General features: G+C 43.6%; 14 protein-coding genes, 1 long non-coding RNA gene and 2 other non-coding genes across 28 annotated transcripts; 9 read left to right on the top strand and 8 right to left on the bottom strand.

The window, feature by feature from the left end:
• Positions 1-15,794: 15,794 nt before the first annotated feature.
• Positions 15,795-33,942, top strand: LOC115158695 (fibronectin-like). Its single transcript, XM_029707905.1, has 20 exons — positions 15,795-15,897; positions 16,257-16,517; positions 18,340-18,606; positions 18,863-19,123; positions 21,786-22,043; positions 22,280-22,546; positions 22,832-23,092; positions 23,516-23,779; positions 24,055-24,315; positions 24,769-25,029; positions 25,183-25,443; positions 27,253-27,516; positions 27,752-28,012; positions 28,295-28,555; positions 28,814-29,074; positions 29,802-30,062; positions 30,387-30,644; positions 30,787-31,047; positions 31,209-31,481; positions 33,543-33,942. Exons 1-20 carry the CDS (start codon positions 15,822-15,824, stop codon positions 33,887-33,889), a joined length of 5,145 nt encoding a protein of 1,714 aa, XP_029563765.1. The 5' UTR covers positions 15,795-15,821; the 3' UTR covers positions 33,890-33,942.
• A 365-nt stretch (positions 33,943-34,307) lies between these two features.
• Positions 34,308-39,568, top strand: LOC115158694 (fibronectin type III domain-containing protein 7-like). Its single transcript, XM_029707904.1, has 8 exons — positions 34,308-34,643; positions 34,844-35,104; positions 36,408-36,668; positions 36,999-37,259; positions 37,476-37,763; positions 38,022-38,258; positions 38,480-38,551; positions 38,726-39,568. The coding sequence occupies exons 2-8, from the start codon at positions 34,969-34,971 to the stop codon at positions 38,998-39,000; spliced, it is 1,530 nt and encodes a 509-aa protein (XP_029563764.1). The 5' UTR covers positions 34,308-34,643; positions 34,844-34,968; the 3' UTR covers positions 39,001-39,568.
• Positions 39,569-39,610: 42 nt separating this feature from the next.
• Positions 39,611-42,915, top strand: henmt1 (HEN methyltransferase 1). The gene is given in 6 exon segments (XM_029706233.1): positions 39,611-40,391; positions 40,647-40,759; positions 40,926-41,060; positions 41,267-41,449; positions 41,592-41,775; positions 41,983-42,915. Coding segments are annotated over 6 exon segments (1,635 nt in total). The 5' UTR covers positions 39,611-40,304.
• Positions 42,916-45,567: 2,652 nt separating this feature from the next.
• Positions 45,568-67,720, bottom strand: LOC115158693 (protein FAM102B). Of its 2 annotated transcripts, XM_029707902.1 has the most exons (11): positions 67,432-67,720; positions 61,081-61,201; positions 60,890-60,919; positions 58,755-58,871; positions 58,484-58,530; positions 55,937-56,031; positions 53,515-53,613; positions 52,106-52,418; positions 51,611-51,747; positions 46,178-46,247; positions 45,568-45,989 (listed from the first exon to the last, which is right to left on the bottom strand). In XM_029707902.1, the coding sequence occupies exons 1-11, from the start codon at positions 67,575-67,577 to the stop codon at positions 45,947-45,949; spliced, it is 1,218 nt and encodes a 405-aa protein (XP_029563762.1). In that variant the 5' UTR covers positions 67,578-67,720; the 3' UTR covers positions 45,568-45,946. The 2 variants fall into 2 exon arrangements, with proteins under 2 accessions (XP_029563762.1, XP_029563763.1); XM_029707903.1 differs by lacking the exon at positions 53,515-53,613.
• Positions 67,721-68,879: 1,159 nt separating this feature from the next.
• Positions 68,880-81,649, top strand: LOC115158690 (calcium-binding mitochondrial carrier protein SCaMC-1). The gene is made up of 10 exons (XM_029707897.1): positions 68,880-69,189; positions 70,626-70,752; positions 70,864-70,951; positions 71,657-71,768; positions 76,112-76,270; positions 76,611-76,763; positions 76,959-77,066; positions 77,257-77,424; positions 77,672-77,822; positions 80,421-81,649. Exons 1-10 carry the CDS (start codon positions 69,010-69,012, stop codon positions 80,600-80,602), a joined length of 1,428 nt encoding a protein of 475 aa, XP_029563757.1. The 5' UTR covers positions 68,880-69,009; the 3' UTR covers positions 80,603-81,649.
• Positions 81,650-81,716: 67 nt separating this feature from the next.
• tmem69 (transmembrane protein 69) lies at positions 81,717-83,093 on the bottom strand. The gene is made up of 3 exons (XM_029707901.1): positions 82,976-83,093; positions 82,806-82,855; positions 81,717-82,702 (listed from the first exon to the last, which is right to left on the bottom strand). The coding sequence occupies exons 2-3, from the start codon at positions 82,848-82,850 to the stop codon at positions 81,998-82,000; spliced, it is 750 nt and encodes a 249-aa protein (XP_029563761.1). The 5' UTR covers positions 82,851-82,855; positions 82,976-83,093; the 3' UTR covers positions 81,717-81,997.
• Positions 83,094-83,287: 194 nt separating this feature from the next.
• LOC115158691 (vasculin-like protein 1) lies at positions 83,288-107,687 on the top strand. Of its 2 annotated transcripts, none has more exons than XM_029707899.1 (11): positions 83,288-83,534; positions 83,880-85,028; positions 85,393-85,507; positions 94,000-94,126; positions 94,303-94,577; positions 95,446-95,524; positions 95,605-95,804; positions 98,838-98,993; positions 102,868-103,115; positions 104,383-104,485; positions 106,198-107,687. In XM_029707899.1, the coding sequence occupies exons 3-11, from the start codon at positions 85,448-85,450 to the stop codon at positions 106,363-106,365; spliced, it is 1,416 nt and encodes a 471-aa protein (XP_029563759.1). In that variant the 5' UTR covers positions 83,288-83,534; positions 83,880-85,028; positions 85,393-85,447; the 3' UTR covers positions 106,366-107,687. The 2 variants fall into 2 exon arrangements, with proteins under 2 accessions (XP_029563759.1, XP_029563760.1); XM_029707900.1 differs by having other exon boundaries at positions 83,531-83,640.
• Positions 107,688-116,095: 8,408 nt separating this feature from the next.
• On the bottom strand, positions 116,096-124,868 carry LOC115158687 (histone-binding protein N1/N2). 6 transcript variants are annotated; one of them, XM_029707890.1, is made up of 16 exons: positions 124,680-124,867; positions 123,611-123,655; positions 123,359-123,472; positions 121,474-121,554; positions 121,241-121,350; positions 120,698-120,915; positions 120,385-120,607; positions 120,042-120,091; positions 118,914-118,987; positions 118,727-118,800; positions 118,155-118,343; positions 117,651-117,814; positions 117,339-117,413; positions 117,121-117,195; positions 116,605-116,730; positions 116,096-116,264 (listed from the first exon to the last, which is right to left on the bottom strand). In XM_029707890.1, exons 1-16 carry the CDS (start codon positions 124,715-124,717, stop codon positions 116,232-116,234), a joined length of 1,689 nt encoding a protein of 562 aa, XP_029563750.1. In that variant the 5' UTR covers positions 124,718-124,867; the 3' UTR covers positions 116,096-116,231. The 6 variants fall into 6 exon arrangements, with proteins under 6 accessions (XP_029563750.1, XP_029563748.1, XP_029563749.1 ...); XM_029707888.1 differs by having other exon boundaries at positions 120,385-120,915; positions 124,680-124,868; XM_029707889.1 differs by lacking the exon at positions 124,680-124,867 and adding an exon at positions 123,897-124,418 and having other exon boundaries at positions 120,385-120,915.
• Positions 117,918-118,050, bottom strand: LOC115159028 (small nucleolar RNA SNORA16B/SNORA16A family). Its single transcript, XR_003868823.1, has one exon. It is a non-coding gene; the product is annotated as a small nucleolar RNA SNORA16B/SNORA16A family (small nucleolar RNA).
• Positions 124,869-125,096: 228 nt separating the features above from the next.
• Positions 125,097-125,169, top strand: trnar-acg (transfer RNA arginine (anticodon ACG)). Its single transcript has one exon. It is a non-coding gene; the product is annotated as a tRNA-Arg (tRNA).
• A 349-nt stretch (positions 125,170-125,518) lies between these two features.
• On the bottom strand, positions 125,519-141,504 carry LOC115158688 (aldo-keto reductase family 1 member A1-B). 3 transcript variants are annotated; one of them, XM_029707895.1, is made up of 9 exons: positions 141,155-141,504; positions 134,383-134,484; positions 134,142-134,261; positions 133,654-133,805; positions 133,157-133,352; positions 132,216-132,415; positions 131,575-131,647; positions 126,742-126,828; positions 125,519-126,422 (listed from the first exon to the last, which is right to left on the bottom strand). In XM_029707895.1, the coding sequence occupies exons 2-9, from the start codon at positions 134,476-134,478 to the stop codon at positions 126,357-126,359; spliced, it is 990 nt and encodes a 329-aa protein (XP_029563755.1). In that variant the 5' UTR covers positions 134,479-134,484; positions 141,155-141,504; the 3' UTR covers positions 125,519-126,356. The 3 variants fall into 3 exon arrangements, with proteins under 3 accessions (XP_029563755.1, XP_029563756.1, XP_029563754.1); XM_029707896.1 differs by lacking the exon at positions 141,155-141,504 and adding an exon at positions 135,364-135,500; XM_029707894.1 differs by lacking the exon at positions 141,155-141,504 and adding an exon at positions 134,572-134,766.
• A 40,436-nt stretch (positions 141,505-181,940) lies between these two features.
• Positions 181,941-184,196, top strand: LOC115158686 (uncharacterized). The gene is made up of 3 exons (XR_003868708.1): positions 181,941-182,370; positions 183,692-183,799; positions 183,883-184,196. It is a non-coding gene; the product is annotated as an uncharacterized LOC115158686 (long non-coding RNA).
• A 251-nt stretch (positions 184,197-184,447) lies between these two features.
• Positions 184,448-209,751, bottom strand: aldh9a1a.1 (aldehyde dehydrogenase 9 family, member A1a, tandem duplicate 1). Its single transcript, XM_029707887.1, has 12 exons — positions 209,567-209,751; positions 209,072-209,241; positions 208,486-208,631; positions 204,152-204,281; positions 203,716-203,850; positions 203,219-203,415; positions 199,812-199,952; positions 188,093-188,281; positions 187,704-187,791; positions 185,673-185,814; positions 185,311-185,423; positions 184,448-184,974 (listed from the first exon to the last, which is right to left on the bottom strand). Exons 2-12 carry the CDS (start codon positions 209,208-209,210, stop codon positions 184,874-184,876), a joined length of 1,521 nt encoding a protein of 506 aa, XP_029563747.1. The 5' UTR covers positions 209,211-209,241; positions 209,567-209,751; the 3' UTR covers positions 184,448-184,873.
• A 4,644-nt stretch (positions 209,752-214,395) lies between these two features.
• Positions 214,396-218,993, bottom strand: tmco1 (transmembrane and coiled-coil domains 1). The gene is made up of 7 exons (XM_029707885.1): positions 218,750-218,993; positions 218,107-218,184; positions 216,115-216,174; positions 215,919-215,965; positions 215,715-215,782; positions 215,381-215,525; positions 214,396-215,122 (listed from the first exon to the last, which is right to left on the bottom strand). The coding sequence occupies exons 1-7, from the start codon at positions 218,817-218,819 to the stop codon at positions 215,024-215,026; spliced, it is 567 nt and encodes a 188-aa protein (XP_029563745.1). The 5' UTR covers positions 218,820-218,993; the 3' UTR covers positions 214,396-215,023.
• A 13,293-nt stretch (positions 218,994-232,286) lies between these two features.
• LOC115158683 (uridine-cytidine kinase 2-A) lies at positions 232,287-246,163 on the top strand. 2 transcript variants are annotated; one of them, XM_029707884.1, is made up of 8 exons: positions 232,287-232,338; positions 233,509-233,562; positions 241,764-241,923; positions 243,012-243,108; positions 243,192-243,334; positions 243,631-243,728; positions 243,901-243,949; positions 244,425-246,163. In XM_029707884.1, the coding sequence occupies exons 1-8, from the start codon at positions 232,288-232,290 to the stop codon at positions 244,559-244,561; spliced, it is 789 nt and encodes a 262-aa protein (XP_029563744.1). In that variant the 5' UTR covers position 232,287; the 3' UTR covers positions 244,562-246,163. The 2 variants fall into 2 exon arrangements, with proteins under 2 accessions (XP_029563744.1, XP_029563743.1); XM_029707883.1 differs by lacking the exon at positions 232,287-232,338 and having other exon boundaries at positions 233,401-233,562.
• Positions 246,164-247,800: 1,637 nt separating this feature from the next.
• On the top strand, positions 247,801-251,931 carry LOC115158682 (protein mago nashi homolog). Its single transcript, XM_029707882.1, has 5 exons — positions 247,801-247,999; positions 248,502-248,560; positions 248,698-248,808; positions 251,477-251,559; positions 251,696-251,931. Exons 1-5 carry the CDS (start codon positions 247,909-247,911, stop codon positions 251,793-251,795), a joined length of 444 nt encoding a protein of 147 aa, XP_029563742.1. The 5' UTR covers positions 247,801-247,908; the 3' UTR covers positions 251,796-251,931.
• A 157-nt stretch (positions 251,932-252,088) lies between these two features.
• Positions 252,089-257,802, bottom strand: cpt2 (carnitine palmitoyltransferase 2). 2 transcript variants are annotated; one of them, XM_029707881.1, is made up of 9 exons: positions 257,563-257,801; positions 257,307-257,441; positions 256,905-256,985; positions 256,707-256,813; positions 255,430-255,691; positions 254,873-255,209; positions 254,195-254,605; positions 253,737-254,031; positions 252,089-253,589 (listed from the first exon to the last, which is right to left on the bottom strand). In XM_029707881.1, the coding sequence occupies exons 2-9, from the start codon at positions 257,330-257,332 to the stop codon at positions 253,261-253,263; spliced, it is 1,848 nt and encodes a 615-aa protein (XP_029563741.1). In that variant the 5' UTR covers positions 257,333-257,441; positions 257,563-257,801; the 3' UTR covers positions 252,089-253,260. The 2 variants fall into 2 exon arrangements, with proteins under 2 accessions (XP_029563741.1, XP_029563740.1); XM_029707880.1 differs by having other exon boundaries at positions 257,307-257,802.
• Positions 257,803-258,282: the final 480 nt, after the last annotated feature.

Below are 258,282 nucleotides of genomic sequence, written 5' to 3'. Positions count from 1 at the left end.
CAGTGCTGGAGCCACTGGATACACTGCCTCGGCACAGGAGGACGGAGAGACACACTTTACTGCCTGCAGCACCACAGGCACTTCCTGTGACCTCACCCAGCTGGAGTGTGGAGAGATTTACACTGTGACAGTTGTGGCCAGGGACGGAATCTGCAACAGCACATTGCTGGCAACAACCACCATCGAGACAGGTAAAGGAGGGAGAAAGATAGTATGTGCGATGGAGAGAGTGTGACAGACATAAATATTGAGATGACGATAGAACCAAAGAGAGATTGATAACAGTATGTATCTCTGTGATATATAATTTGATCTAACACAGAGAGAGGCGTTTGATATAATAGACAGAGACACTAGTCCATCTCCAGTCCCTGACCTGTCCTCTTCTCCACCTGCTCCAGTCCCCTGTCCACCCACCATCAAGGACCACTCCCTGGATTGTGCTTCAAACCAGGCCTACATCTCCTGGGTTGACAATGACGATGCTGTGGGCTTCCTCATCAACGCCAGCTCTGCCCTGGGTCACACCTCCTTCTGCAGCTCCACCAACACCTCCTGTCTCCTTGACGACCTGCTCTGTGGACAGACCTACACTGTGCATGCCATCGCCCAGGGAGACCAGTGCAACAGTGAGCCCAGCGAGTCGTTCGAGATCGTCACAGGTGTGTTTTTAGACTAGAGCTGTGTGTGATTGACGTGGGATTCATTTGCTGTTGTTATTATTATAAGACCCAGCTGGTCCACTAACGGCCCACTGCTGGAAAAGATGGCGGCCCACTGGCCCCACTCATGTTGTTGTGACCATCTGTCTCTTTTTGACTGATCAAGTGTATTTGTGTGTGTTTCCACAGCCCCTTGCACCCCAGCCAACGTCCGGTCCCAGTACGAGTGTGGTACGAGTATAGCTCTGCTGAGCTGGGACGAGACTCTGGGGCATGACAGCTTCATCGCCCGTGTAGAGTCTGGTGACCACAGTGACTCCTGCATTACGACTGAGACCCAATGCTCTTTGACCACGCTCATGTGTGGTCATCTCTACAATGTGACTGTGAATGCTCTGGCAGGACACTGCAACAGCAGCCAGTCAGCTGCCACACAGATACAGACAGGTAAGGGGATAATGGTCCTCAGTGTAGTCAGTATCAGATACATACTCTGTTATATTTACATATGTATTATATATGTACAGTAACAGTTTATTACTTTAACATTGTCTCGCTGTCCTATCCTCCCTTCAGCTCGCTGTGCCCCGCAGAATGTCAGTGCCAGTCTGCTGTGTGGAAACAACACTGTGGCTGTGACCTGGCTGGCCAGCGCTGGTGCCGTGGGCTACAATGTGACCGCCCTTGGTCGCGACGGCGACGCCAAAACCTGCACCACAGACGACACCAGCTGTGATCTTCCAAACATGCACTGTGCTCAGACCTATGAAATCACTGTCACCCCCTTCTCTGAGACGTGTGAAGGCTTCCAGAGCACTGCCATCACCTTCATTGCAGGTGTGGAAAACAAATACAGATCAGGGAAGCTACTTAAAGACATTTACATTCTTAAGAGTGCTCCATTGGCTGCTTTAACTCTTAAAACCCCTGTCTCAACAACTGTCCTTAACAACAAATCCCCCCCTTCTCCCTCCCTCTCCCCCTCTCTCTCCCCCACCTAGGTCCCTGTCCCCCCACCGAGGTCCAGACCTCTCTGCAGTGCGAGAGTAATGTGGGTTCCGTGTCCTGGGTCGCCGCCCCCACCTCCAAGATGTACATTGCAACAGCGACCGACCAGGACGGCCACGCCCACACCTGCATCACCAATGGGACGGCGGGCTGCTCCTTCAGCGATCTGAAATGCGGCGAGACCTACAATGTCTCAGTGGTAACCATGGAGAGGGGATGCCAGAGCGAGCCCAGCGCACCAGTCACCCTCAAAGCATGTAAGAGGAGATAATAAATCCCTATACTAATGATTGTATTCATTAGCATTAACTTAACAATAACGATCTGTTAACTGTATATCTCAGTTTAAGTTTTCAACAAACCTTGGCATGGAATGCATTTTGCAAAGTAATGCTAATTATTGGGTGGGTTGGATATGTGTGCAATTTCAAAACCAAAAAGCTAACACTCTTTCCCTCTTCCTGTTTCTCTCTTTCCCTCCCTCTCTCAGCCATCTGTCCTCCTACCAGCCTGGCTGGAGTGACGGCCTGTGGCACCAACGACCTGACTATCACCTGGGACCAGAACCCAGAGACCGGTGTCACCTATTTCCTGTATTCCCAGAAAGAGGGTGGAGCCAACACCAGCTACTCCACCATAGACACGTCCTATGTGATCTCAGGGCTGCAGTGTGGAGAACACTACAGCTTCAGGGTCACGGCCAAGGACTCTGTCTGCACCAGCAACCTAAGCTCAACCATGGAGATGGACACAGGTACCAACCACAGGCAGGGTCTCTTTACTACCTATTCTTAGATTATCACATTAAAACAATGAGACTCTTCATCTACTTTTTTTATACAGTGTGTCACTCAAAGCCACTAAATACTGTGACTGTGTATAACAGGCATACAGTTGCTACTTACTTAGACCTTTTACCGTTTTCTCCTGGAGCATAGGCCATCGACAACAGTTCCACCATTGTATAATCTATAAAGAACTTGTCTTGTACTGATTCACAACGTCCTTCCTTGTTCTGAAACTGATTTCCAATGCCCTATCTGGTTCCCGCCCACAGCTCCTTGCCCGCCCACCAACCTAACTGCCCAGGCAAACTGTAGCACCAATGGGGGCACCATCACCTGGGACTTGAGTGCAGGAGGCGTCACCTACACCGCCATGGTAACCGGTACAACCCACAGCCTCACAACCTTCTGTACTTCCAACGCCACTTCCTGTTCTGTGAAGCTGGACTGCGGACATCCTTACTCAGCCTCCGTGGTTGCCTCCACTGGGACCTGCAACAGTACCATGGACACCATCCAGTTCGACTCGGGTAGTTAACAAAATAATGAACTAACAAACTAGCTGACTAACTAACTAACTGACTGACTGACTAACCAACTGGCTAACCAACTTACTGACTAACTTACTGACTGACTAGAATTGAAGAGAATCGAATGGAATCTAACTTTTATTCTAATTATAAACTACAGGTGATATGTTCAATTAGTGAGCAGATGAAACGTGATAAAGCTATTTCTATCCTTCAGTGTCGGCCTTCAGTTGTAGTTGTCTTACATTAGATGATCATACTGTTACTCAACCTTGTTTTCATTCACTATAGATAATGCACCATGCACTATGTTACAGTAGCGTCAGTCTCACAGTTATGTCTCTCTCTCACCTCCAAACCTGTCCCCCTCCACAGCCCCCTGTCTACCTGGCAACGTAGCAGCAGCCCTGGACTGTAGTGCCAACACATTTGCAGTGCAGTGGTCAGAGAGTGAGGGGCACCGCAACTCCTACACAGCCCTGGCCATCGGCAGTGACGGGACTAATCTCAGCTGTGGCACCAGCTCTACAACCTGCACCATCAACAGCCTGGCCTGTGGCATCACATACAGCATCGCCGTCAGCACCGCCAATGTCAACTGTGCCACTATCGATGGATCAGACTACCGTATCCAGTCAGGTAAGGCTCTGGTTCAGAGTCAGACAACCACCCGTCTTACTGTACACCTCAACTGCCTGGACCCAAGATCAATCAATCCAAATTCTCATGGAGTTCTGAGATTCATACATTTTCCCTAAACCCTCATAAATGTAATGTCTTGTACTTCCTGTATGTATACTCTTTTTTTCTCCCCTCCTGTCCTCTTTCCATCTTTACATTCCTCTCTCCATCCTTCCTGTCCTCTCACCATCCTTCCATCCATCCCTCTCTCCATCCTTCCATTCTTTTCTCCATCCTTCCATCCCTCTCTCCATCCTTCCATTCTTTTCTCCATCCTTCCATCCCTCTCTCTATCCTTCCATCCCTCTCTCCATCCTTCCATCCCTCTCTCCTCTCCCCTCAGCTCCCTGTAAACCAGAAAGCCCTGCGGTGAGCCTGGAGTGCAGTACTAACGTAGCCGAGGTGACGTGGGACAACGCTGGACCTGACCAAATCCACATGGTGTCAGCGGTGGACTGGCAGGGAGTGAAGAGCTCCTGTAACAGCACTGGCTCCAACTGCACCTTCAGCTCTCTGAGCTGTGGACAGGCCTATACAGTCACTGTACAGGGCCTCACTGACACCTGCAAGAGCAAACTCAGCACCAGCATGAACCTGCTCACAGGTGACACACAGACACATATGGTAGAGAGAAACTTTACTATGGAACGCCATTTATTGGTTCCTACCATGTCTATAAATAAATGTGTCAAATACTTAACAGTAGTGTAGTGACTCCAGATGTAGTGACTCTAGCTCTGTATAAGAAAACATGCTTCATTTTGTATAGCATATTGTGTAAGCAGCATGTAGGCTACTCTCCTTGGATGTCACAGTGTAATCTTAGTTTAGTAGGGCATGGAGCCATCTCTGGTTTCCCAGTCATTTGTCACACCTCTTTAATCCTCATTGCCATGGAATCAATGGCCACAAAATGGAAGTGTGCTCAGAAAAACATAATTTATAGAATGAGTTTCTACATTCAAGTCAATAGGTCTGTGACAGGTGGATGGGTAGAATTCTATCTCACTGTATCAGTATTAAAACTCAACACACACCCTGATCTAGCACTCACCTCTCTGTCCCCCTAAGTGTTTATATTAACAGATGTTAATTCAATATAATAGTGTTAGAATCTTTAAAGCCCAACACACATGCACCCTCCTGATCCAACACATTCCTATGTCCCCTTCCAGCCCCCTGCGTCCCCACCCACTTGACAGCCGACGTGGACTGTGAAGCCGGCATCACGTCTGTGACCTGGGACTCAGCCCGCGGTGCCACCGGCTACACAGTACATGCAGAAGGCAGCGGTGGGCACAATGCCACCTGTACCAGCTCAGACACCAACTGTGCTTTCCTTGATCTGGTGTGTGGACAGGACTACACTATGGTGGTGCTGGCTAACCACGACAGCTGTGTCAGCCTGGCCAGTGAGTCCATCACTACTACCACTTGTAAGTACGCCAGCACACCGGTAACCTTGAAAAACGATCTCGATCTCTCAGATCAACCAACCAAGAATATTTTAACAGACAGTTATGAAGCCTCATTCACTGTAATTCACTAATATATTTTGTGAACGTTAACCCAATGCTGAACTAAGCCCGTCTAGTCAACTCCTCTCTCTCTCTCTCTCTCTCTCTCTCTCTCTCTCTTCCCCCCTCTCACCTCTCTCCAAAACATATACACACCAACGTGTTTCTCTCTCTCCTCTCCCTCCAGTACCCTGCCGCCACACTGGCCTGCAGGCCTACCTAGACTGCAGTACCAACACAGCTCAGATCTCCTGGATGTCTGGTAAAGGCACTCTGATCTACAAAGCCTTGGCCGAGGGCTTTGACATCAAACACCATCTCACCTGCTCCAGTCCCGGCTCCGGCTGCAATATCAGCAACCTGCAGTGTGGAGAGAGGTACAGGGTCAGCGTCAGGGGAGAGGGGCGCACCTGCCCCAGCCCCGCCCGCGACTGGGTCGTAGTCAACACAGGTAAAATACAGTCCTAACATCATACCAACAGTCCTACCAGCAAACATCTACACACACCTACATAACCAGTCAAACATCTACACACACCTACAGTACCAGTCAAACATCTACACACACCTACAGTACCAGTCAAACATCTACACACACCTACATAACCAGTCAAACATCTACACACACCTACAGTACCAGTCAAACATCTACACACACCTACATAACCAGTCAAACATCTACACACACCTACATAACCAGTCAAACATCTACACACACCTACAGTACCAGTCAAACATCTACACACACCTACATAACCAGTCAAACATCTACACACACCTACATAACCAGTCAAACATCTACACACACCTACAGTACCAGTCAAACATCTACACACACCTACATAACCAGTCAAACATCTACACACACCTACAGTACCAGTCAAACATCTACACACACCTACAGTACCAGTCAAACATCTACACACACCTACAGTACCAGTCAAACATCTACACACACCTACAGTACCAGTCAAACATCTACACACACCTACAGTACCAGTCAAACATCTACACACACCTACAGTACCAGTCAAACATCTACACACACCTACAGTACCAGTCAAACATCTACACACACCTACATAACCAGTCAAACATCTACACACACCTACAGTACCAGTCAAACATCTACACACACCTACAGTACCAGTCAAACATCTACACACACACCTACAGTACCAGTCAAACGTTTGGACACACCTACATAACCAGTCAAACATCTACACACACCTACAGTACCAGTCAAACGTTTGGACACACCTACTCATTCAAGGGTTTTTCTTTCTTTCTTTTTTCTTTCTTTTTTCTTAGGGGTGAATCGGCTTTATATTGCGTAAAGTTTGTTGCTTCCATCAATGTAATTGTCTGCATCATTTCAAATCCCCCATATCTTTTTTTGGTAAATAGAAACTCAGCAAAAAAATAAACGTTCCTTTTTCAGGACCCTGTCTTTCAAAGATAATTCGCAAAAATCCAAATAACTTCACAGTTAAAAGGGTATAAACACTGTTTCCCATATTTGTTCAATGAACCATAAACAGTTAATGAACATGCACCTGTGGAACGGTCATTAAGACACTAATAGCTTACAGACGGTAGGCAATTAAGGTCACAGTTATTAAAACTTAGGACACTAAAGAGGCCTTTCTACTGATTCTGAAACCACCAAAAGAAAGATGCCCAGGGTCCCTGCTCATCTGCGTGAACGTGCCTTAGGCATGCTGCAAGGAGGCATGAGGACTGCAGATGTGGCCAGGGCAACAAATTGCAATGTCCATACTGTGAGACGCCTAAGACAGCGCTACGGGGAGACAGTACGGACAGCTGATCATCCTCGTAGTGGCAAACCACGTGTAACAACACCTGCACAGGATCGGTACATCCGAACATCACACCTGCGGGAGAGGTTCAGGATTGCAACAACAACTGCCCGAGTTACACCAAGAACGCACAAGCCCTCCATCAGTGCCCAGACTGTCTGCAATAGGCTGAGAGAGGCTGGACTGAGGGCTTGTAGGCCTGTTGTAAGGCAGGTCCTCACCAGACATCACCGGCAACAACGTCGCCTATGGGCACAAACCCACCATCGCTGGACCAGACAGGACTGGCAAAAAGTGCCCTTCACTGACAAGTCGCAGTTTTGTCTCACCAGGGGTGATGGTCGGATTCGTGTTTATCGTCGAAGGAACTGTTGGATCGGAGGGTGAGGGCTAGGGCCATTCCCCCCAGAAATGTCCAGGAACTTGCAGGTGCCTTGGTGGAAGAGTGGGGTAACATCTCACAGCAAGAACTGGCAAATCTGGTGCAGTCCAGGAGGAGGAGATGCACTGCAGTACTTAATGCAGCTGGTGGCCACACCAGATACTGACTGTTACTTTTTATTTTGACCCACCCTTTGTTCAGGGACATATTATTCCATTAATAATATTATTCTGTTAATCATGTCTGTAGAACTTGTTCAGTTTATTTCTCAGTTGTTGAATCTTGTTATGTTCATATAAATATTTACACATGTTAAGTTTGTTGAAAATAAACGCAGTTGACAGTGAGAGGACATTTCTTTTTTTGCTGAGTTGAAATATCCATATACATACACGTACATACCCATACATATACAGTTGAAGTCGGAAGTTTACATACACCTTAGACATTTAAACTCAGTTTTTCACAATTCCTGACATTTAATCCTAGTAAAAATTCCCTGACCACCACTTTATTGTAAGAATGTGAAATGTCAGAATAATAGTAGAGAGAATGATTTATTTCAGCATTTATTTCTTTCATCACATTCCCAGTGGGTCAGAAGTTTACATACACTCAATTAGTATTTGGTAGCATTGCCTTTAAATTGTTTAACTTGAGTCAAACGTTTCGGGTAGCATTCCACAAGCTTCCCATAATAAGTTGGTTGAATTTCGGCCCATTCCTCCTGACAGTGCTGGTGTAACTGTGTCAGGTTTGTAGGCCTCCTTGTTCGCACACACTTTTTCAGTTCTGCCCGCAAATGTTCTATAGTATTGAGGTCAGGGCTTTGTGATGGCCACTCCAATACCTTGACTTTGTTGTCCTTAAGCCATTTTGCCACAACTTTGGAATTATGCTTTGGGTCATTGTCCATTTGGAAGACCCATTTGCGACCAAGCTTTAACTTCCTGACTGATGTCTTGAGATGTTGCTTCAATAAATCCACATAATTTTCCTACCTCATGATGCCATCTATTTTGTGAAGTGCACCAGTCCCTCCTGCAGCAAAGCACCCCACAACATGATGTTGCCACCCCCGTGCTTCACGGTAAGGGATGGTGTTCTTCGGCTTGCAAGCATCCCCCTTTTTCCTCCAAACATAATGATGGTCATTATGGCCAAACAATTCTATTTTTGTTTCATCAAACCAGAAGACATTTCTCCAAAAGTACGATCTTTGTACTTTGCAGTTGCAAACCGTAATCTGGCTTTTTCATGGCGGGTTTGGAGCAGTGGCTTCTTCCTTGCTGAGCGGCCTTTCAGGTTATGTCGATATAGGACTCGTTTTACTGTGAATATATATTCCTCCAGCATCTTCACAAGGTCCTTTGCTGTTGTTCTGGGATTGATTTGCACTTTTCGCACCAAAGTATGTTCATCTTTAGGAGACAGAATGCGTCTCCTTCCTGAGCGGTATGACGGCTGCGTTGTCCCATGCTGTTTATATTTGTGTACTATTGTTTGTACAGATGAACGTGGTACCTTCAGGCGTTTGGAAATTACTCCCAAGGATGAACCAGATTTGTGGAGGTCTACAATATTTTTCTGAGGTCTTGGCTGATTTCTTTTGATTTTCCCATGATGTCAAGCAAAGAGGCACTGAGTTTGAAGGTAGACCTTGAAATACATCCACAGGTACACCTCCAATTGACTCAAATGATGTCAATTAGCCTATCAGAGGCTTCTAAAGCCACAACATAATTTTCTGGAATTTTCCAAGCTGTTTAAAGGCACAGTCAACATAGTGTATTTAAACTTATGACCCACTGGAATTGTGATACAGTGAATGATACATGAAATAATGTGTCTGTAAACAATTGTTGGAAAAATTACTTGTGTCATGCACAAAGTAGATGTCCTAATCGACTTGCCAAAACTATAGTTTGTTAACAAGAAATTTGTGGAGTGGTTGAAAAACGAGATTTAATGACTCCAACCTAAGTGTATGTAAACGTCCGACTTCAACTGTACATATGCGTACATAAACATTCATACATACATACATACATACATACATACATACATACATACATACATACATACATACATACATTACTTTTTTTTTGAATATACCTTTATTATTCCCCTCAAACCCTACTACCCTTCCCCCAATTGGAGTAAACTAATAAACAATAACACTTAGGCTTCTACCTTCAGTTTATACATATTATACACATTTTACACACAATCTATTTTACAATAGTTATATTTTGTTTGTTTTTAGTCCTTTCTCTATTTCTGATGTCCATCCAGTTTTATTTCTATTTGTAACTGTGCTATTTAACAACATTTCTGAACCTATATACATTTTACAGACCTCATATGTTTTACATTGGTTATCTTGTTATCCACTCAACCCCTCCCATCTATCTCTTAACACCATCCATTTTGGATTTCTATTTGCCATATATTTTTAACTGTACTGTGATGCTTCACAAAAAGTACTGAACCTTTCTATTCCCATAGCTTCTACAGACTGTAAATTAAAGATTAACATTTTTGCTAAAATAATTATTATATTATTGATTGATTGACTATGGCTTTTCAAATCACCCATTATTGCTATCTGCAGCGTTAGGTCTAGGCAAATGTTGCAATTCTTCAGCCAATCCTGGACCTGTGACCAAAAACGAGCTACCAAAATAAATTATCTAATGACTCTGCCTCCTCACAGCAAAATCTGCAGAGCTGGAAAGATTGGAACATTCTATTGGTTGCAAGAATTTTGTATAGTAATTTAAATTGTAAAATTAGAAGTTTTGAATCCGGCATTGTTTTGCGTGTCAATTCATAAACCATGTGCCATGGAATGGGTACATCGAAAATCTCTTCCCAACTCTTTTGCAATCTGTAAATTTTTTGGTCCTAAATGAAATTGGTATATGTTTTTATTTATCACAATTTTCTTTAACCATTTATGTTCTTTAATGCAGGGCCGACAGACAAGTTCCTTACTTTTTTCCCCTTCTACTTGCCTCTTCCATTTTTGTGGTAATGCTGCAATTAGTTGGTTGTAATTTTGGGTAGAGCAGACATTTCCATATGTCTGTGTTAGCTGTCCTATTTATATCATTCACTAAAATTATACCTTTTTAAACATTTCATCGAAAAATATGTTTTTTTTATCAATTAGTATATTTGAGTTAAACTAAAATATTTGTTGTATTATTTGTTTTGTCTTTTCAGTTGAATTAAACTGAAATTGCAATCAACTTTCTAAGGCTTGTTTAAAAAATAAAGATATTTTGGAGACGATTTCCTTTTCAAACAACCGAAAGTGAGCAGTTGTAATCTGAATAAAGGGAAAAAGGCCATTCTTGAAAATGGGGTGAGACATTCCTACCAATTTACTAGAGAACCAGTTTGGATTTAAGTATAACTTTTGTATGACTTATGCCTTTAGTGAGAGGTCTAATGCTTTGATATTTAATCATTTCTGCCCTCCGAATTCATATTCATTATATAAGTAGGCCCTTTTAATTTTGTCTGGCTTGCCATTCCAAATAAAATTGAATATTTTTTGTTCATATAATTTAAAAAGCAGGTCACTAGGTGTAGGTAAAACCATAAGCAAATACGTAAATTGTGATGTGACTAAAGAGTTAATCAGGGTGATTTTTCCACAAAGAGACAGGTATTTTCCTTTCCATGGTAGCAAGATCTTATTTATTTTTGCTACCTTTCTATAAAAATGTATTGGATTGAGATCATTTATTTCTTTTGGGATTTGTATACCGAGTATGTCCACATCCCCGTCAGATCATTTTATTGGTAAACTACATGGTAATGTAAAATTTGCATTTTTTTGTGATCCAATACGTAATATAGTACACTATTCATAATTTGGTTTTAATCCAGAGATGTTAGCAAAATCATCTAGATCCTCTATGAGGCCGTGGAGGGATTCTAATTGTGGTTTTAAAACAAAACATAAATCATTGGCGTACAATGACACCTGTTTTAAAGCCACGGATTTCTAATCACTTAATATTATTGTTGGATCTAATTTTAACAGATAACATTTTGATGGCAATAATAAATATCTATGCTGATAGTGGACAACCTTGTTTTACTCCTCTAGACAGTTTAAAACTTTCCGAGATGTAGCCATTATTTACTATTTTACACCTAGGTGTTACTATACATAACTTTAACCCATTTTATAAGAGATTCCCCAAAATGTAAATATTCTAGGCATTTATATATAAACTCCAGTCATACTTTATCAAAAGCCTTTTCAAAATCAGCTATGAAAACCAGGCCTGGTGTCCCCGATATTTCATAGTATTCTATTGTTTCCAGTACTTGTCTTATATTATCTCCAATGTATCGTCCATGTAAAAAACCTGTCTGATTAGGATGAATAATATATGACAATACCTTTTTAATTCTATGTGCCAAGCATTTAGCTAGGATTTTTGCATCACAACACTGAAGTGTAAGAGGCCTCAAATGTTTTTCATGGACAGGATCTTTATATATACACCAGTTGGGTCCAGTTTCAGTAATAATGATATCAGACCTTCTTGTTGAATGTCCGATAATCTACCATTTATAAAGAAGTGGATAAACCATGCTAATAATGGTCCTCTGAGTATATCAAAAAAACTTTGAGCCTGTAATCAAACCCACAAATTATGATGTTCCAGATACTCAACTAGTCTAAAGAAGGACAGTTTTATTGCTTCTTTAATCAGAACAACAGTTTTCAGCTGTGCTAACATAATTGCAAAAGGGTTTTCTAATGATCAATTAGCCTTTTAAAATGCTCAACTTTGATTAGCTAACACAACGTGCCATTGGAACACAGGAGTGATTGCTGCTGATAATGGGCCTCTGTATGCCTATGTAGATATTCCATAAAAAAATCTGCCATTTCCAGCTACAATAGTCATTTACAACATTAACAGTGTCTACACTGTATTTCTGATCAATTTTATGTTATTTTAATTTCTAACTGACCCCAAACTTTTGAACGGTAGTGTACATGCAAAACCCAATACTGTACATCCAAAGACCAACTCAATTGCACACAAAGGCCTGGCAAACTACACCCCTAAACTCAGACAGTGAAATCCTTCACACACACCATACTGACTAATCCTCGTCTGCCCGCTCTCCTCAGCTCCCTGCCCCCCTACGGCTCTCAGCGTTCAGTCCTCCTGCAGCTCCGACAACATCTCTGTCTCCTGGGTGGCATCCCATGGTTCCGTCTCCTACACGGCTATTGCCGTGAGCAACGAGGGCCACTGGTTGTCATGTAACACCAGCACAACAGCATGTGATATCTCAGGACTGTTGTGTGGACAGGAGTACAAGGTCTACGCTGCCGGAGTGGATAACAGCTGTGTAGGAGCCAAAAGCAACATCTACATTGTCAATACTGGTATGTGTTTTTCTGAAGACTGGGACTATATCTTATAATAGAAAAACCCCACCACTTGCTACTGTCCTATTTACTGTTAAGATCACATCATAACACAGCTATACTATTGGAACAGAGAGAGCTCTTTAAAATAAACTTTGGATTCAACATACAATTCATTAGACAATCCCTTTGGTGATCTCCCTCTCTGACCTCTGACCCTCCTCTCTCTCCTCCCAGCTCCTTGTGTTCCCACGGACGTGCAGAATGGCCTGGACTGCTTATCAGGTGTCCTCACCATCACCTGGCAACAGAGCGGCTACACCCCCAACCATTACCACGCCGAACTGATGAGCAGCGAGGGTTTGCTGACCGTGTGTGACACGAATGTGACCACCTGCGTGGTTTCCAGAATGCAGTGCGGTCTGACCTACAGTGTTGTGGTGGTGGCTCACGACGATGTGTGCAACAGCTCCTACAGCCCCGCACAGCAGGTCACAGCAGGTAGGACTCATCTCTACTGAAACACACCATGGTCAATACTTATTGGCCATACATAGAAATAGTGTTATTCAGGGATATATTGATGACTACTAGAGAAATTGGTATTTCCTTGAGATACATTATAAAGTACTTAAAATAATCCTTCTACACTATGACTAAAAGTATGGGGACACCTGCTTGTCAAACATCTCATTTCAAAGTCATGGGCATTAATATGGAGTTGGTCCCCCCTTTGCTGCTATAACAGTCTCCATTCTTCTGGGAAAGCTTTCCACTAGATGTTGGAACATTGCTGCAGGGATTTGCTTCCATTCAGCCACAAGAGCATTAGTGAGGTCGGGCACTGATGTTGGATGATTAGGCCAGGCTCGCAGTCAGCGTTTGATGTTGGACGATTAGGCCAGGCTCGCAGTCAGCATTCCAATTCATCCCAAAGGTGTTCGATGGTGTTCTGGGCTTTGTGCATGCCAGTCAAGTTCTTCCATACCGATCTCAACAAAACATTTCTGTATGGACCTTGCTTTGTGCACGGTGGCATTGTCATGCTGAAACAGGATAGTGCCTTCCCCAAACTGTTGCCACTAAGTTGGAAGCACAGAATCATCTAGAATGTCATTGTATGCTGTAGCATTAAGATTTCCCTTCACTGGATTTAAGGGGCCTAGTCCAAACCATGAAAAATAGCCCCAGACCATTATTCCTCCTCCACCAAACTTTACAGTTGGCACTATACATTTGGGCAGGTAGCATTCTCCTGGCATCCTCCAAACCCAGATTTGTCTGTCGGACTGCCAGATGGTGAAGAGTGATTCATCACTCCAGAGAACGCGTTTCCACTGCTCCAGAGTCCAATTGTGGTGAGCTTAACACCACTCCATCTGATGCTTGGCATTGCGCAAAGTGATCTTAGGCTTGTGTGTGGCTGCTCGGCCATGGAAACCCATTTCATGAAGCTCCCGACGAACAGTTATTGTACTGATGTTGCTTCCGGAGGCAGTTTGTAACTCGGTAGTGAGTGTTGCAACCGAGGGCAGACGATTTTTACGCACTATGCGCTTCAGCACTCGGCAGTCCCGTTCTGTGAGCTTGTGTGGCCTACCATTTTGCGGCTGAGTCGTTGTTGCTCCTAGATGTTTCCACTTCACAATAACAGCACTTACAGTTGACCAGGAGAAATTTGACGAACTGACTTGTTGGAAAGGTGGCATCCTATGACGGTGCCATGTTGAAAGTCACTGAGCTATTCAGTAAGGCCATTCTACTGCCAATGTTTGTCTATGGAGATTGCATGACTGTGTGCTTGATTTAGACACCTGTCAGCAAGGATGTGGCTGAAATAGCCGAATCCACTAATTTGAAGCAGTGTCCGCATACTTTTGTATATATAGTGTATCTGCCTCTCTCGTTCCTTCTCTTTTTATCTTCTCTTCTTCTCTCCTCTTCTGTTCTCTTCTACCCCCTCTCAGCTCCCTGCCCTCCAGATGCAGTCAGTGCCGTGGTGGACTGTGCCACCAACATTGTCACGGTAACCTGGGACAACAGCGTTGCCGAGGTGCTGTACACAGTTACTGCTGAATGTCCCAGTGGTCAGCACTACACCTGCAACGTCACGGGAATAGGCTGTGACCTCAGCACCCTGTCATGTGGCACAGAGTACAATGTGACTGTCACCCCGTCACGTGGCGGCTGTGTCGGTGTCAACACACCGTCTCAGCTGGTCAAGACAGGTAGGAATCAATCAATCAATTAGTCAATCAGTTAGATGTCTGTAATAACGTCAGTGACATTTCTGTAAATCTGCATAAATACTTGTGAACCCGACACACACACAAACACAGACACACTGCTCTCTCTCTCCTTCTAGCGCCCTGCGTACCCCGCCTCACCGAGGTAGAGATGGACTGTCTATCAGATTCCGCCTGGGTGGTATGGGAGGAGTCAGTGGGTGCCGAGCTTTACGTTGCCGTGGCGACGGACAGCCAGGGGCAGACGTTTGAGTGTAACTCAATCGACAGTAACACGTGCGCTATGCCAGAACTGCACTGTGGACATCACTTTACCTTTACCCTCACCGCCTTAGACCAAAAGTGCTCCAGCGCACCTAGCAACGCTGTGGTGTCCGAGACAGGTGAGAGACTGACGTACTTAATGCATGAGGGTTGTTAACATTTATATTGAAGTAGCTGAAATGTATATTTAGCAGTATATTTTCCTAGTGACATTTCTATTTGGTTAGCATTTTGGCATTTTTCACAGTGTTTGGTTGTCCCACCTGGGAACTGTATACTCTATGTGCACCTCACTGAACCTCTCTGTCCCCCATCCCCCCCCCCCCCCCAGCCCCTTGCCCTCCCCAAGACATGCAGACCAAGGTGGGCTGTGAGAACCATACGGTGAGTGTGTCCTGGACCCCCAGCGTGGGAGCTCTAATGTACACAGCCACCCTGGAGCGCACAGACGGAGAGATCACCTTCTGCACCACCGATGGCACAGGATGTGACATCACACAGCTGCCCTGCGGAGAGATGTACGTCCTGGCAGTAACCGCTGAGGGACGCACCTGTAACACCTCCGAGAGCATGGGGGCTATTGTCAGAACAGGTATGCGCATGCACGCACGCATGCACGCATGCACACACACACACACGCACACACACGTTTCTATCCTTGTGAGGACCTTGACAAAACACTTACTAACTGAGGACCAGTCTATCTATCTCACACATATTAAACACAGACAACACAAATATTTAGCCACTCCACTGTCAGAGCTATTAGAACGTAATTTTGTAGTCACAACAGTTACATATCTGACACAGACAGAGTACATATTAAGAAGTAGTATGGGTACTCAACACTTCACCAAAAGCCATAGATCAGATCCCATTATAAACATCTCTCAGTCATGGCTTTACAGTGTTGCTGAATGAAAGTGACTTAAGTTCTATTCTTCCCAAAAGTACCCTGCATACCCCAGCGTCTGCAGGCCAGTGTGAGCTGCAGCAGTAATGTGGCCAATATGATGTGGAACACCAGCCGTGGGGGTCAGCTCTACTCTGTAGAGGCTACCGGAACCGACGGACACGTTGCAGGATGCATGTCCCATGACACCCGCTGTGATCTCACCGGCCTGCACTGCGGCCAGCACTACACCGCCACCATGGTGGCACGAAACAGTGACTGCACCAGCCCTGTGAGTGACACTGTGGAGCTCAAGACAGGTGAGCTCACAACACACATATGGGAAAATGTAGAGACACTTTATAAGCAGACAGTTCAAGTCGGAAGTTTACATACACTTAGGTTGGAGTCATTAAAACTTGTTTTTCAACCACTCCACAAATTTCTTGTTAACAAACTATAGTTTTGGCAAGTCGGTTAGGACATCTAAGTAATTTTTCCAACAATTGTTTACAGACACATTATTTTACTTATAATTCACTGTATTACAAATCCAGTCAGTCAGAAGTTTCCATACACTAAGTTGACTGTGCCTTTAAACAGTTTGGAAAATTCCAGAAAATTACGTAATGGCTTTAGAAGCTTCTGATAGGCTAATTGACATAATTTGAGTCAATTGGAGGTGTACATGTGGACGTATTTCAAGGCCTTCCTTCAAACTCAGTGCCTCTTTGCTTGACATCATGTGAAAATCAAAATAAATCAGCCAAGACCTCAGAAAACAAATTGTAGACCTCCACAAGTCTGGTTCATCCTTGGGAGCAATTTCCAAATGCCTGAAGGTGCCACGTTCATCTGTACAAACAATAGTACCCAAGTATAAACACCATGGGACCACGCAGCCGTCATACCGCTCAGGAAGGAGACACGTTCGGTCTCCTTGAGATAAACATACTTTGGTGCGAAAAGTACTAATCAATCCCAGAACAACAGCAAAGGACCTTGGAAAGATGCTGGAGGAAACAGGTACAAAAGTATCTATATCCACAGTAAAACGAGTCCTATATATCGACATAACCTGAAAGGCCGCTCAGCAAGGAAGAAGCCACTGCTCCAAAACCACCACAAAAAAAGCCAGTACGGTTTGCGTCTGCACATGGGGACAAAGATACTTTTTGGAGAAATGTCCTCTGAAGCAAAAATAGAACTGTTTGGCCATAATGACCATCATTATGTTTGGAGGAAAAACGGGGATGCTTGCAAGCCGAAGAACACCCATCCCAACCGTGAAGCACGGAGTTGGCAGCATCATGTTGTGGGGGTGCTTTGCTGCAGGAGGGACTGGTGCACTTCACAAAATAGATGGCATCATGAGGTAGGAAAATTATGTGGATATATTGAAGCAACATCTCAAGACATCAGTCAGGAAGTTAAAGCTTGGTTGCAAATGGGTCTTCCAAATGGACAATGACCCAAAGCATAATTCCAAAGTTGTGGCAAAATGGCTTAAGGACAACAAAGTCAAGGTATTGGAGTGGCCATCACAAAGCCCTGACCTCAATACTATAGAACATTTGCGGGCAGAACTGAAAAAGTGTGTGCGAGCAAGGAGGCCTACAAACCTGACTCAGTTACACCAGCACTGTCAGGAGGAATGGGCTAAAATTCTCCCAACTTATTGTGGGAAGCTTGTGGAAGGCTACCTGAAATGTTTGACCCAAGTTAAAAAATGTAAAGGCAATGCTACCAAATACTAATTGAGTGTATGTAAACTTCTGACCCACTGGGAATGTGATGAAAGAAATAAAAGCTGAAACAAATCATTCTCTCTACTTTTATTCTGACATTTCACATTCTGAAATAAAGTGGTGATCCTAACTGACCAAAGACAGGGAATTTTTACTAGGATTAAATGTCAGGAATTGTGAAAAACTGAGTTTAAATGTATTTGGCTAAGGTGTAAACTTCCGACTTCAACTGTAGATATTCATAAACACTCACAGCAATGTAAAAAAATCCAGCCCATTGGTGAACCCTCATATAACACGCATGTACTGCAAAGTACAACGCACACTAAGCCCTGACGTTATCACCCTAAACCCAAAACTAACCATGTCCCTGTCTATCCCTCTACCCCTTCAGCACCCTGCATTCCTGCCACTGTGTCCACTGTGATGGACTGTGCTGCCAACGCCATGTCCGTGTCGTGGTCTAAGAGCTCGGGGGCTGACTCCTACATAGCCACCCTGCAGGACAGCGACGGAAACTCCACCACCTGTCAAGCCCTGAGTGGAGCAGCCTCCTGTAACGTCACCACACTCAGCTGTGGTCAGATCTACCATGTCACTGTAGCTGCCTCTGACAGATCCTGCAGCAGCCCATCTACTGATGTCACCGACACCCACGCAGGTAGGAAGGGACAAGGAAGTCTCACACACATTCCCTCTATCTAGAGGGAACCATACTTAGGTCAGTCTGCAGTCAAATATACATTTTCCTGAATATCACCAAAGGCTCCATTTCAGGGCCTGTTTTGTTTACCATTTATATCAATGTAATAGGCAAAGCATTGAAAAACTGAAAAACTTAACCTATGACTTATATTTGACCTAACTTGTATTTCCGAGTCTACTCTCCTCCTCTATCCTTCTCTCTCTTCCACCAGCACCCTGTGCGCCTAGTAACATCGAGACAGTGATGGACTGCGAGGCCCGTGTTGCCATGGTGTCCTGGTCTATGAGTGCCGGGACTGTGTTCTACGTGGCTACAGCCACCACCCTGTCAGGCCACGCCATCACCTGTGAGACCAGTGACACCTTCTGTGAGCTGGGAAGCCTGGCCTGCGGAGAGAGCTACTCTGTGTCTGTACAGGCCTGGGGAGAGAGCTGCAGTAGCATGGCTACCATGACAGGACAACTGGTCACTGGTCAGTTGATGCTTCCTCCATGTTACTGTATATCACTCTGACAAAAAAATACTTTCGAATGCAATGATATTTACCAGTAACTGACAAAATAAAGGAAATACCAACATAAAGCGTCTTAGTAGGGCGTTGGGCCGCCACGAGCCAGAACAGCTTCAATACACCTTGGCATAGATTCTATATGTGTCTGGAACTCAGAGTGATGCATCACCATTATTCCACAATAAATTCCAGAATTTGATGTTTTGTTGATGGTGCTGGACAACGCTGTGGTGCTGGACAACGCTGTGGTGCTGAGTGATTAACTGACGTTTTAGTTATTTTTCGTTTTTTAAACAACTAATTGACCGATGTCGGTTCAATTATTTGAATTCCACTTTGCTCTGTTTTTTTCTGTGAGCTCAATGTGCAGATCAAACCTGAACTGTGCGATGTAGTAGAGAGTTGTAGTTTTCAACAGGCTAATATTCTACATAGTTTAGCGTAGAAAATGTGGTATTAACTACAACGACCATAATCCATTGCATGTCCGCTTACACTTGTTTGTTCTGTGCGGAGCAGATACGGAGACTGATAAAAGAAAGAACACATGATCGAGAGGGATAGAAAGCAGTTGCTTCACAAGTGATTGTTAGTTGGTATTCAGAAGTCATAAAAGTATGCCTTATGTACTTTTAATAACTACTAAAATACGGTAGTGATTTTGTCAGACAGCATAGGCAGCAGCTCTATAGAGATGAGATGATGACTTGGAATGAAATAATAAAGTCATCAAATAAAACAAATATACACAAAAATTGAAATATTTTATTAAAGTAATGTGATTTTTTACATTTCACCTTTATTTAACGAGGTAGGCTAGTTGAGAACAAGTTCTCATTTATAACTGCGATCTGGCCAAGATAAAGCAAAGCAGTGCGACACAAACAACAACACAGAGTTACACATGGAATAAACAAACATGCAGTCAATAATACAATTGAAAAAGTCTATATACAGTGTGTGCAAATGAGGTAGGATAAGGGAGGTAAGGCAATAAATAGGCCATAGTTGCGAAATAATTACAATATAGCAATTAAACACTGGAGTGATAGATGTGCAGAAGATGAGTGTGCAAGTAGTGATACTGGGGTGCAAAGGAGCAGAATAAATAAAATAAATAACAGTATGAGGTAGTTGGATGGGCTATTTACAGATGGGCTGTGTACAGGTGTAGTGATCTGTGAGCTGCACTGACAGCTGGTGCTTAAAGTTAGTGAGGGAGATATGAGTCTCCAGCTTCAGTGATTTTTGCAGTTCGTTCCAGTCATTGGCAGCAGAGAACTGGAAGGAAAGGCGGCCAAAGGAGGAATTGGCTTTGGGGGTAACCAGTGAAATATACCTGCTGGAGCATGTGCTACGGGTGGGTGCTGCTATGGTGACCAGTGAGCTGAGATAAGGCGGGGCTTTACCTAGCAAAGACTTACAGATGACCTGGAGCCAGTGGGTTTGGCAACGAATATGAAGCGAGGGCCAGCCAACAAGAGAATACAGGTCGCAGTGGTGGGTAGTATATGGGGCTTTGGTGACAAAACAAATGGCACTGTGATAGACTGCATCCAATTTGCTGAGTAGTGTTGGAGGCTATTTTGTAAATGACATCGCAAAAGTCAAGAATCAGTAGGATAGTCCGTTTTTTTTACAAGGGTATGTTTGGCAGCATGAGTGAAGGATGCTTTGTTGCGAAATAGAAAGACGATTCTAGATTTAATATTGGATTGGAGATGCTTAATGTGAGTCTGGAAGGAGAGTTTACAGTCTAACCAGGCACCTAGGTATTTGTAGTTGTCCACATATTCTAAGTCAGAACCGTCCAGAGTACTGATGCTGGACGGCGGGCAGGTGCAGGCAGCGATCGGTTGAAGAGCATGCATTTAGTTTTACTTGCATTTAAGAGCAGTTGGAGGCCACAGATGGAGAGTTGTATGACATTGAAGCTTATGTGGAGGTTAGTTAACACAGTGTCCAAAGAAGAATAAATGATGGTTATTAAGTGATAAGCAGTATTGGGCAGTTACTGCCACTTCTATTGTTTTATTCAGTGTTGTTACAGAATTCAACCCACATAATACATAGTACATTTAATGTTAAAAAACAACAACATTGAAACCGAAATCGAAAACCGTGATCATTTTTTTATTATCAAACCGAAACGACTTCAAAAAGCACTAACCGCTCAGCACTAAAACGCTGTCTCAGGCACTGCTCCAGAATCTCCCATAAGTATTCAATTGGGTTGAGATGTGGTGACTGAGACGGCCATGGCATATGGTTCACATCATTTTCAAGCTCATCAAACCGTTCAGTGACCACTCATGCCCTGTGGATGGGGGCATTGTCATCCTATGGGGGAATAGCCATGGTAGCCAAAATAATGGGCTGACCAGCATTTTTATACATGACCCTAAGCATGATGAGATGTTAATTGCTTAATTACCTCAGTAACCACACCTGTGTGGAAGCAACTGCTTTCAATACACTTTGTATCCCTCATTTACTCAAGTGTTTCCATTATTTGGGCAGTTACCGATACACTAAACCTTCTACATATGGTATAATATTGCAATTAGATCCATGCGATGGGACCTCCCCACTTCCCAGTCTACCTTATCCTGTCTGTTCTCAGAGCCCTGTGTGCCTTTCCACCTGAGTGCTAAGTACAGCCTGACCATAGGCCAGGTGTTGTGGGACGTGAGTCAGGGTGCTACCCTGTACAGCGCTGAGGCAGTGACGGAGGAGGGTCACCTTATTAGCTGCAACACCAGTGACACCTACTGTGCCCTCTACAACATGGCCTGTAGCCAGGTGTACAACGTCACCGTCACCGCACACAACAACATCTGCCAAGGCATGGCTACGTCCAAGTCTATCAACCTCAAGACAGGTGAGTCCCTCTCACCTAGCAATGCACGGCACATAATAATGTATCATTGCGCTCCCATAATGCCCTACCCAGCTATAACAACACATAGACCAGTATAATGTACTGTACCACCGTGGCTACTGGATACACTCATATCTTCATATTATATTTTCATTTAAACAGTAGTTAGAAGTTTTTCGAAGCAGCCATACCATCTGCATCGTTATCCATGGTGTCCCTTGTTGTGTGTGTTTCAGAGCCCTGTCCTCCCAACAACGTGGAGACAAGTGTTGACTGCGAGACTGGAACAGGCGCTATTTCCTGGGAGATGAGCGTTGGGGCATTGGGATACATAGCATTATTCAACGGACGCGATGGAGACTCTCTGTCCTGCCACACCTTGGCACACCACACTTCCTGTAGGGTAGAGGGACTGAACTGTGGCACAGTTTACTACGCCCGCGTCAGAGCCCTGGGAGACACTCTTAATAGCACCGACTCTACCACTGTTCTGCTGGCCTCAGGTCAGTAACATAGCAAGGAAACATTCCTTTAGTGGTGAGTACAGAAACAAATCTGAGATCAGGGACATTATGTCTCAAGCATTTCAGAGAAGGAGAGCTGATTTAGGATCATGTCCATATAATCCTATTGATTATGATCTAAAACGCTAAACTGATCTTAGATCAGTACTCTGAAACACTTGATACATAAAGCCCCAGTATAATTGCCATTAAGAAAATTCACTGGATATAGTAGACAATAGAAAAAAGATAAAGTACTAACGAGTTCCTCCGTCCCGTCCCCAGCTCCCTGTGTCCCCGCCAGCATGGAGGCAGAGGTGGACTGTGATAACGCCACGGCCCTGGTGACCTGGGGCTGGAGCAATGGAGCCCAGTCCTACATCCTCACTGCTATGGGCAGCGACGGGCACCAGGCCTCCTGCCACACAGAGGAGAACTACTGCAACATGACCGAGCTGGCCTGTGGTGAGGACTACGACCTCACCCTGACCGCCATCAACCACAACTGCCAGGTGGAGACCCTGACTGGGGTCAGCTTCAGCACACGTGAGTAGAGAGCACGGACACAGGAGCCTCAAACACTATTTATAAATAGCGGATTATTGCCGAAAGTTAGTTTTTCACTTGCAATGACTGATATGTTGTAGTTTATCAACCTAAGTTGAATGCACTGACTGTAAATCACTCTGGATAAAAGCGTCTGCTAAAAGACCAAAATGTTAATTAAAGAAATAGAGCTGTGGGCACTAAATAGTTTGGCTGTATTACAGAATTGTCATAACTATTGTTGGATGCATGTGCAACACAGTGCTCTAGTATCAACTAGCGCTCGTGTGTCATAGAAACCTGTACTGCGGTGCAGGTCTTTAGTGCCCTGTAATGCCTGTAAGGTAATGTACAATAATTTACCCTACTGTACAAACTCTCACATGGTCTGTATACTGACTCAATCTGACCTCTGACCCTTAGGTCCCTGTCCCCCCCTGCATGTGGGAGTGGACCTGCAGTGTGGGACCCACACTGCCACCTTGTCCTGGGAGCAGAGAGAAGGGCTGCAGTTCTATGTTGCTAGCGCCACCTCCAGGGCTGGAGGATATACTGGGTCCTGCAACACTAGCAGCTCTAGCTGCCAGTTCCCTGCTCTGGACTGTGGGGAGACCTACAGCTTCACTGTGACCGCCCACAGCAGCCTGTGTCAGAGTGAACTCAGCAGCACTGTCGAGATCAAGACAGGTAAGACTTTTTCTCCTGGTCCTTCCATGTCAATCTACCTGTCAATCCCCTACTCTTCTACAATCTCTCACTGTTGTCATGTCTCTCTTGCATGTGCCTTATGTTGCTAAATTCTGTGTACATTTTATCAATTACGCCCCTGCCAGCGCTGACAATTCTATGATCAAAGAACAAAAGTTACATACATTTATGTAGCAATATTCTTCATGCTATAAACAATTCAAAATTCAATTCAATAAAGTCACCAACCCAACCTTTCCCTTTTACCTGCGTAGAACCTTGCCAGCCAGACCAGGTGACAGCTACAGGGTCATGTGACAGTGAGACAATGGTGGTTGTGGCGTGGGCCGAGGCCGAGGGGGCGGTGGTCTACATGGTAACGGCCCTGGGAGACCTGGGATACATGACAGCGTTCCAGACCAATGAAAGCAGCCTGGAGGCGGAGCTGCCCTGCGGACAGATCTACAGCTTCACTGTGATTGGCCAGGACGAAAGTTGTGATAGTCCAATCAGTGATGCTGCAGAGTTCAGGACTGGTACGTGGAGATATTTAATTACTTCACAGAAATACACTCCTTATGTTTAGTGTTAAGTAAAGCAGGCTACGTAAAATCTACTATCATGCTATGTATCTCATGATCTAGATCTAACCTATGTCCGTGCAGGTGCACAGCTCAATTCTGTGTCTCCATGTGTGGGTCTTGATTATGGAAGCACATTCATGCCAAAACAAATCCAAACAAAGACTTTGCATCTGTTTACATACCCTGTCTCCTCCTCCAGCTATGACAGTATGTTGTCTAGGGCCAGGTTATAATTCAATTCAATTCAATTCAAGGGACTTTATTGGCATGGGAAACATATGTTTACATTGCCAAAGCAAGTGAAGTGGAATGGATAAACAAAGTGAAATAAACAATAAAAAGTGAACAGTAAATATTACACTCACACAAGTCTATATGAGTGTAGTGTTGTGTTTCTGTCCCTAGTCCCCTGTGTGCCCCAGCATGTGGAGAGCTACACTGTGTGTGAGAACAGCCTGGGCTCAGTGAGCTGGGCCGAGAGCGAAGGGGCAGAGTCCTACACCGCTGTCGCCGCCGGAACAGACGGCCACACCCACATGTGCACCACCAACTCTACCAGCTGCACCTGGGAGGACCTGCACTGTGGAGACCTCTACACCGTCCACGTCATCTCCAACGACTACCTGTGCAGCAGCTCCCCTAGCAACAGCACCACCGTACGCACAGGTAGGCACGACACACACCTACTCAGTCATACCATTGTCCCAGTTACCTCTTCTCTGTGGCACAGTTTTACCTACCACAGTTACCCACGTCTCCCCCATTGCCCAAATATTCATCCTGTTGGTGTTTAACTGACTTGTTTGTTATCTTCCACAGCTCCCTGCGTGCCCCAGAACCTGGTGCCCACTCTGGACTGTGGCAAGAGGGTTGGCTCCCTGACCTGGGACCTGAGCCACGGTGCAGACTTCTACATGGTGACTGCAGAGACCAATGCTGGCCACAAGGTGGAGCTGAGCACCAATGACACCAACGCTTACATCTCAGAGTTCCAGTGTGGTCAGGAGTACTACCTGTCTGTCCAGGCAGTGGATTCAGAGTGCAGGAGTGCACCCTCTCCCCCTGCAACACTCAGGACAGGTACATAACATCACACCCAGCAACACTCAGGACAGGTACATGACATCACACCCAGCAACACTCAGGACAGGTACATAACATCACACCCAGCCCACCTGCAACACTCAGGACATGTACATAACATCACACCCAGCCCACCTGCAACACTCAGGACAGGTACATAACATCACACCCAGCCCACCTGCAACACTCAGGACAGGTACATGACATCACACCCAGCAACACTCAGGACAGGTACATAACATCACACCCAGCCCCCCTGCAACACTCAGGACAGGTACAAAACATCACACCCAGCAACACTCAGGACAGGTACATAACATCACACCCAGCCCCCCTGCAACACTCAGGACAGGTACATAACATCACACCCAGCCCCCCTGCAACACTCAGGACAGGTACATACCATCACACCCAGCAACACTCAGGACATGTACATACCATCACACCCAGCAACACTCAGGACATGTACATACCATCACACCCAGCAACACTCAGGACAGGTACATACCATCACACCCAGCAACACTCAGGACAGGTACATAACATCACACCCAGCAACACTCAGGACAGGTACATAACATCACACCCAGCAACACTCAGGACAGGTACATAACATCACACCCAGCCCCCCTGCAACACTCAGGACAGGTACATAACATCACACCCAGCTCACCTGCAACACTCAGGACAGGTACATAACATCACACCCAGCCCACCTGCACAACACAGATGTCATACATACACTCCCAGACACTGTGTAGAACAATTAATTACAGGCAGGTACTGTGACAGGTGCTACACTGTTATTAAGCACACCAATGTAACCGTAAACAAACACATGTTGCCATTTATTGGGATGAATCTTGTCCTGAAAGCAGCTTTGCAGGGTGGTCACTAGCAGGCCTAGCCACAAAGTCATAAACCTAACCCTAAACTTAACCCTAACCACACAGCTAACCTTATGCCTAACCCTAAACTTAACCCTAACCACACAGCTAACCTTATGCCTAACCCTAAACTTAACCCTAACCACACAGCTAACCTTATGCCTAACTATAAACTTAACCCTAACCACACAGCTAACCTTATGCCTAACTATAAACTTAACCCTAACCACACAGCTAACCTTATGCCTAACTATAAACTTAACCCTAACCACACAGCTAACCTTATGACTAACTATAAACTTAACCCTAACCACACAGCTAACCTTATGCCTAACTATAAACTTAACCCTAACCACACAGCTAACCTTATGCCTAACTATAAACTTAACCCTAACCACACAGCTAACCTTATGCCTAACTATAAACTTAACCCTAACCACACAGCTAACCTTATGCCTAACTATAAACTTAACCCTAACCACACAGCTAACCTTATGCCTAACTATAAACTTAACCCTAACCACACAGCTAACCTTATGCCTAACTATAAACTTAACCCTAACCACACAGCTAACCTTATGCCTAACTATAAACTTAACCCTAACCACACAGCTAACCTTATGCCTAACTATAAACTTAACCCTAACCACACAGCTAACCTTATGCCTAACTATAAACTTAACCCTAACCACACAGCTAACCTTATGCCTAACCCTAAATGAAGAACAAAAAGCACATTTTGGCCAATTTTGACTGTGTGGCTGGCCCATCAAGCGGAAACCGCTCAGCTCTGCCTCCAGAACAATATTCATCCCAATAAATGTCAACTTGCTAAACAAACATGTCCACTTTCACCAAGCACACCTTAAAGATTTTAATCTGTGCATAACTCATATTCTTTTCATCTTCCCTCCTTCAGAGCCCTGCAATCCCACCTCCATCTCTAGCACGATGGACTGTCTCTCCAACATCGCCGTGGTAACGTGGGCGGTGTCCGAGGGCGGAGCCGAGTACTACACCACCACGGTGGAACACGAGGACGGCCAATCAAAGAGCTGCATGTCGTCCAGCTTCCAGTGCGGCTTGCCCGACCTGCGCTGTGGCCAGAACTATACCGTTACCGTCACCGCATCCAACCAACATTGTCACTCCGACCCCAGTGTTGTCAACACCCTGACCACAGGTGAGACAGACCACCGGACACTTTAACACAAGAGAGAGAGACCAGACTAGCAGAAGAGAGGTCCTTGCACCACTAACAAACTAAGAGACCATGCTAACCCGTGATAGAAATAAACATGTCACATATGGACCAGAGACCAGGCAGGGTACAGAGGTCTCTGAATCCACATCCAAAGGCTACCAAAACGCATATGTTCCCTCTCAAAAGATTAACCCTTCTTGGTCCCACTCCACAGTTCCCTGCGTCCCTACCCATGTTGTGGCCGTTATGGACTGTTCTGACAACACAGCCGCAGTGACCTGGAGCCCCACCCAGGGCGCGCTGTCCTACAGAGCCGTGGCTCAGAGCCCCCGCGGCGCCATCTCCTCCTGCGAGAGCACTGACCCACAATGCATCCTAGCCAATCTGACCTGCGGAGTGCCCTACACCGTGCAGGTGTTGGCGGTGAACGAGCGCTGCTCCAGCCTGCCCAGCCACATGGCAGAGTTCCAGACAGGTGAGATACTGAACACACCAGGTAGTAGCTGTACACTGCATACACAGTCAGAACACAGAGCACATAGTAGGTATAAATGTACTCAACAGGACAAACAGCCCAGGTTGATACTGTAGAGGTTCCGGCCGATGGAAAAATCACCTCATCTCACCTTTAGTCTCACCCAAACACCTTCTATATCATTCTCTCATTTACGGTGGGTCTTCCACGCTCTAGTGTCTACCAATGTACTATTCTCCCTGTATCACTTTCCCACTCATACGACGCTCCTCTCCCCTGCAGTCCCCTGTACCCCTGAGATCACTGGGGTTCTCCTGGACTGCTCCACAGACTCAGCTCTGCTGGGGTGGGCCTACGCTGAGGAAGCTGTGTCCTACACCGCCACGGCTCAGTCCGGGGACGAACAGACAGCCACCTGCAACACAAACCTCACCAACTGTCAACTTCTGGAGCTAGCCTGTGGACAGACATACACTGTCACCTTGAGGGCATCTGATGGCCAGTGTGACAGCTTCCAGAGCACCAGCGTGAAAGTGTCATCAGGTGAGTTAACTGTACTAGACACAACAACTATCATTATACAATGCAGATGCCAGGAGACAATTATGTGAGAGATATCACTGATCCAGCATACCGTAATAACTCATCAGCATCGAGTTGAAAAAGATGAGTATATTAATGCTATTGTTAGCATTACCATTCATACAGTTCTCATTTCAAGTGAACGCATCATAAAAGTTAATGTTAGCAATGTGAATATTGGTCTCTCTCTCTCTCTCCTCCTCTCCTCTCCCTTCACAGTCCCCTGTCCTCCCCAGGCTGTTGTATCGCAGGTTAACTGTTTAGCTAACTCAGCCCGTGTTGAGTGGGAGGCCAGCAGTGGAGTAGACTCCTACACCGTCCAGGCTATGAGCATGGAGGGAGACGTGGCCGGCTGCAAGACCGATGGAAACGTCTGTTCCATATCGGACCTCATCTGCGGCTCCACCTACAACATCAGTGTCAACGCCATAAGCAACGAGTGCAACGTATCAGAGAGCGCCATCATACAGATGCAGACAGGTTAGTCCCGCCCCTGATGATAACACATCCTCTCCTGTGACTTGTCACCCTCTCATTCCAACCGTGTGTTTATACTGTATACAGTACTTACTGTATCTGTATGGTGGATGTACCTGTGCACGGTGGATGTACCTGTGCACGGTGTATGTAACTGTCACGGTGTATGTAACTGTCACGGTGTATGTACCTGTGCACGGTGTATGTAACTGTGCACGGTGTATGTAACTGTCACGGTGTATGTACCTGTGCACGGTGTATGTAACTGTCACGGTGTATGTAACTGTCACGGTGTATGTAACTGTCACAGTGTATGTAACTGTCACGGTGTATGTACCTGTGCACGGTGTATGTAACTGTCACGGTGGATGTAACTGTCACGGTGTATGTACCTGTGCACGGTGTATGTAACTGTCACGGTGTATGTAACTGTCACGGTGTATGTAACTGTCACGGTGTATGTACCTGTGCACGGTGTATGTAACTGTCACGGTGGATGTAACTGTCACGGTGTATGTAACTGTCACGGTGTATGTACCTGTGCACGGTGTATGTAACTGTCACGGTGTATGTAACTGTCACGGTGTATGTAACTGTCACGGTGTATGTACCTGTGCACGGTGTATGTAACTGTCACGGTGGATGTAACTGTCACGGTGGATGTAACTGTCACGGTGGATGTAACTGTCACGGTGGATGTAATTGTGTACTCTCTCTCCTTCTCTCTCAGTGCCCTGTGTACCTGAGCAGTTGGAGGCCAATATGGACTGTGACTCTGGCTCTGTGTCCGTATCTTGGGAGCCTAGCAACGGTGCCACCTCCTACACAGCTGTTGCCCAGGGCAACGGTGGCTACGCATCATCATGCAACAGCAGTGACACCTCTTGCCAGTTCCCTGAGCTGCTGTGTGGCCTGTCCTACAGCATCACCGTTCAAGCCTCTGACGATGTGTGTAACAGCGCAGACAGCAGCGCCGTACAACTCAACACATGTAAGGTCATCATTCTACATGTACCATTTAGTGTACCTGGACACAGGTAGATTCATTATAATAGAGAACAGCTGCACACACCTACTGGTGGGTAACTTCATGTTGCCAGATACTCAGCTTCAATGCAATTGATTGAATGTTTGAGCAACGTTTGGGCAATGTTTGGGCAGCAAGCTGCCATTGTTAGGGTTTCGTCTGGGTCGTCACACACCACAGATTATTGCAGCCGGCCCCAGTATTTCCAGAGCCCTATATTCCCCTCTAACTGGGTATGTTTTCTGCAGTAGATTCCTTTCTAACCTCTAAGGGTTTCTCTGTGTGCAGTACTCTGTGAGCCCCAGAATGTCAGTGCTCAGATGGAGTGCGGAAGCAATGCTGGACTGGTGTCATGGGAACAGGGAGAGCTTGTGTCTTCCTACCTGGTGCGTGCGGTTAGCCCCGACGGACACCGGACCCAGTGTGACAGCAACACCACCAGCTGCAGACTACCCAGCATGCACTGTGGCCAACAGTACAACCTAACCGTCACAGCCCAGGACGGGAGTTGTGACAACAGCAATGCATACCTGACCCTGCAGTCTGGTAGGTTATTGATTGATTGATTGATTGATTGGTTAATGGAGACTGATAGTTCAAAAGATGCCACAATACATAAGAGTACATCAGAATACGGAGACAATTAAAATGTTCTTCCATTCTCTCTCTCTTCCCTGTCTCTTTTCAGTCCCCTGTAACCCCAGCAACGTGCAGGCATCCCTCCAGTGCCTCTCTAACTCTGCAGCAGTGACATGGGAGCGGGCCAGCGGCGCGGTGTTGTACCAGGCTGTTGGCACAACAGATGGAGGTCACCAGGCGATGTGTAACAACAGTCAGACACACTGTGATCTGAGCGGACTGCAGTGTGGACAGACCTACAACGTCACTGTGGTCTCCAAAGACAACACCTGCAGCAGCGTAGACAGCGACACGGCACACGTCAGGACGGGTAAAGGGAGAATTGACCTCTACATTATAGCAGATCGGAGTTCTAATTATTCAATCTTGTTCAGTGGGCAGCTCTGCCTTGATGCAGAAACAAATGTGACACCACTATAGGCTTAGAAACCTCCTGTGATTATCACTAGCCTCCTCTGTCTCTCCTCGCAGCTCCCTGCCCTTCCCAGGACGTGGCTGTGGATGTACAGTGTGCCGCCGGCTCCATGATGGTCACATGGTCCGCCAACCCTAACGCCGAATCCTTCCATGTGATGGCTGTGACCAGCGGCTCCACCGACCTGTCATGTGACTCCAGGGGTCATCCAATAAGAACCGGGTGTTCCATTGAGAACCTTCCATGTGGACACCTCTACAGCGTCACGGTTACCTCCATCAGAGGTGGCTGTAAGAGCAAAGTCAGTGGCGCCGTAGCGGCGTCCTCAGGTAAGACCAGAACACAGGTGACCCCCACACTGCATTCATAGGGAGTGTTACACACACACTGCATTCATAGGGGAGTGTTACACACACACTGCATTCATAGGGAGTGTTACACACACACTGCATTCATAGGGAGTGTTACACACACACTGCATTCATAGGGAGTGTTACACACACACTGCATTCATAGGGAGTGTTACACACACACTGCATTCATAGGGAGTGTTACACACACACTGCATTCATAGGGAGTGTTACACACACACTGCATTCATAGGGAGTGTTACACACACACTGCATTCATAGGGAGCGTTACACACACACTGCATTCATAGGGAGCGTTACACACACACTGCATTCATAGGGAGTGTTACACACACACTGCATTCATAGGGAGTGTTACACACACACTGCATTCATAGGGAGTGTTACACACACACTGCATTCATAGGGAGTGTTACACACACACTGCATTCATAGGGAGTGTTACACACACACTGCATTCATAGGGAGTGTTACACACACACACTGCATTCATAGGGAGCGTTACACACACACTGCATTCATAGGGAGCGTTACACACACACACTGCATTCATAGGGGAGGGTTACACACACACACTGCATTCATAGGGAGCGTTACACACACACTGCATTCATAGGGAGTGTTACACACACACTGCATTCATAGGGAGTGTTACACACACACTGCATTCATAGGGAGTGTTACACACACACTGCATTCATAGGGAGCGTTACACACACACTGCATTCATAGGGGAGGGTTACACACACACTGCATTCATAGGGGAGGGTTACACACACACACTGCATTCATAGGGGAGTGTTACACACACACACTGCATTCATAGGGGGTGTTACACACACACTGCATTAATAGGGAGTGTTACACACACACTGCATTCATAGGGGAGGGTTACACACACACTGCATTCATAGGGGAGGGTTACACACACACTGCGTTAATAGGGAGTGTTACACACACACTGCATTCATAGGGGAGGGTTACACACACACTGCATTCATAGGGGAGGGTTACACACACACTGCATTCATAGGGGAGTGTTACACACACTGCATTCATTGGGGAGTGTTACACACACACTGCATTCATAGGAGAGGGTTACACACACACTGCATTCATAGGGGAGTGTTACACACACACTGCATTCATAGGGGAGTGTTACACACACACTGCATTCATAGGGGAGTGTTACACACACACTGCATTCATAGGGGAGTGTTACACACACACTGCATTCATAGGGGAGGGTTACACACACACTGCATTCATAGGGAAGGGTTACACACACACACTGCATTCATAGGGGAGTGTTACACACACACTGCATTCATAGGGGAGTGTTACACACACACTGCATTCATAGGGGAGTGTTACACACACACTGCATTCATAGGGGAGTGTTACACACACGGTCTCCAGGAGGAACGAGATTATTCCATCCACACCTGCTGTGTAGACCAGAACCGAACGAAAAGAAACACTCCTTTTTATGTGTGTGCTTTTCCCTTTTCTCCATGGAAGTAGAACAGTAGAACCAACAGTAGAACAGTAGAACAAACAGTAGAACCAACAGTAGAACAAACAGTAGAACAAACAGTAGAACAAACAGTAGAACAAACAGTAGAACAAACAGTAGAACAGTAGAACAAACAGTAGAACAGTAAAACAAACAGTAGAACAGTAAAACAAACAGTAGAACAAACAGTAGAACAGTAGAACCAACAGTAGAACAGTAGAACAAACAGTAGAACCAACAGTAGAACAAACAGTAGAACAAACAGTAGAACAGTAGAACAGTAGAACAAACAGTAGAACAGTAGAACAGTAGAACAAACAGTAGAACAGTAAAACAAACAGTAGAACAAACAGTAGAACAGTAGAACAAACAGTAGAACCAACAGTAGAACAAACAGTAGAACAGTAAAACAGTAGAACAAACAGTAGAACAAACAGTAGAACCAACAGTAGAACAAACAGTAGAACAGTACCATAAAAACCTTTCTTTCTCCCCTTCCACAGCTCCATGTGTCCCCCAGAATGCTAAAGGTAGTCTGGACTGTATTTCTAACTCTGTCTGGGTGTCTTGGGATGCCTCCACCGGGGCTCAGACATACACAGTCCTGGCCAACGGCGGCGGAGGTGTTAACTCCACCTGCACTACTTCTTCTACTGCCTGTAATGTGCCTGACCTGGCCTGCGGAACCCAGTACACCTTCCATGTGACTGCTGTCAACACACACTGTCAGAGCTCACCCAGTAATACCTTCCAGATCGAGACAGGTACGTTACACACTGTCAGAGCTCACCCAGTAATACCTTCCAGATCGAGACAGGTACGTTACACACTGTCAGAGCTCACCCAGTAATACCTTCCAGATCGAGACAGGTACGTTACACACTGTCAGAGCTCACCCAGTAATACCTTCCAGATCGAGACAGGTACATTACACACTGTCAGAGCTCACCCAGTAATACCTTCCAGATCGAGACAGGTACGTTACACACTGTCAGAGCTCACCCAGTAATACCTTCCAGATCGAGACAGGTACGTTACACTGTCAGAGCTCACCCAGTAATACCTTCCAGATCGAGACAGGTACGTTACACTGTCAGAGCTCACCCAGTAATACCTTCCAGATCGAGACAGGTACGTTACACTGTCAGAGCTCACCCAGTAATATCTTCCAGATCGAGAGAGGTACGTTACACACTGTCAGAGCTCACCCAGTAATACCTTCCAGATCGAGACAGGTACGTTACACACTGTCAAAGCTCACCCAGTAATACCTTCCAGATCGAGACAGGTACGTTACACACTGTCAGAGCTCACCCAGTAATACCTTCCAGATCGAGACAGGTACGTTACACTGTCAGAGCTCACCCAGTAATACCTTCCAGATCGAGACAGGTACGTTACACACTGTCAGAGCTCACCCAGTAATACCTTCCAGATCGAGACAGGTACGTTACACACTGTCAGAGCTCACCCAGTAATACCTTCCAGATCGAGACAGGTACGTTACACACTGTCAGAGCTCACCCAGTAATACCTTCCAGATCGAGACAGGTACGTTACACACTGTCAGAGCTCACCCAGTAATACCTTCCAGATCGAGACAGGTACGTTACACTCTAGCTGTTCTTTATGATTTTGTGCTCAGACTCAGGTGCAAATCAAATTCCGTTCAGTTCATGGGCAATAAAATATTCATTTATAAATGACCTTACAGTAGTCTTAACTGTCCTATCTCCTAACCTGACTGTTCTCTGGCGGTGTACAGTCTGTGACTCTATAACTGAACTACCTTTCTTCTCTTCAGGTCCTTGCGCCCTGAAAACCATCACCGCGGTGAACACATGCCATAGCAGCAGTATCGTGGTTAGCTGGGAGCATACAGAGTTATCTCCTACCATCGTGGCGACGGCAGAGGGACAAGACCAATCCATGTTCACCTGTAACAGCACGTCCACTTCCTGTGAGCTCATGGGAGTGCGCTGCGGCATGCACTACACCATCATCGTCTCCGTCCCCTCCGACAAGTGCAGCACCTTGAGGAGCCCACCCAAAAAGATCAACACAGGTAACTAGACCACTTCACCACTAGGACACCTTACTCTTGGTCAACACCGGTATCTAGAGTTCTCCACCACAACACTAGAATCAACACAGGTATCTAGAGTTCTCCACCACAACACTAGAATCAACACATGTATCTAGAGTTCTCCACCACAACACTAGAATCAACACAGGTATCTAGAGTTCTCCACCACAACACTAGAATCAACACAGGTATCTAGAGTTCTCCACCACAACACTAGAATCAACAAAGGTATCTAGAGTTCTCCACCACAACACTAGAGTCAACACAAGTATCTAGAGTTCTCCACCACAACACTAGAGTCAACACAGGTATCTAGAGTTCTCCACCACAACACTAGAGTCAACACAGGTATCTAGAGTTCTCCACCACAACACTAGAGTCAACACAGGTATCTAGAGTTCTCCACCACAACACTAGAATCAACACAGGTATCTAGAGTTCTCCACCACAACACTAGAATCAACACAGGTATCTAGAGTTCTCCACCACAACACTAGAGTCAACACAGGTATCTAGAGTTCTCCACCACAACACTAGAGTCAACACAGGTATCTAGAGTTCTCCACCACAACACTAGAATCAACACATGTATCTAGAGTTCTCCACCACAACACTAGAGTCAACACAGGTATCTAGAGTTCTCCACCACAACACTAGAGTCAACACAGGTATCTAGAGTTCTCCACCACAACACTAGAATCAACACAGGTATCTAGAGTTCTCCACCACAACACTAGAATCAACACAGGTATCTAGAGTTCTCCACCACAACACTAGAATCAACACATGTATCTAGAGTTCTCCACCACAACACTAGAATCAACACAGGTATCTAGAGTTCTCCACCACAACACTAGAATCAACACAGGTATCTAGAGTTCTCCACCACAACACTAGAATCAACACAGGTAGCTGAAGTTCTCCACCACAACACTAGAATCAACACAGGTAGCTGAAGTTCTCCACCACGACAGAAGAATCAACATAGGAAGCTGGAGTTCACCACCACGACAACAGGACATATTAGGATACATTAGTCATGGTCAACACAGGAAGTAAAAAGTACCCCACCACTATATTGTGACGCATAAAGATACATTACCCATGGTTGACGAGAAACAGCACATAATAAAGAAAAATCAACAATGATTGCAATCAATACTGATCAACACACTAAGTACTCTACACCAGAAATACTGAATACAGAGAGACTGTATTACTGAGGGGGTTGTTACTAGCTATCCCAATATCCTGATACTTTCCCTCTAACCTCTGCCTCCAGCTCCCTGTGTCCCTGAGGATGTGACAGTGGTAGCGTCCTGCAAGGCAGAAGGTACAGTGGTGTCCTGGGCTCACTCCTTGGTGGCCCAGTCCTACCTCCTCACCGCCATCAGCCGAGGTGGTGACGTCCGCACCTGTAACAGCTCTGTGAACAAATGTACCCTGGCTAAGCTCCACTGTGGTCAGCCCTACACATTCAGCGTGACCGCCAGCACCAGCACCTGCACCAGCCAGGCCAGCCCCAACGTCACCTTCAGCACAGGTAGAGGGACATTATGATACAGCAGATTAGTACAGTATTCTCTGTTCAGTATATTCAGTATTTAAGAACATGGATCGAAGGGAATATTTTGTTTTCCGAAGGATCAGACAATTGACATCAAATACCCGATTATTCGATCCAAATGTTCCTTTTGATCAATGTTCCTTTGATGCACTTCTCATCAAGTACACCATCCCTCCTTTTATACTGACTTTAAAAACTCCAATCTGCTATAATGTAGAGGTAATCTGTAACATAACATTGCTGTTGTATTCAAGTAACATTGCACTGCACCATTGTTATAACATTGCATCTAATCTCTTCTCCCAGTGCCCTGTGACCCCATTGGCCTGTCCGTTCATGTCCAGTGTGAGACTAGCTCAGGCGTGCTGTCCTGGTCCCCCAGCCAGGGCTCTGTGGGGTACTACGGCTTTGCCCAGTCTGAGGATGGGGACATGCTGTACTGTGACAGCATGGACACGTCCTGCACAATCCAGGGTCTTGACTGTGGAGCCATGTACAACTTCTCTGTGCTGGCCTCTGATGGAGCCTGCAACAGCTCGTACAGCCAACCCTTGCTTGAGGGAGCAGGTAATAACCCATCCAGTTCTTTCAGCTAGAGATGGTTGAGGAGTAGAGTTAGTGAATGAATGACATCAGGAGGACAGGGAACACTGCATACAATGTATTCAAACGGTCTAATCAGATACTGGCTAACTAATATAGAGATTCATGCAATAGTATAGATTCTAATGATCTTGATTTCTTCTCTCTATCCTTTCTAACCTCCTTCCTCTCTCCTTCTAGCCCCATGTGCCCCTGCCACCGTGCGGAACCGCATGCAACTGATCGGCAAGACCCACTTTGCCCGTACCTCCTGGAGTGCGGTCGTCTGCCCCAATGTCGAGTACCTGGTTGAGATGACCGGCAGTATCCTGGATGACCCGCAGGCCATGTTCGATGTCTCGTCCTATTGGATGAAGTACACCTTCTTTGAGTTGGCCCTGCCCTGTGGCTCCTCCTACAGTCTGACAGTCCGTACCAGGAACTCTGCTGGAACCAGCAAGCCATCCACCCCCGTTACCGGGACAACAGGTATGTTAACTAAACAGGGAGCCATAAGGGTTTGAATGTGGACACTGATTTCATATTATAATGGAAATGGAAATGATCAGCAATGCAACTGAATTCAGTCTGTCTATTCTGAGGATAATGTGACCTTAGTCTATAAAAAGAGTGTGACAGTTTTGGCTGGGAAGTTACTTCTGCCCTGAGGTGGGGATTATCCTGAGAGTAGGGCTGAGGGATGTTATTCCAGAGTTGACATTACTAAACCAACCCTTTCCCTTCCAGCTCCCTGCGCACCTCTGGCCGTGAACTACACGGGAGACAACACGCCTGCCATGCTGTCCTGGGAGGCTGCAGTGTTCGCCACACAGTACACCGTCTACGTCGTGACCGGAGACGGCCGCACGCAGGTGTGTTCCACCACGGAACTGTCCTGTCAGCTTAATAACGTCCAGCCAGGCGCCATCGAGGTTACCGCTAGCAACGCTGTGGGAGAGAGCGTCCCCACCAAAGACATCAACGGTGAGATGGGAAAATATGAGACAGAAGGAAAATATTCATAGTAGGCAAATTAGGCTACATTTGGACATTGTTTTGCCTGTTTTTATCAGTGATTCCAAGTGAATCCAACCACACTGTGATGAATAAACCAATATGGATGATGATAAATATCTACTGCACATGGTGTTGTGCTTGTATTCAAGCTTTCACTAACACATTCTGTCTCTGATCCTCTTTCTCAGGGCCATCAAATCGCCACAGAAGAGATCTGGGGATGGCAAAGCCTGCCATGTTTGCTGACTTCCGCATCAGAGGTGAGCACATTCTCAAACTGCCATGCCATCTCTAATCTTTGCACCATATATGCATAATTATATTCCTCACACTCTCAAAATAGTTCATGTCTAGTCTACAAATATGCTAAAGGTCAAACAAATAGTGAAATCAATGGTTCATAATAACATTACTTTTCCTCCTTCCCTTCACAGAGGAGCTGTCCGAACCCAAGGTGCTAGTTGCTACGGTAACAGGTGTTTCCCTGCACATGGAGTGGGCACCGGTGAGGGACGCCACCCTCTACACCATTATCATCGTCCAAGAAGACACACCTTCCAGACGCCAGGTGCTGACCGTCTCTGAAGAGCTGACCAATGTGAACGACCTCGAGCCCTCCACAAGATACTGCATCTTCGTCTCGGCCAAGAACGAACACACCCAGAGCAACTACTCCAAGGAGTGTGTCACTACTGGAGTCCCCATGTGATTGGCTTGACTTTCACCCCAACCAAATGGACATTACGGTTACCAGGGCAACCACCAATCGATGTAGTGTAAAGAGAATCATCAGTGACTGCTTCCTGTCTCTAGAAGTAAACACCCAAGGCAGAAGAGAGGCTTTTCAACAGACTGAGGGACAGGGAGGGGTTACTGTTGTTAAGCTTAAATTACTATCACAAAAGGCAGTCTTTATCGCATAGATGATCCTACTAAAGCTATGTTATTTTCGATGAACTTGAAAGCTGAAATGTGGTATTTTTTAGTTATTTTATACATTGAAAATACTTTTTAGAGCTAGGTATGATTTTCTTGTTTTTGTAGTCGGTAAGATAGCAGCATGTGTCTTTATAATGTGTAGTTCTTTGAAAAAAGTATGACTAAAAATGTATTTTTATTTATCTTAAAATTGTTATATTTTTGAGACCTACACGAACAACACTTTTCTGTCCACTAAATGTATTTTAGATTATTCTGCTGGTTGTATACATCATTTGATTTGAAACAAAGAAAAAGTAGATCAAGAGAGCAAATAAATGCTATCAAGCAAGTAGTAATTTATGAAGCAATATTTTTGTTAACCATACAGTATGTGTTCTGATGTACTATACATCTTGTTTCAAAACTATAGCTACAATAGCTCTTTTTAAATCAAGAACAGATTTAAGGAATAAAAGTATGTGAAACATTAAAATAGTTATTCTCCCTAAAGAGAGCATTAGATATCAAAGTCCTGGGTCTTTCACTTGGCAGCTATCATTGTATCCATTATATATAACAGCCAATGATGACTCTTCATCTATTATCTACAGTAGTTATATGGGAGTCTGGATGATGGGAGTCAATACTTTTGATTTCATGTACTGTAGGAAACATTTCTGCATGGACCCGAAAGACAAGTTAGAATGTTGAACCCGGACCATTCAGCAGACAGGTCAACTGATATCTGAGCATCAGCAGAGTCTCAAACAAATGGACATACTTGATGCCTCCTGTGAGACCCATGTGAACATCCCTGATTCAGATTCTTCTTTCTTGTCATCGAACCAAGGCTATAGGAAATCAAATATAACACATGCATCAATAACTGGGAAGAATTAACATTTAATCCATGGAATAAAGTTTAAAAACTTTACAAAAATAGATCAAATCCGAACTCTGCTGCAGCCTATTATTTAGGCCAGGGTTTCCCAAACTCGGATTTAGTCCACTGGAACTGTCGTTGATTTAGAGAGATGTTGCGCGATTCGACCTCTAGCGGTAGTGTTTCAAGTAGTAACTAGTTAATTGTTTATGATGAACAAGATATTTACTCCACCATTGTGCATACAACGATACGAATTTGTCATCGACTTCGTCAAAAAGAACAAACCCAAAAAGGTACTGTATAAAACTACTTTGCGTGGTTGTTCAGTTGTGGCTGCCGTCTAAACAACCCACATGTAACGTTAGCTAGCTAGCTAATCGCAGAACTACACGGTTTAGATGCAGACCGTCTTTGGCCTGCCTTATGTTGAAGTTATGTTTAAAGTCTGACCCCCCAATTGAAAATCAATGGGGAAAACTATCACAACTTATCTGTAATAGGCCCATTACAACTGTATTTTCTGTGTGCTTGTCCATTCTCTTCTTCAGGTGGTAGACTTGGGATGCAATGACTGCACTCTCCTTAGGAAGCTGAAGTTTCACAAAGAAATTGAACTGCTTGCTGGACTGGACATTGACAGTGCAGTTATCAGGGATAACATGTGTGTTTTATTAAGTTATTTCAACAAATAAAATATTGTCCATTGATTTGTGAGATCCTATCCTATGACCTAGGCCTATCTTTGTGAGACTGTAATACACACACACCTACCTGTTTTAATTTATCATAACCGAAACTAAGAACCTTTACAATGAAATCCTGAGCAGGTATGAACTGGCACCGATTCCAACTGACTACCTGCAGCCAGGTGATCGTCCCCTGACCATTGAGCTGTACCAGGGGTCAGTCACAGAGAGGGATCCCCGCACCAAAGGATTTGATCTGGTGACGAGTATTGAGCTGTAAGTGACAGGAAGTCTGGGTGACTATGGGAGGGATTAGCCCTCAGACAATGTTTTCCTACTTTGTCAGACACTGTATTGTATGAGCACCAACATACGGGTACATCAATTCCATGTTGATTGCCACATGTAAGGGTTTGCCCATCATGTGCCCTTCAATATTGCCATGGTATTTTATGTTAACCACAAACCTGATCTCTCTACAGCATTGAGCACCTACAGTTTGAGGATGTGGATAGGTTCACTGAGGTTGTATTTGACTACATGGCCCCAGTAGCAGCGATCATTAGCACTCCAAACGCTGACTTCAACCCCCTGCTCCCCGGGCTGACAGGGTTTAGACACTACGACCACAAATTTGAGTGGACTAAAGTAGAGTTTCAGACCTGGTATGTGTACATTACCATGCAGTCAGTATGTCTGTATTTTAATCATCATTCTAAAAAGGTATACATTTTATTTTTCTTATTTGTACTTAGTTTGCACTCACCCTCTCTCCGTCTTCTCCATCCATCTCTCCCGCTCTCCCAGGGCTCTGAAGGTGTGCAGAGAGTTTGGTTATGAGGTGGCGTTTACAGGTGTAGGACAGATACCGGCCCAGGAGGAGAGCATCGGGTTCTGCTCTCAAATCGGAGTGTTTCAGATAGACAGGTCAGGAGGTGACGCACCACGTCTGCAAAATAATGTGGCAGAGGAGCATCTTCCTTACAGACTGGTGAGAAGGAGAGGCACAGATGGGGTCTACTCTTGTTGTTTAATCCTGTTTCATTACCTGTGTGATCAGAGATCAAAGTATCAGTGTCACTTGGTTTTTGCATGCGTTTCAGAAAGTGGTCAGTGAGAATAAAATAGGCCCCTCTGTCCTAACCTATTTCTCGCATTGTCTTTCCCTTACCCTTTCTCTCCATCCCTCATACTCCAGCTATACAACGTGGTGTACCCAAGCCTGTGTGACAGCAATATCTTCCAGAGGACCCTGGTGAATGAGGTCCTGTACTGGGCTGAGACCCTGAAGAGAGTGTGGCTGGAGGAGACGCGTGGAGTGGGGGAGGAAGAATCAGAACAGACAGATGAAGAAGAGGGTTGTTCGAGAGAAGGAATGGACAGAGAGGAGAGTAAGACAGGTGAAGAACAGGCAGACAGGGAGCGAGTGGAGGTGGGTGGTAGAGGGTTTGAGGTAGAGAATGTGGAGGTGGGTCAGACAGGTGAAGAACAGGCAGACAGGGAGCGAGTGGAGGCGGGTGGTAGAGGGTTTGAGGTAGAGAATGTGGAGGTGGGTAAGACAGGTGAAGAACTGGCAGACAGGGAGCGAGTGGAGGTGGGTGGTAGAGGGTTTGAGGTAGAGAATGTGGAGGTGGGTCAGACAGGTGAAGAACAGGCAGACAGGGAGCGAGTGGAGGCGGGTGGTAGAGGGTTTGAGGTAGAGAATGTGGAGGTGGGGGGAGAGGGTAGAACAGACATGGGACAGGAGGAGCCCTACAGAGAAGGTCAGTCTGTGTGTGTTCCCTTGGTCAGGTTGTGCTCCTGCCCCAGAGTGCAGGCTCTGAGTGGGACAGTCCAGCGTCTCACAAAGTTCCTACTGGAGGACTCTAGAGTACAGCTAACCAACGATGGCACTGCCGTGGTGTTGGTGGACAGCGATGATGAAGATTTGGAGTGGGATGAGAACTGTGATAACACAGGGACAGGTCGGTTCTTGGTCAGTAGTGTGGAGAACGAGGACTGGGAGACCGAGCTTGGTCAGTAGCATGGAGAACAAGGACTGGGAGACCGAGCTTGGTCAGTAGCATGGAGAACAAGGACTGGGAGACCGAGCTTGGTCAGTAGCATGGAGAACAAGGACTGGGAGACGTAGCATGGAGAACAAGGACTGGGAGACAGAGCTTGGGTGACCTTTGTCATATAAGGAGTGTATTCTTTGATGTACTAGTGGTGCAGATTTTCATTTTCTTTTACCTTGGCAATATACAGTTCTAGAACTAGGGGCCATCAGATAAGATTCAACCATATCCTTAAATGAGGAAGGAACATGTTCCTAATAAAATGTCATGAGAATATAGTCATTGCCTGGTTCACACACAATCAACATTTTGAACCGTTTTAATCAACAGTGCATGGTGCACAGGAAAAGCATACAGTACACCTGGTAAGGAAGCAAATGTTGGTCAAAAAGACAGGAACATTGGACACTGTCGACACTGACAGAAAACGTCACTTTTACAGGAGGATACGGGTTACAGCTCCTTAATACACACAGCTTCACAGAAGAGAAAAGGCAACCATGTTTGTTACATGTTAGGTACTGACTGAGCTGGGAAACAGGAACTTAGGCTGCTGCCTGTCTAACACCTGTCTACTGGAACTGATTTTACTGAAGGAAGGTAGTTAACAGGCTTATTTCTATTCAAGAGGAATAGTGAATGGTAATACAATGCACCAAGTGCCTTGCTAAAGGTTACAATACTCATTATTAGTTTCTACCATGCTCTGGATCTATACATCAGTTCTGTTCTTAAATTTGTCTCAAATGAGGCCGTAAAGAGAACTTCCAGGTAAGTGATGGCACAACATAAATGAATCACACAGGTATTTGTGGTCTTACTAAACGTACAGATGTAAGAAACCTTGAACCACAACACAAGTTCAAACATATGTGATGGTGGAATTGTGGTTTTCAAGCTCTGTTTTAACTCACTGAAGAAATACAAAAATCATGCAAACAATAAACATCTACACAAAGAGAAATAACAGATTAATTCAGAGTTATAATACCATACACTGATGACACTGCAGAAATCAGCAAATGACTGAACATAACTTAGGTCAGGATATGGTTAACCTCTAGTATGGCTTAAGACAGGAGACGATCACATACACTAAATGTGTAATGCCATCATATCTTAACTTACTCTGAATATGTATTGTTATTTCTATTTAATGAGACAGACCAATTAACAAGATTAATCATCACAAAATCTTGTAGTGTATATTATTTCCCCCCCAATGTCAGTTTCATAACCGTATTTGACATAGATTATATTCAAGACATGGGGGGACCAATCCATTACATAGTTCAGACAACGAATAGCAGAGTCATCATCAGCCTCATCTGATGTAACTCTTGGCTTTTTGTCATATAAGCATATCATCATCATCATACCATCTGATATGCTGCTGAGAGAGAGAACCTTCATGGACCACACCGTCTCACTCTTCATGGACCACACAGTCTCACTCTTCATGGACCACACCGTCTCACTCTTCATGGACCACACCGTCTCACTCTTCATGGACCACACCGTCTCACTCGTCATGGACCACACCGTCTCACTCGTCATGGACCACACCGTCTCACTCTTCATGGACCACACCGTCTCACTCGTCATGGACCACACCGTCTCACTCGTCATGGACCACACCGTCTCACTCTTCATGGACCACACCGTCTCACTCTTCATGGACCACACCGTCTCACTCTTCATGGACCACACCGTCTCACTCTTCATGGACCACACCGTCTCACTCTTCATGGACCACACCGTCTCACTCGTCATGGACCACACAGTCTCACTCTTCATGGACCACACAGTCTCACTCTTCATGGACCACACAGTCTCACTCTTTGGAGTTGTTGTACTACAGAAGGTGACCAATAAGTGTGTACAATGGCAGTTCAATTGTTGACAATTTGTCCTGTAGCCTTCATCTTTACCTACGGAACAACGTTCTGTACCTACGTCAGCTTGGCATCAGTTTCTAAACCGTACAGTCATCGGTCATTGCAAAAAAAGAGCCATCCGGATTGGAACCCTGATATCTTAACCTGAGAGTCTGATTCTTTCAGAAGAAGCAAACACAAGCTTGACCTCACTCAAACAGAGCTTCTCTCCTCTTCCTCGCCATCTATTTCCCTCCCAACAAGCATATAAAAAGAGCAGAGCGGTTAGATTGTAAGGCGGTTTCTATTTCTGCCAGTAATGAGATCAGCAGAGGAGAGGAGCAGGGTCACCTTCAGTACCGAGTACATAACCTGCAGTCTCACTCCCAGCCCTGGCTCTGTATACTGCAGGATTATTGTAGGCTTACTATTATTACAACAGACTAGTGGCTTTAACACTTTACCAGAGACATATAGGCACGCACACAGTCATGCATACACACAAACACATAGCAAACACACACATGCACACCATTGGAGGCTGGTGGGAGGAGATATAGGACAGGCTCATTGTAATGACTGGAATGGAATAAATTGAACGGTATCAAACATGGAAACCACGTTTGACTCCGTTCCATCGATTCCATTCCAGTCATTACAATGAGCCCATCCTCCTATAGCTCCTCCCACCAGCCTCCACTGACGCGTGCACACACACACACACACACACACACACACACACACAACCTTTTAGCAGCTTATTGGTGGACAAAAGTTAAAATCCTACATTAAAAGGCAGTTCCAAATAAAAAACATTTTTGAAAAACCAAAGGACTGAAAACTAGGGGACTAGTGTTAACTAGGGAATGTATTGAAAAAGCATGGCATCATCCTCTTCAGCACAGGCTTCATTCATTCTGGTGACAAACACAGAACCAAATCACTTTGATCTCCAGCTGAAAAGGTCAGGTTTTCCTGTGGCCTCAACTGCAGATTTTAATAATCTGACTCCTTTCCCAGATCGAGGCATGGTGATGTTCTTCTTGACTTCACTGAGCTAATCTAACATGGGACTACAGACAGTGCACATAGTCTGTAAGCACACCAGAGGGCGCTGTTGCAGTCCATTTCTGACAGGCCAGTTTGCTGGAATTAAAGAAAGATAAAAACCACTGATGGATCTTTTGGATGTCAACTGTGCCACTCATCCTCCTGGTGGGGTTTAGGCCTAACGTTTAATCACCACCTGTTCATATGCACCAGCGCCAACCCTAAAACAAATAGGACAAATTAGCAATCACAAGTAAGTACCTGAGTGAGGAGTGAAAGTGGGTTGAATTTAAATAATAAGCATTTTAAGTAATCATTTAATAAACAAATCTATACATGAATAAATGAGATATATCCTATTTTAAGTGTGTGTTATTGTGAGAATAACTCTGTTAAAGACTTAGGCTACCTGGTAGGCAGGTGATGGCTTCCAAGGGCAGTGCTTCCTCCGGGACCAACAAACAACCGCAGGCCTTCCTCTGAAACAAACAGAAACAGACAGACACAAACTTTGAGTGGCATTTGTGGTGAAACCGCTTTATTTATTTAGCAGATGGAACATCAACACTCCTCATCAGGAGCCTGGTTGCTAGGCGATCAAAAAATGAATCCAGTATTGACAGGAGCCTTCTATTTCCAGCAGCATTCTGCTCGCTGTAGAGGAGGCCGGGACCTTGAAGAGTATCAGCGACACAATCCTTCCTCAGTAGAGATTCATTAAAACATGTTGATAGAAACCCCACCAACCCCTTCTGCATAGGGTACTCACCCATGGTAAGAATCTACTCCATATCACTGAGGTCACCAGGGAGCAAGCAAATGTATTACTATTACTTTATTATTATTATTATTTATTTATTTATATTATTACTTTATTATTCATTTATTATTGCAGCTGCCACCTCATTAAAGCCGTTAGATGCAGTTTATCATAGCGCACTGCGCTTTATTACGGGTGATTATTTTAGTACTCATCACGGCATTCTCTACCAGAAAGTTGGTTGGCCCTCTTCGATGTCACCTAGTTTGATACATGGCTATGTCTTCATTTATAAAGCCCTTTTACAAAAAGTCTCACTGTACCTAACATCATAACTAAACTTTAGACATACGAGTTACCACACCCAGTCTCAGGGATGGTTAACTCTGGGAATTCCTTTGGTCTCTACTGAGTTTGGTAAATCAGCTTTTAGTTTTCTTGCACCTTATTTGTGGAACAATCTTCAACATTTTCTTAGATTTGATGTGCTGGTACCTCTAGGGGAATTCAGAAAGCTGATTGAGGACCTTATTACTGATGAATATGTTTGTTTTTTATGACCGTGTTTTTCTTTCTGATTACATTTTGTTTTTATAATTTGTGTCTTTTCTGTATTTAGGGCTCATCTCTGAAAGAGACCTTGGTCTCAGTAGGACTCCCTGATAAAATAAAGGTTAAATGAGATATATATATATATATATATATACACACACACACACACACACACACACACACACACACACACCACACACACACACAGTTGAAGTCGGAAGTTTTTATACACCTTAGCCAAATACATTTAAACTCAGTTTTCACAATTCCTGACATTTAATCCAAGTAAAAATTCCCTATCTTAGGTCAGTTAGGATCACCACTTTATTTTAAGAATGTGAAATGTCAGAATAATAGTAGAAATAATTATTTATTTCAGCTTTTATTTCTTTCATCACATTCCCAGTGGGTCAGAAGTTTACATACACTCAATTAGTATTTGGTAGCATTGCCTTTAAAGTTTAACTTGGGTCAAAAGTTTTGGGTAGCCTTCCACAAGCTTCCCACAATAAGTTGGGTGAATTTTGGCCCATTCCTCCTGACAGAGCTGGTGTAACTGAGTCAGGGTTGTAAGGCCTCCTTGCTCGCACACGCTTTTTCAGTTCTGCCCACAAATTTTCTATAGGATTGAAATCAGGGCTTTGTGATGGCCTCTCCAACACCTTCACTTTGTTGTCCTTAAGCCATTTTGCTACAACTTTGGAAATATGCTTTGGGTCATTGTCCATTTGGAAGACCCATTTGCAACCAAGCTTTAACTTCCTGACAGATGTCTTGAGATGTTGCTTCATTATATCCACATAATTTTCCTACCTCATGATGCCATTTATTTTTTGAAGTGCACCAGTCCCTCCTGCAGCAAAGCACCCCCACACCTGATGCTGTCACCCCCGTGCTTCACGGTTGGGATGGTGTTCTTCGGCTTGCAAGCCTCCCCCTTTTTCCTCCAAACATAACGATGGTCATTATGGCCAAGCAGTTCTGTTTATGTTTCATCAGACCAGAGGACATTTCTCCAAAAAGTATGATCTTTGTCCCCATGTGCAGTTGTAAACCGAAGTCTGGCTTTTTTATGGCGGTTTTGGAGCAGTGGCTTCTTCCTTGCTGAACGGCCTTTCAGGTTATGTCGATATAGGACTCGTTTTACTGTGGATACAGATACTTTTGTACGTGTTTCCTCCAGCATCTTCACAAGGTCCTTTGCTGTTGTTCTGGGATTGATTTGCACTTTTCGCACCAAAGTATGTTCATCTCTAGGAGACAGAACGCGTCTCCTTCCTGAGCGGTATGACGGCTGCGTGGTCCCATAGTGTTTATACTTGCGTACTATTGTTTGTACAGATGAACGTGGTACCTTCAGGCGTTTGGAAATTGCTCCCAATGATAAACCAGACTTGTGGAGGTCTACAATTTGTTTTCTGAGGTCTTGGCTGATTTCTTTTGATTTTCCCATGATGTCAAGCAAAGAGGCACTGAGTTTGAAGGAAGGCCTTGAAATACATCCACAGGTACACCTCCAATTGACTCAAATTATGTCAATTAGCCTATCAGATGCTTCTAAAGCCATGACATCATTTTCTGGAATTTTCCAAGCTGTTTAAAGGCACAGTCAACTTAGTGTATGTAAACTTCTGACCCACTGGAATTGTGATACAGTGAATTATAAGTGAAATAATCTGTCTGTAAACAATTGTTGGAAAAATTACTTGTGTCATGCACAAAGTAGATGTCCTAACCGACTTGCCAAAACTATAGTTTGTTAACAAGAAATTTGTGGAGTGGTTGAAAAACGAATATTAATGACTCCAACCTAAGTGTATGTAAACTTCCGATTTCAACTGTATATATTCTTTTTATTACAACTAATTTGTATTGACAATTTTCGCAGTAACTTTTATACAGTATTTGAATTAATCACTCATGAATACTGGTGGAAATGTTACTGGAATGGAGTGTAATTTAACTTCATGAATGTCACGTCCTGGCCAGTATAAGGGTTAATTGGTATTGAAGTTTGGTCAGGACGTGGCAGAGGGTATTTGTTTTATGTGGTTCAGGGTGATGTGTTTGTTTAAAGGGTGTTTGATTTAGTATTCCGGGGTTTTGGCCACTGGGTGAGTTTCATGAATTCTATGTTTGGATTCATTGGGGTTGGGACTCTCAATTGAAGGCAGGTGTTGTCTATTTGCCTTTGATTGAGAGTCCCATATATGTGGGTGTGTTTTTGTTTCTCTTTTGTGGGAGATTGTTCTGTGTTGAGCCTTAGGCTTTGCCAGACTGTTTGTTGTTGTTGTTGTTCGTTTTCGTGTTTTGTTATTTTGGTATTCATTGTGTAAATAAATAAACGTCAAGATGAGCCTGCACGTACCTGCTGCGTTTTGGTCCTCCTTAACCGACGACAACCGTGACAGAATCACCCACCAACGATGGACCAAGCAGCAGAGGAAGGAGCAGAGGGACTTCGAGTTGGACTGGCGGGAGAAGTGGACCTGGGAGGAAGTTCTAGACGGGGCCGGACCTTGGCACCAGGCTGGGGATTATCGCCGCCCGCAGTGGGAAATTGAGGCAGCCAAGGCAGAGAGGCGGAGGTACGAGGCCATGGACGCGCTGAGGGAGAAGCACGAGAGGCACCCCCAATAATTTTTTTTGGGGGGGGCACACGGGTAGTTTGGCTAGGCGTAGGAAGAGCCGGAAGCCAGCTACCCGTGGTTATATGGAGGAGCGTATGGGGTGGAGAGCGCTATGTTTCGCTGAGAAGCGCACTCTCTCACCCATACGCACGCACAGTCCGGTGCGAGTTATTCCAGCCCCTCGCAGGTGCCGTGCTAGAGCGGGCATCCAGCCTGGTAGGAGGATGCCTGCGCAGCGCATCTGGTCGCCGGTACGCCTCCGAGGACCAGGCTACCCAACTCCCGCTCTACGCACGGCTACCATCAGGCCCCTGCACAGCCCAGTCTGCCCTGTACGAGCACCCCGCTCGTACAGGGCTACTAGTTCCATCCAGCCAAGGCGGGTTGTGCAGGAGGTAAGATCTAGACCGGCTGTGCGCCTCCATAGCCCTGGGTTTCCAGCTCCTGTCTCTCGTGCGGACCCGGAAGTGCGTCAACCCAGTCCGACTCGTCCTGTTCCCGCTCCCCGCACTAGCCTTCAAGTGCGTAAACCCAGCCCCGCCAGTCAACAGTCGTCGGAGCTGCCCGCCAGTCAACAGTCGTCGGAGCTGCCCGCCAGTCAACAGTCGTCGGAGCTGCCCGCCAGTCAACAGTCGTCGGAGCTGCCCGCCAGTCAACAGTCGCCGGAGTGGCCAGACTGCCCTGAACTGCCGGAGTGGCCAGACTGCCCTGAACTGCCGGAGTGGCCAGACTGCCCTGAACTGCCGGAGTGGCCAGACTGCCCAGACTGTCCCGAGTTGCCAGACTGCCCAGACTGTCCCGAGTTGCCAGACTGCCCAGACTGTCCCGAGTTGCCAGACTGCCCAGACTGTCCCGAGTTGCCAGACTGTCCCGAGCTGCCAGACTGTCCCGAGCTGCCAGACTGCCCAGACTGTCCCGAGCTGCCAGACTGCCCCGAGCTGCCAGACTGCCCCGAGCTGCCAGACTGCCCGGAGCGGCCAGACTGCCCGGAGCGGCCAGACTGCCCCGAACTGCCAGAGTGGCCCGACTGCCTGGAACGGCCAGAACCGGAGCCACCTCCTGATATAGGTGGGTTGGGGAGGGGGGGTGTAGCACAGTGCCGTCGTTGACGGCAGCCACCCTCCCTTCCCTCCCTTTAGTAAGGGGGAATTTTGTTGTTGTTGTTGTTGTTGTTTGGGGTTGTTTTTTTGTTTTTTTTAAGGTGCTTCCGGGGTTAGCACCTTGAAGGGGGGGGTACTGTCACGTCCTGGCCAGTATAAGGGTTAATTAGTATTGTAGTTTGGTCAGGACGTGGCAGAGGGTATTTGTTTTATGTGGTTCTGGGTGTTGTATGAGTTAGGAGGGCATTTGATTTAGTATTCCGGGGTTTTGGGCACTGGGTGAGTGTCATGAATTCTATGTTGAGTCTAGTGTGTCTGTTTCTATGTTTGGATTCATTGGGGTTGGGACTCTCAATTGAAGGCAGGTGTTGTCTATTTGCCTTTGATTGAGAGTCCCATATATGTGGGTGTGTTTTTGTTTGTCTTTTGTGGGAGATTGTTCTGTGTTGAGCCTTAGGCTATGCCAGACTGTTTGTTGTTGTTGTTGTTGTTGTTGTTGTTCGTTCGTTCGTTCGTTTTCGTGTTTTGTTATTTTGGTATTCATTGTGAAAATAAATAAACGTCAAGATGAGCCTGCACGTACCTGCTGCGTTTTGGTCCTCCTTAACCGACGACAACCGTGACAATGAATTCTAATACCACATCTCAAACATGCTTTCAACTTTATTTTTAGACCCAGTATACAATTCTAGAGTTAGAACTGCATGTAGAGGTAGAACTACCCCTCTAAGGTCAAACTATAACCTGCCTTGGTCTCTGACTGGCTCTGGAACTTGGTCTCTGACTAGGTTGTTAGGTACCTTCATGGCTGGAGTCCAGCAGGCTGGGGGTGAAGTCTTGACTCTGAAGGATCTTCTCCACCACATCATCAGCATCCACCCTCGATGCCTCCACCCTCATCATCTGACCCTCCATGGACCCTTGCTTCACCAGGTGTCTGGTGGTGGGACATACAGGATCAAGTTACAACACATAGGTTACATGCAGTCTCTTCAGATAAAAAGGGTTATCTTCTTTTTTTTATTTTTGTGTGACATCCGTGATGCTGAGAATGTTGTGTAACAGGAGTGACTAGTCCAGTAACTCAGAAATGTCATTGAGATACAGGGCTGTACAGTAATGTAAAGACTGTTGCTTAGGCTACCTCTCTTGTATCTCAGCATAGCAGCTTGCTCAGGTGTGAGGTTGTCTATTTATTTATCCTTTGTTCAATTATTAAGTCAACATTGAGATTACAGAATCTTTTTTTCAAGACAGCATCAGCATCATTGATCAGGGGAGTCTCTCAGTCTCACCTGTTGAGGCGTTCGCAGGACAAGGCGCTCTTCACCGGAGTGCCTGTACAGGAACCAGTGGTACCGGTGGGGGTGGGGTGTTCAGGCAGGGCTGTGCAGGCTGACGCCCCAGCAGTAGGGGGCATCATCCCCATCCTGGCTTCCCTGTCTCCCCTCTCCCGGTCCCTGCTCTCCCTCTGGTCCCTGGTGTCCCTAGTGTCGTCAGAGGGCTCCAGGATGCTGGCGATGCCGGTGGAAGCGCTGCCCACAGAAGTGTTCCTGCGGTGGGTACACTCTGACAGGCTGGAGGAGCGGGAGTGACCTGTGCTGTAGCCTGGGGTGGAGAGGGACAGAGGGTTAGAGCATTCAGACACATAGGCAGGCTACTTCAAAATATTGATCATTAATATCAATAAGTATTAACATCGAGGCATAATGCACTAAAGCACATACTCACACACTAAGTACATGGTCACTCATATACACACAAACACACAAAAAGAGTCCCAAGTTTGCATACAACATGTCAATCATTCACAATTTTAGAGAGCAGTTTTGTGTTATGGAAAAGGACTCAGAGTGGAGCAGATTGAAGCCTTGCGGTGTGATCAATGATTTAGCAGCAGAGATGGATGCTAGCCTAGCGCCCACACACTCACATGGCATTCATGTCTGCAGGAAACTGTTAACGCAGAGACACTGCAGAGTCTCAATGTACCGCTAGCTAGTCAGGCTACGGTGAAGGGAACAAATCTCCCACACACTGACACTCCCTACAGGATCACTACAAGCCAACCACTGTGTGTCTGAAATGTCTCTCAAAGCTAACTGATATAAAATCAACCCTCCAAACTATAAAGAAAATAGAATATTGTTCAACTAGTCTATAGACTTTTCTCTTGCTTTAATGTCTGTAGGAAGCAATGGTAGGAGTAGGTTTATCAGAGTGAGTTGGCTATCAGAGGAGTTGAGTGAACTCCTCACTTTCCTACAGACCCTTCATTATAGGGGATGTGATCTGCCTGTAACAGATCCTTCATTCACTAGCCAGACCACCCGTGTGTCTAGTTATAGGATACTGATGTAAAGGATTTTACTTGTATTAGTTTACCACAATAAACATGTTTCTTTTTTAATTACCACAGTAAAATAGGTCAAGGTTAGAGAGGCACATCAAAGACACCAGGCATGCAGACAGAGGAATTCAGCAAAGTAAAAATTGAGAAAAAGATAGAGAAAATAAAATGCTGAGACAGACAGTTGTACAATGGCCTGTATGGAAGTGACAATAGCCATACTGGGACTTTGAGTGATGACTAGCTATTTTGTATGTTAGCATGGTAGAGAATGAGGCACACCAGCTAGATCTCCACGCTACATGTTGCATTGTACATTAGAATGGCTGTGTTGGGAGTATTAGGAGGGCCTACCTGAGACTTTAGACTGCTGACTAGCGTAGCTGGATGTTCGGGAATGGCAGGAGCCCCCAAGTTCATCGGAAACAGAGGGACACTTTCCTTCCCGGCTCTCTGTCAGGTTTTTAAAACAGGACATAGGGGTTGGTAATGGGTTGAGAGTGGACTGGGATTACAGTAATATTCCTATAACAGTATTCAGAGTGAAGAGATTAACTAGGGCCAGCACACTGTGAAACGGGACCATGTCTATGTTCCCTCAGTCCTGTGCTCACAGGATGGACTGCTGTGAAAGGGGACCATGTCTATGTTCCCTCAGTCCTGTGCTCACAGGAAGGACTGCTGTGAAAGGGGACCATGTCTATGTTCCCTCAGTCCTGTGCTCACAGGATGGACCGCTGTGAAAGGGGACCATGTCTATGTTCCCTCAGTCCTGTGCTCACAGGATGGACCGCTGTGAAAGGGGACCATGTCTATGTTCCCTCAGTCCTGTGCTCACAGGAAGGACCGCTGTGAAAGGGGACCATGTCTATGTTCCCTCAGTCCTGTGCTCACAGGATGGACCGCTGTGAAAGGGGACCATGTCTATGTTCCCTCAGTCCTGTGCTCACAGGATGGACCGCTGTGAAAGGGGACCATGTCTATGTTCCCTCAGTCCTGTGCTCACAGGATGGACCGCTGTGAAAGGGGACCATGTCTATGTTCCCTCAGTCCTGTGCTCACAGGATGGACCGCTGTGAAAGGGGACCATGTCTATGTTCCCTCAGTCCTGTGCTCACAGGAAGGACCGCTGTGAAAGGGGACCATGTCTATGTTCCCTCAGTCCTGTGCTCACAGGATGGACCGCTGTGAAAGGGGACCATGTCTATGTTCCCTCAGTCCTGTGCTCACAGGATGGACCGCTGTGAAAGGGGACCATGTCTATGTTCCCTCAGTCCTGTGCTCACAGGAAGGACCGCTGTGAAAGGGGACCATGTCTATGTTCCCTCAGTCCTGTGCTCACAGGAAGGACCGCTGTGAAAGGGGACCATGTCTATGTTCCCTCAGTCCTGTGCTCACAGGATGGACCGCTGTGAAAGGGGACCATGTCTATGTTCCCTCAGTCCTGTGCTCACAGGATGGACCGCTGTGAAAGGGGACCATGTCTATGTTCCCTCAGTCCTGTGCTCACAGGATGGACCGCTGTGAAAGGGGACCATGTCTATGTTCCCTCAGTCCTGTGCTCACAGGATGGACCGCTGTGAAAGCATCCAAACAGACAAGTGGAAATGAAGTGGAAACCAATAGGTTGTCCTTAGTAGTCTGTCATCCCCTTATCAACACAATTTCAATCAAAATCACTTTCACTATGGACCTCCCCTCCCACAGACACAAAAGTGTGCTCCTATTTTTAACCAATAACCACGTGAGGGTCGGCGGCAGAGAGATCGGAGAGAGCATCAAAAAACCAGCCTGAATTATACATGAAGCCTCCTGGGGAGTAGAGCACACACCACTTCAGACAGAGGGAGAGAGAGAAAGAGCGAGGGGAGAAGAGTGGTCTTCTCTTCTACACATGTTGGATATGACACATTAACAGCAGTTGAATCACACCGAGACCGATTCACATTCCTGTATCAGGTGAGGATTAAAGATTGAGAGAATCTATAGGTGCAGCTGGTTATACAGCAAGTCAGTCTGCCATTCAAGAATATTATTATTAGTACAGGAACACATCTCAAAGTTACTGCAGCCAGAGAGAAAAGCAGACTTCGATCAATAACAAGAATCAATCACAGAGACTGAGAGGAATGATGGTCAGTAACTAATGCTCCATATACAGTCATTTATATCCTCGCATTTCACATCTGGTTTTCCTCAGTCCAGGTCTGTATTTTCTGAGGCATACAGCTCAGCAGCTGGCAGGGTTTATTCATGCTAATCACTTAATTGTCAAACAGAATAAGAAGCAAGTGCCTTGATTAATAGGCCTACAGATGTAGGATCTTAATTTGACCTGAATTGTCGCAGCAAAATAATCCTGCAGCAACAGGATTTGAATGTTTAGTCCATAACGTTGCTTGATCGGTGGTTAGGCTAATATCTGGTCAAAATGAGGCTACATGAAAAGTGGAATACTGTTAATATAACAGTGTATTAGTGCGGGTTTTCAGTACATTTATGTAAATCACAAAGCTCATCTGCATTTCCTGCGGTGCATGAAAATTCTCAGCAACAAACGAAAGAGTGATCAAATTAAGATCCGACACCTATATATAATCTTGCCTCTGATTTACCATAGATTTATTATACTGGACGTGTTTGTGAAAAGCTGCTATATTTCATGATGCAGTCCAACGCTGACTGAGGAACGCTGACTGAGTCATATAAACCCACTGTGGTGAGTTCTGTGGGAGAAGAGGTGTAGTAAGGAGTAGTTAGTCTAGTCTCATTTTACCCATGAAGGCCTTCTGGTTGTCCCCTCCCTTCCTCTCTTCCAGGAGGCTCTCTGCATCTCCCTGGACGCCAATAAATGTGCCTGTGGAAGGAGGCCTGTGGAGGACAAACAGAGGGGGTTGGTTCATGCACAGCAACACAAATTATTCGTAACAAAGCCTCCTTCACTCACGCCGCCAAACATACCCTCGTAAAACTGACTATCCTACAGATCCTCAACTTCGGCGATGTCGTTTACAAAATAGCTTCCAATACTCTACTCAGCAAATTGGATGCAGTCTATCACAGTGCCATCCGTTTTGTCACCAAAGCCCCATATACCACCCACCACTGCAACCTGTATGCTCTAGTCGGCTGGCCCTCGCTACATATTCGTCGCCAGACCCACTGGCTCCAGGTCATCTATAAGTCTATGCTAGGTTAAGCTCCGCCTTATCTCAGCTCACTGGTCACCATAGCAACACCCACCCATAGCATGCGCTCCAGCAGGTATATTTCACTGGTCATCCCTAAAGCCAACACCTACTTTGGCCGACTTTCCTTCCAGTTCTCTGCTGCCAATGACTGGAACGAATTGCAAAAATCCCTGAAGCTGGAGACTTATATTTCCCTCACTAACTTTAAGCATCAGCTATCTGAGCAGCTAACCGATCACTGCAGCTGTACATAGCCCATCTGTAAATAGCCCACCCAATCTACCTACCTCATCCCCATATTGTTTTTATTTACTTTTCTGCTCTTTTGCACACCAGTATTTCTACTTGCACATCATCTGCTATTTATCACTCCAGTGTTAATTTGCTAAACTGTAATTACTTCGCTACTATGGCCTATTTATTGCCTACCTCCTCACGCCATTTGCACACACTGTATATAGACTTTTTTATTGACTGTACGCTTGTTTACTCCATGTGTAACTCCGTGTTGTTGTTGTGTCACACTGCTTTGCTTTATCTTGGCCAGGTCGCAGTTGTAAATGAGAGATTATTCTCAACTAGCTTACCTGGTTAAATAAAGGTGAATAAAACAAAATTTTAAAATATGATTATGGAAAGAGTCATAAGTATTTGTCTAAAACATTCATGCAAGTGTTTTTTAATGAAAGCTCTGTCAGTGATTTGCTCTGTGTTTTATTAAAGGAAAGTGAAGGAGAAGGGGATACCTAGTCAGTTGTACAACTGAATGCATTCAACTGAAATGTGTCTTCTACATTTAACCCAACCCCTCTGACTCAGAGCGGTGCGGGGGGCTGCCTTAAACCCTCCAAGACAGTGAGTCTGATGATCAACAGCTTTCCTCCACCATCTGCCCAAGGCAATAGCACATAATACATTTTGGGGTCATCTCCTGCTCCAGGGGCAGTTGGCGTTCCTTGCCATTTTCCAACACAGACTGGGGCTGAAATAACATATTGTCCACTCTACTTTATCCCTTATATCACCCTGGCCTCTTCAATGCCTCTGCCTCTCCGTCCGCCCCACTCCTCTCGTGTTCTCAGAATACATGGCTGAAACAACTTCACAGTCACCTAGACCTCCTAGAGACAGTGAGACTATAGACCTACCCTGGATGTAGGTCTGCTGTTTTAACCCTGTACAGGATGACTATGTGGTGTGGTACTTGGCCAGCCAACTCAGCTGTGACCCTGGTCTGCTCTAGTTTAGTTTACACAGACACATCTGCTAGGTACAATCCTCCTCACATTCTTGGAACCGCTCCCGCACAAACATGGACACTGGCCAAAATGGCCAAAATGGCCCTGCGTTAGGGTTGCAGGGTTGGAGAGATGAGCACGTCCCCCTGGCACCCATCATAACTTCATCCCATGTAAAGCCTTCTCTAATGCTGTGCTGATCCCTGACTACCCATGCTACACACTCCTCACACAGTCTAACAGGCAAAGCCCTCAAGACCTGGAGCTTATTCAGGATGCAAAACCACAGAAATAACAGATACATTTCTAAGAACAGACATGACTCTCTGTCATGTCCAGGAGGGACATCTCTCTGTGCAAGATTAGGCTACATTTCTATTTACAACATTGCAACCCACTGAATACGGCCTTGGTTTGAAAGAGTATGTGCAAACCCCTTTCTTTTGCTAGACTTTACAGTATAACACAGTATTTACTCTAAAGTGGTGTTGACAGTTTCATGTAACCTGAAATGTAGGACCCTAAATCAGTGAGGAAATTAATTGCTTTAATGGTGAATGCTTAGTTTGAAATGTTCTTGCTCTCACCTACAATCTAAATGACACCCACTGTGTTCCTACTCTGTATTACAAATAAATACTATATAATAATTATCCTTCCTTAAACCCCCCACACAGCTGTAGCCTATCATAGAGAAGCAGGAAGGAATCCTTGCTGCAGTGTAGGTGGGCAGATAAACATTGGTCTCAAAGGGAAATGCTATGCAAATCTGAATGTGCTTCAATGTAGGGGGAAATCTGAGTGCATTTTCTTCAATTGCGTTTTTAAAATTTCTCGTATCTAAACACCAAATCATAATAGGCCTTAATTTAAAAAAGTGAAGGCACCACTTACGTTTTAAAACAGGGGTCCCCGGACATCAGTTGTGTGCTGATGATAACCTGTTACAAAAAGAAAACGGAGGTTTGAGCTCTCTTGACACTGACATACAAAACCTAGCCTGGTCCCAGATCTGTTTGTGCTGTCTAGCCAACTCGCTTGACAATGACTATAAAAAAAGAGTTGGCAAGACATCACAAACAGATCTGGGACCAGGCTAGAAGAAAGCAGCTGAGACTGATATGATATACTGGAATTGATAGAAAGCCATCTCTCCCATCAGTACCTTGAGTATGGAGTTGTCCTGCCGGGTGTTCTTGGTGTCGTAACCTTCCAGTAGACATCTACGTGTCGTGTTCCCAGAACCAGCAAACTCAGCCAGGTTCAGGTCTGCAAAGCCAAGCTGAGGAGAGAGGATCAGGTTAACTTGCAGACAGAGCTGCAGGGTGGTGTTGTGGGCTTTGTTGTTTTTCTCCTATCAATCCCTTTCTGTACCTCAACCTTTCAGTGTCTCTATAGAGAAACCAAAGGAAGAACCGTAGACTAATCCATTTTCTCTGGCTTTATTGATTTAATTTACTATTTTTAGTCTCTGGAGCGTAAACTTTAATTGGATATACTGGCTATTATCTAGGTTATTTCCCATTTAAGGTAAAAGCTAATCATTACAATTTAAATTGTTTAACACTGTAATAAATTTGTGTTTTTTCACTTCCTGTAGGCCTAAGTGTGCATGAGAATATTTTTAAAGGGTAAATATTTTACCACTAGAAAAAATAATTTGCAGTGTACCACATGGACAGAACTTAACTGTGACACCAACTCGAGACTACCTGCAGGCAGAGAAAGCAATCTGTTCACTAAGCATAGATCAATGTACAGTGAGGGAAAAAAGTATTTGATCCCCTGCTGATTTTGTACATTTGCCCACTGACAAAAAAAATGATCAGTCTATAATTTTAATGGTAGGTTTATTTGAACAGTGAGAGACAGAATAACAACAAATAAATCCAGAAAAACGCATGTCAAAAATGTTATAAGTTGATGTGCATTTTAATGAGGGAAATAAGTATTTGACCCCTCTGCAAAACATGACTTAGTACTTGGTGGCAAAACCCTTGTTGGCAATCACAGAGGTCAGACGTGTCTTGTAGTTGGCCACCAGTTTTGCACACATCTCAGGAGGGATTTTGTCCCACTCCTCTTTGCAGATCTTCTCCAAGTCATTAAGGTTTCGAGGCTGACGTTTGACAACTCAAACCTTCAGCTCCCTCCACAGATTTTCTATGGGATTAAGGTCTGGAGACTGGCTAGGCCACTCCAGGACCTTAATGTGCTTCTTCTTGAGCCACTCCTTTGTTGCCTTGGCCGTGTGTTTTGGGTCATTGTCATGCTGGAATACCCATCCACGACCCATTTTCAATGCCCTGGCTGAGGGAAGGAGGTTCTCACCCAAGATTTGACGGTACATGGCCCCGTCCATCGTCCCTTTGATGCGGTGAAGTTGTCCTGTCCCCTTAGCAGAAAAACACCCCAAAGCATAATGTTTCCACCTCCATGTTTGACGGTGAGGATGGTGTTCTTGGGGTCATAGGCAGCATTCCTTCTCCTCCAAACACGGCGAGTTGAGTTGATGTCAAAGAGCTCCATTTTGGTCTCATCTGACCACAACACTTTCACCCAGTTGTCCTCTGAATCATTTAGATGTTCATTGGCAAACTTCAGACAGGCATGTATATGTGCTTCTTGAGCAGGGGGACCTTGCGGGTGCTGCAGGATTGCAGTCCTTCACGGCGTAGTGTGTTACCAATTGTTTTCTTGGTGACTATGGTCCCAGCTGCCTTGAGATCATTGACAAGATCCTCCCGTGTAGTTCTGGGCTGATTCCTCACCGTTCTCATGATCATTGCAACTCCACGAGGTGAGATCTTGCATGAAGCCCCAGGCCGAGGGAGATGGACAGTTCTTTTGTGTTTCTTCCATTTGCGAATAATCGCACCAACTGTTGTCACCTTCTCACCAAGCTGCTTGGCGATGGTCTTGTAGCCCATTCCAGCCTTGTGTAGGTCTACAATCTTGTCCCTGACATCCTTGGAGAGCTCTTTGGTCTTGGCCATGGTGGAGAGTTTGGAATCTGATTGATTGATTGCTTCTGTGGACAGGTGTCTTTTATACAGGTAACAAACTGAGATTAGGAGCACTCCCTTTAAGAGTGTGCTCCTAATCTCAGCTCGTTACCTGTATAAAAGACACCTGGGAGCCAGAAATCTTTCTGATTGAGAGGGGGTCAAATACTTATTTCCCTCATTAAAATGCAAATCAATTTCTAACATTTTTGACATGTGTTTTTCCTCACTGTAACTATGTATTGTGAAAGAAAGCAAGACAAGTGTAAAAAGGAATCAATCTCTGAAACAGTACCTTTGCGTACGTCTTCCCACCCTTTAGCTCCTATCAAATAAAACAGTGAAATCATTTGAATGTAAACAGTGACAAAGCAGAAACCAGTTAACTTTATAGACATGCCTTATGCCAATCTATGTTCCAGATGAGGTTTTACAACATTAATAGGAACAGGATGAACAGGTTGAATAGGAGTCTGAGGGCCATACCTTCCTGACAGACACGCGGCACACACAGGGGTCAAGCACGCCCGTCCCAGCGGTGGCACTCATCTTACAAGGGAAGGAGAACCTCTTCTTCCAGCGTACACAGTTAGCATGGACCGGCTCCCTGTAGGAGAAATACAGAAATGGTCACATATTGATACACAACATCAGCACCAATCACATGGCATAGGTGATAGTATCACACACCGTCTGAAAGCGAGGCTAGACAACTGGAAACATGGGACGGTTCAACTATGGACATGGGTCAGCTTGACAATCCAGAGGGATAGATTTATCTGTCGTGGCAACATAATGGAAACATTATGATCATTAAACATGGGACTAATAGGTTATTGATTACGGATTGTCACTAGAACCCATCCCTACATGTTAATGGAGACCAACTGTAGAGTATTTAACCATGTGGTTTGCAGAAACACTTGATAGTCCATTGAAATTGATTATTGTCCTGTTTCAATCATGTAATTTTACTAACCCTGGTCAGCATAGGCCTAAGTGTTGAGAGAGAGACTGGTAGGAGGGGAAGAGATTGAAAGAAATTGAAAGAGAGAGAGTGTGTAGGGGTAGTATTCCAGTTCTCCAGATAGCTCTTCTTCCTCTGGCATCCTCTCTGACTTCACCCACTCAATGTTCTCACCATCTCCCTTCTGTCCAATCCCCCTGATCTAAATGGACCAATACACTTACAACTCTCACATCTCTCCTCTATAGTGAACAGCTGATGATGTCGTTGGAAATAAAAATATAAATTAATAATCCTTACAACATGACATCATCTTGTGAGAAAAAAAAATCCTTACATAATACTCAAACAGGGAACTCCCCATCCAGCTGAGTATTCCATTCCCCATACTCCTCAGGGTGAGCCCAGGGTTCTAACTAACTACACTCCTTTAATCCAATAACAGGGTGTGACCAGTGTGCAAATTACAGCGGTGGGGTGGGGCTGGTCTCTAATTCTATTTGTTAAAATGCAATTTTGTACAGCTACATTAGTACTATGAAAATAAAAGCTTATTCCAAATTAAACAAACAGCCCTGCCTCTCTGACAGTTGATTCAGGTTCTTTCAATCGCATTAATCTCTCTACGCCGCCTGTCTGCCTGCCTGTCTTGAGCTTTCGCTAGCAAACGTGCAACATTGTTTCATCTGGGCCCTCAGTTTCCTGTGGCGATGAGCTCGGGACAGATACTGCTGTATTTGCTTCAGTATTTCAGCCCCTTTTCAGAAGTCCCGTCATTTTAGGTCATTTCCACGTAAAAGGACCCATGAGAACCAACATGGGAAGTTCATAGGAGCATGTCAAATTGGGTGTCAAATGAAAGCTAAGAGTCTATATTTGTTTTAATGAAGGCAGATACAGTGCCTTCGGAAAGTATTCAGACCCCTTGACTTTTTCCACATTTTGTTACGTTAGCCTTATTCTAAAATGGATTAAATAAAAACCTCAGCAATCTACACACAACACCCCATAACGACAAAGCAAAAACGGAAATTTTTACAAAACTTTTACAAATGAAACACTGAAATACCTTATTTACATAAGTATTCAGACCCTTTGCTAGGAGACTCGAAATTGAGCTCAGGTGCATCCTGTTCCCATTGATCATCCTTGAGACGTTTCTACAACTTGATTGGAGGCCAGCTGTGGTAAATTCAATTGATTGGACATGATTTGGAAAGAAACACACCTGTCTATATAAGGTCCCACGGTTGACAGTGCATGTCAGAGCCAAAAACAAGCCATGAGGTAGAAGGAATTGTCCATAGAGCTCCGAGACAAGATTGTGTCGAGGCACAGATCTGGGGAAGGGTACCAAAACATTTCTGCAGAATTGATGTTCCCCAAGAACCCCAAGAGTCTTGGTGGTTCCAAACATTTTCCATTTAGGAATGATGAAGGCAACTCCATCATTCCTAAATGGAAAATGTTTGGAACCACCAAGACTCTTCCAAGGCTGGCCGCCCGGCCAAACTGAGCAATCGGGGGAGAAGGGCCTTGGTCAGGGAGGTGATCAAGAACCTGATGGTCACACTGACAGAGCCCGGGCTTGCACACATCAACAACTGACACCCACCGAAGCATCGTTACCCATCGCGCCACAAAAGCCGCGGCCCTTGCAACGCAAGGGGAAACCCTACTTCAAGTCTCAGAGCGAGTGACGTCACTGATTGAAACGCTATTTGCGCGCACCACCGCTAACTAACTAGCCATTTCACATCGGTTACACATAGTGCACTGTTTGGATGCTGGAATTCTTTTTGGAGTGGTCAAATGTGTGCAGGTAGCCTACTTTTTCAAGTGATTCATTTAGCTATTAGACGAAAACTTTAGTTTGTGTTGATGCCATATTAAAAATGTAATACATGTTTACCATTAAAATACACGTCTTTACTATTAAGCCCGTTTAAAAAAAAATCTCTCAAATAGGAAGTCTTGTGAAATTATTATTTTTTGTTCACTGAGTTGGTGGCATTATCCGGAGTCCGGGTATTGCCGGAGAAAACTTTGCTACATTGTTTATTTTCTATTCTTCTATTTCAGCAACTTCATGAACTTTGGTACCCATAGAGACCTAATAAAACTGGGCGCCAGGGATTTCTGTCTGGCAGACAATACAGAAGGAATGACACGCCAAGAGAAGGAAAGATAGAAAAGAAAGCAAGGCAGAGAGAAAATCTTTCCCCTACAAGGGACACAGGATGAATCATAGGTCTGGTTCTTCTCCCAGGAACAAAACACATTCTGCTTAGATTTAAAAAACAATCTCATTAACTTGTTATTTTCAATGAGAAACACCAAAGGCACTGAGAACTGTTCTCTTTGTTTAAAAATACCAGCATGTAGAATGGTGCATTGTGGTTGTTCTCTCACAGAACTAACAGAGAAGGCATTTGTCTTTCACATGATTTATTTCCTTAGAAATAATCTCACAGGGAATCATATCCATTGGCACTTACTGTAGGATACATTACAGTAGAGCATCAGCTCATAATGTATCCCTTTATGCTCCAGTATAACCGATGGCCTAGTAGCAGGCTTATCCATGTCAATTGATTGAGCCATAAATATTGGACTATAAATTGTGCCTTCCTATATTATACTAACATGTTTATTCTATTCTTTTTTTCTTTAACCTTTATTTAACTAGGCAAGTCAGTTTAGAACAAATTCTTATTTACAATGACGGCCTACCAAAAGGCCTCCTGCGGGGACAGGGGCTGAGATAAAAAGAAAAGAATTAGATGTAATGTAAATATAGGACAAAACACACATCGACAAGAGAGACAACACAACACTACATAAAGAGAGACCTAAGACAACAACATAGCAAGGCAGCAACACATGACAACAACATGGTAGCAGCACAAAATATGGTACAAACATTATTGGGCACAGACAACAGCACAAAGTGCAAGAAGGTAGAGACAACAATACATCACGCAAAGCAGCCACAACAATCAGCCCATGATTGAGTCTTTGAATGAAGAGATTGAGATAAAACTGTTGCAGCTCGTTCCAGTCTTTGGTCCCCTAAAATGGGGGGGAGAACTACGTACAATAAGTCATTTCTAAACGGTTTTTATTTAATTTATTTAACTAAGCAAGTCCCTTAAGAACAAATTCTTATTTTACAATGACGGCCTATCCCAGCCAAACCCTCCCCTAACCCGGACAACGCTGCGCCAATTGTGCGCTGCCCTATCGGTTCACCCGATATGGATGACAATACCCTCAAATTAAAGCTGACAGTCTGCACTTTAACTTCATAGTCATTGTATCATTTCAAACCCAAAGTGCTGGAGTACAGAGCCAAAACAACAACAAAATTGTCACTGTCACAATACTTTTGGAGCTCACTGTATCTTTAAGATATTTTCTAATTTCTCTCCCTCATGAGGAGAGGATATAATGATAGTTCCAGAAGTAACAAGTAATGGTAGACCTACCAATTAGTTATATACAATGAGAAATCAGTAGTCACAAACCACAGTAGGGTCACCTGCTACTGTCCTCCCTTCCACTGGCATACTGTTACGTTCAGCTCATAACTGTTTCTTTGTCTTTCTGTTGTCTGGTGGTCAAACCAAGAGTGTTAAAACAGTCTGAATCTGGACAACCCCTCTCTCTCCAGTTAATGTCACCTCTCCCTTGCCCTACCTCTCTCTCCAGTTAATGTCACCTCTCCCTTGCCCTACCTCTCTCTCCAGTTAATGTCACCTCTCCCTTGCCCTACCTCTCTCTCCAGTTAATGTCATCTCTCCCAGCTCTTACTGACACCTACCATGAGCCCCCCTCTCCTCCCATTTACTGTAACTAGCAACCACTGAGCACTGACCGACAGCGGACGTCGATGGACGTTGAAAAGTAGTTGAAATTTGGTCAGTTCACCCTGGCCTTCATGTTAACGTCCACAGACCGACCGGACTGGACCAAATCCGAACGCATCATAGGCATACGTTTCAGTTTGGATAGTACAGTAGTACAATGCAGTACATTAAAGAAAATCACAGTGTATTGTACTGTGATGTCCAAACTTGTGAAACGTGAAGATGGCATTTATAGCCATAATTATGCACTTCTGTGTAGTAATTCCATTACCGGGTATAAAACCACTACACTTACGGTAGTTCAATAACCAAAAGAGATTTTTTTCAAACTCAAGGTGCCATGTCATAGCTGACAGCCCATTTTTACTAATAATTTTACAAATATGTTATTGGGCTCATTTCTGGATGAGGAAATTACATTTTAGATGGTGTCATAATTTTCTATTCATTTTGGAGTAGAATGTCCTTTTAAAAAGTCACCAGAACTGAGCTACTCAGTCCTTCTACATACAAATTCTCCGGAGGGGACCCTGGATGCGGAAAACAAAGGGATCAACCCCTTTTCCCCCCAAATGCTACAAATTCTTCTAGAGGAAACACTGTGGCACTGACAGACTCATAAATATCCATTACTGAGGCCATTACAGAAGCACCCGCACACTGAAGAAATCAGCGATGGCATCAGAGGGGCTGGCGTGGTGTGGTCTGGCTAATTCACAGTGAAAGGAGCCCAAACAGACAGAAACACAGAGGCTCTCTATTCATACACAGGCCTACCACTCAGTCAGAGGAAGTTTTTACCAGATTAAGAGAAGGATTTGCCAAAGGCAAATCATTTCGAAATTAAAATATCAAGCTTGCACACAACCCCTGCATAGGCTAAGCTCCATCTCACGTCTGCAAATCTGACAAGCTTATCTGGGCCTGGGGACGTGTGCAGAGCTACGGACAGGCTCCAGAGTACAGATGTTAGGTAGGCTAATCTGACCCGAGCCAGCCCGTTTCAGACACCCAGACTCAGGCCCTGTATCCTGCCTTGCACAAAGAGATGCAGCATCACGACCATGAATCAGGAAGAAGCTGCTGTCACATCACTGCTGAATGGATGGCACTGGGAAATCTAAGATTCGTGTCAATCAATGGAAAGAGGAAGCAACAAAAGTTTAGGAAAAAGTATGATGTCATAGTGAATACTGGAGGCTTGGACTGACAACAGCAAGCCACACTGACTCTGCTGAAGGATTGCTGTACATATTTAGCCTCCTCACCACATTTCCTCTCTCCTCCTCAGGTATCAGGTTAATGTGAAGTTAAAGCTACAGTAGGAGATGGCTTCCAGAGGCAAGGAGATTAGCTACTTGATTAGCTAAACATAATGAAATCAAATACAATCCACTCTGTGAGAGGAACTCAGACCATTTATCATAAAACCAAACGAGTGCACAGTGCACCCTATGACCCCTGTCAGTAGTTGTCACACGCTACTTCGAGGAGTAATTACACAGTAATAAGGGCACTAATGTAAAGTGTTGCCTGTATTTATTTTGGATCAATCACCCATTTACTGAGCCTGGACTTTGACCATGTCGTGCACCATGTAGTGTGATACTGACAATGTTCTCAAATGTAAAATGGAACATGTTCCTACTTGTGACTCTCTCCACTCCATCGTCCTCGCAGACAGACATATTATTGTGCACACTAACGACAGGGTTTAGCAGTACCTTCCTTACTAGCTACACATACCGATCCAACCTGGCATTGTTTACAGCCGAAGCTGTGCACCGATGTGATGGTGCTAGTCAGATGACCGTCGCTAGCCTGGCAGCAGCTAACGTTATCTAGGTTACGGTAACAATGTTATACCTAGCTACCAATGTATGCTATTGCCTAATGTTGGAAATTCTGAACGTAACAGATAATAGACACAGGTACAAGATAATAAAACATTATCTAGCAATGAGTTGCTAGCTAGCTAGCAGTTAACGTTAGCATTCTTACCGAGAGGACTCCTCGGAGAAACCGCCGTCAAGGAGTCGGACTTTACAAAACAGGACACCGTTGACAAAGGGGACAGAAGAGAGCTCATCCAGCTCGAAATCCACTTTAAACTTGAATTTCTTTTTCTTCATCATCATGAAATCCATAAACCGTTAGTTGGGCCTGATATTGTGTCTTTCTTCTATGGATGTCAGTCCATTTTAATCTCAACACACCCCCATAGCAGCGGCGATGATTGGTGAGTGACAATGTCGCGCTACAGTCAGCCGCGGAGGAAGTCTTCGGGCTCGTTCCGGGTCCCCTATATTTATAGGGGACTGCATGGTGCGTTCCAGGTCACCTACATTGTAAGCGCTGCGGTCAATCTGTTTTCTTTCTTTTGGTTAACTTGTTTGTTACTGTTTTTAAAGTTGGGATCTATTCTGCTTCCATATTTTATTAACTCCCCAGCCAATAAGTAACATTAAAGAAAAAATGTAAAGAGGGAAAGAAGAGTGCATCCAGTCCTTAACAGTACAATGTATCGGTGTAGTCTGAATGGAAAAGGCAGCAGTACTTTGTCACCATCTTGTGGCAAATGAGCGGACTTACACACACACGCACACGCACACACACACACACACACACACACAGAGAGAGAGAGAGAGAGAGAGAGAGAGAGAGAGATGATTCGTTATATAAGTTATAAATACATTATGTAGCAGCCAGTGAGTTACAGGGAGATCATAGAATTTACAGACCATACACTGCATACTCAGCTGTCAGAGTTGGGCAGGGCAGAGAATCTATTCAGATGACTAATAGAAACGTGGTGATGGGGGGAGTAGGAGGGCTTATAAGGAGGTGAGAGACTGTAACCAAACTAATTTACTCTAACTTTCCTTCCTATTGAAATCTCTGTTGCACCAAAGATATGATAGGCTTAGAAAACAGCATATCAATAGCCTTTACTGGGGAATCCACACGCTTCCAGAGTGGCACAAAACAGCAGGGAGTGATGTTGAGACTCTGTGTAGACACACTGCTAGAATAGACTCGGCTACTTGTTTATACTAGGGTGTGTCCATCCAAAATGAAATGAGAGGAGGTCCCAAAACCCACCCTTTTTTTCCAGACAGTTTACCCTACCAGGATTTATTCTATCTGAAAGTAGTTAAATAGTTGTTAACATAAATTATTGTTGATCAGTGAATGCTACTGAATTATGACACATATTTTACGGCGATTCTAGGCTGCAAATCGCGGAAGTCCTCTTGACACTCAAACCAAAGATGGTGGGAAAATGAAGATAGGTCACTCGGGCCGTTTACCATTGAAAAAAGAATGTCAGTTCCGGTCTGCTTAACGGGGTGGTTCTCCCTCTGACATCAATGCGATGGCAGCTGGGTCTGGTCCGCTTAGCTCATTGACAGTAACGTGACCAGAAAAAAATAGGGAGTTAGATGTCTCGCTTCCTCTACCGTCTCTGGCCAAACCACAGTTGGCAGTGGCACGCAATTGATCTTCCAGTTTTTCTCCGCGGTCTCCTGTATTCATTATCCTGTCGAGTATCTCCTTTGAATTTGGATAACTGCAATAATGTATCAAGTCGTAAGAAAACTCGTGTTTACAGATTCATATTGTGCCAGTAACGCTCCGAAGACTTATGAAGAATTATTTGAGAAATTAGATGCCAACAAAGATGGGAAAGTGGATGTTGCAGAACTCAAAGAGGGCCTCTCTGCTTTGGGCATTGCTTTCGGGAAAGGAGACGCGCAAGTAAATAGCGTTTTACATATGAACATATAGACTGTCTATATGACAAAAAAACTTGTTATTTTAGTGTCAAAATGATATTTTTGTGTAGCGCAATTTCTAGATTTACACAATATGATGGTTGTAGCCCCTCCCATTGGCAAATCGTGTTGACAGATGCCAAGCAAATATATGAAAAAAACGTGTTATTTTTGTGTCAAAAGTACATTATTGTGTAGAGCAAGTTATAGAGCTACACAAGATGAAGGTTGTAGCCCCTCCCATGGGCAAATAGTGTTAACAGATGCCAAGCAAATGTGGCATTTTAACCAGTGACAAGGGATAGGTTTTACTTACTAAGCTATACAAAATTAAATGTATTCTAGTCTATTATTTGTTTGTCATTTAGCAGACGCTCTTATCCAGAGCGACTTACAGGAGCAATTAGTGTTAAGTGCCTTGCTCAATGGCAGATCGACAGATGTTCTAACTACTAGGGGCAGCAGGTAGCTTAGGTGAAGTACTGCATATCTTGCAGTACTTCACCTCTCTTTAACGGATTACCATTAAACAATCCATTTACTGTATTACACGTATCTTATATCATAAAGAGAGCAATGCACATGGGCATCCCGTGTCATAATTTCCCTAGATATGACTGAGGATGTTGGTTTTTGATAAGACTCAGTATCTTAATAACGTTTCCATATTTATTTCCATATACATATAGATAACACCTGGATCTGTCATATAGTACCAGGTAGCCTACTGTGCCATCTGAAAGCTGCAAGGATAGGGCATCATTAGAGATCATTTTGCCTGTAGCTTCAAAAGTTGAAACAGGAAAGGCAAGGTTTTATTGTTGCGGTGCGACTAAGGATAAGGCCACACCTTTAAAGGTAAAATATGGCATTCCTGCATTCCTTAGTTTTCTCCCAGTCACAGCCTTATGACTTTTAATTGATCTGTTTGCACAGAAAAGTGAAAGGCAACTTCTAAAACATTCATTCATGAAGGTCAGCATCAACTCATCCTTGATACTTATAATGATATGAATGCCCTATGCCCTGTTGTATGGAAGTTGAGTTGACATATAGATTAGATAATCTGCTCAGTGCCTGTATAGCCTACAAGCATAATTTTAAAGTCAGGTAGCCCATCCCTGGGTGAGGCAACACACCAATGCACTTTGACCCCATTACATTGATTTGGTCATACAGTCTATAGTACAGCATCCCTGTAAATTCAATGAATCCTCAGTGTTCTCTATAAAGAAATCCGTAGGTGGCACAATAGTCCAGCTAAAGGTTGAACAGCCAGCTGCCACTCTCCAGTGAAAGTGTTTCATGTAAGGGTTTTGGAGAGATTTTACAATTATTATTTCAAGCTAGGAATGTCTACACTAAGAAAATGAACAATGGTGGTGGATTGTAAATGTGTTTTTGTTTTATTATTCCCAGAAAATAGTTTCATCTGGAGACCAGGACAACGACGAGGGTCTTGACATCAATGAGTTCTCCAAGTATCTGAAGGAACATGAGAAGAAACTGCTGCTGACGTTCAAGAGCCTGGATAAAAACAATGACGGTATAGTAGTCTAACCCCACTACAACATATCAATACTTAAAATACAATCAATTATTTGATTCAATGTAAATGATTCTATATTTTATCTCATGGCATTGTTTTTTCCTACAGGACGCATTGACTACATGGAGATAAAGCAGTCCCTTGCCGACATGGGGATGGACATCAGCAAGGAAGAGGCAGAGAAGATCCTTCAGACGTAAGCCCTCAGTCATATATCTCACTGTCTGGTGACATGGCGGAACAACCCACATTGGGCATATATTTACTTTGAGGATACAGTACATCAACTCCAGCATGTTATCTGAGCTCACTCTGTGGTTGTTCTCAGTCATTAAATGTTTATGTTGGGCCTGGCACTTTCACTGTCCTCTGCTTGTGATGGGTGGGGACCTCAACATGGCTGCATTCTAGCCCAGCTAAGCTCTCCTGCAGTGGAGCTGATAACATTAATACAGCCCCTGACTGGGGATGAGGGTGGATGATAAACACCTAGAATGAAAACCAGGAAATAGCCTTTACATTGATGTGTAGTTTCTAGACTGTGTTGATAGCGTGAATATTATATTCTTTAAATAGATTATAGTTGAGTTGGAGAGTTACTACAGGACAGGGCATGACAGAGAGTGTTCATTTCCATAACCAAAGCACTCAGATAGACTGACTCACTTTTTGTCTAACAAATACTGGAGAGATAAGTGGAGAGAGAGGGATGAAGCAAGATAGAAGAGATAGAAATGGACAGGGAGAGCAGGTCTCCAGTAAAGTACAGAATGGATCAGTAATCTCATTTACTTATTGATTACTGTCGCTGCTGTCTGCTCTCAGCGGAAGTGCAGCCGTGAATTGTCCCCATTGTACAGACTCAATGACAGTGTCACCCTTCTGTCTCTCTGTGCTGTAGCATTGATGTGGATGGAACCATGACTGTGGACTGGAATGAATGGAGGGAACACTTCCTTTTCAACACCGCCACCAACCTGGAGGACATTATCCGCTATTGGAAGCACTCCACAGTGAGTGAGTGAGTGAGTGAGTGAGTGAGTGAGCATCTTTGTTTGTGTGGGAGTATGTGGTGGCTGGGTTATCCTATACATCAGAGTTAACAGTAGGGCCGCTTTCAAGGAATGGGACATGCTACTGTTCATGGCACACATCAACACCATCAACCCAGACACCCTGGGCCCAGTCTAATTCACATGCCGACCCAACAGATCCACAGATGACGCAATCTCTATTGCACTCCACACTGCTCTCTCCCACCTGGTCAAGAGGAATACCTATGTGAGAATGCTGTTCATTGACAACAGCTCAGTGTTCAACACCATAGTCCCCTCCAAGCTCATTACCAAGCTCAGGTCCCTGGGACTGAACACATCCCTCTGCAACTAGATCCTGAACTTTCTTACAGGCCGCCCCCAGGTGGTGAGGGTAGGGAACAACACATCTGCCATGCTGACCCTCAACACTTCGTCCTCTCCTGTACTCCCTGTTCACCAACGACTGTGTGGCCACGCACGACTCCAACACCATTATTAAGTTTGCTGACGACACAAAGGTGGTAGTCCTACAGGGAGGAGGTCAGAGACCTGGCAGTGTGGTGCCAGGAAAACAACCTCTCCGTCAACGTTAGCAAGACCAACGAGCTCATCGTGGACTACAGGAAACATCGGTGGGGCTGTACTGGAGCGGGTCAAGAGCTTCAAGTTCCACGGTGTCCACATCACTAAATTCTTAACATGGTCTTCTCACACCAGCTTAGTCATGAAGAAGCCACGACAGTGTCTCTTCCCCTTCAGGTTGAAAAGATTTGGCATGGCCCCTCAGATCCTTAAAAAGTTCTACAGCTGCATCTTGACCCGGCTGCATCACCGCTTGGTATGACAACTGCACCGCTCTTGATCGCAAGATGCTACAGAGGGTGGTGCGGATGGCCCAGTACATCATTGGGGCCGAGCTCCCTGCCATCCAGGACCTCTATACTAGCCGGAAAATTGTCAAAGACCCCAGCCACCCAAGCCATAGACTGTTCTCTCTGCTACCGCATGGCAAGCGGTACCGGAGCGCCAAGTGTGGGACCAAAAGGCACCTGAACAGCTTCTACCCCCAAGCCAAAAGACTGCTGAACAGTTAATCAAATGGCTACCTGGACTATTTGCATTGACCCTTTTTTGCACTGACTCTCTTACACCGACTCTAATGTACACTCACTGGACTCTACCCACACAGTCACACATGCTTACACTGACACTCCAACACACACACTACACATGCACACACACACAAAACACATTCACACATGCATATTGATGCCACACACATACACACACTTTCAAAGTATTCAAATACCCTGCTGCTACTCTGTTTATTATGTATCCTGATTACCTAGTCACTTTTACCCCTACCTACATGTACGTATTACCTCAACTACCTCTTACCCCTGCACATTGACTTGGTACCGGTACTCCTTGTATAAAGCCTCGTTATTATTATTTATTGTGTTACAATTTTTCTATTTTTATTTGCTAACTTACTTACTTATTAACTGCATTGCTGGGAAAGGGCTCGTAAGAAAGCATTTCACGTTAAAGTCTACACCTGTTGTAGTCGGCACGTGACAAATGAGCTCAACTATATCACAATCAGATATCAAAAGATTGGTGGTGACAGTTTTGCACCTTGCATACAAGCTCAACTTGTAACAAAACTTGCTTGAATATAGTAACTATTGTTGAAACAATGCTTCAACTGTCATTACATAAGGACAGTGCAATGCTGCGGTACCCTGTCTGCCCTTCACAACAGTTTGACAGACAGTAGAGGGGAGAATTGTGAATTAGAGTTCCTTTCCTGCTGGTTCTGGAGATGTCCCAGGACTTGTGTAATGACATGGTTCCTCTCTATGTCAATGGGATCAGACGGAGTCAAGAGTCAGTCAAGAAACAGGCAAAGGAGGGCAGGAGGGAGAGGAGGAGAGATAGAGGTGAAGTAATAGGCTTTGTCTTCTGTTTATACACTCATGTAGATTGTCTCCTGAATGAAAGACAGGTTAGTGATGTGGAGGGAACCAGCCAGTCACAGTAGAGGAAGGAACAGTCAACAAACTGACAGGTCATGTGGCAGTGCAACCTGGGGGTGCCGTTTTTATTGCTGAATATTTTGATATCCTCATGTCCTACAACAGTGCTCTCCAACCCTGATCCTGGAGAGCTTTGGATCCTCTGCCCATTCATCCACCCAAGAGAGAGAGGTTGAATAAACCTGCATGACTTAGCTAAACTAGGCTACGGTAAGCTAATTTAAGGCTGTCCTAGGAGCGGATTAGCTCGTTAGTGGCTTGGGACGGTGTGGGGGGTAAGGAAGTCAATGTGATGTCAGTCTGGGCAGGATAGGACCATCTTGTTATTGGGGTGGAGGTAGGCTACAGTGCCACTGGGACGTTGACTGGCTGGCCCAGTACATACATCTGGCTATTGCATGGCTCCGAATCGACAGACCGACCAGTACCAGGATCAGTATCACGGCTCAGATTCGGGCTGGGGCGACATGGCACTGCTGCAGCATCCCAAAGAAAAGTGGTTCTATATTGATTTTGAGGATGATGGAAATATCTATGAGGTGGAGATTGAGGTGGTAAGTTCCATAGAGATCCTATTAAATTACAAATTCTACGGTAAGATCACTCCTCTGTTCTCTATCAGCTCAGGTGTCACAATGGACTTAAACTGAATTTATACTTTGTTTTGTCCATGATAAAGTATATTTCTTTACCAACAATGAGCACTGAGGTGATCGTATTGGACCTGGAAGTCAGTATGCACATAAATTGTTTGGTTTGTTTATATTGTTGGTGGCGAATCTGTTGATTATGTTCATTACTGCATCCAGAGTTGTCTTCTAAGTTTTGTTTTTATTGTTGTATTGAAAATGGTGCATTGAATTTGCATTACATTGAAGGTGGTCATTTTTGTCCTCGAAAATTGGAGCAATCTGCTATGTCATGATAATAACACAATTGTACCACTGTAATAATATACTGGTATGTAATTGTTGAAATGGGACATTTGTTTCCGTTGTACCATATTGTTAAATGAGTATTTTGCATTGTTGAGCTAATACGCTGTAATTGGCATCAGTGGTGTCCATGTAGACAGACACATAGACACACCATGTTACATAAAGTGAGAATTAGGCCAAGGTAAAACATCAAGGGTTCGGTAGGATTAGGTTCAAGGATGGCATGAGGTTATAATTGGTCAGGGTGTTTGGACAGTGCTGAGGGGTATACTACAAAGCTGGGTCAATGAGTTAGTTAGCTAACTTTCCTACATGTTCTGAATTTTAACTTTACATTTTTTTTTAAAGATAAGCTTGAAATGGGCATGTTCTCATAGTTTCAACAACCAAAATCACTTATCTAAGTTTAGGTTTTTACTGAACCGAAAAATCTATAGTTATTTCTGGTTGTTCATCAAAGTTAGCTGACTAATTCATTGATCCTGCTAGTATACCACTCTGGTGTTATGTCACAGATCTTGGGAGGTGAAAGGGTTTGTTGCTGTGTAGTGCTGCAGTTGTGGGGTTCAGGTCTCTGGTGAAGGATGGATGTAATTACAATTGGCTCATTCATCCCCCTCCTCTCCCCTGAAACTATTCCCCAGGTCGTTGCTGTAAATGAGAATGTGTTCTCAGTCAACTTACCTGGTAAAGTAACGGTAAAATAAATAAATAAAATAAAAATTAGTGAGTGGGACTTAAAGATCTTGGTGAGATATTATCAAATAGGACCCATCTCCTTTACATGTTGGTCACCCTGATGATGTTGATGATGCTGCTCATAATTGAGCCTCCATTGCTTCATCATTCATCAAAATATTCATAATCAAATGTTATCAGCATTTGTTCTGTTTGACGCTCTTTCGATGTGGTCTTTTTTTTCGCGCTTTTCCGAACAATGTGCTTTGCTACTCCCAGACCCACATATATTTTAATTCATTATTAGAATATTTCAGCACACTTTGAACCAAAATGGATCAAATCAAGTTTAGTGTGGAGGTGCTGTTGTTGTCGGTCTAGAATTAAACCTGGTCCACGCCACACGCTTCTATAGTTTTATGCATTCAAATGCATTTTATGCGATGTATAATTGCAATTTTGTTTAGGCTACTGGTAATTTATTTAACTTTAACTTTTTGTTTGAATGAACTACTTATTTCTTCGACCTGGAAATCAATAGTATTGATTGGGGGTGCGTGCTTTCGTGCGTAAGAACACGCGTGTTAAGACTTTATTGGGGGCAAACTCAGTGTTTCTAAATGTTGGCTATATTCGTTAACAGTATGCATGTGTATTGTGATAGGTTCTGGATATTGGGGACAGCCTCACCATCCCTGATGAGTTCACAGAGGAGGAGAAGACAACAGGTGTGTGGTGGAAACAGCTGGCAGCCGGCGCCATGGCTGGGGCGGTCTCTCGTACAGGCACTGCCCCTCTGGACAGGATGAAGGTGTTCATGCAGGTATGTACTGTGGGCCTACATGCCTACCTCTATTAAGCATATGTCCAAGAAATGTATTGTGTATGTCCTTCTTGGTAAAGTTAGATGCAGTATACAGTAAATGTCAGGACCATATCAAATTAATTTACCTTTGTTGTGATGTTTGGATGACATGGGGAGATCCTACCTGCGGGGATCCAATTACAGGGAGCTAAGGAGGGGGCCCCCACAATAATTGAAATATCAATGCCCCCCCCCCCCACAAATGATACTGACAACAGGCACCACCAAGTGATGTTTGGCACCCCCAAGAGTCGCTGTGTAATTCGAACCCTGATTATCTGTGATTTCCCTTTCTCAGGTGCACGGCTCCAAGACCAATAAGATCAGTCTGGTGGGGGGCTTCAAGCAGATGATAAAGGAGGGGGGCGTCAGCTCCCTGTGGAGGGGCAATGGGACCAATGTCCTGAAGATCGCCCCTGAGACAGCCATCAAGTTCATGGCCTACGAACAGGTGAGAAACAATCAACCGTCTCTCTTTGTTGTTTTTAAGACCTGTGGATCAGGTCTATTTCGAGTTACTTGTTTCTTATCTGGCTAACCATGTAGCCACAAGACCGGGCATTATGTCTACTGCATTTGTATTCTGTATATATGTCTCTGGGCCATCAGCACAGTTTCACTTTGTTGGCTCTGTTCCTCTTGGCAGTATAAGAAGATGCTGTCGTCAGAGGGAGGAAAGGTCCAGACCCACGAGAGGTTCATTGCTGGATCACTGGCCGGGGCCACCGCTCAGACGGCCATCTATCCCATGGAGGTGAGAGGATGCGAGGGCAAGGGAATGGGATGGGAATGAAGTGGAGGGGAGTAGAGAGAAGGGAAGGGTAGAGGAGATAAATAAATGGGGATTAACATGAGTAGGAAGGAGAGAGGAGGGGAGTGCAGAGAGAGAATATATTCTGTGTAGTTTTATAACCAGCTAAAGTCTTTCTGCTTTGTCCTTTTAGGTAATGAAGACTAGGCTTACGCTGAGGAAGACTGGACAGTACTCAGGAATGTTTGACTGTGCCAAGAAGATCCTGAAGAAGGAGGGCGTGAAGGCCTTCTATAAGGGCTACGTTCCTAACATCCTGGGCATCATTCCATATGCTGGGATAGACCTGGCAGTGTACGAGGTGTGTCCAAACATTTCTAACTGGATAAAACAGTTTTTGTAGTTTTTTTTGGACAGGTCATTGGTGTAGCCTGGTCCCAGATCTATGTGTGCTGTATTGTGTTGTACTTCTTTGGTTGTTGGTTATAGAGCAAAAACCTTTGATGTTGACCCAGTTTTACCACTAAATGTAGGTGATTGTGATCTCTTGGCCTAATCATGATTCCTGACTCTCTCTTTGTGCTCTACTCTACCCCTTCTTACCTCAGAGTCTGAAGAATGCGTGGCTGGCCCGTTATGCCAAAGACACAGCCAACCCTGGGATCCTGGTGCTGTTGGCCTGTGGTACCATCTCCAGCACCTGTGGCCAGCTGGCCAGTTATCCCCTGGCTCTGATCCGAACCAGGATGCAGGCAGCAGGTAACCATTGTCATGTCTTTGACTATGCCGGATTAAGTGATATGACATGCTATTCTATAAAATCTTTTCTCTGTAATTAATATTACTTGATTAAGCTAATCATGTAAATGTAATTAACTACAAAGTCGGGGCACCACGAAAGAGTGTTTATAGAGCTGTTATCTTCTGAATAAACTCTTATAGACCTAGTAATAGTTTACATCAATAGCAGTCAATATTAATCGTCACCTTATTTCAGTCTCATCTGAACCAAGAATTCTACGATGTTATCTTCACGAACCCTGGCTAACAAGTTGAATCAGCAATACAAACTTTGGTTCAATTATTTGTTTACTAAATACCTAACTAATCACACAGAATTACATATACACAGAATGGATCATACATTGATTACTAATTATGTCCTACAAGAAAACGTCCCTGGGGGAGGAACCTGTATGACGTCTGGTTACACAAAGAGAGGGGGTTGGGCTTGAATGAAAGCGTGGGAGGACTGAAGAACAAAGAGAGAAGCTATGCTTCTTATGCATTCTAAATAACTGCCCATTTGGAAAAGGAAAATGCAATAAATATTTACTCTGAGCTGCGCTTCGGTAGGTTGGTCGTAGATGCTGGCCGTGTTGCCCAACAGAGATCTTCCTTGTCCCTTTAAGAGTGTCTCTGGTGGTAAACCCAATTCTCTCATTTAGAAGCTAAGATTGCATTTCATATTTTCACAAATAGTTTCATATTTAAATATTTAAATTGCACAACAATTCCATGTGAATCTGATAACTATAATGTGTAGACTTTCCACGATACAGTTTGTCATCCTATCATTAATAAGAATGTCTCAGATGACAACTGAACTGACATCATATTCATTAAGTACCAACGCATATTCTCCACTGGTTGGATTACCTAAATATGGTTCCTTTCCCCCCACCGTTTGATGTTCGCAGACTCTCTATATTTAACAAAGGCTATTCAAGAGTCCTTCAGTAGAGTCAAGAGAGAGAGGGAAGGGAGAAAGGTATTTATGGGGGGGTCATAAACCTTACCCACAGGCCAACGTCATGACACCGTCCTATCTCAGAGATCACTCAAAACCCAAACCTGTGACTGTACAAAGTGTTACAACACTGTCACATATTGAAACAGACTGGTCTCATAGACTAGATGTAACATAGTAAGGTAAAGGGGGATACCTAGTCAGTTGTACAACTGAAGGCATTCAACTGAAATGTGTCTTCCGCATTTAACCCAACCCCTCTGAATCAGAGAGGTGCAGAGGGCTGCCTTAATCGATATCCACGTCTTCGGCGCCCAGGGAACGGTGGGTTAACTGCCTTGCTCATGGGCAGAACAACAGATTTTTACATTGTCAGCTCTGGGATTCGATCCAGACACTGACACACCAACGCTCTTATGGTGTGGTTACATAAGACAACGGTTACTTAAGACAAAAACAAAAGGAGGGTGGTTGGTTGGGGTGGATGGAAGGGTTTATAAGGCAAACTTCTAGCAACCCATAGGTTGAATGTTTGTGTCTCATCATGGACATGTTTAGTATAATTAGCAACTTACAAGTAAAAATACTTGTAGCTACTTTACAACTACTTAGCATGTTAGCTAACCCTTCCCCTAACCCTTTAACCTTCCCCTAACCTTTTAACCTAACTACTAACCTTAACCCTATCCTTAACTCCTAAAGGCGTCTGCCTGCTTCAGTTCGGCTGACAGCTACCAGAAGTCGGCTAGGTGAATCAAACGAGTGTGCTCGCATACTCTCTTAAAAGACCTTCGAGAACAGTGGCAATAGTACTGTTTGGCCGTTTTGAGACGCCTTAGCCAGTATACACTTCCTCAAAATAGTCAGAATTAATCTAAGATAACTCAAGAAATCTGTCATTAATTTTGACGTTTTTTGCTGAGATCTTAGTTGCGCAATTTTACATCTAAGATGTTTGCAGTATTTCTCAATGAAAAAATGTGCATGAAAACGAGTCGTCTCTCGTTGAATGACAACAAAGAATCCCTACATTTGACGAAGTGGTGTACACTTCGGCTCCTGAACTTTGGCTGGCCTTGGGAAAAAATTTTGTGTGCCCGAACAGCCCGAAAAAACCCTTACCTTAGTTTAAAACATAAAAATGTCATCATAATATATGCAGAAATACCTCCGAACTGTTTCAGCTGGAAAGCGTGTGCAGGAAATTGGAATTCATAACATATTGTACGAATTTAAATTCGGAACATATACAAATTGCAATTCGGAACATATCATGCGAAATGTTTGATGGACATCCACAAATGAATGCTACCATACGAAACGTAACACACTAAATGGAGTGTCTCGGATTTATGTACAGAATAATACAAAATGCTTTCAGACCACGTTGAGAGAAACACCAAATCCCACTCCGGTCTCAAACACGATGTATTATCATGGCCAAGATGACTGACTGACTGAATTATATCCACGAAACCGAAGTCTTCAAAATATATAACTTTAGCAATTACTCTTTACAATCTATAGAGGAAATGGTGTTGATCGATTCAAATTAGTCCATGGTAATACCAACTTAATTTCCTCCCTGTCTTTCCCTTTTCTCTCAGCATCCATCGAAGGCTCAGAGCAGGTGACCATGAACCGTCTGGTGAAAAAGATCTTGGAGAAAGAAGGATTCTTTGGACTGTATCGTGGAATCCTGCCCAACTTCATGAAAGTCATCCCAGCTGTCAGTATCAGCTATGTGGTGTACGAGTACATGAGGACTGGGCTGGGCATCTCTAAGTGATGAGTGGTATTGTATTAGTGTGTGTGGGTTCGCATATGTGTGTCAGTTAGATTATTTGATACCATTTCCCTCCATATTTTCAGTCACATTTGTTGGGGTAAATTGCAAAATGTGAAATGCAAAAATACTGTTTACCTGTTCCACCAAAGCCTGGACTTAATCTAGCTGTTGCTAGGGTGTTAGTCCATTGTCCTGGGACCTTTTTTTATTACAACCACGCACACAAACTTTCCAAGGCAGTCTGAATGGTCATTAGTCAAACACTATAGTGGTTTACATATTTCAAGTTTACCCAAGCTTCCCAAGTATACCCCATTACCAAAGAAAGATACAGAGGTCTTTTTACATGTTTCACCTGAGATGCACAAACCTTAGATAATGTTATTATTTTTACATAACGCACTAGACAAGGTCAGTTACTGGAGAAATAAAAGAAAAAATATCTGGCGGAATTAGGGTTGTGTTCTAAATTTGAGTGCCAGGGTGAAATAGAATTAGGGTTGTGTTCTAAATTTGAGTGCCAGGGTGAAATAGAATTAGGGTTGTGTTCTAAATTTGAGTGCCAGGGTGAAATAGAATTAGGGTTGTGTTCTAAATTTGAGTGCCAGGGTGAAATAGAATTAGGGTTGTGTTCTAAATTTGAGTGCCAGGGTGAAATAGAATTAGGGTTGTGTTCTAAATTTGAGTGCCAGGGTGAAATAGAATTAGGGTTGTGTTCTAAATTTGAGTGCCAGGGTGAAATAGAATTAGGGTTGTGTTCTAAATTTGAGTGCCAGGGTGAAATAGAATTAGGGTTGTGTTCTAAATTTGAGTGCCAGGGTGAAATAGAAGATGGCTCCTGTCTTGTTGGAAGGAGGAGTCATGCAAATTTTGTTTTGCACATCTTGGGTCCATGAAAAAGGAGTATGTGCCTTATTGTGTGATTTGTTCAGATCTCTGCATGGGACCTGTGGGCCTGTCCATCCATCTAATTCGTCTTGCCTTTTTTCCAAAAGTTTTGTTAAATGAAATACTCCTGTTTTACAATAAAAAAAGACAATATTTTAATACAAAGGTGTGCCGAGTCCGTTCTTTCAAGCCTTTCACACATTCATTCATTGTAGGCTGAGGCTGGTCACGCCGCCATTCCATTGTTTTATTATCTGCAATAATAATGCATGACACACCACCACATGGATATACAGCAGATGTCTGAAACGTACCACCAGCTCGTTACAGTATTGCCAGAACCAGAGCCTAAAGGATACACATTTAGTATCAGTCAGCCATTTTTAAGTACCATAAATAACACAATCAAGCATATGCCATCGCAAACACTTTGCCATTTTAGAGATCTTTCCATTCACACTTAAAATATGTTCAATTACAAATGTGTCTGTACTCTGTAGCATGAATTCATTGCTCTGAGAATATCTTCTTCTCCGGGTAAACTCCCTTGAGAACCAGTGTGGCCACCAGTGAGAAGAAGGCCACCACTGACAGTATAGTACGCAGGGCTTTGAACCAGCTGGGGTAGGTGGGCAGCAGAGACAGGTCATAGTGTAGGGAGATGCCTAGCCCCATGATGACCATCATAGCTGCTGGGGTAATAGTGTCGCTGAACAGCATGGCCAGCCAGGCTAACAGGGATGGAACCACGCTATTGGCCAGGTTGATCCAGTCTGGCTTGGCCGGGCTAGTCTCCGGGATGGCAAAGCCCCACCGCGCACCGCCCAGAAAAGACAAGATAGACGCTCCATAGGCCACCTGGGCGAAGGCCACTTCTGGCAGGTAGGTCTCGGTCACAGCCATGACGAGCGGAGCAGCGATGAAAGGGATAAGGCTGGAGAGGCTCAGGTACAGCGCTGGTTTGGGGCTCTTTCCCAGGTCTCTCATGTCATAACGGAGCAGGTCCAATTCTCTGGGTGGAGGCTCTGGTTGTTGTCGTTTCTTCAGCCTCGCAGCAGAGCTGTGGAAGTACTGGGTCCTCAATAGACCAACAGCATCCCTTATTTTAGGGAGCAGCCTGGCCGAGGATACCCTGCAGGGCCACAGGGGACAGGAACTATAGGAGGCATCAGACACCCTGGCTGAGGCACCAGCAGACAGGCAGGACATTTGCTGTGGAGAGTCCCAATGCATCCATGGAAATAGAGATTCAATAAGATGAGTAGATGGACATGACATGAAACAATGTTTAGACTCCTCTTACAGGTAAACTCACCTTGTGAGCAGTAAGGATGGGTCTTCTAAATATACCAGCCAACATCTTATCTGAAAAGGTAGACAATGTTAATAGATACCCCAAAAGTCATATACTGTTATTGTCTCATCAAAATCACTGCCTCTGCGCAGAGAACATCTCTATACTATCTCGGATTATTGTATTCTTACTTGTTTTTCAGATGGGAATTAAATGTTGTTATAAATAAGTAAAAATCCGCTGTCCCTGATGTCAGACATACACCCTGCCGATTTGTGTGCGAACGTATATTTCTTCCGTCCGTACAGTGACCTATGAGAAGTCTGGTTCCACAACAGTTACCCCCCAGTAACGATGAATTGTTCAATTAAATGTGATGGATATATTTGCTACATCATTAAACAAATAAACTGACAGTCAAGGACCACATGTTACAGGCACAGCAGAGACCATTGTTTATAAACTGTTTATAACGCGTGGACATGTGCTCTTCCATCGATTAGTATGTCTAGGACAAACAGGAACAAGTAGCAAGCTAGGATAGCTAACGTTAATGTTAGCTAGTTCAAACGAAAGTCTGATAAAACGGGATCTCACAACTCAAATGTACTAACTACGACAGCTCAAATTATATATTTGCAGTTGCAAGACAGGCATGTTCCGCTTACACGTACATATCGGATATTAGTTGAATTGACAGAGACAAGTGATCACAGTGGTCTGTGTGAGGCTCGAGACATTTATCTCTAGGTAGGTGGCCATTTTGACACCGTTGATTTCGTCTGCTGCTAGCTCCATTTATCATCCATGGCCGTTGACAGTTACACTGTTCGATGTTCATGTGTCATCACGTCAAGTAATGCATATATAGTATTTTATGTTGTTAGCTAATATAATAATATTGAAAGTTGCACCATGCGTAATCGTTCATTGGCGAGTCGCACTCATTCAAAGGCCTGCTAGCAGTAACGTTAGCTTGTACGTAATGCTTGTTTACAATCGAGCCTGCTAACTAGTTTGCTAGCTGCTAGCCATATTACATAACTCTAACTGCCCATTGTCATTTTCTTGCCTAAATGTTGTGTTTCTTAACAGTGTTGATCTGCCGCAAAGGTGTGAAGAAGTAATTTGAAGAGACGGCTGAGAAGTAAAGAAGAACACTTAGTTTTGTTTTGTTAAATGCCAATCCTTACAACAACTTCAGCAACAATCTCTTCTGCCAGATGCTACAGCAATGTCAGGATTGTACAATCTAGTAAAAGGCAGACAGTTGTTAGGTATCTTTTGAAAATTATATGAGTGACCTTTTATTAAGGAGAGTTGGCGCTGTATGACTCGAGTATAATTTTATAGCTAAGAAGTGAGTCAGTTTACACGAGTATGTGCTTTGAATGAATGGTGTATCTGACCAACAACAACAGCCTGGGTTTGTCGTGCACAGAACCAAATCTCCAGTACGTTCTCTAGCAATACAAGCTCTTCAATAGTGAGTTAATGAGAATGTCAGGCTCCTTCTCACACCCCTTCTCAGAAGAGTCAGGATTTAGGGTGTGTTGATTGATACTACTAACAAACACAATGCTAGTCACATCATAGCGATAGGCCCCCTTGGGTTTTGTTATGTGACTGAACCGTGACCCCCCCCCCCCGTTTCTCCCTGTCGTAGCCCTCCGGTTGTGTGGATGAGGTGAACACAGGCTTTTCGCTGTTTTCCCCTTGAAGCGGCACTGTGAGGTATATCCCCCCCCCCCCATTTTTTTCAGAGAGTGTCCACATCTGGAGATAGGATGAGTTGGTGAGGAGGAATCAGTGTCAGGGCTGGCACAAAGTGCTGCTTCCATAAACCTTTTGAGAACATAGAACAGTTGAGTTGACTTTCCTCACTGACTCACACAGACAGGCCTAGATCAAACAACCAAACAGATCCCTACTACGTATGCTTGCTTTTCATTCATGTCTGTCTGACTGATTCAATCGAATCATCTCGACACCAGCCAAGACCTGCAGTACCGATAACTGTGCCAGTCTCCTTACCACCCAAGCCCCTTCTCCACTCATCACCTCACCCTGGGAACTGGAGCTTCTCTCTGCCAGGGGCTCTGTCTCGCTCAGGCTGAAGAGTGGTTCTACCTCCTGGTCTGCCTTAGCTTAACAGACACCAGGGCTGGGCCAGCTGTACCAAGAGGAACACATACCACACTGACAGAGAGAAGGGCCACTGGACTACAGAGCTGACTACTCTGGGTAAGAAGATTTGTTATGTCATTCTGGTCAAGCTGTCGGTGGGTACAATCAGTGTCCTCTCTTTATACTGATGTGAAATGACACTAACTACCAAGTGATTTGGCAGAGTTCACATTCGCACACACTTCGAAAAGCTGCAATGATGATCGGTGTAAATCCTAATTCATTAAAATCATTCATTTTCATTATTTGGGTAAAGATGAATAAAGACTACCATAAGTTGTCTGTCATAAGCAGCCTGACATTATCTTGCATGAAACACCAACTCCTCTGAAGTAACACTGATGGTTATTCATACTAATTTCTGTCTGATGTCTGTTATTAGAGGTCAGGCAGTGATATCCCTCTTTCCATGCCTCTCCAGATCCTGGCCATGAGGTTTGATGCCACGCTCTACTGACGGGAGACACTGGACCTAAATGGCGCAGCATGACTTTGTTCCAGCCTGGCTTAACTTCTCCACGCCTCAGCCCGCCAAGGTAAGTGAGCAGGACCGGTACTGGCCGTCCTAGTCTGTTGCTCCTCTATTGTTCCTCAAGCAAGTCGGAAGGCTGATGACATCATGACTTCCCATCAAACCATCACGACTTCCCATGAAAACCTTTGCAGTTGTCTAAAAACACTATTTTGCTCAAAACATACACTGCTCCAAAAAATAAAGGGAACACTTAAACAACACATCCTAGATCTGAATGAAAGAAATAATCTTATTAAATACTTTTTTCTTTACATAGTTGAATGTGCTGACACCAAAATCACACAAAAAGAATCAATGGAAATCCAATTTATCAACCCATGGAGGTCTGGATTTGGAGTCACACTCAAAATTAAAGTGGAAAACCACACTACAGGCTGATCCAACTTTGATGTAATGTCCTTAAAACAAGTCAAAATGAGGCTCAGTAGTGTGTGTGGGTGTGGCCTCCACGTGCCTGTATGACCTCCCTACAACGCCTGGGCATGCTCCTGATGAGGTGGCGGATGGTCTCCTGAGGGATCTCCTCCCAGACCTGGACTAAAGCATCCGCCAACTCCTGGACAGTCTGTGGTGCAACGTGGCGTTGGTGGATGGAGCGAGACATGATGTCCCAGATGTGCTCAATTGGATTCAGGTCTGGGGAACGGGTGGGCCAGTCCAGTCCATAGCATCAATGCCTTCCTCTTGCAGGAACTGCTGACACTCCAGCCACATGAGGTCTTGCATTGTCTTGCATTAGGAGGAACCCAAGGCCAACCGCACCAGCATATGGTCTCACAAGTATCTGAGGATCTCATCTCGGTACCTAATGGCAGTCAGGCTACCTCTGGCGAGCACATGGAGGGCTGTGCGGCCCCCCAAAGAAATGCCATCCTACACCATGACTGACCCACCGCCAAACCGGTCATGCTGGAGGATGTTGCAGGCAGCAGAACGTTCTCCACGGCGTCTCCAGACTCTGTCACGTCTGTCACATGTGCTCAGTGTGAACCTGCTTTCATCTGTGAAGAGCACAGGGCGCCAGTGGCGAATTTGCCAATCTTGGTGTTCTCTGGCAAATGCCAAACGTCCTGCACGGTGTTGGGCTGTAAGCGCAACCCCCACCTGTGGACGTCGGGGCCCGCATACCACCCTCATGGAGTGTGTTTCTGACCGTTTGAGCAGACACATGAACATTTTGTGGCCTGCTGGAGGTCATTTTGCAGGGCTCTGGCAGTGCTCCTCCTGCTCCTCCTTGCACAAAGGCGGAGGTAGCGGTCCTGCTGCTGGGTTGTTGCGCTCCTACGGCCTCCTCCACGTCTCCTGATGTACTGGCCTGTCTCCTGGTAGCGCCTCCATGCTCTGGACACTACGCTGACAGACACAGCAAACCTTCTTGCCACAGCTCGCATTGACGTGCCATCCTGGATGAGCTGCACTACCTGAGCCACTTGTGTGGGTTGTAGACTCCGTCTCATGCTACCACTAGAGTGAAAGCACCGCCAGCATTCAAAAGTGACCAAAACATCAGCCAGGAAGCATAGGAACTGAGAAGTGGTCTGTGGTCTCCACCTGCAGAACCACTCCTTTATTGGGGATGTCTTGCTTATTGCCTATAATTTCCACCTGTTGTCTATTCCATTTGCACAACAGCATGTGAAATTTATTGTCAATCAGTGTTGCTTCCTAAGTGGACAGTTTGATTTCACAGAAGTGTGATTGACTTGGAGTTACATTGTGTTGTTTAAGTGTTCCCTTTATTTTTTTGAGCAGTATATATTGTTTTACCCTTTAAGCCAAGTGTACACTACACCATTTAGCTGTCCCAGACAAGTTTTTGAGAATGGAGACAAAATCCTCATGTCGTTGCCCTCTCGGTGCGCAGTCTTCACCGACGCGTTTAATGTGAGCAGGTCAGAAACGCAATCTGATTACTTCCGATCCCGTCTTTGAGCAATCCGACATCCCAATATTTTCAAACATTTGATTTCATCGGCACAAAATCTACAACGCTCTTGTAGTGTAAGATGTGCAATGACAAGTTTTGAGAACAGTGATCAGCAATAGCCAATGAGAGCTCATCAGAGAAGACATTGTTTCGAATCACCCAGAATGTGTTGACTCTTGAGCCGGAGCGATGACTACTTGCGTTTCTACTTGCCAAAGTCACTTTAACCAAAGTCAGTGTCAAATTGTGTCATCTCTGAAGTTTCCAAGCAATGTTATTTATTTTCTTAAATTTCTTCTCAGACTCCCCAACTCCCAAACGGGCTCGGGAGGCGAAGGTCGTGTCATGTGTCCTCCGAAACATGACCCGCCAAACTGCGCTTCTTAACACCCGCCCGCTTAACCTGAAAGCCAGCCGCACCAATGTGTCGGCGGAAACACTGTTCACCTGACGATCGAGGTCAGCCTGCAGGATTCGCTATCGCGAGATGAGCCATTGATTTAAGTAAAGCGCCAAATCCTCCCCTAAGCCGGACGACGCTGGGCCAATTGTGTGCCGCCCTATCGGACTCCCGATCACGGCCGGTTGTGATACAGCCCGGGATCAAACCTGGGTCTCTAGGGAGGCCCTACAAGCAATGTTATTTAATTCAAAATGTTGGCTAGATATTTCAACTCTGTATGGCAAGCGTGAATGAGGCTGCGTTTAACAATCTAATCTCATCATCACATCATTGTGTTCACGAGACAGCGTGGTATGGAGAATCCTCACGACCAAGTGAAGAATCTTGTAGTGTGTGACCCCCGTCTGTGCCACATCGTTTAGTGTGCGCACCACTAAGTTGGCAAGACAAAAAAACAACAGGAAAGACAGTCGTTTAATGTGAGCGGCTCGGCGATGTTTGGATTTTGAAAGTCGTGTGGTGTACACCAGGCATTAGTGTGTTTATACTTGGAATATCACTTTTCAACAGGAAAAGTAAAGAAATCACTGGAGGACGTCTTTATGCTCTGAATATCAGCTACCCACCTTTTATACCCACCTTGATCAAACTTTTCTTTTTCGCTGTGATGCAGCTCGTCAAAAATATATACGAATACAAACTTGAAATCACTGATTAGCATGACAATTTAGCCAACTGTGTGAAACTCCTAGACAGCAGTTTCCTTTGACCTGTCCTGTTTTTAGGATATACACCTGTGGGTTAGGCTATTTGATCAGAAAAACCTGCATGATGTAAAAAGTGTCTCATGACATTTGTCATACATTTGATCTCCAGCCTGTAGGCTACAGAAAACACCACTCTGTCTACCTTCGGCTATAGGCTACATGATTTACAGTGCCTTCAGAAAGTGTTCACACCACTTTACTTTTTCCACATTTAGTTGTGTTACAACCTGAATTAAAATTGTATTCAATTGTGATTTTTTGTCAGTGGCCTACACACAATACCCCATAATGTCAAGTTCAGAAGTAGTAATGTGCTTGACAAGTCGGGTAATAAGTTGCATGGACTCACTCTGTGTGTAATAAGTGTTTAACATGATTTTTGAATGACTACTTCATCTCTGTACCCCACACATATACAATTATCTGTAAGGTCTCTCAGTCGAGCAGGGAATTTCACACAGTTTCAAAGACCAGGGTGGTTTTACACTGCCTTACAAAGGGCACGTATTGGTAGATGGGTAAAAAATAAAGAAAAGCCGATATTGAATATCCCTTTGAGCATGGTGAAGTTATTAATTACACTTTAGATCGTGTGTCAATACACCCAGTCACTACAAAGATACAGGTGTCCTTCCTAATTCAGTTACAAGAGAGGAAGGAAACTGCTCAGGGATTTCACCATAAGGCAAATGGTGGCTTTAAAACAGTTAGAGTTTAATGGCTGTGATAGGAGAAGACTGAGGATGGATCAACAACGTTGTAGTTACTCCACAATACTAACCTAAATGACAGAGTGAAAAGAATGAAGCCTGTACAGAATAAAAATATTCCAGAACATGCATCCTGTTTGAAATAACAAAATAAAAAATGTGGCAAAGAAATTAACTTCATGTCCTGAATTCAAAGTGTTATGTTTGGAGCAAATATAACACAACACGTCACCGAGTACCACTATCAATATTTTCAAACATTGTGGTGGCTACAACATGAGTGTGCTTGTCACCTGCAAGGACTAGGGAGTTTGATAATAAGAAATGGAATAGAGCTAAGGACTGGCAAAATCCAAGTGGAAAACCTGGTTGTCTGCTTTCCTAGAGACACAATCACCTTTCAGCAGGACAATAACTTAAAACACAAGAAGAAATATACACTGGAGTTGCTAACCAAGATGACATTTAAATGTTCCTGAGTGGCCTAGTTACACTTTTGACTTGAAAATGGCTGTCAAGCAATGATCAACAACCAACTTGACAGAGTGTGAAGAATTCTGAAAAAAAGAATGTGCAAATATTGTACAATCCAGATATGAATATCTCTTGGAGACTTACCCAGAAAGACTTACAGCTGTAATTGCTGCCAAAGGTGATTCTAACATGTATTGGTTGAGTACTTATCTAATCAAGATACATTAGTGTTTTATTTTTTACAAATGTTAGAATTTTTCTTCCACTTTGACATTAGAGTATTTTGTGTAGATTGTTGGCCAAAAAAATACAATTAAATCTGTTTTAATCCCACTTTGTAACACAACAAAATGTGGAAAACGTCAAGGTGTGTGAATACTTTCTGAAGGCACTGTATGTTAAATTATTTTTGACGGGACATTGGTGGAGTGCCTCAGCGGTGTGTCTCCAACTGCACCCTGGAGACGCGTGTTGGAAATTGACAATATTTTGCACCCCTGCCTTTGACAAAGTGGGTACTGCACGGGGCGGCCTCAGCTCTCACCTAAATAGCCCATATGCCACTGGGTGAGATAAATATGTAAGCTATATGTGAATTATAGAATTATGTAAGGTATATGTGTTGTTGGAGGTTCATCTTGGTCTGTTTAGCTCAGGAAATGTCCCAGCACCTCTCTGGGTGTCTCTTACAGGGCCCTCCTGCCTTAGGCCGCTGCATAATCCTGCCTAATAGGGGGGCCGGCCCTGTAAGTGAGACCTAGAGAGGTGCTGGGGGTTAGGACAGGACAGGCATCCTATAATTCCTACTACAGACCATCACTGCCTGGTACGGCAATTGCTCGGCCTCCGACCGCAAGGCACTACAGAGGGTAGTGCGTACGACCCAGTACATCACTGGGGCTAAGCTGCCTGCCACCCAGGACCTCTACACCAGGCGGTGTCAGAGGAAGGCCCTGAAAATTGTCAAAGACCCCAGCCACCACAGTCATAGACTGTTCTCTCTACTACCACATGGCAAGAGGTACCGGAGTGCCAAGTCTAGGACAAAAAGGCTTCTCAACAGTTTTTACCCCCAAGCCATACGATTTTTACCCCCCCCCCAACCCCTCTTTTACGCTGCTGCTACTCTCTGTTTATCATATATGCATAGTCACTTTAACCATATCTACATGTACATACTACCTCAATCAGCCCGACTAACCGGTGCCTGTATGTAGCCTCGCTACTGTTATAGCCTTGCTACTGTATATAGCCTCGCTACTGTTATTTATCACTGTCTTTTTACTGTTGTTTTATTTCTTTACTTACCTATTGTTCACCTAATACCTTTTTTGCACTGTTGGTTATAGCCTGTAAGTAAGCATTTCACTTTAAGGTCTACACCTGTTGTATTCGGCGCACGTGACAAATACACTTTGATTTGTTCTGTAAATATGTTTTCTCAGAAGTTACTCTGCTACTTGAAAAATTGCTTCTGGGAATGCCATGCTTTGTTAAATCAAGCTTTTTAGGTGGCTGCGTAAAATGTTAGCAGACTATGCATATACAGTAGGTCCAATGTTTGCGCTGCGGTGCCTGGTTGAACTTTGACCCCAAAGGTATGTTGTGGCCTTATATGGCCCAGGTAGTTATGGCTGCCTGTCTCTGTTGTAGAGGACAATATACAATATAACACTATAGTCTGTATCACTTCTTTCTAGTAGCACTTGTCAGAATTCTGTAGCTGTTAAAGTCATGGTTCAAAGTAATATGAATGACAGTCTAGACAGTTTTTTTTGAGAGAGAGATTTAAGACGTTTAAGGATTTTGGTGTCTTTATGCAGCCAATTCAATAATAAGAAAAAATTATAAAATTCCACGTCAAATTAAAATGCAGAATAATGGTTGTATTATGTATGTATGACCTCTAGGGCCCGGCAATTAACTTACACTATATATACAAAAGTATGTGGACACACCTTCAAATGAGCTATTTCAGCCACACCCGTTGCTGACAAGTGTAGAAAATCGAGCACACAGCCGTGCAATTGACATAGACAAACATTGGCAGTAGAATGGCCTTACTGAAGAGCTCAGTGACTTTCAACATGGCACTGTCATAGGATGCCACCAAGTCAGTTAATCAAATTTCTGCCCTGCTAGAGCTGCCCCGTTCAACTGTAAGTGCTGTTATTGTGAAGTGGAAACGTCTAGGCGCAACAAGGGCTCAGCCGCGAAGTGGTAGGCCACACAAGATCACAGAACGGGAGCACCGAGTGCTGAAGCGAGCAGCGCGTTAAAATCATCTGTCCTTGGTTGCAACACTCACTACCAAGTCCCAAACTGCCTCTGGAAGCAACATCATTATAATTACTGTTTGTCGAGAGCTTCATGAAATGGGTTTACACACAAGCCTAAGATCACCATGCGCAATGCTAAGTGTCGGCTGGAGTGGTGTAAGCTCGCCACCATTGGACTCTGGAGCAGTGGAAACGCGTTTTCTGTAGTGATGAGTCACGCTTCACCATCTGGCAGTCCGACAGACGAATCTGGGTTTGGCGGATGCCAGGAGAACGCTACCTGCCCGAATGCATAGTGCCAACTGTAAAGTTTGGTGGAGGAGGAATAATGGTCTGGGGCTGTTTTTAATGGTTTGGGCTAGGCACCTTAGTTCCAGTGAAGGGAAATCTTAACACTACAGCATACAATGACATTCTAGATAATTCTGTGCTTCCAACTTTGTGGCAACAGTTTGTGGAAGGCCCTTTCTGTTTCAGCATAACAATGCCCCCGCAGAAAGTGAGGTCCATATAGAAATGGTTTGTCGAGATCGGTGTGGAACTTGACTGGCCTGCACAGAGCCCTGACCTCAACCCATCAAACACCTTTGGGATGAATTGGCACACCGACTGTGAGCCAGGCCTAATTACCCAACACCAGTGCCCGCAGAAATGTTCCAACATCTAGTGGAAAGCCTTCCCAGAAGAGTGGACCAACTCCGTATTAATGCCCATGATTTTGGAATTAAATGGTTGACGAGCAGGTGTCAACATACTTTTGGCCATGTAGTGTATGTCTACCACAACCCTATGCAGACATAGAACACATCTACAGTAACATGTCGATAGCGACAATTGATAACTTTTCAGACAAAATAAAAAAAGTTCTGCATCAGGTCTGTACTTTTTTAAGACAGTAGAATTCTGCTCCGGGGTAAAATGTTATGTCTTTTTTCCTGACAACAATACACGTTGCTGATTTATGTGCTGCTGTGTTCTTGTATAAAAAAAAATGTATGGTATTGTAGCTAGGTGTGTTTTATTTATACAAAATGTCTTGGTAAATCACGGTATTTAACAAACTTTAAAGTACTTTTCTAGGGAGAGTGGCCTGTTTGCAGCAGCTCGAGATTATTTAATTGACACTTCTGGTTGCCTAGTGATGGATTTTTGTCCCGTTTCGGCAAACCTTCATTAAACACAAGTAAAAATGCCCGTTCATATCACCAGATAAGGTTTTGTAGTGTAGTCTACCCTAATAGACAGACAAACAAACATGCCGTAGCCGAGTGGCTTTCAAGGGGCCACATTCCATTATGTCTGAAACGTTATCGATACAGGCTACCGGTAGCCTACTGTAATTTCAAGTGAGGCAAAAACGAAAAATAGGCTCGCAAGACTGGCCCGAAGACATCGGTGCCATGAATAGGCTAGGATATTCTACAGGCGTCAGACTGAAGACTGAACACACACTTGCATCATTAGCGATGAGACGGAGCAGGCAGGCCAGCGCGAGGGAGAGAGAGGCAGACGCGTGCTCATATGTTTTGGTCATCTGCATCTCGCAATGTCTTGTCTTGCCTACCTTGCAAATTTAAAGCCTCTTCCTCTGATTTTATGTGAATTACACAACTTCCCCAGGCCTTTATAGCCTGTTGGTTATAACACGGAAAATAATGTTTTGTGATAACTGAACTGTGATTTTAATTAAGTGGGGGGGATTTCGGTTAGGGATTTTTCTTAACGTTAAAGATCCCAACTTCGTTTAAACGGTTATTTTCACACCCCCATTTTGGTATAGTGTAATGGCTTGTGAGCTATTGCTCTGAGTGGTTACTGAGGCTCTTATAAATGTGCCCCTCTGTCTCTCTTTCTCTGTCTCTCTCTCTTTGACTCTCTTTCTGTATCTCTTTCTCCATCTCTGTACATCTCTCTTTCCCTCTCTGTATCTCAGTCTCTTGCAGCGTTTGAGAGGCACGGAGAGAATCTTGCCCGTGGTGATGCTCGGCCCGCTGTGAGCCGCCGCCGTCATAACTCCTCCGACGGCTTCTTCAACAACAGCCCTCTCAGAGCACCGGCAGGTAGCACATACACATGGTCTCACCCTACCTGACACTGACTACCAAATCAAAGTGTATTAGTCACAAATATACATATGTTAAAGCAGGGTTGACCAGTATGTGTGTGTGTGTTGGATGGATTATGTGGTCCAATCAGTTCTTAACCTTGATTTTATTTTTCCACTCCTGGTTGCTAGGTGATGGGTTGCACCATCCCTCTCTCCTGCGGCATGACTCTGTGGACTCAGGCGTGGCTAAGGGAGGGCAGGGGGGCCTGGGCAGCGGTCTCTGGGGGCAGGAGGGACCCCACCATGGGCGTCACACCAAGCGCCCTGTGGGGGACAGGGAGAGGGACAGGGAGCGACCAGGGCCCCACCGTCAGCGCAACGGGACCTTCCACCCCCGGAAAGGAGGCTTCCTGCCAGTTGAGGGAGACCATGAGGACAAGCTGAAGTTTGTGGAGGAGGATTTTGTGGGTGCCCTCATCTTTCTCCAGATTTTCATTGCTTGAATTTAAAACAACTCCAAATCTTTGGTTTATCAAGCTGTTTCAGAGAATTTGAAAAGTGTTAGCGACCTGCCGGGTGATTACTATGTTTACCGTAAATTCCGGACTATAAGCCGCAACTTTTTTCCCAGGCTTTGAACCTCGCGGCTTAATATATGGATTTTTCCCGCTTTCAATTTTTTTCTCTCCAAAAAAAACACATTCTGTGACGTGCTCCGTTTTTTGGCGGCATGAAGCTTTCATTAGACCAATGAAATTGCCGAACGGGTTAAGGTCAAACTACTTTTTTGTTTACTGTTTAGATTAAATCGAGCGCTCTCAAACTTCCCATCATTCTGATTACGGTAGTCATTTTGTCACCCTCATCATGGCAAAGACACGGAGAGATGCATATGATGCAGCTTTCAAGTTGAAGGCGATTAATCTGGCTGTTGGAAAAGGAAATAGAGCTGCTGCACGGGAGCTTGGTCTTAATGAGTCGATGATAAGACGTTGGAAACAGCAGCGTGAGGAATTGACTCAGTGCAAAAAGACAACTAAAGCTTACTGCTAATTTTTAATTTTTTGTTTTAAGCCGTGTTTCGTTAAAGCCTATTTATTTTTGTTACAAGCCGTGTTTCGTTAAAGCCTGTGTAAAGTTCATTTGTTTCAATGAACCGGTAGGCACCTGCGGCTTATAGACATGTGCGGCTTATTTATGTTCAAAATGTTAAAAAAAAATGTATTCAGTGGTTGCGGCTTATATTCAGGTGCGCTTAATAGTCCGGAAATTACGGTAAATTACTTCAGACAACTTTTGTTAAGTTACGGGTGTTTTTGCTTTTTTCCACAGCCCTCACTCAATCAATCAGAGAGCAGTGGGAACCCGGTGGCCCAGTCTCATGCTGTAGGGACTCCTGTAGGAGTTTGGGGTGAGTGAGGAGCTCTGCCAGTGACTGGCTTTGAAAGGGAGCAAGCCTGATTGATTGATTGGTCAATCCTTCCCCCACAGAGCACCCCCCTAGTGCCAAGCAGACCATAACTAAGATGTTGGTCATCAAGAAGGTTTCCAAGGAAGACCCTAGCGCTGCTTTCTCTGCTGGTTTCGCCAACACAACGGTACCCCACCTAACCAACGGCACCAAAACCCCTATCTCCTCATCCAGTATCTACAAGAACCTGGTGCCCAAGCCAGCTATCACCCCAACCAAGGTAGGTAAAGAAAAAAAAGGTAGGCCCTAAATATTGTCACGTCCCCAGCCAAGGTAGGCCCTCACTACTGCCATCTCCTCAACCAGGACAGGGTATAATCACTAGTCACATCCTCAGCCAAGGTAGGACCTCACTACTGCCATCTCCTCAACCAGGACAGGGTATAATCACTAGTCACATCCTCAGCCAAGGTAGGACCTCACTACTGCCATCTCCTCAACCAGGACAGGGTATAATCACTAGTCACATCCTCAGCCAAGGTAGGACCTCACTACTGCCATCTCCTCAACCAGGACAGGGTATAATCACTAGTCACATCCTCAGCCAAGGTAGGACCTCACTACTGCCATCTCCTCAACCAGGACAGGGTATAATCACTAGTCACATCCTCAACCAAGGTAGGACCTCACTACTGCCATCTCCTCAACCAGGACAGGGTATAATCACTAGTCACATCCTCAGCCAAGGTAGGACCTCACTACTGCCATCTCCTCAACCAGGACAGGGTATAATCACTAGTCACATCCTCAACCAAGGTAGAACCTCACTACTGCCATCTCCTCAACAGGACAGGGTATAATCACTAGTCACATCCTCAACCAAGGTAGGTCCTCACTACTGCCTTCTCAAATCAAATGTTACTTGTCACTAACACGTGTTTAGCAGATGTTATTGGGGGTGTAGCAAAATGCTTGTGTTTCTAGATCTAACAGTGCAGTAATATCTAACAAGTAATATCTAACAATACACACAATCTAAAGTAAAGGAATGGAATTAAGAATATATACATATTTGGACGAGCAATGTCAGAGCGGCATAGACTAACATACAGTAGAATAGGATAGAATACAGGATATACATATGAGATGAGTAATGCAAAATATGTAAACATTATTAAAGTGACTACTGTTCGAATGATTAAAGTGGCCAGTGATTTCAAGTCTATGCATATAGGGCAGCAGCCTATAATTTGCTAGTGACGGTTATTTAACAGCCTGATGGCCTTGAGATTGAAGCTGTTTTTCAGTTTCTCGGTCCCAGCTTTGATGCACCTATACTGACCTCACCTTGGTTGATAGTTGGGGTGAACAGGCAGTGGCTCGGGTGGTTGTTGTCCTTGATGTTCTTTTTCGCCTTCCTGTGACATCGGGTGCTGTAGGTATCCTGGAGGGCAGGTAGTTTGCCCCCGGTGATGTGTTGGGCAGACCGCACCAACCTCTGGAGAACCCTGCAGGGGGGCTCCCTCTGCTGTTTCCTGAAGTCCATGATCAGCTCCTTTTGTTGACGTTGGGTGAGGTTATTTTCCTGGCACCACACTCCCAGAGCCCTCACCTCCTCCCTGTGTAGGCTGTCTCGTCATTATTGGTAATCAGGCCTACTACTGTTGAATCGTCTGTAAACTTGATGATTGAGTTGGAGGTGTGCGTGGCCACGCAGTCATGGGTGAACAGGGAGTACAGGAGGGGGCTGAGCACGCATCCTTGTGGGGCCATAGTGTTGAGGATCAGCGAAGTAGAGGTGTTGTTTCCTATCTTCACCACCTGGGGGCGGCCTGTCAGGAAGTCCAGGACCCAGTTGCACAGGGCGGGGTTCAGACCCAGGGCCTCAAGCTTAATGATGAGCTTGGAGGGTACTATGGTGTTGAATGCTGAGCTATAGTCAATGAACACCATTCTTACATAGGTATTCCTCTTGTCCATATGGGATAGGGCAGTGTGCAGTGCGATGACGATTGCATCGTCAGTGGATCTATTGGGGCGGTAAGCAAATTGAAGTGGAGCTAGGGTGTCAGGTAAGGTAGAGGTGATGTGATCCTTGACTAGTCTCCCAAAGCACTTCATGACAGAAGGAGTGCTACGGGGTGATAGTCATTTAGTTCAGTTACCTTTGCTTTCTTGGGTACAAGAACAATGGGGGACATCTTGAATCATTTGGGGACAACAGACTGGGATGGGGACAGATTCAATATGTCGGTAAACACTCTAGCCAGCTGGTCTGCGCATGCTCTGAGGACGCGGCTAGGGATGCCATCTAGGCCAGCAGCCTTGCGAGGGTTAACACCCTTAAATGTCTTGCTCACGTCGGCCATGGAGAAGGAGAGCCCACAGTCCTTGGTAGCAGGCCGCGTCGGTGGCACTGTGTTATCCTCAAAGCAGGCGAAGAAGGGGTTTAGCTTGTCCGGAAGCGAGACGTCGGTTAATAATGAAACATACGCCCTTCTTCTTCCCGGAGAGATATTTATTCCTGTCTGCGCGATGAACTGAGAAGCCCACTGGCTGAAAGAACGGACTCAGACAGTATATCCCAAGAGAGCCATGTTTCCGTGAAACAGAGTATGTTACAATCCCTGATGTCTCTCTGGATGGAAATCCTTGCCCTGAGCTCGTCAACTTTATTATCCAGAGACTGAACATTAGCGAGTAATATACTCGGAAGTGGTGGCTGGTGTGCTCGCCTTCTGAATCGGACTAAAAATCCACTCCGAGTACCTCTTTTCCGCCGGCCGAGTTTGGAACAGCCTCTGGGATCAGTTCAATTGCCCTGGGGGGTACGAACAAAGGATCCGGTTTGGGAAAGTCGTAATGCTGGTGAGTTACCGCCAAAAGTTATTCCTGGCTGCAGGAATACTGCAGAGTTTCCTAAGAGCTTGAAGCACGGCAGCCCTTTCCGTTGGTGCCATTTTCCTCAACCAAGATAGGGTATAATCACTAGTCACATCCTCAGCCAAGGTAGGACCTCACTACTGTCATCTCCTTGTGGGGCGGCAGGTAGCCTAGTGGTTAGAGCATTGGACTTGTAACCGAAAGGTTGCAAGATCGAATCCCCGAGATGACAAGGTAAAAATATGTCGTTCTGCCCCTGAACAAGGCACTGTTCCAAGGCAATCGTTGAAAATAAGAATTTGTTCTGTACTGACTTGCCTAGTTAAATGAAGGTAACATTTAAAAAAAAAACATGACGGGGTATAATCACTAGTCACATCCTCAGCCAAAATAATGAATCACTACTTTACTTTATTTTTTCCCTCTGTAGGCTGGTCCCTGGAAGCCAAGCGGGAGAGAAACCAAAAGCAGTCTTAATTTTTCCGGCTGGGACTCCGCCTTCACCAGCCCTGCTGCCTCTGTGAACAAACCTCTTACGCCTGTCACTCCCCCGACCTACGGCGCGACCTACGGAACCCCCAAGGAGGTGAGTCTGACCTCTGACAGGGACCAGAGGGCAACTTACTTACAGTTGAAGTCGGAAGTTTACATACACTTAGGTTGGCGTCATTAAAACTTGTTTTTCAACCACTCCACAAATTTCTTGTTAACAAACTATAGTTTTGGGAAGTCGGTTAGGACGTCTACTTTGTGCATGACACAAGTAATTTTTCCAATAATTGTTTACAGACAGATTATTTTACTTATAATTCACTGTATTACAATTCCAGTGGGTCAGAAGTTTACATACACTAAGTTGACTGGGCATTTAAACAGTTTGGAAAATTCCAGAAAATTATGTTATGGCGTTAGAAGCTTCTGATAGGCTAATTGACATAATTTGAGTCAATTGGAGGTGTACCTGTGGATGTATTTCAAGGCCTACTTTCAAACTCAGTGCCTCTTTGCTTGACATCATGGGAAAATCAAAAGAAATCAGCCAAGACCTCAGAAAAAAAATTGTAGACCTCCACAAGTCTGGTTCATCCTTGGGAGCAATTTCCAAATGCCTGAAGGTACCACGTTCATCTGCACAAACAATAGTACACAAGTATAAACACCATTGGACGATGCAGCCGTCATACCGCTCAGGAAGGAGACGCGTTCTGTCTCCTTGAGATGAACGTACTTTTGTGCGAAAAGTGCAAATCAATCCCAGTACAACAGCAAAGGACCTTGTGAAGATGCTGGAAACAGGTACAGAATGTATCTATATCCACAGTAAAACGAGTCCTATATCGACAAACCTGAAAGGCCGCTCAGCAAGGAAGAAGACACTGCTCCAAATCCTCCATAAAAAAGCCAGACTATGGTTTGCAACTGCACATGGGGACAAAGATCGTACTTTTTGGAGAAATGTCCTCTGGTCTGATGAAACAAAAATAGAACTGTTTGGCCATAATGACCATCGTTATGTTTGGAGGAAAAAGGGGGAGGCTTGCAAGCCGAAAAACACCATCCCAACCGTGAAGCACGGGGTGGCAGCATCATGTTGTGGGGGTGCTTTGCTGCAGGAGGGACTGGTACACTTCACAAAATAGATGGCATCATGTGGGAGGAAAATGATGTGGATATATTGAAGCAACATCTCAAGACATCAGTTAGGAAGTTAAAGCTTCATCGCAAATGGGTCTTCCAAATGGACAATGACCCCAAGCATACTTCCAAAGTTGTCAAAATGGCTTAAGGACAACAAAGTCAAGGTATTGGAGTGGCCATCACAAAGCCCTGACCTCAATCCTATAGAAAGTTTGTGGGTAAAACTGAAAAGGCGTGTGCGAGCAAAGAGGCCTACAATCCTGACTCAGTTACACCAGCTCTGTCAGGAGGAATGGGCCAGAATTCACCCAACTTATTGGGGAAGCTTGTGGAAGGCTACTCGACACATTTGACCCAAGTTAAACAATTTATAGGCAATGCTACCAAATACTAATTGAGTGTATGTAAACTTCTGATCCACTGGGAATGTGATGAAAGAAATAAAAGCTGAAATAAATCATTCTCTCTACTATTATTCTGACATTTCACATTCTTAAAATAAAGTGGTGATCCTAACTGACCTAAGACAGGGAATTTTTAAAAACTGAGTTTAAATGTATTTGGCTAAGGTGTACATAAACTTCCGACTTCAACTGTGTGTGTGTGTCTATATACACTGCTCAAAAAAATAAAGGGAACACTTAAACAACACAATGTAACTCCAAGTCAATCACACTTCTGTGAAATCAAACTGTCCACTTAGGAAGCAACACTGATTGACAATAAATTTCACATGCTGTTGTGCAAATGGAATAGACAACAGGTGGAAATTATAGGCAATAAGCAAGACACCCCCAATAAAGGAGTGGTTCTGCAGGTGGAGACCACAGACCACTTCTCAGTTCCTATGCTTCCTGGCTGATGTTTTGGTCACTTTTGAATGCTGGCGGTGCTTTCACTCTAGTGGTAGCATGAGACGGAGTCTACAACCCACACAAGTGGCTCAGGTAGTGCAGCTCATCCGGGATGGCACATCAATGCGAGCTGTGGCAAGAAGGTTTGCTGTGTCTGTCAGCGTAGTGTCCAGAGCATGGAGGCGCTACCAGGAGACAGGCCAGTACATCAGGAGACGTGGAGGAGGCCGTAGGAGCGCAACAACCCAGCAGCAGGACCGCTACCTCCGCCTTTGTGCAAGGAGGAGCAGGAGGAGCACTGCCAGAGCCCTGCAAAATGACCTCCAGCAGGCCACAAATGTGCATGTGTCTGCTCAAACGGTCAGAAACACACTCCATGAGGGTGGTATGAGGGCCCCGACGTCCACAGGTGATGGTTGCGCTTACAGCCCAACACCGTGCAGGACGTTTGGCATTTGCCAGAGAACACCAAGATTGGCAAATTCGCCACTGGCGCCCTGTGCTCTTCACAGATGAAAGCAGGTTCACACTGAGCACGTGACAAACGTGACAGAGTCTGGAGACGCCGTGGAGAACGTTCTGCTGCCTGCAACATCCTCCAGCATGACCGGTTTGGCGGTGGGTCAGTCATGGTGTAGGATGGCATTTTTTGGGGGAGCCGCACAGCCCTCCATGTGCTCGCCAGAGGTAGCCTGACTGCCATTAGGTACCGAGATGAGATCCTCAGACCCCTTGTGAGACCATATGCTGGTGCGGTTGGCCCTGGGTTCCTCCTAATACAAGACAATGCTAGACCTCATGTGGCTGGAGTGTCAGCAGTTCCTGCAAGAGGAAGGCATTGATGCTATGGACTGGACTGGCCCACCCGTTCCCCAGACCTGAATCCAATTGAGCACATCTGGGACATCATGTCTCGCTCCATCCACCAACGCCACGTTGCACCACAGACTGTCCAGGAGCTGGCGGATGCTTTAGTCCAGGTCTGGGAGGAGAACCCTCAGGAGACCATCCGCCACCTCATCAGGAGCATGCCCAGGCGTTGTAGGGAGGTCATACAGGCACGTGGAGGCCACACACACTACTGAGCCTCATTTTGACTTGTTTTAAGGACATTACATCAAAGTTGGATCAGCCTGTAGTGTGGTTTTCCACTTTTTAATTTTGAGTGTGACTCCATATCCAGACCTCCATGGGTTGATAAATTGGATTTCCATTGATTATTTTTGTGTGATTTTTGTTGTCAGCACATTCAACTATGTAAAGAAAAAAGTATTTAATAAGATTATTTGTTTCATTCAGATCTAGGATGTGTTGTTTGTGTTCCCTTTATTTTTTTGAGCAGTATATATATATATATATCAGGGAGTCCTACTGAGACCAAGGTCTCTTTCAGAGATGAGCCCTAAATACAGAAAAGACACAAATTATAAATACAAAATGTAATCAGAAAGAAAAACACGGTCATAAAAAACAAACATATTCATCAGTAATAAGGTCCTCAATCAGCTTTCTGAATTCCCCTAGAGGTACCAGCACATCAAATCTAAGAAAATGTTGAAGATTGTTCCACAAATAAGGTGCAAGAAAACTAAAAGCTGATTTACCAAACTCAGTAGAGACCAAAGGAATTCCCAGAGTTAACCATCCCTGAGACTGGGTGTGGTAACTCGTATGTCTAAAGTTTAGTTATGATGTTAGGTACAGTGGGACTTTTTGTAAAAGGGCTTTATAAATGAAGACATAGCCATGTATCAAACTAGGTGACATCGAAGAGGGCCAACCAACTTTCTGGTAGAGATTGCAGTGATGAGTACTAAAATTGTCACCCGTAATAAAGCTGTACTTAAGCCAACAAGAGTTGGATTCTGAAAACACTGCTCTAGCATTCCACCACTGACCCACTCTACACTTGATATGATACAATTTATTTGAAAAGACTTACAATTTATTTGGTAAGACCTCTCTCAGCCTCCCTCCAGCATCACCCCTCCCATCGACGTCACCCCTCCTCGTCTGAAGCTGATGCGTCGCAGCACCGACCGGAAGAGTGAGTTCCTGCGAGGCCTGAAGGATGATAGGAACTGGGACGGGCCCACCTCTACCAGTCCCTCAGACCCTAAGGAGAACAGAGGAGACTTACAGGAGAATGGGTTCCCTCACTCTCTCAGCAACTCAGACACAGATCACCTTTCCAGCTCGTTGGAGGCAGAATACAGGTAAGTTTCACGCACATGCACATACCCTCTCTTCCTTCACACCCCTCAGTGACTCAAAACAGTAAGATCCTGAAGCTGTGGGGTGTGTTGGGTTGGGTGTGCTGTAGGGCGGTGGACCCCCGGTGGTCAGGGTGGGGCGACCAAGATAAATTGTGTGAAATTAACGAGAGCCCTACATTATTATTATGAAATTAATTATATGGAGGCTTTGCTGTATGTATATGCATGGACACTGAGTGTACAAAACATTAAGGACACCTTCCTAATATTGAGTTGCACCCCTTTTTGCCCTCAGAACAGCCTCAGTTCATTGTAGCATGGACTACAATGTGTCAAAAGCGTTCACGCGGATGCTGGCCCATGTTGACTCCAATGCTTCCCACAGTTGTCTCAAGTTGGCTGGATGTCCTTTGGGTGGTAAACCATTCTTGATACACACAGAAAACTGTTGAGCATGAAAAACCCAGCAGCGTTGCAGTTCTTGACACACTCATACCGGTCGCCTGGCACCTACTACCGTACCCCGTTCAAAGGCACTTAAATCTTTTGTCTTGCCCATTGACCATCTGAATGGCACACATACACAATCCATGTCTCAATTGTATCAAGGCTTAAAAATCCTTCTTTAACCTGTTTCCTCCCCTTCATCTACACTGATTGAAGTGGATTTAATACTTAAGAGTCTATAGACGCGCACCTGTGCGTCAATCTGAGTAACATGATACAAAATCCCCATCAAAATCCTCGTGGACTGCATCTCCATCCACCACATCTTCCCATGTCAGGCCTTCCACATCTGCGGTGGAAGGTGGCTGAGCTACAGGGGTGTTTGTCAGACCATGAGACTTCCAGAAAATCTGTCTTCTCAAGAAAACGTTTGTAGTGTCCGAACGGTTTCCGTTTTGCTCTACGACCCCCACAAGTGTCACAGGACACATCTGAAGTCGGTAACGCTGATGTGCCAACTTTTGTCTGTAGCGTCCGAACCGTTTTGGTTCGGACGCTACTATGACCCCACCGTGGAAGGGGAGACTCATGAACACAATGGTGTTCTCCGTTTTGCTCTAGGACCCCCACCAGTGTCACGGGACTAGTCTGAAGGTAACCCATACAAACACATGGAAGTATGGAGGTAGTTTTGTGACAAAAAAAATAAGGGGTTAAATGTGGAAAAACATGAATATTTCCTGAGCTTTCTTACATCTCTTAGATGTAGGACAATCACTTCAAAGCTTGTTTTACCAGTGATCTCCGCCTCTTCTGGTAGGTTGCTAAAAGCTATGGGCTGGCAGGAGTACCCAGAGAATGATGACAACTTTTTGCCCATCACTGATGCTGAGCTCCAAGAATTTCAAGCTAAAACTGAGAAGGTAAAAGCTATACATAACTATTTACATGTGTTACTGTGAGCCTGTGAGTGGACTGTCATTTATATAGTCCCTGACTGTCTGGACTATACACCCTGACTGTCTGGACTATACACCCTGACTGTCATTTATATAGTCCCTGACTGTCTGGACTATACACACTGACTGTCATTTATATAGTCCCTGACTGTCTGGACTATACACCCTGACTGTCTGGGCTATACCCCCTGACTGTCATTTATATAGTCCCTGACTGTCTGGACTATACACCCTGACTGTCATTTATATAGTCCCTGACTGTCTGGACTATACCCCCTGACTGTCATTTATATAGTCCCTGACTGTCTGGACTATACACACTGACTGTCATTTATATAGTCCCTGACTGTCTGGACTATACCCCCTGACTGTCATTTATATAGTCCCTGACTGTCTGGACTATACCCCCTGACTGTCATTTATATAGTCCCTGACTGTCTGGACTACACACTGACTGTCATTTATATAGTCCCTGACTGTCTGGACTATACACACTGACTGTCATTTATATAGTCCCTGACTGTCTGGACTATACACCCTGACTGTCTGGACTATACACCCTGACTGTCTGGACTATACCCCCTGACTGTCATTTATATAGTCCCTGACTGTCTGGAATATACACCCTGACTGTCATTTATATAGTCCCTGACTGTCTGGACTATACCCCCTGACTGTCATTTATATAGTCCCTGACTGTCTGGACTATACCCCCTGACTGTCATTTATATAGTCCCTGACTGTCTGGACTATACCCCCTGACTGTCATTTATATAGTCCCTGACTGTCTGGACTATACCCCCTGAATGTCATTTATATAGTCCCTGACTATATCTCTCTATATCTCTCTATAGCTAGGTTTCCATCCAATTGGCGACACATTTTCAAGAAAATATTCAAAAATGTGCACAAAAACAATATGCGCAATATTCCCACAAGAGGGGTGTTTTCATCACACTGACTTGTTGCAGATCAAGTGTTGTGCATGGTGATGACGTAGTGCACATAAAAACCACTTCTGCAGTTAAGTTCCCATGTACGAATAAAAAAACACAAATGGGTTACCATCGCATTTTCAACTCTAACGATGGTTTTGTCACAAAAACTGTTGCCATAAATAGCAAACTTGCCTAATGTGGTTCTGGTGCATGCTCTCTGGACAACAGTTTGCTGATAAAGTGGACCGGTTATATGATGAGATATGGATAAGAGCAAGGTCATTTTATTTGATAATTGGCAACAAGCACCATTCAAATAGTAGTCTACCCTCGATATTTAGCCTATTAGAAATTTGCATGATCACTGTGCACTTAACCAACATGTGAAGTTCATCATAAATTATTCCAACATGTGAAGTTCATCATAAATTATTCCAACATGTGAAGTTCATCGTAACTTATTTCATCTGCCTATAAACTTTTCATGCTTTTCCATGTCGTGGTGAAAGGCCATAGACTGTGGTAGACCTACAATGTGACATATCATTGCGTGATTATATCAATATTTTCACCACCATATCCCATCATTTCGAACATACAAATTGTCTATCGACATTATGAATTTGGACCGACATTTCCTGTTTCCAATAGCCCTGTTGTGACTTCTCATGCATCAGGTCTGCATGAAAAGTTTGGAAACCTGGTTACTGTTGTTATTAATCTATCTGTCTGTTCTAGCTGAAGAGGAACAGGCTGGGCCAGAACGGTGTTCTCCTGAAGCCTCTTCTCAAGGGTGCGCCCCTGCCCCTGCTGTCCTGGAGAAGCCCTGTAGAGCCTGAACTAGAAGAGGTCTCAGAGTCCGAGAGCACTTGCAGCAGCCAGACAGACGACGACGCCGACACCTAGCATGGCTTACACCCCTCCTCTTCTTCTTCCTCACATCACGCTCCCTCACTCATTGCACTCGTCTGTTTTACACTTCTTCCTCGTTCACAAGAGACTGGTCATACAGACACTGGTGTGACAGAGAGGGGTCAGAGGTGATGCCTGCCTGAGGGTCTTTCTTCTTGGTTTTTTTTTCTTTTTTTCTTTCCTTTTTCTTTATTTTGACCCCTTTGTTTGGTCTTCTCCTAGAAGCTAAAATGATTATTGAAAGCAAAACGCATCAGCATTTTTCTTTTGATTTTGTGATGAAAAAAGCTAACCCATGATGTTGACAACAACCAAACCAATAATGATTTTACTTGCAAATGACTTCATCGATCGATACTTTATTTTGTTGAAAGATAGCTTTGACACCCGCTCTTGCTGAAACAATTTGTAGCATTTGTGTTGAGATGAAACAATCATTGTGAGCAGTTGATATTGACATTGCTTCCAATCCCCTAAATAACCCTTCTGTAAGGATTTAGGTTTGTTTTTTGTTTTGGTCCATTTAAAGCCGATAAATGGTAATGTATCTGTCTTATTGGAACAGTTTAAGGCAGGCTTTTGCTCATCATTATATTTCTCCTAAGTGGTAGGAGAACAGTCATTTACAGTTATGGACCACCATTACTTTTATTGCAATACTGATTGAATGTAGCCAGTAAGGGCATAAAGAATAATAAAACAACGTTCCGAAGTAATGGAAATGTCACTTTACCAAACTTATTCTGGAGAAAAACTCAATTATTCCATCGTAGCTGTTCAAGCTGATTGTCTGTTCTTAGTTCACCAACCACCATCATTTTAAGATGTTCAAATTCCAAGTTCTGTGGTTGATAAAGACTGTAAACGTTCAGCCCCCCCAAATACTCCTGCTTCTTGTATTAAGATACAACCTGGTTTTCTTTCTTACATGAGGGACTGCTTTTGAAAATTATGCATTTACCAGATTTAGAAATTGCAACAATTTTCCTGGCTGGTAGAATGTTCAGCTGGCTTTACCACAGATTTAAGGCTCTTTGTTGTTGTTGTTGGGTTTTTTTCTAATTTGGTACAGCTGTAAATCCCACATAGATATTTCTTTTTTTTGCATAATGTTCTTGCAGCCTTGATATTCAGGGTGGATTGTAAAAAAATATAATACAAATTGTGAGTTTTGAAAAATGTAAGATTATTTTGATAACATTATTTACATATTTTTAAAGATAAGGTTTCCTGTATGGGACTGTCTGTATGAGAAAGAAACTACTGCATCTTGGAAAAATGTAATTGTAATAAATATTTTGCATCGGTTTGCCAAACATTTGTCTGCTTCTCTATCTAAGAATCTAAATGATCCACAAGTGATTTGTTTAGTACTAGATTTATCCAGTGACACCTATAAAATCAATTTGCATCATCAAAGATTATAGAGCTGATTTGAGAAGTCTGCAGCCGGGGTGAGTTAGTTGTAGCCACTATAGGGCAGCAGAGGACACTTGAGAAGTCTGTGTTGAGCCCCCCCCCCTCCACCACACAGCCATCGACATGGTGATTGTAACCAACAAACAGGGAAATCACCAGAAGCATAACCAATACTTTATGCTCAAGAGTAAACTAACCGTATACCTATGTTGATTTGGAGAAAAGTGGTACATTTAGGAGTATATTTAGTTTTCACTCTTGTGATACGTGGTGTGTGCCTTTATTGTTTCCCAGTGGACTTGGTTAAAAGGATGCAGTGATGGAGTCATTGGGAGAGTTTCGCTGTCCGCTGTGTAGTATGGTATTCCTCTCCCTCCGACTCCCGGAGAAACATAAAGCATTGTTCTGTATCGGGAGCAGCATTGGAGATCCCGTGGTGCTAAGACAAGGGCAGCCAGAGCGCAAGGGGATCTATCCAAAACCGGCACGCACCCATGATCTTATAAGAGTAAGTCCGTTGGCTCTTCTAGTGTAGTGTGTGTTTCTGTCTGTCTAACATTGGTTGTTTCTGACAGCTGAGAGAGCAGAGGGGTTTGCCCCTCCGGAACATGCAGGGGAGGGCCAATGCCACAGCATGGAGGGCTGGGAGAGAAGACAACCTACAGGGCAGTGTGTCAGAGAGTCTAGCCTTGAGGAACCTCACTGACGAGGTGCCTACCAACGCTCAATCCCACCCATCTAGACATGCAATACAACTTATAGTCATCTTGATAGTCCCTTTAATATTAAAGAATATTACTTAACATACAGACAAATATCATGCTTTAATTTATCAGTTTCACAAGCTGAGGATGTTGATTGAGGAGAGCATGTCCAACCTGCCTAAATGACCCACTGAGACAGAGTGTCTGGAGATCAAGGTTTCAGGGAGGCAGTGGGAGAGGTTAAGAGAGAGGCTAAGAAAGCTGGCAGAGCACCATGACCGCCAGCTGGCAGAGATACAGGCCCACAACCACTTCCTGGAGCAACAGAGAGTGGGTAAGTAAGTTGCCGTAGACATAGAGAGTTTACACACCAATAAAATACATGTACAGACAAATAAATACTGTAGATTGTATCTGATGATGCTGTTCTCCCATGTAGAACACAGGCTAATATGGAGACAGATTGACACCATACAACACAGAAAAAACAACACACACTATAGATACCGTTATGCAAAGCAAGCAACAGTGTGAGTAATTCAACACACTTTCATTTTGTGTGTGTTTGTCAGAGATAGTGAGGCAGCTTGGGGTCCTGTCAGGGAAGGGCAGCACGGCCCACCTGGAGACTATGTTGCTGGAGCTAAGGGCTCACAAGGAGTTGAACAGTCTCAGAGACCAGATCACCACCCTGCAGCCGGGTTGAGTTAGTTGTAGCCACTAGAGGGCAGCAGAGGACACTCTCACAACAGGCCTGCGGAACAGGTCGCATGGTAGTCCCTCCCTGTTTCAGTCCATGTACCTCCGTTTGGTGGCTAATGACCTTGACCCTGATGTGTTATAGATGTCTGTCAGAAAAATAAATAAATATGTTCTTCTGTGCTCTTCATAGGGTCAAAGAGATTAGGTCTGACTCACACAGCCCTACCCTGCCTGAGGACACGAAGGGACATGTCAACTTTGACCTCATATACTCTGTGGATGGCCCCCTCTCCTCCCAAATAAGGTACAAATGTCTTAGCGTACAGCTCTGATTAAACAGATGAATAGGTTACTTCATGGTAGAGGTAGTACCACCTCTATGCAGTAGTATCAGCTATAGTGTGATCAGCTATAGTGTGATCAGCTATAGTGTGATCAGCTATAGTGTGATCAGCTATAGTGTGATCAGCTATAGTGTGATCAGCTATAGTGTGATCAGCTATAGTGTGATCAGCTATAGTGTGATCAGCTATAGTGTGATCATCGATGCACCTGTTATTAGTGCCAGATTAGTAGCTCTTATGACATAAAAAAACATGTTTTTATTGTCACATACATGTGTTTTACAGGGTCAGCCGTAGTAGTAAAACGTGCCTCTAAGAAATTAGGGTTAAGTGCATTGCTCAAGGGCACATCAACAGATTTTTCACCTTGTCGGCTCGGGTATTCAAACCGGCTCGGGTATTCAAACCGGCAACCTTTCGGTTGCTGGCCCATCACTCTAACTGCTAGGCTACCTGCCGTCTGACGTTAGCATGCAACGCCAGTAATCAGTGCAGTAGGAGCAATGTATTACTATCCTGTTCCCTATCTGTATCTATGACTGTGTTTGACTGTGGCTGTGTGTGTTGGTATGACAGAGCTCTGAGGCTGGCCTACATGCAGTCCGGTGGATCTGTTCCAGCCGTTCTGGCCCAGGTGCATGCCTGCAGGCTGAGGCCCACACTCTGGAGCAGCAGGCCCAACCTGGGGCTGAAACCAGCTGCAGGAGGAAGAGTGTGTCAGTCCTGCATGGTCTCTCATTGGGGTATGGAGGGTGTCACATTTGATGCGTTGTTTCCACCTTCAGTGATTTGTGTCTATTGTTCATGTGTACCAGTGCCTTCCGAAAGTATTCATACCCCTTGACTTATTACACATTTTGTTGTGTTATAGCCTGAATTCAAAATATATATATTTTTAAATGCTCACCAATCTATAAACAATACCCCATAATGACGAAGTGAAAACATGTTTTCAGTCATTTTTGCAAATGTATTGAAAATTAAATACAGAAATACAGTGAGCTTCAAAAATATTGGGACAGTGAATGTTTTGTTTTTGTTTGTAATGATGTAATGACTATGAGGTTAAAGTGCAGACTGTCAGCTTTCATTTCAGGGTATTTTCATCCATATTTGGTCAACCGTTTAGAAGTTACAACACTTTCTGTACATAGTCCCCCCATTTTAGGGGACCAAAAGTATTGAGACAAATCCACTTACATGTGTATTAAAGTAGTCAAAGTGAAGTATTTGGTCCCATATTCATAGCATGCAATGACTACATCAAGCTTGTGCCTGTACACATTTGTTGGATGCATATGCTGTTTGTTTTGGTTATGTTTCAGATCATTTTTTCCCCAATAGAAATTAATGGTAAATAGTGTATTGTGTCTTTTTGCAGTCACTTTTATTGTAAATAAGAATACAATATGTTTCTAAACACTTTTAAGTAATGTGGGTACTTCCATGTTAAGAATAATTCTGAATGAATCTTGAATAATGATTAGTGAGAAAGTTAGACACACAAATATCATACCCCTCAAAAATGCTAAACTCCCCTGTTATTGTAATGGTGAGAGGTTAGCATGTCTTGGGGGTATGATATTTCTACCCACCCCTTCTCTCCCTCTCTCTCTGCCCAGAGATGAAGCATCCTTGCCGGGCTGGGAACTCAGAGGTCCTCGCTGTGGAGCAGGAGAACCAGAGACTGGAGGAAGAGATCTTCAGGATACAATTGGCCAGGGAGAAACACTGCGGGGAATACGGTGGGTTGTCCTCTCCATCTAATCTTTGTCATGAATATAACATACGCATCATTCTATACATAGAGAGGCAACATTGCTGATAAACAATGACAGTAAGGAGTTACCACATTGTTACGTCATGCCAATAAAGCGAATTGAATTGAATACAGTGATCACCACGGGATGTATAGAATTAGAATACATGGAATTAGAATTCACTCTAATGATTCTAGAATTATTTTAATTCGATGGGATTCTATGTTCCCCTGATCCAGTAGCAGTGGGGTCTGAGCTCCATCAGATCCAGAGAGAACACACCCACCACATGGCCAGCATCCAGGCTGAGATCAAGAGCCTTCACAGGGAGGTAGAGGGGGAAGAGAAGCTCCCAGGAACCAGAGGCTGCTCCCACCCCTTCCACCTCCACCCCTGTTCCCTGCCCTGCCAGCCATGCATCATCCCCTGGCCCAGATGCATGCTCCTCCAGCCCTGGTAAAGCTGTGACATAAATATTGCTTTTGTCTATCCAGTTCTCTATGATCAGTGAAAATTATGTGAACAAATGAAGACCCATATAGTATATCCACCCTATGTTCCTGTTACAGACCCAGCCCAGACCCCATTCCTCTCCCTACGACCCTGCGTGAGTCCATTATGACATCTATGTTGTCTTTAAGACAATTTGAGATTTCTATATTAGTCAAATTAAACCCTACCTTTACTTACAATTATTAGAGACTATTGTATTGTCTCTAACACATTTTTAACTCTCTACAGGTGTTCAGGTATGAAATACCTCTAAACTACACTAAACCCTGTTGGTTTGCAGGGCTGGTTTCGTGGTCTTCTATGACCTGGTGCTGGGGTTAGATGCATGCTGAGGGTTCTGCGTCTAGTGCCTGGTCTCTACTCTGGGGGCCAGGAGGTGGGGCATCCTACTCCACTGCTCCCTGTGAAGTGCCAGCTTGGAGGGGGTCTGCCTTACTCCCACACTGTGCCCCCCGGGAACTATGTCCCACTGGCAGTCAAACAGCCTATGCCCAGGTAAGCACTGCACCCTGAGAAGAAAAAGTAACTGTGAAACTAACCCGTAGCATGTTGGCTGGGGTACATCAGTGACATCACACCTTCCCTTACAGAGAGACAGACTTGTCTCTTGCTCTGTTAGCTCAGTTTGCCTTTGAGTTGTGTGTGTTGTTCAGAAGGTCGCCGTTCGTGCCCACCCGGTTTGGAGCAAAAGGCACTTTGTTACATTTGTCTAAGACAAAACTCTCTTCAGGATGCAGCCGTCTCCCTCCTTGTCTTTGATGGTTGAGCTCCAGGCTGCTGGGGGTCGGCTACGGTCAGAAGGTCCAGAGGCTGGTGTCCCAGGGCTGGAGCTCTTCAACCAGCACAACTAGTTCCAGAGCGGGTAGTCGAGGGTCCCAGTACGTGCCCTCCTTGTCCGACCCTTCCGCAGCCCAGGCCAGCTGAACTCAGTTCCAGAGCGGGTAGTCGAGGGTCCCAGTACGTGCCCTCCTTGTCCGACCCTTCCGCAGCCCAGGCCAGCTGAACTCAGTTCCAGAGCGGGTACTCGAGGGTCCCAGTACGTGCCCTTCTTGTCCGACCCTTCCTTAGCCCAGGCCAGCTCAACTCAGTTCCCAAGGTGAGGGTAGACACCTGTCTGGCTGACTGCCAGTGGTTAGAATTAAGTTGGATTGGAATATCCATTCTACGTAATGATGGCTTAAAATAACAAAGAATATCATTACAGGTGATGACATAGGCTACAGTTGAAATCGGAAGTTTACATACACTTAGGTCGGAGTCATTAAAACTTGTTTTTCAACCACTCCACAAATGTCTCCACAAGTTTTGGTTTCCAATCTCCCTGCAACTCTTCAAGGAAACACACCCCTTACCATGTCAACATTACAGCTGTCAGCAGCCAGTTAATTTCGCTCTCTCCTTCCCTACACTGATCACAAGGACCCTCCCCCCATGGAGGAACCAAATCAGAGGTGAGAAAGAGAGACGTTGTGGGATGGAATCTCTTCCTCACCTCTGATGATGATGACTATGATGATGACTATGATGATTGAAGCATTTGGTAATCAGTAAAGGAATACTAATTCAGTCTGGAGAGTTGTGTGTCTTCATTTGATCACTTCCATTGATTGTTGTAAGTCAAATCAACTGTTATTGGTTGCATACACATTTGTGGCCTGCTGGAGGTCATTTTGCAGGGCTCTGGCAGTGCTCCTCCTTGCACAAAGGCGGAGGTAGCAGTCCTGCTGCTGGGTTGTTGCCCTCCTACGGCCTCCTCCACATCTCCTGATGTACTGGCCTGTCTCCTGGTAGCGCCTCCATGCTCTGGACACTACGCTGACAGACACAGCAAACCTTCTTGCCACAGCTCGCATTGATGTGCCATCCTGGATGAGCTGCACTACCTGAGTCACTTGTGAAGGTTGTAGACTCCGTCTCATGCTACCACTAAAGTGAAAGCACTGCCAGCATTCAAAAGTGACCAAAACATCAGCCAGGAAGCATAGGAACTGAGAAGTGGTCTGTGGTCCCCACCTGCAGAACCACTCCCTTATTGGGGGTGTCTTGCTAATTACCAATCATTTCCACATGTTGTCTATTCCATTTGCACAACAGCATGTGAAATGTATTGTCAATCAGTGTTGCTTCCTAAGTGGACAGTTTGATTTCACAGAAGTGTGATTGACTTGGAGTTACATTGTGTTGTTTAAGTGTTCCCTTTATTTTTTTGAGCAGTATATATATATATATATATATATATATATATATATATATATATATATATATATATATACACACACACACACACATATACACACACACAGCATTCAAAAATATTCAGATCCCTTTTTTCCACTTTGTTACATTACAGCCATATTGTAAAATAATTTACCTCAATCTACACACAATACCCCATTATAACAAATCAACAATTGTTTAGAAATGTTTGCAAATGTATTTAAAAAAAATTAAAATAATCACATTTACATAAGAATTCTGACTTTTTACTCAGTACTTTGTTGAAGCATCTTTGGCAGCAATTACAGCCTTGAGTCTTCTTGGGGATGACGCTACAAGCTTGGCACACCTGTATTTGGGGGATTTCTCCCATTCTTTTCTGCAGATCCTCTCAAGCTCTGAGGTTGGATGAGGAGCGTCGCTGCACAGCTATTTTCACATCTCTCCAGAGATGTTTCGATCGGGTTCAAGTCCAGGCTGTGGCTGGGCCACTCAACATTCAGAGGCTTGTCCCAAAGCCACTCCTGCATTGTCCCTTTTGGAAGGTGAACCTTCACCCAAGTCTGAGGTCCCGAGTGCTCTGGAGCAGATTTTCATCAAGGAGCGCTGTACTGTATTCTGTTCATCTTTCCCTTGATCTTGACTAGTCTCCCAGTCCCAGCTGCTGAAAAAAAAACATCCCTACAGCATGATGCTGCCACCACGATTCGCCATAGGGATTGAGCCTGGTTTCCTCCAGATGTGTCGCTTGACATTCAGGCCAAAGAGTTTAGTCTTGGTTTCATCAGACCTGATCTTATTTCTCATGGTCAGAGTCTTTAGGTGCCTTTTACTGAGTTGCTTCCGTCTGGCTACTCAACCATGAAGGCCTGATTTGTGGAGTGCTGCAGAGTTTGTCCTTCTGGAAGATTTCCTAGCTCCTCTGTAGCGATCTGTTAGAGTGACCATCAGGTTCTTGGTCACCTCCCTGACCCTTCCCCCCTGATTGCTCAGGTTTGCTGGGCAGCCAGCTCTAGGAAGTCTTGGTAGTTCCAAACTACCATTTAAGAATGGTGGCCTTCAATGCTGTAGAAATGTTTTGGTACCCTTCCCCAGATCTGTGCCTTGACAATCCTGTCGGAGTTCTACGGACAAGTCCGTCAACCTCAGCTTGGTTTTTGCTCTTACATGCACTGTCAACTGTGGGACCTGAGGTGTGCCTTTCCAAAACAATGATCAATGGAACGAGGATGCACTGGAGCGCAATGTCATGTCTCAAAGCAAAGGGTCTGAATACTTAAGGTATTTCAGTTTAATACATTTGCTAAAATTTCTACAAACTCACTTTATCATGGGGTATTGTTTTCATTTTAGATCAAGGCTGTAATGTAAGAAAATGAGAATAAAGTCAAGGGGTCTGAATGCACTGTATACAGATGTTTTCAGACTGGATTGCTTTATTAGACTGTTGGATTGAAACAAGCATTGAGGCACCTGTAAAGCTCTACACTACGTTAGAGCAGGTTACAGTAGAGGTAAGGGAGGTAATGTTGAGAAGCTGTCTTTCTACAGGAAGACGTCCCACCAGCATGTTATGCACCTTCAGAAGATCAGTGGAGTCCTGAAACATGATTCCTATAGCATAGACATTTAATATATCCCATGTTAAGAATCATTGGTTAACCCTGATTTTCTGATCCTACTTGGACACAGATCCTAGTTAACCTTTGACTGCTATAGCCCCAAGCCAGACAGTGACAGCCCAACCAGCTCATACACGCCACCACACCGGGTCCTTCAGCCTGCCCTCAATACAGACAAGTATCATGTACGGCAATCTAAAAACGGATGAGTGATTACAATTTTTTTTTAAATGTTAGTCAGATGACCTCCCTGTAGGTAGTGCATCAGACCCTGGGAGAACATGCCAACAGACACCACAGCCAAGGATTGTTGGCCGAGGCAGTAATGTCACTAAACTCTACCCAGACAAATGACTAACCACTTGGTACCTATACATTTTTTTTTTTTTAAATAAAAAAATTATACTGTAACCAGAAGTGGAATTAATTCTGAAGACAAGCGATTCAGATATGCAAATATTGAACTTTTATTACTACAAGTATACAAAAAAAGTCAGCAAGTGAGAGAATGTTCATATTTACAGAAACAAGTGTTAGGGGACAGGCATGCTCTGCTGGCTGGATGATCAGGAAGTCAAATCACACAGAAGAGTCAGAGGACGGCTTGGCGGGCTATAGGAAAGGAAGAAAACAGCATTAGTAGATCATAAAGTTAAACACCTGAACACCGCTTTAATCCAGAAAAACCTACCATCCCTGTCAGGGGTCCATTAATACTGTTGAGTTAATCAGTTGGAGGATTTATGAAACCTGTACGAGTCTTGGTCACATGTCAGGCTGTGGAGGTCAACTCCCTCTTGTAGGCGCAAATAGGGTGGTCTACAATCAGACTCCGGTCTGTTCAAATTGGAAAAAATAAGACTGCCTAGGGTGGGGTCCCCTTCCTCAAGATACCACCTTCCTGCGCTGCACCCAACTCCACTGAGAATGAGTTATAAACCTATCAACTCGCCTCCTGTGCCCCTTTCTCCTGGACTTCGTTGCTGGCAGAGCCGGAGTCGCCGCTGCCATTAACTGTAGTTTCCTGCTTGTTCTTTTTAGCATCTGTGTCCTTTATGGGGCTCTCCTCCATTTTCCTCTGTACAGGAACACAAACCAAAGTCAGCTTCTCAACATTACCTCCCTCACCTCTACTGTAACCTGCTCTAACGTTGCTACACGATCACAAAGCCACTGCACCACAACCAAAAAACCTAGACAGGAATAACACTAAAAGGAGAGAGCGGCATGAAAGCAAAGAAACCACCATTGGGGCTGTGGTCACCCGCAGAACTAAGAGAAAGCAAGAAATTCATGCCACATGAACATACTAGTAAAGGGGGCATGGATTGATTGGACTTGGGAGTCGCAGGGAGACCACAGTAACCTACTGACCAGGACATGGTCAGCATTATCTAAACGTCACTGCCACCCCAGGCTGGGACTAGTAGTAAGTAGCAGAGTTACAGGTCAGGCAGGAGCACCTCACCTTTTTCCTAACCAGGTGGGAAATGTCTAATGCGGTGTTGGAGGACACACCATCAGCTGCTGACGTGACAGCGATCTGAAACACAGGACAAGGGAATTGGTCATGAATATCAGCCTGCTTACTAAAGTAACTGACATAAGTCATTTGTTTCAGTAGGCACAAGGTTTCATTCCAGGTGCAAGAAACATAAGATGGACTTCAAAAACAGACAAAATGACCTGACTGGCTTCGAATGCTGATGGGCCACTTTTTTCTGCTGAAGCTGGGAATGCTGATGAAGTAGAGGCCCCGGCCTGGAAGAGCACATAAACCCACAGATCAATTGGAGAAACTAGCTGGATCCTCAACTTTCTCATTAGAAGTCAAGTGGACTGGACTTCTTCCTTGATCAATAAATATTTACTAGAACTACTATACCAAGTAATAGTCATTAGGACACATTTTAGATTAAAAGGAGCATTTCTTGGACAAGTCCCTCCCCGTTTGAAAAACAACACTGATCCTAGCCAGTATCCCACAGGTAGTCTCACCAGGGTCTGTTGTATGGCCACGGAGGCCGATCCTGCCATCCTCTGACTCTCCTTGGCGTCCTCCACCTTCTCAGCAATGTCAGGCAGCAGCAGTTTCAGCTCCTCCAGCTCAGTCTTCCCCTCAGCGCCATTCTCACCCTTGTCGAGCACCTCCTGGAGCATGGCTAGACAGAAATAAGGCATGCAAGTGACAGGTCAGAAATTGACATGTCATAGCTAGTGCTGTAGCATGACTGCGCAGGTAGCTTTCAATCAAGTACAAAAAGTTAATGTCATCGCCCAAATTGTTGCTGATAAGATACAAGAAACCCCCAACAGCAACAGTCAGTAAAATATGCTTCTGGCTCATTAACCAACTCATCTGATTCGGCCTACTATCTCAGATTCGATAAGAACCCCCCCCCAGCCAAATTGGTAACATTGGACTAGCAACACCTAGGTTGTGGGTTGAAACAAATGGATAGATGTGCTTTTTAGCAGACTTGTCATATTTATCCATCTTACCCAGGCGGCCCTCAATGACCTTGACAGAGCTGCTGTAGTGCTGGATGGCCTGGCTGTACTGGCCTGTGTAGCAGTAAGTCATTCCCAGCTGGTAGTGAGTCTCAGCCAGCAGGCGGCTGTGGGGGGGCAGGTGCTTCAGCTGCAGGGCCAGGCAGTCCTGGAAGTCCTCCACCGCTGCAGGGTAGTTACCTGGGAGAGGCAGTGTCAAGCTGAGTATGAAGTGATTACAACTACAAACAACTGTCGTGTGGTGCAAGGATTTAAGACCTGAGGTAGAGCAGGGTTTCCTCACCCTGCTCCTCCAGTAATCACAACAGTACACATTTATTGTAACCTGGACAAGCACACCTGATTCAACTAGTCACCAAGCCCTCAATGAGGTGTTTGTCCAGGGCTACAACAAAAACATGTACTGTTGGGGTACTCGGGGACCAGGGTCAGGAAACATGTAGAGGGAAGGGCAAGCTGAGCTGAAATGGATTCTGAAGTCAACATAACTACATGGCTGTGTTCAGTAGGGCATGCTGTAGCAAAACATGAAAAAAAAAGCTACAAGGACATAAAGAACATACCAGATTCAGCACCAACTTCTCCCAGCTTTAGATAGGCCTGAGCTGCCATCAACTGGTCCGCCTCATTCGCCTTCCTGTTTGGATGAGGTGGTGAGGGGAAGCAGGTGAAAGTTAATCCATGAAAATCATGTACACTAGGAAGTTTGTGACAGCCTTTTACAGGGAGCACTCAGGAGGTTGAGTTTACCTTTTATAGATGACCTTGGCAACTTCCAGCATCTCCCAGGCCAGCTGCAGGTTACCTACCTCCTCTTCACTCTCCTACAAGAGATGGGAAGAGTCAAACAAGGTTAGAAACACTATATACACACACAAAAGTATGTGGACAACCCCTTCAATTTAGTAGATTCGGCTATTTTAGCCACCTTTCCAACAAGTCAAATTTCTGCCCTGCTAGAACTGCAAGTGCTGTTAAGTGGAAATGTGTAGGAGCAAGAAAGGCCGGCTGTGAAGTGTTAAGCAACAAACTCAGAAAGGGACTGCCAAGTGCTGAAGAGTAGAAATCGTCCGCCGTAACACACACCGAGTTCCAAACCATCTCTGGGAACAACGTCAGCACAAGAACTATTCGTTGGGAGCTTCAGAAAATGGGTTCATGGTCAAGCAGTCGCACACCAGCCTAAGATCACCATGCAATGCCAAGCGTCTGCTGGACTAGTGTAAACTTGTTCTCTAGTGATGATTCACACTTCACCATCTGGCAGTCCAATGGACAAATCTGAGTTTAGCTGATGCCAGGAGAACACTGTGCCCAAATGCATAGTGCCAACTGTAAAGTTAAGTGGGGGAGGAAGAATGGTCTGAAGCCGTTTATGGGCCGAGCTAGGCCCCTTAGTTCCAGTGAAATCTTATCGCTACAGCATACACTGACATTCAAGATGATTCTGTGCTTCCATATTTATTGCAACATTTCAGAGAAGGCCCTTTCCTGTTTCAGCATGACAATGCCCCATGCACAAAGCGAGGTCCATAAAATAAAATGTAGGGATTGTGTAGAAGAACTTGGTTGACCTGCACAGAGCCCTGACCCCAACCCAGTTGAATGCCTTTGGGATGAATTGGCACACTGACTGCAGCCAGGCCTAAATGCCCAACCTCACTAATGCTCGTGGCTGACTGGAAGCCAGTCCACACAGAAATGTTCCACCATCTAGTGGCAAGCCTTCCCAGAAGAGTAGAGGCTGTTATAGCAGCAAAGGGGGGAGGGGACCAACTCCATATTAACACCCATGATTTCAATGACGAGCAGGTTTCCACATACTTTAGGTCATGTAGTGAGTCTTCATAAATTCATTGTGACAATGGGATAGCTTACCTTGTCTTCAGCAGTGCCTTCCCCTTCATCATCATCATCATCATCATCATCTACAGGTGGAGGCCAAGAGAACAGTAAGCCTAAGTTGCAGTTGTACGTGTCAGGAAAACCAATGACTAACTGTACATAACCAAAGACTGAAGAAAAGCTTGTCTTTAGTAGTAATGTGACAGCAGTAGTTCAACAGCGCAGTGTAAAACTTCAATTTGCAAGAGAATAGTTCATTTACAATCCCTTTACAGCCCTACTGTAGATTAAACAGCAATTGTGCAAAATCCACACTTAATGTCCTTCTGTCCCAATCCACGTGGTACACCCAAACAGAGTCCTACACCAAGTCTACCTTCACCCTCTTCCTCCATCTTTCCCTCAACTTCTTTGCCATTTCCATTCAGCTCTTCAGTCTTCACACCTTCCGCTTTCCCTTCAGGAGTCTTCTCCACCCCAGTCACAGGAGTCTTCTCCACCCCAGTCACTTTCCCTTCAGGAGTCTTCTCCACCCCAGTCACAGGAGTCACTTTCCCTTCAGGAGTCTTCTCCACCCCAGTCACAGGAGTCTTCTCCACCCCAGTCACAGGAGTCACTTTCCCTTCAGGAGTCTTCGCCACCCCAGTCACAGGAGTCTTCGCCACCCCAGTCACAGGAGTCTTCTCCACCCCAGTCACAGGAGTCACTTTCCCTTCAGGAGTCTTCTCCAACCCAGTCACAGGAGGTTCGAAATGCTCATTCCCGTTCTTGACAGGAGACTTGGCAGCACCCTCTTCCGTTGTTTCCATCTTCCCCTTTGGCTCAGTTGCCCCATCTTCCCTATGAGTGGTTTCCTTCTCGGCCATTGCGTCATAGACCTGCATTCGAAGCTTGTCCCTCGTTTCCTCTGAACCAGATGAATGAAATCATGTTACATTGTTCACTAACATGCTATTAATGAGCGCATGTAAAAATAAATCTCCCTGTGCCCAGAGCATGAACAAGCCCCCCCACCCCCTCAGTGAAATGAGCCGACTGATGAATGTGGCCCATTCCCTCTTCCCTGTCAGATATAAGACGGCACCACCTTGCCCAGTGACAGGGGGCCTATAATGACACTTAACCTACCAACAAAACAAGCAAGTTCAGCACTGTACAAGTTAATTGTACCAGAGAAATGTAACAAGCAGACATTAACAAAATGGTGGTCAGGTTGAGAAGCTACTGCTCACCATCCAAGTTGTCAGCACTCTCAAACTTGGAGTTCTCCTGCTTCTCCCCCTCTTCAGATGACCCCTCAGGGACTCCCTCCAGAGCATCACCCAGGACAGTGTTCTCCATCCTGCACCACCACAACCAGCCATTTAAGTTGAATATCCATAACTCAGAGCATGGTGCTGGCAACAGCTGTTTAACTGCAAACTGAACACATGTACAGCACATGCAGTATCCAACTTCCACTTACCTGGCAAGCTCCAGCAGAGACTTCCCACACAGGAAGAAGGCCTCTCCACACTCATCTGCGGTGTCCCCATACCGCTCAGCCCTGAGGGAGAAGGGAATAAAGCGTTTACTGGCTGAGGTCAGCTCATTGGCTAAACAGCCACATCACACCAACCAAACATCTTCACCATTAGTCTGGATTTGCCTCCCTCTCCAGCAACTTTTGGGAGGCCAACAAATGGTTGGGCCAGCCTACATGACCTGATCAACTTTGATACGCTGGTAAGAGACAAGCCAATCATTCGTGAATTTGTTTCGTACAACACCCCACATTTTGACAAACAACTTCTAGGAAAGCAGATTCAGACTGAATATAAACTCAGCAAAAAGGAAATGTCCCTTTTTCAGGACCCGGTCTTTCAAAGAACTCATAAAAATCCAAATAACTTCAGATCTTCATTGTAAAGGATTTGAACACCGTTTCCCCATGCTTGTTCAATGAAACAGGTGCATGTTCATTAATTATGGAACGGTCGTTAAGCCACTAACAGCTTACAGACGGTAGGCAATTAAGGTCAGTTATGAAAACTTAGGACACTAAAGAGGCCTGTCTACTGACCTTGAAAAACACCAAAAGAAAGATGACCAGGGTCCCTGCATGAACGTGCTGCAAGGAGGCATGTAGATGAGGCCAGGGCAATAAATTGCAATGTCCGTACTGTGAGACACCTAAGAGAGAACGCTACAGGGAGACAGGACGGACAGCTGATCGTCCTTGCAGTGGCAGACCACGTGTAAAACCTACACAGGATCGGTACATCCGAACATCACCTGTGGGACAGGTACAGGATGGCAACAACTGCCCGAGTTACACCAGGAACGCACAAGCCCTCCATCAGTGCTCAGACTGTCCGCAATAGGCTGGACTGAGGGCTTGTAGGCCTGTTGTAAGGCAGGTCCTCACCAGGAATCACCAGCAACAACATCAACTATGGGCACAAACCCACTGTCACTGGACCAGACAGGACTGGCAAAAAGTGCTCTTCACTGACCAGTCACGGTTTTGTCTCACCAGGGGTGATGGTCAGATTCGCGTTTATCGTTGAATGAATGAGCGTTACACTGAGGCCTGTACTCTGGAGCGGGATCGATTTGGAGGTGGAGGGTCCGTCATGGTCTGAGGTGGTGTGTCACAGCATCATTGGACTGAGCTTGTCATCACTGCAGGCAATCTCAACGCTGTGCGTTTCAGGGGAGACATCCTCCTCCCTTATGTGGTACCCTTCCTGCAGGCTCACCCTGACAATGCCACTAGCCATACTGTTTGTTCAGTGTGTGTGATTTCCTGCAAGACAGGAATGTCAGCAAAGAGCCCAGATCTCAATCCCATTGAGCACATCTGCAACCTGTTGGATCAGAGGGCCACCCCCCCCCCCCCCAGAAATGTCTGGGAACTTGCAGGTGGAAGAGTGGGGTAACATCTCACAGCAAAAACTGGCAAATCTGGTGCAGTCCATGAGGAGATGCACAGGAGTACTCAATGCAGCTGGTGGCCACACCAGATACTGACTTACTTTTGACCCCCCCTTTTGTTCAGGGACACATTCCATTTCTGTTAGTCACATGTCTGTGGAACTTGTTCAGTTGTTGAATCTGGTTATGTCCATACAAATATTTACACGTTAAGTTTGCTGAAAATAAACGTAGTTGATAGTGAGGACTTTTGTTGTTGCTGAGTTTTTGTATCAATTGATAGAACAGCAGAATTACCTTCAGGATGAGTTGTCTAGCAGAGGTCAGGTCAAGAGAATTCCATTATCAACATCAAATCCACAATAAAACCAATAAATGAGCCTCATAACACTTCAAATTCACAGTTTGGCCAAGCCATTGGCCTTAGTACTCACAACATGCCGCAAGCCTCCTGGAACACGTTGACTGCAGAAACTACGTCACCCATCACCAGATGCCTGTTCCCAGCACCAATCAATTTCTTTGCCTCAGCCATCACGTCGACTGAGCTGTGGTACACATTGAACAACAAATAATATTTTTGTACTTCACTTAAACCTACTGCATGAAAAGTCCCTGTGGAGTGAACTCAAGAACAAGTCAAACTTCATAAAATCAGTATAAATTCAGAAAGTGCAGTTTCTCACCTGTCTGCTGCAACAGCACTTGAAGAGCAGGACTTTTCTTCCATGCTGAAACAAAGTGACATTAATGCAGTCAATTAGAGACTAACATTGTCTAGTCTAAATAACTAAAAACAAAAGTCCATTGTGAAAACCAAATAGTTTCTGAGATGCCTGGGTAAACCTTTTCCGATGCAAGGGCTGAAGGTACCCTTGGAGCAACAACCTCATTCGTCTGTCAATAGACCTAACGCACCCTCATAAGTAATCTCAGCATGGGAATGAATTTTTTTCGATCGGATCCTCTAACCTGCTTCGAACGCAAGTGCTCTTCTCGGGAGTGCAGCCATCCAGGTAACGAGTGTTGGAATAAGAAACAACTTTTTTTTTTGCAAGTTGATATCGATTTCACTAAAAACAACGTTTGCGTTGAAACACCTGAATAACTAAAAAGTGGCCTTCGTAGTTTACGTTTAGGAAAGCTTTTTAAAATGTTCGTAGTTAACTACCACATGTCACCGCAGTTAGCACGTGCATTTCTTGAGTATTGGTAGGTGAAATTGCTTCTTGCTTGGCTAGCTACCTACTTTTCTATGCAACTAATGTTAGCAAGCAAAGAGACTAATCTAACCAGTTCGGGCTAACCGTTAACTATCTACGTTAGCAAGCTAACTAATTAGAGCTGACGTTGGCCAAGAAAATGAACATTATCTAGAAGTACAACAAAACATCGTCAAATTCGAGTTAACTGTAGCTACCCTGCTAATGTAATGCAATTCGTATCCATGCAAACTAGCTAACCGTAAGACTACGCTAACGTTTCATCTACGGCAAGCGCCATCCTTTGGGTTAAGTGTAACGTTACTTAGCAACGTTAGCTAGTTGGCCGCCACTGTCCGTGGAGCGGAACGTCTTGCTATGGTGCATGGGAACAATTTAACCATAGATAACTGTTAATTAACGTTGACTAACTACAAGTTTCGACTAGTTATCGGTAGTACACCACGGCTTAAGGACGCTGCTGTAGCTAGTAGGCAAGCAAACAGAACAAAAGCTAGATAACAAAAGCAGAGATAGATAGGCGAAGGCTCACCTTGCAGAGTTAGAAGCAGCTGCTATTTCCTCAGGCATGTCAGTGAAGCGACTGAGACTCTTTCGTGTAAATTAACACAGATTTGTCTAGGACTATATCAAGTTTAGCGCCTGTTCATTATTTCACTTTGTTGGCGCTTTTAAATACTGCCACGGTGTTACGCTTCCGCTGAACTTTCAACTTGAATTTCACTGAACGCGGGAGATTACATTTAAAGGGGAACTACCATGATACAATGTAACATTCTTATAAACATTGCTTGATCGATCATCTGAAAGGCCATTCAACTAATCATCAATCAATCCATTGCATGTAGCCAACTTTGTTACTGGTAAATAACAAACAATACATTTTAGAACCTAAAGATACAGATTATGTGCACAATATATACGGTTATTAAATTGTGCGATCTACAGCGGGCTAGTGGCGCAATGGATAACGCGTCTGACTACGGATCAGAAGATTCTAGGTTCGACTCCTGGCTAGCTCGTTTCTTTTTCACGTCCCACATGCTCTTTGACTTTGGATAGTTAGAAATAATCATTGACTGGTAAACGTACAGACAGCACATACTATATATATAGCAAGACCTAGCACAATAAAATAAGCTAACATTGAAATGTTCTAAAAGTCAAATCAGAATCCTGCTTTCATCCACGAGGTCCAGGGATGTCTTCATGACTGGGACATCAGAATGCTTGCTGCAGCTGTGTACTATTCTCCAAATATACTTTATTTTTTATAAGAAGCTCAGCTACGCATGGACTTGCAAGTAGGAAATATCTCTTTATGTTGAGTCGACTGTAAGCACTGGGCAGCAAGGTGATAGATGGGTTCAATACATTTAAAATACAAAACATTTTTATTTTATTTAACTAGGCAAGTCAGTTTAAAACATAACACTGCATATCAATAAACATGTCACTTCAGTGCTTTTGTGCAGCCCGAGTCCAAAAGCAGGTCAGACAGAGGTGTTGTTAGTAGTTACTGTTTCTGCATGATAACTCTCCATTCATAGTTTTCCCTCCTGGTAAATAAGCATTGTAATTACCCCTCGTCACAAAAGCAAACAACAAATCACTGAAAAGGGCAGTAACAGAAAAATTATATTATGACGAACATGCTATGTCCCAATACTCTCAAAAATACCCCTTTTCTCGTCACCCCATGCCACCATGACCAATGATCTGAAAGGAGATGGATTTTCCTCACCCTTCCTTCTTTCCCCTTAAAGCAAGGCTGCCCAACCCTCTTTCTGAAGATCTACTGTCCTGTAGGTTTTCAGTCCAACCCTAATTTAGCAGTTCTGATTCGGCTAGTTAAGGTATTGTTGAGCAGATCATTTGTAGCATCAGCTGTGTTAAATTAGGGTTGGACTGAAACCGTGCTTCTACACCTGCATTGCTTGCTGTTTGGGGTTTTAGGCTGGGTTTCTGTACAGCACTTTGAGATATCAGCTGATGTAAGAAGGGCTATATAAATACATGTGATTTGATTTGTAGATCTCCAGGAATAGTGTTGGGCTGCCCTGCCTTAAATGGCCCTCTTTTCCCTTATCAAATCAGTGGTCAGGAAGGAGGAAGACATTTAATGGAATTGGGACACAGCCTTGGAGGGGGTTGAGGAAGGGGAGTGAGTTCCCAAGGCACAAAATAGGGCAGCAGAGTGGGGAATTGCTCAGTAGGGGTCACTGAAGGGGTAGTGTGGATGTCCTGCATCCCTGGGGACGGGCTTCCCATCAACCTGCAACAACAATTGAAAAAAGTTACAAGCTAGCCAGGAGTCAAACCAAGCTAGCCAGGAGTCAAACCATCTCCTTATCCGCAGTCCATTGCGCCACTAACCCACTGAAAACTTTATGGTGAAATGTCAATAGAGACACCGCATTTTGTTTACTATCTTCTACCAGCTGATTACATACCGCAGATATAGTATCAGCTCACTATACCACGTTTAACTATTGTTAGCTGGCAATCACATAACCCATAGAAATTCAATAACAATACTCCCTGGTCTCACTTCTGTTGTACACATATATACCACTAGCTCTAAATCCACTCACTGTGACGGTTGGTACAATGTAGCGCCAGCCTCTGTTCAATGCTGTTATACACTTCATCTCTTCCGCTTCAAGGGTAAAGTCAAATACCTGAGGATGCACACACATTTAGATTAAGCGTACACTCAGTAGTCAAATAAATCATATTATTACACGACTACATGATGGGACTTCTGCAAACAGTTTTATGAGATGGGTAGGAATCTTTTATTTTATTTTTATTTCACCTTTATTTAACCAGGTAAGCGAGTTGAGAACAAGTTCTCATTTGCAACTGCGACCTGGCCAAGATAATGCGTAGCAATTCGACACATACAACAACACAGAGTTACACATGGAATAAACAAACATACAATCAATAATACAGTAGAACAAAAGAAAACAAAAAGTCTATATACAGTGAGTGCAAATGAGGTAAGTTCAGGCAATAAATAGGCCATGGTGGCGAAGTAATTACAATATAGCAATTAAACACTGGAATGGTAGATGTGCAGAAGATGAATGTGCAAGTAGAGATACTGGGTGCAAAGGAGCAAGATAAATAAATACAGTATGGGGATGAGGTAGGTAGATAGATGGGCTGTTTACAGATGGGCTATGTACAGGTGCAGTGATCTGTGAGCTGCTCTGACAGCTGGTGCTTAAAGCTAGTGAGGGAGATATGAGTCTCCAGCTTCAGAGATTTTTGCAGTTCGTTCCAGTCATTGGCAGCAGAGAACTGGAAGGAAAGGCGGCCAAAGGAGAAATTGGCTTTGGGGGTGACCAGTGAGATATACCTGCTGGAGCGCATGCTACGAGTGGGTGCTGCTATGGTGACCAGTGAGCTGAGTTAAGGCGGGGCTTTACCTAGCAGAGACTTGTAGATAACCTGTAGCCAGTGGGTTTGGCGACGAGTATGAAGCGAGGGCCAACCAACGAGAGCGTACAGGTCGCAATGGTGGGTAGTGTATGGGGCTTTGGTGACAAAACGGATGGCACTGTGATAGACTGCATCCAATTTGTTGAGTAGAGTGTTCGAGGCTATTTTATAGATGACATCACCGAAGTCGAGGATCGGTAGGATGGTCAGTTTTACGAGGGTGTGTTTGGCAGCATGAGTGAAGGAGGCTTTGTTGAGATATAGGAAGCCGATTATAGATTTCATTTTGGATTGGAGATGCTTAATGTGAGTCTGGAAGGAGAGTATACAGTCTAACCAGACACCTAGGTATTTGTAGTTGTCCACGTATTCTAAGTCAGAGCCGTCCAGAGTAGTGATGCTGGACGGGCGAGCAGTTGTGGGCAGTGATCGATTGAATAGCATGCATTTAGTTTTACCTGCGTTTAAGAGCAGTTGGAGGCCACGGAAGGAGAGTTGTATGGCATTGAAGCTCGTCTGGAGGTTAGTTAACAGTGTCCAAAGAGGGGCCAGAAGTATACAGAATGGTGTCGTCTGCGTAGAGGTGGATCAGAGAATCACCAGCAGCAAAGAGCAACATCATTGATGTATACAGAGAAGAGAGTCGGCCCGAGAATTTAATCCTGTGGCACACCCATAGAGACTGCCAGAGGTCCGGACAACAGGCCCTCCGATTTGACACACTGAACTCTATCAGAGAAGTAGTTGGTAAACCAGGCGAGGCAATCATTTGAGAAACCAAGGCTGTCAAGTCTGCCGATAAGAATGTGGTGATTGAGAGAGTCGAAAGCCTTGGCCAGGTCGATGAATACGGCTGCACAGTAATGTATCTTATCGATGGCGGTTATGTCGTTGTTTAGGACCTTGAGCGTGGCTGAGGTGCACCCATGACCAGCTCTGAAACCAGAGTGCATAGCGGAGACTTGTGAGACTTGTGGGATTCGAAATGGTCGGTAATCTGTTTGTTACCTTGGCTTTCGAAGACCTTAGAAAGACAGGGTAGGATAGATATAGGTCTGTTGCAGTTTGGGTCTAGAGTGTCACCCCCTTTGAAGAGGGGGATGACCGCGGCAGCTTTCTAATCTTTGGGAATCTCAGACAATACGAAAGAGAGGTTGAACAGGCTAGTAATAGGGGTTGCAACAATTTCGGCAGATAATTTTAGAAAGAGAGGGTCCAGATTGTCTAGCCCGGCTGATTTGTATGGGTCCAGATTTTGCAGCTCTTTCAGAACATCAGCTATCTGGATTTGGGTGAAGGAGAAATGGTGGGGGCTTTGGCAGGTTGCTGTGGAGGGTGCCGGGCAGTTGACCAGGGTAGGGGTAGCCAGGTGGAAAGCATGGCCAGCCGTAGAGAAATGCTTCTTGAAATTCTCAATTATAGTGGGTTTATCAGTGGTAACAGTGTTTCCTTGACTCAGAGCAGTGGGTAGCTGGGAAGAAGTGCTCTTATTCTCCATGGACTTTAGTACTACAGGATGCAAATTTCTGTTTGAAAAAGATAGAAAAGCTAACTGCCTGTGTATATTTGTTCCTAACTTCCCTGAAAAGTTGCATATCACAGGGGCTATTTGATGCTAATGCAGTACGCCACAATGTTTTTGTGCTGGTCAAGGGCAGACAGGTCTGGAGTGAACCAAGGACTATATCTATTCCTAGTTCTACATTTTTTGAGTGGGGCATGCTTATTTAAGATGGTGAGGACGGGATGAGGTCAATGTCATTCCAGGATACCCCGGCCAGGTCGATTAGAAAGGCCTGCTGGCTGAAGTGTTTTAGGAAGCGTTTGACAGTGATGAGGGGTGGTCGTTTGGTCGCAGACCCATTACGGATGCAGGCAATGAGGCAGTGATCGCTGAGATCTTGATTGAAAACAGCAGAGGTGTATTTGGAGGGCGAGTTAGTTAGGATGACATCTATGAGGGTGTCCGTGTTTACGGATTTGGGGTTGGGGGGCAATCAATTCACACATGGTATCGAGGGCACAGCTGGGGGTAGAGGGAGGTCTATAGCAAGCGGCAACAGTGAGAGACTTGTTTCTGGAAAGGTGCATTTTTAGAATTAGAAGCTCGAATTGTTTGGGTCCAGACTTGGATAGTAATACAGAACTCTGCAGGCTATCTTTGCAGTAGATTGCAACACCGCCCCCTTTGGCAGTTGTATCTTGGCGGAAAATGTTATAGTTAGCGATGGAGATTTCAGGGTTTTTGGTGGTTTTCCTAAGCCAGGATTCAGACACGGCTAAGACATCCGGGTTGGCAGAGTGTGCTAAAGCAGTGAGTAAAACAAACTTAGGGAGTAGGCTTCTAATGTTAACGTGCATGAAACCAAGGCCTTTACGGTTACAGAAGTCAACAAATGAGAGTACCTGGGGAGTGGGAGTGGAGCTAGGCACTGCAGGACCTGGATTTACCTCCACATCGCAAGAGGAACAGAGGAGAAGTAGGATAATGGTACGGCTAAAGGCTATACGAACTGGCCGTCTAGCACGTTTGAAACAGAGAGTAAAAGGAGCAGGTTTCTGGGCACGATAGCATAGATTCAAGGCATAGTGTACAGAGAAAGGTAAGGTAGGATGTGAGTACATTGGAGGCAAACCTAGGCACTGAGTAATTATTAGAGAGATATAGTCTCTAGAGACGTTTAAACCAGGTGATGTCATCACATAGGTAGGAGGTGGAACAACATGGTTGGTTAAGGCATATTGAGCAGGGCTAGAGGCTCTACAGTGAAATAAGACAGTAATCACTAACCAGGACAGTAATGGACGAGGCATATTGATATTAGAGAAAGGCATGCGTAGCCAAGTGAACATATGGGTCCAGTGATTGGTTGGGCTGACTGGGGACACGGCAATTCAGACAGTTAGCAGGCCGATGCTAACAAGCTAACAGTTAGTAGGCCGGGGCTAAACAAGCTAGCAATTAGTAGACCGGGGCAGGCAAGCTAGCAGTTAGCAGACCGGGGCAGGCAAGTTAGCCTTTGGGGGACGTCGCGATGGGGGTAAGTCTGTATTTGCCTCTTCGTGCGGTGACGTCGATAGACCAGTCGTGGAATTAGTAGGGTTCCAAGTAGCTCTAGAAAGCTAGCAGGCCAGTTAGCAGAATGGACCTTCAGCGGACGTCGCGCCTGAGGGGCCTGTTGGAATCCTCGGGCAGATTATGTCGGTATTCCAGTCGTAGAGGATCGGCGGGGTTCCGTGCCCCGTACCGGCAGTAGAAGGGGTCCGGATATTGTAGCCCAGGAGCCCTGGCCGAGCTAGCTTCAGGCTAATTGGTGCTTGCTCCGGGATGGAGCAAGAAACGCTAGCAAGGAGTAGTAACCCGGGATTGTGGTTAGCTAGTTGCGAAGATCCAGATGAAATGTTCAGAGTTTGCGGTAGGAATCCGGGGATATGGGGGAAAAAATATATAAAATATGAATAGGTCCGTTATGCTCTGGTTTGAGTCACGTTGTTCGAACTGGCGAGAGCTTTCCGAGCTAAAGGTTAGCTGATGACCGCTAGCAATGGTTTGGTGACTGTTAGCTGGCTAGCTTCAGTTGAGGGATTCCAGATCCGAAGTAAATGGAAATACTTTCGAAAAAAAACAACAGATCCACGCCACATTGGGTGAGGCGGGTTGCAGGAGAGTATTTAGAAGTTGAGGTTTAGTAAAATATTTTAAAAAGATATGCGAAGAAAAAGATGTAAAAAGATATATACAAGGGACACGACAGGACAAAGATGTCTGACTGCTACGCCATCATGGATTCCATGAATACATGGAATAGTAGTAGCAGGAATAGTAGTAGTAGTAGAGTTTTGGTTTCTTGCAGTATTAGACTGAATTGTGCACCAATTTACAATTATAGATTGGCATCATACAATAGAATACTACAAAACCACAATACTTGTGAAGAAATAGGCTTAGATAACAAAAAAAAATACAAAATACCCACCTGAATATTCTCTTTGATCCGAGACTCTGTCACACTTTTAGGGATCGTCACTACTCCTCGCTGTGTCTGCCATCTAGCAAAGAGACAAGATGTACATGGTTTCATTTGGAGAGAAAAATTGTCAACATGAAAATCAGGATCTGACCACTAGACCATATGAATGTTTGTTTTAGTCATTTATTTAATGAATTATTGTGCTAGGTGGGGAGGTCTTAATATATTTGGTATGTGCTGTGTAATACTGGTACATTTATCCTGTGTTCCTAAAGAGGTATTGGGATATTATTGAAAAGAGTTACGAGCTAACCTGGAGTAGAACCTAGAATCTTCTGATCTGTAGTTAGACGTGTTATCCATTGTGTAACTAACGCACTTATTGGCTAAAGGCAAGGTGTGTGTTCTTGTTTGTGTGTTTATTTTACACCCGTCTCACTGTACAGGCCCTGACGCAAGAGGATGTGTTCATCACTTCTCAGTTGTGGAACCCGCTGATAGGCTCATGGCAGAATATCAGTTTATATTCTGTACTTAATCAGTGTATTTCAGGTGTCTTTATTCCTGGCATTTGCATATGACATGGGGATGCTGGGTTATCATTGAGTAAAGAGTTCTAGGCTAGAACATTATAGAACATTACGCACCTAAGGATGATTTGTGCTGGGGACTTGTTGTACTTCTTGGCCAGGGTGTCGATTGCTGCTTCATCCAGGAGGATGGGCTCATCAGGATGCTTCCATGCCCGATCCGGTGACCCCAGTGGGCTGTACGCTGTAATCACCAGGCCTCTGTCCCGGCAGTGTCCCAGCAACTCCACCTGAGCCAGATACGGATGGCTTTCCACCTGGAAAACAGAGAAACATACAGTGGGCAGTGGGCTAGTGGTGCAATGGATGACTACAGATCCGAAGATCCTAGGTTTGACTCCTGGCTAGCTTGTAAACTTTTTCAATATTTATTCAACTGATTGTAAGGTAGGGAGGAATAATGTACACACAACACATGCCACATATCAAGAACTCCCTACCTAGCAAAATAGCTCATAAACCAAACACTCATACGTCGTAGTATTTAACAGTCAACAAACACTTGCAGTATTTCTGACAGGGACACAAAGAGACAGTAGGTGGAGGGTTATAAGCAAAGGATATTGGAAGATAGATAGTAGCCTGAGAGAAGACTGGTTGTGGCAGTGATAAAGAGACAAACATACAAACAAATACAACCACTTTCAGTAGGCTAGTGGCACAATGTATAACACGTCTGGCTACAGATCAGAAGATTCTAGGTTAGACTCATGGCTAGCGCATAAGCTTTTTCAATCGTTGCCCAACTGATATTTAGGTAGGTAGCAAGGAATAATGTACACACAGTCAGCACAAGCTGTCAGCACAAACTGTAGCTCAGTTGGTAGAGCATGATGTTTGCAACACCAGGGTTGTGGGTTCAATTCCCACGGGGGGCCAGCACAGATTTTTTTTTTTTTAAATCTATGAAATGAAATGTATGCATTCACTACTGTAAGTCGCTCTGGATAAGAGCGTCTGCTAAATGACTAAAATGTTTAAAAAATATATCTCCCTACCTGAAGCACAGTGGGTTTGATGTTGGCTACGGAGAGAACGTCGTCTATCTGTTTGCTGTTGAAGTTGGACAGGCCGATAGCCCTGACCAGGCCCTTTTCCACCAGCTTCTCCATGGCAGCCCAAGTCAGCTTGTAGTCGATGTCATCGTACAGCAGGGTGCCGTCCTCCGACTTGGGGAAAGGAGCGTCACCTTGTCTGTGGGGAAGAGCAGGCACAATGTTAACACTGTACAGTCATGATGACCCATGTACATGGTTTAAAAATTCAATAGGATGACCATAGAGTTAGTTTAACTACACAGCCACTGTAATGTGAACAGATAATTTAAAAAAAATTCTAATAGCAAGTCTACCCAAATCGGATTGAAATTAAAAGGAAATTCTGTCTGACAATTCTACACATTTATTTGCTGTAACATGTTCACGAATGCCAGTTATTATGCCTCTTTATAACAGAAGCAATGTTGAGTAGGCCAGATCCCATGGAGGATACTCACTGGAAGGCGTAGGGCCAGTGGATGAGGTATAGATCCAGGTACTCCAGACTCAGCTCCTTCAGTGTCTTCAGCAGGGCGGGCTCCACATCCTCCGGGTGATGCTGTGTGTTCCACAGCTTGGAGGTGATAAACACATCCTCTCGCCTCAAGGCCTGTATACAGAGACAGGTGTAAACGAAGACCACACAAACCTTTTCACCCATCATTGGGCTAGTACTGCAATGGGTAATGCGTCTTGACTACAGATTTGAGGTTTGACTCCTGGCTAGCTCGTAATTTATTTCAATCATTCACATGCCAAATATACTAATCAAGACCTTGTCCAGCTAGCACAATAATAACAGACCGACTCTGTCCATCTCAGTATCTGCCAATGGAGTCTATAGTACTAAGCCTTAGATACCATGTTTCTAGGGCTCTGGTCGAAAGTAGTGCACTAAATTAGGGACTAGGGTGCCATCTGGGACGCAACCTTGGTGTTGACTTACTTTGTCAGGGCCAAGTGTCTCCTGCAGAGCTTCTCCGATCTCCACCTCGTTGCCATAGATGGCAGCACAGTCAATGTGACGGTAGCCAGCCTGCAAGGCCCAGATTACTGCCTGTTTAACCTGGAATACAGCCAACACAACAAGACAACCACTGCTTACAAAAACCCAAACAGCAAGCTAATATTAATACTACACTGCAGATGAGTTAGGAGAAATATTCAATAAAAAAATGAACACCTACCTTGCCAGGTTCACTCTTCCATGTTCCCAGCCCAAGGAGAGGCATCTTCCGCCCGGTGTTGAGAACTGCAAAGTCATTTTTACCTGCCACTGCCATGTGTACCTGAAGACAGAGCAGAATAAAGATGTCAGTCAGGTAAAGCCTTTGTGATGTTCACATTGTGCATCTCAACATTGTGAAGTGGCTTACTCTTCTTGTGTCCTTCAGATCACTGGTTTGCATTGCCTGTAAATCTATGGGCCTAACAGGTGAGATAGATGTTGAAACTTTCAGCTTTTGGGGCCTCCTGCCTACTAGCACACTCCACTAAGCCTCCTGCCCATGGCTCATATGAACTGTTGCTGACTATCACATGACTTCCTTCCTGGCCATAGCATGGGTGGAAAGTCGCGCTTCTGTGTCAACAGCTGCACGAGACCTGACCACACCTGGACCCTTCTACTGTACTCTTACCATGGCCAGTAGAAATATCGAAACTGATCAATAATCACGATGCGCAATCTGGAGCAGAAACCGGCTGCGGTCAGACCAAAGCATGTCTGCAATCTATTGGTAATAAACGAGGTAGGGTGGACAAAGATAAAAATGTTCCTGTCTGTCTGTCAGAGGTGCAATGCCAGGCATCTGATAGATAACGCACAAAGGCAATATTCCAACAAATTGACATTTCATCGATAAATAATCTTTCATGCATGCTTGAAGAACAAGCGATACAAATGTAATTCAGTGCTATGATGATCTCGATGTCACTTACGTATCATTTCCTCTACATTATTATTCGCGATTTAACGTTATCCTTTCATTTTTTGATAGTCAATTCACCTGCCTTATGCAACATATACGATTGAGAATCTGATCCAAGTAGATGTTATGTGCTGCATATTCGCCCTGTCAATGCACCCTAATTGAAATGAAACCAACAAAATACACTCACTATCGTACAAAACGTCTAGCAGCTGTATTCATAAACATCCCACTTACAGGTATCAATCTGCAACAACAACAAAAAATATCTCTCTTCTTCAAAGCCCTGGCCACAAATAGTCAAATTTTAGCTGTTCAACAAAATCCGACTTCATTTTGCTGATATTTCCGTTTCCAGGGTTTGATTCAAGAGGGCTGTCCCCATAGAGATATATAGACTACTCATAATGGATATTTAAGCAATAACGCCAGAGGGGTGTGATATATGGCCAGTGTACCACTGCTAAGGGCTGTTCTTATGCACGCAACATGGTGTGCCTGGATACAGCCATTAGCTGTGGTATATTGGCCATATACCACAAACCCCCGAGGTGCCTTATTGCTATTATAAACTGGTTACCAATGTAATTAGAACAGTAAAACAAATGTTTTGTCATACCAGTGGTATGCAGTCTGATATACCATGGCTTTCAGCCAATCAGCATTCAGGGCTCGAACCAACCAGTTTATAAAGCCCATTTTAACATGGACATTGACATTGAGGGCTTCCACCATGCTTCTGCCATTTTAAAGTAGTAAAAGTAGTCAACTGGGTGGTGATCACTTATGTATATAAACTCTAGATTTCTAATGCTATGCATTGGCCATTAAGAGGCTTTGACGTCACTGGACGGCCATATTGGCACTCCCCAGTAGGAGCAGTCCACCACATGAATGAGGGACAGTACCATTAGTAATCTCTAAACAAATTAGTTAAAAAAATATATATTTAAAAAATGTCATTATTTTATTTGTATATTTAGCTCACATAATCTAATTTCAAAGTATGCATTAATGTGTCTGTAATAGAATAAATGTGGTAAAAACAAATGTAGACATTAATAAATGCATTTTCTATAGCTTCCAAAATGTTTTTTTTACAACTGTGAGGGAGTGCCAAGATGGAGGTATTTATTGGTGGGGATGCCTATGGGTTGTAGCCTCAATGCGTTGGACTAGTAACCGAAAGGTTGCAAGTTCGAATCCCCAAGCTGACAAGGTACAAATCTGTCGTTCTGCCCCTGAACAAGGCTGTTAACCCACTGTTCCTAGGCCGCCATTGAAAATAAGAATTTGTTCTTAACTGACTTGCCTCGTTCAATAAAGGTAAAATATTTTTTTTTTTTTTTTTTTTTAAATGGCACTTCCCGAGCGATCACAGACGCTATAATGGCACAGATATAAAGATGGGTCCTCTATATATCTCTATGGCTATCACAGTCCGTTCAAAGGGCTTCATTTTTCTGTGCAAGAAACCATCTAGATTTGACCAATGATTTATATATACACTAGAAAACATTTTGGAAGCTATAGAAATGTATTTATTAATGACTACATTCGTGTTTGCCACCTTTATTCTATTACATACATCTTAATGCATAATTTTAAATTATATTATGTAAGCTAAACAAAAAAAACAACAAACAAACAAACTTTTCCTTAAAGTATAATACTTAAATATATGTAATTTTTTCCCTTGTAACATTTAATTGAAATACTGTAGAATTCCATTCATTCATATGGAGGACTGCTCCTACTGAGGTGTGCCAATATGGCCGACCGGTGGCTTCAAAGCCTCTCAATGGCCAATACATAGCACCAGTCTCTTGGTGCGTTCGAGACAACTCAGAATTCTTCAACCAATAATAGACATCAGAGGGTTTGGGTGAAGACCTGTGGGCAGCCCACTGGAGTTTAAAACCATATAGTTTTGATTTTAAACCAATTGGTATGACAAAACATTTGTTTTTTACTGTTCTAATTACATTGGTAACCAGTTTATAATACCAATATTTTACCCCCTTTTTATCCCCAATTTCGTGATTACAATCTTGTGTCATCGCTACAATGGGCTCGGGAGAGGCGAAGGTTGAGTCATCCGAAAAATGACCCGCCAAAACACGCTTCTTAACACCCGCCCACTTAACCCAGAAGCCAGCTGCACCAGTGTCGGAGGAAACACTATTCAACTGATGACCATTGTCAGCCTGCAGGCTCCCGGCCCGCCACAAGGAGTCGCTAGAGCGCGATGAGCTAAGTAAAGCCCCGCCGGCCAAACCCTCCCCTACCCCATACGACGCTGGGCCAATTGTAAGCCGCCCTATGGGACTCCTGGTCACAGCCAGTTGTGACATAGCCTGGGATTGAACCCAGGTCTGTAGTGGTGCCGTAGACCGCTGTGCCACTTGGGAGGCCCCAAACCAATTACATTTTAAAGCTAGCTTTGAGGTAGCTTGCTTAAAAGGATTGTTCACCTAAATTACAAAATAACATTGATTTCCTTACCCTGTACACAGTCTATGGACAAGGACAAGCTATGACAGCAAGCCATGCTTTGGTTTAGTTTCCCTGGCAATGTTTTAGCATTTTTGACACAATTCCCATTCAAGTCATGGTACCTACAGAGCCTTCGGAAAGTATTCAGACCCCTTGACCTTTTCCACATTTTGTTACGTTACAGCCTTTTTCTAAAATTGCTTAAATAGTTTTTTCAACCTCATTAATCTACACACAATACCCCATAATGACAAAGCAAAAACAGGTTTTTAGAATGTTTAGCTACTTTATAAAAAAAAAAAACTTAAATATGACAAGTATTCAGACCCTTTACTCAGTACTTTGTTGAAGCACCTTTGGCAGCAATTACAGCATCGAGTCTTCTTGGGTATGATGCTACAAGCTTGGAACACCTGAATTATGTAAAATGTCAACAAAATTAGGTTGCTGTTACTCCCGTCCATACTGTTGCAGAATGCAGCCTTTTGACAGCATGTACTAAAGTCGATTTAATTGTTCAGCAGTCTTATGGCTTGGGGGTAGAAGCTGTTAAAGGAGCCTTTTTGTCCTAGACTTGGCGCTCCGGTACCGCTTTTCTCTGCTACCACACGGCAAGCAGTACCGGAGCGCCAAGTCTAAGACCAAAAGGCTCCTTAACAGCTTCTACCCCGAAACCATAAGACTGCTGAACAATTAATCAAATTGCCACCGGACTATTTACATTGACCCCCCCATTTGTTTTTGTACACTGCTGCTACTCACTGTTTATTACATTTTATCATCTATGCATAGTCACTTCACCCCTACCTACATGTACAAATTACCTCTAACCTGTACCGGTACTGGTATGTAGCCTTGTTATTGTTATGTTACTTTTTATTATTTTTTACTTTAGTTTATTTGGTAAATATTTTCTTAACTCTTCTTTAACTGCACTGTTGGTTAAGGGCTTGTAAGTAAGCATTTCACAGTAAAGTCTACACTTGTATTCGGCGCATGTGACAAATAAAGTTTGATTTTATTTAATCTACACTTACATTAGTCCCCTCGTTTTGTGATTGGCATTTAGGCTGTGACAACAAAAAGGCAGCAGACAGACCTACAGTATGTTTTAGCAGGGATGTTTGGTAGGGTGACCTGATTTGTAAATAAAAATAATTTTGTCAAACAGATTGTGAACCCAAAGCAGTGGCGACCCGTCATTCAGGGCAGTTGGGCAGAGTTCGAGACAGCAGATGCTACCTTGTCCGGGACAAGGTAGAACGTCCGGTGAACAGGGCAGGGTTCCCTAGCCACAGGCAGAGCATTTGAAACTGGAGGAGCAGCACGACCAAGACAGGAGAATGACACCAGATATAACAGACTGACCCTAGCCCCCTGGCACATATGTAACAGTGTAGGTTCCGTCCCTCTCTTCGCCCCAACCCAGGCTCGAACCAGGGACCCTTGCACACATCAACAACTGACACCCACGAAGCATCGTTACCCATCGCGCCACAAAAGCCGCGGCCCTTGCAACGCAAGGGGAAACCCTACTTCAAGTCTCAGAGCGAGTGACGTCACCGATTGAAACGCTATTAGCGCGCACCACCGCTAACTAACTAGCCATTTCACATCGGTTACACATAGACTATTGCAACATAGATACTGGAGACTGAGACAGGGGTGGGTTGGGGGACACTGTGGCCCCGTCCCGACAATACCCCCAGACAAGGCCAACCGGGCAGGATATAACCCCACCCACTTTGCCAAAGCACAGCCCCACTACTGTTCACACATTAGCCAGCTTTTGACATGATTTTTAAAAGTGGTTATGGCTAGTATGGCTTTGAGTTGCTATGGTAGTTTGCTCAACTCAACAGCAACTTGAGCTCCACTGTAAAAAGCATCTAGACATTATCTCCCATTTCTTTGAGACTAGCAATTGGTTTTCAATAGCGAGATTTGTATAAACCTTGCTGTCTGTCTGACATTTTCAACATTGTTTCAGTATTGAAATTTGATCTCCAGCTGTCTCATAGTAATGAACGTGTTGGGGTCAGGAGTTGGGATGAGACAGACAGGCAGGCAGCTTTTCTCAGCCAGTCAAAGTCATGAATCAGCATCATTTTTATGAATATATACAAAAAAAAATTAATAGAAAACAGGTAAAATGAAAGGAAGTGCAGCTAGTTTGCAGTCTTTCCAGCTTCAGTTTGAATAAATTGTGTTTGCTGTGTTGTTGGCTAGCTCCACTGAACAACAGTGTCCTGACGAGAGAGCACATTTTCTATGCCAGGTGAAATTGTGCATCATTAGGTCATTGTTATGTTATGGATGTATCCAAATAAACACTAGAAAACAGCTTCACAAATGCAAATGCAGCTACTTTTAGTTATTCTGGCTGCACTGTTTGATGTGACCATAAGTTAGCCGTAGATGACTAGCTAGCAAGCAAGTGATAAGAACGTTGCCAGCCAGTATGGCAAAATAACTTTTAGGAAGAATGACTGGGTCGCATCCGTAGATACAGAACAAAAGACTTAACGACTGGGTCGCGTCTCTGGCAACCAAACCGATAGAACGAACAACAAGCATTTCGTTACACTCGCATTAACATCTGCTAACCATGTGTATGTGACAAATAAAATTTGATTTGAAACACTTTTTGTGTCGAGACTGTCTTGTGGAAGGATGAAATAGTATGAATAAATTCATCAAAATAACGTTTTTAATGAAAATATGTCTATCAATATTTGAATATGTTGTTAAACAGTTGTATACAAATGAGGATGCCCTGTGTTTGGAGGATATATTGGGATGTTTGGAGGATCGAGATGAAACAACACCAATACACCAACAATATATCCTCCAAACAGCGGCTTCTCGGGCATTATCACTTAATTACCCCAGAACGTTATTCATTAGGACGATTCGGACGGGATTCGTTTTTCCAGACTGCCCCATGTAATTCTTTTTTTTTTCTTCAATAAAGTGACGGTTATGACAAACGCCTGGAGGTTTTTATTCTAGGCGTGAAGACGTTTCAAGATGCCCAAACGATAACAGGTTACACTGATAACACGAGCTTTGCTCCAAAGTTTCTAAACCATTCCAAACCATCTTTGGTATAATATCGCCATAATATTTGAATTGAGGAAGTGTGATCATAATCATTATTTTAGAGATCCGCATTAGACGTCCTGCTACCTAAATTCCCCCCACCCTGCAGACTTAAACTAAACAACACAAAAGCACGCTGGCACTTGTTATCAGTATTTCGGCTATGGATTCAAATTGAATGTGAGGTTGGGCTGATGGATGAGAAAGGGAACTTATAATTTACAAAAGTTTACCTCAGTTTTAATGCTACTTTGCAATATATTAAGAGCAAGTGTTGCATTAAATAGGCGCAATATTTTTTACTGACACATTTTGCAATGTTCAATGAATTGGCACAAAATGAATAAACAAAAGCATTCACTGTGAAATGATAGCCTACATACGAAGGGACTACATGTAGCCTATGCGCAGCACTTCGTTTTAACCATACCTTTTTTGGAATCAGATGGTTTTCTTGCTCAAACAGCGAGCACAGACATCTCTCTCAAAACACCGGGCTGTCGATTCGCACGGGACTAGTAGGCTATTATCAAAGGACCTTGAATTTAGTCGAAAAATGGTAGTCTCCATGTAAAAATGACCGACATGGCAGATTTGGACGGGATTTAAATTACGGATATGGTGATCTTTTTTAAATCATGCACATAATTACATAACTATCTCCCAAGTAAAACAAATCCTGTGCAAATAGGGTTTATGCAACATTTATTTTCTGAGCACAGTGGCTGCTGCGTTGGTGCTATGATTGGTGGCGTGTCGCATCTCAGAACGGTGGGAAGTTGTAAGTGGCTGAGACTTGTCACTGATTTACTGTTAAGGTGACAACATCCAGGAAACCTTTAACGGTGCTGTTTACCGGGGACTTTCCAGTTCCAGCCTGCAACTGGAAAGTCCCCAAAATATCCGCGGAACTAGTTTATCCTGCTTGGAAAGTCCAGACCGGCCGCGCAATGATTGAAGAAAGGACAGGGATTGTGTTTCTGTGACTAAGACTAGCGCAAACCCTCCAAATCATTCCGCTATGTGTGGGTGGGTATACCTTCTCTATAAAAGATAGAGAACTCACAGACGACAGGATATGTTCGTTGGTTTGCTCTTCGACAAAGGACCTGGCTTTTTGGGGATTCCAGTGGAGATTGATTTGAATGCTAGACTTGGTATTTAATGGCTACACATATTTTGGAACATAATTTAATATAGGGCCTAGACTATTGGAGGCTGTTCGTGGTAGGTTGCGTTTGTGTAGGCCATTCATGGATAGAGCTAATTTGTAACAATTTATTTTGTACTGTACTGAATGTGCGATAGACTACATTAGACTAGCCATATCTATTGACTAAAAAGAGATGACGTTTCGCAACGTTTTTATTGACTGAAAAGAGACGACCATTGTAATACAAATAGTCATTCTGGTTGTAAAACGTATTCTCATTTAGTCAATAGATATGGCTATTAGACCTAATATTAGACCTACTAGGCTAAGAACAACAAATAACATTCTTATAATTGTGAGACCTAATATTGGAACTACAAGGCTAGTGAGACCTAATATTGGAACTACAAGGCTAGTTACAACAAATAACATCTTATTATTTTACATTTACGTCATTTAGCAGACGCTCATATCCAGAGCGACTTACACATTGGTGCATTCACCTATGATATCAATATTATGATTGTGGAAACGTAGACAACCCTATTATTATAAGACATGGCTATTCCCAGCCCTTTGTTTGCCCACGGACCACAATTACTTATCAAATCGTGTATTTTAAAGTAATGTTTAGTCATAGAATTCTTTAATTATCACCTATTTTTCTCCAAGGATACCCTACATTTTCCTCCTAAAATAATGCATAGTCCGATAGTTTTTGAGTGTGCTCTGAGTCTTGACTGTGCTAATGTCTAAATTAGTCTCACTAATATTCTTCCTATGTCGAAATAGGCTACATTTAGTTGACAGAAATCTCATGTCACCGTTGCCTTCACGTTGTTGCTGTTAATATTAATTGTCAAGTTCAAAAAATACATTTTGAAGAGGCACGCAGACGAATGTTAAGAGCATGGGTATTTAATTATTACCCTACGAGGTGTCTACTGCTGGGTTTTTTTACGTGATAAAACGCACCTGGTCTATATCAGTCTTTGAACAGCGGGAAGAATTTTAAAAAGCTGTGGAACTGGCTTCGAACTCCACATTATAATTTGAGGTGTCTAGAGGATGAAGTAAAGTTGCCTAATTTCCAGGAGATTGAGCAATTTATCGAAACTAAAATCTCCCACCCCAAGGAAAGCGCCTGAAATTCAGGTTTACAACTACAATAGCGTAAGCCTACAATATCAATTGTCAAATTGTTTTACTGTCTGGAAAAGACAAACACAGCCAGGGGAATATCCAGAGTATGAAGCCAGGTGCTTTCCAGGAGATTGAGCAATTAATTAAATCAAAACATGACAAAATTCCCCCACCCCATGGAAAGCACCTGACATTCAGGGTACAGTTACCATATCCTCTGATTCAGAGGAGTTGGGTTGAATGCAGTAGACTACAAATGCAACCCAGTCAACATACATAAGACACAAACATTAAAACCAGATTTGTAGGTGAATTCAAAACTCACCTTTTTCAAAAATGTGCATGGTATTTCTGTTTGACATTTCTGTTTGATCTCCAATCTCCAATTGGAGATCAACCCAAACAACCCCAACATAGAAATAGAAAAACTAGAACTTAAACACAGAAATAGAAAACATAGAAAAACACAAAACACCCCCTGTCACGCCCTGACCTACTCTACTATAGAAAATAACCTCTTACTATGGTCAGGACGTGACAGTTGCTTAAATTGTAATCAGAATATTTCTTCTGTTTTGTCATAATCTTTGCATTGTTTTGTTTTTAAATGCTAATTAAAATAGCACATTTGGGATGTAATTGTTTGTATTAAAGGTGCCAAAAAATAAAGATGATTATTGTCACTATTATTATTACTATGCAAATTGACAAAGCTCAAAGCATAATCATAACATATGTAATATGTACTATGCAAGTAACCATTTGGCTGTACCGTTTACACTTTCTGTAGAGACCATCAACTTAGCAAGACTTAGCAAAATATTTCTATATAAAATGTATATTGATATGTGTGGTCATAACATGATTTTGTGACATACCACAACAATATCATGTGACCGTATCAAGTGTCCACCACATACATATATGGCGCATGCATCTGTTTATGTACTGAACATGTTCACCTCACGCAGGTTTCAACTCAGGTTGCATGGCCTTAACTTATGTATGGGATACAAAAAAAATAATACAATTGTGCCGTCTGGTTAAATATAAGGCATTTGAAATGATTTACACTTTCACTTTTATTTTTATCCTTAACTACATTGTGCCCCTCGCTATCCGTCAATAAAAAACAATACAATAAAAAATACATTTGTGCCATCTGGTTTAATATAAGGCATTTCAAATGATTTATACTTTTACTCAAGTATGACAATTTAGTACTTTTTTCACCACTTGGTGTGGCTGGGGGTTATAGCATTTCTTTCACATTACCCATCAATTTAGACAAGTGTGTCTGGGTAAGCATTATCTAATATTTATAACATATTTTTATCTGGACACTTTCTGTTTACCTGGAATTGTTCCTTATTGTAGGCTGCTACCACTTTTAATCTTAATCTTTACTACACTACTCACTGTTTAGTACATGACCTCACATGTGAGTCATTAAAGAGATGGGTGGGGATGGCTTAAGAGGGTGTGAACAATGCTGAATGGGTGTAGACAAAGGAGAGCTCTCCAGTAGGTACCAAAACTTTCAAAGGCCCTTTTCTCAAAAGTGAGTTTACAAGTTAATCAACTTTCAAAGCAGAATTACTTTCCCATTGTTCCTCAAAAATATAGTGTATGATATACCATTTTGAAGCTCTGAGTCTCTGTTTTTATCCAATGTAAAAAAACCAATTTTAAATGTTGCTACATAAGACCGATTTGAGCTGGTCAGTCACATATGTCTTATTCTTTTTTGTCATGTTTTTTGGGGGGTTTTGATACATTGTTATTGATTATTGTATTGTTGGGTTTTGAGTTTGCAAGAAGGGCATTTATCTGTACTTGTGCATGTGACATTAAAACTTAAATGTAATTTGCCATTTTCTTTTTTCCATATATGAATGTTGGGGTAAGCCATTAAAAGTAATTTAAAGGCAATACAAGATATGGCATGACTAGGCAGAGTGGAAGAAAAGTGACTGACAAGGTTATAAAGAAGACAGCTAATCACACTTTTTACTCCACAAGGTTAGATGTAACAGTATAAACTATAATAAATATGTGTACTACAGGCCATAGAGGCAAGCGACAAGAGAAATTGGCAGGTGTTATTTGTTTTCTAAATTAAACATGTTCAATGTGCCATGTGCCTGTACAGGAAAATACACTGCTAAAAAAAATAAAGGGAACACTTAAACAACACAATGTAACTCCAAGTCAATCACACTTCTGTGAAATCAAACTGTCCACTTAGGAAGCAACACTGATTGACAATAAATTTCACATGCTGTTGTGCAAATGGAATAGACAACAGGTGTAAATTATAGGCAATAAGCAAGACACCCCCATTAAAGGAGTGGTTCAGCAGGTGGTGACCACAGACCCCTTCTCAGTTCCTATGCTTCCTGGCTGATGTTTGTCACTTTTGAATACTGGCGGTACTTTCCCTCTAGTGGTAGCATGAGACGGAGTCTACAACCCACACAAGTGGCTCAGGTAGTGCAGCTCATCCAGGATGGCACATCAATGCGAGCTGTGGCAAGAAGGTTTGCTGTGTCTGTCAACGTAGTGTCCAGAGCATGGAGGCGCTACCAGGAGACAGGCCAGTACATCAGGAGACGTGGAGGAGGCCGTAGGAGGGCAACAACCCAGCAGCAGGACCGCTACCTCCTCCTTTGTGCAAGGAGGAGCAGGAGGAGCACTGCCAGAGCCCTGCAAAATGACCTCCAGCAGGCCACAAATGTGCATGTGTCTGCTCAAACGGTCAGAAACAGACTCCATGAGGGTGGTATGAGGGCCCGACGTCCACAGGTGGGGGTTGTGCTTACAGCCCAAAACCGTGCAGGACGTTTGGCATTTGCCAGAGAACACCAAGATTGGCAAATTCGTCACTGGCGCCCTGTGCTCTTCACAGATGAAAGCAGGTTCACACTGAGCACGTGACAGACGTGACAGAGTCTGGAGCCGTGGAGAATGTTCTGCTGCCTGCAACATCCTCCAGCATGACCGGTTTGGCGGTGGGTCAGTCATGGTGTGGGGTGGCATTTCTTTGGGGGGGCCGCACAGCCCTCCATGTGCTCGCCAGAGGTAGCCTGACTGCCATTAGGTACCGAGATGAGATCCTCAGACCCCTTGTGAGACCATATGCTGGTGCGGTTGGCCCTGGGTTCCTCCTAATGCAAGACAATGCTAGACCTCATGTGGCTGGAGTGTGTCAGCAGTTCCTGCAAGAGGAAGGCATTGATGCTATGGACTGGCCCGCCCGTTCCCCAGACCTGAATCCAATTGAGCACATCTGGGACATCATGTCTCGCTCCATCCACCAACGCCACGTTGCACCACAGACTGTCCAGGAGTTGGCGGATGCTTTAGTCCAGGTTTGGGAGGAGATCCCTTAGGAGACCATCCGCCACCTCATCAGGAGCATGCCCAGGCGTTGTAGGGAGGTCATACAGGCACGTGGAGGCCACACACACTACTGAGCCTCATTTTGACTTGTTTTAAGGACATTACATCAAAGTTGGATCAGCCTGTAGTGTGGTTTTCCACTTTAATTTTGAGTGTGACTCCAAATCCAGACATCCATGGGTTGATAAATTGGATTTCCATTGATTATTTTTGTGTGATTTTGTTGTCAGTGTAACAGTGTAGGTTCCGTCCATCTCCTCGCCCCAACCCGGGCTCGAACCAGGGACCCTTGCACACATCAACAACTGACACCCCACGAAGCATTGTTACCCATCGCGCCACAAAAACCACGGCCCTTGCAACACAAGGGGAAACCCTACTCCAGCCACATGGGGTCTCAGAGCGAGTGACGTCACCGATTGAAACGCTATTAGCGCGCACCACCACTAACTAACTAGCCATTTCACATCGGTTACACTCACCCCCCCTTTGACCTCCTCCTTTTCCACAGCAACCAATGATCCGGGTCAACAGCATCAATGTAACAGTGTAGGTTCCGTCCCTCTCTTCACCCCAACCCGGGCTCGAACCAGGGACGCTTGCACACATCAACAACTGACATCCACCGAAGCATCGTTACCCATGGCGCCACAAGAGCCACGGCCCTTGCAACGCAAGGGGAAACCCTACTTCAAGTCTCAGAGCGAGTGACGTCACCGATTGAAACGCTATTAGCGCGCACCACCGCTAACTAACTAGCCATTTCACATCGGTTACATCAGCACATTCAACTATGTAAAGAAAAAAAGTATTTAATAAGATTATTTATTTCATTCAGATCTAGGATGTGTTGTTTAAGTGTTCCCTTTATTTTTTTGAGCAGTGTATATTGCAATGTTGTTACAGTGGTGTGTTAGTTGGGGGAAAACATCTAAATACCTGAAATATCCATTCGCCTGACTTGCAAGGAGTTTCAGAAAATCATCTAGTCTTCGATTGGCAGTACCCTTCAGAAATTGATATTTCAAGTGCAGGAAAAATCTGTGATAAAATATAAAATCCCAAGACTGTGATGGTGTGCACAAAGCTATACTCCATAGATCAAATTCTGACCCTCTTGAATTTAATAATTGGCATTGTTAATGTTATATGACATTTTAAGATAATTAAATACCTCTCGGTGAGATTGTTGGTGTTGCTGTTCTCGTGGAAGAACTTCCTCCAGTGGTCAGCCCACATAGGAGAACAAGGGAACCAGTTATTTTTATGTAGGCCAAAGGGATAGGGAAGTGGTTCCTCCAATGATCCTGAAGCATCTTCATTAGTCTTTCTCCTGTGAAAATACAATATTGACAGAAAAACATAAAAAGGCACTTATCTTTGTGTACTCACAAAATGAGGACAATGTCAGAAAATAATGGGATCCATTTCAAGGAATGAAAAACCAATCAAAAGACAGGAAAGGCATTGACATGTAACTGTGACAGGGAATGCACTCATTGAAAGGTATAAAAGCACCACTTTACCCCATGAAGGTTGTATGTAGAATGTCCTGTCGTTGCTGTACAAGTCTACTTCTATGAGGTAATCATTTCCTGTGTAAATTATTAATTTAATTTATGGCAAAATGTTTGATCAAATTGGCTTATCTGAATAAATTAAGCCACAATTCCTTCGTGTGGTTTTTTTATAAAGACTCATCTATTCACTGATGATCATGGAATGTGATCATGTCCTGATATTCATGTGTCATGGAAACTATAGAAAAGAACTTGAAACACAGTTGTCAATGAGAAGTAGTACAAATACATTGTCTCAAAGTCGTGAGCAGCTGTCCAGATCTTTCTCGGGCAGAAGGCAATGTTTTTCTGGGTCTCTTCAGTGATGATGAATGTTGCCACCGGGGAGCCATGCCCACTTTCATCCCTGCCAACTAGTGCCTAGACTGCATAACCATAAGCTGTGAAGCCTGACATATATCATTGTAATATTATTGATGAATCTTTATTGTATAATGTAAATGGTTATTTATTCAAAAATTTAGGTCTCAAATTATTACCATACTAACCAGAATATGAAACGTCCATGGAAAGTAGATTCTTCCCACACTGCAACATTTTGTGCCTCTGCTCTGCATTTTGAAATATGAGCATCAGTGGTTGACCTGTTGCTCTGCAGAGAGGCTGATAGTTCAATGTCTCACTCTTAAGGGTTGTTTTCACAAACGAGTCAACACTCAATTAGTTGTTTTCATGATGCCTGTCCAGGGTCTTCATTTGATTCTTTAGATACAGGATGTCCCTGAGAGATGGGATGAATCCCCTGTCCGCCACCCACTGCTCTTCACCCTATTCATGATACTGTTAGCAATTTCATGCCTTGCCTTGAAGAGCCAAGATCTCAATATATGCGTCCAGGTCTGGGTGGATGCGGTTTGTCACATTCTCTGAGTGCGAATTCTCATGGCCCTTGTGCTCCAGCATCTTTCTGATGATACACACTTTTGCGGTGGGCCCATCGTTCATGTTTAGGACGCATACAGTGTCTTCGGAAAGTATTCAGACCTCTTGACTTTTTACACATTTTGTTACTTACAGCCTTATTCTAAAATGTATTAAATCGTTTTTTCCCTCATCCATCTACACACAATACCCCATAACGACAAAGCAAAAACAGGTTTTTAGAAATGTTAGCAAATGTTTTAAAAATAAAAAACTGAAATATCACATTTACATAAGTATTCAGACTCTTTACTCAGTACTTTGTTGAAGCACTTTTGGCAGAGATTACAACGTTGATTCTTCTTCGGTATGACTCTACATGCTTGGCTCACCTGTATTTGGGGAATTTCTCCCATTCTTCTCTGCAGATCATCTCAAGCTCTGTCAGGTGCTGCAGAGATGGTTGTTCTTCTGGAAGGTTCTCCCATCTCCACAGAGGTACTCTAGACCTCTGTCAGAGTGACCATCAGGTTCTTGATCACCTCCCTGACCAAGGCCCTTCTCCCCCGATTGCTCATTGTGGCTGGGCGGCCAGCTCTAGGAAAAGTCTTGGTGGTTCCAAACTTCTTCCATTTATGAATGATGGAGGCCACTTGTTCTTGGGGACCTTCAGTGCTACAGACATTATTTGGTACCCTTCCCCAGATCTGTGCCTCGACACAATCCTGTCTCGGAGCTCTACAGACAATTCTTTCGACCTCATGGCTTGGTTTTTTCTCTGACATGCACTGTCAACTGTGGGACCTTATATAGACAGGAGTGTTTCTTATTCAATTCATGTCCAATCAATTGAATTTACCACAGGTGGATTCCAATCAAGTTATAAAAACATTTCAAGGATGACCAATGGAAACAGGATGCACCTGAGCTCAATTTCGAGTCTCATAGCAAAGGGGCTGAATACTTTTGTAAATAAGGCATTTTTATTTTTTTAAACAAAAAATGTCTAAAAACCTGTTTTCGCTTTGTCATTATGGGGCATTGTGTGTAGATTGCTGAGGATTTTTTATTTATTTAATCCATTTTAGAATAAGGCTGTAACGTAACAAAAAGTAGAAAAAGTCAAGGGGTCTGAATACTTTCCAAAAGCACTGTAGTCCTTACAGCTGTTTGTCCTGGTGTCTTGTGGCTGCCCTGTCGACTTTCCTCGTGCCTTGTGTTGTTCACAGTAAAAATGAAAGGGTTGTGTATTCTGACTTTTGCAGACATATGACCCATCATAGTCACTGATGGAGCTTTTGATGAACTCCTCCACCTCCACCTCTGCCTCAACCACCTTCACCTCCACCTCTGCTCCACGACTCCTTTTGAAGTGTTCTCTCTTAATACATAAAAAATATATATTTGCCAAGAAATCCATTCTAAAAGAAAATAACAAATACAGCATATAATTTCACTCCTCTACCTTTACCTCCCCCATGTCCTTTATAAACCGCCTCTACCTTTACCTCCCCATGTCCTTTATAAACCGCCTCTACCTTTACCTCCCCCATGTCCTTTATAAACCGCCTCCACCTTTACCTCCCCATGTCCTTTATAAACCGCCTCTACCTTTACCTCCCCCATGTCCTTTATAAACCGCCTCTACCTTTACCTCCCCCATGTCCTTTATAAACCGCCTCTACCTTTACCTCCCCATGTCCTTTATAAACCGCCTCCACCTTTACCTCCCCATGTCCTTTATAAACCGCCTCCACCTTTACCTCCCCCATGTCCTTTATAAACCGCCTCTACCTTTACCTCCCCATGTCCTTTATAAACCGCCTCTGCCTTTACCTCCCCATGTCCTTTATAAACCGCCTCTACCTTTACCTCCCCATGTCCTTTATAAACCGCCTCTACCTTTACCTCCCCCATGTCCTTTATAAACCGCCTCTACCTTTACCTCCCCCATGTCCTTTATAAACCGCCTCCACCTTTACCTCCCCCATGTCCTTTATAAACCGCCTCTACCTTTACCTCCCCCATGTCCTTTATAAACCGCCTCTACCTTTACCTCCCCCATGTCCTTTATAAACCGCCTCTACCTTTACCTCCCCCATGTCCTTTATAAACCGCCTCTGCCTTTACCTCCCCATGTCCTTTATAAACCGCCTCTACCTTTACCTCCCCCATGTCCTTTATAAACCGCCTCTACCTTTACCTCCCCATGTCCTTTATAAACCGCCTCTACCTTTACCTCCCCCATGTCCTTTATAAACCGCCTCTGCCTTTACCTCCCCATGTCCTTTATAAACCGCCTCTGCCTTTACCTCCCCCATGTCCTTTATAAACCGCCTCTACCTTTACCTCCCCCATGTCCTTTATAAACCGCCTCTGCCTTTACCTCCCCCATGTCCTTTATAAACCGCCTCTACCTTTACCTCCCCATGTCCTTTATAAACCGCCTCTACCTTTACCTCCCCCATGTCCTTTATAAACCGCCTCTGCCTTTACCTCCCCCATGTCCTTTATAAACCGCCTCTACCTTTACCTCCCCATGTCCTTTATAAACCGCCTCTACCTTTACCTCCCCATGTCCTTTATAAACCGCCTCTACCTTTACCTCCCCATGTCCTTTATAAACCGCCTCTGCCTTTACCTCCCCCATGTCCTTTATAAACCGCCTCTACCTTTACCTCCCCCATGTCCTTTATAAACCGCCTCTACCTTTACCTCCCCATGTCCTTTATAAACCGCCTCTACCTTTACCTCCCCCATGTCCTTTATAAACCGCCTCTACCTTTACCTCCCCATGTCCTTTATAAACCGCCTCTACCTTTACCTCCCCCATGTCCTTTATAAACCGCCTCTACCTTTACCTCCCCATGTCCTTTATAAACCGCCTCTACCTTTACCTCCCCCATGTCCTTTATAAACCGCCTCTACCTTTACCTCCCCATGTCCTTTATAAACCGCCTCTACCTTTACCTCCCCATGTCCTTTATAAACCGCCTCTACCTTTACCTCCCCCATGTCCTTTATAAACCGCCTCTGCCTTTACCTCCCCCATGTCCTTTATAAACCGCCTCTACCTTTACCTCCCCATGTCCTTTATAAACCGCCTCCACCTTTACCTCCCCCATGTCCTTTATAAACCGCCTCTGCCTTTACCTCCCCATGTCCTTTATAAACCGCCTCTGCCTTTACCTCCCCATGTCCTTTATAAACCGCCTCTACCTTTACCTCCCCATGTCCTTTATAAACCGCCTCTACCTTTACCTCCCCATGTCCTTTATAAACCGCCTCTACCTTTACCTCCCCATGTCCTTTATAAACCGCCTCCACCTCCCCCACAATCATATTTTTCTTCAATGTCCAATTTGGGGTTAGTGGGAATCAACAGAATTTCTTTAAACGGGCCCCCAAGCACCCTCAGACTTGTCTATCAACCAAAGTTATTGAAATGTTTTACATTATATACAAGTCCATTGTCATGACGGGCCATAAATCCTAGACAATCATACAATCAACTATTGCAACTATTTTCATCAGTCTTCACCTACCTCTTGGTCCAATAAGTTTCTTCTAACACAAGTCTGACAACAAGTGCACTCTCTAACATGCTGAACACACCGCTCACGTCGCGTGCGTGAGCGCAAGCGTTGCAAAATACATTTACACATACATGTTATTCAATTATTGCGCCCACACTGCTTGCGCGCGCCAACAAGCGTCTGCGTTGCCAGGCGCTAAAATAGAAGTTTCTTCTATTTGTGAAGATGAAAGCGATGCAAGTCCTGCCTCTCCCATCTCATTGGCTTTTAGAAGCATATACCCCCGTGCCATCTCCTCATTGGTTATACCCACGTGGGTGATTGAAAGAGGAACTGAGGTCAGTAATACACCTTATTATGAAAGTTAGTTGCCAATCGCCATATAAAATCCAAAGAAGAAATAGCCTGGAAGGAGGAGAGATGACTAGAAATGATTCGGTTGACCGTTTTATGTGTGGATTAATTGTTGGAGTAGAGGACCTTGTGCATTTCAGGTAAAATAACAACTCAATGTTTATATCCCAGGAGAAATTAGCTAGCAACAGCAAGCTAGCTAGCTAAATAGGACACATTAGCAAGCAACAACCAGCTAGATAGCTAAATTGGCATAAATGTTTAATGCTTTTCGACCTGTCCCCAAATTAACATAATTGGTTCATAGTTTGTTTTGATATTTCAACCTGTGTGTTGTGATTGTGTTTGGTGAGGAGGGAAAAAAATCAATTTGCGCACAATGGCGCAAGCTGGAAGGGGAAGACACAGGGGGCAGCTGATTGACATATTTCATGAATCATATTTTCACAACCCATGCCAGGAAGATTAGTAGTAAGAGACAACAAAGTGATATCAACTGATATCAATCAACAATTCAGCTTCATTAAACTTAGGTAGACATATGTACATCATTGCTATTGTTACGTTCTTATTTTTCAGAGTAAATAACTCACGGACACTAGAGAAGCTTTAACCAAGTTTAATTCTTCCCAAAGGTTCTGTACAGCTGTAATTCAGACAGCAAAACATTTCTCTCCATCACAGTTATATATACATCCTACTTAAGACATGCCTTCTCTCCAATCCTTACATCTTATGGTTCAACAGAAAGAGGGTAACAGGATACCAAACCCTTATTACTCCCTTAAGGGAATCTGTCCTCACCTCCTGACCTCAACCCCTCCTTCATCTAATCCACAGATGTCCATTTGTCTCCCCTGTATCAACACGGTGCTCTGCTCCCGTCCCCCAACACATTCCACAGCTATCTGTCTTTCTACAGGGACCCAGTCTCTTTCTCCTTTGATTCTATGCTTCTTTCCTATCATTTATTTAATATCTCAATGTTCAAAATGTCGAATCCAACACTATCAACCTCTTGCCTTGGGGGACATGGTAACAGGACACAATGCAACTATACAGACTGAAAGTGGGAAGAGAGGGAGAGAGAGAGAGAGACGCAGTCCATCACCAGCATAACTTTCGTTTTTGTATCTAAAATCCAGAAATTCTACTCGTAATCTAATTCGTTAGCTAGTTTGCTCAGTTTACATATTGCATGGATGGTATTTAGCTCACTATCTGTCAGTCAATTCTGCTAAGTCTTGCGTCACCAACGGTAGCTAGCTAGCTACTTTGCCACTTTGGACGCGGCAGGCAGGCTGCTTCTCCTTGGACGCGGCAGTCGAAGCGTTGCTGAGAGACCATTGGCTATCGAACGGCCAATGGTGTGAGGCATGGGTCTTGGTGGCTTGGGAGCTTCCCTGGAGGAATATTTTGGGCTGGCGGAGGTGAAGAAAAGGAAGGAGAATGGCTGCGAGTAGTGTGGACGTAACGGGAGAAATGGAGAAAAGGTTGGAGAAGCAACAGTTGTGCTGGAGTGCAGTCAATATGGGTGACCGTTCTGATGCTATGGAGCGGGAGGATGAGGGTCAAGGATCTGAATGGTCTGTAGAGGAAAGACAGGAAGAAGAGCGATCCTGATACTGAAAGCAGTGGAGCGTCTAATGAAGAAAGCAAAAAGAGTGTCAATGTAGGAAGCAAGAGTAATAATGTGATAGAGTGGAAAGTGGCGATGGTGTTTGATGAGACCACAGGGCCTCATTTACACGCTATCCAACTATCTAATGCCGTAGAAAAAGAGATAAGTGAAGTTAAACTAGCCTGGTTAATTGGAAATGGCCCTGTATATTGCTAATATTTTGTGGTAGCCAGGCTCAGCAAGAGAATATTCTGCAAATGGAAAAGCATATTGGGAAGAACATTAAAAGCCATGTACCGGATGATTATGCTAGGTTGAGGGAAGTCATCACTGGGGTCCCAATATCTATGTCCACAGATGATATTAAAGAAAATGTGAAGGGAGGCAGAGTGATTGAGGTCGAAAGGTTGATCAGTAGGAAAGAGGGTGAAAGAAGTGAAAGCTTATCAATGATGCTGAGGTTTGAGCATGTTTTGCTGGGAAAAGTACAGATAGCATTCCTTAGTTTCAATGTCAGAGAATTTGTCCCATATGCACTGCAGGGTTTTAAATGCCAAATAATTGGACATGTTGGGACATGCTGAGTGTAAATGGGATATGCTCAGTGTAAAGGAAAGAAAAGATGTGCCAAGTGTGGAGGGGAACATGATTACGGTGAATGAGGAAGCAATGTGAAGGTTAAGTGCTGTAATTGTGGGGGATTACACAGTGCAGTATTTGGTGGATGCCAGGAGCAAAGAGAGGCTAGAGAGGCTCAGAAATATGGGATCAGTCGTGGTGTATCATATGCAGAGGCTGTAAGACAGACTGGTAGAACTACAATGCGGACTGATGGAGCTTACATGGATGTTCCTGTAGTATTGGACCTACTGTCAGGGCTGGTGCTTCTGATGGTTCAAGGCCTGTTCAGAAATCTTGCACTCATGAATGTGCGGTGTCAAAGGACACGTTGATCATTAATACAGTTGACTTCATAGCTTTTATTGGTAAGGTTATCAATACGACTCGGGTTGTGGAAAGCAGAAATGCCAGGTTGAAGGTTATTGTGGAGACGACAAAAGAGATATTGGGGGTAAAAGATGTTACTGTTAAAATGGTTGTTGACATGCTGCACAATCCCAAGAGTGGAATGTTTCAGCACGATATAGATAAAGTTCAATGGGGTAGGGGAGTTTGGGAGGATTTTTGGGGGGGAGTGGGAGAAGTTAGTAGGGATTTATTTTGTTTAAAATTGTATTTTTCATGGTAGTACAGAATCAGACAGATCATGATTGATCGTACATTCCAGCGCAGTAGGTGGCGGTGTGCACTTTAAACTTTTGTATGTGGACTGCCATGATATCAGTATATCTATAAGAGATTACCAGTTGTGCAAAATTCACAAAGAGTAGGTTTTTGTTTGTTTGGGGGATGTCTGCGCTCTCTCTCTCTCTGTCTCTCTGCCTGATTCCTCTCTAACCTCTCTCTTTCTCTCTGCCTGATTCCTCTCTAACCTCTCTCTCTCTGTTTACATCCTCTCTGACCTCTCTCTTCTTGCGTCCTCTCTGACCTCTCTCTCTGTCACTGTCTGCTTCCTCTCTAACCTCTCTCTGTCTCTCTGTCTCTCTGCCTCTCTCTGGCACTCTCTCTCTCTCTGTGCTTGCTCACCACTGAGCGCCACATCACTGATCACCACTCTGTCTCAGAAGCCTACTCCCTGTAAAGCAATGTTATGAGACAAGCAAAAAAAATCCTGCACCCCCTGTCAAAAAATAATAATGTTGTCTCTGACTGTAGCATACAGCGCAGTTTCTATTTTAGCGGGTTAGTGTCGGGTGCGGCCCTCAGAGTTATTAGCAATTGTGGGCAAGGGCGGGTGAAAAAACAGCTGACCCGCGCGCACCACTAGTCTGCAGCACTAAATACAATAAAGGTTTTCGGTTTTATTTATTCATTCCAAAGAAAATAAGTGAAAGACAAAACAGTACAGATAAATAACTGGTAAAAACAGTGTGCAGGTAAGGTTGGAAGCACAAAAGGGCTGATATAAACACCACACCAGAAATATACACTACCGTTCAAAAGTTTGGGGTCACTTAGAAATGTCCTTGTTTTTGAAAGAAAAGCAAATTTTTTGTCCATTAAAATAACATCAAATGTATCAGAAATACAGTGTAGACATTGTTCATGACTGTTGTAGCTGGAAACGGCTGATTTTTAATGGAATATCCACATAGGCGTACAGAGGCCCATTATCAGCAACCATCACTCCTGTGTTCCAATGGCAAATTGTGTTAGCTAATCCAAGTTTATCATTTTAAAAGGCTAATTGATCATTAGAAAACCATTTAGCAATTATGTTAGCACAGCTGAAAACTGTAGTCCTGATTAAAGAAGCAATAAAACTGGCCTTCTTTAGACTAGTTGAGTATCTGGAGCGTCAGTATTTGTGGGTTCGATTACAGGCTCAAAAAGGCCAGAAACAAAGACCTTTCTTCGGAAACTTGTCGGTCTATTCTTGTTCTGAGAAATGAAGGCTATTCCATGTGAGAAATTTCCAAGAAACTGAAGATCTCATACAACGCTGTGTACTACTCCCTTCATAGAACAGAGCAAACTGGCACTAACCAGAATAGAACGAGGAGTGGGAGGCCCCGGTGCACAACTGAGCAAGAGGACAAGCACATTAGAGCGTCTAGTTTGAGAAACAGACGCCTCATAAGTCCTCGACTAGCAGCTTCATTAAATAGTACCCGCAAAACACCAGTCTCAACTAGAGGTCGACCGATTAATCAGAATGGCCGATTAATTAGGGCCGATTTCAAGTTTTCATAACAATCGGTAATCGGAATTTTTGGACACCAATTGTGGCCGATTTATATTTATTAAAACTATTTTTCCTTACCTTTATTTAACTAGGCAAGTCAGTTAAGAGCACATTCTTATTTTCAATGACAGCCTAGGAACCGTCGGTTAACTGCCTTGTTCAGGGGCAGAACGACAGATTTTTACCTTGTCAGCTCGGGGATTCGATCTTGCAACCTTCCGGTTACTAGTCCAACGCTCTAACCACCTGCCTTACATTGCACTCCACGATGTCACGTCCTGATCAGTAAAAGAGGTTGTTTGTTATTGTAGTTTCGTCAGGGCGTGGCAGGGGGTGTTTGTTTAGTGCGTTTGGTTTTTTTGGGGGTATGTTCTATGTTAGTATATTTCTATGTCTGTGTCTATTTAGTCTATGTTCAGGGTTTTGGTTTGGCCTTCAATTAGAAGCAGCTGTTCTTCGTTGCTTTTAATTGGAGGCCATATTTAAGTAAGAGGTTTTTGTCACTGTGTTTGTGGGTAGTTGTTCCGTGTATAGCGTGTTGCCTTACAGGACTGTCTTCGTTGGTGTTTGTTATTTTGTTCAGTGTTCAATAAAAGAGGAGTATACACATTCCCGCTGCATTTTGGTCTAATCCATACGACGAACGTGACAGAACTACCCACCAACAACGGACCAAGCACCGGAGGAAGGAGCAGAAAGAGGAGTATAAGGAGTCATGGACTTGGGAGGAGATATTAGCTGGAGAAGGACTATGGAAGACTGGAGAGGACCGGGAATGCTATGCAGGAACACGGCTGGCAAGGAAGCCTGAGAGGCACACGGGGAGTTGGGCAGAGTCAGGATGGAGACCTGAGCCAACTCTCCGTGCTTATTATGGGGAGCGATGAATGAATGAATGAATGAATGAAGAAGGCACCGAGCTATGCGGAAATGCGTACTGTATTGTGAAGAAGCATTCAAAGGCCGGTGCGATCAATGGCAGCTCCTCAGCGTGGCCAGGCTAAAAAACACCCCCAAAGCATAATGTTTCCACCTCCATGTTTGACGGTGGAGATGGTGTTCTTGGGGTCATAGGCAGCATTCCTCCTCCTCCAAACACGGCGAGTTGAGTTGATGCCAAAGAGCTCCATTTTGGTCTCATCTGACCACAACACTTTCACCCAGTTGTCCTCTGAATCATTCAGATGTTCATTGGCAAACTTCAGACGGGCATGTATATGTGCTTTCTTGAGCAGGGGGACCTTGCGGGCGCTGCAGGATTTCAGTCCTTCACGGCGTAGTGTGTTACCAATTGTTTTCTTGGTGACTATGGTCCCAGCTGCCTTGAGATCATTGACAAGATCCTCCCGTGTAGTTCTGGGCTGATTCCTCACCGTTCTCATGATCATTGCAACCCCACGAGGTGAGATCTTGCATGGAGCCCCAGGCCGAGGGATATTGACAGTTCTTTTGTGTTTCTTCCATTTGCGAATAATCGCACCAAATGTTGTCACCTTTTCACCAAGCTGCTTGGCGATGGTCTTGTAGCCCATTCCAGCCTTGTGTAGCTCTACTATCTTGTCCCTGACATCCTTGGAGAGCTCTTTGGTCTTGGCCATGGTGGAGAGTTTGGAATCTGATTGATTGATTGCTTCTGTGGACAGGTGTCTTTTATACAGGTAACAAGGTGCGGTTAGGAGCACTGCCTTTAAGAGTGTGCTCCTAATCTCAGCTCGTTACCTGTATAAAAGACACCTGGGAGCCAGAAATCTTTCTGATTGAGAGGGGGTCAAATACTTATTTCCCTCATTAAAATGCAAATCAATTTATAACATTTTTGACATGTGTTTTTCTGGATATTTTTGTTGTTATTCTGTCTCTCACTGTTCAAATAAACCTACCATTAAAATTATAGACTTATCCTTTATCAGTGGGCAAAAGTACAAAATCAGCAGGGGATCAAATACTTTTTTCCCCCACTGTATATATATACAATTTCCTACTCATTCATTACTGCTTCAGTGCTTGTTGTAGGCTGGGTGGATATAGGAAGAAAGCGCATTTTATGGCTTATAAAAGCATTGACAGTGCAGAGTAAGAACTAACATAGACTCACTTATAAAAACAGCATCTCTTTGCTGTATTCGTTGACAGTCTCTCTCTAGTCATGGTTTTAAAATTTCACAGCATCAACTTTGCACCAAGGTAAAGACAGATTCAGGTTGGATATTCTACGGATATTCGCCTGTAGTTTTCCTTTCGTCCACCAACAGCAGTTAGGGACCGTAAAAATAGTGACAAATGAATTTTTTCTAATTTCAATAGCTCTTTAACCATTACTCCTAAAACTTTCAAAACTGGTTCTAGCTAACCCGATGGCATAGACACACATTGCATACACTTCTTTTGTCGAGTTACATCTCGCACTATTTAAAATTATTTATTTCAATGTTTGAATTTCAATAGCTCCTTGGTCATGTGACCGACTGACTTAAAGCAAGGTTCAGAATGTACACTCAGTGGGCCTACACATTGCACACCCTTTAGTTGTCAATTTTCATCTCACATGTTTCTACATGAATTTTTTTTACTTTCTAATTTCAATAGCTCCTAGGTCATGTGACCTACTGGACTCAAACAAGGTTCAGAATGTCCACTGACTACCCTTCTATATTGCACACCCGTTAGTTGTCAATTTTCATCTCACACGTTTTTACATTAATTTTTTACAAACTTTCACATTTCAATAGCTCCCTGGTCATGTGACCTACTGACTTCACACAAAGTTCAGAATGTACACTCAGTGGGCTTACACATTGCACAACCTGGCCAGCTACACTTTCAAACAAAGTCAACAACGCGGCCACTGCTAGCTAGCCTACTTTACCAGCCAGCAGTACTGTATCATTTTAGTCATTTTAGTCAATAAGTTGTCTTTGTCATAGTTTGTCATAGTTTGATAATTGTGTAGTTTAGAGTAATTATCGAGGTTAGCTGGCCAGCTATTTTCGTCCCCCGCGACGCCATTTCCAAACCTAGCCAACTATTACCGACGAGCAGCATTGTAGAAACTAAATGCATTACAAAGGAACGTCTTGATTATTGTTATGTTAGCTAGCTACATAGCTGCCTTTGTATCATGATAAGGTGTAGCCCTGAAACTATCGAGGTTACCTAGCCAGCTACACTTTCAAACAAAGTCAACAACGCAGCCACTGCTAGCTAGCCTACTTCACCAGCCAGCAGTACTGTATCATTTTAATCATTTTAGTCAAAAGATTTTTGCAAAGTAAGCTAACTTTCTGAACATTCGAGACGTGTAGTCCACTTGTCATTCCAATCTCCTTTGCATTAGCGTAGCCTCTTCTGTAGCCTGTCAACTATGTGTCTGTCTATCCCTGATCTCTCCCCTCTGCACAGGCCATACAAACGCTTCACACTGCGTGGCCGCTGCCACTCTAACCTGGTGGTCCCAGCGCGCACGACCCACGTGGAGTTCCAGGTCTCCGGCAGCCTCTGGAACTGCCGGTCTGCGGCCAACAAGGCAGAGTTCATCTCAGCCTATGCTACCCTCCAGTCCCTCGACTTCTTGGCGCTGACGGAAACATGGATTACCACAGATAACACTGCTACTCCTACTGCTCACTCCTCGTCTGCCCACGTGTTCTCGCACACCCCGAGAGCTTCTGGTCAGCGGGGTGGTGGCACTGGGATCCTCATCTCTCCCAAGTGGACATTCTCTCTTTCTCCCCTGACCCATCTGTCTATCGCCTCCTTTGAATTCCATGCTGTTACAGTTACCAGCCCTTTCAAGCTTAACATCCTTATCATTTATCGCCCTCCAGGTTCCCCTGGAGAGTTCATCAATGAGCTTGACGCCTTGATAAGTTCCTTTCCTGAGGATGGCTCACCTCCCACAGTTCTGGGTGACTTTAACCTCCCCACGTCTACCTTTGACTCATTCCTCTCTGCCGCCTCCTTTCCACTCCTCTCCTCTTTTGACCTCACCCTCTCACCCTACTCACAAGGCAGGCAATACACTTGACCTCATCTTTACTAGATGCTGTTCTTCCACTAATCTCATTGCAACTCCCCTCCAAGTCTCCGACCACTACCTTGTATCCTTTTCCCTCTCGCTCTCATCCAACACTTCTCACTCTGCCCCTACTCGGATGGTATTGCGCCGTCCCAACCTTCGCTCTCTCTCTCCCGCTACTCTCTCCTCTTCCATCCTATCATCTCTTCCCTCTGCTCAAACCTTCAACCTATCTCCTGATTCTGCCTCCTCAACCCTCCTCTCCTCCCTTTCTGCATCCTTTGACTCTCTATGTCCCCTATCCTCCAGGCCGGCTCGGTCCTCCCCTCCTGCTCCGTGGCTCGACGACTCATTGCGAGCTCACAAAACAGGGCTCCGGGCAGCCGAGCGGAAATGGAGGAAAACTCGCCTCCCTGCGGACCTGGCATCCTTTCACTCCCTCCTCTCTACATTTTCCTCTTCTGTCTCTGCTGCTAAAGCCACTTTCTACCACTCTAAATTCCAAGTATCTGCCTCTAACCCTAGGAATCTCTTTGCCACCTTCTCCTCCCTCCTGAATCCTCCTCCCTCTCCCCCCCTCCTCCCTCTCTGCGGATGACTTCGTCAACCATTTTGAAAAGAAGGTCGACGACATCCGATCCTCGTTTGCTAAGTCAAACGACACCGCTAGTCCTGCTCACACTGCCCTACCCTGTGCTTTGACCTCTTTCTCCCCTCTCTCTCCAGATGAAATCTCGCGTCTTGTGACGGCCGGCCGCCCAACAACCTGCCCGCTTGACCCTATCCCCTACTCTCTTCTCCAGACCATTTCCGGAGACCTTCTCCCTTACCTCACCTCGCTCATCAACTGATCCTTGACCGCTGGCTACGTCCCTTCCGTCTTCAAGAGAGCGAGAGTTGCACCCCTTCTGAAAAAACCTACACTCGATCCCTCCGATGTCAACAACTACAGACCAGTATCCCTTCTTTCTTTTCTCTCCAAAACTCTTGAACGTGCCGTCCTTGGCCAGCTCTCTTGCTATCTCTCTCAGAATGACCTTCTTGATCCAAATCAGTCAGGTTTCAAGACTGGTCATTCAACTGAGACTGCTCTTCTCTGTGTCACGGAGGCTCTCCGCACTGCTAAAGCTAACTCTCTCTCCTCTGCTCTCATCCTTTTAGACCTATCTGCTGCCTTTGATACTGTGAACCATCTGATCCTCCTCTCCAACCTCTGATTTGGGCATCTCCAGCGCGGCCCACGCTTGGATTGCGTCCTACCTGACAGGTCTCTCCTACCAGGTGGCGTGGCGAGAATCTGTCTCCGCACCACGTGCTCTCACCACTGGTGTCCCCCAGGGCTCTGTTCAAGGCCCTCTCCTATTCTCGCTATACACCAAGTCACTTGGCTCTGTCATATCCTCACATGGTCTCTCCTATCATTGCTATGCAGACGACACACAATTAATCTTCTCCTTTCCCCCTTCTGATAACCAGGTGGCGAATCGCATCTCTGCATGTCTAGCAGACATATCAGTGTGGATGACGGATCACCACCTCAAGCTGAATCTCAGCAAGACGGAGCTGCTCTTCCTCCCGGGGAAGGACTGCCCGTTCCATGATCTCGCCATCACGGTTGACAACTCCATTGTGTCCTCCTCCCAGAGTGCTAAGAACCTTGGCGTGACCCTGGACAACACCCTGTCGTTCTCCACTAACATCAAGGCGGTGACCCGATCCTGTAGGTTCATGCTCTACAACATTCGCAGAGTACGACCCTGCCTCACACAGGAAGCAGCACAGGTCCTAATCCAGGCACTTGTCATCTCCCGTCTGGATTACTGCAACTCGCTGTTGGCTGGGCTCCCTGCCTGTGCCATTAAACCCCTACAACTCATCCAGAACGCCGCAGCCCGTCTGGTGTTCAACCTTCCCAAGTTCTCTCACGTCACCCCGCTCCTCCGCTCTCTCCACTGGCTTCCAGTTGAAGCTCGCATTCGCTACAAGACCATGGTGCTTGCCTACGGAGCTGTGAGGGGAACGGCACCTCCGTACCTTCAGGCTCTGATCAGGCCCTACACCCAAACAAGGGCACTGCGTTCATCCACCTCTGGCCTGCTCGCCTTCCTACCTCTGAGGAAGCACAGTTCCCGCTCAGCCCAGTCAAAACTGTTCGCTGCTCTGGCACCCCAATGGTGGAACAAGCTCCCTCACGACGCCAGGACAGCGGAGTCAATCACCACCTTCCGGAGACACCTGAAACCCCACCTCTTCAAGGAATACCTAGGATAGGATAAAGTAATCCTTCTAACCCCCCCCCCTTAAAAGATTTAGATGCACTATTGTAAAGTGGTTGTTCCACTGGATATCATAAGGTGAATGCACCAATTTGTAAGTCGCTCTGGATAAGAGCGTCTGCTAAATGACTTAAATGTAAATGTAATGTCTATTTTCATCTCACGCAATTGTACATGAATTTAATGTTTCTAATTTCAATAGCTCCTTGGTAATGTGACCTACTGACCTCAAACAAGGTTCAGAATGTCCACTGACTACCCTTCTATATTGCACACCCTTTAGTTTGTCCATTTTCATCAAGCAATTTTACAAGAATTTTCAATGTTTTTCAATGTTTCTAATTTCAATAGCTCCTTGGTCATGTGACCTAGTGACCTCAATTGGTTTAGTCTCCGCCTCAAGTCTAGTGAGCATAGAGGAGACCTCCCCACCTACAATGTGTGGGGTCGGCGAGCGCCGTAGCTGGGGAGATCCGCGAGAAGGGCCCGGCGCACGTCCAGAGTTGCCGCAGGCCAACCATTGGACCCAACCCCCCACCGGTCCACCTTCGGCCCGCCGGTGGTCACCACCCTGACGAACCCCCGCACGCAACCCCTTGCGAGACCACGGATGAGGGACCGCGAGATGGGCCGGACAACAAACTTCTAATGGTGGCGAGAGGAGGGCAATGAAGTGACAGCTCCCCCAGCCGCAGCTCGAGCCCAGCCTCGCTCCGCACCCCAGCCCGACCGACCCAGCCCTTAGAGCCAATCCTTAACCCGAAGTTTTTTGCAACTTCCCTTACCTAAATTGTTCTAACATGCCAGAGGCTGTTCACCTTGGAGACCTGCTGCGGATATGGGTACGGCCCGGTGTGAGATTTACACCCTCTCCCCCGGATTTTCAAGGGACCTGCCCTTCACAAAGAAATAAGAACTGTCCCCGGGGCTCCCGCCAGCTTCTTCGGGATCGGTCGCGTTACCGCACTGGATGCCTCGCGGCGCCCATCTCCGCCAGTCCGGGGACATTCTAAAAGTAGTTTGAGGTCAGTAGGTCACATGACCAAGGAGCAATCCATTTTTTTTTTTATTAATGTAAAATTGCATGAGATGAAAATGGGCAAACTACAGGGTGTGAAATGTGTAGGCTCACTGAGTGTACATGCTGAACCTTGTTTGAAGTCAGTCGGTCACATGACCGATCCCGGAGAAGCTGGCGGGAGCCCCGGGGAGAGTTCTCTTTTCTTTGTGAAGGGCAGGGCGCCCTGGAATGGGTTCGTCCCGAGAGAGGCGCCCAAGCCCTGGAAAGCGTTGCGCTTTTGGTGTAGGCCCACTGAGTGTACATTCTGAACCTCTGAATCCAGTAGGCCACATGACCAAGGAGCTATTGAAATTAGAAAGTTTGAAAAATGAATGTAAAAACGTGTGAGATGAAAATGGACAAACCAAATGGTGTGCAATATAGAAGGGTAGTCAGTGGACATTCTGAACCTTGTTTGAGTCAAGTAGGTCACATGACCAAGCAGCTATTGAAATTCAAACGTAAAAAAAGTTTGTACCTTGTTTACGCTCCCTAACTAATTCAACTAGGAATACACAATTCTGCTCACATTTCCACGTTTATTAGCTTTGGAAAGCGAATTAATGTCCAATAAGACCTGTGCAATGTTGTGCGCAATTTTTCCAACATCATGACACTTATTTGGAGTCTGTGGCTCAAGTGGTTTGAAAGATATTGAGGTTTGAAAGCGCAAATATCCTTCTAATATCCAATTTGAAACTGTCTTTACCTCGGTCAACTTTGCTGTAGCTTTAATTTATGCCTGCTACTTTACTGCAGACACAGTCATCTGAGCCAACAGATTGGCCAGCGGTAGACCTACAGTATAGTGCACTTAATTTGCTCTCGGACCCACCGGGAAGGCAGAGTTTTGCCTTCAGACACATGAAGTGGTTCAAAATGGCAACAGTTGGCCTACCCGGCGCGCAGGGTCGGGTAGGAATCGGGTGCACATACACCCAAAAGCCCTAGACAAATATAAAAATAGCAACACAAGGCTTTATCATTGAGTTTTTTACAGAAATGTTTGTCGATTGACTAGGAATGCCTTGGAGATCGACCAGTCGATCAACCGGTTGGTAGCCACTGCTCTAGAAAGTAGAGTGAAATTCAAGCTTGTGCTTCTTTCTGTGGGTTGGTATTCCTGCGTGGCAGTCACTGTGCACTTTGGAAGGAACTTTGCTAGCGAAAAAAAATTGATTTTTTTTTTACATTTAAAGATAATTTGTTTATCTGGAAACATTCAGGAAAATTTGGCCATGCCTGAGTTGGCTTCATTAATTAGTGAATAAAAATTGTGTGATAAAATCAAATTGGTATCACCAGCAAAGAGAATGGGAAGTATGGTAGAAGACACAGCAAGGTTATTGATATAGATTAGGAATAACAAAGGTTTAATTATCAAACTCTCTGGCACACCACAGGATATCTTGGCCCTGGTAGATGCACAGATGTTTGCATAAACAAATTGTTGTGAATCATTAACATAACTATATAACCAATTATATGTATAATCATGAAAACCGTACATTTAATTTAGAAAGTAATAATTCATGATCAACCGTGTCAAACACTTTTAATGAATCTAAAAAGCTGCAAAGAGCGTATTCATTGACGTTAAGGGCTGTAAAGATTTGATTGACAAGTTGCAAAAGAACCATATCTGTGGAGTAGTTTTTACGAAAACCATATTGGTGCTCATATAGAACACAGTGTTCATTTAAATGTTTCAACATTCTCTTATACACCAATTTTTCTAGGATTTTTGAAAAACATAGTACAGATATTGGGCGATAATTTGTAAAAGATTTATAGATGGGGATAACTTTGGCAATTTTCAAATCTTTAGGAACAATACCAGTTTGCATAAATTTGGTAAAGATATACATTAGAGGCTCAGTAATCGAGGAAGACAATGATTTCCACAAAGAGGCACCAATCTCATGACCTGCTGCTGATATCTTTAAATGACCAATTACCTCCATTACCTCCACCCCCATTACATAAGGAGGATCAAACTGAAGCAGAGAAGGGAAATGTCCCTTTGTCACAACGTTCTACTACGCACCTTTGGTCTCCTGCGCCTGACTTCACCCCTTCCTCACTTCTAGTGCATCTTGACAGAAATCCCACACCATATTATGGAGTCAGCAGGAGCGGAAGCGCCTCACTCATCCATGGAGGAACGGGTCGCTCAACACACTACCATCCTACATCGCCTGGGAACAGCTATGGACCAAGTGTTGGCGCGAATGGAGAGTTGGGAGAGAAGCGCTCTCCCCACCACACCTGCAGCTGCTCTACAACCTGCGCCCCTATCATTGCCGACGGCGCCCAGCCCCAGCGGGATTAAGCTTGCGCCCCCGAGGGAGTACGATGGGACGGCCGCTGGGTGTAAGGGGTTCCTGCTCCAGTTGGAGCTTTACCTGGCGACCGTCCGCCCTACTCCCTCGGGAGAGGAAAGCATCAGCGTCCTCGCCTCCTGTCTCACGGGTAAAGCCCTAGAATGGGCCAACGCCGTCTGGGAGGGTCCGGACTCTGCAAGGGACCATTACCCAGAGTTCACCCGCCGCTTCCGTGCTGTGTTCGATCATCCACCGGAGGGCAAAGCGGCGGGTGAGCGGCTATTCCATTTAAGACAGGAGACGAGAACTGCGCAGGACTTCGTGCTGGAGTTCTGGACCCTGGCTGCTGGAGTGGGGTGGAATGAGAGGGCCCTGATGGATCATTATCGGTGTAGTCTTAGAGAAGACGTCCGCAGGGAGCTGGCATGTAGGGACACTACCCTGACACTGGACCAACTCATAGATCTGTCCATCAGATTGGACAACTTGCTGGCTGCCCGCGGGCGTCCCGATCATTCCACCTCCCAGCACTCCTGCTCCAACGCCCATGGAGATAGGGGGTGCTGCAGCTAGGAAGACTGGAGGGGGAGTCTTCTCCTGCACCCACTGTGGTCGGAGAGGACACACTGCCGACCGGTGCTGGAGAAGCTCGTCCGGGAGTCAAGAAGGCAGGCAGAGCACTACTCCGACACCTCAGGTGAGTCAGCACCAGCCTCACCCAGAGCCCCCTGTCAGCCACATGCATGTATTGGTTTCTTTCCCTGAGTTTTCCCCTCATTCCCAGCATAAGGCGCTAGTCAATTCAGGCGCGGCTGGGAGTTTTATGGACCGTGGGATCGCAACTAAGTTAGGGATTCCTTTGGTTCAGTTGGACCAACCCTTCCCCGTGCACGCCTTAGATAGTCGACCACTTGGGTCAGGGCTGGTCAGGGAAGCCACAGTTCCACTGGTCATGGTCAGGGAAGCCACAGTTCCACTGGTCATGGTAACGTGGGGGGGGGTCATGAGGAGCGGATTAGCTTCTTCCTCATTGATTCCCCTGTGTTTCCGGTGGTGCTGGGGTTTCCCTGGCTGGCCAATCACAATCCTAAGATTTCGTGGAGACAGAGGGCTCTTAAGGGGTGGTCAGAGGAGTGCTCGGGCAGATATGTAGGAGTTTCCATCGGAGCGACTACGGTGGAGAGTCTGGACCAAGTCTCTACCGTGCGCATTCCCTCAGAATATGCCGATTTGGCTATCGCCTTCAGTAAAATGAAGGCGACTATTACCACCTCATCGACGAGGAGATTGTGCGATAAACCTCCAGGTTAACGCTGCACTTCCCAGGAGTCATGTGTATCCCCTGTCCCAGGAGGAGACGGTGGCTATGGAGACATATGTCACTGAGTCCTTGAGGCAGGGATACATTCGGCCATCAAAATCACCCGTCTCCTCGAGCTTCTTTTTTGTGAAGAAGGAGTGAGGTTTGCGTCCGTGCATTGACTATAGAGGTCTAAATTCCATCACAGTGGGTTTCAGTTACCCGCTACCTCTCATCGCTACGGCTGTGGAGTCATTTCACGGGGCACGCTTCTTCACAAAACTGGATCTTAGGAGCGCGTACAATTTGGTGCGTATCCGAGATGGAGACGAGTGGAAGACCGCATTTAGTACCACATCTGGTCATTATGAGTACCTCGTCATGTCGTATGGGTTGAAGAATGCTCCAGCCATCTTCCAATCCTTTGTAGACGAGATTCTCCGGGACCTGCTCGGGCAGGGTGTGGTAGTGTACATCGATGACATTCTTATCTACTCCGCCACACGCGCCGCACATGTGTCTCTAGTGCGTAAAATGCTTGGGCGACTGTTGGAGCATGACTTGTACGTCAAGGCTGAGAAATGTGTGTTCTCCAAACAAGCCGTCTCTTTTCTGGGGTATCGCATTTCCACATCTGGGGTGGTGATGGAATGTGACCGCATTTCGGCCGTGCGTAATTGGCCGATTCCGACCGCAGTTAAGGAGGTGCAGCAGTTCTTAGAGTTTGCCAATTACTACCGGAGGTTTATCCGGGGCTTTGGGCAGGTGGCGACTCCCATTACCTCACTGATGAAGGGGGGAGCCGGTGCGGTTGCGGTGGTCGGCGGACAGAGCTTTTGGTCAGCTGAAGACTCTGTTTACCGATGCTCCTGTGCTGGCGCATCCAGACCCCCCTTTGCCATTCATAGTGGAGGTGGACGCGTCCGAGGCTGGGGTTAGAGCCGTGCTGTCTCAACGCTCGGGCACGCCCCCGAAACTTCGCCCCTGTGCTTTCTTTTCTAAGAAGCTTAGTTTGGCGAAGCGTAACTATGATGTGGGGGACAGGGAGTTGCTGGCTGTGGTAAGGGCCCTGAAGGTGTGGAGACATTGGCATGAGGGGGCGCAACACCCTTTTCTCATCTGGACTGACCACTGTAATCTGGAGTACATCCGGGCGGCGAGGAGACTGAACCCTTGTCAAGCTAGATGTGCAATGTTTTTCACTAGATTCCGGTTTACTATCTCGTATATACCAGGTTCCCGTAACACTAAGGCCGATGCACTGTTTCGTCTCTACGATACCGAGGAACGGTCCATCGACCCCCACTCCCAGCCTCCTGTCTGGTGGCACCGGTGGTCTGGGAGGTGGACGCGGACATCGAGCGGGCGTTACAGTCAGAACCCACTCCACCTCAGTGTCCTGCGGGTTGGAAGTACATCCCGCTCGGTGTCCGCGATCGATTGATCAGGTGGTCGCACACGCTACCCTCCTCGGGTCACCCAGGGATTGAGCGGACGGTGCGGGGTCTTAGAGGGAACTACTGGTGGCCCACATTGGCGAGAGACGTGAGGTTCTATGTCTCCTCCTGTTCGGTGTGCGCCCAGTGTAAGGCTCCTAGACACCTGCCAAGAGGGAAGCTACAGCCCCTCCCCGTTCCTCAGCAGCCGTGGTCCCACCTGTCGGTGGATTTTCTCAACGATCTCCCTCCGTCTCAGGGGAACACCACAATCCTGGTCATTGTGGATTGGTTCTCTAAGTCCTGCCGTCTCCTCCCTTTGCCCGGTCTTCCTACGGCCCTACAGGCCGCGGAGGCCCTGTTTAATCGTCTCTGATCGGGGTCCCCAGTTTACGTCCCGGGTGTGGAGGGCGTTTATGGAGCGGCTGTGGGTTTCGGTCAGTTTGACATCGGGTTTCACCCCGAGAGTAATGGGCAGGTGGAGAGAATTAATCAGGATGAGGACAGGTTTCTGAGGTCCTATTGCCAGGACCGACCAGGAGAGTGGGCGAGGTTCGTGCCATGGGCCGAGATGGCTCAGAACTCTCTCCGCCACTCCTCTACTAACCTGTCGCCCTTTCAGTGCGTGTTGGGTTACCAGCCGGTCCTGGTGCCCTGGCACCAGAGCCAGACTGAGGCTCCTACGGTGGAAGACTGGGTGCAGCGCTCAAAGGAGACCTGGAGAGCCGTCCAGGAATCCCTTAAACGGGCTGGTGGACGGCAAAAGGAGAGCGCTGACCGCCGCCGCAGTGAGGCCCCCATGTTCACACCGGGGGACAGGGTCTGGCTCTCGACCCGGAACCTGCCCCTCCGCCTGCCCTGCCGGAAGTTGGGTCCGCGGTTTGTGGGGCCATTTAAAGTCCTGAGGAGGATAAACGAGGTGTGTTGTAGGTTACATCTCCCCTCTTATTACCATATTAACCCCTCGTTTCATGCGTCTCTCCTCAGGCCGGTGGTAGCTGGTCCACTGCAGGACGTTGAGGTGCGGGAGGTCCCTCCGCCCCCCCATCGGGGGAGCCCCGGCGTACACAGTCCGCTCCATCTTGGACTCTAGGCGCCAGGTAGGGGGCCTGCAGTACCTCGTGGACTGGGAGGGGTACGGTCCGGAGGAGAGGTGCTGGGTACCGGTGGAGGACATCCTGGACCCATCACTGTTGTGGGAGTTCCACAGCCTCCATCCGGATCACCCTGCGCCTCGCCCTCCGGGTCGTCCTCGAGGCCGGCATCGGCACGCTGCGGGAGCTGCGCGTCACGGGGGGGGGGGTACTGTCACAACGTTCTACTATGTGCCTTTGGTCTCCTGCGCCCGACTTCACCCCTTCCTCACTTCTAGTGCATCTTGACACCCTTAATGTAATCCAAGGGATTTCCATCAGTTCTCTCTATTTTCTTTGACAGAGGAACCTGAACAATACGTTGATATTGAATAGTTGTAGATGCCTTTTTCTTATTTAAGTTGATTGATGACTTTCCAAGTTTAATTTATATTATTTAAGGATTCTTGAATTTATTTGTAAAATACTTTTGGGGGGATATCGAAATAAGTGAGTACATTTGTTTTTATACTTATTGTAATTTGCAGAATTCAGGGGAGAGGGATTTGTGAGAAACTTTTTATACATTTTTTTTGTATTTTTTGAGAACGGTTGTAAACCAAGGTTTCCAGAACCCTTCTGCTGCTCTCCTATGTGGGAAAGCAGTGGTGAAATACAGAATTGAAAGATGTGAGAAAAGTCTGGTAAGCAGACTGACATTTCCACATCGGCCTGATTATAAACATTGTCCTGATTATAAACATTGTCCCATGAAATATCAAACAACATCTTGAAGCGCTCACAATTACGTTTGTTAAATATTCTACATTTAATGCTACTAATCATTCCCATGTGTTCATTTCCAGCTGCCAAAGAGAAGTGGAAAATTAGAAAGTGGTCAGAAATGTCAGTATAAAGTATACCTGTATTAGCCACATTATTCAAATAATTTGTAGAAATATTATCAGTAAGTGTGTCAGATGAACTGCTCACTCTGTGGGCTTATAGATGTGGGGATACAGATACCTGGAGAATAAAGTATTCAAAACTTTAGATGTCAGAGAGTGGTTCTAACTTTTAAATACATTTATATTGTAATCACCCAATAGAAAACAAATGTTATCTTCATTATTAATCAAAGGTTGATGCAAGGTTATCAATGAAACTACCAATGCCAGAATCGGGTGGCCGATAGATGCATCCAATTACCACTTTTTTACCACCAAAAGAATTAACAGGATAGAATTTCTATGAAAAGAGATTCAACATGAATGTTATCAGATGTAAGTGCAGGTCCTCTCTTACAAAGTATTGAAAGGGTTCATGAACAATAATGATGTTCAAAAGTGGTGAACAGAATTATAATAAAACATGATTGCCTCTTCAGTCAACCATGTATTCAAGACTGAAAGAAGACAGATAATGAACAAGGTGGTCATGATTTTAAGGAAGACTGCGAACGTTCAAATGAAAGGTAGAAAATAAACTTGTCTTGGAATTAGATAAACTACTATACTGATTGTTAAATTGCTTAACATCATAGTAATCACAAGTGAGACTTATTTCTGGTAAATTTCAATCTGGATCAACACAATCATTATATTTATCATTCACTTCATTAATATCTAATGGGTTAAAGACCATGTTATCAGGGTTGATATCCTGCCCAACTAAGAGCGATACACAGTCAAAATCATACAGAGAGTGGAACGGAAACATAGAAATGCATACCTCCCATGTCCAATAAAACCATACATTTGTGTTAGTTTTATCAATAGGGGTGCACTTCCTATAGAATGCACATTGACACAGTCCACATAACACCACTGAAGACTTCAGAGGGTTATGACATTTAGAGCAATGTGTGTTTTTGGTCATTTAGAGCGAAGTGTGTTTTTGGTCATGAGGTTAGGTGAAACACAAACACAAAGTAGAGTAAATATGTGTCTGAGTGTGTGGGGTGTGTCAAATCAGTGGATTATAGCTGAGTCACTCAAAGTTGCCTTTTTGTCATTGTTAAATTAGTCGTGGCAGCAGTTCCTTTTTTTTGAGGCGTACGTTTTCTGGAGAAGTCTTTATTGATGAAGATTTTAGTTCCCTTCAGGCACTTGGTCCTCCAGAGAATCTTCTCCTTGTCTATGAACCTGAGTAGTTTCACCACTACAGATCTGTGCCGTCCATCGGGGAAGAAAGTACCATTCCTATGCGCCCTCTCCATCTCGATGAGTTTAGGGTTCAGTTTGAGTTGATCTGCCAAGTTTCTTGGCCATGACTTCTGTGTCATGCCAAGTTAAATAAAGGTTAAATAAAAACAATTTTTAAAAAGTTTCAATATTTACGTCCTCAATTCCATCGATTCAAATGTTTTTGAGCCTCGGTTGGTTTTCGAGGTAGTCTCCTTCGGAAGAGTGCTTGTTAAGTGTTGTTTGGAAAATGGTGAACTCCTTAGATATCGTTTTGAATGCAGTCTGGGTGGTCACATTCTCTTTGATTTAGTTCCTATTGCAACTCAGACAAATGACAGAATGGATGACATACTGACTGACTGAACTTAATGAAGGATGGATTAAATGTTCAAATATGTTGAAATGATGAGTTGCAGGCACTGCAACAGAGTTATTGTAAAGTGTGGGAATAAGCTTATTCCAGTCTTAACCTACGTTTAACCTCTCCCTTGTTCATTTCAAAGTCCATATGTTCATGACCAAATTCATCTAAATGATGTACAATTATTTTAAATTCATATTAACCCCGCCTACAGAATATGGAAAGATTGAGTGATGAAATACATTTCTAAATATTATCTAAAACATATTTTGAGTGGCAAAGACTCCAGTTGTCATACATAATTTATAGATTCACCAAATATCAAAATATGACTATTCAATATTGCACCCTCCCATTCTCTGGGCTCTGTCTGCAATCATAACCAGTAGCATATACCAGGAATAATGAAAGGTAATAATAATAATAATAATAATAATAATAATAATAGATAAGATGAATGCATGGGGATGTCCACATCACCTAGAGATATGCCCATGCTGTAAAGATACACCTAGCGGACTGAAACGTTACTGTTCTAGGCATAATACAGCTAGTGCTTTCTAGACTTGCGCTGGCAAACAAATCCATTACAATAGCTACCAAAATATGAAGTAACCTCAACTGAGGGATAATATAGACGTTTAACTTGAAAACGTGTAGGATACCTCTATCCGGTTTCCCTGACTTTGGATTTGGCATTGTCTGACTCGTTAGTGACTCAAGTGAGTTGCAGTTAGCGGTAGACCTATAATGAACAGTCCCGACAGTAGAAATCCTCAAACATTGCGGAAGCGGTCAACCAGATTTGAACACAATCAGACCACCATGCGACTTGTATGCGTCTATACCCGGGTTTTCAATGCAATATTCGTATTCTGATGGCAGAAATCGCATACGTTTCAAGAGTAGACACGACCTGAGCAGCGACAATCAAGCGAACAAGTTTTTCGCACTTGATCGTTTGAGATCCACACATCCATAATTAGTTGTTAAACACCACTCCTGATCCGGGAATCAAATTGGCTATTTGCACTTCAGGGAAAACACTGTCACTACTGCTAAGGTAAGCTGTCATTCTCAGCATTCTCTTAATCTGTTAGAGTTTCTAGGCTACTTACTATTCGGGATGTAGAGTATCGTGAAAAGATATTCGCCGATATCGCAACCAAACTAGTCAATGCCATTTGATTTCGGCCATGACCAGAGGTGAAAAATGTCATTTCTTCCCGGTACGGGACCTATGTCATTTAACTGTGCACTGTGGAATGAACACATGCAGGCACGATGTTTTCATCCGATTGTCAAACAAATCACTTCAAAAAGTAGGCTACTTGTGCACATTCATCCACTTTAAAATAATTCCAGCATCGGAATGGAAAGAGACGTCAATTAAAACACCAACAAGTGTAGGCCTAATGACATTAGGGGTTATGCGCATTTGTAGCCTGAAGTGATTGATGTATCTATCCACTGCTGGACGCGTTTCGTCTCAGCAGGTTACGTGACCGAGCAGCGCGCTTTTTCGCTGTTCCAAAAGTGCACGCTGATAAAAGGCAAACTTCCCTTGAAGACTTTCCTTGAAGGGGGATAATGAAATGGACCCCCGTTCTGTTGTAAAACGATCAACGCATGCGCTCAATGAGGGGCTTTAATTAAACCTTCCAGTGTTTTGTTCACGCAGCAATAGATAGGCCCAGTGGCGATTATAGCATGTAAATCTTGGTGGGCCCCCCAAAAAAGTGGAATGCGTGCCAGCAAAGCCACTACACAACACTAAACAATATATGAATTACACTATAACGGTAACAAACGGTGCCCACAGTGGAGCCTTGTCTGGCAGCGAAACAGTTCATTCAGCCTCATTTACTGTCTTTAAAAAAAACATAGCTGATATGGCAGACTTGTTTAAACAAATGTGGTTTCTACTGACAATTGAGATGGCATAATGGGACAACAAGCGGATAAGAGGCAATCCGCAATTTTGATTAAGACATTAATGAGCAAGCGACAACGGACGTAGTCAATATAATTATTTGTTTAGCACTTTTGAAATGTACAGCGACAGAATTCAGAACATGGGCCATTCTTACAGTGCACTCCCTGTACAAGTCAGAACCGTAGGATAAATGAAGGGGGTATATAAACAGACAATGAAAGCTCTGACAATATTCAATGATTGCATTTCTCTAAAACAGGTTATATACACTATATGTGCACCACCAAGTTAGAACAGTAGGCGAAATTAAGAGGTGAAAATCGACCAAATTATTAGGGTGAGGCACATTGAATGCCGTTTGGGTCTTTGTGTCAAAAAAGATACATGTCATATAACAATATTTGACGCGTTAAATAACCATTCAATTTGACACGTCAAATAACACAATTCTATTATAGAATGTTGTGTGTGCTGAATTTGCACGTACAAGCCAAGCACCACTGTCAAAACTGTACAAAAAAGTAGCCAAACAAGCACACACCAGGCCACGAACGATATGCGTTTACAATACCGCAATGGTGAAAATAGACCAAATTTATTAGGGTGAGGCACATGGGCTACTAACATCTTCCTACACAACATACACTTAGTATTACTTTCTTAGCTACAGTATACATTTCTCCCTTGCATATTACATCATTTATGCAGCAGCATACAAGACATTTTTGGACTCACCTTGTGAAGGTGGCGCCAGCGGTCCTTTATGGGCAAATTTTGTCATCAAAATCTGGCATTCTCTGGATTTATGGTGGGAACTCGGGGGAAAAAAACACAGCCACTCCATTGAACAGCAGGCTAACAGTGGTTTCTTTGCAACGCTTGCAGTTAGACACCGATTCCTTCCAAACGACTCATTGTTGAATTTGTGATTTCCAACTTGTTGTGTAATCTTTATGGCCAATGACCACCGATATGTTTTATCTATAATTTCTCTTCGTTATTCCTCTTCATATGACAAGGATTTAAAATGATTTGCCAGTAGATTGTCTACTTAATGATTACTGCTAGCTAAGATTTTGAAAGTAAGATGTTGACATGGTCAGTCCAATAAAAGCTACTGTAGACATAACGTGATTTGACAAATTTATCTGTGGCCAATGACCTTAAGCCTTCTTGGAAGGGCACTTCTAATCTATCTATGTGACATGTTATATTTGTATTTTTGCAAAAAATGTGGGGCTCAAAAGTGGCGACCCACTGGATAGGCCTGTAGTAGTAATAATAATAATAATAATAATAATAATAATGTAGACCTATTATTTAAATTGCATATAAGAGCAACATCAACTTACCAACGTTACGACTAGGAATACAACTTTCCCGAAGTGGACGCTTTGTTCAGACCTCCCCCTGGACATTGGATCTAATCCCAGAGGCTGACCCAAAACAACATCGTCGCCGCAGGAGAGACAGACGGAGCGGCCTCCTGGTCAAACTTAGAAGGCGAGCACACCACCCACCGCTTCCTAGTATATTAGTTGCCAAAGTCCAGTCTCTAGACAACAAGGTGGATGAAATTAGGGCACGAGTTGCCTTCCAGAGAGACAGAGATTGTAACATTCTCTGTTTCATGGAAACATGGCTCACTCGGGATATGTTTTCAGAGTCGGTACAGCCACCGGGTTTCTTCATGCATCGCGCCGACAGAAACAAACATCTCTCTGGTAGGAAGAAGGGTGGGGGAGGTGGGGGGGTATGCCTCATGATTAACGACTCATGGTGTAACAATAACATACAGGAACTCAAGTCCTTTTGTTCACCTGACCTAGAATTCATTAATCAAGTGCCGACCGCATTATCTCCCAAGAGAATTCTCTCCGATTATAGTCACAGACGTGTATACCCCCCCCCCAGCAGATACCTCGACAGCCCTGAAAGAACGTCACTGGACTCTATGTAAACTGGAAACCATACAGTATATCCTGAGGCTGCATTTATTGTAGCTGGGGATTTTAACAAAGATAATTTGAGAACAAGGCAACTTAAATTCTATCAGCACATTGACTGCAGTACCCGCTCGGGCAAAACACTGGACAACTGCTACTCTAACTTCCGCGATTCATAAAAGGCCCTCCCCTGCCCTCCCTTCAGGAAATCCGACTACGACTCCATCTTGCTCGTACCGTCCTGTAGGCATAAACTCAAACAGGATGTACCCATGACTAGAACCATTCAACGCTGGTCTGACCAATAGGAATCCACGTTTCACGATTGTTTTGATCATGTGGACTGGAAAATGTTCCGGGAAGCCTCAGACAATAACATCGATTTATATGCTGACTCTGAGTGAGTTTATTAGAAAGTGCATTGGAGATGTTGTACCCACTGTGACTATTGAAACCTACCCCAACCAGAAACCATGGATAGACGGCGGCATTCGTGCAAAACTAAAAGCGCAAACCATCGCGTTCAACCATGGAAAGAGGTTGTGGAATTTGGCTGAACATAAACAGTGTAGTTATTCCCTCCGCAAGGCAATCAAACAAGTGAAATGTCGGTATAGGGACAAAATGGAGTTGCAATTCAACGGCCCAGACACGAGGCCTATGTGGCAGGCTCTACAGGCAATTACGGACTACAAAAAGAAAACATGCCACATCATGGACACCGACATCTTTCTTCCAGACAAGCTAAGCACCTTCTTTGCACGCCTTGAGGATAATAAAGTGCCACTGACGCGGCCCCCCATTTCCTTCTCCGTGGCTGATGTGAGTAAGACATTTAAATGTGTTAACCCTCGTAAGGCTGCTGGCCCAGACGGCATCCCTAGCCGCGTCCTCAGAGCATGCTCAGACCAGCTGGCTGGAGTGTTTATGGACCCACATGCTTCAAGAAGGCCACCATTGTTCCTGTACCAAAGAAGGCAAAGATAACTGAACCAAATGACTATTGCCCCATAGCACTCACTTCTGTCATCAAGAAGTGCTTTGAGAGACTAGTCAAGGATCATATCACCTCCACCTTACCTGACACCCTAAACCCACTTCAGATTGCATACCGCCCCAACAGGTCCACAGATGATGCAATCGCCATCACACTGCCCTATCCCATCTGGATAAGAGGAATACCTATGTAAGAATGCTGTTCATTGACTACAGATCAGCATTCAGCACCATAGTATCCTCCAAGCTCATCATTAAGCTTAAGGCCCTGGGTCTCAACCCCGCCCTGTGCGATTGGGTCCTGGACTTTCTGACGGGCCGGCCCCAGGTGGTGAAGGTAGGAAACAGCATCTCCACTTCACTGATCCTCAACACTGGGGCCCCATAAGGGTGCGTGCTCAGCCCCCTCATGTACTCCCTGTTTACCCATGACTGCGTGGCCATGCACGCCTTCAACAAAATCATCAAGTTTGAAGACAACACAACAGTAGTGGGCATGATTACCAACAACAACGAGACCACCTACAGGGAGGAGGTGAGGGCCCTGGGAGTGTGGTGACAGGAAAATAACTTGCTCATGTCAACAAAACAAAGGAGCTGATCATGGACTTCAGGAAACAGCAGAGGGAGCACGCCCCTATCCACATCGATGGGACCGCAGTGGAGCAGGTAGAAAGCTTCAAGTTCCTCGGTGTACACATCACTGACGATCTGAAATGGTCCATCTACACAGACAGTGTGGTGAAGAAGGCACAACAGCGCTGCTTCAACCTCAGGAGGCTGAAGATATTTGGCTTGGCACCTAAAACCCTCAAACTTTTACAGATGCACAATCGAGAGCATCCTGTCGGGCTATCACCGCCTGGTACGGTAACTGCACAACGCATCACCGGGGTCAAACTACCTGCCCTCCAGGACACCTACCGCACCCGATGTGACAGGAAGACCAAAAAGATCATCAAGGACATCAACCACCCGAGCCACTGCCTGTTCACCCCGCTATCATCCAGAAGGCGAGGTCAGTACAGGTGCATCAAAGCTGAGACCGAGACTGAAAAACGGCTTCTGTCTCAAGGCCATCAGACTGTTAAACAGCCATTACTAACATAGCGAGGCTGCTGCCAACATACAGACCCAAATCACCTGCCACTTTAATAAATGGATTTAATAAAGGTGTCACTATTCACTTTAAATAATGCCACTTTAATAATGTTTACATATCCTACATTACTCATCTTGCTTACATATACTGCGTTTCATACCATCTATTGCATCTTGCTTATGCCGCACGGCCATCGCTCATATTACTTCACTGTCGGAACTAGAAGCACACGCATTTCACTACACTCGCATTAACATCTGCAAACCATGTGTATGTGACAAATAACATTTGACTTATTTGTTAGGGACAGATGACCTACATATCAACAGCTTTGCCCAATGGGTCCAGCCGCAGGTTCAGCCTGTAAAGCTTCAATTTGTAAAGTACAATTTCTATAAGGCACAGCCTACACACACGCCGCCGAGTTACCCGATGGAGCCTATACACATTGCCCGATGGAGCCTATACTACGTTGGTAGGATATTTATGATCGTAGCTCATCTATTTTGTTATCCAATGATTGGCTAATATGTAGTCACCTGGAATACATTTCAATTAACAGGTGTGCCTATTGAAAAGTAAATTTGTGGAATTTCTTTCCTTCTTAATGCGTTTGAGCCAATCAGTTTTGTTGTGACAAGGTAGGGGGTATACAGAAGATAATATGGACTTGGTCTTTTACCAAATAGGACTATGGCAAGAACAGCTCAAATAAACAAAGAGAAACGACAGTCCATCATTTCTTTAAGACATGAAGGTCAGTCAATAGGGAACATTTCAAGATCTTTGAAAGTGTCTTCAAGTGCAGTCGCAAAATCCATCAAGAGCTATGATGAAACTGGCTCTCATGAGGACCGCCACAGGAATGGAAAACCCAGAGTTACCACTGCTGCAGAGGATAACTTCATTAGAGTTACCAGCCTCAGAAATTGCAGACCAAATAAATGCTTCAGAGTTCAAGTAACAGACACATGCCAACATCAATTGTTCAGAGGAGACTGTATGAAGCAAGCCTTCATGGTCAAATTGCTGCAAAGAAACCACTACTAAAGGACACCAATAATAAGAAGAGACTTGCTTGAGCCAAGAAACACGAGCAATAGACATTAGACCGGTGGAAATTTGTCCTTCGATCTGGAGTCCAAATTGAAGATTTTTGGTTCCAACCGAGACACGGTGTGGGTGAACGGATGATCTCTGCATGTGTATTTCCCACTGTAAAGCATGGAGGAGGAGGTGTTATGCTTTGCTGGTGACACTTTCTGGGATTTATTTAGAATTCAAGGCACACTTAACCAGCATGGCTACCACAGCATTCTGCAGCAATACGCCATCCAATCTGGTTAAGGCTTAGTGCGACTATCATTTATTTTTCAACAGGACAATGATCCAACACACCTCCAGGCTGTGTAAGGGCTATTTGACCAAGGAGAGGGATGGAGCGCTGCATCAGATGATCTGGCCTCCACAATCCCCAACCTCGACCAAATTGAGATGGTTTGGGATGAGTAGGACCGCAGAGTGAAGGAAAAAAAATCTAAAAAATCAGCCAACAAGTGGTCAGCATATGTGGGAACTCCTTCAAAACTGTTGGAAAAGCATTCCAGGTGAATCTGGTTGAGAGAATGCCAAGAGTGTGCAAAGCAGTCATCAAGGCAAAGGGCGGCTACTTTGAAGAATGTAAAATATAAAATATATTTCGATTTGTTTTACACTTTTTTGGTTACTACATGATTCCATATGTGTTATTTCATAGTTTTGATGTCTTCACTATTATTCTACAATGTAGAAAATAGTAAAAAGAAAAAACCTTGAATGAGGTGTTCTAAAATGTTTGACCAGTAGTGTAAATATAATTTATAAGTTCAAAAATGGATGTAGCAACTACAAATTGCCTGTTTAAGTATATCAAAAGTGTGCGAGTTTGAACATGTGTCCATTAGGCCTATTGAATAAAAAAAATAATCAGCATGAATTAGATTGAGCAATAAAAGCCCCGCTTTTATTCCATAGGCTGGGATACGCACTGGGTAGCTGTTGCAAGAGCGCATTTTTCTCTGGCTGTCCACCGGTTTCCAAAAAAAATGATTGATGGGCAGCTTAAACTGCTTGAATTCAAACATTATTGTGTTCAAATGCACATTTAGATTTGTGAACAGCATCCACAATCCGTAAGGCGCAAATAGCTAAATGAGAGAGCAGCGGTGTGATTCACATCAATGCGCTATGTAGATATCAATACGTGATATCCGTATCGCCGAAGACTATACCACTGCTGTCATCCTTACCTCCAAGCGTTTATTCAAGTTGGATAATCTTTGGATGCCTGCAGCAGTTGTACCATTGGAAGACAGTGGACTGTAGACTACAAATGCCTATTCCTGCTCTTTGCAATCCATCAAACCCATTTGGTGTGTCATCATAGTGTTCACTGACTCGTGGTCAAACTCGCTCAAGTAGAACAAACTTAAATTTGCGCCTTTTTTCAATGTTGATTTGAATGTCATTGAGAAAGAGAAGTGTCATATTATTATTATTATTATTTTTTTTTTACAAACCTTTGAATTGAAAAGTAATCCTCGAAGTAATCACCTAGTTTAGTTACTTTTTAAAATCTTTACAATATTTTTGCTGGTAATGTAACGGATTACAGTTACTGGGTTTTTGTAATCCCTGACAAATCCAGGGTTGGTTATGGTAAACCTTTTGCAATCCCTTTAGTTTTGCTTTCTGCTGACTCAAACGAACGAAACTTCTCTACATCCACTACTCTCAAGTCCCAAAACACTTTTTATTCTGATTGTGGGCGGTGTTCGATGACGTCGCCCACTGTATGCGCTTTCAGTTGAAGTCAGAGGTAGGCCTATAATGGACGGTCCAGACAGTAGAAATCCTCAAACATTGCGGAGGTGGTCAACCAGATTTGAACACAATCAGACCACAATGCGACTTTTATGCGTCTATACCCGGGTTTTTAATGCGATATTTGTATTCTGATGGCAGAAATCGCATACATTTCAAGAATAGACACGACCTGAGCAGCGACAATCAAGCGAACAAGTTTTTCGCACTTGATCGTTTGAGATCCACACATCCATAATTAGTTGTTACACCACTCCTGATCCGGGAATCAAATTGGCTATTTGCACTTCAGGGAAAACACTGTCACTACTGCTAAGGTAAATTGTCACTCTCAGCATTCTCTTAATCTGTTAGAGTTTCTAGGCTATAGCCTACTGTAGTATTTGGGATGTAGAGTATCGTGAAAAGATATTCGCCGATATCGCAACCAAACTAGTCAATGCCATTTGATTTCGGCCATGACCAGAGGTGAAAAAAAAATGTAATTTCGTCACCTATGTCATTTAACTGTGCAATGTGGAATGTACACAAGCAGGCACGATGTTTTCATCTGACTGTAAAACAAACCACTTCAAAAAGTAGGCTACTTGTGCACATTCATCCACTTTCAAATAATTCCAGCATCAGAAACGTGATGATGGAAAGAGACGTCAATTAAAACACCAAAAAGTGTAGGAATAATGACAGATGGCCGCGTTTCGCTGCAGCAAATGAGGTGACGGAGCAGCGCGCTTTTGCACTGTTCCCAAAGTTCACGTTGACAAAAGGCAGACTTCCCTTGAAGGGGGATAATGAAATTGACCCCCGTGCTGTTGTAAAATGGTCAACGCATGCGCTCAATGAGGGGCTTATATCCTTGATTAAACGTTCCATTCATAGACTGTTTTGTTCACGCAGCAATATAGGCCTGTAGTGAGGATAATGTAGACATACTATTTATTTGTTACGGACAAATGGCCCACATATCAACAGCTTTGCACAATGAGTCCAGCTGCAAGTTCAGCCTGTAAAGCCTCTCATGTACAATTTCTATAAGGCACAGCCGACACACACGCCGCCGAGTTACCGGTGGAGCCTATACACATTGATCCACCATTCATTGGGCTGTTGCCTAGTGGGACAAAATAGACTTCTCAGAGGGAGGCGAGATATACACTTTTCCAGATGTTGGTCTCAGATGTATCTTAATAACATTATCGGATCAAATATAGGCTATTATATTGTATAGGTTTACCTGCTGACAGCGTAGCCTACCGGCAATACCATTTTCAATCATGAGTAGCAATACCATCGGAATAAAGTTTAGATCAGCCCGGATATCGATGCTGGCTTGCAGTAACCTACTGTTTTTATTTAACTAGGCAAGTCAGTTAAGAACAATGCTTATTTACAATGACAGCCTAGGAACAGTGGGTTAACTGGCTTGTTCAGGGGCAGAACGAGATTTTGACCTTGGCAGCTCGGGGATTCGATCAACCAACCTTTCGGATACTGGCCCAACGCTCTAACCACTAGGCTCTAGCCACTAGGCTACCTGCGGGCCCTATTCGAACAAGTGGCAACTTTCCATACATGTTTAGGTCTAGACAGGACTAATTGTTTGTGAATAAAACCCACTGACTCCCTATCCTTTTACAGGAATGCATCCTAGTCCATCTACTATCCAGCTTGTTCTCACCTCAGTGTCAGCAGTCTTGAACCGGGTGCGAGGATGCTGTGGCCATTATTGGAGAAGTTACACCTCAGGTAAGTAGATGGTCAGCATTGGACAATTCTAAGATTTTTGACTCTTCAATTTGGCATTCATTTTGTTCTACATCGGTTTTCAGAAGAGGATACGTTGTCTCTTCCTGTAAAAGAAACCCAACCAGCACCTCTCTCCAGCTCTGTGAGACCCTGGGTTTGGGATGTTGTTCATCATGACCTGGCCCTGGCATATGGGAATTCCAATGACCTGCACTGAAGAGAAAATGCGAAAGGCTCTTTACTTGGTTTTCATTTTTGTTTATACCCCATGCTCGGCCTACTGGTAGATGATTGGTCTGTTTCAGCCAGATCCTGTTGAGCTCTTGCCAAATATAAAACATCTGAAACCAGGGTATGTACAGTACATCTTGTGTATAATAAATGATATTTAATGAAACGTTTGTCTGGCTAATATCTATGGGTTCTATTTGAATGGGTTGGTGTCAGTAGGGCTTGTCTTAGCTGTAAAGGTCAATACCTACCTCTTTACCTCAGAAGTGTAGGAGCATGGTAATCCTTATTCCATCCAGCTTTCATCTTAGAATCTGTGGTGAGGTTGTACACATCCCCATGTGCTACACTTCTGAATGGGGTGGTGGGTTTAAATTGGTCCCACTCAGGCCAGTTAAGTACCATCGCTTATATGTAAATTATAATCAATTGTGAGTTTTATTAATTTATATTATCCTTAAGTATCAAACATATGAAATGGAATACAATTTTTTGGGGAATAGGAATACTGCGAGTGTTACAAACGTTTATTCAAAATGTGAGAGATATGTGCTAGAAAGTGATGGACCATTGGAAACGTTTTAATGCTTCTTCATATTGACTTTTTGGCTAGGATCACAGCTGAAATGGAAAGTATAAAATGTATTGATCAAGTGGGTGAAGACTAGGCTTTTTAGCACTTGGTGACATCCTCATACTTGCACAGACAAACTAGCCATGTTAGTTACTTGCTGTTATAAACTATCAATAACAATGCTACTTTCCTCAGATGCACAAATACACCAAACATCTTAAGGACAGTAGTGTATAGGTCTTGATTTTCCATGGCACTTAATTGGTAATTTAACAATTAAAGTAATCGTCCACGGCTCCCATCTCCACAACCACAGTCTTCAGCTGGGAGTAGTACTCGATGGTCACCTGGCCGTTCTCCCTGCCAAAACCTGTGGAGAAAGAGAAGAGATCAATGAGCACCACATAGAACACATCCATCTAATGAGGAATATGTAATGTCTTGTTATCCCCATCAGCCCTCTTGCTTTCTATTTTTGGTGTTATTCCTTTGTTGTATTACCATTACAGCACTGTTACAACAAAATCTGATTATTCCTTAATTTCATATTACCATTATGGCATTGTTACAACATCAGATCTGCAGACATTTGAAACGATAAGATTTGTGACAATACTGTTTGTCCATTTCAGCCATCTCTTTTCCTATGGGTTCCTAAGTAGGGTCCTGACAAACATGAATTACATTGAATGGATTATTATCATACCAGACTGCTTGTATCCGCCGAAGGGCACCTCCACAGGGCTGATGTTGTAGTTGTTGATGAAGCAGGTTCCAGCCTGCAGGTTCTCAGCCACCCGGTGGGCCCGGGATATATCCCTACAGGGAGACAAGAACAGGAAGAGACTCAGTGTACTAGACTAGTTAGTGATTCTAGGTCTCCATCTCAATATCCGCTATTCCTTGCATCTTATTTCCTCGCCTCCTCAACCTAATTGGAGGAAAAAGTCCAATGTCCCTCCCATCAGACCTTATGCAATACATTTTGAGGAGCCAAGGAGAGAGGATGCAAGGAATCGAGTTAAGATTATTGTAGAAGGTTAAATGTGTATGGATCTGGTACTGTACCTGGTAAAGACTCCAGAGGCCAGGCCGAATGTAGTGTTGTTGGCCCTCTTCAGCACTTCCTCTTCTGTGTCAAAGGGCATCACTGACATTACAGGCCCAAAGATCTCCTCCTTCACACACGTCATGTCGTCTGTGCAGTTGTCTGTGTTGGAATACATGGATGTGGAGTTACATTCAAAATGTGGAGTTACAGTCATAGCTCCAAATATAGACTGGACAGTCACTACCAGAGCTCCTTGCTCTCCACGTCCTTTCCAACCGCTCCACTAAAACCCGCTCCACTCCAAATTCGCTCCATTCATTAAAAATCACAATTTAACCAACACCCATCTATTTTTGTGACTGCCTGGACCTAACATTTGGTTTTGAAGTATTGAAACCAAACCATATGATTTGAATGAAAATTATTTTAATAAACATGACTAAGAAGAAGCGCCTATGGCCTCCCGAATGGAGCAGCGGTCTAAGGCACTGCATCGCAGTGCTATAGGCATCACTACAGACCCGGGTTTGCTCCCGGTCGTGCACAATTGGCCCAGCGTTGTCCGGGTTAGGTGAGGGTTTGGCTGGCCGGGATGTCCTTGACCCATTACGCTCTAGCGACTCCTTGTGGCGGGACGGGCGCATTGACGTCGGGCAACAGTTGTATGTTGTTTCCTCCAACACATTGGTGTGGCTGGCCTCCGGGTTAAGCGAGAAGTGTATCAAGAAGCCGTGCCGCTTGGCAGGTTCGTGTTTCGGAGGACGCATGGCTCTCGACCGTCGCCTCTCCTGAGTCTGTACGGGAGTTGCATTGTGTCAGTCAGGGGAAGACACTGCATGTCATTGTGTCTGTCAGGGGAAAACACTGCATGAAATCTTCTTTACTATTCAGTTAACACACACACACCCCTCACTCTCCCACAAATACACACACACGACTCCCAACTTTTAAAACGTTAGGAACCAAACAGAATTTAAGGAGCACCAGAAATAAATAGATTTTTGATATAGTTCAGGCTTACATTAGGCCTATATGAATCCTACCTTTGAAGCACATCTCATGAGTGGCAGACCCTTTTCCTTTCTTCCTGTGCCAATCAAATTTGCCTAGACCTACTGTCAAGTTACCAGGCTGTTAGCTAGCTAGGCATCATGGCTGAACGTTGTTTGTTGTCAAACTAATAAATTAGAGACCCATGATTAGTTTAAAATGGCTTGCGACATGGTTTGTGAAATTATATAAAATTGGCACGAATCTGGATAGAAAGAAAAGGCATCTCCGGTAATAGGGGTCATATTCTTTAACAGTTTAGGCTGGAGACGAACGCTGCAAGCATGCCTGTCATGAAGCGGTACTCAATCTCCCTCTCGGACAATCAGCAGCTGCATGACAGGGAACTTGCAAAGTCTACTCAGACTGGTCTTTGCTCTCCGTTATAACTGACGAGGAAATTATACAATGCATCAACACTGCTGCTTTGCACGTGCTCCAATGTAACAAATGTCCAAATCTAACAGCAGAAGACTCATCAGGGCCTGGGTCTGCATCCCCACTCGCCATCACGGTTAAATTATATATATATATTTTTAAAAGGCCAGAGAAATAGAGAAGTGTGAAAAATGTACAGAGAGAAGCAGATGAGTGAGGGCTGGTAATGAGTCAGCTGGCTGATTACAGCTGGATATTGTTGGACCTGCGCATACAAGAGACTAATGGCTGTTGCTTAAATTCAACTGAATTTATAAACAAAAAACTGACAGTATAACTGCCGTTATTCTGCAATCGGTGTGTTCAAAATACCACAGTCGACTGCAGTTACTGCACTTTTAGAACGGCAAACTTTTTTTGTAAGGGCGCCAGCAGTTTCTTTAGATCAGTAGGGCTGGAAGTCGGTAGTATGAAATGAAACGGTACTACAGTATTCTAAAATGTTGGCATCATAAGTATCATGATGTTTTGGTACCATGACATTACTGCAGTACCAGTATACCATGCAACAGTGTTATGGAGCATGACAATTGGTGTAATTATGATTAAACAAGACTCACCCAGGACACAGGGAGACATGTAGTAACCTCCCTTCAGTTTGGGTTCAATCGGGGTAAAGGCTTCCCCTCCACAGAGTACCTTTGCGCCCTAAAGGAACACACACAGAGATTTGTATTAGACAAAATTACAACATGATATTTTGTACCTAACCCAAATTTCAGACAAACAATAGACTGAAGGCTGGGGTAGACATTATTCTAAGGTACCCACTGTCCTGAATGAGGCAGATGTTCAAACATCAGGGATGTGTTCATTAAGAAGAAAACATTGTGAAACAGCGAGGGACTTCTCTACGTTGTCTAAGCTGTCTAAACTGGACATTGCACTGCATTTAGTTACAGTGTACCTTACTGAACACGACCCAGGTTGCACATTCATTTACTGATACCTCTTTCTTGGCCTGGCTGACGAAGCCCAGCACCTTGTCCAGGTGTTGCCTGGTGATCAGGGCTCCCATGCGGGTGTCCTCCAGGAGAGGGTCCCCTATTGAGATGGCCTTGGTCCTCTTAACCACCTCCTCCAGGAACACAGGCATGATCTCCCTCTGCACATACACCCGCGTCCCGTTACAGCACACCTAAACAGGGGAGACCATAGGTAGGTGGTTGGTCAAGAAAGTTGCATGTCAACATGATAGTAAGTCAATAGAGTTCAACTCATAGAAACCAAGAGTGGAAGAAGATACATGTATCACAAGTTCAAAGGGTAAGGAAAGCCAAGCTTCACATATGCTTAAATCAAGGTCAGAAAAAATATAAAATCACATTTTATTGGTCACATATCAGCTAAACACGTGTATTGCAGGTGTAGCGAAATGCTTGTTTCCAGCTCAGACAGTGCAGTAATATCTAACAATTCACACAAACCTAAAAGTTAGATGGAATTAAGGAATATATAAATATTAGGATGAGCAATGTCGAAATGGAATAGACTAAAATACAGTAGAATAGATTACAGAACATACATATAAGATGAGTAAAGCAGTATGTAAACATTATTAAAGTGACTAGTGTTCCATTATTAAAGTGGTCAGTGATTTCAAGTCTATGTATATGGGGCAGCAGCCTCTAAGGTGCAGGGTTACGTAACCGGGTGGAAGCCACCTAGTGATGGCTATTTAACAGTCTGATGACCTTGAGATAGAAGTTGTTTTTCAGTCTCTCGGTCCCAGCTTTGATGCACCTGTACTGACCTCGCCTTCTGGATGGTAGCTGGGTGAACAGGCAGTGGCTCGGGTGGTTGTTGTCCTTGATGATCTTTTTGGCCTTCCTGTGACATCGGGTGCTGTAGGTGTCCTGGAGGGCAGGTAGTTTGCCCCTGGTGATGCGTTGGGCAGACAGCATCAACCCCTGGAGAGCCCTGCAGTTGCGGGCGGTGCAGTTGCCGTACCAGGCACTGTAAAAGTGTGTGAGGTTTTATGTGCCAAGCCACGCTGTTGTGCCCTCTTCACCACACTGTGTAGGTGGACCATTTCAGATCATCAGTGATGTGTACGCCGAGGAACTTGAAGCCTTCTACCTGCTCCACCGCGGTCCCGTGAATGTGGATAGGGGCGTGCTCCCTCTGCTGTTTCCTGAAGTCCATGATCAGCGCCTTTGTTTTGTTGACATTGAGCGAGTTATTTTCCTGGCACCACACTCCCAGAGCCCTCACCTCCTCCCTGTAGGCTGTCTCGTCATTATTGGTAATCAGGCCTACTACTGTTGTGTCGTCTGCAAACTTGATGATTGAGTTGGAGGCGTGCGTGGCCACGCAGTCATGGGTGAACAGGGAGTACAGGAGGGGGCTGAGCACGCATCCTTGTGGGGCCCGTGTTGAGGATCAGCGAAGTAGAGGTGTTGTTTCCTACCTTCAACACCTGGGGACAGCCTTTCAGGAATTCCAGGACCCAGTTGCACAGGGCGGGGTTCAGACCCAGGGCCCCGAGCTTAATGATGAGCTTGGAGGGTACTACGGTGTTGAATGCTGAGCTATAGTCAATGAACAGCATTCTTGTCCAATATCCATGCATGGAGACGGTAATACAGTCCTACTGTACATACTACATCATGGATGGGCAACTGGCAGCCCGTGGGCATCAATTAAAAATGTTTTTGGAATTCAGTCGGGGTCTCAACTTATGTTGAGAGTTAGAATAGTAGAATACACAAAGTGCAATTTAGCACTGTGGTTGTGCATTGGTTTCTCATCATGTCAGTCACTAACCACGATTCCATCCAAAGTTTTTACGCAAGTAAAGTCACTGTACAAAAAGAAAATCATGACAGCAGTCATGGAAACAGGTAGTTTCAGTACAATTTTATAAATGCAGACAGATAATGTTAGCGTAATCTTTTTGTGTAGTTAAAATTAATTATGCAAGAAATGGTGGTGGAAACACCTTTATATGTGCAAAGATTGATATGAGTATTATATCGAAGTAAACTTGGAATCACGCAAAGATATGGTGTGTGGTCCTCCCACTATAACTCAGGAAACCATGCAGTTTATTAGGCTACAGATGAGAAGTTATTTTTATTTTATTTATTTAATAAAAGGTTAAATTATTATTATTATCATTTTTTAAATGTAACCTTTATTTACTAGGCAAGTCAGTTAGGAACACATTATTTTTATTATTTTTTTTAGGGGTGGATCAGCTTAATATTGCGGAAAGAATATTGCTTCCATCAATGTAATTGTCTGCATCATTTCCAATCCCCCATTTATTTTTGAGATATAATATATATATCCATACACGCATGCATACATATACACATATATATACACACATACATATATAGACATATATTTTCCCTTTATTATTATTCCCCGCAAACCCTACCACCGATCGCCCAATTGGAGTAAACTATTAAGCACTTCGGCTTTTACCTCCAATTTATTCATCTTATACACATTTTACAGACAGTCTATTTTACAATAGTTCTTTGTTTTTAGTCCTTCCTCTTTTTCTGATGTCCATCCAGTTTGATTTCTATTTGTAACTGTGCTATATCACAAAAGTTCTGAACCTATATACATTTTACAGACCCCGTATGTTTTACATTGTTTATCTTATTAGTCCCATCCTTCAGCTCCAATCTACCCTTCCCATCTATCCATCAACATCATCCATTTCGGATTTCTATTTGCCATATATTTTTCAACTGTGCTGTGATGCTTCACAAAACAATTGAACCTTTCTATTCTCATAGTTTCTACAGATATGTTTATTTTTAATTCACATTTTGCTAAAATAATTATTATATTATTGATTGATTGACTATGGCTTGTCAAATCACCCAGTATTGCTATCTGCAGCGTTAGTTCTAGGCAAATGTTACAATTCTTCAGCCATTCCTGGACCTGTGACCAAAAACGAGCTACATATGGACAATACCAAAATAAATGATCTAATGACTGCCTCCTCACAGCAGAATCTGCAGAGCTGGGAAGAGTGTATCCCATATATATATATATATATATATATATATATATATATATATATATATATATATATATATATATATATATATATATATATATATATATATATATATATCATTCTATTAGTTGCAAGAATTTTGTATAGTCATTTAAATTGAAAAATTCTAAGTTTTGAATCCGGTGTTGTTTTGCGTATCAATTCATAAACCATGTGCCATGGAATGGGCACATCGAAAATCTCTTCAACTATTTAGCAATTTATAAATGGCACAGCTATCAGTTTTTTGGTCCTTAAATGAAATTGGTATAGGTTTTTATTTATCACACTTTTCTTTAACCATTTATGGGTCTCTAATACATGGCCGACATACAAGTTCCTTACTTTTTTCCCCTTCTACTTGCCTCTTCCATTTTTCTGGTAATGCTGCAATTAGTTGGTTGTAATTTTGGGTAGAGCAGACATTTCCATATGTCTGTGTTAGCTGCATGTGTGACATCACTCCACCAGTCCTATTTATAATATCCTTCACTAAAATTATACCTTTTTAAATTTCTTCGAAAAATATATATATTTTTTTAATCAATTACTATATTTGAATTTAACCACAATATTTGTTGCATTTTTTGTTCTGTCTTTTCAGGTGAATTAAACTGAAATTGCAACCAACTTTCCATGGCTTGTTTAAAAAAAAAAGATATTTTGGAGATCATTTCCTTTTCAAACAACCGAAAGTGGGCAGGTGTAATCTGAATAAAGGGAAAAAGGCCCTCCTTGAACATAGGATGAGACATTTGTACCAATTTACTAGAAAACCAGTTTGGATTTAAATATAATTTTGGTATGACTGATGCCTTTAGTGAGAGGTCTAATGCTTTAATATTTTATAATTTCTGCCCTCCGAATTCATATTCGTTATATAAGTAGGCCCTTTTAATTTTGTCTGGCTTGCCATTCCAAATAAAATTGAATATTTTTTGTTCATATAATCTAAAAAGCAGGTCACTAGGTGTAGGCAAAACCATAAGCAAATAGGTAAACTGTGATATGATTAAAGAGTTAATCAGGGTGATTTTTCCACAAAGAGGTGGTAGCAAGATCTTATCTATTTTTGCTAACTTTCTATAAAAATGTATTGGAGTGAGATCATTTTTCTCTTTTGGGATTTGAATACTGAGTAGGTCCACATCTCCGTCAGACCATTTAATTGGTAAACTACATGGTAATGTAAAATGTGCATTTTTTTGTGATCCGATACATAATATCACTTATCATAATTTGGTTTTAATCCAGAGAGGATAGCAAAAGTATCTAGATCCTCTATGAGGCCGTGGAGAGACTCCAATTGTGGTTTTAAAAGAAAACATGAATCATCGGCGTACAATGACACCTTGGTTTTTAAGCCATGGATTTGTAACCCTTAATATTATTGTTTGATCTAATCTTAACAGCTAACATTTCAATGGCAATAATAAATAAATATGCCGATAGTGGAGAACCTTGTTTAACTCCTCTAGATAGTTTAAAACTTTGTGATGTAGCCATTATTTACACCTAGGGTTACTATAGATAACTTTAAACACATTTTATAAGAGATTCCCCAAAATTGAAATATTCTAGGCATTTATATATAAACTCCAGTCGTACTTTATCAAAAGCCTTTTCAAAATCAGCTATGAAAACCAGGCCTGGTGTCCCCGATATTTCATAGAATTCTATTGTTTCCAGTACTTGTCTTATATTATTTCCAATGTATCATCCATGTAAAAAACCTGTCTGATTAGGATGAATAATATCTGACAATACTTTTTTAATTCTATGCGCCAAGCATTTTGCTAGGATTTTTGCATCACAACACTGAAGTGTAAGAGGTCTCCATTTTTTTTTTAAATGGACTGGATCTCATATATATATATATATATACACACACACATATACATACATACACACACAATTTGGGTCCTGTTTCAGTAATAATGATATCAGACCTTGTTGCGTGTCTGATAATCTGCCATTTATATAGGAGTGGCTAAAACATGCTAATAATAGTCCTTTGAGTATATCAAAAAAAGTTGTGTACTTCCACTGGTATGCCATCCAGCCCTGGAGTTTTCCCCATCCTTAAAGGCCCCAATTGCATCAAGCAGTTCCTCCTCTGTAATTTGGCCTTCACATGAGTCTTTCTGTACAGATGTTAATTTTACATTATTATTATTATTATTATTATTATTATTATTATTATTATTAGGGAAAAAATCCATACAATTAGTGTCAGTTAGATGGAGGAACCTGAAACGAAAACATATTCTTGAAGTACTTTACTTCCTCTTTCAAAATATCATTTGGTGAATCATGCGTGACTCCATTTGTAAGTTAATACATTTTTTTGGGGTAGCATTTCTATATTGAAGATTGAAAAATACTTTTGTGCATTTTTCCCCATATTCCATCCAGTTCGCTTTATTTTTTATAATATATTACACTGGATCTTTCTTGAATAAGTTCCTCCATTTCTTTTTGTTTTTCCTCTAACTTATTCTGTGCCTCTATGGTACCGTTTTTACTGCTATCCAACTGTACTGTTAGTCCTTCAATTTCCTTTGTTAATATGGACTCTTTCGATCTAAATTGCTTTTGTTTATAGATGAGTACTGAATTGCATGGCCTCTAAAGGCACACTTAAGTGTCCCATACAATAAGGGGATCTGCTGTACCAATGTTATGTCTGAAAAAGTCAGTTATAAATTCTAAACAATTTATCATCTAGTAGGCTTTGATTCAATTTCCAATATCCTTGCCCACGTGGAAATTCTGAAAGAGTAATATATATGCCAATTATGTGATGATCCGACCACATTCTGGCCCCTATCAACAAACTTTTGGTGCCAGAGAGAATGGCATAAGAAAGTAGTCAAGACGACTAGCTTGATTAAGCCTCCGCCATGTATATCTCACTAGGTCAGGGTATTTAAGTCTCCATATATCCACTAATTCCAATATATCTATGACATTCATGATTTCCTTAAGTGCCTGAGGGTGATAGTTTGTAGTGTGATTTCCTTTCCGGTCCATAGAGGTATTTAAGACCGAATTAAAATATCCCACCATAATAATAGAGTCTAGTGTTGCTTGTAGAGTTGATAAATTCTTATATATATATATATATATATATATATTTTCAAAGAAGCTTGGATCATCATTATTCGGACCGTATAGGTTAATAAGCCATATCCGTTTATTGTCCAATAACAAATTGAAAATAATCCATCTACCTTGATAATCTGTTTGGACAATTTGCACATTTGGATCAAAATTACTGTTAATTAAAACCATCACCCCTTTTGAATTTCTTTGCCCATGGGAGAAATATATTTCGCCCCCCCAGTTCTTTTTCCATAAAACTTCATCTAAAATTGTTGAATGAGTTTCCTGTAAACAATAGATATTATATTCCTTCGCTTTTAGCCAGGTAAATACTGATCGTCTTTTCTTATCTGCTAGGCCATTACAATTATAACTGGCTATACTTATTTCTCCACTAATCATAATGAGACACGACTTTAAATTCTATTTATGAAAATATGTTTGTAAACGTACCATGAAAAAGTAACATGATGATTGAGTGTCTATATAGCTGTTCCATGATATTTGCATTGCTACTAAGTAAACCTCCAATTGGTCCCTACTATTCCACCCGCTAAAAGCCTTCCTCATCCCTAGTTGGGTTGTCACCCCAATGCCCGGCAGACCACCCCTGATCCCCCGTATCCCATAGACCTGAACAGACTGGGATCCATCCTTCGAAAAGAACACACAGTGCCATTTACCGAATTGAAGTAAATCAATTGCCAAATGCATTTCCATCGCCCTCACCTCCATTTGTATTATATATAGCTGAGGATCATCCTCTATTGTCCCTAACATCTTTAACTCCTTCACAACAGTTGTGGGATACACACATACACCCACACACACACTCAACCCTTTCCCCCACACAACCATAAGCTCACATTCTCAGTTGCACCACCCAGAGCCCAACTCAAGAAAGGTCTTGATTTACAAATGCATTTACAGTTGCAGCTGCATTAGAAGGCCTGCAAGACCGTGCAAAAAAAATGGGCAGAAATTGAGAGAATTTATTAACCAGTCACATCCTAGATGGAGGTCAAATGTACACCTCTTCTCTGAAACATCCACAATACGGTCACCCGTATTGACCATATTCCCAAGCATCTCCATGCAGTCAGACTTTTGATTTTGTGCCACCAGGGCCACAATAATATAGCCCCTCTCTGAATGTCTGAGTGTGACCCCCTCCCCATGGGTTACTGCAGCTAGTGTTGCCAGCACTGCCACTGCCTGGGTGGGGGCACCCCACCGGAATCCCCACCGGCTAGGTACAAGGTCGTCAAGGTTCTCATTAACAGCTTTGAGAATTCGTTGTGTAGTATGCTCTCCCTTTAGGGGGCTTTGGATTTGCAGGACCAACCCTGCCAAGCGGGCTCAGAATCTTAAGGGGGCAGTGCTGCTCTTGGTCTCTGACCGCATTTTGGCTGCATAGAGACCGCTTACAGCAGGCACATAAAACAGATAGGGACTTCTCCTTAGTATCTGGGTCATTCAGGTGGGTGTCCAGGGTATAGGGACTTCTCCTTAGTATCTGGGTCATTCAGGTGGGTGTCCAGGGTATAGGGACTTCTCCTTAGTATCTGGGTCATTCAGGTGGGTGTCCAGGGTATAGGGACTTCTCCTTAGTATCTGGGTCATTCAGGTGGGTGTCCAGGGTATAGGGACTTCTCCTTAGTATCTGGGTCATTCAGGTGGGTGTCCAGGGTATAGGGACTTCTCCTTAGTATCTGGGTCATTCAGGTGGGTGTCCAGGGTATAGGGACTTCTCCTTAGTATCTGGGTCATTCAGGTGGGTGTCCAGGGTATAGGGACTTCTCCTTAGTATCTGGGTCATTCAGGTGGGTGAGGGTATAGGGTTGTTGACCGTACCATTAAATTCAGATCATAAAAAAAAAAAAATTTAAAAAAAATTATATTTATTTAATTGATTCCCATGATAGGACAATAAATAAATATGTATAATTTCTTTTAAAACTGTTCCACCATGATAGGACAATAAATAAATAAGACATAATTCATTATAAAAGTATATCCATCATCTGAGCAACATTGAAAGCCCTCTCATACCCCTGCTCAGAGCAATACATTGGTTTTGGGATATGCAACCATTTCATTACTCACTCAACTTTCCCAATCATAACAAATAAAATAAAAATATAAAACACACACCCACCATCCACACATAGTGTGCCTTCTGTTTACTTAGTTTTTATCTTCACCATGTTAAATTAGTGCTTGTGTGTTCCAATTAGCTATATGTGAAGATATATACAAAAGCAAATTTTTTTAAATTGTATTGTTACAATCGATAACCGGGCTAGAATTGCGTTTCATTATTTTCCTCATCTATGAAAATGTTGTAATTGTTTAAAAATAACCATGGAGTAGTCTTTGCGTCTCTGAACAACTGGTTATCAATGTATAGTTTATCAACGACGAGAGCTACTCGTTTCCCTTTTAATCTATTTTCTTTGAAAATTGGATACAGAACTTTACGCCGTTCTGCAATTTCCTTCAGAAACTGATCATTCATGGTCCCAGCAAGTCTTTTACCCAGGCTTTTAACCATTATTTTATCTTTAAATTAAGCAAATTCGGCAACGATTGGGCGTTCATACCTTTGGCCTCTCTGGCCGAAGCGGTGTACACGTTCAAGTTGGATTTTGTCGATAGCTTCGCGTGGGATTTGAAGCACTGTAAGGAGGAACTCTAACTACAGATTCAGGAACTTCCCCTTCTTTCTCCTGGATACCTGTAAGTACTAGATTCTCTCTCATGGTTCTAGTTTGTATGTCCAGTAAGGCTTCTCTCAGAACGGTGTTCTCCTTTTTAATTTAATTCACTTCGGTTTCAATCTTGTTGACTGTCCCTCTTAGCTTGTGTGTTTCCTTTTCCAATGTCGCAGCTTTTCCAACAAATTGTTATTTACAATAACGGCCTACCCCGGCCAAACCCTAACGACGCTGGGCCAATTGCGCACCACCCTATGAGACTCCCAATCACAGCCAGGTGTGATACAGCCTGGAATTGAACCAGGGTCTGTAGTGACGCCTCTAGCACTGAGATGCAGTGCCTTAGACTGCTGTGCCACTCGGGAGATCCCAGTTATGAACTTCACAGGGTTGTGAAAATGCAGTGACCTTGGTCCTTTCCAATAAATATTGAGGGTATTATTCTGGTGACATGATGATTGATGCTTGATTGCGGTTTGACAAATACTCTCGCTCTTATCCATAATAATCTCATCATGTAGACCACCCTACCCGCACTGTATCTGCAAGCTGTTGGCTAGAGCGCATGTGCCAAGACCAGAGTAGGCACATTTGCTATTTAACACAACAGTTTGACAAAACTAAATCTGTAGAGTTGAAAATGCAATTGAAACACATTGAACTTTATCCGGTTCATGAAAAACTGTACTTTTGTTGCTTAAGTTGTGTGCACTACGTCGTCACCCACTGACTTTAATCCGCAACAAGTCCATTTGGTGGAAACACACCACTGGTGGGAAAATGTGCATATTTTCTTCATGCAAATATTCAAAAATCTGCATAAAGATTCACCAATTGGATGGAAACCTAACTACTGACAGTCAATTAGCCCATGTCAGCTAAAATTCTGGAACGATTGGTAAATTAGCAAATTTACCAATCTAAACTCGTAGTAATCATGTTGAATTACCGACCTTGTGGCTCCCATTGATTTTGTTTGTCACTCTCACTCAAATATCATATTAGAAAACTGCAAACATTTCTCTCCACCCTATGACAAAATGTGTAGAATTGCAGGAAATTAGCTGTAAAACTGCAAATTATTCTCTCAGCCCCATAGCAAAACGTGTAGAATTGCAAGAAATAACTATGAAACTTAAAAAAATGTGGGTATGGATGAGGGCTAGCAGACGCGCGAGCCACTGAGACCCTCGTGATGAATTCAGATTTTTTAAATGGCACCCCCACCCATCAAAGTTGCTTATCCCTGTTCTACATTCAGTGTTTTCCACAAGGCCCCAAAATATTTCGCAGAACAACCTATATTTTGGTTGCCTCTGGTACATTCTAATGCCTCTATTCCAGCCGAAATACACAGCAAAATGATTGAATACTTCATCAAATTTACCTTCCAGATGAAAAACGTGTGGTAAATTACTGAAAATGTATCAATTCAGTGTACTGTTCCTTGTTTTGAATATCGTCTGGTGCTAGGCATAACCTATTTTATAAGTAAAAGAACATTCAACTTTTTAAACACTGAACCCAACTTCTTGAGACTAAAGTCTTACAGTTTTACTGCAAGATATGAATAGCCATAATGCTTGTTCTTCAAATTATGGATTTTAAATAGCCCATGTTATCTTAAAAAAAAATATGAAAGGCGGCTGCTATATGAAACACGTGGATTCATATAAAAGAATGTGCCGAAAACAAAGCCAAATAGAGTCTGACTCATCGTTACCACTTAGGCTACATTACATGGGATGTGCAAATTCAGGGCTATGCGCTGACTTTTTTTGGGGTTTTGTATTTTATTTATTTTTTACAAGGAACACATTTAGGTCCAAACAAAGACATTTAGGAGCACAATGAAAGTATTTGAGAATGAGTGTTTTAATGATAAATGCCTAAAAGTTATTGAATAAACTATTTCCATGTACTCTCAAATATTTGGCTCATTTGGGTAAGCCGTGGTAACGGCTGAGATTCTGACAGCACTTTGCTAGTAGCAGTTAAGAAAACTCAAACTAACATTGAACAACAACCTAGTGTGTGAACAAAACAATGTAAATATCCAAGAAACACGAGGGTAAAGTCACACTTTAGTAGACTTTTGGGTAAATTAGACCACCTTCAATGCCTGTGCGTTCTACAAATGTATCTTTCAGCACTTCACTCAATGCGCACAGCACCCCCTGCACTGTTACAAAGTAGTTATTTGCATAGACATAAGAAATAATTCTTATTTCTATGGTTCCTTGTGTAATTAGCTACCAGCTATTAAACAAAATGGCAGAAAGACTGAAAAATAAAAATAAAAAGTATTTTTGTTGCTATAAATCAGTTTAATTCGCACATCTATTTTTAGCCACATATAAAAGTAAAATGGTCGCACTCTAGAGCCCTGAAATTCACTCAGACAATAAAGAAGCATCCTCTCCACCTCTGTGTAAAGAAATTCTGCAACCAACCACAACACACAAATCACACTACCCACAGGAGGTGTGACAGAAAGCAGACTGTCAAACTAGTAGTGTTTCCCTGTCATTGCTCGCTTTGTTACTGACAGGCGCCTAAAATATCAATAGATTGCTAGAAGATGCACATCGTTCATTCTAGCGGGAGGGAAACAGCTTGGCTGACTTTTTGAAAAGTAGCCTAGTTAATTTAAGTGGAAAAAGAAGCCGGCTGAAAATTAGTCTGTAATTGGCTGTTTAGACGACAGCCGACGCTAGTAGAAAACACTGTACGTCAATACAGACAACGGTATTGAGACATTAAGTAAGAAGTCAGTCAGCACTGAAAGTAAAGTAAGAAGTCGGTTAACATTGAGAGCTCACCTCTCCCTGAGTCAGGAAGTTAGCCATGAGCGCCCCCCTCACGGCGTTCTCCAGCTCACAGTCCTTAAAGATGATGAGGGGTGATTTCCCTCCCAGCTCCAAAGTCACCTGCTTTACAGTCTTTGCAGACATCTCCATAATCTGAAAGAAAGAGAGAACATGATTGTAGGAAAGGTCAAATTAGCCAATGAGAACTGAGATAAATGAATACCGATCAATAATCATATCAATAGAATTAAAAAAGGTATGGCCATGGGAATAGTACTTTCCAAATGAATGTTTAATGAACAAGTCTTGTCTGACAGATGTTTTAGACAATAGCAGGACTACACTGCCTCCTACTGACCAATATTATATACAGTATGATAAATAACTAACTCAAGATGGCAGTGCTGTCCCTAACATTGATCGTGGTGATGGTGACAAAGAATATGGGTCATAAATCAAATGTTATTTGTCACATGCACCGAATACAACAGGTTGCTTACAAGCACTTAACCAAAAATGCAGAAAGAAAATATTTATTAAATAATCAAAAAGTTAAAGAAACACAATTAAATAACAATAAAGAGGCTATATACAGGGGGTATATGTACATGTAGGTAGGGCTAAAATGACTATGCATAGATAATAAATAGTAAGTAGCAGCAGTGTAAACAAAACCCAAAGCAAATAGTCTGGGTAGCCAATTTATTAATTTCACCTTTATTTAACCAGGTAGGCCAGTTGAGAATAAGTTCTCATTTACAACTGGACCTGGCCAAGAAAGCAAAGCAGTGCGACAAAAACAACAGACTTACAAACAAACATACAGTTGATAACACGATAGAAAAATCTATATACAGTGTGTACAAATGTAGTAAGATTAGGGAGGTAAGGCATTAAATAGGCCATTGTGGCAAAATAATTACAATTTAGCATGAACACTGGAGTGATAGATGTGCAAGTAGAGATACTGGGGTGCATAGGAGGGAAAAAATAATATGGGGATGAGGTAGTTGGGTGGGCTATTTACAGATGGGCTGTGTACAGGTGCAATGATCTGTAAGCTGCTCTGACAGCTGATGCTTAAAGTTAGTGAGGGCGACTAAGACTCCAGCTTCAGTGATTTTTGCAATTCATTCTAGTCATTGGCAGCAGAGAACTGGAAGGAAAGGCGGCCAAAGGAGGAGTTAGCTTTGGGGGTGACCAGTGAAATATACCTGTTGGAGCCCGTGCTACGGGTGGGTGCTGCTATGGTGACCAGTGAGCTGAGATAAGGCGGGGCTTTACCTAGCAAAGACTTACAGATGACCTGGAGCCAGTGGGTCTGGCATCGAATATGAAGCGAGGGCCAGCCAACAAGAGAATACAGGTCGCAGTGATGGGTGGTATATGGGGCTTTGGTGACAAAACGGATGGCACTGTGAGAGACTACATCTAGTTTGCTGAGTAGAGTGTTCGAGGCTATTTTGTAAATGACATCGCCGAAGTCAAGGATCGGTATGATAGTCAGTTTTACAAGGGTATGTTTGGCAGCATGAGTGAAGGATGCTTTGTTGTGCAATAGGAAGCCGATTCTAGATTTAACTTTGGATTGGAGATGCTTAATGGGAGTCTGGAAGGAGAGTTTACAGTCTAACCAGACACCTAAGGTATTTGTAGATGTCCACATATTCTATGTTAGAACCATCCAGAGTAGTGATGCTAGACAGGCGGGCGGGTGCTGGCAGCGATCGGTTGAAGAGCATGCATTTAGTTTTACCTGCATTTAAGACCAGTTGGAGGTCACGGAAGGAGTGTTGTATGGCATTGAAGCTCATCTGGAGGTTAGTTAACACAGTGTCCAAAGAAGGGCCACAGGTATACAGAATGGTGTCGTCTGCGAAGAGGTGGATCAGAGAATCACCAGCAGCAAGAGCGACATCGTTGATGTATACAGAGAAAAGAGTCGGCCCCGAGAATTGAACCCTGCGTTACCCCCATAGAGACTAGAGGTCCGGACAACAGGCCCTCTGAGTTGACACACTGAACTCTGTCAGAGAAGTAGTTGGTGAACCAGGCGAGGCAATCATTTGAGAAACCAAGGCTGTTGAGTCTGCCGATAAGAATGCGGTGATTGACAGAGTCGAAAGCCTTGGCTAAGGTCGATGAAGATGGCTGCACTATTGTCTTTTATCAATGACGGTTATGATATCGTTTAGGACCTTGAGCGTGGCTGAGGTGCACCCATGACCAGCTCGGAAACCAGACTGCATACCGGAGAAGGTGCAGTGGGATTCGAAATGGTCAGTGATCTGTTGTTAACTTGGCTTTCGAAGACTTCAGAAAGGCAGGGTAGGATAGATATAGGTCGTGGGTTTATCGGTGGTGACAATGTTTCCTAGCCTCAGTGCAGTGGACAGCTGGGAGGAGGTCCTCTTATTCTCCATGGACTTTACAGTGTCCCAGAACTTTTTGGAGTTTGTGTTTGAAAAAGCAAGCCTTTGCTTTCTGAACTGCCTGTGTATATTGGTTCCCAACTTCCCTGAAAAGTTGCCCATCGCAGGGGATATTCGACGCTAATGCAGTACGCCACAAGATGTTTTTGTTCTCGTCAAGGGCAGTCAAGTCTGGAGTGAACCAAGGGCTATATCTGTTCTTAGTTCTACATTTTTTGAACGGGGCATGCTTATTTAAGATGTTGAGGTAAGCGCTTTAAAAAAAATTACCAGGCATCCTCTACTGACAGAATGAGGTCAATATCCTTCCAGGATACCCGGGCAAGGTCGATTAGAAAGGCCTGCTCGCTGAAGTGTTTTAGGGAGCGTTTGACAGCGATGAGGGGTGGTCGTTTGACTGTGGACCCATTACGGACGCAGGCAATGAGGCAGTGATCGCTGAGATCCTGGTTGAAGACAGCAGAGGTGTATTTAGAGGGCAGGTTGGTCAGGATGATATCTATGAGGGTGCCCGTGTTTACGGATTTAGGGTTGTACCTGGTAGGTTCCTTGATAATTTGTGTGAGATTGAGGGCATCTATCTTAGATTGTAGGACGGTCGGGGTGTTAAGCATATCCTAGTTTAGGTCACCTAACAGTACAAACTCTTGTTCAGCAGTCTTATCATTGATGAGCAGAGAAGCAATTCGGGTTTCTCAAGTTACTCTTGTTATCAATAGACCCAGAGAGGTCAATTACTGTCTGTGAGTCTCAGTGAGACTGAGATTATGAACATAGAGGTGACTGAAGACTTGCCATGACAAGAATTTAGGATTGTACTCAGAGGACACAGTGGCAAAATCTTTTGCAACTGCAAACTAAAACGAGCATTTCTTATTGGAATTGTTCAGGTAGTCCCTCCCTGTTTCAGTCCGTTTTCTTATGTTTGGTGCCTAATGATTACGACCTTGGTAAACACCCAATAAAGTATTTTGTTTCAGTCTGTACCTTCTTCCCAGTTGGGACACTGCCAGTGAAGGACACCTTAGCCACGCCGGGGTGATTACAGAGCAGGGTGCCGGTCTCCGCCCCACCCTGCACCACGTTGAAGAGCCCATCAGGTACCCCAGCCTCTTTGTAGATCTCAGCCAGAATCACAGCGGTCACAGCAGTGAAAGGAGAAGGCTTGAACACCATGGCATTACCTGGGGATAAAGAGAGACCCAGCAGTAAATAAATAAATAAATAAATACTTAGTTTCACTCACAGTACAATCTGTCTCTAAAAAGACATTCAGAGACACCGGTCAAATCTACTATTCCTCTTCATATGCATAGTTAATTTAAAAATGTCCATGAAAAAGAACAGATACGTTCATTATACAAAATAATGAAATATGTATTGATTACTTTTAAGTCATCTAATCATAACTGAAATGTGAAGCAAAAAAAACATTCCACAGGGTGATGGTAATGCATGAACGCTGGAGGTCATGGCAAGCGTACCACAGGCCAGGGCAGGAGCAGACTTCCAACAGGCGATCTGGAAGGGGTAGTTCCAGGCCCCGATGCCCACACATACCCCCAGGGCCTCCCGTCTGGTGTAAGCAAAGGATCCTCCGGGCAGTTGGATGTGCTGGCCTGAGGTGAATGAAAGGTAAACTGTAACATTGCTATGAATGCTATTGCAGATATATTGTAGTTGTGTGATTCATTATTAGGGTGCAACAAATTTGTCTGTGTTATGCATCATTCAGTAAAAGCTAAAAACCTGTCACTATGTCCATAAGCATAAAACAAAGAAAAGTGAAGCACACGTTGTTTAAAGAGAAGAAAAGTCAGGCCTATAACAATACAATGTGTTTGAGAACCACAATAGCATCAGATGGTAATTGGTCAAAATCATTTTGTTTATACATGTCTCCACAAAGTGTGTTCCCACCTGCCAGTGTGCCAGCAATGCCAGCGTAGTACTCTAAGCTCTGCCAGGAAACATCAATGTCCACCCGGGCCTCTGTGATAGACTTCCCATTGTTGATCACCTCCAACTTGGCAATGTTGTCTCTTCTCTCCTGTTAACAGCATTGGGAATAGTGGTCCTTTGTAGCTTAGTTGGTAGAGCATTGCGCTTGTAACGTCAGGGTAGTGGGTTTGATTCCCGAGATCACCCATTTGTTTTCTAAAATGTGATCACTGAGGTACAGCACACTGTAAACCCCCGAGGCATTTTACACTCAAATACTTCTAGTAAGTTGAACTGAGTCAATGAAAAATCATTATTACCTCAAATGTCTATGTGGTACTGACTCAAAACTAAATGAGAATTCACAACTACATTTTTAAAGAAATTTACTTTTACCCAGCATGCTCTACTGCAGGTTGACTTTTTGGAATAGTTTTTCATATGCGTTTTTGTATTTATTTTTTATTTAACCAGGTAAGCTAGTTGAGAACAAGTTCTCATTTACAACTGCGACCTGGCCAAGATAAAGCAAAGCAGTGTGACAACAGAGTTACACATGGAATAAACAAGCGTACAGCCAATAATACAATAGAAAAAAAGAAAGTCTATATACAGTGTGTGGAAATTGCGTGAGGAGGTAAGGCAATAAATAGGCCATAGTAGCGAAGTAATTACAGTTTAGCAAATTAACACTGGAGTGATAAATAGCAGATGATGTGCAAGTAGAAATACTGGTGTGCAAAAGAGCAGAAAAGTAAATAAAAACACTATGGGGATGAGTTAGGTAGATTGGATGGGCTATTTACAGATCGAGCGATCGGTTAGCTGTTCAGATAGCTGAAGTTTAAAGTTAGTGAGGGAAATATAAGTCTCCAGCTTCAGCAATTCGTTCCAGTCATTGGCAGCAGAGAACTGGAAGGAAAGCCAACACCTCCTTTGGCTGCCTTTAGGGATGACCAGTGAGCTATACCTGCTGGAGCGCATGCTACGGGTGGGTGTTGTTATCGTGACCAGTGAGCTGAGATAAGGCGGAGCTTTACCTAGCATAGACTTATAAATGACCTGAAGCCAGTGGGTCTGGCGACGAATATGTAGCGAGGGCCAGCCGACTAAAGCATACAGGTCGCAGTGGTGGGTGATACAAGGGGCTTTGGTGACAAAACAGATGGCACTGTGATAGACTGCATCCAATTTGCTGGGTAGAGTGTTGGAGGCTATTTTGTAAATGACGACGCCAAAGTCAAGGATCGATAGGATAGTCAGTTTTACGAGGGTATGTTTGCCAGCGTGCGTGAAGGAGGATTTGTTGCGAAATAGGAAGCCGCTTCTAGATTTAACATTTGGATTGGAGATGTTTAATATGAGTCTGGAAGGAGAGTTTACAGTCTAACCAGACACCTAGGTATTTGTAGTTGTCCACATATTCTAAGTCAGAACCGTCCAGAGAAGTGATGCTCGTCGGGCGGGTGCGGGCAGCGAATGGTTGAAAAGCATGCATTTGGTTTAACTAGCGCTTCAGAGCAGTTGGAGGCCACGGAAGGAGTGTTGTATGGCATTGAAGCTCGTTTGGAGGTTAGTTAACACAGTGTCCAAAGAAGGGCCACAGGTATACAGAATGGTGTCGTCTGCGTAGAGGTGGATCAGAGAATCACCCGCAGCAAGAGCGACATCATTGATATATACAGAGAAAAGAGTCGGACCCGAGAATTGAACCCTGTGGCACCCCCATGCAAGAGGTCCGGACAACAGGCCCTCCGATTTCACACACTGAATTATCTGAGAAGTAGTTGGTGAACCAGGCGAGGCAGTCATTTGCGAAACCAAGGCTGTTTAGTCTGCCGATAAGAATGTGGTGATTGACAGAGTCGAAAGCCTTGGCCAGGTCGATGAACACAGCACTGTCTTTTATCGATGGCGGTTATGATATCATTTAGTACCTTGAGCGTGGCTGAGGTGCACCCGTGACCAGCTCGGAAACCAGATTGCACAGCGGAGAAGGTACGGTGGGATTCGAAATGTCAGTGATCTGTTCATTAACTTAGCTTTTGAAGACTTTAGAAAGGCAGAATGGATATAGGTCTATAACAGTTTGGGACTAGTGTGTCACCACCTTTGAAGAGGGGGATGACCGCGGCAGGTTTCAAATCTTTAGGGATCTCGGACGATACGAAAAAGGTTGAACAGACTGGTAATAGGGGTTGCAACAATGGCGGCGGATAATTTTAGAAAGAGAGGGTCCAGATTGTCTAGCCCAGCTGATTTGTACGGGTCCAGGTTTTGCAGCTCTTTCAGAACACCTGCTATCTGGATTTGGGTGAAGGAGAAGCTGGGGAGGCTTGGGCAAGTTGCTGCGGGGGGTGTGGAGCTGATGGCCGGGGTTGGGGTAGCCAGGAGGAAAGCATGGCCAGCCGTAGAGAAATGCTTATTGAAATTCTCAATTATCGTGGATTCATCAGTGGTGTGACAGTGTTACCTAGCCTCAGTGCAGTGAGCAGCTGGGAGGAGGTGCTCTTATTCTCCATGGACTTTACAGTGTCCCAAAACTTTTTGGAGTTAGAGCTACAGGACGCAAATTTCTGTTTGAAAAAGCTAGCCTTTGCTTTCCTGAATGACTGCGTATATTGGTTCCTGACTTCCCTTAAAAAGTTGCATATCGCGGGGATTATTCGATGCTAGTGCAGTCCGCCACAGGAGTCAATGTACATTGAGTGATTGATTAATTAATCTTATGCTACACAAAGATCAATAACTATTTTTTCTAAACTAATTGAATTATTTAGTTAGAATTTTTGCACCCATTACTGAAATGGTTATCCCGTTGAAATGGTTTAGGTAGTCTCCTCACACAGTTCCTAACCGTGGCAGTCATCATGAATGCAGGTTGCAATTGAGTAAAAAGTCTAACTGTTAGATATCCTAACGCTAGCTGGATTTCAATAGGAATTACATATTACTTTGCAAACCAGCCTAACATGATTTGCAAAATTCTGGTAAATTTCCCCGGTTTTCCAGAAATCCCGATTAGAAGATTCCTGGAAATCCTCCTCCCAGCATTTTTTTTGTATAAATCTGGGAATTTTCGGAAAGTTGACGGAATTGTGCCACTTGCAGGTGTGATGTGGCCTCTAAACTGTAAAGCTAGGCCTCACGAGAAATGTAATGTCCTAAAGAGTTTAATTATCGCTCTCTCGCTAACCTTTATTTAACTAGGCAAGTCAGTTAAGAACAAATTCCTCTTCACAATGACGGCCTACCAGGGAACAGTGGGTTAACTGTCTTGTTCAGGGACAGAACGACAGGATTTTTACCTTGTCAGCTCGGTGATTTGATCCAGCAACCTTTCGGTTACTGGCCCAACGCTCTAACCACGGGGGCGGCAGGTAACGATAACATTCACCTAGGAACTCACATGGTGAAGGCCACAGGACTGAATATGAACAAATTCAACAACCATGTCTCTGTTACAATAAAATACAGTCATGGATGGTAACTCAATTCCTCAAAAAGGCAAAGAGCGCTTTGGGAAATTATATTGGAGGCGTGGCTTAGTAGGGGTATTACAAAAATGTTTCAAGATGATACAACTCAAAACTGTTTGAGTAATGACCACAAAATAACTTTAAGTAACTGTACTCATTAAATGCAACAGGTTTCCTCAAAGGTTTTGAGTAGACAGCACATTGGACTTTACAGAGTACTATGCCTGTGCATTTAATAAATAACTAGGATTGCACATTTTCAACCACGTTCAATTATGTTGTGTAACATTTTCAAAACTTTCCTGGCACTGTTCCCAGAAACCTTTAAAGCAACTTCAGTTCACCACTAATATTTGGGATGATGTGTAACAGCAAGAATGTTCCAATCAGCAATTTATGTCCTCAAATCAAACAAATTTGATTGGTCCCACACATATTTAGCAGATGTAATTGTGGGTGTAGGGAAATGCTTGTGTTCCTAGCTCCAACAGCACAGTAATATCTAACAGTTCACAAAAATACACTATTCTAAAAGTAAAATAATGGAATTAAGAAATATATCAATATTGGATCGAGCAATGTCGTAGTGTCAATCACTTATAAAGACTGCTTGGTACAGAGTTAACTCGACAAAAAGGGCCTCAGATTCATTAAATTTAACTCCATTCCCCTGCTGTACACTAAACAGGTATGGAATGCAATGCACTCATGAAAAGTCTGAAATTATTTAATTAAAGAGACATATCATTTCTCTGTTCAGTAGCTAATATTCTAATTCTAACAGCAATGTTATGCAAGCATTATGCAACATTCTGCTCACATGACATGCCTCACCCTGATGATGCGTGCAGCCTCCAGCATAACTCGGGCCCTCTCCATGCCTGCCATCTTGCTCCACTTTAGGTAGGCAGCATGTGCACTTTGGATGGCCTGGTCCACCTCCTCTTTCCCACATGGAAACATGTCACACAGCTTACGTCCTGCAGACACCAGATGAAAAAGACAAATAAACACTTCACAAACATCTAACTGGCAAACAGAATCCATGGGCATCTTGGGGGGCATATTGTAAATTAGTCAGTGAACTCTTGCTGACTACAAATAGTGAGGTAATAATACTCTAATTGAAACTAAACAACATAAAAGGTCAGTGAACCTTGACACTGACATTCCAGATACTGGTCAACTAGGAAATCTGTCTGGTCAACTGTGCGCCGAGATACCTTTTTACTACAACACTAACACAGTAATGTATCTAAAAACATTCAATACATCTGAGATATAGGCCTACAGCTCTATTAAATCAGAAAGCCTACGAGTAAAAGCATTTCACTGTTAGTCCACGCCGGTTGTTTACGAAGCATGTGACGAATATAATTTGATTTAGTAAACAGTATAGTGTATGTAGTATGCTACAAACCAGTTGCAGGTTCGTGGACGGGCTCCGGGTTTATTCCATCCTTGGGTTTAACTCTGCACCCGCCCCAGAAATTTAAGTGGTCCGTCACCACGACCTGTCCAGTGGAGGCACCAGGCATAGACTCTAGAAGCTGGGCCATGTTCGACTATGTTCGACTGTGTGTGAATTACCTGAAGGACAAATAAAATAGGAGTGATCAGACTGCAACATTATTAAAACGTAAGCTTTTCGGCAGTTTCAGGCAAACAATAGCGCATGGGAAAAACATTTTGCTAGATAAATATGTATGTACGTGCATGTAGACTTTTACAAATTTAGTTAGCATGCGTATTTGCAGAAGAAAACGTCCTCCAGACAGCCAGCAACATTATAAACACGCCCTTTCACCACGCAGCAAAAACGCAGGCTTCAGACCTAGCCTAGAAGCGAGCTAAACCGAGTCATTCTGCATATTTACTCAAAATCACACTTCTTTAATAATTTGACTGTTCCTACCGTCTTCTGTTCCGTAAATCGAAGCTTTCGTCCAGCTTTGGATTTGACGTTTTATTGACGCAAGTCAGCAGATATCGTATCCCACAGACGCACTTCGCCCCTCGTAAACAGGGAATGTGTAAAATAGTAGCTATTACCAACCTGTGTGGAAATACTGTATGAATATGACTGCAGTTCAAATCTTCAGCAATAACACAAAATGGGCGGGATTAGTTTCAGGGTGTCTGATAGCTTGCCTTTCACACATATATGGACTGTATCATCCGGATCCTTGAGTATTTGAAATAAGTGTTTCGACGTTAATTCTAAAACCTGGGCAATTGAGTTGGCCCCTTACATCACAGTTTAGGTCATGAGGACGCAAGTGTCAATAACCGGGTCATTCCTACAACGCGGTGCCATTTGGATCTCAATTTTTTAATATATATATATATATATATATATATATATATACAGTACCAGTCAAAAGTTTGGACACACCTACTCATTCAAGGGTTTTTCTTTATTTTTCACTATTTTCTACATTGTAGAATAATAGTGAAGACATCAAAACTATGAAATAACACATATGGAATCATGTACTAACCAAAAAAGTGCTGAAAAATCTAAACATTTTATATTTGAGATTCTTCAAAGTAGCCCCCCTTTGCCTTGATGACAGCTTTGCACACTCTCTGCATTCTCTCAAACAGGTAGTCACCTGGAATGCATTTAAATTAACAAGTGTGCCTTGTTAAAAATGTATTTGTGGAATTTCTTTCCTTCTTAATAAGTTTGAGCCAATCAGTTGGTTTGTGACAAGGTAGGGGTGGTATACAGAAGATAGCCCTATTTGGTATAAGACCAAGTCCATATCATGGCAAGAACAGCTCAAATAAGCAACTAGAAACGACAGTCCATCATTACTTTAAGACATGAAGGTCAGTCAATCCGGGACATTTCAAGAACTTTGAAAGTTTCTTCAAGTGCAGTCCCAAAAACCATCAAGCGCTATGATGAAACTGTCTCTCATGAGGACCGCCACAGGAAAGGAAGACCCAGAGTTACCTCTGCTGCAGAGCATAAGTTCATTAGTTACCAGCCTCAGAAATTGCAAGTAACAAACACATCAACATCATCTGTTCAGAGGAGTCTGGGTGATTTAGGTCTTCATTGTCGAATTGCTGGTAAAAAAAAGCACTACTAAAGGACACCAATAAGAAGAGACTTGCTTGGGCCAAGAAACACGAGTAATGGACATTAGACCGGGGGAAATCTGTCCTTTGGTCTGATTAGTCCAAATGTGTGATTTTTGGTCCAACCACCGTGTCTTTGTGAGACGCAGAGTAGGTGAATGGATGATATTCGCATGTGTGGTTCCCACCGAGAAGCACGGAGGAGGAGATGTGATGGTGTGGGGGTGCTTTGCTGGTGACATGGTCAGTGATTTATTTAGAATTCAAGGAACACCTAACCAGGATGGCTACCACAGCATTCTGCAGCGATACGCCATCTCATCTGGTTTGCGCTGTTAGGTTCTAATTTTCAGAGTAAATAACTCACGGACACTAGAGAAGCTTAACCAAGTGTAATTCTTCCCAAAGGGTCGATACAGCTGCATTCAGACATCACGTTTCCACCACCACAAGTATATATACTCCAATTTAGACACTCCTTCTTTCCAATCCTTACATGTTTTATGGTCTGACAGGAAGACGAAGTGATAGGATAATAAACCATTGTTTCTCCCTTAAAACCTGTTGGGGATACGGGGTAGCAATGAACCCTGAGACGGGATTGCTAGCAAGGCTGGAAATTCAAAACATCAAAAATCTAATAATTTCAATTTCTCAAACAATCAACTATTTTACACCATTTAAAAGATAAACATCTCCTTAATCTAACCACATTGTTCGATTTTCAAAGAGGCTTTACGGCAAAAGCATAAAGTTAGATTATGTTAGGACAGTACATAGCCACAAAAGTACAAACATCCATTTTCAATTCAAGGTCAGGCGTCACCAAAAGCAGAAACCAGCTAAAATTATGCACCAACCTTTGACAATCTCCATCAGATGACACTCCTAGGACATTATGTTATACAATACATGCATTTTTTGTTCCATCAAGTTCATATTTATATCCAAAAACAGCATTTTACAGTAGCGGTGAAATTCAGATTTTTTTCTTCTCTGAAATGCTTCCGGTGAACAACGTTACAATTTACAAAATTACTATTCGAAAACATTGGTAAATTATAATATTGTCATTCAAATAATTATAGTTTAACATTTCGTAAATGCTACTGTATTGCCAGATTTCAAAATAACTTTACTGGGAAATCACAAGTTGCAATAAACCGGGTGCTGTGCTAAGAACAATAAGCTAGGCTATATAGGTTAGCATCATCTTGTAACCATGTAATATCAATAATACTATTGTCAATAATCCCTTACCTTTGATTATCTTCATCCATTGGCACTTCCAGGAATCCCAGGACCACAACAAATGTGGTTTCTTTTGACAAAGTTCATAATTGATGTCCAAATAACTCCAAGTTGTTCCATGTTGTTAGCGCTTAGGTGGCCACTAAAAAGTAGCGCGGGGGGGTGTGAAGTCACGGCAAAAAGTTTAAAAAGTTAAAAAAAATAATATATTTACATTCGTTCAAACATGTCAAACGTTGTTTAGCATCAATCTTTAGAGCCATTTTTAACGTGAAACATCAGTAATGTTTCAACCCGACCTCACCTGTGTCTAGAAAAATGTTTTTGAAAAATGTCTAGCGTCTCATGATTGCGCAGGTGCAGGCAATAATGGAAGTGACGACATCCCAGGGACGTCGCTTCCCTGCATTCTAATTTGGTCTCTGTTAATCATAGACGCTTCAAACAACTTTATAAAGATCGCTGACATCTAGTGGAAGCCGTAGGAGTTGCGAAATGAATCCTTTCTCACTGTGGTATCTATTAAACAATGACACAAAAAAACAGTACAGCCACAAAATTCTTTTTTTCTCTCAGGTTTTCTCAGGTTTTTGCCTGCCATATGAGTTTTGTTATACTTACAGACACCATTCAAACAGTTTTAGAAAATTCAGAGTGTTTCTATCCAAATATGCATATCCTAGCTTCTGAGTTGGTGTAGGTGGCAGTTAAAAATGGGCACATATTTTTTTCAAATTTCTCAATACTGCCCCCTAGCCCCAACAGGTTTTAAGGGAAACTGACCTGACCTCAACACCCTTGAGGCCTAATCCAAAGATCTCCACCCGTATCCCCTAACACATTCCACAGCCATCTGTCCCCTGCAGATAACCATTAACTTCTGATGTAAAAAAAACAGTCTCTTTCACTCCTTTATATGCTATGTTTTTGGGTATAACAATGTCTCTAGTATAGCAATGTTCAAAGTTTCACCCCGAACCCAACAGCGCTTAGTGGGACTATCATTTGTTTTTCAACAGGGCAATGACCCAACACACCTCCAGGCTGTGTAAGGGCTATTTGACCAAGAAGGGGAGTGATGGAGTGCTGCATCAGATGACCTGCCCTCCACAATCACCCGATCTCAACCCAATTGAGATGGTTTGGGATGAGTTGGACTGCAGAGTGAAGGAAAAACCGCCATTAAGTGCTCCGCATATGTGGGAACTCCTTCAAGACTGTTGAAAAAGCATTCCAGGTGAAGCTGGTTGAGAGAATGCCAAGAATGTGCAAAGCTTTCATCAAGGCAAAGGGTGGAAAATGTTGAAAATAGTAAAAAATAAAGAAATACCCATGAATGTGTTGCCAAGCTTTTGACTGGTACTGTATATCAGAAAAAGGACATGTTTGACTTTCAGAAAAACATATTGGTCAAGCTCAGGCACTTAAAAACTGTTTGAGTGCATAATCCTAACTGGGTGGACATGTTGAGTCTAAATTAGCGATAGCTCTGTGAGTGAGCAAGATTGAGCTAGCAAAATGGTGAACACTTGAACAGGATTTTAACTGCTCTATCAAACATATTTTAACATTTTAAATGTTCTCTATAATTTAGCCTAACAGGGTGGACATTGATGAGTAGGACATACAGACTAACAACCTGAAACATGGACACATAGATATAACTGAGTGTTTATATTTATGTAGCTTTGCACCATAGTTTTCCCATACTTTCTGAATGTGGGGTCATTATAGGAAAGTGTTGTTTTCTTAAATGGAGAATTACAACAAACTAACAGACTGGAAAGTGGTATCAGGGACACACAGAATATTTTAAATAAAATAAATACAATAATCATGAAAAAAAATCATTACTGATGAAAAATAATTTAACTAGGACTATAAAATAGTTAAAGGTTTGGTAAATGTTATTATTATATGGCTTATATTTCTTGTGGAAGTCGATAAATATCACCTGGGGACATGGCAAAAAAAAAACGATATCCACTGACAAAAAAAGTGTAATAACATGAATTCAATTAAAATGTAAATGTAAAAATTCAATTCCCTTTCAGGATCCATATTTTTGTGTTAAGGTGACCTTAAATTTAAAGCCTTTTGGAATCCACATTTTACACTAAATAAGAACTGATCATTCCTGGAGACAAAGGCACTGTATCATAGGAATGACCCTGCCAATTCATTTAGCAGTCCTCTTGATCTGTGTGTTGTTGGCCCCAGCCCAGCTCCAATATTGTAGACTATTGAGTAACAATTTTCTGCTGACTCATTAACCCACTTATGGCTTTCTAAGATAGGAACCACCAAAGTCATGAATACTTGTTTTACTTATAATATTCTGTGGTAGCAGCCATAAATCATACACAATTGCAAAGAAAGAAAAGAAAACAGCATCAAACAGGCTAAAATGTGATAAAACATTTATTCAATAAGTAAGAAATGAAATACTACAGAGCCAGGCAATCACAATGTACTGATGAACCAAACAGCCAATCCACTCCCAGTTCTGCTTAATTTATTCCATCTCATACGATTTTTGTTTAGCATCTTATCACAATATTTATCTGAATATAAACAGGATATATTTCACACTTTTGTAACATTTTGTAAATCATTAGCACTCACAATCAGCTACTTATGTCAAACTAAACAAACTAAAACTAAAATAAGGAAAATGGGTAAAACCAGGTACACTACAAACTTCAATGAAATAATGGGTACAGGTAATGAATGAATGATATAGTAGCTGCTGATGGTATTCAATGTATACAAAGAGTCGTCCCATCCATCACTGTGACAGCAATGTCATTCTCTGTACAGGTGAGGGGGCTGTCCTCTCCCTTCTCTCTGTGGCCAGACAGTCACAGTGTAGAAATAGGATTGAAGACTCGTTCTAAGCAGACTACATTGCAAAAATCACATCATATGATATAGGATCTGATGCTCGGCTGCACACTCGATGACATGGTACACAACCATTGGACTGTAATGTAATGTAGTGAGCCTGGAACACCACCCATGTGCTTGGTTCTTAGGAGAACTTAGCTGCCTGGGGAGGGGGTCCCAAAAAACCTCCAGCCTGCTTGGTGGCAGCTCTGGAGGGGGCCAGACCGAGCATCTTCTGGATGTTCTGTGGATGGATGGAAACAATATTTAAATAGCAAGTAGACAGAAACCAAGGATATGTATGAGAAGTCCCTGTTCTGGAAAGTTGTGAACTGTAAGCTGTTGAATGTGGAATCATATTTTAAGAGATTGGGTCTGTGGAAACCTTCAACTTCAAATCCATAAATGTATTTCCTTACTCTTTTTGTTAGCACAGTATTTGCTACTCTTGTCAATATATTGCAACCCATGACAGGTGGTAAGATAGTGTCAGTTGAGTTACCTGTCTGATGGACATGGTGCAGAGAATGTACAAGAAGATGAAGGAGCAGTCAGTGAAGTCCTCGCCCAAAAGGTTGCGATGGGAAAGGCCCTGAATGTAGGACAGTGGGACGAATGGCAGTTTTGCCACCACCCTTCCATCAAAGCTAAAACAAGAGAATGATATTAGCAAACAGTGGGTAGGGAGGTGCATTGAATGACTAACTTTGAGCTGAGAGCAATTGCTTAACAAAAAAACTCACAATGAACACAGTGAGTTGTTTGTCATCATAACAGAGTAGCCAACCGTGCCACTAGATCTAACAGATATCATTTGTCATTGTCTGTACACTCACATGGAGTTGAACATTCCCATCAACGCTGTGAAACAGAAGCCAATGGCGAACATGGACTTCATTCGTACCTGTAACACAAGACGGAGGACAGTCAGATGAAATGTGGTCACCCCTTCATCAATGAAGCTAGATAGGAAATGAAATTGGAATACACAGGGCGTTGGCTTGCTTAATTTGTATGACAACAAAATACATTTCTCTCACCATGGATAGATCTCTGTTGTTGTTCTTCAGTTTCTCCTCTTGCCTCTCTGTGAAGTTAAAACATTGTGTATGGGGACAACATATTTTATATACACCAACCGTCATATCTATTATCGTAATAGTCTTGTCAAAATTATGATGAGGCGATTGCTATGGTCCAAATACATACTGTATAAACATATGACTTCTATCTTACCAATCTTTTTCTTCTGTTGACGTCCTGCAGATTCTGTAATGGTTTCCTTCTTCTTCTCCACTGAAATATTCAAATATATATACAAAAATATTTTTCACTACAGAGCTGTCACCCTTGAAAACAACAACGGTAAGGGTAGGTAACAACACATCCGCCACGCTAATCCTCAACACGGGGGCCCCTCAGGGGTGCGTGCTCAGTCCCCTCCTGTACTCCCTGTTCACTTATGACTGCACAGCCAGACACGACTCCAACACCATCATTAAGTTTACTGATGACAACAGTGGTAGGCCTGATCACTGACAACAATGAGACAGCCTATAGGGAGGTCAGAGACCTGACCGTGTGGTGCAAGGAAAACAACATCTCCCTCAACGTGATCAAGACAAAGGAGATGATTGTGGACTACAGGAAAAGGAGGACCGAGCACACCCCCATTCTCATCGACGGGGCTGTAGTGGAGCAGGTTGAGAGCTTCAAGTACCTTGGCGTCCACATCACCAACACACTAACATGGTCCAAGCACACTAAGACAGTCGTGAAGAGGGCACGACAAAACCTATTCCCCCTCAGGAGACTGAAAATATTTGGCATGGGGCCTCAGATCCTCAAAAGGTTTTACAGCTGCACCATCGAGAGCATCCTGACAGGTTGCCACAAGACTCCTGAACAGCTAATCAAATGGCTACCCAGACTATTTGCATCCCCCCCCGGTTAAGGGCTTGTAAGTAAACATTTCACTGTATCAAATCAAAGTATATTTGTCATGTGCACAGAATACAACCTTACAGTGAAATGCTTACTTACAGGCTCTAACCAGTAGTGCAAAAAAGGTATTAGGTGAACAATATGTAGGTAAAGAAATAAAACAGTAAAAAGAGAGAAGCCTTTTTGTCCTAGACTGGGCACTCCGGTACCGCTTGCCATGCGGTAGTAGAGTGAACAGTCTATGACTGGGGTGGCTAGGGTCTTTGATCATTTTTAGGGCCTTCCTCTGACACTGCCTGGTGTAGAGGTCCTGGATGGCAGGCAGCTTAGCCCCAGTGATGTACTGGGCCGTACGCACTACCCTCTGTAGTGCCTTGCGGTCAGAGGCCGAGCAATTGCCGTACCAGGCAGTGATATAACCAGTCAGGATGCTCTCGATGTTGCAGCTGTAGAACCTTTTGAGGATCTCAGGACCCATGCCAAATCTTTTTAGTTTCCTGAGGGGGAATAGGCTTTGTCGTGCCCTCTTCACGACTGTCTTGGTGTGTTTGGACCATTCTAGTTTGTTGTTGATGTGGACGCCAAGGAACTTGAAACTCTCAACCTGCTCCACTACAGCCCCGTCGATGAGAATGGGGGTGTGCTCGGTCCCCCTTGTCCTGTAGTCCACAATCATCTCCTTAGTCTTGGTTACGTTGAGGGATAGGTTGATATTCTGGCACCACCCGGCCAGGTCTCTGACCTCCTCCCTATAGGCCGTCTCATCGTTGACCAGGCCTACCGCTGTTGTGTCGTCTGCAAACTTAATGATGGTGTTGGAGTCGCCATGCAGTCATGGGCACGCACCCCTGCGGAGCTCCAGTGTTGAGGATCAGCATGGCAGATGTGTTGTTACCTACCCTCACCACCTGGGGGCAGCCCGTCAGGAAGTCCAGTATTCAGTTGCAGAGGGAGGTGTTTAGTCCCAGGATCTTTAGCTTAGTGATGAGCTTTGAGGGTACTATGGGATAAAGTAAACCCCCCCCCTTTAAAAGATTTAGATGCACTATTGTAAAGTGGTTGTTCTACTGGATATTATAGGTGAATGCACCAATTTGTAAGTCGCTCTGGATAAGAGTGTCTGCTAAATGACTTAAATGCAAATGTAAATGTAAATGTGTTGAAGGTCTACAACTGTTGTATTCGGCGCATGTGACAAATTAAATTTGATTTGATCCAAGAACTGAATAATGTCATCTGTGTGTAAATTGTGAAAAGCAATGAAAATGTACTTAAGACACTCACGTTTCTTGCTTTGCTTTTCCACCTCTGCCTTCAGACTCTTGTACTTTGCAGTACGATATACCAACACCCATGTAATTCCTTAGGATGGTGATGTTTAAAGGTTATGCAAATACTACATTTAGAGCAATCAATACAGCAACATATCAATGAATATGCATAGAAAATCATGCATGTGTATGAGATGATGCCCCAATCATCTCCTGATGAAACATAAGCTACTGTCACTAACTATAAATAACAAGTTTGCGGTTATCATCATCATTAGTACACCAATGGCGACCATCAATCACATTTATTTCATAAAGTCATTTTAACATCAGCCGTAGTCACAAAGTCGTTTACAGATAGCCAGTGAACTGGCCGAGAGCTCGCAATGCTTAGCTCTGATGGCTGTTGCCTCATAATGGCAGACTCCCAATGTTGCGTCCCAAAGCTAAGAGGCGTCGTGCTACTTATACCCCGGATTAAACATGTTTCCAAATGACAAAACATCTACAGCACTCAGCGTTTACCAAATAACATACATCACGAATATGTTTGAAGGTTGCTAGCCAAAATTAGAAAGTCAGTATCAGGTAGCTAGTTAAAGTCAGCCAGATAGCTTAGCTAAAATTAACGTTAGCTAGCTACTGTAGTTACTTACCCTCAGCTAACAGAGCTGTGCAAACAGATATGAACACAATAAGAATAGTGTCTGCGAACATGGTTGTCATTTTTGTAGGTCGTATCACGATCCCTTTCCTATGGTAGTGAATGTGGCAATAATTTATCAGCAAACTCTCGCCAAATTTGAGTATGGAATTTGATGTCAGCAGCAACTGCAAATAGTAGTTACAAGAACACGTCACGAATACAGGAGCAACTTCCGGCTAGCGCTTCCGGTTGGTAAATCAACATACACCAACGCAGAGGAAGAGGCGAAGCGAGGCTTTAGTGTGCAACTGCAGTCCACAATTCGTGGCGTTCCTGCATCTGCATGAACACCCACCCCCACTCGAGTACCCCATTGGTTCATGCATGAATTACCCCCCCCTTCCCGCTTGTGTTACACTGGAATGTGGGTCAAAAGGGAAATAAAAAGTATTATCTGAGTTTTTTCACCCACCTACCTGTCATCCCTGTCTCCCGCTAGCACTGCAGTTTAGCCAGGTAGTCCTAAGGATGACACCGGTACACAGCAGGCGGAAGGCGGGACGACACAGTGTGCTAGCTAACTAGCACATGGTGTCGCTAACTAGCGAGCTACCTACGTTCTGTTAACGATGCCCTCGCCATCGTTAACAGAACTGCGGGAAAACAGTGCCCGCCAGGTGGGGCGTAGGACACTGTCTACCGGACCAGTGTATGGCAAGCTGGCTACCGTTGTCGCCCTCTCCCCTTCTTCTGTGGGGTTTATCGGCATCTGGCATCCAACGCTATTGTGCATTAACTCCGCCTACTGTACTGGCGCTACACTGGATGGCCGCCGTTTTGCAAGCTCTTCATCAACAACAACTGCTGTACTGACTCAAGCACGATGAAAAGTGTTCACCCGTCTTGGAATACCTGATGGTCAAATGCCGACCCTTTTACTTCCCAAGAGAGTTTTCAGCTGTTTTCGTGACTGTTGTATACAGTCCACCTCAGGATAAGTAAAATAACAAGTCGGCACTTAACAAACTGTATGAGGCTATAACCAAGCAGGAAAATGTACCTCCAGAGGCTTCTTTTCTGGTTGCCAATGATCATTAAGTTCTGCATCATTAAAACATGTGATACCCAACTACCATCAACACATCTCCCTCGCCAGTAGAGGCGATAAAGTCCTAGACCACTTTTATTCTACCCACAAGCAAGAATACGAGGCCCTCTCTCGTCCACCATTCAGCAAATCAGATCATGACTCCATACATACTCCTGCTACTGTTTAAAAGTAGAAGCTCAAACAGGAATTATTTGTGACTTGTCCTTTGAGAAATGCTCCGGAATCAGAGATTATACTACAGGACTGCTTTGCTAGAACTGATTCGAATATGTTTCGGGACTCCGCGGATAACATCGAAGAGCTAACCACCTCCGTCACTGGCTTTATTAGGAAATGCATCGGCGACTTGTCCCCACAGATTCACTGCTTCCCAAATCAAAAGCCCTGGATTAACACTAAAGTTGGCACTAAACTAAAGGATAGTGCTACCGCACACAGGGCTATTGCAGACAACCCTGAGGTTACGGCTGAGGAAAGAAACAAGTACAAGAGGTGTCACAATGACCTCAGCAGAGTCATCAAACGAGCAAAAGAACAATATAGGAATAGGGTGGAATCATATTACACAGGCTCCGACGACCGCTGCATGTGGCAGGGGCTATAGTCCATTACAGATTACAAAGGAAGACCCAGCTGTGATCTGCCCAACGAAGCCACTCTACCAGACGAACTCAATGCATTTATGCACGCTTTGACAATAACACCATTGTACCGGGTATGGGTGATCTCGCTCTCCGAGGCCGAAGTGAGAAGTCTTTAATCAGGTCAATACCTGCAAGGCCAGGGGGCCTTATGGTATTCCAGGGTGCTTTCTCAGAGCATGCGCAGAACAGGTGGCAGGTATATTCACTGTAATTTTCAACCTCTCCTTGTCCCAGTCTGTAATCCCCACATGTTTAAAATGACCACCATCATTCTTGTTCCCAAGAACTGTAAGGTTTCATGCCACAATGACTACCGCCTTGTAGCACTCACATCTGTAATCATGAAGTGCATTGAGAGACTAGTTATGGCACACATCAACTCCATCATCCCAGAAACCCTAGACAACTCCAATTTGCATACCGCCCCAACAGATCCATAGACGACGCAATCTCAATTGCACTCCACACTACCCTCACCCACCGAGATGAGAGGAATACCTATGTGAGAATGCTGTTCATTGAATACAGCTCAGTATTCAACACCATTGACCCCTCCAAGCTCATCACCAAGCTTACGACCCTGGGATTGAACACCTCCCTCTGCAACTGGATCTTGGACTTCCTGATGGGCCCCAGGTGGTGAGGGTAGGCAACATCACCTCCGCCCCGCTGACCCTCAACATGGGTGCCCCACAGGCGTGTGTGCTAAGTCCCCTCCTGTACTCCCTATTCACCCATGACTGCGTGGCCACGCACGACTCCAACACCATCATCAAGTTTGCTGACGACACGACGGTGGTAGGCCTGATCACCGGCGATGATGAGACAGCGTACTGGGAGGAGGTCAGTGACCTGACAGTGTGGGGCCGGAACAACAACCCTCTCCTTCAACATCAGTAAGACCAAAGAGCTGATCGTGGGGGGGGGTCTTGACTGGCTGCATCATTGCTTGATATGGAAGTAGCACTGCCCTCGACTGCATGGCGCTACAGAGGGTGGTGTGGACAGCTCAGTACATCACTGGGGCCGAGCTCCCTGCCATCCTGGAACTCTATGTCATGTGGTGTGAAAGGAAGGCCTTTAAAATCGTTAGACTCCAACCACTCAAGCCATAGACTGTTCTCTCTGCCTCCACAAGGGAAAGCGGTACCGGTGCCTTAAGTCTGACACCAACAAGCTCCTGAACAGCTTCTATCTCCATGCTATATGACTGTTAAATAGCTAACTAAATACATAACAAAATGGCTACACAGACTGTCTGAGTTGACCTTTGTTTTTAATTCTTATTTTAACACTGTCTCTATGCACAAGCACAGATTCCTACACACTACGCACACTTTGTGGGCTATACTCGGCCTTGTCTTCGGACGGTAGGTTGGTGGTTGTAGACATCCCTCTAGTGGTGTGGGGGCTGTGCTTTGGCAAAGTGGGTGGGGTTATATCCTGCCTGTTTGGCCCTGTCCGGGGGTATCATCGGATGGGGCCATAGTGTCTTCTGATCCCCCCTGTCTCAGCCTCCAGTATTTATGCTGCAGTAGTTTATGTGTCGGGGGGCTAGGGTCAGTCTGTTACATCTGGACTATTCTCTTGTCCTATCCGGTGTCCTGTGTGAATTTAAATATGCTCTCTCTAATTCTCTCTTTCTCTCTTTCTCTCGGAGGACCTGAGCCCTAGGACCATGCCTCGGGACTACCTGGCATGATGACTCCTTGCTGTCCCCAGTCCACCTGGCCATGCTGCTGCTCCAGTTTCAACTGTTCTGCCTGCGGCTACGGAACCCTGACCTGCTCACCGGACGTGCTTGTTGCACCCTCGACAACTACTATGATTATTATTATTTGACCATGCTGGTCATTTATGAACATTTTAACATCTTGACCATGTTCTGTTATAATATCCACCCGGCACAGCCAGAAGAGGACTGGCCACCCCTCATAGCCTGGTTCCTCTTTAGGTTTCTTCCTAGGTTTTTGGCCTTTCTAGGGAGTTTTTCCTAGGGAGTTTTTCCTAGCCACCGTGCTTCTTTCACATGCATTGCTTGCTGTTTGGGGTTTTAGGCTGGGTTTCTGTACATCACTTTGAGATTTCAGCTGATATACGAAGGGCTATATAAATGCATTTGATTTGATTTGATACTCCAACACACATACAAACACTCAATCCATCATTTGCTCAGACACATATTCTGATAAACATACATATATACTGACACTACACATACCCACTCACATACTGTACACTCATCATATACCCTGCTGCTACTCTGTTTATCATATATCCTGATGCCTAGTCACCTTACCCTTGTAAAAAAAAAAACGTTTGAACTCGGACAAAACAGAGATGCTAGTTCTAGGTCCCAAGAAACAAAGAGATCTTCTGTTAGATCTGACAATTAATCTTGATGGTTGTACAGTAGTCTCAAAAAAACTGTAAAGGACCTCAACGTTACTCTGGCCCCTGATCTCTCTTTTGACGAACATATCAAGCCTTTTTCAAGGACAGCTTTTTTCCATCTATGTAAAATCTGAAACTTTCTGTCGAAAAATGATGCAGGAAAAATTTATCCATGCTTTTGTCACTTTTAGATTAGACTTCTGCAATGCTCTACTTTCCGGGCTACCCAGATAAAGCACAAAATAAACTTCAGTTAGTGCTAAACATGGCTGCTAGAATCTTGACTAGAACCCAAAAATGTGATCATATTACTCCAGTGCTAGCCTCTCTACACTGGCTTCCTGTTAAGGCTAGGGCTGATTTCAAGGTTTTACTGCTTACCTACCAAGCATTACATGGGCTTGCTCCTATCTATCTTTCCGATTTGGTCCTGCCGTACATACCTACACGTACGCTACGGTCACAAGACGCAGGCCTCCTTACTGTCCCTATAAATAAATACAGTAGGGGAAGAGGTAGTTGTTTAGGCTAAATTATAGATGGGCTATGTACAGGTGCAGTGGTCTGTGAGCTGCTCTGACAGCTGGTGCTTAAAGCTAGTGAGGGAGATAAGTGTTTCCAGTTTCAGAGATTTTTGTAGTTCGTTCCAGTCATTGGCAGCAGAGAACTGGAAGGAGAGACGGCCAAAGGAGGAATTGGCTTTGGGGGTGACCAGAGAGATATACCTGCTGGAGCGCATGCTACAGGTGGGTGCTGTTATGGTGACCAGTGAGCTGAGATAAGGGGGGACTTTACCTAGCAGGGTCTTGTAGATGACCTGGAGCCAGTGGGTTTGGCGACGAGTATGAAGCGAGGGCCAGCCAACAAGAGCGTACAGGTTGCCGTGGTGGATAGTATATGGGGCTTTGGTGACAAAACGGATGGCACTGTGATAGACTGCATCCAGTTTATTGAGTAGGGTATTGGAGGCTATTTTGTAAATTACATCACCGAAGTCGAGGATCGGTAGGATGGTCAGTTTTACGAGGGTATGTTTGGCAGCATGAGTGAAGGATGCTTTGTTGCGAAATAGGAAGTCAATTCTAGATTTAACTTTGGATTGGAGATGTTTGATGTGAGTCTGGAAGGAGAGTTTACAGTCTAACCAGACACCTAGGTATTTGTAGTTGTCCACATATTCTAAGTCAGAACCATCCAGAGTAGTGATGCTGGACGGGCGGGCAGGTGCAGGCAGCGATCGGTTGAAGAGCATGCATTTAGTTTTACTTGTATTTAAGAGTAGTTGGAGGCCACGGAAGGAGAGTTGTATGGCATTAAAGCTCGTCTGGAGGGTAGTTAACACAGTGTCCAAAGGGCCAGAAGTATACAGAACGGTATCGTCTGCGTAGAGGTGGATCAGAGACTCACCAGCAGCAAGAGGGACATCATTGATGTATACAGAGAAAAGAGTTGGCCCAATAATTGAACCCTGTGGCACCCCCATAGAGACTGCCAGAGGCCCGGACAACAGGCCATCCGATTTGACACATTGAACTCTATCAGAGAAGTTGTTGGTGAACCAGGCGAGGCAATCATTTGAGAAATCAAGGCTATTGAGTCTGCCGATGAGGATGTGGTGATTGACAGTGTCGAAAGCCTTGGCCAGGTCAATGAATACGGCAGCACAGTATTGTTTCTTATCGATGGTGGTTACGATATCGTTTAGGACCTTGAGCATGGCTGAGGTGCACCCATGACCAGCTCTGAAACCAGATTTCATAGCGGAGAAGGTGCGGTGGGATTCGAAATGGTCGGTAATCTGTTTGTTGACTTGGCTTTCGAAGACTTTAGAAAGGCAGGATAGGATAGATATAGGTATGTAGCAGTTTGGGTCAAGAGTGTCCCCCCCTTTGAAGAGGGGGATGACTGCAGCTGCTTTCCAACCTTTGGGAATCTCAGACGACACGAAAGAGAGGTTGAACAGGCTAGTAATAGGGGTTGCAACAATTTCGGCAGATCATTTTAGAAAGAAAGGGTTCAGATTGTCTAGCCCGGCTGATTTGTAGGGGTCCAGATTTTGCAGCTGCAATTATGCTGCAAAAGTTTATGTGTCGGGGGGCTAGGGTCAGTCTGTTATATCTGGAGTACTTCTGCTGTCTTATCCGGTGTCCTGTGTGAATTTAAGTATGCTCCCTCTAATTCTCTGTCTCTCTCTTTCTCTCGCTCTCTCTTTCTTTCTCTTTCTCTCAGAGGACCTGAACCCTAGGACCATGCATCAGGACTACCAGGCCTGATGAATCCTTGCTGTCCCCAGTCCACCTCGTCGTGCTGCTGCTCCAGTTTCAACTGTACTGCCTGCAGCTATGGAACCCTGACCTGTTCACCGGACGTGCTACCTTGTCCTGGACCTGCTGTTTTCGACTCTCTCTCTCTACCGCACCTGCTGTCTCTAACTCTGAATGATCGACTTTGAAAAGCCAACTGACATTTACTCCTGAGGTGCTGACCTGTTATACCCTCTACAACCACTGTGATTATTATTTTTGACCCTGCTGGTCATCTATGAACGTTTGAACATCTTGGCCATATACTGTTATAATCCCCACCTAGCACAGCCAGAAGAGGACTGGCCACCCCTCAGAGCCTGGTTCCTCTCTAGGTTTCTTCTTAGGTTCCTGCCTTTCTATGGAGTTTTTCCTATTCACCGTGCTTCTACATCTGCATTGCTTGCTCTTTGGGGTTTTAGCCTGGGTTTCTGTATAGCACTTTGTGACATCGGCTGATGTAAGAAGGGCTTTAGGAAATACATTTGATTGATTGACAAAAGTTCCAAAAGAATAGAGACATTTCAAATGTCATATTATTGCTATATACAGTGTTGTAATGATGTGCAAATAGTTCAAGTACAAAAGGGAAAATAAATACATCTGGGGGAAATATGTCTCTAATATGTCCATACATTTGGCAGGAGGTTAGGAAGTGCAGCTCATTTTGTGGGCAGTAGCCTGTCTTCTCTTGAGAGCTAGGTCTGCCTACGGCGGCCTTTCCTTAATTTTTGGTCAGTCACAGTGGTCAGGTAATCTGCCACTGGGTACTCTCTGTTTACGGCCAAATAGCATTCTTGTTTGCTTTGTGTTTTTGTTAATTCTATCCAATGTGTCAAGTAACTATATATTTTTCTTTTTTTCTCATGATTTGGTTGGGACTAATTGTGTTGCTGTCCTGGGGCTCTGTGGGGTATTGTTGTGCTTGTGAACAGAGCCCCAGGACCAGCTTGCTTAGGGGACTCTTCTCCAGGTTCATCTCTCTGTAGGTGATGCCTTTGTTCTGGAAGGTTTGGGAATTGCTTTCTTTTAGGTGGTTGGACAATGTACAGTTGAAGTCGGAAGTTTACATACACTTAGGTTGGAGACATTAAAACTCGTTTTTCAACCACTCCACAAATTTCTTGTTAACAAACTATAGTTTTAGCAAGTCGGTTAGGCCATCTACTTTGTGCATGACACAATTAATTTTGACAACAATTGTTTACAGACAAATTATTTCACTTATAATTTACTGTATCACAATTCCAGTGGGTCAGAAGTTTACATACACTAAGTTGACTGTGCCTTTAAACAGCTTGGAAAATTCCAGAAAATGACGTCATGGCTTTAGACGCTTCTGATAGGCTAATTGACATCGTTTGAGTCAATAGGAGGTGTACCTGTGGATGTATTTCAAGGCCTACCTTCAAACTCAGTGCCTCTTTGCTTGACATCATGGGAAAATCAAAAGAAATCAGCCAAGACTTCAGAAAAATTATTGTAGACCTCCACAAGTCTGGTTCATCCTTGGGAGCAATTTCCAAATGCCTGAAGGTACCACGTTCATCTGTACAAACAATAGTACGCAAGTATAAACACCATGGGACGATGAAGCCGTCATACCGCTCAGGAAGGAGATGCGTTCTGTCTCCTAGAAATGAACGTACTTTGGTGCGAAAAGTGCAAATCAATCCCAGAACAACAGCAAAGGACCTTGTGAAGATGCTGGAGGAAACAGGTAAAAAAGTGTCTTTATTCACAGTAAAACGAGTCCTATATCGACATAACCTGAAAGGAAGAAGCCACTGCTCCAAAACCGCCATAATAAAGCCAGACTATGGTTTGCAACTGCACATGGGGATAAATATTGTACTTTTTGGAGAAATGTCCTTTGGTCTGATGAAACAAAAATAGAACTGTTTGGCCATAATGACCATCGTTATGTTTGGAGGAAAAAGAGGGTGTCTTGCAAGCCGAAGAGCACCATCCCAACCGTGAAGCACAGGGGTGGCAGCATCATGTTGTGGGGGTGCTTTGCTGCAGGAGGGACTGGTGCACTTCACAAAATAGATGGCTACATGAGGAAGGACAATTATGTGGATATATTGAAGCAACATCTCAAGACATCAGTCAGGAAGATAAAGGTTCATCGCAAATGGGTCTTCCAAATGGACAATGACCCCAAGCATACTTCCAAAGTTGTGGCAAAATGGCTTAAGGACAACAAAGCCAAGGTATTGGAGTGGCCATCACAAAGCCTGACCTCAATCCTATATAACATTTGTGGGCAGAACTGAAAAAGCGTGTGCGAGCAAGGAGGCCTACAAACCTAACTCAGTTACACCAGCTCTGTCAGGAGGAATGGGACAAAATTCATCCAATTTATTGTGGGAAGCTTGTGGAAGGCTACCCGAAATGTTTGACCCAAGTGAAACAATTTAAAGTCAATGCTACCAAATACTAATTGAGTGTATGTAAACTTCTGACCCACTGGGAATGTGATGAAAGAAATAATTCTGACATTTCATTTTCTTAAAATAAAGTGGTGATCCTAACTGACCTAAGACAGGGAATATTTACTAGGATTAAATGTCAGGAATTGTGAAAAACTGAGTTTTAATGTATTTGGCTAAGGTGTATGTAAACTTCCGACTTCAACTGTAATTGCTCTTTTCTGGATTTTGATAATTAGTGGTTATCAGCCTAATTCAGTTCTGCAATCATTATTTGGTGTTTTATGTCGTACACAGAGGATATTTTTGCAGAGTTCTGCATGCAGTCTCAATTTGGTGTTTGTCCCATTTTGTGAATTCTTGGTTGGTCAACGAACCCCAGACCTCACAATGTCATGCCCTGACCATAGGAGGAGCCTTTTTATTCTCTATTTTGGTTAGGTCAGGGTGTGACTAGGGTGGGTGTTCTAGACTAGGTTTTTTATTTCTATGTTGGCCTGGTATGGTTCCCAATCAGAGGCAGCTGTTTATTGTTGTCTCTGATTTGGGATCATATTCAGGCAGCCATTTCCCCACTGTGTTTTGTGGGATCTTGTTTTTGTGTAGTTGCCTGTGAGCACTCCAGACGTCACGTTTCATTCATTCTTTATTGTTTTTTTGTGTGAGTTTCATTGATTAAACATGTGGAACTCTACGTACGCTGCGCCTTGGTCCAGTTCTTACGACGATCGTGACACACAACCATAAAGGGCAATGGGTTCTATAACTGATTCAAGTATTTTTAACCAGATCCAAATTGGTATTTCGAGTTTTATGTTTCTTTTGTTAGCGTAGAAGGCCCTTCTTGGGCCTGCCAAGTGGCGCAGAGGTCTAAGGCACTGCATCGCAGTGCTTTAGGTGTCACTACAGGCCCGGGTTCAATCCTGGGCTGTGTTGCAGTCGGTCGTGACCAGGAGACCTACGAGGCGATGCACAATTGGCCCAGTGTCGTCCAGGTTAGGGGAGGGTTTGGCCGGCCGGGATGTCCCGTCACATTCTATTGACTCCTGTGGCAGGGTTGTGTTTCGGAGAATGCATGGCTCTTGACCTTCACCTCTCCCAAGTCTGTACAGGAGTTGCAGTGATGGGACAAGACTGTAACTACCAATTGGATATCATGAAATTGGGGAGAAAAAGAGGTAAAAAAATGTAAATAAAAAAACACTTCTTGCCTTGTCTCTCAGATCGTTCACAGCTTTGTGGAAGTTACCTGTGGCGCTGAGGTATGTATTGTTTTTTGTGTGCTTTAGGGCAACGGTGTCAAGATGGAATTTGTATTTGCAGTCCTGGCAACTGGACCTTTTTTGGAGCACCATTATTTTTGTCTTACTGAGATTTACTGTCAGGGCCAGTTTCTCCCAGGTCTGACAGAATTTGTGCAGAAGATCTAGGTGCTGCTGTTTTCCCTCCTTGGTTGGGGCCAGAAGCACCATATCATCAGCGAACAGCAGACATTTGTCTTCAGACTTCTAGTAGGGGGAGGCTGCAGACTGTTCTAGTGCCCTCGCCAATTATTTGACATACAGTGCATTCGGAAAGTATTCATATCCCTTGACTTTTACAAAATGTTGGTAGGTTACAGCCTTATTCTGAAATATATATTTTTTAATCCCACCATCAATCTACACACAATACCCGATCATGACAAATCAAAAACAGGTTTTAGAAATGCTTGCAAATGTATAAAAAATTTAAAACTGAAATCATATTTACATAAGTATTCAGACCCTTTACTCAGTACTTTTTTGAAGCACCTTTGGCAGCAATTACAGCCTCGAGTCTTCTTGGGTATGATGCTACAAGCTTGGGACACCTTTATTAACATAGTTCCTCCCATTCTTCTCTACAGATCCTCTCAAGCTCTGTCAGGGTGGATGGGGAGCGTCGCTGCACAGCTATTTTCTGGTCTCTCCAGAGATGTTCGATCGGGATCAAGTCTGGGCTCAGGCTGGCCCACTCAAAGACATTCAGAGACTTGTCCCGAAGCCACTCCTGCTTTGTCTTGGCTGTGTGCTTAGGGTTGTTGTCTTGTTGGAAGGTGAACCTTCGCCCCCAGTCTGAGGTCCTGAGCGCTCTGGAGCAGGTTTTCATCAAGGATCTCATTACTTGCTCCGTTCATCTTTCCCTCGATCCTGACTAGTCTCCCAGTCCCTGCCATTGAAAAACATCCCCACAGCACGATGCTTCACCATAGGGATGGTGCCAAGTTTCCTCCACACATGACGCTTGGCATTCAGGCCAAAGAATCAATCTTGTTTCTCATGGTCTGGGAGTCCTTTAGGTGCTTTTTGGCAAACTCCAAGCGGGCTGTCATGTGCCTTTTACTGAAGAGTGGCTTCCGTCTAGCCATTCTACCATAAAGGCCCGATTGGTGGAGTGCTGCAGAGATGGTTGTCCTTCTGGAAAGTTCTCCCATCTCCACAGAGGAACTCTGGAGCTCTGTCAGAGTGACCATCGGGTTCTTGGTCACATCCCTGACCAAGGTCCTTCTCCCCCGATTGCTCAGTTTGGCCTAAGCGGCCAGCTCTAGGAAGAGTCTTGGTGGTTCCAAACTTTTTCAATTTAAGAAGGATGGAGGCCACTGTGTTCTTGGGGACCTTCAATGCTGCAGAAATGTTTTTGTACCCTTCCCCAAATATATGCCCCGACATAATCCTGTCTCAAAGCGCTACGGACAATTCCTTCAACCTCATGGCTTGATTTTTGCTTTGACATGCACTGTCAACTGTGGGACCTTATATAGACAGGTGTGTCTTTCCAAATCATGTCCAATCAATTACATTTATCATAGGTGGACTCCAATCAAGTGTTAGAAATGTTTCAAGGTTGATCAATGGAAACAGGATGCACCTGAGCTCAATTTCAAGTCTCATAGCAAAGGGTCTGAATACTTATGTAAATAAGGTATTTTTTTAATGTATTTTTTTTATACAAAACTTTCTAAAAAACAGTTTTTGCTTTGTTATTATGGGGTACTGTGTGTAGATGGATGAGGAATTTATTTTATTTAATACATTTTAGAATAAGGCTGTAATGTAACAAAATGTGGAAAAAGTCAAGCGGTCTGAATACCTTCCGAATGCACTGTATATGTTGAAGAGGGTGGGGCTCAAACTGCATGCCTCTCTCACCCCACGGTCCTGTGGAAAGAAATGTGTGTTTTTTGCCAATTTTAACAGCACACTTGTTATTTGTGTACATGGATTTTATAATGTTGTATGTTTTTCCCCCAACACCACTTTCCATCAATTTGTATAGCTGACCCTCATGACAAATTGAATGAAAAGCTTGTTTGAAATCAACAAAGCATGAGAAGACATTGCCATTGATTTGGTTTGTTTGTTTGTCAGTTAGGGTGTGCAGGGTGAATACGTGGTCTGTTGTATATTCATTTGGTAAAAAGCCAATTTGACATTTGCTCAGTACATTGTTTTCACTGAAGAAATGTACAAGTCTGCTGTTAATGATAATGCAGAGGATTTCCCCAAAGTTGCTGTTGATGCATATCCCATGGTAGTTATTGGGGTCAAATTAGTCTCCACTTTTGTGGATTGGGGTGATCAGTCCTTGGTTCCAAATATTGGGGAAAATGCCAGAGCTGAGGATGATGTTAAAGAGTTTAAGTATAGCCAATTGGAACTCGTGGTCTGTATATTTTATAATTTCATTTAGGATACCATCAATGCCACAGGCCTTTTCGGGTTGGAGGGTTTTTATTTTGTCCTGTAGTTCATTCAATGTAATTGGAGAATCCAGTGGTTTCTGGTAATCTTTAAAAGTTGATTTGAAGATTTGTATTTGATCATGTATATGTTTTTGCTGTTTGTTCTTTGTTATAGAGACACAAATATTGGAGAAGTGCTTTGGGGCAGCAGGTAGCCTAGTGGTTAGAGCATTGGTCCAGTAACCGAAAGGTTGCTGGATTGAATCCCAGAGCAGACAAAGCAAAAATCTGTCGTTCTGAACAAGTCAGTTAACCCGGTAAGCCGTCATTGTAAATAAGAATTTGTTCTTAACTGACTTGCCTAGTTTATAAAATAATTATCCATACATCTCTGTTTTGGAGAGATAACACTTCCTGTTGTTGTTTGTTTAGTGTGTTCCAATTTCCCCAGAAGTGGTTAGATTCTATGGATTCTTCAATTACATTGAGCTGATTTCTGACATGCTGTTCCTTCTTTTTCCGTAGTTTATTTCTGTATTGTTTTAGTGTTTTCACCATAGTGAAGGCGTAGGCCTTGGTTTTCTGGGCTCTATGTTTTTGGTTGGATACATTTCTCAATTTCTTTCTTAGGTTTTTGCATTCTTCATCAAACCATTTGTCATTGTTGTTAATTTTCTTAGGTTGTCTGCTTGAATTGTTTAGATTTGATTGGGAAGCTGAGAGGTCATATATACTGTCAAACTGTCAAACCACCTCCGTGTGTCAGTATTACATTTACATTTTAGTCATTTAGCAGACGCTCTTATCCAGAGCGACTTAAAGTAGTGAATGCATACATTTCATACATGTTTTTTTCCCGTAATGGTACCCCGTGGGAATGGAACCCACAACCCTGGCGTTGCAAACACCATGCTCTACCAACTGAGCCACACGGGACGTGTATGCGCTTTTAGCAAGCATGGCAGGCGACAGCGAGACAAGACTGGACAGTCAAGTCGAAAACGAGAATGTTACACGGCAATAAGGCTAACCGGGCTATCTGCATTGTGTCCCGCCACCCACCACCCACCACCCGCCAACCCCTCTTATACGCTACTGCTACTCTCTGTTCATCATATATGCATAGTCACTTTAACCATATCTACATGTACATACTACCTCAATCAGCCTGACTAACCGGTGTCTGTATGTAGCCTCGCTACTTTTATAGCCTCGCTACTGTATATAGCCTGTCTTTTTACTGTTGTTTTATTTCTTTACTTACCTATTGTTCACCTAACACCTTTTTTGCACTATTGGTTAGAGCCTGTAAGTAAGCATTTCACTGTAAGGTCTACACCTGTTGTATTCGGCGCACATGAAAAATAAACTTAGATTTGATTTAGGTTTTCTACTGCCAAGTTTTCACTATTACAGCGAAATGTTTTGTCCAGGAAGTTGTCTAAAAGGGATTAAATTTGTTGTTGCCCAATTGTTTGTTTTTGTAGGTTTCCACACTACTTTCCTTCCAGCTATAGCATTTCTAAATATTATTCAGTTCCTTTGGCTTTGATGCCTTTTGGATGAGTATTGCTCTGTTCAAGTAGACTGTGATTTTGCTGTGATCTGATGGGGGTGTCAGTGGACTGACTGAACGCTCAGAGAGACTCTGGGTTGAGGTCAGTGATGAAGTAGTACTACTGCCAAGGGATGACCTATAGGTGTACCTATGGTAGGAGTCCCCTCGAAGCCTACCGTTGACTATGTACATACCCAGCATGTGAGAGAGCTGCAGGAGATGTGACACGTTTTTGTTGGTTATGTTGTCGCAGTTGTGTCTAGGGGGGCATATGTGGGAGGGAATCTCTCTCTCTCTCACACACACACACACTACAATTAATGTAAATTTGTCTGAGCTGACAATCAAAATGTAGCGATAGTCCACAATAGGCCTATCTGATAAATAGTTCTGATAATTTCAATAACATGTAAACCTTATGTAAACGCTCTGCATTTCAAGCAGGCTACAAAAAGCTGGATTGATATCCACGCACACTCAGAGCATCAAAGCAAATGCACAACTGAAAAAAGGGAGGAGCGCAGTCAGAGCAAAACCACCTCCGTGCGTCAGTATGCGCTTATAGCAAGCATGGCAGGCGACAGCGAGACAAGACTGGACAGTCAAGTCGAAAACGAGAATGTTACACGGCAACCTTTCCTCATCGGGGTAGCCGGAGGGACTGCCAGTGGCAAGGTTGGCATTAAGATTTTCTATGAATTAGAAATGTCCTGTTTTTCTAGCCTGTAAACAGTGACATGGAATTGTCAACGTGGTTGAAATATGAGAACGCACTGACCGCGTGGTTCATGATAGACCAATGAATGAATGTCACATTTGTTCCATCAAAGCTAGTTTGTTCTTTAATAATTTCAGGAAAAACATGAATTGTTTAAGATGATAGGTATAGGCCACTGTTTGGAAAGAATTTAGCTCACTTATGTGACTGTAGAGGACTGTCCTAATAGCCCTATCAAATAGTGTACAAATAATTCAACATTTCCACAAACCTCCTTGAAACATGTATTTCACGATTAATCTATTCTGACTATGAATATTTAAATTCAGAAAGGGTATTTATGACAACCCAGACAGAAAATCAATACTTTGCTTAACAAAGAGGGCCCCTTTTATCCTGTCTTTTCGGATATATTCTCTTTACATATCATGTCAATGTAGTCTGGCCGATTAGTTATTGAATATTGTACAATCTAAGATATAGTCCAGCCTTACAGCACCTTTTGTTAGGAGGCATGTCACAGCTGTCTGGCTAATGCTGCTGGTCATTCCATCCGATGGAATCTTGGATGGCTGTCATTCTCGCTCTATAATGTAGCAAGAAACAAATCCAAGTAGCCACAATTTATCTGCAATGTTTTTAATAACTCTAGCGGAGACCGTGACCATCGTGGGGGTGGGGAAATCTAACGGAAATCTTAACAGTTTATGTGAGCGATCGAAGGACAAAGCCGGTGTCTGCTCCCGACAAATATATTGGCAGTGACATTCACATACAATCCGTTACGAACTAATTGTTTGTTATTCATAGGAGCCATACAGTTATCCAACCAATTGTTATTGTTTATTGACTGCGTCAACGACCAACTGATTGTGCCTGTCGATCAGTGAAAACACGGCATATTCGCCATAATACACTAGAATGGTTCAGTGGCACAGTAATGTGTAACAGACAATAATGTATATAAACACTAGATTGCAAGTGCTATGAATTGGCCAATGAGAGGTTTTGAAGCCTCCGGTCTGCCATATTGGTATTCCTAAGAAGACTCAGTCCTCCATAGATTACCACAGTAGTCATAATACCCATAACATAGCGGTCAAACAGGGAAATGGTTCCAATTGTTTTTCCACCATTCATTTTTCCTTTAGGGGATTTTAGAAACACTTAAAATAAGGGCTATGTTCGTGTAGACTTACCCTGGCGTGATGTTTTGTTAACCATGGGAATCTTTTACGGACAAGGTGAATTTCATCAATATATTATCAATGGGCTCCCGAGTGGTGCAGCAGTCTAAGGCACTGCATCTCAGTGCTAGATGTGTCACTACAGACACCCTGGTTTGAGTCCAGGCTGTATTACAACCGGCTGTGATTGGAGTCCCATAGGGCGGAGCACAATTGGCCCGGCGTTGTCCGGGGTAAATAAATAATAAATCCCCAACAAATGAAATGCTAATTAGCTGCTAATGTGGCTATCATAAATAACTACAAATGTCATGATGATCTGAACGAGCCTGTCGAATCGAGGCAAAGGTAAGAATCTCTGGATTAACTATCTAATGTTAGCTAAATGTAGTAATGAATAAATTGGCTACATTTAAATTGACAATTCTGTGAACTGTCTTGTGAAAGTTTTAAATTGACACAATACTTGTTAGCAAAGGTGTCAGCTAGAGATGAGGTGCAGGAGCTTGCAGGGATTTGTAGTCTTGCATAATGTCTACTTTGATGCTATTTAGCATTTTCGAATCAGAGTAAATAGAGCCGAATATATTGATAAAAGTCACCTTGTCCGAGAGAGATTTACATGGTTATCAAAATGTCACTCCAGGGTAAGCCTACAAAGAACACATCCCTTATTTTAAGTGTTTCTAAAATCCCCTATGGGAAAAATGAACGGTGGAAAAATGATTAGAACCATTTCCCTGTTTGACCTCTAATTGAAATACTGTAGAATACCATCAATTCCTATAGAGCCCCACAGTGGAGGTGTCATAATACCCATAAAACCTAAAGGTGAAAAAGGGAAATGGTTTTGTTATAGTGGGGACAGTTACATTAGCAGGCCTACTCTCTAAACAAAATCTACTTTAAGGAAAATGTATTTTCTATTTTCTTATTTTTAATTCATATGTTTAGCTGACATAATTTAAAGTATATGCATTAAGGTGACTGCAATTGAATAAACGTGGCAAAACTAATGTAGACATTAATAAATGCATTTTATAGCTTTCAAAATCTTTTTTACAATGGTGGGGGAATAGTAAAATGGGGATGCAGTGACTTCAAAACAGCGCCCCCTGTCAGTCATCTAGTATATTCTATATATAATAAAGGCTAGGCCTACATCAGCCAGCTGCTTCTTTTCCAATGTAGTCTACTGTTAGTCATGGTACAATAAATAAATGTAATTTTTTCCCAAGACACAGTAGGCTGAATTCAACCATGCCAAAGTCATACTATGAATTATAAAGTGATATCTGTATTATCTAGCCCACTGGGTTGTTTTGTCTTAGTCTAGACAATATTCACAATTGTCTGTCTGGTTAGGTAAACAGGTAAACTGTTATGGCCTTTCAGATGCATCAAGGCTTGTTTACATTAACCAATTTTTAGGACGTATTTTTTAGTTAACCTTAATTTGACTGAAACTACATAGTCATTTGACAGGTGGCATTTGGCAGGTGTTCAGAAATGTTGTTAACCCCCCCGGCCCCTCTGAAGGAAGTTACTGTTACTTCTTGTGTTCTGTTTTGTTTTTCCACCGTCTCCCTGAGAGAAGATAAAACCCTATGCCTGCTCCCTAACAAAGTGGAGTGAGGGTAGGAAGGCGATGAAACGTGGATTAAAAAAGCATGGACTTGGGCTCTGTTTCAAAAATCACTTTTTTTATATGACAGCGGTTCCACATGTTCACGTGACACAAGTTGTGTTAGGAAAATATATTCCAGAATTTTATATTCCATAATATTCTTAATATATAATATGTGTGTTGACTGTGATTGAATAGGTGTTTCTTGTCTGTTTTAATGAACAAAATAACAAACTAATGATTTTTATATATGCTTTTCTATTCTTTTGAAAATATTTTATTAGTCTTGTAATGTTTCTTAGGACCTGCTCAAACAAATTAATAATGGATTTATTTTTGATGGTGTATATTCAATGGATTTATTCAAATAAATGCCCAACCACATCTGCACACCACTACTACCACTCGTCACCAGCATGCTGGCATGTCCACGGGAGGTATGAAAGGCATATCAGGCAAGAATGTGTTTAAAATGGGCCTGTTTGTAACGGGGTCATGCAAACATTTCCCCAATTACAAAAAAAAGAGGAAGATAAGTGTTTCCAATGACATCATCAGTGTGTGTCATGGGATTTTAACCAATTATGAGGAGGCATTGACGACTAATTGCCTACTAATTGGTTGATGTCATTGGAAACACTTCCTCCATATTTTTACTACAAACCTAGAAATCTTCCATTTTGACATATGTTGATGTTGGGGTGGTGCATGAGATGATTAATATGAACATTTTTGAAATGTCCCTTTTAAGGCGGCCCTGACCCTGATTGAGTCTGAGACACACCAGAGAAGACAACAGGATGGCAGTCAGTCAATAGCAAGGCACTATTCATAGACCACTGAACCTACACGGGCCACCAGGCAACTGCAATGAAAATCTAACTGCTTACTTCAGGCCTACCAGAGATCAGAAAAACAGAGATAACTGGCAACAGACAATAGGCCTAGGTGAACCTGCATAAGGGAAAATGCATGTATTGCAGCAAAGGGGAAAATGCATGCTAGCCATCAGTGAAGAATACAAAAGTGTCGCCTTGGAAAGAGCTCAGACGGGGCAAAGATATTTTCAAGAAGATAAAGCAGAATAAATGTGTCTAGAGTCAATACAAGTTAATTCATTATTCTATATTCAGAGGGAATAGTTCAAGGATGTCAAAGAAGAAGGGGTATCACAAGATGGCCGTGCAACAATACCTTCTTTGATGGGGCTATACTTGGCCTTCTTTGTATGTTTAATCCACACTGAGCATTCCTCTCATCTCTGAGCTCTACTCCCTGACTGCCAGCTGAAATGCTTGTCACCAGTCCTGGTCACACTCTCATCCATTTAACTAATAATCCGCAGCCTGGGCCCTACAGACTTCATGGACACACACATGCTGGTACGCACACAGCCATACACACATACACAATGCCTAAACTACAACTGTAAAGTTTGTCAGAACAAGAAAAACAATGTCTGTTGAACAGGTGGCCCTAGTGGTAGTTTAGTCTCTTCCGTTTGTTGTGGGGTATGATACCAAGAAATATTACATGCAAAGGAATGTCAGGTGGACCACAATTCATGTTCCAGAACAGCATTTCATAGAGGATGTTTATTTTATTTCACCTTTATTTAACCAGGTAGGCTAGTTGAGAACAAGTTCTCATTTGCAACTGCGACCTGGCCAAGATAAAGCAAAGCAGTTCGACACATACAACAACACAGAGTTACACATGGAATAAACAAACATAGTCAATAATACAGTAGAGAAAGTCTACATACAGTGTGTGCAAATGAGGTAGGATAAGGGAGGTAAGGCAATAAATAGGCCATGGTGGCGAAGTAATTACAATATAGCAATTAAACACTGGAGTGGTAGATGTGCAGAAAATGAATGTGCAAGTAGAGATACTGGGGTGCAAAGGAGTAAAATTAATAAATAAATACAGTATGGGGAGGAGGTAGTTGGATGGGCTATTTACAGATGGGCTATGTACAGGTGCAGTGATCAATGAGCTGCTGTGACAGCTGGTGCTTAAAGCTAGTGAGGGAGATATGAGTCTCCAGCTTCAGCGATTTTTGCAGTTCGGTCCAGTCATTGGCAGCAAAGAACTGGAAGGAAAGGCGGCCAAAGGAAGAATTGGCTTTGGGGGTGACCAGTGAGATATTCCTGCTGGAGAGCGTGCTACGGGTGGGTGCTGCTATGGTGACCAGTGAGCTGAGATAAGGCGGAGCTTTACCTAGCAGAGACTTGTAGATGACCTGGAGCCAGTGGGTTTGGCGGCGAGTATGAAGCGAGGGCCAGCCAACGAGAGCGTACAGGTCGCAGTGGTGGGTAGTATATGGGGCTTTGGTGACCAAACGGATGGCACTGTGATAGACTGCATCCAATTTGTTGAGTGGAGTGTTGGAGGCTATTTTGTAAATGACATCGCCAAAGTCGAGGATTGGTAGGATGGTCAGTTTTACAAGGGTATGTTTGGCAGCATGAGTGAAGGATGCTTTGTTGCAAAATAGGAAGCCAATTCTAGATTTAACTTTGGATTGGAGATGCTTAGAGTGAGTCTGGAAAGAGAGTTTACAGTCTAACCAGACACCTAGTTATTTGTAGTTGTCCACGTATTCTAAGTCAGAACCGTCCAGAGTAGTGATGCTGGATGGGCGGGCAGGTGCGGGCAACGATCGGTTGAATAGCATGCATTTAGTTTTACTTGCATTTAAGAGTAGTTGGAGGCCACGGAAGGAGAGTTGTATGGCATTGAAGCTCGTCTGGAGGTTAGTTAACAGTGTCCAAAGAAGGGCCAGAGGTATAGAGAATGGTGTCGTCTGCATAGAGGTGGATCAGAGAGTCACCCGCAGCAAGAGCGACATCATTGATGTATCCAGAGAAGAGAGTCGGCCCGAGAATTGAACCCTGTGGCACCCCCATAGAGACTGCCAGAGGTCCGGACATCAAGCCCTCCGATTTGACACACTGAACTCTATCAGAGAAGTAGTTGGTGAACCAGGCTAGGCAATCATTTGAGAAACCAAGGCTGTTGAGTCTGCCGATAAGAATGCGGTGGCCAGGTCGATGAATACGACTGCATAGTAATGTCTCTTATCGATGGCGGTTACGATATCATTTAGGACCTTGAGTGTGGCTGAGGTGCACCCATGACCAGCTCTGAAACCAGATTGGATAGAGGAGAAGGTACGGTGGGATTCGAAATGGTCGGTAATCTGTTTGTTAACTTGGCTTTCTAAGACCTTAGAAAGGCAGGGTAGAATAGATATAGGTCTGTAGCAGTTTGGGTCTAGAGTGTCTCCCCCTTTGAAGAGGGGATGACCGCGGCAGCTTTCCAATCTTTGCGAATCTCAGACAATACGAAAGAGAGGTTGAACAGGCTAGTAATTGGGGTTGCAACAATTTCGGCTGATCATTTTAGAAAGAGAGGGTCCAGATTGTCTAGCCCGGCTGATTTATAGGGGTCCAGATTTTGCAGCTCTTTCAGAACATCAGCTATCTGGATTTGGGTAAAGGAGAAATGGGGGAGGCTTGGGCAAGTTGCTGTGGTGGGTGCAGGGCTGTTGATCGAGGTAGGGGTAGCCAAGTGGAAAGCATGGCTAGCCGTAGAAAAATGCTTATTGAAATTCTCAATTATAGTGGATTTATCGGTGGTGACAGTGTTTCCTAGTCTCAGTGCAGTGTGCAGCTGGGAGGAGGTGCTCTTATTCTCCATGGACTTTAGTGTCCCAGAACTTTTTGGAGTTTGTGCTACAGGATGAACATTTCTGCTTGAAAAAGCTAGCCTTAGCTTTCCTAACTGCCTGTGTATGTTGGTTCCTAACTTCCCTGAAAAGTTGCATATCACGGGGGCTATTCGATGCTAATGCAGAACGCACAGGATGTTTTTGTGCTGGTCAAGGGCAGTCAGGTCTGGAGAGAACCAAGAGCTATATCTGTTCCTGGTTCTACATTTTTGGAATGGGGCATGCTTATTTAAGATGGTGAGGAAGGCACTTTTAAAGAATAACCAGGCATCCTCTACTGACAGGATGAGGTCAATATCCTTCCAGGATACCCGGGCCAGGTTGATTAGAAAGGCCTGCTCGCTGAAGTGTTTTAGGGAGCGTTTGACAGTGATGAGGGGTGGTCGTTTGATCACAGACCCATTACGGATGCAGGCAATGAGGCAGTTATCACTGAGATCTTGGTTGAAAATAGCAGAGGTGTATTTGGAGGGCAAGTTGGTTAGGATGATTTCTATGAGGGTGCCCGTGTTTACGGATTTGGGGTTGTACCTAGTGGGTTCATTGATAATTTGTGTGAGATTGAGGGCATCAAGCTTAGATTGTAGGATGGCCGGGGCATTAAGCATGTCCCAGTTTAGGTCACCTAGCAGCACAAACTCTGAAGATAGATGGGGGGGCAATCAATTCACATATGGTGTCCAGGGCACACCTGGGGCAGAGGGTGGTATATAGCAAGCGGCAACGGTGAGAGACTTGTTTCTGGAAAGGTGAACTTTTAAAAGTAGAAGCTCATTGTTTGGGTACAGACCTGGATAGTAAGACAGAACTCTGCAGGGTATCTCTGCAGTAGATTGCAACACCGTCCCCTTTGGCAGTTCTATTTTGTCGGAAGATGTTGTAGTTAGGGATGGAAATGTCAGGGTTTTTGGTGGTCTTCCTAAGCCAGGATTCAGACATTGGCAGAGTGTGCTAAAGCAGTGAATAAAACAAACTTAGGGAGGAGGCTTCTAATGTTAACATGCATGAAACCATAGTAATGGTAGGATGTGAGTACATTGGGGGTAAACCTAGGCATTGAGTGATGATGAGAGAGATATTGTCTCTAGAGACGTTTAAACCAGGTGATGTCACCACATATGTGGGATGTGAAACTAAATGGTTGGTTAAGGCATATTGCGCAGGGCTAGAGGCTCTACATGTGAAAGATTTCAATAATTTCTTATCTGCTTTTTTTATCTGCACAAATTTTCTACATTTATCTACAAGAAATTACTACAAAGTAAACGCATGTTAATGTCTGGTTTGGACTTCATGTGTTAAAAATTATGTTACAGTCTTAACCGTGCATATTGTAGTCAGCTGGAAACCAGGCAAGGTGACCACACGTTGAGCTATTGTGCATAGCTGCAAATGTGTCTTCTAATATACTGCATCCATCTCTGTCATAGTCTGATATATCAATGTATGTTTTATGACACATTCATATTTTTGACATGCTTTTATCTCCAAATCTCAATGAACACATCAAAACCACATCACACTTACTTCAGATCACAACCAGACAGACTGTTAATAACTTGATATCCTCTCTGTTTCTTCTCCTCATCCTCCTCCTCCCCCGGCCAGAGTTCTGTCTGCGGTAAGATCATGGAGCTGCTTGGCCAGAACAAGATTGACCATCACCAGCGCCAGGTGGCTATCCTCAGCCAAGACAGCTTCTACAGGGTCCTTACACCAGACCAGAAGGCCAAGGCACTGAAGGGACAGTTCAACTTCGACCACCCAGGTATTTAGCTCATCTATTTATTTATCTATACATCTGGATACATTACAGTGTGTCAGTTGCTAAATAGTTACTCTTTAAAAAAAAAATGTATGTACGGAATATTTTACCAACTATCAAATGTAGCTACAGCACCAGTCAAAAGTTTACACACCTGCTCATTTGAGGGTTTTTCTTAGTTTTTTACTATTTTCTACGTTGTAGAATAATAGTGAAGACATCAAAACTATGAAATAACACATATGGAATCATGTAGTAACCAAAAAAGTGTTAAACAAATCAAAATATATTTCAGATTTGATATTCTTCAAAGTAGCCACCCTTTGCCTTGATGACCGCTAAGCGCAAAAGCCTTGAATAAGTAGGTGTGTCCAAACTTTTGACTGGTACTGTATCTCTTGGTTTCCAGTGTAATAGATGACTCCACTCTCACTTCCCCTTGCTCTTCTCTCATTGAAAACAAATGGTTGCATGATTTTGTTTCTATTCAAATGAGTTTCATAATGTGTAATACTTCTGTTTGGCTTTCCCTTCCAGTTCTTAGAAGTAGAATGATCAGAATTCCAGGGGAGAACCAAAGGTTTCTGAATGTCCTGCCTTGCGTCCCCTGATGGCCAGCGATAGACTGCTGTGTTGAAATTCTGTCTCAGAGTAGATACTCAGCAGTCTGTCTCAGACAGTGTGGTAGATACTGTATGGGCCCTGGTCAAAAGCAGTGCACTAAATAGGAAATGCTATTTCGGACACAACCTACGTCTTAGTCATTGCAGTCTGGCTTTGTGTTTGGCTGGCTGTGATATCTTAGTCAGTCTGGGCTGACTGACTGGTTGGCTGACTGACTGGCTGGCTGTGTGTGATATATCTTAGCCAGTCTGGGCTGGCTGGCTAGCTCTGATTCTGGCATATATTGTAAGGGTTGGCTGGCCAGCATGCATCTGCCAGCCATATAAGCATATATTCTATCCCAGATGTCATCTCCTTGTGGGGATTAGATCTATATCCTATGGTCTGGCACGGTGGCACCAGCAGACATGGAGACACAGACACACCATGGTTCTGAGTTCCTTCGTCCTCTCTCTTCCTCTTCTCAGATGCATTTGACAACGAGCTCATCGTGAAAACGTTGTGGGACATCTTGGAGGGCAAAACAGTGCAAATCCCAGTGTATGACTTTGTCACCCATTCCAGGTTAGTGGTCCGGACACACACACCACACACACACACACACACCTCATACACATTGTCCTCTCCCCGGTGGGTGTGTGTATCAGGAAGGAGGAGGTGGTGATGGTGTACCCAGCAGACGTGGTGCTGTTCGAGGGCATCTTGATGTTCTACTCTCAGGAGATCAGGGACCTGTTCCAGATGAAGCTGTTTGTGGACACAGACGCAGACACACGGCTCTCACGCAGAGGTAAAACGCTAGACATGTATATTTCCCATTTCATTGGGTGAAATGCATCAAACATGACACTTGTGAATTGTAAAAAGACAGCAGTGGACTTCCAATATAGGGCCTGGAGGACATGAATGATTTTGATTTATCACAATCTCCATTAGCTGACGCCAATGGCGACAGTTAGTCTTACTGGGGTCCAACATATATTGAAAAGACATTACAGACAAAAGATGTAGACGCCTACTAGCTTCGTAAGAATCCCGGAAAAATCATACTGACAGCTCCACTCCTGTTCTGTGTTCCCTCTCCAGTGCTCAGAGACATCGGCGAGCGAGGTAGGGATCTGGAGCAGGTGCTAACGCAATACATCACCTTTGTTAAGCCTGCCTTTGAGGAGTTCTGTCTGCCAGTGAGTACCTAGCTATGATACTGCCACAACAAATATTTTAACAACCTTGGATCAATCTATTTGTGTCATTGTTAGTTGTTGCACGGATGGACCTCCTCTTGAAAGGTATTGAACCCCCTGGCCCTGGTTCAGATCGTATTGCTAATCATATTTATTTCTTCTCCATCTGTAGACCAAGAAGTGCGCTGACGTGATCATTCCCAGAGGAGCAGATAATCTTGGTGAGTTTTTGACTTTGTTTCTCAAGATGGCTACCTTATGTAAGCAAGCGAGTATGCTGGTATGTGACAAACACTACTGACTTATTATTGGAACACGGCTCCCCATAGTCCGTCATTTACGTTGGTAATCAGTGCAGTCTCTTACCCTACGATAGTAAACTTACTAAAGGCTGATGTGACTGTAAGGGATGGCTCTTCTGTTCTGAGATAGATGGTGTGATAGATGGTGTGACATGCTATGGAAATCAGACTAGATTGACTGTTTTGTCCTGGGAATGTTTGACTGTCTCTGTTTTGGAATGGCAAGGTCAATTGTAGATTTCTCACTTATTTGCAGGCCTTATTAGTGAAATTGTGATGCTTTTAAATTCTGGAACTTGTTCTGCTTTCATTTTATCTGGATAAGAGCGGAATGGAAAACCTTGTGAGATTATCCTTCAATGCCCTCTGAATGCTTTCTTCCCTCTCCTTACAGTTGCCATAAACCTTATAGTTCAGCACATCCAGGACATTCTGAACGGTGGTCTGACCAAACGCCTGAACAGCAGCCTTAACGGTTACGGTACTCCCCGTAAACGGCAGGTGTCTGAGTCCAGCAGTCGGCCCCACTGACCGCACCGTCCCTCTCTCAGCGCCAGGGAGCGAGGGATCAATGGTAGAGGAGAGGAGGGCTCACCTGTACATACCTACCTACTGCCTGTCCGCAACACTGTATTTAAAAACGAGAATGATTTATTTCTCTAGCAAGAAGCTGCAAGACCTTCATTTGATATAGTTTTTTTGTACTGGAGGATGACATTTTTTAAAAGGGAGGAAGAGGATTAGCTGTTTGTTTTGGAACTGTTTCAGGTCAAAGGTGCAGCAGTTATTTTATTTATCTATTTTTATTTGAGCTTCTGGATTAAATTTGAGTTTACAGATGTGAATAAATAAGGAGGAAGATGGTTCATCTGGGTTGAGCTTGAGCCGTTGGTGTGCGTTCAGTGGTCAGTGCATTTTTGATTGGTCATGTCTGTCTTTACTGTTGTTGTATTGGAATGGAAGGGAGGATGCGTGACAGATTTGATATGTTACAGAGAGAACTATCTCTCTCTCTCTCTCACACACACACACACACACACACACACACACACACACACCATTATTTTTGAAACTATCCAAGAACCAAGATGCAAAACTAAATACAGGTCAGGTGCCTGCCATACCTAGTACTTAGCCTGCTCTATGTATAGATAGAGATCTTATCACTTGTCAAGGTACTGTAGTCCCTCGATACACATTCTGACGCACCATAGAGAGACTCCGTATGAGGTGAAGTGTTAGTAACTGCTATTTGCTACAAGCATGCTCTTATTGAGTTAGTGAAAGGGAACATATTCTCAGGCCCTACACAGATTATCTGCCTTTGCTGACCAATCCAGTGGGTCAATGCAACTTTGTTGTCTCAATCTAAAAAAAATACTGAACTACTTGACTTTACAAATGAAAATGGTGTTCTTAGAGTTTGTACATAATGTATTTAGTATTATTTACTCTATTGATGTTGCTCTTTTTCAGTCATTTGAGTTTCACAGTATTTGCTTGTTACCATTCATCTTGAACAAACAACCTGAATTTGAGAACATCAAAACTGAGACTGTCTTTTTCGTCAATCAATCTTTACCTCGGCCAGTTTTGTGTATGGGGACTGACAACCCCACCAAAAAAATGAAGTGTTTTGTACTTGTGCCCATGGCCCTTCTTTTAAAGCCCTAGACAGGGGAGTTTGTGAAGCCCCCATGTCTATTGAATTCTTTGTGGTTCCATCTCAACTTTTTTTCATTAATAAAAGCTAATGCTCTTGAAGGATGAGATCACTGCAACTGCCTCTTTTTGAACATCTAACATTTGATAGCAATGTTTAGGCCAAGGCTATATATACTGTAGGTTGTTCTGAATTGCAGGTTCATTTGAGATTCATTTTCACTTAAATAGGACATGATCTCCATCTTATTTTCTATGTTAGTAACAATTCACCCTTCAAGCATTAGTATCTTTCATTGCTCTTTACTGCTGCTATTAAACAGTGTAGTTCATCAATGTAAAACTCCTGTTATTTTGTATTTTCTTTCTATTCTTATTTTCTACAATTTTGCATGAATTTAACATGTACCCAGAACATTTTCCGTTGGTATTAAGCTCTCCTGTCATTAATATAGTTTTATTCTCAGTCAATTGCTCCATGTGTTTGTTTATTCACATAAAAAATATACTGCAATATTTCCAGGCTGATTAGAAGGGTGAGATTAGGATCTTATTAACACTCACTCACTGAATGACATGCTATTAGTGTTATACTCAAGGTTGTACTGCATTGCATAGGGTAGCAGCCTACAATCACAATAGATTGTTTTGCTTGCAAAAAAATATAGGTACTAAAAAACTCCTGACTGCTGTGCTATGTTTCCTACCTCTTTATGGTACCTGTATGCAAAGTGTATACTGTAGTTTTGTTTACATTTCGAGGGCCAATGATGGGCATGTCACAATGTTGAGACAGCCAGCCACATGAGTGTCGTCTGCAGTCCATCCGTGCATCATCATACCCTTTGTATATTGGCTTCGGATTGATCGATTATTGAAATGAGAAATGGTTTCTAAAGTACTGTATGAGCATACAATGGGACTTCTGCAATTGCCTTACATAAAGGCATGAATGTTGACTCCATGATTAGGCTATCTACTTTGTGAGATGTAGAACTAGAGAAAGTGATCATTCAAATGTCAGCTCAGGAACTTGAGAGATTTTCAATATGAATATAACCATGAACACTAGCAATACCATGCCTGTCTAAAATGTAGAGGAAATGTCCTAACTTGAATTCAATGTACATGACCTTTCATTTCAACGGCCTTCAAAAAGTCAGTCAAGCAATGCCTATCATAGGCAGCCATCTTGCAAACATTCAGTAACAAATGCATTCCTTTTCTCAAAATGTATTATGATCCAAAGGCTGTTGATGTGGATTATCTGTATTTATTTCAATAATTAAAATGTTGCTTTGTGTATAATTGTATAAATTTAGCTTCGATGTTGGTGATGAAATCTGCTGTACATAAAACACATTTTGTCTTGCAATTCAACTCAATGACATGATATGAGTTACTTACTTGCAAGAGCTAGCTAGCTACTGAACTACATTTGTTCCATGATCAGGGTGTAACAGTGGACCCATGAGTAAGTAATGTCAACGGCCTCAGTGTGAACACTAACTTTGAAAATAGTAATGTGCTATACAGTATGTGTGAAGGATGAGTCCTTTGACACAGCTCAGGCATTGTTGTACATGACTTTAGCACACAAGAGACCTGTGATAAGAGAGAAAGAAATAGTATGATTAACCAAAACTGTTACCAGACCACAAGTAAAACAGAGAACCAAGTTACCCATCAAATTGTGATAACCATGACCTAACTGCTTTGCCTCAAAGTTGGAATTATAAAATAGTAATATTATTCTTTCATGTAGGGATTCATTTTCTGGTTGACACACACAAGGATATGACTACAAGAGCCTTAATAATTGTATTATAATGTAAATATAATGCAAACAATCTGCAATCAAACAAGGAAATAAAGTTTTTGTACTATGTATGCTGTGTGAATGTTTCCTTTACAAGATTCACAGATGGAGAAAACCATATAAATGGATTGCAAGTAATATGAACAGATCAGTGAGGCACAATCTTTGGGACCCAATCATTAAATAATATGGTGTTTTATTGACATCTGCCGGTTAAAATACACGCTAAAGCACAGCCGGTTTGTTCTGACATCAATGCAATGCGACCATTCATCTGCTATAACAAAAAAGCGCCACAGCACGCATGCGTGTTGTGCGGAAGACGATTTAGTTGGAGGTGTGCTTTCGTTGATTCCGATTCTCACAGACTCCGTAAACACTGCATTTGCGGTTTATAATGTCAACAACTGACTTTTATTTGAGATATTATGTCGGGCACAAGGGCAAGTTTGGACACGAGTTCTTGGAATTCGAGTTTAGACCGGACGGTAAGTTAGGCGGCAATTTTAGCCTGCCAGTTAGCATTAGCTAGCTAGCAAAGTACGCAAACGATGGCTTGCTAGCAGCATTTCCTCATTGCTTTTAGCGGAATTAGCTTTTATAGCTAGTCTTGTTTTCTGTTATAAAATCATGGCCTCAGAAATACTATAATTGCGTCGTTACGTCTTAGTCAGTGCTTATTTCTGTACCATAACCTCATTCATCTATTCTGGCCAGCTAACTAACGTTAGCTAATTACAGTACTAACTTAGGTAGGCGCTAGCTAGCTAGCTATACAAGTAGCTAACTTGGCAATGGAGCTATTTCTTTAGCTAGTTAGCCAACAGATTTCGACAAATAGCCTAGAAGGTTTTACAGCAGGTTTAAAAACGGTTAAATGTATACTAGCTACAATAAAAGACTACTGTGTAACAGTGCAGTGTGTCAACAATGTAACAACATTCATAACGAACGTGAAGATAACAATGAATTTATTGATTGTATTTTCAGGTAAACTGAGGTACGCGAACAACAGCAACTACAAGAATGACGTCATGATCAGAAAAGAGGTAACTTTACAAATTTACAAAGGGCTACTTTGTTACATCAATCTGTGTATTGCCCATCAATCCAATTTCTGTGTGAGATGCTGCTGCAGCAATTGAATATGCCATAGAAACCATATTGTGATTGTTCTCCAATACAGGCCTATGTACACAAGAGTGTGATGGAGGAACTGAAGAGGATCATAGATGACAGTGAGATCACCAAGGAAGATGATGCATTGTGGCCGCCCCCAGACAGAGTGGGCAGACAGGTCGGTTCACCCACTCACACCTTCCTAAATACTAGTGATGGACACCGAAATGGAAAATCTATTTGATATCATATTGGTTTGTAGAAAATACATTGGATTTGATTTCAGGAAGCTGACTAGTGGTGCCTATTGAGCAGCCTGATGGTCTGTTAGTTTTAGTACCTCCTGTGTACGAGTTGCAACTGTGTGAATGTTCACTTTTCTGTGAAGTCTAGACAACTGCTTGCAGATTGCCCATTGGGCAAGGTGTGAATGTTCTGGTAGCATAAAGCTACCTAACCAGTTCAAATACAATGGGAAGTCCATCCAGTTGATGGTCCATCGGGAGGAATTTAAATAGGCTAACTCAAGTTTTGTGCTAGTAGGAACAGCCATGTATGCTTTAACTTCTTTTTTCTCCTGCAGAATATTGTAGGTTAATTAGTGCCTAGCGATTATTGTTTTTTGAGTTCTGGTTCATAAAAAAAATATGTTTTTCAATTACATTTTTTATATATTTTAACAATAAATGCATTATGTGGGTTCAATACGGTAACAACACATAATAAAACAGATGGTGGACAGTCCACTACTATCACTTATTAGGCTTTAACCATTTATTCACATTACATAAATACAATATTTGGCTTGTGTATATTACATATTTGTTTTTAGTATGATGATGACATTATTTAATTAAACCCCAATGATGGTGGTGACTGCTATTGCTGCACGGTATACTGATTACTGAAACTTGTGTACTTGTTTGATGATAAAAAAAAAATTGTTACTACAATTTTTGTAATGTTAGGTACTTCTGTCAAATGTGTGTCACGTGAATGAGAGGATCAAGTCTGTATCAGCGCAGCCCCTTGATAGCGCAAACAGCAAAGTGTCACATACTCATTCATTGCTAGAGCTGTTTGGGGTTTATTGTTAGCTCCCCACTCGTGCTGCACAGAAGTTTCCAGCTTTAATTGTAGGCTAACTTTCCAGCTAGCTTACAGCATAATTCACTACCTTAGTACATTGTGTGATAATAAGCAAACCGTAACTCAAAATATGCTGATTTCAAAACTGTTTGTGACCAACAACATTATTTATTAACTTTGTCTCCCTCGCCACCAAAAATGTATTGTTCTTCGTCTCCCTTGCCTCCTGTCTGGTTTCTAGATTGCATAGCCACAAAGTCAGATTCCACAGCTACGTTCTACTTTGTGAATGTCATTAGTTTCTTAGAGGCAGTGCACACTTTTATAAAAGAGATTGCTTCTATGCAAATGTTGATCCATTAATATAAGATATGTTCTCCTAGTAGTTGCCAATAAAAATAATTATTGAATGGAAGGGATTGTTTGTCATCTGTAGCCCATGAAATCAGCTAAAACAAGTTCAATAACATGCACACACTCTTATTGAATAATATGCATTCACCTGTATGGTGAATAGACCTAGGCAACATCTTGATTTACCCAGTTTCAGTAGAGATTTCATTCAAATAAATGATTACCATAATGTTTTGTAGTTTGTTTTTACCAAAGTCAAATTGGTTGTATAATTTATTAATTAATGCATACATGACTGTATCAAATGTCTCAAATGTAATGAATTTGAACTCAAAAGATGCCCAATGATTGAACAGAGCAGTAGCTGAGTTTCTGTCAGGATCAAGTGCCATTCTGTGACTGGCTAATATGCCTTTTTCTTTGTGGTATCGAAGTCAAAATCCTGATTTGTGACAACACTTGTGACTGCCTATTACTGAGTATAACTTATTAATAAACCATCCTTTATTTACTTTACTTAATATTTCAATTGTGTATTATTTCATTCCAAGTCATCTCATCTTTACTCAAATATTAGCAGCCAGCATTTTATCTCTGTTCTCCCCAAAGAGTCATCCTTCAGGTTAGCCTAGTTGCCTGACACTCACTATTTCAGTAGTTCTTCAAAGTAGATAAGGCATACTTTTAACATTGCTAAATAATAACTAGCAATCAATTAGATGTAGAGACCGTAGCAACTGCTCTTCCTCTCTGTGTTTGTCTGATGGAAAGAACCAATGAGAACAGGTGCAATGGATTCTAGTCATTGTAGTTAATTATCATGTCCCGGAGAGAGATCTCTCTAAAGAGCTTCTGTGTTGAGCGACAGTAAGAAAAAAAACTGAACAAAGTGGAATTCAAATAATTGAACCGACGGCAGTCAATTAGTTATTTAAAAAATGAAAATAAACAAATTCAGTTAACCTTAGTCCTAGCAATTAACAGAAAAAATAAACCGATATCAAGATATGTCTTGCTCATATCGATATCAAATGATATCCTATCCAATTATCAATATTGGTGCACACCACTTCTAAATACGGAAACTTACAAAGCATGGAGGTTGACTGAGGCAACGAGTCTCTAACTTATTGTGCTTTTGGGAAGGGCTGGCCATGAAAGTCAAGTCCATTGTTTACTTAGTGATGGTAGTCTTCTAGGGGTTGTGACCTCTGCTGTCCACATCAGACATCTGTCCAATGAAATAATTTTAACCAGTGTTCAAGTCTGACCCTTTCAGCACAAGACGGGACTCCGGGCACAACCCCATAAAGTTACAATGATTTAGTAAACAATGTTCTTTTTTTTATGGCTTGAATTACTAATAGTGTCTGAGGAGTGTCTTAACTTCTTAACTCTTTTAGGAGCTGGAGATCGTCATTGGCGACGAGCACATTTCCTTCACAACTTCCAAGATTGGTTCCTTGATTGACGTCAACCAGTCAAAGTAAGTACAATAATACTCTCTCAAATGTATATATCCCTCAAAGTTCCCAATGGAACTCAGATCTCCACAAGTGCATAGTGGGGTTGATGTGGAATTAGGTGCCAGCTTCTAAAGTAAATGCCATTGTGTTTTCCAGGGACCCAGAAGGCCTCCGCGTGTTCTACTACCTGGTTCAGGATTTGAAATGTCTCGTCTTCAGTCTCATTGGATTACACTTCAAGATCAAGCCCATCTAAGAGGGGATGTTTTTTTTCTGTTGGGAAATGTTTTAATTTCATTTTTTGATTCATGTATTACAAATGTACATTTGCTTTTGATCGATCAGTCTTTTTTATTTTAAATAAATGATTGGAAAAATTCCAAATGTTTTAATAGCCTTGCGTTTCAATACATTTAAGTGTTACTTACTGGAAGCCATAGCTGTGGTTTAGTCCATTTTGATAGTATGAAAAAGGTTGGAGAATTGCACACTACACTACCTGCTGCTCAGTCCTGTCGGTTTTGAGACAAAGAAATAGGAATCTCTCCGTACAGAGGTCAGTCTATTTTATTCTAGCACCCAACTCAGTACACGGATCAACAGAAAGTTAATTACAGTCGAGCAAAATATATTCATTATTCCAGGCCACATTTAGTTTGTTCTTTACACTACTTCAGTAAAGCTGTGTGTGAGGTGAACATTCCAGAAGGAAAACCGTCTGCCCCAGTGCAGTCAAATGGGATTGTCCTGCGTTTTATATTTCCACATCGAAGTTGGAATAATACTGTGAAAATGATAATGCCCTTTTAGTGTAAGCGCTGTTTGAAAAGACTGGATTTCAGCCTGTTGGTGGGATGGAGTTGACCTTCCATGGTGATATCCCCAATGCGGTAATTTGATTAATAGACCGCAAATTTTCCATTTTCTCCACCCCGCAAAGACAGTCCTAGTAAAATTCTTGCTTAAGAAGCTGTTCTTTTTGACCATTTCTTTATTAAAATGATGACAGGTACTTGTTACCTAGAAAGGATTTGATAGAGAACAGCTGCATTGGACCTTTAATAGCAAAGATCTTAGGTATTGCTTTAAAACATTTTACATCACAAAGCAACGTGGATATCTGTAAATTGTGATACAATCCTTTGACAAGGCTCTCTACAGCAACAAAAAATGAAGTGCTACTCTGAATATATCAATATTACTAGATTTAATTTCCCTATCAAACTGGCCTTTACATGAGGACATTAATTCAAAAGCACTGGCCTTTATCTGTAAAGGTTAGTACTATAAAATGTGCGACTTAATTTACTAGGCTCTAGATAAATACATTGCAATGCTAGTTAGAAAAGGAAGAAACATTGGATCAATCAAACACCTGAAGCTTTCATTGTTTTTGCCTTCATGACTCTAGTGTATTTGGTATTTCCTTGGGCATTATGAATCTGTGTACAGTCAGTTAGCTACTTGACAGTATATGAATATGACCTCTACTGAACCATGCAGAGCTTGTTTGATATTCCCTCTTTATTAACCTATACCAGTACTTCCAACCCACACCTCAGGAAATGTGACTTTTCAAGCTGACATTCATCTCACTGTACTATACAACTGTAGTCGAAATCAGCCGAACTACAACAAATTTAGAATTTTCACTTGATGTCAATGCCCGACAGTGAAAATTCAACTGAAGTGGAAGTTAGGATTTGCGGTAAAACCTTTCTTTAGCTGAGAGGCTTTCCTTCCAGAACAGAGAAAATGTCCTCTAGAGACTTATGAACACACTGCAGGAACTCATGAACATTACGCTCTGGGTAACTAGACACATTGCAGCCAATCCACTCATCATGGACACCGTAGCCCACCCCGAATCCATCGGGCACCACAGGGGCAAAGCCTCCCAGGTTAACGGCAGGGCTGGTGAGGGTGCTGGTGGAGAGGATGTTGTGGTTGATGGCGGCGTAGGCTGGGTCCTGGTACAGGCTGTGTAGGGCTTGGCCCTTTGAGTTGGCCAAGTACTTCATGGCAAACAGATGCCGGTCAAAGCCTTGGGCTTGTGGGGGAAACATTCAGAAAAACACAAAATTGTAATATTTGAAATGACTGATAAAATTTGAGACCATTACAAAAACATTTCACTCAACTACATTCTATTCAACTTGATAAAATATCATATAATCTAGAAATAAAGTGGACTGACCCATAGCTGCCTCTTTGGTGAGCTGCCCGTGATATTTGGAGCATTCGCTGAGCATGCCTATCAGTTGCTCAACGCTGTGTTTTCCTGGCTGTTGCACGAAGGCCTGAGCACAGCGCTGTGTGTGTATTGTAGCAGGCCGGATGGTCTCTGTACGACCGTGTCTGAATGCTGCAGTGCTGCAGGACTCGTATGTGGCCACCGTCTGCCCATACTGCCTCAGGAATCCCATCTGGAACGCTAGCTGAGCAATGGCATCCGGACTCAGCTTCTTCTTCTTCAACTGCTCCTTCCCGCCCTTAGATAGATGGATGATAACTTAATCCCCAAGGGAAAATTGATTTGTCAGCAGCAGCAATATATTCAAAACATACAAAGGACAGGGGGTGACAGCAACAATAAACATCAAAGTGCAAAATGGTTGCAACAATGGTCAGGTTCAGTGCAAATGATCCATCTACCTTCATGAACTGCATGGCGTCTATGGTGAGCTTGGATACAGCTGCGTGGAAGTTCTCTTTGGCCTTGATGACCCCGTTCTCCAGCTCTGCGTCTAGGTTGAACTGGAGTCTCCTCACGGCTGAGGCTGAGTCCACGGCTGCAGGCTGAGAGCCAGGGTTCACCAGTGGGTTCTCCGTAGAGTCCTTGAACACCTCGTTCTGGAAGCGGAGAACAGCTACGCCGTCGCCCCACGAGTGCTCGAAGTTGATGGCGGCGTTTCCGCATTTGGCCATGATGATGCTGAAGGACTTGTCATACCAGCGGTTGGTGCCGTCCCCGTGCAGCATGTTGTGGGAGATGTGGATGTGGTCATTCATGCTCTCGTCGTCCAGACACAGACAGAAGAGGGCACTGTCCACCAGACCTAGCACCTGAATTGAATATATATATATATATATATATATATATATATATATATATATATATATATATATATATATATATATATATATATATATATATATATATATATATATATATATATATATATATATATATATTTTTTTTTTTTTGAAAAAAATATTACATTAACAACAAGCATTAGATCCCAGAAGACATAATTTGAAAAAAAAAAATAGATTTCCAAAGTGGTCCTTAATGGTAAAAGACAAACATTTGAAGGATATCAAAATATTTACCTCTCCGTTCCCAGTGGCCAGGAGCTTCTCCCGCAGCCGGGCCCATGTGTCCCTGTTCTCGCTGGTCAGCAGCCCCAGGGGGTGGGCCGCGGCCGGGGTCGGGTCCGACAGGATGTGCTTCAGGTGGGCTTGGATCTCCGCTGGCTTTACCAGGTTCCCATCGCGGTCTATCACGTCAAACACGTACATGTTGCCTCCCCTCATAACTAGTAGGTGGCGTCCTTTTGGGTCAGTGAAGAGCTCGTCTTTCCCTTGCTTGGGGATGCGGGTCGCATTGAAGAGGCGGAAGTACTGAGACATGTCCAGAGGGTAGGCATTCACCATGAAGGCTCCATACCTGTAAATCAAAGAACATCAAGAATGTAACCATTTGTGAACCATTTTGTAATGTTTGGATTAGATATGTACTGTATTTTCTTGGTCTCCTTTTTCACTTATTGTAAAGCCCATCTAGGAACTGATGCTGTATATTAGTGCAAGCTAAAGCATGATGGTGCATCTTGCTGTTGATGATTCAATGTGAACAATATTTACATTTTATCTGTACATTTCATTACCAGGACAGGGAGGAGGGGACCCAGCGGATGAGTTTCTTGAAGCTGTCCGTGTCGCTCTTAGCTGGGTTCAGGTGGAACACCTCGGGTTCCAGGAGTCCAGCGCGGAGAGTCTTCATGAAGCGCACAGCGGAAGCCACCATGTTGGTTGCTCGCACTAGCTGGTTGTTGTACTCCGTCTTGGGGTCCGGGTTGAAGGACATAAAGGGGTTGAAGTTCAGCACTACGGAGTCCCGCGCTGACAGGTACATGTCGAACCATGGGGCTAGGAGGATGCGATGACTAATTAAAATAGGAAGGCCCTAAAAATTGCCAAAGACTCCAGCCACCCTAGTCATACCGCACGGCAAGTGGTACTGGAGCGCCAAGTCTAGGTCCAAAAGGCTCCTTAACAGCATCTACCCCCAAGCCATAAGTCACTTTACCCCTACCTACATGCTCATATTACCTCGACTAACCTGTACCCCCGCACATTGACTTGGTACCGGTAACCTCTGTGTATATATAGCCTTGTTATTGTTATTTTGTGTAATTTTTTTCTTCAACTTTAGTTTATTTAGTAAATATTTTCTTAACTGCATTGTTGGTTAAGGGATTGTAAGTAAGCAATTCACGGTAAGGTATACACCTGTTGTGTTCGTCAGTGGTGAAAAAAAGTACCCAATTGTCATACTTGAGTAAAAGTAAAGATACCTTAATAGAAAATGATTCAAGTAAAAGTGAAAGTCACCCAGTAAAATACTACTTGAGTAAGTCTAAATATACTTAAGTCTAAAAAGTAAATGTAATTACATAAGTATATTTTTGCATCAAAAGTAAAAGTATAAATAATTTCATTTAAAACATTTTTTTTTTATAGATATCCAGGGGCACACAAACACACAATTTACAAACAATGCATTTATATTTAGTGAGTTTGCAGGATCAGAGCCAGTAGGGTAGACCAGGGATGTTCTCTTGATAAGGGCGTGAATTTGACAATTTTCCTGTCGAGTACTTTAGGGTGTCAGGGAAAATGTATGGAGTAAAAAGTACACTATTTTCTTTTGGAATGTTGTGAAGTAAAAGTTACCAAAAATATAAATAGCAGATACTTTCAAGTACTACTTAAGTAGTATTTTGGGGGTATTTTTACTTAAGCAGTTTACACAACTGGAATTCGGCGCATGTGACAAATACAATTTGATTCGAAAATACAGGGATCTATGTACGAACAATGGTTATTTCAAAGTTACATAGGTTAATATTGTGAGGTTTCTGTTAAAATGGTAAAATCATACCCGATATGTAGCTGGTGTGCTTGTTCCGCTTGTCTTGCGCTACCAGCTCCTCATGCATTTGTTTCCCCACGCCATTCTCAAAGTCACGGGCCAGTTTCTCTGTGGTACTAAAAACATTGAATGTGTGGGTGACAAATCATTTACAAGGCACCACCTCAAGTGTTAAGTGTGAGTAACTGGAAGGTGACTGGTGCTTACCTGAACTGGTCGTCATCGAGAAGAGGCCGCTGAGCAGCCAGATACCTTTTGATTGTATCCTCCAGTTTTGGAACTGGTAGCCTGTAGCATTTTGGATCGTTATTTTATCTGAAATAAATGCGTAACTACGGCAGTACATGGTACATATTTACAAACAGCTCCCTCCAGTGGCTATCCTGTATCTCATTCAGATCTATGTGCACTTTCACCTACATTCCCTTTCGTGCCATGAACAGTCACCTACTTACAGAATTAGAACTGGTTTTAGCACACTTGATATATTTCAGAGAAAATATATTGTCTAAGGTGTGATACTAACAACGATTGACAATGCATTATGAGGTAAGAAGTAACTAAATAACCAAAATATGCTATAAATGAAATTCACATGTGTTTACATACCTGGGTAAACTCTTCTGGTAGTGCATTGTAGGCACGATGCTTTTATGCAGGTACTCTCTATCTTCGCTGTTGTAGCTTCGTTTGTTTGTTAGTGCTGTAGAAGTGCTTCTCAGAGGCTTCAGATTCCCAGGTTTCCTGAGTGTGGCACAAAACTGCATGGTGAGCAAATTCGCCATAATGTCTACTAGTAATCTTAGTTCCTATTCTCACAGAAAGGGAAGGCTTGGATAGGGAGAACTTGCAGTGACCGACCTACTTGCTTGCTAGATAGCTAAACTAGCTGGGTATGGCAATTAAATTGGAATTGTTATCAGCTAAGTGCTCTATAATTTCCTTGATTACAAGCTTATTCAATCAATGAATAAGTTAGCTCTCCCGACTGCCCAGTAGATACGTCCTTCTTCTAAAGCTTCCCCTCTTACTGCCTAATAGGATGACAATAGAGACAGACAAAAATACATTGACAAGAATTTGTAACAGCGGAAGGAGGAAGTGTTTTACAGGATATTGACACCTTGTGGTACGTCAGCGGGGGAACATTACCCACTATAGTTTGTTTCCTATGGCGCACTGCAGACCTCTATTTACATTTACTGTACTTTGACAAAGTAAGTTTCGTATACATGATTAATCCCACACACAACATAATGATAAATAGTGTACATGTTTGCTACTCAAGGTGATTATTTCCTAATAATAATGTTTTTCTTTAAAAAAAATCGGGGATATTGTAGATCTCTGCTTGACCACAATGTGACAAATAGAAAGGGTTCAAACAAATGTTTTTTGTTACTATTTTCTGAAACGAAAAGAGACAACGTTCAGTTTTAGTACAATACTTATACTATACCAGAAGAGGGCAGCATATGCTTGATCAGTGAATGGTTTGGTCTGGCCACGGCAAGCGTTCGCTCAATGCTGTCCTGCTGTGCTCCCCCTATCTAAAACAACAGACTGTCACTCGCAGCAGTAAGCA

Source organism: Salmo trutta, chromosome 22, assembly GCF_901001165.1.
Source record: "Salmo trutta chromosome 22, fSalTru1.1, whole genome shotgun sequence".
NCBI lineage: Eukaryota > Metazoa > Chordata > Actinopteri > Salmoniformes > Salmonidae > Salmo > Salmo trutta.
The sequence above is the reverse complement of the archived record's forward strand: the minus strand, read 5'-3'. Positions and strand labels throughout refer to the sequence as shown.

Excerpts from the sequence above, each read along its gene's own strand:
- LOC115158694 (XM_029707904.1), top strand. The coding sequence starts at position 34,969 with ATGTTCACCTGTAACAGCACGTCCACTTCCTGTGAGCTCATGGGAGTG. Across the intron at positions 36,669-36,998 it reads CAACGTCACCTTCAGCACAG|TGCCCTGTGACCCCATTGGC; the intron begins GTAGAGGGACAT and ends CTCTTCTCCCAG. Across the intron at positions 37,260-37,475 it reads ACCCTTGCTTGAGGGAGCAG|CCCCATGTGCCCCTGCCACC; the intron begins GTAATAACCCAT and ends CTCTCCTTCTAG.
- LOC115158688 (XM_029707894.1), bottom strand. The coding sequence starts at position 134,604 with ATGCAAACCAGTGATCTGAAGGACACAAGAAGA. Across the intron at positions 132,416-133,156 it reads TCAAACCCACTGTGCTTCAG|GTGGAAAGCCATCCGTATCT; the intron begins GTAGGGAGATAT and ends TCTGTTTTCCAG. Across the intron at positions 131,648-132,215 it reads CCAGCACAAATCATCCTTAG|ATGGCAGACACAGCGAGGAG; the intron begins GTGCGTAATGTT and ends TCTCTTTGCTAG.
- LOC115158687 (XM_029707888.1), bottom strand. The coding sequence starts at position 124,717 with ATGCCTGAGGAAATAGCAGCTGCTTCTAACTCTGCAAG. Across the intron at positions 118,344-118,726 it reads AGAAGTTGGTGCTGAATCTG|GTAACTACCCTGCAGCGGTG; the intron begins GTATGTTCTTTA and ends TGCCTCTCCCAG. Across the intron at positions 117,196-117,338 it reads CAGCATTCGAAGCCAGTCAG|ATCGCTGTCACGTCAGCAGC; the intron begins GTCATTTTGTCT and ends CCTGTGTTTCAG.
- LOC115158682 (XM_029707882.1), top strand. The coding sequence starts at position 247,909 with ATGTCAACAACTGACTTTTATTTGAGATATTATGTCGGGCACAAGGGC. Across the intron at positions 248,000-248,501 it reads ATTCGAGTTTAGACCGGACG|GTAAACTGAGGTACGCGAAC; the intron begins GTAAGTTAGGCG and ends TTGTATTTTCAG. Across the intron at positions 251,560-251,695 it reads ATTGACGTCAACCAGTCAAA|GGACCCAGAAGGCCTCCGCG; the intron begins GTAAGTACAATA and ends TGTGTTTTCCAG.
- LOC115158693 (XM_029707902.1), bottom strand. The coding sequence starts at position 67,577 with ATGGATTTCATGATGATGAAGAAAAAGAAATTCAAGTTTAAAGTGGAT. Across the intron at positions 56,032-58,483 it reads GGGGACCCCTGTTTTAAAAC|GCCTCCTTCCACAGGCACAT; the intron begins GTAAGTGGTGCC and ends TGTCCTCCACAG. Across the intron at positions 46,248-51,610 it reads GCTGGACTCCAGCCATGAAG|AGGAAGGCCTGCGGTTGTTT; the intron begins GTACCTAACAAC and ends TGTTTGTTTCAG.
- LOC115158691 (XM_029707899.1), top strand. The coding sequence starts at position 85,448 with ATGGCGCAGCATGACTTTGTTCCAGCCTGGCTTAACTTCTCCACGCCT. Across the intron at positions 94,127-94,302 it reads CCCTCTCAGAGCACCGGCAG|GTGATGGGTTGCACCATCCC; the intron begins GTAGCACATACA and ends CCTGGTTGCTAG. Across the intron at positions 103,116-104,382 it reads TCGTTGGAGGCAGAATACAG|GTTGCTAAAAGCTATGGGCT; the intron begins GTAAGTTTCACG and ends CTCTTCTGGTAG.
- tmco1 (XM_029707885.1), bottom strand. The coding sequence starts at position 218,819 with ATGACAACCATGTTCGCAGACACTATTCTTATTGTGTTCATATCTGTT. Across the intron at positions 218,185-218,749 it reads CACAGCTCTGTTAGCTGAGG|GAATTACATGGGTGTTGGTA; the intron begins GTAAGTAACTAC and ends CACCATCCTAAG. Across the intron at positions 215,783-215,918 it reads ACAACAGAGATCTATCCATG|GTACGAATGAAGTCCATGTT; the intron begins GTGAGAGAAATG and ends CTTGTGTTACAG.
- LOC115158695 (XM_029707905.1), top strand. The coding sequence starts at position 15,822 with ATGTACGTCCTGGCAGTAACCGCTGAGGGACGCACCTGTAACACCTCC. Across the intron at positions 18,607-18,862 it reads TGTCACCGACACCCACGCAG|CACCCTGTGCGCCTAGTAAC; the intron begins GTAGGAAGGGAC and ends CTCTTCCACCAG. Across the intron at positions 30,063-30,386 it reads CGCCGTACAACTCAACACAT|TACTCTGTGAGCCCCAGAAT; the intron begins GTAAGGTCATCA and ends CTCTGTGTGCAG.
- LOC115158690 (XM_029707897.1), top strand. The coding sequence starts at position 69,010 with ATGTATCAAGTCGTAAGAAAACTCGTGTTTACAGATTCATATTGTGCC. Across the intron at positions 71,769-76,111 it reads GCTATTGGAAGCACTCCACA|GTTCTGGATATTGGGGACAG; the intron begins GTGAGTGAGTGA and ends GTATTGTGATAG. Across the intron at positions 77,067-77,256 it reads CGGCCATCTATCCCATGGAG|GTAATGAAGACTAGGCTTAC; the intron begins GTGAGAGGATGC and ends TTGTCCTTTTAG.
- tmem69 (XM_029707901.1), bottom strand. The coding sequence starts at position 82,850 with ATGTTGGCTGGTATATTTAGAAGACCCATCCTTACTGCTCACAAG. Across the intron at positions 82,703-82,805 it reads CCATCCTTACTGCTCACAAG|CAAATGTCCTGCCTGTCTGC; the intron begins GTGAGTTTACCT and ends GACTCTCCACAG.
- aldh9a1a.1 (XM_029707887.1), bottom strand. The coding sequence starts at position 209,210 with ATGGCCCAGCTTCTAGAGTCTATGCCTGGTGCCTCCACTGGACAGGTC. Across the intron at positions 199,953-203,218 it reads GTGTCCCAACTGGGAAGAAG|ATTATGGAGATGTCTGCAAA; the intron begins GTACAGACTGAA and ends TCTTTCTTTCAG. Across the intron at positions 188,282-199,811 it reads ACTTCCTGACTCAGGGAGAG|GTGTGCTGTAACGGGACGCG; the intron begins GTGAGCTCTCAA and ends TCCCCTGTTTAG.
- cpt2 (XM_029707880.1), bottom strand. The coding sequence starts at position 257,482 with ATGGCGAATTTGCTCACCATGCAGTTTTGTGCCACACTCAGGAAACCT. Across the intron at positions 255,692-256,706 it reads GCACACCAGCTACATATCGG|CCCCATGGTTCGACATGTAC; the intron begins GTATGATTTTAC and ends GCATCCTCCTAG. Across the intron at positions 254,606-254,872 it reads TGGCCACTGGGAACGGAGAG|GTGCTAGGTCTGGTGGACAG; the intron begins GTAAATATTTTG and ends TATTCAATTCAG.
- LOC115158683 (XM_029707884.1), top strand. The coding sequence starts at position 232,288 with ATGGCAGGCGACAGCGAGACAAGACTGGACAGTCAAGTCGAAAACGAG. Across the intron at positions 232,339-233,508 it reads GTCAAGTCGAAAACGAGAAT|GTTACACGGCAACCTTTCCT; the intron begins GTTACACGGCAA and ends GAAAACGAGAAT. Across the intron at positions 243,109-243,191 it reads GACTTTGTCACCCATTCCAG|GAAGGAGGAGGTGGTGATGG; the intron begins GTTAGTGGTCCG and ends TGTGTGTATCAG.